Genomic DNA, 259,558 nt, shown 5'->3' with positions numbered 1-259,558 from the left:
GCCTGTCCCATGCTTTCTTGAATTCAGATACAGTTCTTGTCTCCACCACCTCCACCAGGAGGTTATTCCACATATCTACCACCCTTTCCGTAAGAAGTATTTCCTTAGATTACTTTTGAGTCTATCCCCCTTCAACTTCATCTTATGCCTTCTCATTCCAGAGCTTTCTTTCAGTTGAAAGAGACCTGCCTCTGGTGCGTTTATGCCATGGAGATATTTAAATTTGTCAATCATATCTCCTCTTGTCTTTCATCCATAGTATTCATATTGAATCTATGAGTCTGTATCTATATGCTTTATGTTGAAGACCAGTGACCATTTTAGTAACCGCCTTCTGGACCGTCCCCAGCCTGATTATATCTTTTTGAAGGTGCACTCTAAATGAGGCCTCACCATATACAGTGACACTATCACCTCCTTTTTCCTACTGGCCATTCCTCTTCCTATGCACCCAAGCATCCTTCTGGCTGTGGCTATGGCCCTTTCTACCTGCTTGGCCTAAATGGTATGGCTACCTTGAGGTTCTGTAGCCAAAGTGTATGATCCTGCATTTTTTAACATTAAATCTTAGTTGCCAATCTCTGGACTATTCTTCTAGCTTAGCTAGATCCTTCCTCATGCTATCCACACCATCAGGGGTGTCTACTCTTACAGAGTTTTGTATGATTCACCCAACAGTCCTTCAACAATATCACTCACAAAGATGTTAAAAGGACCGATCACTGTGGGATACCACTTTTCCTCTGCGTGAACTCCATTTACCACTGTCACATGGTTTGCCAATATCATCAACATGTACAAATACATCAATCACTACAGAGACATCCACTCAGTGGTATCATTAAGACCTTCAGGTAGTACTGATTGCAACTTAAAATCTTTATAATTCAAACTTTGTAGTGGATTATCCGTGACTCAGTCCGGTACATCAGTGTTTCCCAAGTCCGGTCCTGAAGTACCCCTTACCAGTCAAGTTTTCCGGATATCCACAATGAATATGCATGAAGAGATTTGCATATACTGGAGGCAATGCATGCAAATCAGGTTTATGCATATTCATTGTGGATATCCTGAAAACCTGACCGGCAAGGGGCACTTCAGGACTGGACTTGGGAAACATTACGGTACATAATCTATCACTGTGCATTTAATTTCAGCTATATGTAGTGCCACCTAGGCTTCAGCAATGCTTTGCTCACAGTGTTGGGGGTAGAATGGTTTTCCATGAAACAAAGTACACTTGGGGATCCAAGATGGTGCCGTGAAGATATACTGCAACAGCTGCTCCCAGATCCTACCTTGAATCGTTGTCTGTAGCAGCTCTTTGTTCCCATGATCATGGGGAAAAGGAGAGAGAAGGTACAGGAGTATCCCTTGACCCCTACCAGGACCCAGGCTCCAATACAGATGACCCTGGAAAGATTTGGATTGACGACTGGACCCGTGCAGGCATCCTCTCCTTCTATCAGCGCTGCCGCGTTGGTGTCAGCTAGCAGTGTTGACGAGGCTTCCCTGAGCCCTGTTGTGCGAGCGGCACCCCCACAACCAGGAGAAAATGCTGTTTTGGGAGGTCCTGCCTTTGGCTCTTTTCAGATTGAGGAACTGAGTGAGCAGGGAGGGAACCTACCCACAAAAATGGAGCATTTGGTTTCTGGTCAAGAAGGACTTCAAGATGGAGGGGGCGTGTCAAGATGGCGGCATGTAACTGATCGGTGTTAAGCCTCCCGAAATTGCCTTGCTGTAGAAGAAAATTCTTTTTTTTACATATGCCGCATACAAAGAGAAAGGGAATAGTTTGGGTGGAAGCCTCAACACCCCGGACTTCATCCCCCCATCAGCAGTCGATTGAGAGGTACACCTCGAGAAGTAATACCCAAAATGTCAGGAGGACCCCCGCTGTCCTCCAGGAAGGGGAAAAACCGGAGGACTTGGGCCTGAATGTCACTCTTTTGCCCCCGACACTTTATCCACCGCCCCCTCCGGAAGGATGCCAGACCCAGAGAGGCCCTTCCGAAACCGAAGAGTGTAACGAAGGGACCTGGGTTGAAGGTGCTGGGAAGGCAGATCCTGAAGGGAAGCGAGGGCCTTTGAGCCTGAGCATCGATTTGAAGCAAATGAGAGCTGCTTCCGGGACGGTGTCGTTGGAGAACATATGGACTGCTCTCCAACAGTTGGCTGCAAACGTTGATAAGTCCACGAAAGAAATCTCTATCCTAGTGAGTACTATGAATGCTTTTTCTGAATCTTTATCCACTATAAAAACAGAATTTACAACACAAACGACAAAGATTAATCAAGATGTTAAAAAGCTACAAGAACTATCTTCTGAAATGATAAAGGATAAAACAATGATTAAAAGAAGGATTGATCAAATAGAGAATTATAATCGGAGACTTAATTTGCGTATTTTGAACTTTCCGAGAGAACTGGGAATCTCTCCTATCGATGCCTTCAAAAAATATCTTACCGAGATCCTAAAATATTCCTCAGAATCTTTGCCTCCTATTAATAAAATTTACTACATACAAAATAAAATTCCCTCGGAAAGTCAATCATCTGCAAACAAAGTAACTGATAAGAGTTTAAATGTATCTGAACTTCTGGAAGCATCCATATCAGAACACTCTGAAAGAATGACTCTTTTAGTGCAATTTGTTTTCCAACAAGATGTGGATGCTATAAAACGATTATATTTTCGTAAAATGAATGATTTGTTTTATGGGAAAACTGTGCGTATTTTTCAAGATGTCACAAAACAAACACAGGACACTAGAAAACTATTTCTGAGTATGAGAAAAGAGGCCCAGGAACTAGGTGCCTCATTTTTCCTGAACTATCCGTGCAAATGTGTTCTAAAGTATGAAGGTTTAAAGTATATTTTCTTTCAGCCGGAACAGTTAAGAGTATTCATAGACTCTAGGAAACATTAGCTTAAACGTTTTACAGCCAATGGATAAATGTAAAATATAGAGGGTTAAGAATTACGTGCAAAGTCTGTACTTTGTATTTTTTTTTTCCTCTTTGTATTAATTTTTCCCAAATATTCCTGAACAAGCCCCCTTTTGCTTCCATCCTTATTTGTGATTTAAAGAAGACATTTAAATAATTATGGTCAGCATATTACTTATCGATGTTATTATCTGAAAGATAGTTCCTGTCTGTTTTTCTGTAGCAAGAAATTCTTGTAAAGTATATTATTTGAAATTATAAATAAAATATATTAAAAAAAAAAAAGAAGGACTTCAAAATGGAGCACAAATTTTACCTCATCAAACAGTGAGTACTCTACACCAGATTTCCAATATGCCTTCTCCTGGTATACTTTCAGGGGCTTTCAAGAAACCTGCCATTGTGACATTGGAGTCACTTTGGGACCTTACATTTGATATGCACTCTTCTATACAATCTTTGACTTTTAAAAATACTAATGACATAAAGGTTTTGTCCGAAGCTGCCCTTCTTCAAGCACAGGAGACTGCTCACCAGTCCACTAAAGTAAAGCTTCTAGAATCAAAATCCAGACTTTGGAATCATTAGGAACAGTCTCAATTCCTTAAGGATAAGAATTTTACTCATCGCCAATTGGAATATTTAGAAAATCAAGTTAGGAGGCTTAATTTGAGACTAACCAACTTTCCCAGATCACCTCTAATTCCGCCTATGGATATGGTTAAGAAATATTTAATTGAATTTTGGGGATGTCGGGTGACTCACTGCCTCCAATAACTCGAGCTCAGTATTTACTGATGCCACAACATCTGATGGTGAGAAGTTGGAGATGGTATGAACCTCACATCCTTCTTAGAGTCTTCACTGGAAGTGATTACGCAGAGAACTACTATGGTGGTATTTTTGCTTTGGAGATGCTGAATTGAGGCTTTCATTTAGACATTTGGACACACAGTTCCTGGGATCTAAAGTTGGAATATTTCCTGCTCTTTCTAAAGAAAAACAGAAAAGGCATAAGGCCTTTTTGGCCTTTCAACCAAGGATTTTGGCCTTGGGTGCCAATTTTGTGCTTAAGTTTCCATGTTTATGTTTTGTATTATTTCAAGGTACACAGTTGCAAATTTTTGATCCTAAGCAACTGGAGGAATTTCTAGTGGCTAAAGAAGAGATAAATATCACTGTATAAGTCCCATGTGCACACTGTAGTGTAAGGCTGGGGAGAGCCTTAAGGGTTGCAATAATCTTGGTTGTATTTCGTGTTTATTTTTTGTCTTTTTCCTATTTTTGGATCCTATTTACCTATTATCTTGGACAAAAGTTTATATCTTTTTCTTATTGTAGTCAATTAATTTGATACATATTATTATTTTATGTGACCTTAGTAATTACCAATTTCTGTATTACTTCTCTTTTTTTGGGATGTATTTAATACTAAATAAAAAATAAAAAAAAATAGAATCAAAGCACACTTCCACCCTTGGCACCACTGCCGCTAAAATAAACCAGCGCTGATTTGCTGAGTGAATGTGACTTCCATATAAGTGACAGGCAAAGAGAGGCTTCTCCAAGCTTTACAGGTAAACAAAGTTTTTATTGCACATATGTTTCGAGAATTACTTTTAACAGCATTTGAAACCCTTAAAACCTGCTAATCAAACCACAGCTGAGCTTATTAAAGTATGATATTAATTTAAAAATAATTACTCTTTCTCTTGCAGTTAAGAATTCAGCCCTGATATCAGGTGAGTATTATTTGTGTTATATATTAATCTATTCCCCTTCACAGGACATATGTGCTACTAAAATTCTTCTTTTCCCCTACAGGTCCAGTAGATACTCTGGTAGGTATTTAACAGCTTTCTCCCTAACAATAGTCTCCTAAAATAGACTGCTCTAACCAATACTTGTGTCTTCTGGTAGGATTACCCAGCTGCTAGATTTTCAGGCAAGTAATCCCTCTGCCCTTAAAGTGTGCACAATGAAATAAAGAATAAATAAAAACATCTTCACTAGCTCCACTGCTTTCTTGCCATTGGTTCTCTCAGGTAGTTGGACCAGTCTCCGGATATCCTCCTTGGTGAAGCTCTTCTATACAGGTTCTCAGGACCTACTATTCTTCTCAACAAAATCAAAGGACCAAAACCTTAACTCCCTGTAAGTGCAACTAAGTCAGTGACTTCTTGGGTGGTAAGGCCATGTACTGCTATTTTAGAAAGCAAAAAATAATTGTTTGTCCCTATACTAAGTTCTCAATAACCAGATAAGGTCTGAGCAGATTCCCTCTAGCAGTGCTCAGCTTCACCAGTGCAGCACTCAAACCTTTTTTATTCTCTTCCTAAGAAAACCATTAAATGGATGAACATTACATCAAATTATTTCCCTGTTTCAGCATAAATGACAAAGGCACTGTCAACCCCTAAGCAGCTAAGCTACTTTAGCAAAGCCCAGAACATTCGAAGCTGTTTCAGCTCTGAGTTACTTTAGCTTCAGCACTGAATATTCCGAAGATGCTTTCAGTCTGAATTCCTCTTAAGAAATCCAGGATAATCACTGGAAATTCTTTTTTTCACAGTTTCTTCTTGAAGTTATATTTTCCCAGAAACAGCTTTAAAGGCTCTTCCTATAACATAGGATCATGGAATAAATAACTTTTCCAAATAATCCCTTCATTTAATCTCTCAGTGGAATCAAGTTTCTCTAACTTCTCCAGCTTTTCAGGCCTTTTTCAAAACTCTCTCATGAGCTGAAGCTGACTTCTAGTTTCTAACGTTTCTCTCACTCACCAAAGACAGAAATTCTCCCTCTCCCTTTTACCCAGAACCCGTTCCCTTAATCTCCAAAACTACTTTAAATCTGAGTCCCTTAACCATTTTTTCCTTAAATTCTGTCAACACCCAAGCTGACTCACATATGCCTCTGTCTCTCTTCAGGTCTCTCTCCAACCCTAACATCACATGTTCTAAACAAGGCCCACACATGTGAGGGTTCTAAACATTGCAGAAGTAATCACATTCATACCACAGCCACACTTCAGAGCTCTGACTCATACACGTAACCAAATACACATACATTGAATTTTGTTTCAGCTTCTAAGTCTTTGTAGTCCTGCAGCACAACTTCTCCCAACTCTTGGCACCAGCACTGCCTCCCAGCCATCTCCTCCCACCTCTCAGCCAAACACTGCAGCAACTCTGCCCAGCTTTTTCAGCATTTCAGGCAGTCATTGACTGCTCCCGGACACCTTTAAGCCTGATAAAGCTTAGGGGACTTGTAAAATTCAGCCTTCTCAGGAGTAGCCCCCACGCTCTGGAATTTACTCCCAGAGGGGCTACGTATAACTTGAGACTACCTCTACTTCAGGAAGCAGGTGAAAACCTGGCCCTTCTCACAAGCCTTTAATACATGTGGTGTCTGACACTCATTCTGCACTGTAGTGGACTTTGAGCCTGAGGAACTGGGTTCAATTCCCACTGCAGCTCCTTGTGACTCTGGGCAAGTCAATTAACACTCTATTGCCCCAGGCACAAATAAGTACCTGTATATACTATGTAAACTGCTTTGAATGTAGTTGCAAAAAAAAAAAAAAAAAAAAAAAAAACAGAAAGGTGGTATATCAAGTCCCATTCCCTTTCCCTTGCTAAAAACACTGTAACTTAGATCAGTTCCTTATCTCTTGTTTAACTATACAAAGTACATGCATTGAGTTTAGCTAACCATCAGATTATCCTAACTGACTCTGTACCACACATCTTGTTCCCATATATCTGCTCTTGGTCCCTCAGCTACATGGTAAGATGTATTGTAGAAAATCTTTAGCATATATCTATGTTAGGTGAATGTTCTAATGCATTCTTATTAGGTGTATCATTAGTATTATGCTAACATTATATGATATATCTGGTATTTGAATTCCAGTGCTGTTAAATGTGTATATTTTTGGTATTGTTTCACGGTAGTTCTATTAGGTTCAATTGACTGTTTTCACGTTTACCTCATTTATTGTATTTACGTTTATTCTTGGTTATTTCACTGTTGTTATGCTGTTATCAAAATTGTAAGATTTTTATATAAACTGTACCTGCTGTATACCACCTTGGGTGAATCTCTTCATAAAGGCAGTTAATAAATCCCAATAATTAAATAAATAAATCCCAATAAATAAAATGTATTGGATTGAGTCACAGGTTTGAATTATAAAGAACAGCTTTGGATTTTTAAGTTATAATCTGTATAGCCTGAAGATCTTATTGTTGCCATTGAGTGGATGTCTCTGTAAGGATTATTGTGTTTCAGTGGCGTAGTTAGGTGGGGCCATGGGGGCCTGGGCCCCCCGAATTTGCCCTGAGCCCCTAGTTGGCTGGGGTTCCTAACCCCCACCAGCTGAAGACTTCATCCAACGCTGGTCTGCGGTGTCGCATTGCCTGTCCTGCTCTCTATTCCCCTCACATTGGGCATGCTACTTTTAGTGAAATTGAGACAGTTTCATTAAAAGGAGCGTGCCGGATGTGAGGGAAAGAGAGAGCAGGGTAGGCAATGTGGCAGTGCCGGAGACCAGCGCTGGACAAAGTCTTCAGCTGGCGGGGTTGGGGACCACTGCTAGCCAAGGTACTTGCAGCGGCGGTGCTTCAGCTAGCGGGGCGGTGGCGGCAGGGCAGTGACCAAAATGTGGCCCCCCCACCTTGGGCTCTGGCCCCCTCCCACCTCAAGGTCTGGCTACGCCCTTGTTGTCCCCCACCTTGGGCTCTGGCCCCCTCCCACCTCAAGGTCTGGCTACGCCCTTGTTGTGTTTGAGTGCGTTGATGATGTATGCAAGCTATGTAACAAAAGATGCTGTTGCCATTTCTTCAGCTATACCAAGGACATGTACACTGAGAAATTCTCAGCTTTCCAAAGCAGATATATATTGAAACATGATCATGCTGAAGCTGGATTTCACTCAATAAAAAGAGACATGAAAAGAAAGTATATGCATTATATTTGGGAAAGAAAATCCACTGAAGATTGCACAAAAATATATTTCATAGAAAGTTTGTACAAAGACTTTATTGCACAGGAAAGTAGGTTGAAATGGACTAATGATGATAAGGTTGGATGTAGGCATGGTTGTGCTATATAGTCCTTTATAATTTGAAATCCATTCTCTCACATATATGCATACATGTCTCAATATTCAGAAAATACTGAGCTCCTAAATTAGCCTCCTAAATTTGTGCCTTATTTTCAGACAGACTTAGGATCATAAGTTTTCAGCTGAAAATTCATCTTAATTTAAGAGCTTAAAAGTTATGATCAAAAATGTAGGCCTGCTATTTATTTGCCTGGATTTTGGAGCCTAGATTTATGAGTGTAATCTGTGGGTCTAGTACAGAAATTCAGTGCTATGCTCCTAACTTCTTTACCCTGGCCTAAATCTACCCCTGTTGCCACCTACTTTTTATGTCCTAAATTTAGGAATTTAGTGAAATTTTGAGTAAAAGTTCATACATTCAGCACTAGTAAATTTTCAAAGAGGCCAATTTATGAGCATAAAAGGAGCATAAATTCTTTGAATATTGGGCCCCACAGAAATTATAATGTGGTATTTTAGCCTTTATTGGATAATACTGGGATACGTTTAGGACAACTAAGATCCACACAAGCTTTTCTGGTGTTCCTTGCTTTTCCCATCCCCAGATTAGATGCAACCTATGTAGTAAGTTATTTTTGTTTATCTGCTCCATCCTGATTCTCTCTCTCCCTTCCTCCCGCCTATAGTTCCAGTCTCAGCTATCCTTCCCTTTCTATCTCTCTCTGCCAAGCTTTCCCTCGGCTTAGATCTTGCTCCAACTTTGTACTGTAAACGACTCAGGGAATGAGATGAAGGAATGACAGAGCCACTGCCTCTGGAGCCTGGGACTGCTGGGCCTGGCAAAATCTGCTCAACCACCTCTGATCCTCATAGTGAAAGCTCAGCTGCAGCACTCCCCTTTCAAAGACTGGGCACTTTCACCACCAGGGGAGAGGGTATTTTCTGCTCTTGGTATTGTAGGGCTGGCGGTATATGTATTGTCTCCGTGTTGTAGATCTGCAGGACAGCAAGAGCGTACAGTGCATTGAAACCTGGTGCCGCAGGATTGGGGGTGGGGGTGGGGGATAGAACCTTCAGAATCCAATCACAGTACAGGGATTTCTTCTACCATTTTAGAATGACCAGCAAATAAATTGTTTATAAGCTACATGTATTGAAGGGGTTGTCTCATTTGGGGGCCCACAATCGAGCAATTTACATGGGCAAACTCATGCTTAGCCATATAAACCATGGTTGATTATTACCCTTCTCCCATATCAGATAAAATTATGCATGCTGACACAGCATACACACTTTTACCCAAAAGGAAGAGTGGGAGGAGTCAGTACAGGAGAAGAAAATCATACAGGGCTCTTTTACAAAGTGGCCATAGGGCTACTGCATGTGTAGTATGTGCCCAATCGACACTACTGTCTGGTTAGCGAGCCCATCTGGCAGTAATATTGAACTTGGCATGCACTGTTTCCAGTGGTAAAAAATATTTTTCTATTTTCTACTGCAAGGGCATTCTCAGCGATAATTGGTAGCACGGCCACATTGGCGTGTGCTGCATGAGTACCATGTGTATAGCGTGTGAGCCCTTACCACTAGGTCAATGGGTGGTGGTAAGGGCTCGGACAGTAAATAGCCATGTGCTATTTTAATTCTAGCGCATGGCCATTTACTGCCCCCATTGAAAAAGCCTTTTTTTCCCAGCCGCAGTAAAAAATGGCCCAGCATGCACCAAAAACACGCATCCACACTACCGCAGGCCACTTTTTACAGTGGCTTAGTAAAAGGACCTCTCAAAGAGACAGTGTATTCAGTCTGCCAGCATAATTTTCTGTGTGTACTTTAGCCTTTGTCAGTGGCGTTCCTAGGTTGGTGCCACCCGGGGTGGAACTCTGCTGCACACCCCTCCCAGCGCATCACCCCCCCCCCCCCGGTGCATCACCTCCCCCTCCTGGTGCATCACCGCCACCCCCGGCGCATCATCTCCATCCCCCTGGTGCATCATTACCTCCACCCCCCTGGCACATTGCTCTTACCCCAGGGCCGCGGGTACAGGAGGCAGTCGCATGACTGTTGGCTCCGCCGGTTCCCTGCCCCAGAACAGAAAGTAATGTCAGAGGGAGCAGGAAACTGGCAGAGCTGACAGCTGTGTGGCTACTCCCTGCACCCCCTTGCAGTGTGCACCTGGGGCAGACCGCCCCCACCGCCCCACCCTTGGTATGCCATTGGACTGTGCTTCAATGCAGGCACAAAAGTGTGTGTACACTGTGTACCCCCATTCTGCCTGCTGGCCAGATTTTCAAGGGGAAAATTCCCATGGAACTTCCCTTTTGAAAATGAGTTAGCAAACCTGAGAGGAGAAGGGATTAGCCTTATCTGTGGGAAAAATGCTTAATACATCTGGCCTTATGTATTTCAGTTTTTCTAGAACATTAAGGATATGGTAGACCACCCACTCATTAACCAAACAGGAAAAGGAAAATTGACTGTATTATTACTTGACTAGTCAGGAAGCAGCATTAAAAGAAAATAAATCATGTTAAATTATATCACTTTATTGAGTCAAGTGCTAACACGTTCGCTTGTATCAATTTTATTTATTACACAAATAAGACGTTTACAATACACAACATTAAAAGTATATAACAAAAAAGACATTTATTTTGCTTCTTTAAAAAAGTGCTTACATTTTTTTCCAAATAAATACTTGTCTTAACCGTCCTTTCTATTGAGAAGGGTGTCTTGATCAAGGTGTGTATGGTTGCAGCACACGGCTATAAAAAGTGTTCACAATTTAGATTATGGTAACATCTTTAGTTATTTTGATGGGATATCACCTGAAAGTACAGATCACCATGTTAGTACAGCAGTGACCCCTCCCCCCCAAAGCAAAACAAAATGAAAGGCAATTTAAGCAGCGCCTAGATGACTTGAAAGCTGACTTTCAAACATGTAACACTGACAAAATAAATGTTGGGACCGGTCAAATTTTATAATGCTTCATTTTCCAGAGCAGAATATTTAGGGGCCCTTTTACTAAGTGGCGGTAAGCCCACTGCAGGCTTACCGCATGCCAATCTGGAGCTACTGCTGGCCCAATGCGGGTGCTGGCAGCAATTCCACCCCCAGCATGCGGCATTTCTGGCGCTGGCAGAAATATTTGAAAAATATTTCTGTAGGTGCTAACTCGGTGGTAATTGGACAGCACCGCACACTACCCGGTTACCACCGGGTTAGCGCGGGAGCCCTTATCGCCACCTCAGTGGGTGACTGTAAGTACTTCCTCCTCGCATGGACAACCAGTAACTGAAATCTTACCGCAATGGCCATTTCTTTTTTCGACCTTTTTACCTGTTGCGGTAAAAAGGGCCTCAGTGCGTGGCAAAAACAGCCCCTGCTGCTATTGCAAGGCCCTTTTTTACCACAGCTTAGTAAAAGGGCCCCTTAGTTAGCAAAATGTGACCATTCACTAATGCCAGAGAGCTATTTTTTTTTTTCAAATGTATCTAAGCATGAAGTAGCACAGTTCCCAAGTTAGTGCACTTGAAAAGCAGTTAAAGATCACCAAGCAAGGTGTAAGTGCTGCCTTTTTATTGAATGAGCTTAATACATTTGTGACTAGTTTTTGAAGGTGGTGCACCCTTCCTCAGATCAATGCAGAATGAGCTGGACATACAGTCAAGTTAAAGGTTCCTCTACAATGGAGAGAGGGAGAGGAGAGATGTTGGTTTTCAAAGCTGTAAAGTGTTGTCAAGTGAAGAGATATGGGGAGAAACCAGAGCAATTGCTGAAGAAAATGGTGCCCAGGCAAAAATTGCTTTCAGCTCCCCTCTTCTCATTTAAACTTGCATGCTGACAAATTCATGGACCGATTAAAAGGGTTACATGGTGTCTCCATCCCCCTTCTCCCACCCTTCTTTCTCACCCCTTGCAACAGCTCTAGGAGGAGTTTTGAGGTATAACCTACAAATTACTTTTTGACCATTGTTTCTACATGAATTTGAGAAGAAGGTATGGAAAGATGTTTATTGATGCTAGATATCCATACATCTCAGGTATAAAGTTCCTTCTAAAATAGGAAGCAATCCCAACACATTTCTTCACAACAGGTGAAGTCTAGTGGTGTTTAAACCTTCCAGGACCCATTTTTCTTTCTTTCTTTAAAAATAATCTTTTATTGAAAGTTTTCCAAAACTGGGAGATGCTGAGCCTGTGAATTTTAAAGTACAGGATGGCTAGATTGCAGCTAGTGGGAACGTAAGTTTTGGCTGTCTCTCATGCACCTTAAGTAGGAACATTGCTCAGATGCTTTCATCAACATGAGCTATGTAAATGACCTACTCAAGATTCATCTCTGAAGTGCCTTATTACAATGAAGTCATTGTCTCTTTTTAAAGTCATTTTTACAGTTTTACATATTGTACCAATACAGGGTAAAACCTTTGGCAGCTGATCCTAAAGCAAAGATGTCAACTATAATTCAACATTTTTCATAAACTTTCCGATCAATGACTAGTAATTGAAGAAGCTGGATCATTGGAAAACCTAAGCTTCTGGTTCACTGTTACACTGTAATAAGTGTTGATCTTTATTGTCTCGGTAAGAACCAGTATCACTATGACAGCTTCATTTCAATAGGATGTCCAAAGATGGGGGTACAAAAACCCTAGTGATCTTCATGAAAATGAACTGACTTTTCTACAGTTTTAATTCAGTGTACAATCAAGGTCTATTCATATTAACATAGCTAGGCTATCAAGCAAAAATCAATTCCATATTTTTTGGAAAATATTTTATATTAGTTATTTGATCCAGTTTAATTAATGTGGAGAGATATTTTCTTCACTGCTGATGTCATAAATGCCATAACTTATGTCAAAATCATTTAATTCATAATAATTTACTTTTTTTTGCTTATTTACACAGGACTATGCTGAAATCTTCTGCCCAGTGTGCAGCAAACAGCTAGGAGTTATTAGGAAAGGGATGCAAAATAAGACCAAGAATATTATAATGCCTCTGTATCGCTCCATGGTGCTTTGCTGTGTCATTAATGGTGCAAATGGCACTCATTGCAAAAAGCACGCACTTGCACACTTTTTCCAAAAGAGTATGTGCTCTTTCCAAAAGAGTGCTCATTACGAATGCAATGAGACAAATGCAAACCCCCATTGGATGTGATGAAATTCCTGTAAAAGATAGAGGAAAGGATAAGAAATGAAAATTTGCAGGTTGCACATCCCTAATGGACATCATTAATCAACAAAATGGACATCTGAGTTCCAGTTGAACCAGAATGTAAACCATGATATGCAATTCCGTTTCACAGACTTAAATTCAATTTGATGGCAAAATCTTATGCAGCAGAACTGAAACCTAAATAAAAAGCTTATTAAGGGGCTCTTTTTCTAACCTGCGGTAAAATTTGCAGTTACTGTTTCTTAATACGAGACTTTACTGCATGGTAGCAGTAAATTCAATGTGACCCCTTTAGGAGGCATTCCCAGTATTTTCCAATGCAGGTCATGTGTTAACATCCATATTAAAGTGTGGTACCTACTCCTGGTTATTGCAGAACAGGGGCATAGCCAGACCTCAAAGTGGGAGGAGGGGGTCCAGAGCCTAAAGTGAGGGGGCACAATTTAGCCTGCCGCTCCCCCCAATGCAATTCCACATACGTTGGCTGGTGGGGGTCCCCAACCTCCACCAGCTGAAGCATTTCTCAGCACTGCTCTCCTTACATTGCCTGCCCTGCTTCCTCTCAAGTTGCACATGCTCAATGTTAATGAAATTGAGCATGCGTGAAGCGTCATGCGTGCTCAACGTGTACATGACGAGAAGGAAGCACGGCAGGCAATGTAAGGATAGCAGCGCTGGATAAACGCTTCAGCTGGTGGGGGTTGGAGACTCCCACCAGCCAAAACAAGAGCCCTGAATCCATTTTGGGGGGGCCCAGGCCCCTGTGCCCCCCTTAGCTACGCCAATTATACAAAAGCACTTCTATAATCTTCAATTTTACACTTTGAGCATGCAAAATTGTATGTGCACATATAGAATCCTATATAATAATTTGCACCTCCAACGTTCCATGTCTGGCTGCCTGGGTTCGTAACATCTCTTGGCTGCCTGGGTTCGTAACATCTCCTGACGTTAGCCAGCCTCCAGCATTCCATTCCCCCTCACTGTCCCACCCTCGCGTCAAGATGTAATGATGTCAGAGGGCGGAACAGTGAGAGAGAAGGGAACACTGGAGGCGAGCTGATGTGAGGAGGGATGTTACGAATGGAACGGAAGCCAGCGCCAGCCAGCCAGAGAACGTTCAGGTACAAATCGAGGGGAGGAGAGAATCGCAGGACATCGAGGAGAGGGCGAGAGGAAGGGAAGGGGAGAGGAGGGCAGGGCAGAGAAGAATTGATGGACATGGATGGGATGGGAGGACAGTAGAGGAGAGAATCGCTGGACACGGATGGGAGGGCAGGGAAGAGGAGAATCGCTGGACATGGAGGGGAGGGGAAGGAAGAATTGCTGGACATGGAGGGGAGGGCAGGGGAGAGAGAAAAAAAAACTTACATGACAGCCTTCCTACTGCCCGTTTCATTGTTGAGGAAATGGGCATGGTTCCACTAGTACTTACATAAATTCATTGACAAATTAGCTGCTAATTGGCACTAACAATCAATTATTGATCATAATTTGTGTTAATTGGCACTACTTTGCAGTTTTGCACATAACTGCACTTAGTTGATATTCTATAAGGTTACGCATAAACCGTGGGATTCTATATATAGGGGCCTTTTACAAAGGTGCGTAAGGGCCTTTGTGCATGCAGCATGTGTCAAATCAGCATTATTGCGTGGCTAGCGCATGCACGTGGTGGTAATTCCAAGTTTGGCATGCACCAAAAATACGTGGTAGAAAATAATTTTCTACCGTGGCGGCATTCCTGGTGGTAATCAGCAGTTGGCATGCACTGGACGGTTCCTGTGCGAGTAATGCACGAGCACTTATTGTTAAGTCAATGGGTGACATTAAGGGCTCAGGCCGTAAATAGATGTGCACTGGTTTTCATTTGGCCGCACGTCCATTTCCCAGCCCCCAACCCCCCCCCCCCCCTTTTTCCAGATGCACTGGAGAAATGGTCCAGCATGCATCCAATACGCATGCCCACACTACTGCAGGCCACTTTTTGGCATGCCATTGTAAAAGGCCCCCACAGTGCCTTGCATTCTGCACTGAGATCCAAGCGTATTCTATAACAACATGCATAACTTAATTGGCTTAAATCAGCATTTTTAACAGCACTGAACAACCAATAATGAGCACTAATTGGCAATAATTAGAATTTACATGCAGAACTTACTAAGAGTACTCTGTAATGCAAAGCGCCCAAATTCTAATGCTTTGCGCCAAAAAATGGCATGTTTATGGGCAAGAAAATGGGAATTTCGTGAGCATTCCAAAATTTACATGCACTGTTATAGAATATTCCCCTCTGCACCTAAATCTATGCGCTGCTATTTATGCCATATTTCCCTTGGTGTAAATGGATGCATGTAGTTCTAGGCGCTGGGATATCAACTAAGCATATTCTATATAGCATGCATAAATCTAGGCACCACTTATAGAATACGCTTAGGCAGAAATTTGTTCCACACGGATGTTTCGGGTGCCATATGCTAAATAGTAGTAGTAGTAGTAGTAGGTGTGGGTGTGGGAGGAGCATGGGTAAGTCAGGGGCATGGCCAGAACTTACGCGCTAAGGTTATAGAAAGCTGAAAGTAATGCGCACAACTATAACAATTACTCGCAGACATTTACACCAGACAATGGCATGATTTAAGCGACACATCTACATGTTGGTGTATAACTGTGGACTTATGCTAGTATTCTATAATGGCAATTATGTACATAATTACCAATATAGAATTTGTGCTTGTCCCTGAATTCTGTAAAAAAATTGTATGAGCGCGCAATTTGCGCACACAATTCAATTACATAAGGGCCCTTTTACAAAGTGGCGGGAAGCCCCACACAGGTTTACCACATGCTAATCTAGAGCTACCGCTGGCGCAATGCGGGCACAGGCAGTAGTTCTAGCCCCAGCGCGTGCCATTTCTGAGGATAAGGAAAATCAGACCATAGTTTTTAGCATGGCGCTAACCCGGTGGTAATTGGGTAATCGGGTTAGTGCGGAAGCCCTTACCGCCACCTCAATGGATAGTGGTAAGTGCTTTCCCCACATGGCCACACGGTAAGAGCAATCTTACCGCATGGCCATGGCTGTTTTCAGCCTTTTTTACCCTCTGCGGTAAAAAGGGCCGTAGCACGTGGTAAAAATGGCCCCCACCGCTAGCACAGGACCCTTTTTACTGCAGCTTGGTAAAAGGACCCCATAACGAGCCAATTAGTGCATTATTGGCATTAATTAGAATTAATCAGAACTTATGTGCATAAATTTAGATGTGAGATCCACACCTAAAATTTACACATGGCCCAAAAAAGGGGGCATGGGAATGGGAATGGTCATGAGCGTTTTGAGGTGGATTGGTGTGTGGTTTTGAGTTATGCACATAATTATAGAATATGGGGCCCCGCGTGTAAATTTAGGTGTGGGCATTTGCATTACATTTTAATTGGTGGAAATGGCGGTGCCTACATTTACATGTGACCCCTGGGCTTAAGCACTATTCTATAAACTGTGCCTAACTTTAAGCTCAGTTTATAGAATAGTGTTTTTCTTGGCACTGATTTTTTTGACACCAAATATAGAATCTAGCCCTTAGTGGGCATCTCAGGCCCCAATGCTCAAAAGTAAATGGGGGCGCTAAAGGCCATTAGTGCTGTACTAGCATCCGCTTTTATCTGCCCAGAATGTTCAGAGGGGTCTAGCACAGGAAGCAATGAGAACGCCAGGCACTAGTGCAGATAACATGCAAATGTAGTCAAGCTCATGCTAATGAGGTCATTTTCTATTCCTTCCCAATTCTCAGAAAAAAGCACCCAAAACAAAAGTGCTTTACTGCTGCAAAAAATAATGCCAGGTTGGAGCAGGCGTTAGGGTGTTGGAAGAGAGGATTTCTCATTAATCTCATGCTTCTCTCATGCTTCTTTCTGCAAAGTCTGCTGGTTTTGATTGCTTTTGGAAGCAGAAGGAAGCCTGTGCAAGCCCTTAAGCGCTGGCTGTGAGAAACAGCAGCCCCACGCAAAATCACACGTTGGTGTCTGTTTCCTGCATTTAAATTTAATGCATCAATTTAAAGCACACATTGACATCTGTTTCCTGCATCTAAATATAAGCATCCAAGCTAAAAAAAAAAATAATTAAAAACACTTATATTTAGGCCACAGATAGAATAGCGCTTAGCAAGATGTGAATGTAAATCCAAATAGATGCCAATGAACACCGGCAATTGTCAGCCCTCAATTATTGGCACTACTTGGCTCAATACTCAAATTGTACGTGCAAATTTGGCGCATGCTCAAATTTGCATACACAATTTTGAGCATCAGCTATAGAATCCAGGAGTAAGTCCATAACATTTCCACTCAACAAATTCTTCACGTAGGGTAGTGCTATCTCATAAAAGTAAGTGTCTTCCCTGAAATTTCTGTGATAGTCAATAAATTTAGCAAATGTTTAAGAAGAAGAGCACAATGTAGAAAATTGCCTGAATTCCCATTACAGATTAATCCTAGCCATGCTGAGTTAGTCCTTCTGGGCTAGATTCTATATATGGCGCCTGAAAATTCCACGCAGAACAAAAATACGCCTAGGCGTATTCTCTGTAGTATGCCCAAATTTGATAGAATAGGCTTAAATTTCCAAGTGGTAAAGAATTACACCGAGTGCCTAACCACACAACCAATTTTAGTCAAGGCCATTTACGCCATGTTTTATTTGGCGTAAATCCCGACACCTAAATTAGGCACAGAGCAGGTGTATTCTATAACAACATACATAGATTTTAGAAAAGCCCATGCCTGACCCATAGCCATGCCCCCTTTTCAACAATGCAACTTAGAATTTACACGCACCATGATACAGAATACACTTGGTGAGTTGTGCATAAATCTTAATTACTGCCAATAGGTGCTGATAATTGCTTGTTAATATCCAATTAACAGTGCTGATTAGCTATTTAAACAATTAAGCTACATACATTATTATAGAATACGCTTCGATATCCACGTGGAAATTAAGACGTAATATATAGAATCCCAGGGCTTGGGGTCTAGTCAAGATTTCCCAGCCTTTGGGTGGGAAAATGAGATGAGATTTAGTTTACATCTACTCTCACCCATTCTTAACATGAGTAATTCAGGACTTGCCTTTATCCCACCTGTATCTTCTCCGAATTTTCTCCGAATATAACTAGGCAAATCTCAGGGGCTGAAACTGCTACACTGTAGTGGCTAAATCTAGCAGTCGAGTTTCACCATGTGGCTAATTTAAGCTGTAGGAGGACAAAAGGTGTTCCATGGGACAGGAGAAGTTAGGGGAAGGCATGTATGTATGTGGATTTTCAGATTCCCATGCATGTTTTCCCGTATTGTCTGACCCTGCACTAAAGATAGGTTTAAAATTTAGCATCCATTGGGACATGTATACCTGTGGACCTTGCAGCTCAAATTTTGGAAGGGGTGGGTGGTTTTGCTTTGAACATTATTTTGAAGATATGTGGATACAGAAGTACCTGCAGATCTTCAAACTGTTGAAGCTTTGGAAAATTGCCCCATCACTCTAGTAATTAGGAACAATGTAAGCAATTATGCAAAAAATGTTTGGCAGGTATATCAGTATGACTGAACTTTATACAGGTGCTTTATTTCTGATCTGTATTATTAGTTACTTACATTATAGTATTAAAACCAGCTCTCCTCACTGTTTTAAACAATAAACAGATGGAAGCTCAGCACTAACAAATTTCATATATGGGATTTTTGCACAAAATTCTACAGTTAGCAAAGCAAGAATTATGCTCAGCAGAAAAGAGAATAGGCAATTTTTCTGGCCTCTAGTTCAATAGTTCTGCATTCAGTAGGAAGGAAGTGAAAAACAACGATGGAGATATAGGAAGAAAAGTTTGATGCTTGTCACGTGAATGGACTTGACTCTTTTTGTGAGGAATCATCATGGTTATTCCATAATTAAACATTGCGCATATGTTTGCTAATAATTTTTGTTCATTAAGAGGCCCTTTTACTAAGGTGCAGGAGGGCTAAAGTGTGGGTAGCGCATGACAAATTGGAACTACCGCCAAGGTAATTCTGAGTTTGGCGTGTGCCAAATCCTGTGGTAGAAAATAATTTTGTATTTTCTACTGTAGGGGGGCATTCTCGGTGGTAATCAGCAGTTGGCGTGTGCTGTATGGTTACTGCATGGGTAACGCGTGAGCCCTTGCTGCTAGGTCAATGGGTGGCAGTAAGGGCTTATGCCATAAATAGGCACACAGTAGTTTTAATTTCAGTGCATGACCATTTCCCGGCCCATTAAACAAAGCCCTTTTCCCAGCCGGGGTAAAAAAAATGGCCCAGCGCGTGCCCAAAACACGCACCCATACTATCGCAGGCCCCACTTTTTAACCGCAGCTTAGTAAAAGGACCCCCCTAAGTTAAAAAAAACCCCTCAAACCTCAAATCATTGTTGGTGCAGACCTGAGATCATTAAAAAGAGCTGGATGCAGAAGCAATGCAGCATGGGAGCTGTCCAGATGCCTATGTGTAGGAAGGCTGATGTACCTTCTCTTTTTACAACCCATATTCATCAATCAGAGTTTGCTAGGGCTCTCAGATTCCTTACTTTTCTTAGTAGTTATTCTAATCTGTGCAGCAATAAGGGTAGGCAAACAAGTTCTAGATAATACTATTTCTTTGAACACTTTCACCAGATGATGATTTTTTTTTTCTGGAAAGGCAGCACTTCAAATTTTGTGGTGAAAGGTTTCAAGAAAAACAAACGAAACCATATACCATGAAATAATTCATAAAGGGCCCCTTGCCCTGCAGTAGTGTTGGTGCATGGATTTGCCATGTGCTGAGCCCCCTTTTACTGCAGTGAGTTTTTTTTAAAAGGAAATGGCTGTGTGGTGAGTACAAACTTGCTATGTGGCCATTTCCTGGGGGAGCCCTTGCCGTCTCCTGCACTAACACGGCGGTAAAATAAAAAAGTATTTCCGGTCACACTGGAAATGACACACACTGGGGGCTGCACTACCATCAGCTGCCATGGTGGGCCGGTGGTAGTGCTGGATTAGCACACGCCAACGCCATGGTAGCTCTACTGCTGCATTGTAAAAGAGCCTCAAAGTGTGAACTTTACTTTATGACGATGAATGTAGCCCTAAGTGCCCCATTTTAAAAAATGGTTTGCCTCCATTTTCTAAAATGTTTGAGCTGCAAAAATGGCTGAACATCCGGAGATACTTAGCACATAACATTTTTGTCCTGTGCTATTTAAAAGATATTTGGGCTTTACATCTCTTTTTAATTATTGCTTAATTACATTCTTTTTTCTTTACAAGCTGATACTTGGTTGTATTGTTAGAAATTATATTAATAAAAATGTTTAAAAAAGATATTTGGGCTCATGGGCTGGGTTCAGAGACTGAATTCTGTTATGTGACGACTTATAGATGGTCCATTGCCATTTTTAAAAATTGTCCCTTGTTGTAGTTATTGATGACCTATTTCTCCATGGGTGTTTTTATATCTCTCTGAATTTTATAAAACAGAGGACAGCATAGATGCTGCCTATCAACGCTACTGAATTGTCATACCCCTTTACAATTTACAGTAGAAAATTAGGGCCCTGTTTACAAAGACGTGCTAGCGTTTTTAGCGAGTGCTAAAAATTAGCATGCGCTAACTGTACAGACGCTCATAGGAATATTATGGGCATCTACATGGCTAGCGTGTTAATTTTTAGTGCATCCTAAAAATGCTAGTGTGTCTTTGTAAACAGGGCCCATAGTGTGTACTAATTTTTGATAGTGTGCAATATTAATGACATGCAATATTAATGAAATGCAAACAAAATTTTTGTTTTGTTTTTTACTGTTGTTCCCTTTAGAAAAATGATATGAATCCCTACACATTTCTTGGATATAAATCACTTGAACATTCTTAAAAGGATATAAACATTATATAACCTGAAGGTGGACAGAATAGTTTTTTTTTAAGATGACCCTTCCTATATCACTGGAGATCAATGAAAATCATGAAATGCAATTTTCATTCCTTTCCATCCAATTATATATATATATTTCTTTATTATATGTCACAATAAAGACCCATTGAATGCAATGGACATTATATTCACATACTGTACCTTGAAATATTTTCTGAAAAACTGGATATCCCAGCTAAATTAAAGCAACCATGAGCAAGCATCTTGGGAATGAATGAACAGTGGCAATGAGAAAGTTTTCTATCCGGCTGATATGACCAGTATCTGTGCAACCATTTACCTACACCTTGCATTGTCCTAACTCAAGAAATATTCTTGCTTGGAGGAAAGATGTGGTTATGCTCCAGTTCCATGCTCCTGAAAGTTATTCCATCAACATGAATGAGGTCTGGTTTCACTGCCTGTGACTTCATGTATAGTCTGACACCTCTTATGTATTCCATTAATTGGGACGTCCATGACAAAGTAAAATGCAAATGGTAATATCACTGACTGCTGAGCATTCTTTTGTAGAAATGTTTTCAGCTTGGGAAAGGGAATTTTCTCCATGATGGCTATCAATGTTGCATGGAGTTCTATGTATTGACCACTGCAGGATAGCTGTGGTTTCAGTTTGTCCAAGGCGGATAAGGGAGAGTCTGCATTGTCAATACTGAAAAAGAATTACCTAGCAAGATAAAACAAAAAGAGTGAGCAAAGGACTAGATAACACAATAGGATTTGATTTAACATAAATAATAAATAAATAAATAAATAAATAAATAAATAAATAATAAATAAATAAATAAAAGCTCCAATACCATTAGAGCTTTCAGAATATCAGTTGGGCTATCTCTCACTGTTACCAATAACCTACCCTTCAATTATGGGCTGCTCATGTCTTTGTCAGTGGGCAAACTTACAAAATCAGCAAGGGATCAAATACTTATTTCCACCACTGTAAATATTATTTCTCATAGGTGCCATTTCCAAATGACATCAGATATGGTCTCTATCAATATGACAACTTTGAGGACGAACCTTACCAGAAAGAAAATGAGATAACGGTATAGGATATATCCAAGTCTGATAGGTATATTGATGCTTTACAAGAAGCAAGGCACCATGAGCTCAAGCTAAAAATTTTCTGTGATCATTTATACAACTGCAAAAACATTGTCTTGAATTGTTCATTGAGAGGGAAATTTATGTGTGCATACATAAACACAGGGTACAGTGATTCATGTTTCATTTGATCCTAGGCAAGTTCAAAAACCTTTAACATTTGGTGGTGGGGGGGGGGGGGGGGGAGGAGGGTGTAGAAGGAATTATAGATCATCAGGAATATTGCCCCATAAGAGAGTGCATTTGAGAAAGCCTTTCCTACCTTTTCACCCCTGTTAGACAGTGGCCCTTCCATGTCGGCTTTGAGGTGCACTGGTGGAGCGGTGTACGGAAGTCTGCAGTGCACCTGGCCGCACTGTACCTGACCTGAAACAGAGGACAGCAATGTTTGTGATGGCTATTCTTCTTTGCAAACAGAGATGATAATTGATAAATCACAAAATCACGAGAGAACTGCGTAGACGAAAATGTTAAGCTACAGTTTGCATTTGCTTTTCCTCATTAGAAAGGGTGTGGAACTACATGTTATTTTTGTGCATTTGTAAACTGCCCTGTGAGAGGTGAAATATCAAAGTTGAGAAATGAGTAAGGAATAAATAAAATAAGCTACCACTTTCACTAACTATTAGGTGTATGTACAGATTTTATTTGTTTCTCTTTTGTTTTGTGGGGGTTGCTTCTTTTATTATTATTTTTGCTTTGTTTTTTTTAGTTTTAGAGAGACACTAGAACCAAAAAACTCATGCTGTGAATGAAATAAAAGTGCCCCCCCAGATCACTGACGGGGGCCTGTTCCGCTACAGGCTGAATGTCCTGCAGTCAGATAGCACTGAATTTAGTACATATACAGTGAAGTCTCCAAGAAACCTGTAGTGAAAAGGGTCCCTATCGGGGCCTACATTGTTCTGTTCCTGTGCTCAAGATTGTGGCAAACTATAGCACATGAAGAATCTGTTTGATGATGAACTATCATAAGATAAGTGCAGTTTGTGATATTGGGAACATTTATGGAAGTATATGAATGTTTTCATTATAAATCCCAATAAATATAGAGAGAAAACAGAAAAAGTAATTTTTCATGGACACTAATTCATTATAAGGAGGCTTTTCTGACCTATGATTACTTTTTTAACTGTGAGCAGCAGTGAACACTGTTAAAACGGTCCATGATAAGTATGGAAGTAGCTGCTACAGTTTTATCAGGTCTTTTCCTCCTTTTAATTTTTTCAAGTTCTGTGATATTCACTATGGGTCTCTTTTTAGGGGTCCTTTTACTAAGGTGTGCCGAAAAGTGGCCTGCGCTGGTATAGATGCATGTACTGGATGTGTGCGTCTATTTTTCAGCACATCTGCAAAAAAGGCCTTTTTTTGGGACAAAAATGGACGTGCGGCAAAATGAAAATTGACGCATGTCCATTTTGGGCCTGAGAACCTCACCACCACCCATTCAGTTAGCGATAAGTTTCACACATTAACTGGGTGGTAATAGCCCGCATACAATGCTGATTACTGCCCCAGTAGTGCCGTATGCTGGAAATTTTACAGCCCACGCAGTGGGAGCACGTAAAAAATAAAATTGCCGTTCGGGCCATGCGGTAGTTACGAATTGGCGCGCATTGGGCACGCGTAGGCGCCTAGGCGACTTTAGTAAAAGGGCCCTTACAAAGCTGCACTACTGATTCTCGATGTAGCAAATGAAAGGAAGCCCATTCAGTTCCTATGGGCTTCCTCTCCTTTGCCGCATAGGAATTGCTAGCGCGGCTTTGTAAAAGATAGCCCTATCTTTGTTCAGGTTTCGTTTACCTAGGCATGATGTTTAGTGAATAAGATCCTATGTTGTATCTAAAGACTACCCAAAATGCTCTATTGGATGTAGTTTTTGAGGTGAGCAAGCTCTGTTTCTTGGCCAAAAGCCCTCGTATGTGTGAGCTGGATACTAGGTTCAATGGACTTTTGGTCGAACCATTATGTCAGTTCTTTATGTTCTTATATTCTTACACCTGCATGCACACAGAAAAGGTTTAGAGGTGATAATAAACAAACCCTATGATGAGAAATATAGAACAGTATAAAACAGAATTAGAAAATAAACTTAATAATATTTCAGATGCCATACTTACTTTCTATGTATCCGTGTAATGTTACCATTCTGGCCCTTTCAAGGGCTGTTGAAAGGTGAATAATGAATCTCATCTGATAATGAAGAGGGAATCGAGACTGGGGAGGTCCTGGTGGAGGCACTGCGTGCTGCGGGGTATGCTTTTGTGCCGTGCTCTGCAGTTCTGAAACCAAACCTAAAATATAAATATGTATAAAGCTCCTTGGATTTCCAGATAGTGCAAAATGTTCATGACACCTTAGTTTTCACTTAGAGATGTTACTACAGCAGTCATCCGGGTACCTCCAACAATCATGGTATCATTGGAGGAATTAGGGGTGGACTGACAATGATTGGGGTCCCTGGGCACTAAGGATCATAGGCCCTATCAAAATTGATTAAACTAGATGGATGCTAGGGGAGAAAGGACACCCTAATGCTGTGGGCCCTCATGCACTGCCCTATTGTACCAATGGTAAGTCCGCCCCTAGGAGGATGTTTGTGTCCTCAGGCCTCTCCTGAAAGCCAGGGCTGGTGTTAGGCACTCAAGAAGGGCCCAGAGCAGAAACTGGGAAAGGGGCCCCAAGTCAGCAGGGGCCCAGAGCAATTGCCCTGTTTGCCACCTCCTAATACTGGCCTTGCTGAAAGGCTTCTGGGGTAGGCCAATGACTCAAGAGACCAGGACAACAGACAAATATCTGAAGCAATTTATTGAAGACTCGACACAGATCTGTGTTTTGGCCACAGGCCTGCCTCAGGAGACTAGAAAATAAATATTACAAACATTTTAAAAAAACCTGGTACATACACATATATGCATATCACATTGTGTTGAAAAACATACAAACAATGAAATCCAAATACAGAATGTGAATAAATACAGATAAAAAAATCATATTCAATAAAACTAATCAAAACTTGAATAATGAAGAAATCATTATAAAAGATGACTTAAAGGTGGGTCCTATATGAATAATAAGAAGACAATATGAAAAAAACATATAAACATGTATCATGAAAAACTAAATGGGCTCATATCAAGCAAGTGACCGACTCACCTGCAAATGCGCAGTAGAGACTTCCCTCTCTGTCCCGCCCTCGCGTCAAGATGTGATGACATCAGAGGGCGGAACAGAGAGGAAAACGGAGTCGGACTGTCGGATACTGCCGCTGGAGCCTGGAAACGAACATCGCGTGCACCAACCTCCACCCTCCCCCCCATCCCCGCCGCAGCTCCCGCCCCCCTCCCTATTGAGCGATCTACTGCTGCCTGCAGCACTTTCACACGGAGGTGAGAGGTGCTGTCAGGTCAATGCAGGGGGCCTGGCACGGAGGGGGAAGGGAGCGGCGGCGAGGAGGGTAGCTGGAAATCTTGCCCGTTTTAATGGGCTTAACGGCTAGTATGGAAAATAAGACATGTTGAAAACTCATAATATAATGCAGTTTTCAATGTCTTATTTTTCATATATGAGCCCATTTAGTGTTAAACCCTTAATGCATAAGAGTAAAACAAAAAGCACCAAGGGCCTTAAAAAAAAAGGGGGGTAAAAACCTTTAATCATATACGTTGGTGACACAATTCTTGAATGGACCCGACATGGTCCGTGTTTCGGCACACAGCACCTGCGTCAGGGGTCGCGAGAAATTGCAGAAGACGTGCGGCGGTATTGTGAAGCACAATACAATTGTAAAGAGTAATACACTGCAACGCTGTGTAGTCCCTTCGCACAAAATTAAAATAAACATAGAGTTACTCTAGTGATCAGACGCACTCCTTCGATCTCGGAGTCATTTGTGCTAAGGGACTACACAGCGTTGCAGTATATTACTCGTTACAATTGTATTGTGCTTCACAATACCGCCGCACGTCTTCTGCAATTTCTTGCGACCCCTGACGCAGGTGCTGTGTGCCGAAACACGGACCATGTCGGGTCCATTCAAGAATTGTGTCACCAACGTATATGATTAAAGGTTTTTACCCCCCTTTTTTTGAAGGCCCTTGGTGCTTTTGTTTTATTTTTTGGCTTTTTGTTTGTGCTATACTATAGATAAACCCTTAATGCATGACACACAGCAGTGCACAATGCCTTCTAAACAAGTCCATTAGCAAATCAGGATTCTCATAAGATTGTAACTCCTGATGTAGGTGCGGTAGTGCCGAAACATGGGTCCTAGTATAATTGGTCTCATATAAAATGTAGGTACATATTTACCTTTCACACTGATATTCTATAAAGAAAAGTGGGCACCTACATTTCTTTATGGAATAATCTTTAAACAAGTGACTTCTTTTAGATTGTAAGCTCTCTTCTATGTTTAAATTGTACAGAGTTGCGTAACCCTAGTAGCGCTTTAGAAATGTTAGTAGTTAGTTAGTTAGTTGTTGCCTAAACGTAGGTGCACTGTTATAGAATACTGCTCCTAGTGCTGGAAATCAGGGCTTAGTGCCTAATCTCCTTCCCATTAGTTTTCCCCCACCCATGGCTTTGCCTGCTTTTTAGACCCTTAGGGGCCTTTTGACAAAGCAGCGGTAAGCCCAATGCTGGCTTACTGCATGCTATCCCAGAACTACCACCGGCCCAACGTGGCAGCTGGTAGTAGTTTCTGCTCTAGCATGTGCCATTTCTAGTGCGCCAGAAAATTTTTTTGTAGTGCGGTGCTGACGGTAATTGGGAATTGCCGCATGCTGCCTAGTTACTGCTGGGTTACTGTGGGAGCCCTTACCATCACCTCAATGGGTATGGCCACGTGGTAAGAGTTATCTTACTACATAGCCATTTTTTAGGGGCTTTTACCACTGCGGTAAAAAGGGCCCTGGCACATGGGAAAAATGGCCCCTGCCGCTACCACAGGGCCCTTTTTCACACAGATTAGTAAAAGAACCCCTTAGCAAAAATAGTCAACTAACTTTATGCATTCTGCAGGGGCAATTTTCATTTGTGCAGATCTAGGTATCTAACTTCTTATGTTAGGTGCCTAGATCTTTTGAATATCTTCTCAGTGTTTTAGAGTGTGGCAGACAGGAGCATCCAGGCATACCAGGAGAGAGGATAGTGAGTAGGAGGGGACTGTATGAATAAGGCTAGATCCAGAAGTAAAGTGGAGGGACAGGAATGGTATGGTATGGAGCTAGGGACTGAGGAGCAGGGGATGAGAGGGGAAAGAAAAGGAAAGGGTACTTGATATACCGCCGTTCTGTGGTATTTTGCAACTACATTCAAAGCGTTTTACATATATACAGGTACTTATTTTGTACCTGGGGTAATGGAGAGTTAAGTGACTTGCCCACAGTCACAAGGAGCTGCAGTGGGAATTGAACCCAGTTCCCCAGGATTGAAGTCCGCTGCACTAACCACTAGGCTATTCCTAGTCAGATGCAGGTGGAGAGTAACAGGGAACAGGACAGCATCAGAGGGAGGAGGGCACTGGTGCATCGAGGGCGGGTAGGTGGGGGCGGTCTGCCCCGGTGTATGCTACAAGGGGGTGCAGGGAGCAGCCACATGGCTGTCGGCTCTGCCGGTTCCCTGCTCCCTCTGATGTTATTTCCTGTTCTGGGACAGGGAAACTGTGGAGCTGACAACCGCACAAATGCTCCCAACACCCTCAGGAGGTAAGGGCAATGCGCCTGGTGTGTGTGTGTGTGTGGGGGGGGGTGATGTGTCAGGGGGTGGAGGTGATGGGCTGGTGGGAGGTATGTGCCGGGGGGGGGGGTGCTGTGCCAAGGGAGGGGGTTGTTGCATCCTGTGGGAGGGGTGCGCAGCAAGCGATCTGCCTGGGTGCAGCCAACTTAGGAACCAATAAACAACAATCCTCCTCTTTTGTATAACTACAAAGTACTTGATACACTATATTGTTCCTGTGGAGTGCAAAACACACTTTAGCTTCTGGGTTGGTGATAGATTGTTAAACGTGCAAACAAAGTCAGTCACACCACTGTGGCCAAAGTTTCGCTACCCATGGGCTGTTTCAAGGCATGCATGACTAATCGTAACGCTGAGACACAACTTCGGCTTCAATGCACAATGACTGGGAAGAGGTGTCCAATATACTCTTTAGTTTCCTTCCTCTTGGAAGTCTGTCCCTGTCCTCTAGTGATATTTACTTAAACGTCTTCTAATGGTAGGAGGAAACTATGGAGGATGGTATCCCCAGAGAACCATGAGAGGGGAGACAAAGAGGGTGCAGAAGATAATGTCCCTTGAGGGCCAAGAGAGGGAAACAAGGAGAGAGGGGCGTAGGATAGTGTCACTTGCAGATGCCCTCATTGAAGTCTCCAAATAAGGATTATACAGATACTACTAGAATGTTGACTATTTGCTCTTCTGAAACCAAGGTCCAGGGCATTTCCAGGACATTGACTCCATTAAGGTAGCAATTCAAGAGATCAGCAAGCGAAGTCATTGAGCCTCATATAAACAAGGTTGTACCTATAGGAAGAATGCTATCACAGGAACTCGAGTGGTCACTGCCATCATCTCCAAGCACACTCCAGCCCTCACATACCTGGCACCACCATTACTATCCCAGAGGTGGAACCAATGAGGCTGAGCCACTGGACAGCATCAGAGCTAATGTGAAACCAGAACCTGAACCAAACTAGAAGGAGAATCTAGGTCTGATTCTATTGTGAGGGTTTCAGTTGGGCAATTTCAGTGCTTGGACTACCAATCGCCAACTCTCCTTTAGTAAAATGCACCAATCAATTGGCAACTTTCAGTCTTCTGCCCATTGCATTCCCATTGTTTTGTTATCAGTCACCTGGATGAACTCAATGGTGCAATCCCACTCCACATAAACCATTCTACATCACAGTTTCAGGCTTTTGCACACTTTTGGTAGATGTAAACCTATAGTCTTTACCTGAATGACTCTTCTACTGAGGCCTGTCATATCTGCAAGTTTTTGGAGGGTTTGTGCGTCAGGGTTGTTGTCTTGAGCAAATTGTGCCTGCATGACCTACAGCAGAGAATGAGGCAAAATGTTAATGGCCACATCTAAGAACCACAGAGGATAATATTACTTCAGTAACAAATCAATCGACAATATCCTCGTGCTTATCTAAGTCCCTCAATGTGATCTTGCTACTGCTTATAATTTAATGGAGGAAAAGCCTCAACAGACTCCTTGTTGTATGGCTCGATAGCCTTCAACTACCCGGAGCACTTGCTGTCATCATTGGCGTAAAAACCTCCATAAGTCTATTTAATGTTCTAGACAATGTTTAACACTTCTTTTAGTGTAAACATATGCAAAATGTAGTGACTTACCTTGCTGTAGCACAGTTACTTTCTCTTCTCAAGGCCAACAATGGCCAAGGTTTCGATTCCTCTCCTCAGGTTCGGTGGTACTCTATGACTGTCTATGAGAGAACAGCATATACTTCAGAATATAATTCACTCTAGCAAGTCACAGTATATACAGAACTTATCTCCGTTCCTCACTTCACTACTGCAGCTCGTATTGTGTCCTGGGCTGCAGTAGTGAAGTGAGGCATGGAGATAAGTTCTGTATATACGTGACTTGCTAGGAGTGAATTATATCTGAAGTTATATGCTGTTCTCTCAGAGACAGTCACGAGTACCACCGAACCTGAGGAGGAATCAAAACCTTGCCATTGTTGGCCGTGGGAAGAGAAGGGGACTGTGCTACAGCAAGGAATTTTGCATATGTTTACACTAAAAGAAGTGTTAAAAATTGTCCTAGAACTTAAATAGACTTATGGAGGTTTTTTATGCCAATGATGATAGCAAGTGCTCTGGGTAGTTGAAGGCTATCGAGCCATACAACAAGGAGACAGTTGAGGCTTTTCCTCCATTAAATTATAAGCAGTAGCAAGATCACATTGAGAGACTTAGATAAGCACAAGGATATTGTCGATTGAATGGCCAATACATGTCATTTCTTCTTCTCTTTTTCCTCCTACTGCTTTGGGATTCCAGTTCTTTCGAACCAGGACCGGAATTTGGCACTGTAAGCCTTTAATTGCAACCTCCCAGGGATGTTTCTACTATGTTTATATTCCCTTCCTGCCGTAGCTCAGTCATTATAGTGACAGTCTGAAGTTGGATGCCCAAACACTGGAGCTCCTTCTTGAAACCTGCAAACATGGGCCTTAAAATGTTAATACCACCAGGTAACTGTGTTGTGCAATGACAGGAACTCACTTCCTCTAGAAGCTATGAATGCTTCTTCCATGGCAACTTCAGTCTCATTTCACCCAGAGAGCAGAAGACCTGACTGAAGTCCTCTGTATGCCAATATGCACCATTGCCTCTGAGCTACATTCCTACTGCAGCTCACTCATGTTCCCTCAGCCCCACTGAGCAGGTCTATTGACAGGAAATCCATCACTCCAACACTTGCACCCTCTGGCTGTGTGGCTGTCTTGATTACCCCCATGTTGGGACAGGTTGGGTTGCTATAGGCCTCATGGAGCATACACATGCATCTGGAGGCTGGGCACTCTAATTATTTTTGTCTTTCTATGTTCTCTCCCAGAGCAGATGGCTTCCCATCTTGCCTGTTACAGTAATGTCCCTGCAGTGAATAAAGTCTTCTGTAGCTTTGGCATTTCTTACCTGTAATTGTTCAGCTGTGAAGGATGTTCGGGCTCTTTTTGCTGGTTTTGGTTGACTGTCTTGCTCTGATGGAACTGCTCCCTCTAATGTAATTCCATTGCCTATGAAACAAACAAATGACATCGTGATAATTTTCTACCTTGGAGTATTAATAACTGAATGTGTTTTATTTATTTATTTTGCAGTAATTAGCTGTCCTTTCATTTGCAGCTGCTGAATATAACTAAGATGCTGATGCTGACTGCACAGTTCACTGGGGGACCTTGTTCGGACTTCCATGTTAAGAAGTCAGTGCTAATTAATTGAAGCAGCACAGAGGAATGTACTATATCTTATAAAAATATTGTGCCAACATACAGGGTCCTTTTACTAAGCTGCAGTAAAAAGTGGCCTGCGATAGTGTGGACATGCTTTTGGTGCGTGCCAGGCCATTTCTTTACTGCGTCTGAGAAAAAGGGCATTTTAAAAAAATGGGCTGGGAAATGGTAAAATTAAAATTAGTGCACACCTATTTATAGCCTGAGCCCTTAACACCACCCATTGGTCTAGCGGTAAGGGCTCATGCACAACACGCTCGGTAACCATTCGGTGCACGCCAATTACCAACTACTGCCAGTAACGCCGCATGCGATATAAAATTTTAAAAAATAATTTCTACTACTGGAATGAGTGCATGCCAAATCCAAAATTACCACTGGGGGGGGGGGGGGGGGGCGTGCTAGCCTGACGGTAGTTTCGATTTGGCATGCACTGCATGCCTGTGGGCCCTACCACAGCTTAGTAAAAGGGCCCCACAGTGCTTTCATCATAGGAGATAACAAAAGGGCCACAAGTGCTGATCTTGCTATACAGATATGTCTAGCCAAATTGTTGCCTTTTTTCAACTGTTGCTGGGTAGGTGGAAGTTTATTGATTATAACTGTGAATCAAACATCTACAATTTGTAAGTCCCTATGGATTCCTGCACTTTGTGGAAGATCCTAGCAATTATCCCAGATCATTGGGACCCAATATTTAAATACAAATCAACCTATGCATCCAGCTTTTCCTACATAAGCACACAACTGTGGAACGCATTACCAAGAGCCTTGAAAACTACGTACGACTACCTAAACATCCGGAAAACACTAAAAACTAACCTGTTTAAAAAGGCATACCCTACCGATCCAACATAAATGCCTGATCTCTGCAACACATCAAAACTAAAATACGTAATGGACATAACACAACTCTTCCGCTGTACGTTCCCCTAATGTGGATGTACCACATGAACTCTATCTTTGCTTACACCAGAGTCTGCAAACGCCTCTCCGGTACTATGTAAGCCACATTGAGCCTGCAAATACGTGGGAAATAGTGGGATACAAATGAAACAAACAAATAAATAAATAAATAATGATTTAAATGGCCAGGAGATGCTCCTGGTCTTTTAAATCACCTGTCCAGAGCTAGCTAGTCATATTCAGTGACACTTAACTGGATAGTGTTGCAGAAAATGTCCGGTTAGTGCCCAACCCTAAACCAGCTATTTTGAGGGTGTTCCAGGGGCGGAGTCAGCACTTGGCCGGTTAAGTGCTGATCTTCATCATGTAACAGGCCAAGGTAACTGCATAAACAGGACCACATCAATATCAGTGTTATCTTTATGAGGTTCACCATAGTTGGTTAAGTGTTGAATATTTATTTATTTATTTATTTATTTATTTATTTGTTTGTTTGTTGCATTTGTATCCCACATTTTCCCACCTATTTGCAGGCTCAATATTGCACTTAACTGGCTATATTTTCCCCAATCCTGTATACTTGGAAATTCAATGCCAGAGCCTGGACATGGAGACCAGCATTGAATTTCTTTAGATAACGCTGGTGGCGGTCAGCAAAATGCTGATCATCACTGGCTGAATATCAGGGCCTTGATTGATAGGAGTGTGTGTACAGCCAGAAGATCTGTGTGTTTCTTACACGGTAATGGTGGCTATAGGCATGTGCCCTCTGACCTTAGTGATTGTTCGAGCATCCGGAGGTACATGTTCACATTGATAGTGATCTACTATTCATATATGAATATATGACTTAAAGTCACAGACCCTTGAAGCAGGCCAAAGATTATGCTGGAATTGTTTGGTCACATCACCTCTTCATTTCATGGTCAATGTGTTTATTTTGCCCTGTTAGCACTTCCTATGTCATTTCAAATGAATGTACATCCTATGATTGCAATCATTAAAACTCTGCTCAACTGGTAATGTCTGGTTAAAAGTCAACATTTTGGATTGCAAAAATATACATTTGCCTGTCTTTCATAATGATATCCTTCACTAGGGTTGTGCAAACCTTTTTCTTAAGTGTTCAAACTGGTTTAACCTATCTATAGGAAGTTTACTGTTCAGCAGATTAGTTGGGTACACTTAGAAAAAGTCCAATGTGAATTCTGTGAATCAGCAAAGATCACAGGGGTTTAGGGGGACTGTAGAGATTAGGTTTAATGCGGACTTTCTTAGATGGGCTGATATACTCTGTAGGATTTTCCCACATATTTATAGGGAAAAGTATCAATAAACTTCCCCAGTCAATCTCAGGGCAATCCAAGACCTGGAATTTTCTTTATGAGGGAGTTATTGCTGATTTCCAAAAAAGAGACCCATATTGTTTCAAAAGCTCATCTATTAGAAAATCTCTTGGCTGGTTCTTATGTTGGATCAATAAACTTTATCACAATCTGTGCAGAATAAGGGAATCAGTATACCCCACCCAGAATAGCTTGATGTTCGCTGTGGGGGTGAAGGTGGGAAAGGGGAAGGTTTAAAACCCAGCAGAGCTTGATGTTAGCTGTGTGGGGGGAAAAGATTTAGAAGACATCCCTTCTATTCAGTATGCAGTACTACTAAGTCTTGAAGGTGTGTTAATAAACAATTTAAATGTACGCTGTTAGTGTTGAGCATTGGTCGGTAAAGGGTTTTGAACTTCCTGGCACATGTCCACTGAAGGGGGGGGGGGGGGGGGGGGGGGGAGCGATGGAAGAAAGAAAACTTTTCGGTGGTGGCTGGAAGTAGGAAACAATGGAATAAGTGTGCGGGGGGAGAGAAAAAGCTGCTGCTGCTGTGCAACTGTAAAAGTTACCCTGCCCTAACAAGTAAAACCTACTGTCAGTAGTTTTTAGTTGTTAGGGCAGGGAGTTTCAGTGCACCATTGTTCTGAGCATTGCACAGAATTGCTAATGAGCTCATTTCATTACAAGCAAGCTTATTAGCATAAGTCTTTCGTTCACTGCTTCTGTGCACGGTAAAGCAATGGCTGAAAGCCTCTGTATATTAGCAGCAAAAAAACTGTTTAATTTAGACTGGCTAAAACCAGTCTAAATGAAAAGTTGCAAGCCCGGTTTGCTTTGAGCATCAGGCCCTGGGTGCCACTGCTAAACTCCTTGGCAGCCAGAGTCCCTGCTAGTGCTATTTCTCAAAGGTCTGCTCTGTTCTTTTTCTCATAGTTTATCCGTGCCTTTCTGTATCTTTGTCTTGTTCTCACCTTCCTGCCCAGTTCCCCTTTAGACCGATCTTCTGGCTTAGACTTGGCCATTTCAGTGATTTCAGGCATAAGTGCCTTTGATCAGTTGGTCATCCATGCCCTGAGGAACAGCCATCAATATGCATCCCAATAGGGATTAGCATGCTGTTAATATTTTAATGTACAGTTAATACAAAATTCACATATTTCTAAAAGTAATTATTAAACTACTTAACAAAGTTATGACTGAGGTGATATTTTCTTAACACGACATTATGGCACCCATAGAAGTGCCAGTGTAACTGCTTGGCAGACTTGGGAGAGAGGTTTGGAATTCCTGGTCTACAAGTGCTTGTTGTAAAGCTCATCATTCATCATGTCTAGAGTTTCAGGCTGAAGCCAAATGGGATCAAGCGTTCAGCACACCTGCCTGAACAGTTCTTCTTGCAGTCAGCCTGTGCTGTCCTGTTCACTGGGTATCCACAGCGAAATTGCTGGTTTTGGCTTTGTTTTCTTGGACTTCCTTATAGTCTGACTTCTTTTTGTAAAACAAGACATGGAAATGCATTAGATGAAAGCTGCAGGGTAAGATTTGTTTTCCAGGATATTGTTTCGAAGAAATGATTGAAGTACTTTATAACTTGTGCTGGCATCAAGAACGGAGCATTTCAGAGTGTTTACCAGACTGTGTTAATCTTTGCCAATAATTCCGCCTCTCAGAACTAAGACAAGAAGAGAGTGACTTGTCTTCTGCTCAAAGACAAATGGTGGTTTGTGGACATACTATACATCTTACATTCATTAAGGCCATTAGCAAAAAGCCTTCCATGTATATACAGTATAGAATTGATAAATTCCAGATCAATGGCAGTCTTCCCTTTCAAAATGTTCATGCCATCCAGGCACCACTCAGCCACCTGCTCACTCCAGAACTGGCTGCATGCTTGTTTTTATAATATTATTTATAAAATATGCTGAAAGCCTTTCTGACAGAAGACATTATCTAAATCCCAAACATTTCATATTCTATTATTATCAATGATACTATAAAATGTCTAGTATAATGTCCAGGCTGTGGACTTGAGTAGGTGGAACTTAAGTACATAAGTATTGCCATATTGGGAAAGACCAAAGGTCCATGGAGCCCAGCATCCTGTTTCCAACAGTAGCCAATCCAGGTCACAAATACCCGGCAAGATCCCCAAAATATACAAAACATTTTATACTGCTTATCCCAGAAATAGTGGATTTTCCCCAAGTCCATTTATTTATTTTGGTGCATTTTACCCCACATTTTCCCACAAGAGCAGGCACAATGTGGCGTACATTAATTCAAAAGGATACAATACAGTTCAGGGATGGCACAGATACGGGTATGACAGGAGAGGATGGAACATGGGATAACACGGGGTGAATGATGAGGGCATAGCAACCGGCGAATAACCGTGCACAGTCAACAGAGTTTAAGCAAAGGAGTTGCCAGTGGAATAAGCCTTGTCGAACAAGAATGCTTTTAAGGTCTTCTTGAACAGTTGGTGGTCGACTAGCTCTTTCAGTTGTTTTGGCAAAACGGTTTTAATAACGGTCTATGGACTTTTCCTTTAGGAACCCGTCCAAACCTTTTTAAAACTCCGCTAAGCTAGGCAGTATTTTCTAAGTATGTAGTGAAGAGAAACTGAAGTCAAAGCAAAAAAATACATCCTGACAGGCACACACTTTTACCTGCAGGAAGGGAGATGAGCAAATTTTCAAACAGCTCATTTACATGGAGAAATGACTGTAGGAAACACTCCTTATCGAGGGAAATTCTATAAAGCGTCACCTACATGGAGCATAAAGGAAAATAGGCCCACCTTCACTGTTCCCTCTAAGCTGAGCAGGTGTCCTCCAACTGCATTGCTACCAGTAGGGAGTGGTGCTTCAATATTGTGCTTTCAATCTCTAGGAACAGGTAGGTTCCCTGAAGTCCTGCAGAACTTGCCTGTCTCTCACTATTGAAAATGTGATAGTGAAACAGCACCCCCCACTGGCAGGACTGTAGGCGGAGGACTGCCGCTCAGCTTAGCGGGAACAGTGTCCACCTTTAAACTATGCACCATCACACTTAGGTGCCAGCCAGGTTGGAGAAAAGTGTGTCACTGAAATATTGGCATTTACATACATATGCACATATATGCCAGTATTATGATTATTTACACGTTTCTGGCACCTAAATGTTGTGTGTAATACATACTTATTTGTGTTTTGCTCAAGGTGAGTTAACATAAAGGAACACTAGCAGGCTTATTTTCGAAAGAGAAGGTTGCCCATCTTTCGACACAAATCAGGAGATGGGCGTCCTTCTCCCAGGGTCACCTAAATCGGCATAATCGAAAGCCGATTTTGGGCGTCCTCAACTGCTTTCTGTCGCGGGGACAACCAAAGTTCACTTAAATTGTCAATTAAATTTTAGAGAATAGTATTGGATACATACTTTGAGCATGATCTCTCCTCCTGGGCCTTAATATGGAAACTGAATAGTTTTCCTTTGTTTGAGTGGATTGTGAGAAGTCTACTTTGGTTGTTCAAAGTCATGTGTTTGAATGTTTATAAAATGCTGACACCATGTTTTTTATATACAGAATAGAAGAAGCAATATGGGACCTTGGTGATAGTTTCAGTGCTGAAAAAATGGAGGAGTTTCACTGATATCATGTCAGATTGTTGCTGATCCCAAAAAGCACACAGGCAAGCAGTTGACAAGATCCAAAACAGCAGAAAAGAAAAGCAGACCCATGTGGTAAAATAAAACAAAATGTATTCAATGCATATACATAAAATCAGCATACAACTTTTCTCTAACCACCCAACATGGCCATGTTACAACCTCTCAAGGGCTGTGTCACGGCTTAACATGAAACCATATGGGTCTGCTTTTTTTTCTGCTAGATTGTTGCTGATGGCATTTTGCAGATAAGTCAAAGCTATTTGAATATTGATAAAATTTGATAGACTAATTTGGAGAAGTAATGATCCTATGATGAGATGGGCACTTAGATGAGCTTGGTTGCTTAATTAATGCCTACCCATGCTGAAGATCCATCATGTATGAATTCTACTGCTTATAATTACAGAGAGTCTCGGGAACAATTTTTCCAAATGGGTTAGTTTTGCACATACCATGACTGGAATAAACCTCACTTCTAAGTCAGAGTATGTGAAGTATGGACTCGGTCTCTCAAATTTACTGCCTACACTCGCTGTACTACTTGCAATGAGCGTCTTTCTGGAGTTCATAAGGGAAGGGAAATGTTGCAGTACAGGGAGGGGGGATTAGGTCAGTGGTGTGCTGGAGCCGGCTCGCACCGGCTCGCAAGAGTCGGTTGTTAAATTTTTTAGCATCTTGCGAGCTGGTTGTTCTTTGGGGTGAGCCGGCTCTCCTCCCTCCCTCCCCCGAGTTACAGGGTCCAAGGCTCCGAGTCCAGTGTACATACCTGAAGAAGGCAACACCCTGGTGGTCCAGTGGATTCTTCGGGGCAGGCAGGAAAGATCGCCAATCTTTCCTGCCCACTGCCGGCGCTGAGCTGAACCTCCCCCGCTGCTGGATTGCTCTTTAAAAATGGACGCCGAGACTTCTGCTGAAGTCTTGGAGGCCGCCCTTGTAAGTCTCGGCGGCCATTTTGAAGAGCGATGCCTCAGCGGGAGAGTCAGCACCGGCAGCGGGCAGGAAAGATTGGCGATCTTTCCAGCCTGCCCCGAAGAATCCACTGGACAACCAGGGTGTTGCCTTCTTCAGGCATGTACATTGGACTCGGAGCCTGGGACTCTGTAGCTTGGGGGAGGGAGGAAGGAGAGCCAGCTTGCCCTGAAGAACAAGAGCAAGACTTGTTTTCATTTATGGTTGCAGAAGTACTGTGGATATTTGGTCAGGCTCAGATTGTTGCAGTCTACACAGGTACGTGTTGAATTACATAGATAATGGAACTTAACTGTTTGATGAAAAGGTTTTTTAAAATATCTGGTGAATGATTGCACCTTCAGCCCAGTTACTACTTTTTTTGGTGGGAGGGGGGATGCTTAAGGACATTTAACTGATCCCAGCATTAATTTTTCTACATGATATCATCTAACCATGTTCAAGTCTTGGTTTATGTTTTGATATTTAGATATGGAATTGATTTTTTATTGATTACTTACTTTACCCTTTTTCTGGTGTTATAATATACCTAAAACCTTTCTATCAAATTACAAAAGCAATACATGAGAGTGAATGAACCAAATAGGATTTATTTGATTAGAAAACCATCAAAATATCTTCACATGTTATGAGAATCAAGTGCTCAATGGTAGTTTCTATTTATTTACTTATTTACGGCATTGTATCCCACAATAAATATGAATTAGATTGGAACCTGGGAGAATTTCATTTTTTTTCTGGAGAGTAATGCATTGCCCCTCCTCCAGGCTCTCTTCCCGGCTATAGGCAGCTCTGCAATTTGGGGGGGGGGGCGCAGAAATGGACAGGGGTGCAGAGGTGGACTGGGGAGAGAGCCTGTTGTTAAAAATTTACCAGCACACCACTGGATTAGGTCCTTAAGCCACCCAAGGGCAGTGGGGTACATGGCTGGAGGTTTGCCTAGGGTGTCAGGTACCCTTCGGCTGGCCCTGCATACACCTCTGTGTAATTTTATAAAAGCCTATTTGAGCATGTAAAATACTCTCTTACGCACACAAGCTGCTTATAAAATTAACTCTGCATTGTGTACAACAATCCCATCTCCACAGGTAAAACCCTGCCTTACTTGCAGAAAAAGCTTTGAAAACTACCCTTATAAACATGAAGACCTAACGATATTCAAAGCACTGTAAGGTAAATAATAATAAATATCATATTATGAGTCAAAATAAACAATCCCACATAAAGGATCAAAATAATCAACAAAACTTCCAAGCACACCTGTAGCACCATACATGCGACATCTTATGAACTGCAGAAGAAAGCTCTCTTTGCCACAATGCAAAAACTATGGCGAGCGTTACCAGTAAATTTGAGAGACTGAAATCATACTCCACATATCCTGGCTCAGGAATACATAAGAACATAAGCGTTGCCATACTGGTGCAGACCAAAGGTCCATCAAGCCTAGCATCCTGTTTCCAACAGTGGCCAATCCAGGTTACAAGTACCTGGCAAGATCCCAAAACAGTACAATACATGTTATTTATTTATTTATTTGTTACATTTGTATCCCACATTTTCCCACCTATTTGCAGGCTCAATGTGGCTTACATAGGACCGTAAAGGCATTAAGTCCGGTAGAGAAACAAATACAGGGTGATATTGTAGTCGAATAAAGGTACATGTGTTTCCGATACAATGGAGGTCAGGGATAGGAAAGGATTAATAGTGTCCATTACGAGCTTTGATTTTACTGTGTTACAGAGTGTAGGTATTTATGTTGGGTCGGTGGGATATGCTGCTTATCCTAGAAATAAGTAGGATTTTCCCCAAGTCCATCTTAATACTGGCTTATGGACTTTACTTTTATGAAGTTATCCAAACCTTTTTTAAACCTTGACAAGCTAGCTGCATTTATCACATTCTCTGGCAATGAATTCCTGAGTTTAGCACACCTTAAAAACTTTTGGAATACATTTACCATTTGATAACACATACTGATGCCTGTTACAAGGCCCACATGCAATAATGGCATTAACATGCACTATTGGTAGGTGATCTTTAATGGCTGCAAAATCAATTTAACACATTAACTTATGAGTTAATAAGGATACAATCAATCTATGCACATGAAAAGCTTATCATATGTGTTACAAAAGTGTATTTAAAATGGATTCATGAAATGAACCTAAAGAAAAATATTCAAAAAATTGGAAAAATAATTAAACAACAGAAAAATTAAAATAAAAAAACAAACAAAATAAAAACAATCAAACAAAAATAAACCAACCAACCAACAAACAAACAATCTGCACTAGGGATGTGTGATTCATTTTCATTTTTTAAGGTTTTTTTTTTTTTTTTAGTTTGTCTCACATCTTTATTTTAATAGAGTGAGGTTCATTCCTGTCATCGTATGCACGAAACTAATCCATTTGGAGAAGTTGCCCCAAGTGAAACAAACAACAAAGCTGGGTGTATATACCTGAAATCAAATGCTTTATACCAGGGAGTACAACATGTTTAATGTGAGGAGGTACAGTATGTGATTGATGAAGGTTACACAACATTTCTACCATTAGCCTCTCGCCACTGATCCCAACTGCTCCTCAGCTTCAATGGATGATTGATCCTTGAAACAAAATCACTGGAGTCCTACTGAAGTGAGGTATTCTTTTTTTATACATTTTAAAATAAATGACCACTCTGCCTGAACCAGCTGAATCAGGGATTTACACATCTGCTGTCCATCAGCTCTTAATTTTTATGCATATTCTTACTTCAGATCCTAATAGCTGCTGCTAATTATTCCATTTACTGTAGCAACATGATACTCTTGCTACTTTCACAGAGTACAATCCAGGTCATAATACAAGAAAGGAAACATTGTAACTATGGGAAGAAAGAGTGGGCTTATTAATAACTTGTCATGTGTGAGCTGGTTTGAACTGGGCGTACATCTAGTACAGACAGAGTTCTAGTGGTATATTAGCCCTAGAGGAAACTGGACTCCTTTCACGTTCTCAAACTCTTTGTTGCGCCAACATAAGGCTTATTGAAAGAGGTAGTAGACATAGAGTGTGAGAGATTTCTTAGAGACTTGCAAGTTCTCATAAAGATTTGATGAGCACACATGGGGTGGTGAGATCAGTGAATGAGAGAAGGTCAGAGCAATAATCAACTTATCAAACAATGCCAGAGAACAGTCATAGCATGTAGCATATGGATCCCATATAAGGAAATCCAAATATTTATTTCATGATAAGATAAGCAATAGAGAGATAAAGCTATGGAAATGTGATATGGTAAGGAGTTCTCTAATAAATTAATTTGAAGAAAATGGAAGCCATTCTCCCAAGATATAAACAGAAGAGGAAAAGGAAAAAGCAACTAATGTCAAAAGCTAAGTATATCCCAGTAGATGAAAGTAATTCCCCAGAGAAGCCCTGGGAACCTTCCTTTCTCAGAAGGTAAATTCAAAAGCATTTCACTTCTTGATTGATTATTGTTATTGTGATTTCTCCAAGGACAAGGCATGATATTCTCACAAATGGATGACATCATCTAACGGAGCTTGGTGTGGACATTGCCAAAGTGTACTGACACTTTAACTCATTAAGATAGTGATCCCACCGCACATGCATATGTGTCTTCCCACCTGGCACATGAGCACGGGACTGGCAGTCTTTCATTTTCCGCTGAGTAGAGAGATTGTGCTTTTAATCTCTCCTGAGCATGTTAACTTTTTGCCTTTTGGTGCCTCCCCTTTTCAGGTCAAATTGTCCTCATAATTTGGGGTTTTTTTTTTCATACTCTAGCTCATTAAAACATTTTTAATTGATTTTTTTTTTCATTTTTCAGCCCAAGGGGCCTCTGAGGCTTTCCTTCCTGAACAGAGGCAAACAATATAGTAATACATCTTGCCACTCAGGTATCATGAGCGACTCATATCTGCACGTCAGATGCTCTGCCTCCTTGGTCACAGGGCCTCAGCAGTTCCTTTGACACCATTGGCTCACCTTCACTTTTGAATTCCTCAATGGATGCTCTTCTTGCAATGGATTCAGGCCACAGGGCACTTTTCTGCCTATATCCAGGTGACTCCATGGCTCCACCACTCTCTTCAGTAGTGGATGGTGTCATGCATTCTAACCCAAGGCCTCCCATTCCAACCCCTTCTACATCACAAAGTTCTCACTACGCATGCTTCCATGATGGACTGGGGACCACACCTCAAAGGTCTACATACACAGGGTTCTTAGTCCCTGCAAGAACAGACATAACATATCCATGACCCTCCCATTTCTGCACCTCTTTTTTTTACTTGTGTGTAAATATAGGCGTGGATCCCACACCTAAATTTACACATACATATTTATTATTTATTCATTCTTGTATCCCACTATTATCCAATTACATCTAATTAGTGCTGATAAGCACTTGTTAAAAAGCCAATTATTGGTACTAATTAGCTTGTTATTCAACTAAATTGCATACGCAAATCGGGCACATGCCCAAATTTGCATGCATAACTTTTGCCGACATTTACAAAATTAGGGGGTAGCTGTGCACTAACCAGTCAGCATGCAGTAATGTAGATGTGCTAACTGGTTAGCACAGGAATGCCCACTCTCTGCCCCTGACATGTCCCTTCAAAAAATTCCCAAAAAATTACGGTTAATGCATGCACATGCACCTGCATCTTGCATTAGGCTTTTTTTTTTTTTGCTGCACTAGGCATGCGTTAGTGCTTAATGCAACTTAGTGGTTAGTACAGCAGACTTTGCTCCTGGGGAATTGAGTTCAATTCCCACTGCAGCTCCTTGTGACTGTGGGGAAGCCACTTAACCCTCCAATTCCCAGGTACATAATAAGTATGTGTATATGGTATGTAAACCACTGTTATTGTAACTACAGAAAGGCAGTATATCAAGTCCAATTCCCTTTCTCTTAGTAAAAGGACATCTTGGTGTGTTAAACATTTTCTAAACTTTACCCAAACTAAGCAAAGGCATTCCCAGAGGAGCTGGGGAGGGCTTTGCATTTATGTGTGTGCTTGCTTAAAAAAAGTGTAGGAAACAAATGCTTAGCAAACAGCAGGTGGAAATGGCTTTGAAAATTGCTCTCATTGGGGTAATTTTACAATGAATATGTTGAAAGCTCAAGAAGGCACCTATTTTATCCCTGTTTCATAAGGGCAACATAGATGCCTATATCCCTTCATAAAATAGACCCCACACAATAAATGCCAATGCACAAATGTGATAAAATGTGTGTATAACATCACAACTCTGCCTCCACTCTTTCCAAACTATGTCCCCAGGAATGCTTACACATAGATCGCGTAAAAATAGGCGCAGTCTTTACTTGCATATGTGATTGTGCATTTTTATAAAAGCTGTCTTCTGCTTGTAAAACAGGTTTTGCATGTGGAAAATGCTTTATAAAATTACCAACTAGGTACAAATAAGTTTGTAACATAACACTTCCCTCAGATTCAAAGCAGATAACATGACCAAAAATGATTGACTGTTGGACAGTCAATCAGTAGATCTCTTTGGATGGCATTGCTGTGTGTATAAATATTCTTCTGACAGTTTAAATTTGTAACAACACTTTCAATAGGCTCAGATAAGAGAACACAACAGATTGAAGCCAAGCTAAGGTTACTCAGACTACTATTCCCATTTTATTTTTTTAGATTGAAGCCATTATAAAGCAAGAATAGACTGTTACACACAGAAGCAGTATTACCCTCTGCTCTTTAGCTTCTAGCAACACAGTCTTCTCTTTTTCATTCTTCCCCTTAATCTTTTCTACTTTGCACTTCATTGGTATTTATTCATTTTAATTTCTTATAAACCGCCTTCAAACTCGAAAGCTAGCAGTGGTGTACATTCAAGTACAGTAGGTATTTTCCCTGCCCTTAGTTGTTTCACCATCTGAGCTTGTACCTGAGGCAACGGAGGGTTAAGTGACTTGCTCAAGATCATAAGGAGCCGCAGTGGGATTTGAATCTGGCTCCTCTGGTTCTCAGCCTGCTGCTCTAACCATTAGGTTACTCCTCCACTCCAGGTAGTCTGGATATCTGCATTAAAGTCTGTTCACACTGAGCTGTTGCCATCTGACATTGTTATTTTCATTTTCACATCATAAATCATGATGTCATAAATCATTAGGTGGATTAGGCTAGTGGTTAGCATAACAGGCTGAGATCCAGCAAAGCCAGCATTTAAATCCCACTTAAGAATATGAGCAATATATGAATTATATTGGGTCAGACTAAAGGTCCATCTAGCACAGTATCCTGCATCTAACAGTGACCAATCCAGGTCGCAAGTATCTGGCAGGATCCAAAAAAGTAGCTTACATCCAAAGGATAAGCAGTGGCTTTCTCTAGGTCTCCTTTAATAATAGTTTGTGAACTTTTCTTCCAGGATTTGTCCAGCCCTTTTTTTTAAACCCAGCTACACTAACTGCTTTTACCACATCCTTTGGTAAAGAGTTTCAGAGGTTAATTAAGCATTGAGTGAAAAAATATTTTCTCATATTTGCTCTAAATCAGTGGTGCTGAATAATCACAATTAACTATTATGATTAGCTGCACAATTTTAACGGCAATTAACATTATTAACTGTGATTAATCAACTGAGCATCCACCACTCCTGAAGCACTCTCCAAGAGCACCTTTTTTCCATAGAGTCCCCCTCCCCCAGGGAGGAGATGCTGAGGTGGGCAATGGAGGATTCAGCACCACTGGGGCTGCAGTACGCATCACCATCAGCTGCGCACACACCCACTGAAGGGTTCCCATCAGTTGCTGTTATTAAGGCTGCTGTTGCTGGACTATCTGGGCTAGGTCCTGGAGGAATAGAAGCAGCTTGTCAGCTGAGATCATGGCATCGGCAAACTGTCATGGTTGGGGAAGTGAGACCTTGGACCGTGATAAGGTTGACTCTACCTGTGTGAAGTAAGCACCACCCAGGACCTCATTGATGGTTGCTAATGGGACCACCTGGGAGCTGGAGAAGACAGGATCTGACTCGGACTGGCTGAAGCACAGGACTAGGCAGTACATAAGTACATAAGTATTGCCATGCTGGGACAGACCAAAGGTCCATCAAGCCCAGCATCATGTTTCCAACAGTGGCCAATCCAGGTCACAAATACCTGGCAAGATCCCCAAAAAGTACGAAACATTTTATTTCTGCTTATCCCAGAAATAGTGGATTTTCCCCAAGTCCAATTTAATAATGGTCTATGGACTTTTCCTTTAGGAAGCTGTCCAAACCTTTTTTAAACTCTGCTAAGCTAACCGCCTTTACCACATTCTCTGGCAACAAATTCCAGAGTTTAATTACATGTTGAGTGAAGAAAACGTTTCTCCAATTCGTTTTAAATTTAGTACTTTGTAGCTTCATCGCATGCCCCCTAGTCCTAGTATTTTTGGAAAGCGTAAACAAACGCTTCACATCTACCCGTTCAACTCCACTCATTATTTTATAGACTTCTATCATATTTCCCCTCAGCTGCCTTTTCTCCAAGCTGAAGAGCCCTAGCCGCTTTAGCCTTTCCTCATACGGAAGTTGTCCCATCCCCTTTATCATTTCCGTCGCCCTGCTCTGCACCTTTTCTAATTCCACTATATCTTTTTTGAGATGCAGCGACCAGAATTGAACACAATATTCGAGGTGCGGTCACACCATGGAGCGATACAAAGTACCTAGCAGACTGGCTGGAACATGACAGGGCTGTCTAGAGGTTGCTTTTTAAAAGAGCCCTTGGGGTTGGTTCTTAAAAAAGCCTTTGGGGTTTGCTCTTAAAAGAGCCATTGGGAGCTGGCCCAACAGAGTCAAGGCCAGGGAGTCGCTGGAAAAGCAAGGCTGGAGACAGGAACAAGCACGGCTGGAGGACTGACCGGGCACTGAACACTGGAAAGGCACAACTCTAGAAGCCTGTTGTTGAAGCACTGGAAGAGTGTAGACCACCTCCTTATATATCCCCAGCCAGGAAGTGAGATCATCTATCAGCGCCCCATCTAGGGTTATAAAAGGGAAATACAGCAATGAGGAAATAAACACTCACAAAACTCTTAAGTATGGCATGCTGCAGGACTCTAGTTTTGTTATATTTGTATCCCGTGCTTTCCCACTCATGGCAGGCTCAATGCGGCTTACATGGGGCAATGAAGGGTTAAGTGACTTGCCCAGAGTCACAAGGAGCTACCTGTGCCTGAAGTGGGAATCGAACTCAGTTCCTCAGTTCCCCAGGACCAAAGTCCTCCTGAACCAGGTGAGAGGCATGACAGCTGATTACATTGTACTTATCTGATCTAGTCCCAGTTCTCTTGTTCTGTTATCCACATTGAACTGAGCAGGTAGTGGAGGAGTGGCCTAGTGGTTAGGGTGGTGGACTTTGGTCTTGGGGAACTGAGGAACTGAGTTCGATTCCCACTTCAGTCACAGACAGCTCCTTTTGACTCTGGGCAAGTCACTTAACCCTTCATTGCCCCATGTAAGCCGCATTGAGTCTGCCATGAGTGGGAAAGCGCAGGGTACAAATGTAACAAAAAAATAAAATATGAGGAATACAAGCAAATGATGATGTAATCTAATGTTACCCTGTAATTGCCAGAAGCAGCGGCTTCAGAGTTAAGAGAATGAGTGTTGACTAACCCCGTGAAGCTGTGTCAGAGAGAGATTACAAGAACCTGAGTTAAGAGTGACTGGGGCTCATTTTCGAAAGAGAAGGGCACCCATCTTTTGACACAAATCGCAAGATGGGTGTCCTTCTCCAGGGGTCGCACCAAATCAGCATAATCGAAAGCCGATTTTGGGGCGCCCTCAATTGTTTTCCATCACGGGTGATCCAAAGTTCATGGGGGCGTGTTGGAAGCATAGTGAAGGCGGGACTGGGGCGTGCCTAACACATGGGCGTCCTCGGCCAATAATGGAAAAAAAGAAGGGCGCTCCTGACGAACACTTCGCCGACTTTACTTGGTCCTTTTTTTTTTGCGACCAAGCCACAAAAAATGTGCCCCTAAAGGACCAGATGACCACCGGAGGGAATCAGGGATGACCTCCCCCTACTCCCCCAGTGGTCACTATAACCCCCTTCCACCTAAAAAATGTTTTTTTAAATATTTTTTCCAGCCTCTATGCCAGCCTCAAATATCATACCCAGCTCCATGACAGCAGAATGCAGGTCCCTGGAGCAGTTTTAGTGGGAACTGCAGTGCACTTCAGGCAGGCAGACCCAGGCCCATACCCCCCCCCCCCCCCCCCCCTGTTAAACTTTTGGTGGTAAATGTGAGCCCTCCAAACCCACCACAAACCAATGTACCCACATCTAGGTGCCCCCCTTCATCCCTAAGGGCTATGGTAGTGGTGTACAGTTGTGAGGAGTGGGTTTGGGGGGGGGGTTGGGGGGGTTGGGGGGGCTCAGCAAGCAGGTAAGGGAGCTATGCACCTGGGAGCACTGCAGTGACCCCTAGGGTGCCTGGTTGGTGTCCTGGCTTGTTAGGGGGACCAGTGCAGTATAAATGCTGGCTTCTCCCATGACCAAAGGGCTTGCATTTGGTCGTTTCTGAGATGGGCGTCCTCAGTTTCCATTATTGCCGAAATCGGGGACGACCATCTCTAAGGTCATCCTAGATGTTGAGATTTTGGCGTCCCCGACCGTATTATCGAAACGAAAGATGGCTGCCCATCTTGTTTCGATAATACAGGTTTCCCCACCCCTTTGCGGGGACGTCCTGCGAGGACGCTCTCAGGAAAACTTGGGCGCCCTGTTCAATTATGCCCCTCTCTGTATTTATCCTGTGGAGCCTGTTAGGGACAGTGCTCAAGAGACTTATAGTAAAGTTCCAAGTGATTGTATGTTTAGCCTGTGGAGAGAACAGACTTGGGAAATCTTTATTTATTTCTTTATAAGTTTGAGCTTAAATAAACGTGTTGTTCTACTTGCAATCTTCTGACTGGGTGTATTTATTGAGGGCTGTCTGCCTCCTTGCCAGATCACATTACCACACAAATATACAGCACACACAATCCCCCAGATTCAATTGGATGCAGATCCTAGACCTATGCACAAACTAATTAGTTAACAAGTCATTAACAATCTGTTATTGACATTAATTAGCACTAATTAGGACTTACATACAAATCTGCCTCTGTGCTAGTCTATAACATTGTGCATGCACAAATTGTCTTAACGACAACTCAAAAAGGGGAGCAAGGGAGGGGCATGGTCAGGACAGGAGTATTCCAAAAGTTTGGGTGTAGTGTTATATAATAGGGTCTTTTATGCACCCAAATGCCATGCAATGCCTGCCAGCATTTACACAAGGTTTCAGCAGGTGTAAGTCTTCTTGCCCATAGTTAAGAACATAAGAATAGCTATACTGGGTCAGATCAATGGTCCATCAAGCGCAGTATCCTGCTTCCAACAGTGGCCAATCCAGGTCACAAGTACCTGGCAGAACCCCAAATAGTGGCAACATTCCATGCTCCCAGTCCTGGAGCATGCAATGGCTTCTCCATGTCTGTCTCAATAGCAGACTAAGAATTTTTCCTCCAGGAACTTGTCTAAACCTTTTTTAAACCTAGATGCTCTAATGGCTATTACTACATCCTACAGCAAAGATTTCTGCTTAACTATTCGTTGAGTGAAAAAATATTTCCTCCTATTTGTTTTAAAAGTATTTCCATGTAACTTCCTTGAGTGTCCCCTAGTCTTTGTACTTATGGAACGAGTAAAAAATTCGTTCTACACCACTCAGAATTTTGTAGACCTCAATAATATCTCCCCTCAGCTGTCTCTTTTCCAAGCTGAAGAGCCCTAACCTCTTTAGCCTTTCCTCAAATGAGAGGAGTTCCATCCCCTTTATCATTTTGGTCACTCTTCTTTGAACCTTTTCTATTTATGTTATATCTTTTTTGAGATACGGTGACCAGAACTGAATGCAATATTGGAAAAGGTGCAGAGAAGGGCAACTAAAATGATAGCGGGGCTGGGACGACTTCCCTATGAAGAAAGATTAAGGAGGCTAGGGCTATTCAGCTTGGAGAAGAGACGGCTTAGGGGAGACATGATAGAGGTCTATAAAACAACGAGTGGAGTGGAACAGGTGGATGTGAAGCGTCTGTTTACGCTTTCCAAAAATACTAGGACTAGGGGGCATGCGATGAAACTACAGTGTAGTAAATTTAAAACAAATCAAAGAAACTTTTTCTTCACCTAACGTGTAATTAAACTCTGGAATTCGTTGCCGGAGAAAGTGGCGAAGGCGGTTAGCTTAGCAGAGTTTAAAAAGGGGTTGGACAGTTTCCTAAAGGACAAGTCCATAAACCGCTACTAAATGGACTTGGGAAAAATCCACAATTCCAGGAATAACATGTATAGAATGTTTGTACGTTTGGGAAGCTTGCCAGGTGCCCTTGGCCTGGATTGGCTGCTGTCATGGACAGGATGCTGGGCTCGATGGACCCTTGGTCTTTTCCCAGTATGGCATTACTTATGTACTTATGTAAGGTGAGGTCGCACCATGGAGCGATACAGAGGCATTATAGTATTTTTGGTGTTATTTACCATCCATTTCCTAATAATTCCTAGCATCCTGTTTGCTGTTTTGGCTGCCACCGCACACATTTGGGCATGGGAATCTGCTAAGCTCTACTCTATAGAGGACACACAACCTGAAACACCCTTTATAAAATACTGCTTAGTGCAGATTCCTCCCAGTGCCTAAATTTGGAGTCCTTTTACAAAGATGCAGGAGGGCTAATGCGTGGGTAGCACACGCTCAATTGGAGTGTGCCTGGTGGCAATTTCAAGTTTGGCATGCGCCGAATCCTGCTGTAGAAAATAATTTTCTATTTTCTACCGTGGGGACATTCCTGGCTGTAATCGGCATTGTGCCCACGTTGGCGCACGCTGCATGGTTACTGTGTGGGTACTGCGTGAGCCATGACCACTAGGTCAAAAGGTGGCGGTAAAGGCTCAGGCTGTAAATAGGCATGCGTTAGTTTTAATATTAGCACAGGCCCATTTCCCGACCCATTTAAAAATTGCCTTTTTCCCAGCCGTGGTAAAAAATGGCCCAGCACGCATGCATCTAAAAGACGCACCCACACTACCGCAGGCCACTTTTTACCACGGCTTTGTAAAAGCGCCCCTATGGGATCCATTTTCTGAATCTGGCCTCATATGTATGATAAACTGAGGACCCCATAAGAAGTCATCTTTTTGATGTATGTTTCAGGTATCATCAGCAAAAACAAACTTTCAGCTTCTGACAAATAGGCTTAGATATTTCAAGAGGCTTTGTTTATTTTATTTCATTTTTGCTGCCTTCGGTTACAATGGAATGGCTGGAATCAATTCCAAATTGCTTGATATGCTTTTAAGAGAAATTTCATTTTCAACCTGCTTTCCATTCATCAGGCTGGATCATTGCTGCATTAGATCCAGGATAAAACTGCAAAGTTTAAGCACTGATTCCCTAATTCTAGAAAACTGCGCACCCCAAATTTCTGACTATCATGTAAATTTGTGTGTGCCACTTATAAAATAAGGTCAGTTGTGTGTATAACTTAATAGATTAATTAGATGCTAATTGGCCTTAACAGCCAATTATTGTCTATAATTGGAGCAGATTGGCATTTATTGGCAGTTACACATATAATTCCCCTTAGTTTAGTATTTTATAAGTTGCACACTCAAATTCCAGCATGTACAACTCCAAGGGGATGTGGACCTAAGAGGGCCATGGGTGGATAGGGGTTGTGTTAGGTAGTTAGGTGTGTGGGTTATAGGATATTAGCATTTATGCACCTAAGCCTACAGTTAGGAGCAAGTATTTAAACCAGCCACTATGGCACGCAATTGCCGATACAGAATTCGTGTTAGGTGCCAGGATGACACGAGCTAACGTTAGGTGATATATAGAGAATTACCCTCTGAATGATGAAGAAAATAAGCTAAGATCAAGAGGGCAATTCTATAAAAGGGCGCTTAATTTTAGATTCTAAGAAAGCGCCTGTTTAGAGCCTATTCTAAACAAAAAAGTATTCACCCGATATTTAAAAGAAAATGGCCACTAAAATGGCACTTAGGAGGCTATCCAGTGATATTCAGCTGAATATCGCTGGTTAGCAGCGTAAAGATAGCCAGTTATATTGCGCGATATAACCGGCTACTGATTTTTAAAGGCATACCAGCCAAGTTTGGTGGCCATATTTGGCCACCACAATAGGTAGAATAACTTTGGCCAGTCTGACTAACCAGCCAGCAGTATATATCAGCTTGGCCGGTTAAAGTCGGACCAGCCAAAGTTAAACTGGATATTCAATGCTGGTCACCGGAAACGACCCGGCATTGAATATCTGGGTTTAGTGCGGACCACGGGAGACAATCCAGCTATCTTCCATGGTCTGAAAATTGGGCGATGTCTACCATTCTTTATCGAATACTAGCATAGCAGGCCAAATACATGCCTATATTATAGGTGCAATCAGTTTCACCAGCCATAGAACTGGTATAAATGCTAGTACCTACATTGTGAAAGGACGCACATAGATTGTACTATTTTATTTACTTCTACAGATTAGATGTTCCTCGCCCATAATCCACCTATGTGAATGCCCTCATAGAAAGTACACACCGTCAGACATTAGCCTGTATTTACAGAATAATGCTTAGCCAGAAACTGAAATTTGATGCACATGTGTGAACATATCTGCTCATAAACTAGAATGCGTTTGCACATATTCGTGCCACCTAAATCTAGGTGGTTCCTTGAAGAATTATCCCCCAAATGCTTACTGTATGGGGAAGAAGGCAAAAGAGTCCACACCAACAAGATAAAATGTCAATGGCATATTGACTTTGGTAGAATATACACTTTCAAAATACCTAATGTTGAAATGAAGGTTAACTGTATATAGGGTGTCCAGGTAAGTCTACCTGAATGCTTATCATCTTTAACGATCCCCTATTCTCCGTCTCGTGTTCTTCAGTCCCCGAAAGATCATCGCCGGGTTTTCCCAGGCCCAAAACAGGCTACTCTTGAATCCACCAGACACAGAGCTTTCTTTTTTTGCTTCACTATTCCTTTGGAATACAATGCCTCTAGCTATATGTGCACAATCATCACTGAAACAATTTAAGATTGCTTTGAAAAGCTGGCTTTTCCTCTTGCTTTTTGTCCTGCATAGAGGGGTGATAAAACAACAAGGCAGACTTTGTAAAAAAACACAGTTTTTATTAATAGATTAAAAACTCCCAGAAATGGAACATAAAATGCCTGACATGGCCATTTAATATCTAATAACAAAATCCTATACTAAGAGTTCATCTTTGAGTTTCTCTTGTGATTTATAGTTTATATATTTATGTATAATTATGCTTTTATAGGATTTTGTTATTAGATACTAATGATTTTATTTTCATTTACAGTGACCCACTGCCCCTGACACTGCCATTTTATACTGACAAAACATGGCCATGTCGGGTATTTTATGTTAAATTTCTGGGAGCTTTTAATCTGTTAATAAAAACTGTGGGTGAGACAAGATGGCGTCTTGAAGAGAACGCTGTAAAGCGGCTCTCTACCCAATTCTCCTTAAATTCAATTAATTATCTGACTTCATGCCGAAATGGAGGGGCAAGCAGTGAGTGATTCCCTCCACAGGTGCGAGATCCGTGGGTCCGATGGACCGCTTTACCATGCCTGGAGGAAGTTCGAGGTTAAGTCCCTCATTGCTGGTTGGGGTGACAGGAGGTTCCTCGCTCTCCCAGCCTGAGGCAGAGACTATTCTAAGCCCTGAAGAATAGAGGCCTCCGACGATGTTGGCATGGGGTCGGCAGCAGGGGCAGGAAACACCTAGCGTCTTCAACCTGGGAGTGCTTCCTGTAGAGGAATCAGTTGCCAACCTAGGATCGCCGAATATCGTCATCGGAGAGAAGGAAAGAGATTCAACTGTAATTCGAGAGGAACAGATTCCTGAAGGGGATTTAACTGAATTAACAGTGACTAGTAAGTCATTTTTGCCTCTTAAGCCTGCAAAAATAACTCTTGACTCAATATGGGAGACCCTTGTGGGGCTAGAAAATTCTTTTTCTCAGAAATTGTTTTTGGTGTCCCAAGCCACTAAATTACCTATGGAAAAGATTGCAAACTTAGAAATAAGAATGAGTAATACTGAGAAAACTATATTGTCAAATAATGAAACTATAATATCTTGTCAGCAGACACAATACAATTTGATAAAAGAAAATGCTTTACTATATCAAAAGACTGAAAATTTGGAAAATCAACTAAGAGCAAAAACTCTTAGGTTGATTAATTTTCCAAAAATCTCATCAATGGCTCCACTAATAATGTTTAAGAAATATTTGTCAGAAATTTTAAAAATTCCTGAACAAGCTTATCCACCAGTGTCAAAAATGTATTATTTACTACCATATAAGAAAGAGAATCAAAAAGAAAGAGTGGGCCAAAATGAACAAGGAGCAGAAATTTAATTTGACATATTGAATTTAACACAAATAATTCAAGAAGAGGAGAAGGGGACACCAGCTACATTAATTGTCTCTTTTGTTTTTTCGAACCTGACAGGGATTGGGTGCTTAAACAATTTTTTTGTCATAGAGATGAACTCTTTATGAACAGTAAAATTAGAATATTTCTTGATATTGCTAGAGTAACACAAAAGAGACGTTAAGCATTTCTAAAGCTCCGTCCGAGGGTCCTACAGTTGGGAGGAATATTTTGGTTGAACTTTCCATGCAAATGTGTGTTAAAAATAAATTCAGTTAAATATATCTTCTATGATTCAACTCAATTGAGTAACTTTCTAGATTCTAAGTTGGTTGCCACTCCTAATCAACAACTAGCAGCTTTGTCTACATCTACTCCGTAATGGGAAGTTAGGCATATTATCACGCTTATTTTCAAAAGAGAAGGACGCCCATCTTTCGACACAAATCGGGAGATGGGCATCCTTCTCGCAAGGTCGTCCAAATCGGCATAATCGAAAGCAGATTTTTTGACACCCTCGACTGCTTTCCATCGCGGGGATGACCAAAGTTCACGGGGGCGTGTCGGCAGGGTAGAAAAGGCGGGACTGGGGCGTGATTAGGAGATGGTCGTCCTCGGCCAATAATAGAAAAAAGAAGGGCGTCCCTGACGAGCACTTGGCCGACTTTACTTGGTCCATTTTTTTTCACAACCAGGTGCCTGAACTGACCAGATGACCACCGGAGAGAATCTGGGATGACCTCCCCTTACTCCCCCAGTGGTTACCAACCCCCTCCCACCATAAAAAACAAATTTAAAAATACTTTTTTGCCAGCCTCTGTGCCAGCCTCAAATGCCATACTCAGGTCCATCACAGCAGTATACAGGTCCCTGGAACAGTTGTAGTGGATGCAGTGTACTTCAGGCAGGAGGACCTGGGGGAGTTTGGGGGGCTCAGCACCCAAGGTAAGGGAGCTATGCACCTGGGAGCAATTTCTGAAGTCCACTGCAGTGCCCCCTAGGGTACCCGGTTGGTGTCCTGGCATGGGAGGGGGACCAGTGCACTACAAATGCTGGCTCCTCCCACAACCAAAGGGCTTGGATTAGAATGTTTTTGAAATAGACATCTTTGGTTTCCATTATCGTCGAAAACCGACCTAATGACGACCATCTCTAAGGTCGACCTAAATGTCAAGATTTGGGCATCCCCGACTGTATTATCGAAACGAAAGATGGCCGTCCATCTTGTTTCGATAATACGCGTTGCTCTGCCCCTTTGCGGCACCGTCCTTAGAGTTGGGCGCCCTTAGAGATGGTCGTCCCCGTTCAAAAATGCCCCTCTATGTGTCTCTTCTATTACCTAAACTAATTTAGTGAAAATTATTTCATGAAATTGTACTTTGTCTCCTTCCTAAATAGTGGACTTTAATTGGATGAGATAGAAATGTATTACCTTATATTTTGAACTTGAAATGAAAACATTGTTTAATCTGCTCCATTTTTGCATATCAAGAGATTTCTTGTAATAATTGTTAATACTTATAAATAAATAATATTAAAAAAAACCTGTGTGTGTGTTTTACAAGGTGTGCCTTGTTTTATCTTCCATATTGGATTTGGCAGACCACCTGCCTTGCTGGTTTTTGACTCCTGCAAAGAGGGGTGACACCCATCTGTCAGGGTTTGTTCCTTCCCCTTGTTCCCCGTCTATTCCTTCCCCTTGTTCCTCTTCTATTCCTTCCCCTTTCCGTGCATGATGTGCTACCTATCTACCTACCTCCCTTTTTCCTTTTAACTTGACTTTGTTTGAATGTATGAGATTTCTTTCCTACCCAAAACTGTAGTTCCTTTTCTACTATTTATTTGTAATTTTTTAGTCTGGACACTGCCCTGGTCTACCAGTTAGTAAGGGCAGTATAGAAAGTGAAATAAATGAATGAATGAATGAATCAGAAAGTAAACATTTAGGTCCATGTGTTTTGTTTTTTTTTAACTATGATTTGAGGAAAGACTTGGCAAACCTGGAACCCCTTCTAAAATATGTACAGTGATGTCACAGAAGCACATAAGCTGCTGACACGCACAATGATACTTGTTTTAGAAGCCCTGTTCTCAATGTACACTTGTAAATACCAGAAGTTACATATGTATATCACATATACGTGTAAAATCCAGTTTTAGGAAGCCAGCATTTACACGTGTATATTGTACATGTAGATTGCAAGTGGGCATGGTTTGGATAGGGCCTGAGCAGAACTAAAATCCACATGTGTATCCCCCATTTCAGAAAGGAAATGCACGTGTATTTCCCAATATATCAGTGTCGAAATTCCAGCTACTCCCTTGCATGTGTAGGTTTGTAAAATGTGCTCATTTAGGCTGGCCCTTAACAGGCGGGATTAAGAGTTCTTTCCAGTGCGTTTTTTCTAGCAAAAAAGGTGTCGGTCCTCAAATGCTAGGCCACTCTTCAGGGGTGGGGTGATCACTGAGAGAGACCCACCCCACAATAGTCAGGTCCCCTGCAATCAGTCACAGAATCTATGACAAGGCAGAATTGGTGTGTAGATCCTGAGCTCTTTCATTAAAACTTGGGGTCCATGGGTCAGTTTTAGCAGACAATGAAAAAGGTACCCCTACTCAGTACACCCAAATACCCCCTCAAAAAAAGCCCTGGTTCTTTCCTTCATTCCCCAGAGCTTATTTCCCCGTCCAGTTGGAAAATAAATAAGACATGAGGCCTCTGTTAATTAGAGGGATGTATACATGTAGGTTTGCAAAATGGAACTCATCCATGTGTACATAGAGGAATCGGGGCCGGCGTTCGGGGGTGGCAAACAGGACAATTGCCTTTGGCCCTCATACTACAGGGGGCCCCCAAACCTGCCTCAAGCTGAAGAAGACATAGGCTTAAAACCAACCTTGGGGCCTCCTTCCCAGTTTCTGCTCTGAGCCCCTAAATGTCTAACACCAGCCCTTGGAGGAATAGCCTAATAAAGTTTCACAGTTTCACAGTTCAGCTTTATTTAATAAACCACAAATAATAATAAAACATCGAAGCATTTTACAAGTCATAATTATTAGGGCTGGAATCAGAGGATACAAACAAAAGGTAAAATTATGTTATATGGGAGATTTAATAAAATCCAAGAAAGGAGCAGAATTTAATTAAAATTAATCTAATTGAGCCGTGGACTGAAAACCAGGGAAGCCCAGTGCAAATCCCACCATGGCTCCTTGTGATCATGGGCAAGACAGTTACCTGTCCAGTGTCTCAGGTACAAACTTTGAAGCCCTTTTACAAAGTGGCGGTAGGGCAACTGCGCGTTTAGCACATGCCAAATTGACACTACCTCCTGGTTAGTGTGCTCACTCGGTGGTAATGTCGAAGTTGGCGTGTTCTGTTTCTCATGGTAGAAAATATTTTTTCTATTTTCTAGTACAGGAGGCATTCTTGGCGGTAATTGGCAGCATGCCACATTGGCGTATGCTGCATGAGTACCGCGTGTGTAGCATGTGAGCCCTTACTGCTAGGTCAATGGGCGGCGGTAAGGGCTCAGGCAGTAAATAACCAAGTGCTACTTTTAATTCTAATGCATGGCCATTTACTGCCCATTGAAAAAAAGCCTTTTTTCCCAGTCACGGTAAACAATGTCCCAGCAGGTCACTTTTTACCACAGCTTAGTAAAAGGACCCCTTAGATTGGAAGACCTCTGTGGATAGGGAAATACTTATTGTATCTGAATGCTGACACAGTCACATGCAGATTGTGGAATACCAGTTTACACATGTCCTGAGCTGGACATATCAATTCTGATTTCTATGTTCTATCTACAATGGGGCTTCAGGTGAACAGACATTTTTGAAAAACAAAAAACCAAAAACAGTATCACTAGGCAGTAGCAGATTGCAAGTAGCATGTTTTGAGAGCATAAGTGGCAGTTTTGGATATGTAAGTGGCAGGAATTAGACATCTGGATGTCTGCAGGGAATTTATTAAGGAGCTATCCTCAAAAACATGAATATTTTGCACTTCAAGGTAGCATTTGAATTCCAGAAAGGAAAGCATGTTTCCCTTCTCAAGCTCTCCGCCAAAGCCAAGGTCCAAAAGAAAAATGAGCAGAAATTTGGAAGGGTGTCCCACTGTCACATTAGGAGGCTGTATCTCCTTCAGATCTAGGCAGGCTTGGCCTCCCTGCAGCAAGGGGGCCGAGGGCAATTGCCTTAATTGCAAACTCTGGCCCTGGTCAATGGAATATCAATTAAACCGGATACTGAGGTGCTGAACATTTTCATTGTTTTTTTTAGAATTTCATCCTGTTTCCAAATTTCCCAAATAGTTTATTGCTTTTGGGGAATCTGATGAACTGTACTTTAGATTATAATGGGAGGAAAATAGCCTTTTCGAACACTTATTGGAATGCTTTAATTGCCAGTTCTCACAATAACATGCCTCTCTTGTGGCCCTTTTAAATTGAACCTGCATATTTTGAAGCAACCTTCCTACAGATGTGGTGGGGGCAATTTGCTATCAGAATTCCACAATGCAGGCAACAAGTACAGAGAAATCAGTGGCGGAGAAGCAAGTCAAGAGTTGGCTATCAAGTAGTGGGTGTAAGATAGGACAAGAGTAGACTAGCTGAGCATCAAAAGTTATTCTTCACCTGATTCTGTATTGTGTTTGATAAGAGGGAGGGTCTCCTTACCATTTTCAGCTGCTCTCTTGAGGTTTTCTATCATGGTGTCATAATGAATTCTGCAGAGAACTTTCTCTTCTACAAGGCCGAACTCCTCCCCGGTAGACAGTTGTCTCTTACAGGAAAAACAGGCAAAGCATGCGAGGTGGTAGGCATTCCCCCGAGCTCTTCTTACCCAGTCGCTAGCATAAATTTGCCTGCCGCAGCGGGCACACTTGGTACCAAATCGACTGGAAAATAAAAGCAAACAAAACACTCCAAGGTGAGCTTTACCACACAAAGGTAATACCCTATCATCAAATATGCCGACAACCAGGGGCAGGAGATATGGAGAAAAGAAACTGGAATGAAATGCCTAGGAAGAATTTAAAGAACACATCACAAGAGTAGTCGACTCTGTGTCTTTGTCCTGGGGACACCTGGACAGAACTAATGTTTGGGTCAGGAAAAATAGATAATCAGCTTTTGCATTCTGGTTCATAAAATACATTTATTACAACTGCTAAGTTTCTAAGATAAACCAGGAAAGAACACGCAATAATCAGTCTTATCTTCTGAGAGATACCAGAGCGGAATCCAGCTGTATTACTTATAATTTTTGTTTACATACATACATATAATAAACATCAGCATTCTGGGTTAGACCGAAGGTCTATCAAAGCCAATATCCTTTTTCAACAGTAGCAAATCCAGGTCACAAGTACCAGGGAAGATCCCCAGAACAATAAAACAGACTTTATGCTAAGCTATTTTTATGCATTCTCTAGCAATGAATTCCAGAGCTTAATTGCACATTGTGTAAAGAAATTTTTTCTCCAATTTGTTTTAAATGTACTACTTAGTAACTTTATTGTGCGCCCCCCCCCCCCCCCCCCCAGTTCTTGTACTTTTTGGACGTGTAAACAAGTGATTCACATCTACCCATTCCATTCCATTCATTATTTTATGGACCTCTATCACATCTCCCCTCAGCTGTCTCTTCTTCAAGCTGAAGAGCCCTAACCTCTTTAGCTTTTCCTCACAGGGGAGTCCTTCTATCCTCTTTAACATTTTGGTCATCCTTCTCTGTACTTTTTCTAATTCAGGAGAATTCTTTTGTTAAATCACAAGGTAGTTTTTGTCCCCTCTTTGAGGAAATGTCCCACATGATTGGGCAATAAGCTTTAGACTGCAGTAGTACTTGAGCTACATTAGGCCATGTTGAAAGGAGAATGTGTGTGCAATGTAAAAATATTGGGCTTGATATTTAAAGGATTTATGCTCATAAATTGGCCTGTTTGAACATTTAGTAGAGCTGAGTGCCTCAATTCAATACTCAAAAATTTCACTAAACTATTACATTTAGCATACTGATGGGTGGCAACAGCAGCAGATGTAAATGTGGGGAAAAAAGCTAGGAGCTCAGCACTGATTTTCAGCACTAATCTCATAAAATAGCCTCCAGGGATTCAAGAGGGTCTAGAATTGGGGAGGGGGGGGGGGGGCTTCAGGAGATCTTTGGAATTGAGAAGCTTCAGGAAGGTAATCTGGAATTGGGAGGTCTTTAGGGGTGTGTGTCTGGAATTGGGGGACCATTGAGGGGAGAGAAGGAACAGGAGCAGCTCCGAATAGTGCATTCCAGCTCCTTTATGAGGCATCTGGGAGCATTGGGCCTCGGCTTCGTGGCCCAATGCTCCCAAGTGAGTAAAACAATGCCACTTGCAAGGTTGCTGCAAGTAGCATTATTCTTCTACCCCAGAAGTGATTACCTGTGGTACTGAGCTACTGCAACTTAGTCAATCTCATGGTAAATTAAGGTGTGTTAAAAGCCTGACTTTTCCTGCAATTTATCATCTCTACCTCCCTTAATGGAGCGAAACAACAGAAACTAAACAGCATGAAACAGGAAGAGCCTCATACATATACTACTGAGTGTTACCATTGTAACACAAATTAAAGCATATGAATGCATTTTAAGATGAGTTATTTTCTCAGTAAACAGTCCCCATTAAGGAGAATAGACTTGAATTAAATATCATGCAGCAACGTAGATTATTAAATAACGCAAGAAATTTGGTCGGTGTTTCCATGCTATTTTCAAACAACAGCACAGTCCTAGAAGAGTTCACTGCCTTTGCTGTCATCCCACAGGATATGAGTTATTAGTTTGGCACCCTGCAAACTGGAAAATGATTTTATACTTGATAAAATGCTCTGATAGTGTAATAGCTCTTGTGGAAACTAGTTTTAAAAGCCAAATATGAAAGTGAGGCTTCCTGTTTCTTCACATCTTCTCTTGACTCTTTCCCACCCTGATGTACTCCATATAATATACCTACCCCATCTAACACATCCTCACAAATACCTCACCCTAAAAGTTGAGTCCCTACTGAGTCTCTCAGACCTAGTATCCTTCCATCCCTGAGATCCCATTCAATCCTTGTCCGTGCTCTTTCCTCAATTCCATTGAATCCCAGTGCTCCCACTCTCCATTCTTCACTACCTCTACAAATTCCTGCACTCCCCATCTCCAAGTCCAGAGTTTCCCACTTAATTCATGTCACTGCTCTTCACCCAGTCTCAGAGTCCATACTTTCCCTCCTACGTAATCCTTGAGTTGATGTTCTGTCATCCTGTTACTCAATCTGAGTCCCTTTTCTCTCCTCATCCCTGTCCCTAATCCAGTCCTTGAGCCCCCGCTCTATCTTCACCCCAAACTTCAAACCTTTCATTGTGCCTCTTGTACTTTCTTTTTTTTTCTCCCCTCACTTCCCCCTTTTGTAGACTTGCCAAAGGAGAGCCACATCTGTGACCCAGTGCTTCTAACACACCTACTGCTGGCATTTCTTCCACCTGCATAGTTTGAACTACAGCAATCAGTGGTTTAAACTGCATGATACACCATAGATCTACAAAGCCCCAAATAGTTCAGGAGTCCTTTTACAAAGGCACACTAACATTTTTAGCATGCGCTAAAAATAAGCACACACTAAATGTTAGAGACGCCCATGTGCCTTTCTAAAAGACCCCCTTAAATGGCTGCTCTCAGAACCCAGCAGGAGAAGAAGCAGGTTAGAAGCACTGAATTTTGGGTTCCTGTCTGCTGCTGGCTGACTAGTACTAGACCACAGGAAGAAGTAAATCAACTTGGACAGGGTTAGAACAGCAGTCATGCTCCAAAAAAACGTGGAGGGGCATAATCGAACGGGGCGCCCAAGTTTTCCTGAGGACGTCCTCGCAGGACGTCCCGGTGAAGGGGCGGGGAAACCTGTATTATTGAAACAAGATGGGCGGCCATCTTTCGTTTTGATAATACGGTTGGGGATGCCCAAATCTCAACATTTAGGTCGTCCTTAGAGATGGTCGTCCCCAGTTTTCGGCGATAATGGAAACCGAGGATGCCCATCTCAGAAACGACCAAATCCAAGCCATTTGGTCATGGGAGGAGCCAGCATTCGTAGTGCACTGGTCCCCCTCACATGCCAGGACACCAACCGGGCACCCTAGGGGGCACTGCAGTGGACTTCAGAAATTGATCCCAGGTGCATTTCTCCCTTACCTTGGGTGCTGAGCCCCCCAAACCCCACTCCCTACAACTGCACAACACTACCATAGACCTAAGGGGTGAAGGGGGGCACCTACATGTGGATAAGGTGGGTTTCGGGTGGGTTTTGAAGGGCTCACATTTACCACCACAAGTGTAACAGGTGGGGGGATGGGCCTGGGTCCACCTGCCTGAAGTGCATTGCACCCACTAAAACTGCTCCAGGGACCTGTATACTGCTGTCAGGGAGCTGGGTATGACATTTGAGGCTGGCATAGAGGCTGGCAAAAAATATTTTAAAAGTTTTTTTTAGGGTGGGAGGGAGTTAGTGACCACTGGGGGAGTAAGGGGAGGTGATCCCTGATTCCCTCTGGTGGTCATTTGGCACCTTTTTGAGGCTTGGTTGCAAGAAAAAATGGACCAAGTAAAGTCGGGCAAGTGCTCGTCAGGGACGCCCTTCTTTTTTTCATTATCAGCTGAGGACGCCCATGTGTTAAGCACGCCCCAGTCCCACCTTCGCTATGCTTCTGACACGCCCCTGTGAACTTTGGTCATCCCCCGCGAAGGAAAGCAGTTGAGGATGCCCAAAATCGGCTTTTAATTATGCCGATTTGGGCGACCCTGGGAGAAGGACGCGGCGCCCATCTTGTGATTTGTGTCGAAAGATGGGTGCCCTTCTCTTTCGAAAATAAGCCTGAAAGTGTGTTGGGGTGGAGGGAGTAATAGGACAAAGAACTGTTAGGGTAGGTTCATTTATTTATTTGTTTGTTACAGGTGATGGCATGCCCTATCAAGAATCAGCTTGGGGTGAGTTATAATGGTAATCCAACAAATTGATACAGATAGATTATAAAACATGTGAATATACTATAAACAAATAAAAATCCTAAAATCCAAACACCATTCCATGCAGTATTGTAGGTTAGACTTTAATCAAAAATTTGAGAAATCAACCAAACCTTAATTTCTTTAAAAATAAAAGATAATTCAGTTCTAAGTATAATTCCAGTGGTAAGGTATTCCAACATTTGGAGCAAAATAGCTGAAGGCTTTCTTCCTCATCATAACTAGATTAACCAGTTTGCTGTGAACCATGTAAAGCCTATGAAGACTTGAACTGCATCAGACATCTAGCAAAAGAATGAGACACCACTGTGTGAAGGCTTTCAAAACCACAGGTGGAGGGTAATTTTATAGAACTGCACCTATGTAATATGCTTTTTCACATATAAAGTCAAATACTCTCCCACTTGACTTTAGAAAATGCTAGTGTCGGAGAAAAGTACACCCATACATGTAGATTTGGCATTTACGCTAGCTTGAGGGCTGGTGTAAATGTTAGTGTGTATTTTTTGCAAGTATGTACTCAAATTAAGACATGTCTGTGTGGACTCCACCCACACCCCACCAAACTCTGCCCCCATTCATATCTCCAGTAAAAATATGTGTCATGACACTTATTTGTGCACTTTCTTGATAGTCGATATTTCTAAGAGGCAATTGATAGTCGATATTTCTAACAGGCAATTTTTGCATATAAATGACCACTCACGCTTGTAAATGACTACATGCATGCTTACCCCCTAATACTAGGTAGAGCTTCATAATATTACCCTTATAGATGGTAACTTAGTAACAGGTCATCAAGGTTACTAGAGTTAGTCTTCAAAGGCTGCCTCCCTTCCTCCCCTGCCTCTTTGAATAAGCTTCTGATCCCTTACCCTCCCTAGGTCATCATCTGACAACTTGCTGTGCATCCTGTCCCTATCTGTTTTACACCTCACCATTTCTTGTGACACTGACACTGCCTTCAGTTATCTTGGCCTCAAGATCTGGAACTCCCTTCTCCCTCTCCTCAGAGCCTCTTCTTCCCTTCCATTTTTCAAGGCCCTCCTTAAAACTCATCTCTTCTCTCTGGCGTTTGACTCCTCATCTGCTTACTATTTCTTCTTTCCTTTTTCTTTCTCTTCACCTTCATCAGCATTGATATATTATTTTACTCCTATTGTAAATTGCTTAGTTGTCTGTTTGGATCTATTTGTGGTACATCAAATTTGAGAAATAAATAAAATCATTTACAGTATTGTGTAACTGAACTTGTTAACTGCATGTTATTGCCATGAAGATGACACTGCCTGTAACTATAACCAATACAATTGGGGGGATGGTGGACGGTACGGACAGACCCTTGTGGTATCCTGGAAATTAGCCTTTTTGTCTGAATAATCTCCCATCAAACTGAATAAACTGAAATCTGTTAAAAACTATTGTAAGCAGGACCAGACAGCACTGGAAACTCCAATAGTCTCCAACTGTTGGAATAACAATGAGTGATTGACCATATTAAAGACCATAAACAGGTCAAGGTATAACAAAAAGATATCCTGACCTTGGCTGATAGCCAGTTAAACCTCATTCATTACAGAGGTTAATACTATTTCAGTTCCATGACCTTTGTGAAGACTCGAGTGGGAACGATGAAGTACCCAGAAATCCTCAAACAAGTGAAAGCAGCTATTTATAATTCTTTTTCTCTACCAACTTCCAAATAAAAGGGGGAATGAATGTAGGATAATAATGCAGCAATAAAGATAGATACAAGCTTGATTAAAAAAAAATTGGTTGCTAAATTATTGGTAGGTCTGTACAGGAGCAATGCCTAGTCACTTCTGCCTTTGTGGCACCATAATTCATAATGGCACCAGTGACCCCCTAGCAGTAGTCTCATGATACTACTGCTAGGAGACATCTGTACATATACCAGTTTGCTGGTTTGTTCCAAGAAATGGATGGAAATGATTTTTCTTTAGTGAAGTATTAATAATCACTGTCAGCAAGGGAGCAAAACATTCTTCTCCCTCCTTATCAAGTACTGATTGCAAAACATCTAGAATACAATAACCAGGTTTCCCACCATGCAGAACCTTGTTTATTTCTTTGGTAGCTACTGAGTAACAAAGAGAAAAAGAAGCCATTGTCAGCCTCAGTTATTTCTAATACCCCACCATCTACAAATACCCTGCACTTCACATCAAATAGTCCTCAACTGCCAAATCAGAATGAGAAAGATTACAAGATGAATTCTTAATATCATAAAAACTTTAACCATCTGTGCCAATCTTTTTGGTCTATTATCAGCCTGTCTCATTGCTTGTTTATAAAGACTAATATGAGGGTTACTTTGCTCAAGATTGGACACAATTTTCTGTGTCTTCTATCTATGCTCCATCTTACTGGCCTGTTTCAGCAATCTAAACCCTGGATGATACCAGGGAGCCTTTTTTAAGAATTTAGCTTAACAATATGTACTGGGGATATCTCATCTAAGGCTTCCCCAGACTTATTTAATAATCCAATAGGATCATCTAATGCAGTGCTTTTCTCTCCTGGAGGCTCTCCTAGCCATTCAGGTTTTCAGAATTACCACAATAAATATGCATGAGATAGATTTGCATGCAATGGGTCTTTGATATTTGCGCATATCGATCTCATGTATATTTATTGTGATAATCTTGAAAACCTGACTGGTTAGGGCAGGGTTGAGAAGTATTGAGTACTATGTGCAGTTCTCGCCACCTCATTAGAACTAGAAAAAGGTACAAAGAAGGACAATCATAGAAACACAGAAACAGAGAAAATGATGGCAGATAAAGATCATATGGTCTATCCAGTCCATTCATTCACATCATCCACTATACTTCTCTCCTTTAGAGGTCCTATACCATCCACTATCTCTTCCTCTTCCTTAGAGATCCCCATGCTGTCTTGAATTCAGATACAGTCTCTACCACCTCCACTGGGAGGCCGTTTCACACATCCAGCACCTGCTCCGTAAAGAAACATTTCCCCTTTCTCCTTAAACCTATTCAGTAAAAGAGACTTGCCTCCTGTGCATTTATGCCATGGAAGTATTTAAATATCTCTATCATATCTCCCCTTTGCCAACTTTCTTTCAAAGTATATATATTGAGATCTTGAAATCTATCCCAATACAATTATGACAAAGACCACTGTCCATTTTATACCATCATGTTTATATCCTTTTGAAGGTGTGGTCTCTAGAACTATATATAGTACCCTAAATGGGGGTCTCACCAGAGACTTATACAGAGTCACTATCACTTCTTTTATCTGGGTTTCACTGTTGCCTTTCTGTTTGGCCACCTTAAGATCATCTGATACAACCACTCCCAAGTTCACTCTTCTTTTATACATGGAAGGACTTCACCCCCTCTACTGTACTGCTTCCTCAGGTTTTTGCAGCCCAAAAGCATGACTCTGCATTTTCTTAACATTAAACCTTAGCTTCCAAATTCTAGATCATTCTTCAAGCTTCAATAGATTCCTCTTCATGCTATCTACACCATCAGGGGTGTCTATTTATTCAGCATATTTGATATATCACTGGGGTCTTCACATAGGCATAAAGTGGTTAACATGTTAAAAAGATAATAATAAAAGAAAAACAAAACAGCAGGATGGTGTAAGTAAGGGAGGCCTACCCTATTGCATCATCTGCAAAGAGACAAACCTTTCCAGACAACCCTTACACAATATCACTTATAAAATTATTAAAAGTGCTGAACCAATCTCTGTGGCACACCTCTGGTTACACCATTTTCCTCTAAGTGAACTCCATTTACCACTATCCTTTGTCTCCTTCCCCTCAACCAGTTTATAACCCAGTCATTCAGTGTAGGTCCATATCGAGGGCACTAAGTTTATTTATAAGTTGCTAAAGGCTTTGCTAAAATCTAATTCACCACATCTACCCCTCTCCCTTGATCAAACTGTCAAAATGATAGAGAATGGAATAGCTCCCCAATAAAGATGCTAAATTCAATGGACCTTTGGTCTGGTCCAATATGGGGCATCTTATGTTCTTAAACCAGCAATGCCAAGATCCAAATGCCCAGGAAACATAAGTAAAAATTATTAGACAGTATTCAGACCATGACAACAATTCATTTCTTGGACTTCATGTATGACATCACCTATGTGTGGCTGTCTTATCCTACTTGTCCATGGAGAAACAACAAAACACACTGCTAAAAACAATCCCATATTTATTTAGATAACCTTTTGTTTGAAAATGCATTTGTGTTAACAGATGACAGCCATTTTTCAAACATTAGTTAACTTTTCACAAAGTATAAAGCAAAATGTTGTAATTATTTTGATATGTGACCAATCTCACAAAGTCATCTTGAATGATTTTTTTTTAAACACATTACACTGCATGTGTTCGGTTTCCTGTCTGCATCAGATGGTAGGGCATTCTGCAAAATAGGTGCTTCAGTGGAGACAAGGCAGCAGATGTTGAATGGTAGTCCCCTACAAAGTGGAAATTAGAAAGAATGGCCAGAAGGTAGCCTTTCCCTACCAGAGCTTGTATGCTCCTCTCCAATCTTTCCATAGTGGATATGTGGCCCTTTGAGATGGCTGCTTCTGCATGGTAAGGATGGAGTGGACATGGTGGAAAGGTAGAGTAACTTTACTGGATGGTTTGTTTGGTTACCTGAATTCTGCTTTCTGGCATATGGCAATGGTCATTGTTCTCATGAATGTGGTTAGCCTGATCAAAAGTACAGTGGATGCTCAGCACCTTCAGCATGAACAGATGTTAAGGCCTTTAGGGCTCCTTTCAGATTAGGTTTGAATTTGCAGCTATTTTCTTACAGCTTTAAGGCCCTCACAGACTGTGTGATTGTGCTGCTGTTTCTCCAACATTAGAGTACTTGTAGAAGAAGGATGGTTAGATGACATGGTTCTCATGATTCTAGCTTCTCAGATTCTACCTTGGCATCAAAGGGTTGGATCTTCCAGAGTTGTCCAGGGTACCATCTGATGCCATTCACCACCTCCTTATAGGCTGTCATGGCTGGATGATGTGAGAGGATATGGGGGTAGGGGTTGATCATTTGTAGTGTTCATGGTACAGCTGCCACGATAAAGACATTGCCTGTTTATTCTAATTTCTGTTCCTTAGGGGTAGCTGTGTGGTAATTCTGTGTAGATCTTGAAAGTCCAGGAATTCAGTGTGCTCCTTGCAAACCTATTGAACCTGGAAAAGATACAGAGGTGAGTAAGCTGTTTTGTTGGCGCATATGCATCCATTTGCTTCTATCAGAAATGTGAAGCTCATCTACTTTGAGGCTATCTACCCTGTTCCCCCCTCTCCCAGCTGAAATGTTAGTACTCTGCTAAGTCTGCAATCTTCTTGATAGATTCTAGCCCATTTTCCCTGCCTCTCCCAAATGTTCTCACACTTACTAGGCCCCAGCCCAGCCAGAAGTTCCTCTACCTGTTAGACCTGAAATCGACTACTGACTTGAAAACCATGTCAGAGCCTGTAATCGAACATGAACTTTTGCTCTGTGTTCCTAATTTGTATTCTAGTAGTGCAAGCAACTCACCAGCTCACCCCAATATGTATTGATAAGCTATATCGATGGGCTCTGGGAGGCTGATGATGACGTCCACACCTGATATTTCCATAATGTGTTGCACCAGTGGTGTGAGGTGAATTGGACAAAAATGGCTACCTTCCATCTACTTTTGATGGGCAAAAAGATTTATGGTCTTTTCTCAGATGCCCTAATGTCCTTATAATAATGTTTTACATATATTATTGTATAAGGCTGCTAATATCCAATACTATTTGTTTCCCGATATGCTCCTTTGCTGCCAGGGATTTTCTTGTGGAGTCTCTCCTGAAGAGCACCTGTAGTCCTCTGGGACCAGCCCCAGAATGTGGTTGTTTTCTTCTGGAGTGAAGCACAACATCCAATGGCTTGGTTATGCCCCTCCCATTGTAATATATGGTCCAAATTCTGGCTTCACTTCCTCCACAATTCCATTTCCTTAACAGAAAGGAGTCTATGCCTCCTTTATGTCTTCTTTAATTCTCTTCTACCGATTCTTTCCTCTCCCTGCTATGCTGTCCTGTATTCCTTCACCTGGTGTGTAATTAATCCAGGGGTGTCCAATGTGCAGCCCGCCTGACCATCAGGCACTTACATTTATGCATATGCTATGTGCTTAAATGTACAGAGTATTGACATTTACATGCATATATGTGCACATATGTGCAAATATGCCACTAATTGGCCTAAACACTACTCTGTAAATACCTATGTAACTTACATAGAGGTTATTTGCAAGGGGAGCATACACGGGGGGGGGGGGGGGGGGGAGCATGGAGGGGCCATAGCCATGTCTCCCACTTACATGGGAAACTGACAGAATGCTGCAAGTTACGCATATCCCCACCACATCTAAGCACCCACAATTATATCTGCACTATAGCTGATGTAAGTGTGGATGCCTACATGTTAGATGCACAAATACCAGGTTATGCTTGTAAAATAGAATCTGGACTCCCAAGTTCTGTTATAGAATACCACCTTGGGCTCCTAATTAGAGGTGCCCAGTTATAGAATTGCTTCTAAAATGGAAAAAAAAACTCTTCATAAATCAGGACCTTAGCTTCTTAGCATTCAAAATTCATGCTAGGTATCTTAATTTTCCCTTACCTATCCTTGACTTAATTACTTCTCACTGAATGCTCACTTTCTAAGCAATTAAAGATAGACACTAGAGAACACAGGCAGTCATATTAAGCCATCAATCTGCGGGGGTGGGGAGAAGATGGGCATAACTGGCTAAGACCTGAGTTTAGCCAAATAGACCCTTCTGAGACCTGTTTTCATATGACTTAGTAGCTCAGCCAGTTGGAAAGAGAAGGAACGCTTATTGAGGGTCTGAATCTTCCAACAATCCCCCTCATTCTATAACTTGGTGCCTAAGATGTACGCATCAGTAAAGTAATGCAAGAATTGGATGCAATTAAAGCAGCTTCTAAGCCCCTGATGGCGAACCTATGACACGCGTGTCAGTACTGACACGCGTAGCCATTTTCAGTGACACGCGGCCGCATGTGGCCGCATACAGAGAAGCAGCGGAGTTCCTTGCTGACACCCGGGGCGGATCGCCGATGCGCCCCCCCTCCCCCCCGGTGCAGCGCGACCTCCCCCCCCCGGCGAAATCACCCGGTGCATGTTTACCCGCTGGGGGTGTGCCGTGTGCGCTCCTATTGGCTCCCTCCCTGCTGCTCCCTGCTGCTCCCTCTGCCCCGGCTCCTCACTTCCGGCCGGCGGAGCAGAGAGCAGCGGAATGCCGTGGGGGACGCATCTCTGAGGGCCCTGTGATCACCATTACCAGCAACCATCATCCAATCTACTGTTCTGGGGTGTCGTGGATTTGTAATTGACCACCATTACTGAGATAGGTGAGGGGGAGGCTGGGAGAGGCGAGGGCATGTGCTATGGGTGCCGTTTCCCGCCATTAGAAATAGCGGCAGCCATCTTAATTTACATAAGGTGGTCAGTTAGGCTAGTTAGGGCTAACAGGCTATCTATAATTCTATCTTCTGTCTCTGCCCCCCTGATGGAGAACTCAAAAAATAAAAAACCAAGGTTAAGTAAAGGAAGTGGTAGTAGCAGTAGCCGACCCTTTCAAGAGACATGGACCGAGATGTATGGCATTATAGAAAAAAATGGCAAATCATTTTGCGTTCTATGTACTGAAACGGTAGTAAGCAGAACGTGGAATATAAATAGACATTTTGAAACTAATCATTCCCAGCTCTTGAAAAAAAGTGAGGATGAACGGAAGGAATACATTTCCAGGCAGCTACACTTTTATAAGAGCCAATCTAAGTCCATCCTTAAATTTGTAAAAGGTTCTACAAATTTAACATCTGCAAGTTTGAGCATTGCTCACTCCATAGCTCAGCATGGAAAAGCACTCAGTGAGGGAGAATTTATTAAAGAAACTCTCCTAAGATGTGCACCAGTTCTATTTCACGATATGCAGAATAAAGATGCAATTATTAAGAGAATATCTGAGTTACCAGGAAATTTGGAGTGCCTGGATCCGATTACCAGACACTTTTAGCACCCTGAAAAATATAGCAATGGCTTTACTCACAATTTTTCCCTCTACGTACTTTTGTGAAACCTTATTCTCAGCGTTAAATAATATCAAAACCAACAAAAGAAACAGATTGACAGATGAAGTTAGTAGCGCTTGCTTGGGCTTGAAGTGTACAAAATACCAACCTTCAATTGAAGATTTAGCCAATGAAATTCAGCAACAAAAAAGTCACTAATAGGCAGATTAGTTAAAGAATTCCCCCTCCCCCTCACTTATCTTAGTTCATGGCACCCCACACAAGTTAAATAATATCAAGACCAACAAAAGAAACCGACTGACAGATGAACAAAGAAGTCACTAAGTAGGTAAGTTAAATAATTAGTTTTTGGTTTATTAAATACAGTTTTATATTACAATTATACATTTTTGTTATTTAAACTATAAATATCGCGAAATTATGGTTTTTTTTCTCGAAGTGACACACCACCCGAGTTATGCTCGGTTTTTTGGCGAATTTTGACACACCAAGCTCAAAAGGTTGCCCATCACTGTTCTAAGCAGTGGCGTAGCCAGACTGCCAATTTTGGGTGGGCCTGAACCCAAAGTGGGTGGGCACAAAATTTTCTCTCTACCCCCCTCCCCCAGCAAAATGTAGTCACACTCAGATGCATTTGTCACACAGGGTAAAGTGCTGCTTTTCAGTGCATCAGATTTCAGACAATTTATTTAATAGCCTAATCCTTTTCAGTGAGGTTTCAGAGACCAATACTTCCTTCCTTAGGTCAGGAGAGGATACCGTAACAGCATTATACTGACCTGAGGCAGGAGGTTTTGGCCTCTGAAACTTCATTAACACAGGTACCATATTACTTTATCCTAAATTAAAAATAAAATTATTTTCTTTACCTTTCTTGTATGGCCATTTACTTTTTCTCATTGTGTTGCTCCCAGTCTCTAGATTCTGCTTTCCTTCGTTTTCGCTTAACTCTTCTGCCAGGGTTTCCTGGCCATTTGTCATTTTTCTCTCCTTTTTCTTTGCTTTCTTCAATATTTTTCTGCCTCTCTCTCTCTCTCTATCCAGATTTAATTCATTCTTACTATTCATTCTTTAATTTCCTTCATCTACTTATGGCTTTTCATCTTTTTCTCACCCTTGTTCTCCCCATGCCCCTTCCTCTTATTCTCCAGTCTTTCACTACTCTCCTTTTCCATCCAGCAGCTCTCTTCTTTCTCTCCCCATCCTTCCAGTGTCTCCCCTCTCTCTCCCCATCCTTCCAATAGTCTCCCCTCTTTCTTTCTGCATCCTTCCATCCAGTGTCACCTCTTTCTCCCTACCCTTCCATCCAGCGTCTTCCCTCTTTCTCTCCCCATCCTTCCACCCATCTACCCTCTCTCCTGATCCTTCCATCTAATGTCTCTCTCTCCCTCCTTCTAACCAGTGTCTATCTCTCTACCCTTTTCTGTTCAGTGTCCCTTCTCTCTCCACATCCTTCCAGTCTCGCCCCTTTCTCTCTGCATCCTTTCATCCATCTCCCCTCTTTCTCTCCCCATCCTTCCATCCAGTGTCTCTCTTCCTATCCATCCGTTTTCCCTCTTTCTCTGCCATCCTTCCATCCGTTTTCCCTCTTTCTCTGCCATCCTTCCGTCTGTTTTCCCTCTTTCTCTCCCCATCCTTCCGTTTTCCCTCTTTCTCTGCCATCCTTCCGTCTGTATTCCCTCTTTCTCTCCCGATCCTTCCGTTTTCCCTCTTTCTCTGCCATCCTCCCATCTGTTTTCCCTCTTTCTCTCCCCATCCTTCCGTTTTCCCTCTTTCTCTGCCATCTGTTTTCCCTCTTTCTCTCCCCATCCTTCCATTTTCCCTCTTTCTCTACCATCCTCCCATGTGTTTTCCCTCTTTCTCTGCCATCCTCCTATCTGTTTTTCCTCTTTCTCTCCCCATCCTTCTGTTTTCCCTCTTTCTCCCCAGTCCCCATCCTGCCATCCGTTTTCCCTCTTTCTCTCCCTATCCTTCCGTTTTCCCTCTTTCTCCCCAGTCCCCATCCTGCCATCCGTTTTTCCTCTTTCTCTCCCCATCCTTCCGTTTTCCCTCTTTCTCCCCAGTCCCCATCCTGCTATCCGTTTTCCCTCTTTCTCTCCCCATCCTTCCGTTTTCCCTCTTTCTCCCCAGTCCCCATCCTGCCATCCGTTTTCCCTCTTTCTCCCGAGTCCCCATCCTGACATCCGATTCAGGCCCACCCGATTCAGGCCCGCCAGCCCCAGCTACAAAAAGAAGAAGCGCTCAGCTGATTGAGCTGAGCGCCGCCGCCAACGTTAACAACGAGAAAAAAATGTAAAAAAAAAAAAAAAGCGCGGCACCGTAGGCAGCCTCGAAGCATTGGCTGCTGGCTCTGCAGGCTCCTCCCGTCTCTTACGTCACTGGCCCTGTTTCGCTCCAGGGGCAGTGAAGTAAGAGATGGGAGGAGCCTGCAGAGCCAGCAGCCAATGCTTCGAGGCTGCCTACGGTGCCGCGCTTTTTTTTTTTTTTTTACATTTTTTTCTCGTTGTTAACGTTGGCGGCGGTGCTCAGCTCAATCAGCTGAGCGCTTCTTCTTTTTGTAGCGCCGGCCCTGCTGCTCAACAGGAAAAGCAGCAGTGGCCGGCAATGGGAGTGGGCGGGCCAGAGCTGAAATTGGGTGGGCCTAGCTACGCCCCTGCTTCTAAGACTGCACAGAATAATAACTTCTTACCACTGCCTCAAAGAATAAAACCACATAAGAACAGATGGTTCACAGTAGGCTCAGGCAGACTTCGTCATGTGACACAGAAGCATCCACCCACATAAGTGTTGCCACTAAAGAATTCATTTGCTCCATTACAGCACTGTGATGCTCCTGAAAATAGAACTGAGGCAGAGGAAAAAGCAATAAAGTTGGAACAAAAAGATATGAAGGTACCCAAAGTGAAAAGACATCCCCAAATCACTAATGTTAAAACACATACCAGGAAATATAGATGGAAAGCAATGGCCACAAATGCTCGTAGTCTAAGCAATAAAGTTCATGACCTTCAAGCCCTGATGTTGGAGGCAGACTTAGATGTTGTTGCAATCACAGAGATGTGGCTCAATGGTTCCCATGAATGGAATGCAAACATACCAGGCTATAATCTATTTAGGAAGGATAGAGAGGGTCGTAAAGGTGGAGGAGTAGCTCTGTATGTGAGGAATGATATCATGGCGACTGAAATGACAGGGACCTGGGGAAAGGAAGAAGCGATATGGATCACCTTAAAAAGAGATGATAGAACCTCTGTCCACGTGGGTGTTGTCTACAGACCCCCGACACAATTAGAGGAACTAGATAAAGATCTGATCACAGATATTCAAAAATTAGGAAAGAAAAAAGAGGTTCTGTTAATGGGAGATTTCAATCTGCCGGATGTAGATTGGAAGGTTCCGTCTGCGAAATCGGAAAGAAGTAGAGAGATCGTGGATGCTTTCCAAAGTGCTCTGCTCAGACAAATTGTAACGGAACCCACGAGGGAGGGAGTGACGCTGGATCTGGTGCTCACAAATGAGGATAATGTGTCAAATGTCCGAGTGGGTGCACACCTGGGAAGCAGCGACCATCAAACGATTTGGTTTGATATGACAGCTGAAGTGGAGGGCAGCCACTCTAAACTCAAAGTCCTGTATTTCATGCGTGCTGACTTTAGTAAAATGGGGGAATACCTGAGGAAGGAGCTGATTGGCTGGGAGGACGTACAAGAAGTGGAAGGACAGTGGTCCAGGCTGAAAGAAGTAATAAATAGGGCCACAGACCTTTATGTAAGGATAGTAAATAAAAGCAAGAGAAAAAGGAAACCGATATGGTTCTCCAAGCAAGTGGCTGAGAAAATAAAGGCTAAAGAGTTGGCGTTCCAGAAATATAGAAAATCTCAAGAAGAGGAACACGGGGAGGAATACTGGATGAAACTGAAAGAAGCCAAGAGAGAGGTACGTCTCGCGAAGGCACAAGCGGAAGAACAAATGGCTAGAAAGGTAAGGAGGGGCGACAAAAATTTCTTCAGGTATATTAGTGAAAGGAGAATGACTAAAAAGGGAATTGTGAGACTAAAAGATACAGCGAAACACTATGTAGATAATGATGAAGAAAAAGCCAATTTGCTAAATAGATACTTTTGTTCTGTTTTCACTGAAGAAAATCCTGGAGAAGGACCACGAGGGACTGGCAAAAGTATACCTGAAAATGGAGTGGATAGAGCACCGTTCACGGAAGAGAGTGTGTATCAACAACTTGGAAAGCTAAAGGTGGACAAAGCCATGGGACCAGATGGGATCCACCCCAGAATATTGAGGGAGCTCAGAGAGGTTCTGGCGGGTCCTCTTAAGGATTTGTTTAATAAATCCTTGGAGACGGGAGAGGTTCCGAGGGATTGGAGAACGGCGGATGTGGTCCCTCTTCACAAAAGTGGTGATAGGAAACTACAGGCCGGTAAGCCTCACTTCGGTTATTGGAAAAGTAATGGAAGCGATGCTGAAGGAAAGGATAGTGAATTTCCTGGAAGCCAATAAGTTGCAAGATCCGAGACAACATGGTTTTACCAGAGGGAAATCGTGCCAAACGAATCTCATTGAATTCTTTGATTGGGTAACTGGAGAATTGAATCATCGACATGCTATAGACGTAATCTACTTAGATTTTAGCAAAGCTTTTGACACGGTTCCCCACAGGAGGCTCTTAAATAAACTCGATGGGCTGAAGATAGGTCCCGAAGTGGTGAACTGGATTAGGAACTGGTTGACGGACAGACGACAGAGGGTGGTGGTAAATGGAGTTCGCTCAGAGGAGGGAAAGGTGAGTAGTGGAGTGCCTCAGGGATCGGTGCTGGGACCGATTCTGTTCAATATATTTGTGAGTGACATTGCCGAAGGGTTAGAAGGCAAAGTTTGCCTATTTGCGGATGATACTAAGATTTGCAACAGAGTGGACACCCGGGAGGGAGTGGAAAGCATGAAAAAGGATCTGAGGAAGCTAGAAGAATGGTCTAAGGTTTGGCAATTAAAATTCAATGCAAAGAAATGCAAAGTGATGCACTTAGGGAGTAGAAACCCACGAGAGACTTATGTGTTAGATGGTGAGAGTCTGATAGGTACTGAGGGGGAGAGGGATCTTGGGGTGATAGTATCCGAGGATCTGAAAGGCGACGAAACAGTGTGATAAGGCGGTGGCCGTAGCGAGAAGGTTGCTAGGCTTTATAGAGAGAGGTGTGATCAGCAGAAGAAAGGAAGTGTTGATGCCCTTGTACAAGTCGTTGGTGAGGCCCCACCTGGAGTATTGTGTTCAGTTTTGGAGGCCGTACCTTGCGAAGGATGTTAAAAAAAATAGAAGCGGTGCAAAGAAAAAGCTACGAGAATGGTATGGCATTTGCATTCCAAGACGTATGGGGAGAGACTTGTTGACCTGAACATGTATACCCTGGAGGAAAGGAGGAACAGGGGTGATATGATACAGACATTCAAATATTTGAAAGGTATTAATCTGCAAACAGATCTTTTCCAGAGATGGGTAGGAGGTAGAACGAGAGGACATGAAATGAGATTGAAGGGGGGCAGACTCAGGAAAGACGTCAGGAAGTATTTTTTCACAGAGAGGGTGGTGGATGCTTGGAATGCCCTCCCGCGGGAGGTGGTGGAGATGAAAATGGTAACGGAATTCAAACATGCGTGGGATATACATAAAGGAATCTGTGCAGAAGGAATAGATCCTCAGAAGCTTAGCCGAAATTGGGTGGCGGAGCAGGTGGGGGGAAGAGGAGTTGGTGGTTGGGAGGCGAGGATAGTGGAGGGCAGACTTATACGGTCTGTGCCAGAACCGGTGATGGGAGGCGGGACTGGTGGTTGGGGGGCGGGGAATCCTGCTGGGCAGACTTATATGGTCTGTGCCCTGAAAAAGACAGGTACAAATCAAGGTAAGGTATACACATATGAATTTATCTTATTTATTTATTTGGGCAGAATGGATGGACCATGCAGGTCTTTTTCTGCCTTCATCTACTATGTTACTATGTTACTATTTGCATGTTTAAATTTAAAGAACACTAACAGCCTTATTTTCAAAAGAGAAAGACGCCCATATTTCGACCCAAATCGGGAGATAGGCGTCTTTCTCCCATGGGCGCCCAAATCGGTATAATCGAAAGCTGATTTTGGGCGTCTTCAAGTGCAATCTGTCACGGAAATGGGCAAAGTTGACGGGGGCGTATTGGAGGAGTGGTGAAGGTGGGACTGGGGTGTGTTTATCGGCCGAGGAAAGATGGGCGCCCTCGGCTGATAATCGAAAAAAAAAAAGGCATTTTTAGCATGAATTTGGGTCACTTTTTTTGGACCCTTTTTTTTCACGAACAAGTCCCAAAAAAGTGCCCTAAATGACCAGATGACTACTGGAGGGCCTCAGGGATGACCACCCTTGACTCCCCTAGTGGTCAGTAACCCCCTCCCAGAAAAAAAAACTTTAACAACTTTTTTTTCCAGCCTGTATGCCAGCCTCAAATGCCATACCCAGCTCCATCACAGCAGTATGCAGGTCTCTGGAGCAGTTGTTAGTGGGTGCAGTGGACGTCAGCCAGGTGGACCCAGGCCCATCCCCCCCCCTACCTGTTACACTTGTGGTGATAAATGGGAGCCCTCCAAACTGCCCCCAAAACCCACTGTACCCACACCTAGGTGCCCCTCTTCAGCCATAAGTGCTATGGTAATGGTGTAGAGTTGTGGGCAGTGGGTTTTGGAGGGATTTGGGGGGCTCAGCACCCAAGGGAAGGGAGCTATGGACTTGGGAGGTATTTTACTTTTTTTTTTTTAATTGTTATAAGTGCCCCCTAGGGTGCCCGGTTGGTGTCCTGGCATGTGAGGGGGATCACTGCACTACGAATCCTGGCCCCTCCCATGACCCAATGCCTTAGATTTGTTCGTTTTTGAGCTGGGCGCCTTTGGTTTCCATTATCACTGAAAAACGAAACTGCCCAGCTCAAATCCGCACAAATCCAATGCATTTGCCCGGAACAAACCGTATTATTGAAAAAAAAGATGGACGCTCCATTTTTTTCAAAAATACGGTCTGTCCCGCTCCTTCACGTACCCGTTCTCATAGATAGACGCCCATGGAGATGGGCGTTCGCGTTTGATTATGCCCCTCCACGTGTCCACTAACAGAACTAGCACACACAACTCACTTAGGGGCAGTGGCGTAACCAGACCCTTACTTGGGTGGGGGGGGGGGGGGGCAGAGCCCAAAGTGGGGAGATGCATTTTGGCCCGCCTCCCCAACACTGCCATTGCCACCGACTCACATACCTTGGCCGGCAGAGGTCCTCAACCCCCGCCAGCTGAATCATTTATCCAGCTCTGGTTTCTGCCGCATTGTCTGCCTTGCTCTTCCCCTCATGTCGCATGCATGCTTGTTTTAATGAAACTGAGCATGTGCGACACTTCGTGCATGCTCATGTTTCACTAAAACAAACTTGCATGTGTTGTGAGGGGAAGAGCAGGCCAGGCAATGCAGCGGAGAGCCGGAGACCAGCTGTGGACAAATTCTTTAGCTGGCAGGGCTTGGGGTCCCCTGCCAGCCAAACCAGAGGCTTCAGAGCCAATTTGGAGGGCCCAGGTCCCCATGGCCCCTCCTGTAGCTACACCATTGCTTAAGGGAACTTTTAATAAAGCTTACTGTGCACTAACAAAATTAGCACAAGCTAAATGCTGCACGTCCTATTTTATACCTATGGGTTACGTGGTACTTAGCACATGTTACTACTACTTCCACTTAACATTTCTAGAGCGCTACTAGGGTTACGCAGCGCTGTACAAAATAAACAAAGAAGGACGGTCCCTACTCAAAAGAGCTTACAATCTAAAGAACAAAATGTCAAGTTGAGCAGACTAGATTTCCTGGGTAGAGGTGAAGAGGTTAGGTGCCGAAGGCGACGTTGAAGAGTTGGGTTTTAAGCAGAGATTTGAAGATGAGCAGGGAGGGGGCCTGGCGTATGGGCTCGGGGAGTTTGTTCCACACGTGGGGTGAGGCGAGGCAGAAAGGGCGGAGCCTGGAGTTAGCGGTGGTGGAGAAGGGTACTGAAAGGAGGGATTTGTCTTGAGAGCGGAGGTTAAGGGTAGGAACATAAGGGGAGATGAGGGTTGAGAGGTAAGGAGGGGCTGCAGATCGAGTACATTTGTAGGTTAGTAGCAGAAGCTTGAATTGAATGCGGTACCTGATCGGAAGCCAATGAAGTGACTTGAGGAGGGGGGTGGTATGAGTGTATCGGTTCAGGCAGAAGATAAGACGTGCAGCAGAGTTAATGTTAATGTCTGTTAGCGTGTGCTTAGCTTTAATAAAAGAGCCCCTTAGTGCATAAATGCAAGAGGGCATTCACAGGAGAGGAGCATGAATGGAACCAATATTTACACGTGCAACATACACCAAGGTGTCACATGTAGCCACGTACATTTACATCTGCTATTGACGTGGCATATATGGGCACACCTAGATGTAGGCACGCTGATGATGATTTACTACTACTACTACTTATCATTTCTAAAGCGCTACTAGACGTACGCAGCGCTGTACACTTGAACATGAAGAGACAGTCCCTGCTTGACAGAGCTTACAATCTAATTAGGACAGACAAACAGGACAAACAAGAGATAAGGGAATATTAAAGTGAGGATGATAAAATAAGGGTTCTGAACAAGTGAATAAGGGTTAGGAGTTAAAAGCAGCATCAAACAGGTGGGCTTTTAGCTTAGATTTGAAGATGGCCAGAGATGGAGCTTGACGAACTGGCTCAGGAAGTCTATTCCAGGCATATGGTGCAGCAAGATAAAAGGAACGGAGTCTGGAGTTAGCAGTGGAGGAGAAGGGTGCAGATAAGAGAGATTTACCCAGTGAACGGAGTTCCAGGGGAGGACTGTAGGGAGAGATGAGAGTGGAGAGGTACTGAGGAGCTGCAGAGTGAATGCACTTATAAGTCAATAAGAGGAGTTTGAACTGTATGCGGAAACGGATAGGAAGCCAGTGAAGTGACTTGAGGAGAGGGCTAATATGAGCATAACGACACTGGCGGAATATTAGTCGTGCAGCAGAATTTGGAACAGATTGAAGAGGAGAGAGATGGCTAAGTGGGAGACCTGTAAGAAGCAAATTGCAATAGTCTAAGCGAGAGGTGATAAGAGTGGACGAGGGTTCTGGTAGTGTGCTCAGAAAGGAAAGGGCAAGTTTTGGTGATATTATAGAGAAAGAAACGTGCAGAGAAGGAGAGGGAGGAGTCGAAGATGACCCCAAGGTTACGAGCTGATGAGACAGAAAGGATGAGAGTGTTATCCACAGAAATAGAGAATGGGGGAGGAGGAGAGGTTGGTTTAGGGGGAAAGATGAGAAGCTCAGTCTTGGTCATGTTTAGTTTCAGATGGCGCTGAGACATCCAGGCAGCAATGTCAGACAGGCAGGCTGATACTTTGGCCTGGATTTCGGCTGAGATTTCTGGTGTGGACAGGTAGATCTGGGAGTCATCAGCGTAAAGATGATACTGAAAACCATGGGATGAGATCAGAGTACCAAGGGAAGAAGTATAGATGGAGAAAAGAAGAGTATAGATGGTATAGTATTCTATATTGGAATCTTGGTGCCCAGATGCTGTTATAGAATTACTACTACTACTACTATTTAGCATTTCTATAGCGCTACAAGGCGTACGCAGCACTGCACAAACATAGAAGAAAGACAGTCCCTGCTCAAAGAGCTTACAATAACCCTGAACCCTCACTGTGCTGCATCTAAGCACCTAAATTGTGGCACTCAGTTATAGAATTGCCCCTTATGAGTCTAGTCCATGCATATCTTGTTATATATTCAGAAAGAGAGATACCTAGATCTCTCTCTTTCTTTCTTTCTTTCAATTTAGATATATCTATATAGATACCGGGCTCGATATTCAGCTGGCGATGCTCAACGTTGTGCTGACTTCCTTCTGCCAATGTTATGCCGAGAAATTTGGTCTTTGGCATTGAATTTTCAGGTTTGCGGAGCCGGCTATAGCAGTCAGTTAAGTGCGATATTCAGCACTTAACTGGCTATGGGGCACCGCATAGAGATAGGACTGAGTTTTACACAATCCTATTAATGAGGTTACCTTGGCCAGCCAAGTGCCAAATCCACTCCTGGAATGCCCCCAAAATAGCCAGTTTTTAATTAGGCACTAACCAGACATTTTCTGTGGCACCACTGGTTAAGTGCCACTGAAAATGCACGTTTAACACCGAACAGGTGATTTACGGCTCCTTTTATAAAGGCGCACTAGCGTTTTTAGCATGCGCTAAAAATAAGAATGCACTAAACGTTAGAGACGCCCATACATTCCTCTGGGCATCTCTAGTGTTTAGCTTTCACAAACAAATGCTAGCACGCCTTTGTAAAAGGACCCCTTAACTGGCCAGGAGCTGTTTCTGGCTGGTTAAATCACTTTAGATATCAACTTGATAATTTATATATTTTTATATATGTGTGTATCTTTCTTGCTCTCTGCACACAGGCAGTGGGAGAGAAACAGCTTTTAACTTTGAAATATATATCTTTATCCCCTTAGGGTTGATGTTTTCCCAGCATAAGTCCTGTGGTCGGTTCATATTTGCAAGGTCACATCAGAAATTAATTCAGAGTGGTTCAGTAAAAATCAGCCTACTGTTGCTTATTACAACGACAGATCGGCGAACCATTTAAGGAGAATAAAGAAGCCCCTAATCCTTAATTCAGTCTGACCATGCATCGCACAAACAGGCAGAATGGAAAGAGACAGTCCACACAGTAAAATTATATGAAAATGTTGCTAATTTTTTTCAGCTGGAAAGCCTTTAAGCTAACTTTGTGTCTCTTATTTTTATATAAACATATAAACCAAGTGCGTATGATAACATTTTGTAGCATTCCTAAAACCAATTCACTTAGCTTGACTTTTTCATAACAGTCCACTCTGTAAACATGTGGATACATAAAAAATATACAAAAAGGGATTACTCCATTTTATTTTTTTTTCTAAATAACTATAGAACTGTAAACATTGGGCTAAATGTCACTTTAGTGTAATTTTATGCTGGCATGCTGAAAACCTAAATGAAAGTATTTGCCTGAAGTCTTTTCTGGATGAAATCTCGGTTGCAGAAAGAGACCTCAAATATATATCACTGCCCTTTAATTCTATAATTGGCAAACACTTTAACCACCACTGCGGAGAGCCACCCACAGTTGGTTGGGCTGTATCTTTGTGTTATGAACATGCTCTTTTCAATTCGACCCTATAGGGCCGTGAGAATCTCAACTGCCAGCTCTATGGAGGGTTGACTGAGCTCTTCATAAACTAGCAAACAAGCTACAGAATAAACATCATAGAATGTGTACTGGAAAAAGTGTCTAAATTAAAAACCTTTTTAAAAAAAAAAAGTTTGGACAAGTTCTTGGAGGAAAAGTCCATAGTCTGCTGTTGAGATAGAAATGGGGAATACCATTGCTATCCCTGGGATTGGTAGCATGGAATCTTCATTCCATGCTACATACTTGTGACCTGGATTGGCCACTGCTGGAAGCAAGATACTAGGCTAGATGATCCATCTGCCCCAGTATGGTTATTCTTATGTTCTTATTAATTTTTTTAAGTGAGGCTGTCCTAGTAACAGCAGTCCCACTCATTATATAATAACAAGAATTTATAGCCAGACTTAGGGCCCATGATTGCAGGGATTCAGTAAAGAGATGTGTGCAGGGCAAACACTTTTGGTTCATCAGTTCATTTGGCCTTTTCTTCCAATTTTCAAATGTTTTTTTTCTGTTGTTTCACATATTTATCTTAATACATTTTTAAAGCACATTAAACCATTTTAACATGTGCTAATTAGTTTGTCATTGTTGTTGTTAATTGTCGTCGAATCCTGTACCAACTCATGGCGACCCTCTGGATAGTTGCCCTGTTCTTCAGTCAGGTGGCTAATCATTCATAGAATGGTGTCCATAGCAGTTGTTATTTAACATATGTTAACTTGTAGATTAACATGCATTAAATTGATTTAGCATGCACTACGTTTTTAAAGGTATGCTAACAAACCAAATTCACACTAACAACTGCACATTCCTAATCCAGGAATCATGCATGGCCCTCCACTGAAGACATGGTTACAATGACTGAACTAAGGAGCCCTATTCCTAAAGTATGGCAAGTAATTTTTAATAATTTTATTGTAATTGTTTTTTATGCAATTGTATTTTGTAAGCCATATAAAATGAATAAATCCAAACCAATCCAAATCTCTCTCTTCTTTCCTCTCTCTTGCCCTCCTGTGTCACACAGCCCCTTTTTCATGTTCAGTGATCTCCCTTCTTTGCCTTTCCCACTGCCCCAAACACAGCTAATTCTACCTTCTCTACTTGCTAGTTTATGCCAAATGTCCTCTCAGGAAAAGTTTTACTTTGGTTTGCATTTTCTCTGATTTTCTACCTTCCAACGACAATTCTAGAACCTTTATACTGGAGCTTCTTTTTCAACAGTAAATACATCTTTCCTCTACCATATGGGTACCTCCTAAGCATTTGAAAAGACTTTTGTCTTATAAGGAAATAACAACGAATGCTAAACAGGACTTTGGGAAATGTTTCATGACATTGACAGGAATCAGCAGTGCAAACCTGCCATGTGTTTCACAGGAAACATGTTTTTAGGAGGTTGACCTTACAGGTCAATAAGTGCCTCAGTGTTACAACATTTTTCCAAGTTAGTAGAGTTAATAGCTGGGGCAAGAGAGGCTACCCATTAATACCTACAAACACCCAAGAAGGACATGTTACTACAGTATTCATTTCACATTTCCTTCATACTACTACCCATAAGAACTTTAGTCTCTTCTATGCTTACCCAGAAAAACTTTGTCTCAAGGGTACAGACCATCTTGAAATCAGGATGAATCTCTGCTTTGATATCTCTCTCTCTATATATATATATATGTTTATTCCACATTTGATATACTGCCTTTCTGTAGATACAGTCAAAGTGGTTTGCATATACTTTTTTTTTTTTGCAGGTACTTTTCTGTCCTTAATGGGCTCACAATTGAAGGTTATTTGTACCTGGGGTAATGGAGGGTCAAGTGATTTGCCCAGGGTCACAAGGAGCTGCAATGGGAATTGAACCTAGTCCCCCAGGATCTCAACCCACTTCACTAACCATTAGTTCTTCTGTGTATAGTATGAGATATAAATAAATAATAAATATACATTAGCTAGTGAGGGGAGAGGATGTCTATATGTCTATAGTAGGGGTAGGTAGTGTTATAAGTAGTTGGTATAAATTAATCCTGCTTACTAGTATAATGGTGCAGTATACCAGTACTCTACTACTACTACTACTACTATATAGCATTTCTATAGCGCTACAAAGCGTATGCAGCGCTGCACAAACACTATGGGGTCTTTTTACTAAGGTGTGCTGAAAAATGGGCTACGCTAGTGTAGGCACGTGTTTTGGGTGCATGCAGATCCATTTTTCAGCACGCGTAAAAAATGAAATTACCGACCGGGTCATGCGATAGCTGGGTGGTAAGTCCAAATTGTTGTGCGTAGGACATGCATACATGCCTATGTACCTTAGTAAAAGGGCCCTATGATTCTTAATATCCATGCACTGTTGGTGGTCTATAGTCTTATGAATATGTAATGTGTGTTTGGGTGGATGAGAGCTGTATATGTTGTAAAACATTTGCATGGAGAAAATGTGTTGTACAAATGTGAGTGCGAGTAAAGCTGTGAATGTTAAGTAAAACTAGACTCAACAGGATAACAGAGAGGGTGTGCATGCCATATAGATGAATCATGTATGTCTTAGGATAGGCTAACATGGTTTTTAAAAGTTAAGTACCAAGATCCTTACTAGGAAGTATGGCACAGCACCTTCAAAAGCGGTATTTGCATCAGAAACTTTGGCTGGTGTCTTAAAACAGGGAAAGGGTGTTAAATAATTCTTTATAAAGCTTCATCTGATAGCACAGAAAAGAGGATAGGTTGAAGTTAGCTTTTCCATTTTCCTCAACTGTGAAAAATAAACTATGAGAGTAAAGAGAAGAGATAGACCAAAGGAGGGAGGCAGGATGGAAGGGGAAATAAGGGTGGATGCTAGAGGTGAAAGAGAGTTGGAGGAGTGGGGTCAGGGAAGAAGCAGAAGCAGTAATAAGTTATTCAAAAGCTAGCTAGAATAGCCATGTTTTGCTGCTTTGTTGAATTTAGAATAGGAAGATTCCAGGTGGACATTCAGAGGGAGAGAGTTCCAAAGACATGGCAATGAGTAGGAGAAAGCAAAGTTCTGCAGAATTCCTGGAGATGTTGAGACAGTCAGACATTGGGGGGGGGGGGGGGGGGGGAGAAGGGCACAGCCTGAGAAGAGTGAAGAGAACAGATTGGGGACACAGGGGACCAAGTGAGGCACCAGATAAGGAGGCATACAAATGAAAAGTTCTTGGAGCACCAAAATAAAGACCTTAAACTTAAGGCGAATTATGATATGGAGCCGGTGTTCAGTTTGCTAGAGAGGGTCATGGTCATACCAGCATTGTGATAAACTTTTGTGGTAGTGGACTGAATAAACACTTGTAAGCACTTTGGATAGGTGAGAATACTATTATGGAGAACATTGCAGTGGTCGTAGGAGCCAGCTCTGTAGGTACTGTGGGTGCTTGAGCACCCCAATATTGAACATACTCCTTGACTGTGTCCAGAGAGAGGTAATTTCCATTGGATTTAGCACCCCCAATCATTTTGAAAAGTTGGCTCTTAGGCAGTGGTCCAGATGGGGTATAAAAGAGGGACAAGATATGAATTTGGAGGTTCTGAAGAGGGAGGAAAGGTTTCATGGAGTAGATCTAGTGTAAAGCAAAGAGGGAGAATCAGACAACTGAGGAGAAATGTTGGTAGAAAGAGAGCCTAGAGTTCAAAGTGACACTCAGGACATGAATTTTGTCCTGGAAGATCAATGCAGAAGGTCACCCTAGGTGCAGAAGGCACTGAAGAGTGAAGAGATGGATAACCTCACATTTCAACAAACTAAGGAGGAGATAATTGTAATTCAGCCAGCCAACCACCACTTACAGACAGGTTTGGAGTGATACTGGGGGATAAGGAAGGGATTGTGAAGAGACTTTGAATGCCATTAGTGTAGCAGTAGGGACTACATCCAAGTGACTGAAAAAGAAGGACCAGGTAGACATTAACAAAAGTAGAGGCTAAGAGGGAGCCTTGTGGAACCCCATAGGGAGCAGGATAGGATGCAGAGAGAGAGAGAGAGAGAGAGGGGTACCTTAATGACTTGGTATGACCGGACATCAAGGGAAAAAATGAATGATTTAAAAAGTTCCAGGAATACCAAGGTCATACATATGATAAAAGCTGACAAGGTCTAAGACAGCAGACAGGTACAAAGAGACTAGAACAACAGATTGCATTGGTCAAGAGCAGCTCTGATTTCATCTACCAGAGCAGCAAGACAGGATTCAGTACTATGCCCCGTACAGGAACTATCTTGTCTTGGATGAAGAGGAAAGGATTTATCAAGAAATGGGGTGAATTGGTCAAGAATAATTTTTTCCAGGATTTTGGAAAGGAAAGGCAGATTTGAAATAGGACAATAATTAGACGGGTCAGAGTTTTAAGCTTGTTAAGTATTCCCAGAGAAAAAGTAAGGACAGCATGGGGGTACTATACCCCATCTGTAACTTACCCCAGCCTGGTATAAAGAGAAGGGTGGAGCTGGAGCAGAGGGTATTAATGGAGCTCCTTCTGTGGTTCTTCTCTCTGTGTGCACCAAATATCTTTTTTTCTGGTCACGACAAATATCTTTTTTTTTTTAATGCCAGCACCGACACTTGTAAGTGCCAGTTTTTCAATTTACACACATAAGTGGCAATTTCATATAACACAATGTCCAGGAAGGTAGCTTATCAGTGGCTGCCATTTTGAATTTTCTTATACTTGAACTCCAGAGGAATGGATTGAGCCTAATATGAATTGGAAAAATCCATAACACACTCCCTCCCTCCCCCTTCCCTATGATTCCCTTCCCCCGGCCCAATATTCAAAAATAAATCCAGAACCCATTATTATACTTGTGAAACTGAAAAATCAACACACGCATGGTATGCAATTTCATTTGACACAAATTAGAACATTTTTAAAAAAGGGCATGTCTGGGAGGGCTGTTTTCTCATATTTGAAGGCATGGGTTTTATACTTTAGTGCAGACAATTGTAAAATAACACACACTGAATCAATGAAATGTGGAGCCCATTTTACATAGAACATGGAGACTGGAACTGAGACTTCCAGGCTTGGGCATATTAAGTTCCAAAGGTATTTCCTCACCTTTTGTTTTTGGTGTGAAAATCTTTTCCCATTTTTGGTTGCTACTATTATTACTATTATTATATTTTCCTTTTTTCAGTCAGTTTTTTCAGACATTGCCAGTCGCTGTAATCACTATGCGTTACCAAACATTGCCGAGGATTACTTTTTCCTTTGACCCTGATGACACGTTTTCTTCAAAAAAATGTTAAGGTCACATAAAACGAGACACTTGTAACATACTGTGACCCCTGAAGAAGGCTTATTGCCAAAACACGGACCGTGTTAGCGCCATCTGACATATGTGACTCTTTGAGGAAAATAAACCCTTTGGAAGATTTTTGATCTCTGTTCATTCTTTGGAACATTCCTGCACCTTGTTAGCTGTTGGGTTGAGTGACTTGCTAAGGGTCACAAGTAGCCACAGTGAAAATCAAACCTGGTCTTGGCTCACAGCTCAGTATGCTAACCATTAGGCTACTCCTCCACTAAATATGTACTGTCACTAAGTATATACTGTACATCCTCTCTGTGTAAATTTTCAGTAGCACTACGAGGGTAATTTTATAAGGTTGCCTAAATGGGTTGGCAAAGTGGGCACCTTCCTTTATAAAGACATATGGAGGAGCATTTTTGAAAGGACGTACAAGCCAGAATAGAGACAACCAGCACATAACGTCCAAAACAGACGTCCATCTCACATGTATTTTCCAACAGGAAATATGTCAGGATTTCCTCTTCAAAAACAGATGAAATGGATGTCCATATGCTGAAGATATCCAGCATGAACTGTCATTTTACAAACTGGAACATCCAACATATGAACTGCAAAAAAACAGGGACAAGGACGTCTGTCTGACAGCATTCTTAGAAGAATGGCCACATAGATGCCCCAACAGAACAGAAGAGTAGCCTAATGGTAAATTCAGTGGACTTTAAACCAAGGGACTCTGGTTCAAATCTCACTTTTACTCTTTTATTTTGTAATTGTGAGCCCTCCAGGAACAGGAAAATACATACTGTACCTGAATATACACCACTTCAGTAGCCTTCAGGGTTGTAGGTAGGTTATATATTTAGGTACAGTATGTTTTTTAATTTCTGGAGGGCACACAATAAAAATAAGAGTTAATTTAGGATCTGAACCTGGGTCCCTTGGTTTAAAGGCCATTGAACTAAACACTAGGTTACTCCTCAAATATTCTTGCAGTTTTGTTAAGAATGCCTAATACCCAAAGCTGTCATAGAGCCTGGTATTCCTTTTCAGTTTCACTTTCACGGGAGAGGGAGGGGAATGGCAACCACTGGGGAATTAAGGAGGTGTCATGCTTTCAGAGCATCTTTTTGTACCCTGGACACAGGGCCGGTCAAACCCGGTAAGCGGGGTAAGAGCCGCAGGGGGGCACCTGCCTTCAAGGGTGCTGCTGCAGTGCTGCGCCGCCATACCGTGCCGCCCTTGGTGCTTTAAATCTTTTAATTTATCTCCATTCCAGCAGCCGCATCATTTGAAAGCCCTGCCCTGTCTCTAGCCTGCCCTCCCTTTGTGAGTTCGTTCCGCAGTCCCACCTTCTGATGTCATTTCCTCGAGGGCGGGACTGCAGAATGAACTCACGAAGGGAGGGAAGGCTAGAGACAGGGCAAGGCTTTCAAATGACGCGGCTGCTGGAACGGAGGTAAATTAAAGATTTAAAGCACCAAGGGCGGCGGGGGATGGGGCGATTCGGGCGAAGGAGAATCGCTGGACAGGAGCAGGGTGGGAGAAGAGAGAAAGGAGATGCTGGGGGGGCGGGGGGGCGTGGGCGCCAGAGGGGGGGCACACGGGCACCAACTCATCGTCTGCAGGGGGGCACCAGAGACCCTAGGACCGGCCCTGCCTGGACATGACTGACCTGCCCTTCTTTTAAGACGTGGAAGTTTCTTCCCATTCGGTAATCACTGTTGGACGTTCTGATTTTGGGCCCTCCTTAGTTCCACCCAAAACATACCTCCTTGCTATATGGACGTAGTGCAGTGCTGGACATCCCTTTTCTGCCTTTGCAAAAATCAGGATTTGGATGTTTCAAGCACATGGACATCCATTTTGGAAATTTTGAGAGGTCCATGTGCTTCTAAAATAAGCTCCATAGGCACCCACGTGTCTTTAGAAAACATCTGTGCAAATCCTGCAAAAATCACGTGTAAAATGAACCCACACGTTTATGCCTACTTTGAAGCAGGTGTACATATAGCAGTATAGTAACAGAGTAAATGACAGCCAATTTTACTGTTGTTATGCTGTTAACAAAAAATTATAAGTTTTATATTAAACTGTACCTACTGTACACCACCTTGGGTGAATCCCTTCATAAAGGCGATTAATAAATCCCATTAAATAAATAAAAAAAGGCAGCCAGACTCCCATCCACCACTCTGTACAGGTTACACTCCTACTTGATTTAAACATTGGCATCATAAAACAGGGCAGTTGGCAATTTGCCACCATGTCAACCACATTTAGCGGCCCTTTTACCAAGCTGCGGGAAAAAGAGCCCTGCACTGGCAGCGGGGGCTGTTTTTCCCAAGTGCCAGGGCCCTTTTAACCTCAGCGAATAAAAAAGCCCCCAGCACACATAGCTATGCAGTAAGAGAACCCTTACCGCATGGCCATATTACAGGGAATCCTTACAACCACCTACTGAGGTGGTGTGGTGATAAGGGCTCCCACACTATCCTGGCGGTAACCGGGCAGCACGCAGCAATTCCCAATTACTGCCGGGTTACCACTGCACAAGCTAAATCCGGGGGGGGGGGGGTTCTTTTTTTCCCTGAAATAGCGTGTGCTCAGGGCAGGACTACCGCCAGTGGTTCCGGTGGGCCGGCGGCAGTCCCGAAAGAGCGAGCGGTAAGCCAGTATTGGGCTTACCAACGCTCTGTAAAAGGGCCTCTTAGGCAGTTATATATGATGCAGTCTTGAAACACAATACCATGCCAATAGTCTGAAGAGTGGTTTTATTATTATGGCAGAAAAACTGAAGAACAGTAACCCTTGTAGACACACAGACGAAACAGTCACAAGGGTGACAAAGAAAAGGGCAGCAGACAATGTCCAAAATAACACCTTTATTGGAGCATCCAAAGACTCAACACGAGTCGTGTTTCGGCCTACAAAGGCCTTCCTCAGGAGTCTTTAGTTGGATGTATGTTGATATAAAGCTATGTCTAAAATGATAATGGTGATATTCGATATCTTGCTGCTTTCTTCCAATAAACACTTTGTAGAACACTTGGACTCTCAGAAGTTCAAATTTGGATGTTCCAATAAAGGTGTTATTTTGGACATCATCTGCTGCCCTTTCCTTTGTCACCCTTGTTGTAACTGTTTTGGTTATTATTATGGCTGCAGCAGAGTCATATTCCTTACCAGTACTTGATTAAACCAAAAATTCAATAATAATGCTAACATTGTACTCCTACACTGAGATACACAGCATCTGCACTCATAACATATGATATCAATGTGATATAAAATACGCATACTTGATCCTGAGTTGTCTTTGCCATTTATGTTACACAGACTGTAAAAGTCTGCCTGGTACTGGCCTTACTTCCCATTTACTGGAATTATGTATATGTTTACAATAATCCCTGGATTCTCTAAAGAGCGCTCAAATTTCTGCACCTAAATTTGGATGAGATCCTGAGATGCACATGCAACTAAATTGGGTAACGAGCTAATTAAAGTCAATTGGGCACTAACATGCATTACATTACACCCATGGTCTCTAATGTTTCTCATATCTCACACTAACACTATCTGCTTTTGTCTCACCTAGAATGTAAACCGCACTGAACCCTGGAAAGGGGATATTAGCGGTATACAAGAATTGAATTGAACAATTAATTATTGATGTTAATTTGCACCAATTTGGATTTGCGCTTGCATCTTGCTGCACCTTTTTCTATAAAACTGTGTGCCCAAATTCCACAGCTTGCAACCCAAATGGGGGCACAGCTATGGGAGAGGCATGGGCAGGTCAGGGGTGTTCAGCAAATTTGCACACAATGTTCTAGAATGCAGTGAATGCGCACCCAAATCAGGTGCCAGGAATTACACCTGGTTTTTCAGCAGGCATAAGTCCTGGTGCCCAAGTTCAGGTGCAGGAGTCAGCACTATACCCCGGACTCTATATAGCGCGCTTAGAGTTATGTGCAATTCTGTGCATAAATTGAGGCATATTCTATAACTCACGTGCATAGATTAATTGTTTTAACAAGCTGTTAAGAATTGTTTACAGTTCTTAACAAGCAATAACGAGCACTAATTGGCAAAAATGTGAATTTACGGGCATACATTGCTAAGCGTATTCTGTAATGTACTGCACCTAAATGTGCACAGGCAAAAAGGGGCATGCTTAGGGATGTGGAAATGGGCATTTTGCGGGCATTCCGAAATCTAAGTGCGTTGTTATAAAATATGGGCCAGTGCACATAAATCTACAAGCAGGGATTTACGATTTCATTGGCATAAATGGATGTGTATAGATTTAGTCGCATGAACTGACTCCGGTGTAAACCAATACAATGTGATGTTGTGGTAAGATAAAGTTCATGTGGCACAGCCACATTAGGGAATCGTACAACGTTAGAGTTGTACGATTTAAGTTTCCCCTTCCCAGCGCAGCCGTCATCCCCATTCACAAAAAAAAAACCAAAGCAAGCAGACCTAGGAGCTGCTGTTTCATATTGTCGTTTTTTAATTGTTGTTCCATCTGAAACAAGTCTAAAGCTGTTTCAGCTGGATAGACAGTGCCTTAAAAGGTGGAGGACAAAAGGTTTTTGTTTCTTATTGAACAGCTTTTTAATTTATTTGAAAGCTTGCCATCTGTAGATATGAATATCTTAGGCGTAATTGCCTAACGTTCGTTAATATTAGGTGCCATATGTAGAATTGGGCCCTATGCACTGTCTATAAAGGGCACAACTTGGTGCACCCTTTATAGAACAGTGCTAGGCTTCAATTTTTTTCTGGCTTCCAAATTTGGGCACCATTTACTGAATCTAGTCCTATGTGTGTAATTTACAAACAACACACGCTAATTGTGACTCTGTCTGCACTCTTCCCAAACTCTCCCCCCTCAATCACACCTACACCTAAAAGCACATGTGTTCTTCTCATACTTTTACATATGAGGCTTTTCCTCCCAGATTCTATATAGCATGACTGAAATTGCACGTGCTAATCTAGTCATATTCTGGATTGTGCACAGGATTAAATTACTTAACAAGCTAATCAGTGTCGATAATTGCCATTTAATAAGCAATTATTGATACTAATTGGCATTAATTAGAATTTACATGCACAACTTGCTAGGCGTGTTCTGTAAAGTGCTGCGTGTAAATTCTAATGCGTGCTGCTAAAAAGGGAGCATGGCCATGGGTGTGGAATGGGTGGTGGAGGTCCGCCGAGGTGGCGGAACACTGAAATCCCATGTGAAGTGAGCTGTCTCTGCTCACTCGGAGCAGAGACAGCTCACTTCACGCAGAATTCAAGGATTTTTTTATAAAGGCCTTTTTAAAGACCATATTTCTTCATCTGCTTGTATCAATGTTTATTGACCATTTGATGGTTTTACATATTTTATATAAAGACTCCTGAAGCAGGCTTACTGCCGAAACACTGTGCTGTGTTGAATCTTCACTAATAAACTGTCTACTATCATTTGAAGTCTCCTCGTTTGTTCCTGGTTAGCCTGGTCTATTTCCCACTCCTTTTTTTGTGTGTGCAATGAGCAGACCATGGGCGTTCTAAAAATGCGCATGGTAATAGTATACACGTACTCTGTGCCAAACATAGGCAACGGTATTTACACCAAGTTTTACTTGGCATAAATGGAGATGCCTGGAGTTAGGCACAGGCATGGCCAATAGGCATATTCTATAAACTGGCTAGGTGTATTCTATAAACCACACCTTAATTAGTCACGGAAATATTTTTGGCACTGATTTTTCAGGTGCCATATATAGAATCTAGTCCTTAATGCAGATATTCTGTCATATCTGTGCACATAATCATTATTTAAAAATTAAAAATTACTCCCTTGTGGATAATGCAACTAAATATTCCCTCTAAATAGTCTGGAACTATCCAGATAGTGCTGAGGTGGAGCAAGGGCATTTCACCTAGATGTATGTAGGCAGTTTGATGTATGGCAAGAAAAAAATGTCACATTTAAGACATCTATCCTTTGTGACATGCCACCACATAAATCTGTCACATGTCATAATCCAGGCAGTGCTGAATCTCATTCAACAATTACCCAACTGGATTCATTCTTTAGGATAAGTTTTGAAATGAAATAGATCCTCCTACTCACTTGACCGCCTGTGAAAAGCTTTCTCTGCTTGATTTTTGTAATGATCCAAGGGGTCCTTTTACAAAGGTGCGCTGAAAAATGACTTGCGGTAGTGTAGGCGCGGGTTTTGGGCACGCGCCGATCCATTTTTTAGCACGGCTGTAAAAAAGGCCTCTTTTTTTTGCCAAAAATGGATGTGCGGCAAAATCAAAATTGCCACGCATCCATTTTGGGTTTGAGAGACCTTACCGCCAGCCATAGTCCTAGCGGTAAAGAATCTGGTCGGTAATGACCTACACGCTTGAGATGCCACTTGGCCTGCAACAGTTATGCACGCCAGAAAATAAAAAATATTTTTCAGATGCGCGTAGCGGATGCACGCCAAAATTGAAATTTCCACAAGGGCCACGCGATAACCGGGCGGTAACATCAATTTGGCGTGCGTTCAGCACGTGTAGGTGCCTATGCAGCTTAGTAAAAGGGGCCCGAAATTATTTAGCATCCAGACAGCATCCTGGCACACATGCGATCAGTCTGATTTCAGTAGCACTTTCATATATAGAATGTACATTCACAATTTTATGCAACATCTCCAAACAGTTGGTATGTATACTGGCGGATCTGACTCAGCATCCTGGGGAAAATTCACGCAAAGATTGAAGCTTTGAATTTTCTAAACATGCACGAATATTTGTGGACTAAGAGACATGTTTGCTTTCACTTTGAAAAATGATGCAAAATTCATGAGTAAGAAGCACTCGTGGCCCTTCTAAATAGGAGGCACTGAGTGCCCCTGTGTTATTTATTTATTTATCAAATTTATATATATATATCCCATTTATCAAAATCATCCAAGTGGGTTACAACTAACACTCATAAAACCAAAAAACATAGCATACAATAATATTTTTAAAACATACAGAGGGCCTTTTACAAAACCGTGCTAGCGTTTTTAGCTTGCGATAAAAATCAGCTGGCAGTAAGCGCCGAGATTCCATAGGAATATAATGGGCATCTCAGCGTTTACCGCGAGCTAAAAACGCTAGTGTGGCTTTGTAAAAGACCCCCCTCCCCCATAATGTACAATAACTCTAAAATATAGAAAATCCCTATTTGTAGCTTAGTTAAACTCTTTAATAAAAAGCCTCATGAAACAAATATGTTTTTTAACTGTTTCTTTTAACTTTCTGCAGGTATGGAATGCTAATGGGAACGTTAACGCATTGCCTGCAACTAAATAAAAAGAAAAAGCCCTCAAAAGGTTCCATATTGTAACACGTTAAACCAAGATTTTACCACACTGTAGGGAAAAGGTCGCTTAACTCCCTGGTAGATTACAAACATCATTGTTGTCAACATTGTTCAGTTACAATAGGAAGACAAGTACACAAGCTTCCAACTGTCCCGTAAGAAGAAAAGAAATGCCCGAGCAATTGGCTTAGTTTATCCACTTTCAAAGTGCTTTATACATGCTACACATAATTTTAGCCACATAAGGTGGGCTTCGGAAAATTGCCCAGCCTACTGGGAAAAGGACTTGAAATCACGGTGGAAATTTGATTTTCAAATCACCACTTCTATTTTTCCTCATTGGACCAGACCAGAACAAACAGCAGATGCAACGGTCCCAAATTAGGGAGGTGCACAGGGGAAAATATTTTTAGTTGGTTTTTAGTCCGTTGGGCTTTGATCCTAATTTTTGGATTTTTTTTTTTTTTTGCCATACTGAAGGTCCATCAAGCCCAGTACCCTGCTTCCAACAGTGGCCAATCCAGGTCACAAGTATCTGGCAAGATCCCAGAACAGTAAAATAGATTTTATGCTGCTTATCCTAGAAATAAGCAGTGGATTTTCCCAAGTTCATCTTAATAATGGCTAATGGGATTTTCTTTTAGAAATTTATCCAAACCTTTTTAAACCCTGCTAAGCTAACTGCTTTTACCACATTCTCTGACAATGAATTGCAGAGTTTAATTACATGTTGAGTGAAGAAAACTTTTCTCTGGTTTGTTTTAAATTTACTACTTAATAGCTTCATTGCATGCCCTGTAGTCCTAGTATTTTTGGAAAGAGTAAACAAGCAATTCACGTCTACGTGTTCCACTCCACTCAGTATTTTATAGACTTCTATCATATCTCCCCTCAGTTGTCTCTTCTTCAAGCTAAAGAGCCCTAGCTGCTTTAGCCTTTCCTCTTAGGGAAGTCATCCCATCCCTTTTATAATTTTCGTCGCCCTTCTCTGTACCTTTTCTAATTCCGCTGTATCTTTTTTGAGATATGGTGACCAGATTTGCACACAGTTAATACACTTTAAATTGGTTTAATTTTTTCCGTAAGGGGTAATTTTATGTTGGGTCCTTGTACATATCAGCATTAAAAAGCAGCCTGTGCATCTTTTTCATGGGTCTTTCCTGCGCACTAAAGCCACTTCTGGCGCAGCAGTAAAATAGCTGATTTTCAAATTTTGGTATTAATGGCCATTTGCTAATGTTGCCATTAAGAACTCACACACTAATCATGTGCTAATCAGTTAGGGCTAGATTCTATATATGACACATTAAAAATAATTGCGGAATAAATTTCTGGCTAAGTGTATTCTATAAGCGGCACCTAGATTTAGGCGTGGGATATAGAATACACTTAGTTGATATCACAGTGCTTAAAACTACATGCATCCATTTACGCCAAGGGAAATGTGGCATAAATACCAGTGCACAGATTTAGGCTCAGAGGGACATATCCTATAACAGTGTGTGTAAATTTCAGAACGACCTCGAAACGCCCATTACCCTGCCCATAAAATGTCCCTTTTTGGCTCTGCGCATTAGAATTTAGGTGCTGTGCATTACAGAATATGCTTAATGAGTTATGCGCATAAATTCTAATTAGTGCCAATTAGTGCTCATTATTGCTTGTTAAGTGCTGTTAAAAATGCTGATTGTCATGTTAAGCCAATTAAGATACAAGCATTGTTGTAGATTTGGATTTTGGCATGGAACGTTAGGCGTGAATCTGGTGGTTAGTGAGCAGCAATATAGCTGTGCTGATTACTGCAAAAATGCCCACTCTCCACCCCAAGACATGCCCCCTTCCATAGTTAAAATGAAAATAATTTTTAGCACATGGTGTGTGTGCTCTAATCCAGAATTTACCGCAGGTCGCCTGAGCACACCCCATGGTAAACCCTGTTAAGCTGTGTTAAGCGCATGCTAGTGATTTCCGCAGTTTGCTAAAAGGAGCCCTAAGGGGCCCTTTTACTAAGCCGCATAAGCATCTGCGTGTGCCCAATGTGTGCCAAAATGGAGTTACCGCTGGCTACTGTGTGCTAGCAGCGGCAACCGTATTTGCCGAGCACCAGGGCCTCTTTTACTGCAGCGAGTAAAAAGCCTTCATGGCCATTAATACAAAAAAAAAGCTGTGTTGGAAGTTTGCCACTTGCTAAGTGACCATTTTGGAGGGAGCACTTACTGCCACCCGTGCCCCGCCCAATTCCTGCTGGGTAACCTTCTGTAGAAATATTTTTACAATATTTCTTCTACTACCGGAAATGCCAAGCTGTGGGGGTGGAACCACCGCTGGTGCCTGTGTTGGGCTGGCGGTAGTTCCGGGCGTGGCAAACCGTTTGCCTCTCTTACATTCTAGGGCCCTTTTACAAAGGCACATAGGCACCTACGTGCATCCAAGGTGTGTCAAATTGGCACTTCTGCCTGGCTACCACATGCCCCGGGCGGTAATTCCATTTTGACCACTAAGTCAATGGGTGGCGGTAAGGTCTCAGTCCAAAAATGGATGCGCTCTGGTTTTAATTTTGCCGCATGTCCATTTTCAGGCACAAAAAAATGCCTTTTTTCCAGGCATGCTAGAAAATGGACCTGTGCACGCCCAAAACACATGCCTACACCAGCGCAGGCCACTTTTAGATGTGCCTTAGTAAAAGGACCCCTCCATGCTTAGAAGAATCCTTTGTAAGGTCTTAAAAACTTTATATTTAAAGATGTATATAACTTATAATATCCTGTCCTCATGCCCTTTAGAAGTCAGTTCAGAGAATGCTTCTGTACCTATATACTCTCGATCTATTGCTTTCCTATTGATATATTTTCTTTACATTTTTACATTTTCTAATTGATTAATCATTGTAAACCACCCAGTAAAGCAATTGAAACTTGATAAAAGCCATTTAGGTGTATCAGCTGACTTTATAAAATAGGCACAACATGGACGTACAGTACAGTTTTGATTATCTGATCACTAATCTGAGTATCCAGCATATCCGACAGACCCCCCCCCCCCAGTGACATCATCACATTTATTTCTATTAAAAATCTTTGTTTTACAACAATTTTTGAAAATCAGGAATTCTAAGCTTTTGTTCATGCATTGTTTGAGGTGTTTATGCATTTGATCTGATTCTTCTTCAGCACAGGAACTGCAGTATATACTGGCTACTTATGCATTTACCAGTGAATACATTTGGAAACCAGTGTGACCCCTGATGAAGATTATCTGAAACTTGGCTACATTGGGTCTAGTTTCCTTTAAAGTTAATTTGAGTGAACTTTTGCGGTCTCGTCCTTCTTTGGATCACTGCTGCGGTTTATAGTGTCTACTTGGATACTGCAGGGGGTTGTCTCCTGTTTTGTTTTTGCTTTCATATTGTGCCTGGGGCGATGCTGAGCTGGGTTATGAGAGTCAAGTTTGAACTTCCAGGTCAGCTTACAGAAGTAAGCCAGACTTTTCCTTCTCATACTGAAACAGAGTATATCTTTATCCCAGGTTTTGCTACTTGAGTGCAAGAGAAGTTGGCTTGAGGTTCAAGACCAGTGGCGTTCCTGGGGGGGCTGGCACCTGGGGCGGATCGCCGATGTGCCCCGCCCCCCGGGTGCAGCACCCCCTCGATGCAGCACGGACCCCCCCCCGGTGAAAGGACAGCCCTGCGAAGGAACCCCCCGCCGGGTGCACGCCGCTGGGGGGGGGGGGGGTGCCGCGCGCGCCTGTCCTCCATTGTAACCTGTTCCGGGGCAGAGAAGAAGCATGGAAGAACGGAGGACAGGCACACGCGCGCGCGCGCACGCCGCCGCCGCCACCCCCCCCCCCAGCAGCGTGCACCCGTGGCGGACCGCACCCACCGCCCCCCCCCCCCCCTAGGAACACCACTGTTCAAGACTAAGCCATTTTTTTCTAGTTTTCAGGATTCAGAAAATAGATAGGGGTCCTTTTACTAAGGTGCACTGAAAAATGGCTTGCGGTAGTGTAGGTGTGGGTTTTGGGCGCACGCTAATCCATTTTTCAGTGCACCAGTATAAAAGGCCTTTTTAAAGCTTTTGCCGAAAATGGACATGCGGCAAAATCAAAATTGCCACGCGTCCATTTTGGGTCTGTGACCTTACCACCAGCCATTGACTTAGTGTTAAAGTCTCACACAGTAACTGGGCAGTAATGACCTACGCGTGTCAAATGCCACGTGGCGCGCATCCGAAAATTTATTTTTCGGCCACGCATATCAGATGTGTGCCAAAATGAAATTACCACAAGAGCCATGCAGTAGCAGTGCGGTAACTCCATTTTGGCGCGCATTGGACTGTTGTAAGACCTACTTGGCCCAGGTCAGAAAATAAAAGAGGGCTCCCCTCCCCGATTCCCTCTCCTCTTTGCCTCCCTTCCAATTTTCCACCTGCCATTACTATCACACCAACAGAACCTCACCAAACACAGAACAAGGGATCACAAATTAGAAATAAAAATATTTAGACAAAAATTGAAAAGGAACCCCAAGAAGTTAAACATAGCATTACTGCAACACTGGAGACACAAAACATGCATTTCCTTTTCTACAGAACACAATACAAAGACATTTCCTATGCACATTTCCAAAAGCTAACATATTCCATTTAAAACATTTGAAATAAAATGCTTTGTTTCTACCTTTGTTGTCTGGACATTTTATTTTTCCATCTTGCTGGTTCCAATTTCTCTTTTCTGCTTTCCTCTCTGCCGTCTGCTAATTCTTCTTCAAGCGGCTGTAGTCCATTTGTCTTTTCTCCTCTCTCCTGTCTGTTCCCTCAATATTCCTGCCTCTGACATGTTGGTCATTCCTTTGTAGCTCTTTTCTGCCTCTATCTCAGAGGAGAGGCTTCCGGGTTAGCGCTGCTAGTAGCTGCAAGGAGATTTGAGCGGCAGCTGGCAGGCAGCGTGTACGAGCCGAAGGAGCTGCCTGCGATCGAAATCGCTGCTGGGCGGGCCTGCGAGGGTGAGGGAAGATGGGGATGAAAGTTGCGGCACGCCACGGGGGAATGGATGATGATGGGGGCCGGAGCCTCCGGAATCGCTGTGCTACTGGGCGGGCCTGACCCCAAATTGGGTGGGCCCAGGCCCACCCGGGCCCACCCGTGGCTACGCCCCTGCCATAAGCAATCTTTGTCTTGCCTTATGCCTAAAGATGCTTTTGGGTTCCTTTACACCTGAGTAAATTAAAAATTGAAGATTCCAATTTATGTTGGGCTTGTAAGTCTGAGGCTGGTACATTCCAACATATGCCTCTGTTGTATCTGAATCTTGTACCATTTTGGAGCGACGTCTGGGACCGGATTTCCCATATTCTACAATTTCAACCTGATTGGTCATATGGTCATATAAAATCCTCATTTGTCACTCCTTATGTCTCCCAGATTCTGTTTCAACAGAATTGAAATGTCCATCCCAATAACAACCCCCTCAAAGAACCAACGCCCCCATCCTGGAAACACACCCCCTCAGCATGAACAGACCTCTCCATTCCAGTAACAACAGCCCCCTGATATGAACATACCCCCTCCCCAAAGGCCCTCATGTATGTGCACAAGCTTAACAGGTGACAGTATCCCCATCCCCCCTGGGGCTGCAAGACCCCCCTATCTGCTACACACAGATGCAGCCCTGTGCTTACCAGGGGTTCCTAGTGAACAGTGGGATGGAAGTGATGCCCACGTGCTCCTACCTCATGGCCTCCGGGATCCAAAATGTCTGCTGAAACCTTTGGCAGTAATACTGTGATATTACTGCCACCGGACAGGCTTTCATACATGGGCGTTATATAAGGAAGCCTGACCTTTAGCTGTAATATCAAGGTATTACCGCTAGAGATCTTGGCGGCTATTTTGGATCTCAGAGGCTATGAGGCAGGACTGAATCAGCATCACTCCCACCTCTAGACACAAAGGACCCCTGGAAAGTCCAGGGACTGTGTTGGAGGAGAGGAGAGTGGGGCTTGTGGCCCCAGGATGGTTATGGGACCTCAGACCCCACAGGGGATGGAGAAGGCTGCCACATGTTGGAGTTGTGCCACATATAAGGCCTTATTGGAAAGGGGGGCTGTTCATGTTGGGGGTTGTTGTTACCAGAACGGAGAGCTGTTCATGCTGTGGGGGGTGGGATTGGGAGTGGGGGGATGTTTTTTTTTTATCAGGCAGATTATTGGTACCAGGATGGGAGGCTCTGTTCATGCTGGTGTGGCGGGGGGGGGGGGGGGGGTATTGGGATGGGGGCTAGTTATGTTGGGGAGGTTTGTGGATAATATAGTATTGGGATGTGTGATGCCATTGCAGAGGAAGCAGCAATTTTAGAAAGCTGCTCTGACATCTGTGCAAGTGTGGGAAGTAGGTTCCCCCCCACCCCCTGTCCAGTTTCTAAAATTGCTGTTCCCTCTGGACGTGCAGGGTCTTGACTGTGCAGCCTTGCTCCTATTTTACAAGAGGCAGTACATTTGCACATGTCTTCTCTTGGACATCGGACATCGGACTTCCTCTCTGCATGTCCATTTGGAAATACTGTTCCATTCTACGTATCAAAAAATAGCACCTAGGCAGGTGCCTACTGGCCTCCTAACGTAGGAACTCTCCATATGTACTCATGTACCTCTCCAGCCATGGTGGTCTCCTTTTGTGATGTAAAAAAAATGATTTAGATCAGGGACACGCTCTTGCATACAGCACCAAGCCCACATTCATTCTCCGGCACATCGAATAACAGAATATTTAATAAAATTAGCTAAGCATTAGAGAATTTTTCAGCTCTTGTAAGGGCTATAGTATATGTACATTTCCAGTTACCAAGCTGCAAAAAATAAAATAAAATAAATTCACTACAGAAGATGAAGCCAAGCCTGAAAGACAGAAGCCAAGGGCAGGTTAAGACATTTATTTTTATACTGGCAAGTAAGAAATACAATTAGGAAAAAATTTAATGGGAACATAAATAACTACTATTCTTTTGCATTGTGGAATGCTATTTTATTCTAATGTAGACACAGAACAAAAGGCCTAAATGAAAGTGGGAGAAAAGCAAATTCAGAACAGATGTTGGGAAGGATTCTTCAGGCAGAAAATAACAGAGCTGCAGAAAAGCCTAGCAGGTCAGGTTCCTGCTGTAAAAATTCAAGAATTGTTCAAGGAACAATTAAACAGCACCATGGAGGTAATAGCAGAGTGAGAAGAGAATGAGTCTTAATGAGGAAAACAGTCTGCGCTCTTTCCGTTCCAATTGTTAGGTTCTCATGTGTATTCCTGATCTTATGGTACAGATGTTTTTCATATCACACACAATAAGATCCCAAAAAATTACCTCTGCCCATCGATCACATTAAGTACAAATGGCAGGAGAATGACGAGTACCGCCTCACATGTAAATAATGACTGGGTTTTTACTGGAAGAGTGTATAATGGATTTCTAGCAAGAAACATTTCATGCATCTTTGGCAAGTCGCAATGGCTGGGTTCACCAGATATGTCACTATTTGATGTGGTTCCCTTTTCTGGTTGAGATTACTATTTTAATCTCTTGGTCACTGCTCAGTGCCAATGGATTGCGAAGGATGAGCTGAGTTCTGTAATGTCCGCAATGCTTACAGACTTAGGGGCCCTTTTACTAAAACACATAGGCGCATACGCGCATCTTACGCATGTCAATTTTGAACTACCACCTGGCTACCGCGTGGCGTGGGCGGTAAATTCATTTTCTATGGGTGCCCAATTTCTGGCATGCGGCGCTAACCAGGTGGTAATCAGCATTGTTTGCACGCTGACAATTACCACCTGGTTACCATGTGAGACCGCTAGGTCAATGGGTGGTGGTAAGGTCTCAGGCCCAAAATGGACGCACGCCAATTTTTATTTTGCCACATGTCCATTTTCAGCTAAAATAAAAAGGCTTTTTTTTTGCAGGTGTTCTGAAAAATAGACCTGTGTGTGTTCAATACACGCGTCTACACCAGCACAGGCCACTTTATGGCGCACCTTAATAAAAGGACCCCTATGTTCTTGCTTGAACTGGACAACCCTTTTTGAAGGTGCCATAATTAAGAGTGGACTCCAGTGATTCCAACATGAGAATGGAGCAGTTATAGGTTGGGAAAATCATAATGACAACAAAAGATTTTTTTTATCATCCTAATTTTTAAAAAAGTCATAGCACTACACACAGGTCCCTTCCTCTACTGATACAATAAAAAGTATCCCAGTTCAAAAGAAAAATTGTTTTCTCCAGTGATTAATCTCTGTACCACTCTATATCAACATATATATGCATGTATACATGCCTAATATAGAGGCCCTTTTACTAAGCCACGTATGCGTCTACGTGCGCCCAACGCACGACAAAATGGAGTTACTGCCCGGCTACCATGTGGCTCTTGCAGTAATTTCATTTTTGGCGCACATCCAATACGCACGTCTGAAAATTTTTTTTATTTTCAGACGCACGTACTGGATACACGCCAAGTGGCATTTGATGTGCTTAGGTTATTACCGCCTGGTTACCGCGTGACACTTTACTGCTGGGTCAATGGCTGGCGGTAAGGTCTTATTTTGCCGCACATCCATTTTAGGCAAAAATTTTAAAGAGGCATTTTTTACAGGTACGCTAAAAAATGATTCTGTGCGCACCCAAAACACACGTCTACACTTCTTCAGGCCATTTTTCAGCATGCCTTTCTAAAGGGCCCCATATAGCCAGGTAATTTAGTAATGCCAGATGGTTTAACTCTTCCTTCTCAAACCCTATTATGCACTGTGGTGTAAATCAGATGGGAGAGGTGTTAGTGTGAGTCACCCTTAGGCAGAAAAGAGAATGACTCAGCTGGATTCTAGTCAGCTTGATACAGGAGAATTTTACCATACAGAAATAAACTTGTTTCTTTTTTTTTCTGGAGGACTGGGGGCTCAGAGGGATATAGATACATTAGGTGAATGAATCACCAAATGAACATGAATGTGAGTTTGCATCCGGCAGCTGGGCACAATCCACAGATCCCTTTGTTTGTTGATACAATGCAACCTTGCTCCAGGCTATGTGGAAAATGTGTTAAATGTGTTCCAAAGGAATTGTGGAGGTGTCTCAGGAATAGTAAATAGTATGAACCTCAGTTAGGGGTCCTTTTACCAAGCTGCGATAAAAAGGGCCTTGTGGTAGGGTTACCATATGTCCGGATTTACCCGTCCGGGCAACCGGGTGGGTTTTGCCAATCTGCCCGTTTGTCTGGATTTCTGGACAAACGGGCAGGCTGGTGGGCGGAGAAACGGGCAGATTGCTAGCCTCCCCTCCCCTTACTTGCTACTGCCCTGGTGGTCTAGTGACCTCTTCCACCTTTGGCGGACATTTTGAATCGGCGCCAAGATCAGCAACAGGAAGGATACATGCAGGGCAGTGCTCTGGGCAGGAAAGAGGGGGCTCTTTCCTGCCCCGAAGAGGTCACTAGACCACCAGGGCAGTAGTAAGGTAAGGGGAGGGGGGTGATGGGGAGGGGGGCTGATGGGGTGTGTGACAGGGGGGAGGGGAAAATGTGACAGGGGGCAGAGCGAGGGCATGAAAGGGGCGGGGTGGGGTGTGAAAGGGGCGGGGTGGGCATGTGTCCTCCTTTTTGGGGGACAAAATATGGTAACCCTACCCTGTGGTAGCAGCAGTGGCTGTTTTTGCCATGTGCCAGGGCCCTTTTTACCGCTGGCAGCTGCATTCGGCCAGCGGTAGTTCCAGGTTGCCACACAACAATCCTTTAGTAAAAGGGCCCCTTACTGCATTAATAAGGTGCAGGGAGCAAAGAGTAAAGAGGTTTGTTCACCGTCAGAAAACCTATTTATTTTGTTCAGCTTTTACTATATGACTTAGGCCTGTTTAGGGAAGAGGGTTACTTCTGATCCTGGGATCTTTCAGAGCACAATAGTTTAGTGGTGTTTTATACTTTTTTTAATTTTGTCTCTTGTTATACAAGTAAATTGTATTTTTTTCTATTTGTCATTATTGTATGTAATCTGCTTTGATGGTCTGACCCTAAGCGGACAATTAAATAAATATAACCTTGAACCTTGAAAACTAAAGGGCTGATATTCAATGACACTTACTTATTTGTTTAGCAGGTGCTGCTAACTGGATAAGTGCCAATGACAGGCATATTCAGCAGCACCCAGGGGTGGACTGACCATTCGGGCAACCGGGCATTGCCCGAGGGCCCAGAGGCTCTGCCCAGTTGTCCTCCACCACACACTATAGCTCTCCCCGGCACTCCTACCTTGAAAGGCCCTGGTGGTCTAGTGGCCTCTGCTGGGGCAGGAAAGAATCCCACTCTATCCTGCTTGCTGTTGCTACTCTGCCTGTGCCTGGCGCCACCATGTTTTAAGAATGACTGCCAAGACTTCCTGCGGAAGTCTTGCGAGACAGCTGAGACCCGCAAGACTCAACGGGAAGTCTCAGCAGCTATTTTGAAAATACAGTGACCGTAGAACCAGGCACAGGGAGAGTAGCAGCAGCAGGCAAGAGAGTGGGATTCTTTTCTGCTCCCAAAGAAGCCACTAGATCACCAGGGCCCTTCAAGGTAGGACCCACTTGCAGGGGTCTGTAGCGTGTGGAAGGGCAAGGGGCAGGGCAGTGGCAGGGAGGGCCCAATGACCCATACTGCCCACAACAAATCCAAGGACAAAGATGTCTGTCTGGCAGCATTTTTACAGAAATGACCACACAGGCATCCTTGCAGAGTAGAGGGGCAGCCTACTGGTCAATGCAGTGGACTGTAAACAAAGGCACCCATATTCATATCTCCCTACAACTCTTTTATTTTAAATGGTGAGGGGAAATACCTACTGTAGCTGACACCACCTCAATAGCCTTCTGACTTGCAGGTCTCATAAATATTTAGGTACAGTAGGTATATGTCTGTTTCTGGAGGGCTCACAATTTAAAGGAAAACAATACGCAAGAGCTGAAGTAGGAATTGAAACTGGGTCCCCTTGTTTACAGTCCACTACACTAACCACTAGGCTACTCCTCACACCTAGATGTCTACATTGGTCAGAATGCCCATATTGCCTGATGCTGTCATAGATCCTGGTCGTCTTTCCAGTTTCACTTTCAAGGGAGAGGGAAAGGGACAGCAACCACTGGGGAGGTCATGCCTTAATCCCTCCAGTAGTCAGCTGCTCAATTAGTGCACCTTTTTGAACTCTAGATACAGTGCCGGATTTAGACTTGGTGAGGCCCTAAACTATATAAAGCTCAGAGCCCCCTTGTTTAAAAGTTACACTAGAAGGTCTCACAAAGGTGCGTACCAAAACAAGACCTTGTGTCTCCAGAACAAAATTGAAAACATATATATGCCTTTTAATTATTTAATAGCAAGGTATTTAAAATGAATTTCATGAATTTTGTTGTCTGAACTGTGGTCGTCGGCTCTGCACATAAAAAGCTACATAAAATTCTAAAAAAACCCCAAAATTCAGAAATTTTGTGAGGTCCTGCAGATTGTGAGGGCCTAAGCTGTTGCTTGTTTAGCTTATGTCTAAATTCGGCACTGCCTGGACGTGATTGAAACAGGTCTAAATAAAAACAACTTTCTTTTTAGATTTGGAAGTTTCTTCCTGCTCAGTTATTGCTATTGAATGTCCTAATTTTGGGCCCTCCCTAGTCCCACACAAAATACACCCAAATCGTGTCCCCTTGCTATTTGGATGAACTGCAGTGTCCAAATTCTGCAATTCCAAAATCGCAATATGGTTATTTTAGGCAGATGTATATTTTCCTGCCATTTTGAGATGTTCATGTGCTTTGAAAATTAGTCCCACAGTTTAAAATTAAATAGCAAACTGTCTCCCCCTATTGGATCATCAACACCGCAAGCTGTAATAACTAACATGCATCACTCAAGTTTCAATCATACACAAACTCTGCTCTGCTTCTGAAATCTTACTGGATCAGAACAAAATCTGGTACCAATCAGTACCTCACACTTCAGAAATATCAGTAATATCAGTTATTTCTTTTTTCTGTTTCTCCTATCCTTATCATTTTATGGTTCACCACTTTTGACATTTGCTGATTCATTTGGCAGCCGTGCCTTGTTTTCATTTTCATTTTTTTATTTTTATTTTCATACCCATGTGGTCTTCTTCATTATTCTCCATCATCAATACACACCTTTTTTTGGGATCCCTGTCCATATATTCTATGTTTCACTTTTTTCAGTATCATTTCATTTTGTTGTATATGTATGTATGGAGAGGATGTAGTGATTTATGCCTTCGTTTACATATTTATTATAGATATCGTTGTTAGCAGCTTTAGTGCTATTTTGTTCATCTGATCTACAAGGTACTTTTTTCTACAGATAATACTAGGTATGTCCTCTATATTTATACTTCATCATGTTGTGTATTTTATTTCATGCCTTGTCCTCATTATCTCTATGTGGTATAATTTCATATTTTTATATAATTCAATATTCTCTATTCTTTTAAAGTCATATACTCTTATATTTTTATCATATTTTTTATTATATATATTTTGCATCTTTCATTCTGATGTTTTATTTGTCTAAATTTGTACAAGAAATTGTATATGTATGCTCAAGTTTTTATTCATGGTTTTAATTATAATTGTATTTTTATGCATGTCTTTGTATATTATATTATTTTATAGACCCCTGACGCAGGCCTCACGGCCGAAACACGTCACGTGTCGGGTCATTTCTGCTACTGTTAATAAAGACCTTGTTCAGGAAGACACTCATTGTGAGAGGACTTTTTTGGATCCACTGTGTGTTTTGCCTTTCATTGGTTTTCCTGTGGAGAGTTCACCTTCTGTGGGTGTTTGCAATTTTAAGACCTATAACATGTCCCCTAAAGTTAGGCACTAATTGCATGTATAAGTTATAGAATACTAGCACGCATGTAACTGTAACAATTACCGTATATACTGGAATATAAACCAAGCTTTTTTGGCTTAAAAAAGGCATCAAAAATTAAATCTCGATTTATATTCGGGCCTATCTTCCCTCTCCCATGGCATCCAGCATCACTGCCATTCCCTCCCTTTGCCAAGTTGCCCTGCCATGACTAGCTCTGCTCCCGCTCCCTGAACCAGAAACTCGCACTCATTTCCTCCTCCCCATGGTACACATGACCCCTCCCCCACCCCAAGCCTACCTTACAGCCTTGGTGGTCCGGTGGTAAACTGGGACAGGAATGTTCCCCTACACTTCTGCCCATGCGGTCTTTGAACTGAAAATGGCTGCCACAAGTTTCAGCAGCAGTCTTGCGAGATTGCTGTGGGAACTCGCAGCAGCCATTTTTGGTACGGACACTGCATGAGCAGGAGTGCAACAGGATCACTCCTGCCCCGGCTCATCACTGGACCACCAGGACTGTAAGGTAGGCCTGGGTGAGGGGCCTAAGGTGGGTCCAGGAGGAGTGGGAGTTTGTCTTTGCAATGGGTGTGAGTGAATGAGTGGGAGTTTCCAGTTTGGGGGCAGGCTGGGGGCAGAGCCAGCTGTGGCAGGACATGGGGAAGTTAGGGAGCAGCAGGAATGACAGATGCCACAGGGGAGGAAAGGAAGGAAGGAGAGAGAGGATTACTTGAATATGAACGGTTTATATTTGAGTTAACATTTTCCTCCCTTTTTTAGGGGAAAAATGTTATCTCAGTTTATATTCTGATGGGTTTATATTTGAGTATATACGGTGTGTACTTCAGTGCAAGGCATACACTGAGCAGTATTCTATAACATTAGCACACTACTGATTTAGCACATAAATATGTAAATAGAGGAGAGAAGGACATGTCTGAGAGAGGAGAGGGGTCAGGAAGTCTGCTATTGTGTTTTCTATCTGGACTCACATGCATTTTTAGTGTTCTAACTGACGTGATCTATCCCAGGCAAATGTTTGTCTACCATGCGCTTACAAACCTCCAACCAGAGATTACACCACCTTCTACCACCATCATCATCATGACCACAACCACCTGAACTAGAGGTCTTATTTCGGTGTTTAAAAACATGAACAGCTGGAGAATGGATTAAAAGAGATTAGAAGAACAGCTGTGTTAAAAGATAACAACTTTTATATCTAAAAGTATATAAATTTTGGAAATTAAACAAAAAAATTCATATTTTTAGGCAAGAAAACAATATTTAAAACTGTTATAAAACTACATCCCCTCTCCCCAGCATTGTATTCAAATGATGACTGTAGCATTTAAATCTATATATGGGTATCAGCCACTACTGAATATCTGGGTATAGTGGTCGCTGGAAGGTCTAGCTGAAGCCCACCAATATTTATTTATTTAATTATTATTACATTTGTATCCCACATTTTCCCACTGATTGCAGGCTCAAAGTGGCTTACATAATACTGTAGTAAAGCTACAATGCGAGAAATACAATTTTGCAAATTGAGAGTAAGATTGGAAGAACAATTTAAACAGCAATATGTATTGAGAGTAAGTTAGAATTAACAATTGATCAGCAATAGATGAAAAAGATAAGAACATGTAATTAGTGTCCATTTGATCATATTAATAGTAAGGGATAATTCTGATTATGTTGAATCTGGAGAATAAGCCTTCTTAAACAGTACTGATTCCAATGATATATCAGTGTCAGTAGTAGAAGACTTATCCTTGTATATTAGGACAGCTAACAGTGAGGCCTTTTATGGACATAAAATTACTTATTAAGTTATTTCCATTAATGTTAAACCTGATATATTTTGCTAAATCTAATATGCTGTAACCATTCGTCCTTTTTTTCACAATACTGCAGCACTGACTCTCGCCATCTGAATGGCCATTGTTTTATAGCGCTACTGTCTGACTGAGGATATTACAAAGATTTCACAGCCAGGATTTTACAGCCAGGACTTTGACAATCATCTCGTTGTTTAGCATCTTTGCCATAACATCAGAGATTCACCAGATCCTTGAGGCAGGCCTTTTGTGCCGAAACACAGCCGTGTCGGGTCGTTTTTTAGCTGTTTTCCAATAAAGACTACTTGATATCCTCTCGTCGCATCCATCTCACTGTTTTGTTTGTTGCTCACATTCACGTGAGGTCTGCTCTTCCTTTTTGTTTATCCCGTAACCACTCGTCCCCCATCCCCATAAAACACAAACTTGTTACTGATAGACTGGTGAAGGCTGCTCTATAAATCAAATTGCTTGATTGGCTAAATAACTCAACATTCTTTCCCCCCCCCCCCCCCCCCCAAAACAGATATACTGCTTGTGCAGTGGAAAAAGACAAAAAAAAAAAACAAAGCAAACCCAAAACAGTTGAACTCTTCAACTGTTTTTTTTTGTGTGATTCGTTTAGTACTTAACGTCACAATGCATTAATAGATCTTTTCTCACCAGAACATTTTCATGCAAAGTTCTGTTGGTTACAGCTTGTGAAGATCCTAAGGTCGACTTGTATGGTTTCACTTCCACCTAAACTGTTTATGAGTAAGCAGTTGAGAATGATTTCAGATGAGCAGTTGGGGGGAAGAGGGGGTGGTGGTTGGGAGGCGAGGATAGGGGAGGGCAGACTTATACGGTCTGTACCAGAGCCGGTGATGGGAGGCGGGACTGGTGGTTGGGAGGCAGGAAATACTGCTGGGCAGACTTATATGGTCTGTGCCCTGAAAAGGACAGGTACAAATTCAAGGTAAGGTATACACTTATAGGTTTTTTCGTTGGGCAGACTGGATGGACCATGCAGGTCTTTTTCTGCCGTCATCTACTATGTTACTATGTTATGTTATGTTACAATATTTAGTAATCTCATCTCTAGAAGGCTCTAAGACCACAACCCCTCAAGTTCTACAAAAGGAGCTCAAAATTGCGTGCATACAGTGGCGTTCCTAGGGTGGCTGACACCCGGGGCGGATCGCCGATGTGCCCCCCCCCAGGTGCAGCGTGACCCCCCCCCCTGGCGAAACAATGGACACCCACCCCCCGGGTGCATCTTTACCTGCTGGGAACAAGCGTTGCTGACAGACGCACAGCACCCCCCCCCCCAGTGGCGAAGCGACGGACACCTCCCCCCGGTGAAACGACACCCCCCCGGGTGCATCTTTACCTGTTGGGGGGGGGGGGTGCCGCACGCCTGTCGGCTTCGCTCGTTCCCTGCTCCCTCTGCCCCAGAACAGGAAGTAACCCGTTCCGGGGCAGAGGGAGCAGGGAACGAGTGTTGCCGACAGACGTGCGGCACCCCCCTAGCGGCGTGCACCCAGGGCGGACTGCCCCCACTGCCCTCCCCTTGGCATGCCACTGCGTGCATAAATTTGTATGTGCAATTTAATTGAATAATGAGACAATTAGCACCAATCATTTTATGCTAATAAGCAATTATCAGCACTAATTGGCAACAAGTTGAATTTACGTGTGCATCTTGCTATGTGCTATTCTATAAAGATATGTGTACATTTTTTAGTGTGCGTCTGAAAAGGGGCATGGCCATGGGAGGGGCATGAGCAGGTCAGGGGCATTTGCTAAAGATACATGCACTATTAGAGAATCCAGGGGATCTGTGCCTAATTTAGACAAGGGGATTTAACCAGGGTTCAGTTGGTGTAAATCCTCATGCCCAAAATTAGGCGTAGATGGTGCCAAATTCTGAGCACCCTTTATAAAAAAGCACTTAATGCTCATTTTTTTTTTGGTGCCCAAATTTCATCATCATTTACTGAATTTAGTACCATGGACTAGAATCTATATGTTATGCCTAAAAAATCAGCACAAAAAATTTGCCTAAGAATATTCTATAAATTACGCCTAACTTTAGGCGTACTTTGTAGAATACTACCAAAATTCAACATGGTTTATAGAATACTCTGAGCCCCCATCCATGTGACTAAATTTTGTCATGGGCAGTTACGCCAAGTAAAACTTGGTATAAATGCTGACACCTAAATTATGCACGGACCGTGTGTATTCTATACCAACATGCAAAGACTTTAGAAATGCCCACAATCTGCCCATTCCATGTCCATGACCCATGTTCCCTTTTTGGCAGCGCACATTAGAATTTCTGTGCACTTTACAGAATATGCCTAGCAGGTTGGGTGCGTTAATTCTAATCAATGCCAATAAGTATCAATAATTACTTGTTATGTGGCAATTATCAGCACTGATTGGCTTAAGTAATTAAATTACGTATGCAAATCCAGAATATGACTGGATTTACGTGCACAATTTTGGTTGTGCTATATAGAATCTGGGTTGTCATTTAAAAAGTTTGTACACAGCCTTCAGTGAATTCCTTCAAAAGGTTGATAAATAAATTCTAATAAATACATCAATAAATAAATAAATAAGTCAAATTTCTACTTAAAGAATCATTCAGGTAAAACGGACCATCAGAGGTGTAATCTCTAGGCCTTTTCACAACTTTAAAGGAAGTTATGAAAAGCTTATAGATTAATGGAAGTTCACCTCTGATGGTCCGTTTTACCTGAATGATTCTTTGAGTAGAAGTTTGACTTGTCAAATGACAGCTTGTGATTGATTATTGACTTGAGGAGCCCTTTTACTAAGTTGTGTAAGCGTCTATGCGCACCCAACGCATGCCAAAATGGAGTTACTGCCTGGCTACCGTGTGGCTCTTGTGGTAATTTCATTTTTGGCATACGTCTGAAAAATAATTTTTATTTTTGGACGCGCATATTGGACGCACGCTAAGTGGCATTTGATGCGCATAGGTCATTACCTCTTGGTTATTGTGTGAGAATTTACCTCTAGGTCAATGACTGGTGTTAAGGTCTCAGACCCAAAATGGATGCGTGGCAATTTTCATTTTGCCACACGTCCATTTTTGGCAAAAATAAAAAAAGTCCTTTTTTACCGGCATGCTGAAAAATGGATAGGTGAGCACTCAAAACCCACGCCTACACTACCAGAAGCCATTTTTCAGCGTACCTTAGTAAAAGGACCCCAAAGTATTTATTAGGGGCAGCCGGTGTTAATAGGTAATTTATACAGAGCCATTGATGATACTTATATATAGAATTTGGTGCCATATAACTAAACTAACTGAGCATGTAGTTCTTTTGTTGTACTAATTTATTCATGAAGACGGTGTTTTAAATTAGGGATGTGCATTTGTGTGAAATGATATCGGAATTTCTAATCTCATTTCATGCTGTTTTTTTTTAACCTGAAATGACAAGGAAAAAAGCAACAAAGTTTCAGTTTTTTTCTCCTGTGTCATCAATAGTGTGCCCTATTTTATAATAGCGCACACTATTCAGCAAAAGGGCACACTATTTCACAATAGTGATTACTATTTTAAAACAGTGCTCATTACTGGAAAATAATCCACACCATCCCAAAATAGTGCTCACTATTGTGAAACAGCGCCCGCTATTGCAAAACAATGCACACTATTGACTACATTACCTCACAACAAAACAAACAAAATTTAATAAATGAAAAAAATAAAAAATCCCATAAATGACATTGGATTCCTTTTACTAAGCTGTAGTAAGTACATGCTTACCACGTGGCATGCCAAGGCATCCTGCAGTAATTTTGCAATCTGCACATGCAGACTAATCAATTAGTGCATCTACATTACCGTGTGCTGATTAGGTGTTGATAAGTACTCATACGCTAATTTTTGTTAATGGCCATGTGCTAATGGCAACATCAGCGCATGGTCATTAATTTGGAAAATCAGCTATTTTCTGTCTGTGGTAATAATGGCCTTAGCAGGTGGGAAGGACCCACGTAAGGGCAAGCTAAGGCCACTTTCTACCGAAATGTAAAAGGAGCCCACAGGAAACTAATAAAACAAAAATGTTACCCCGCTGCCATTCCAGAAGCAGTTTCTTAGCAATCCTAACCATTCCCTTTTCTTTTTAGTTTTCTTCTGAAATGGAGATGCAGAATTATGGCAGCCCTGGTGTCCAGGTTTGAGTTGGAGTGGGTTGGTGGTAGTGGGGTACTGGGGAGGGAGGAGGGAAGAAAGGTAACAAATTGTGGAAACATAAGGGTGTCTTAAGATGTTTCAATTATAAGGTCTTGTTTCTTTCTCAGGAGCATCCTTGGTTTGTATTTCTGATTTGTGCTTGATATTACGTCTAGTGTCAAACTCTATTTTGCTGTCTACTGCCTAAATTTTACATACTATGCACAAGCTTGTATTTTACTGTTTTGACTGAATATTGTACTGTATTTTATGACTGATGTCCATTGGTTTCCAGTATTGATTATTTAACTCCACCCCCCCCCCCCCAAACAAAACAAAACAAAAATGTTTGCCTTGCAAGCCTCTCTTTTAGATGAGATTTAGCAAGTTTCAAATGGGACATCATCTATGTTTGACTCAGAAGTGGAGCCAGGTTGACGGCTCAAGGGGAGCGAAAGCGGTGCGAGAGAGGACTTCTGCCGGTGCACATTTTCAATGCAACATGATGAGAAAAAAATAGGCACCGGCAGAACTCCGTTTGGGGGAGCGGCTGCTCCCCTGGCGCCCCACCTAGCTACGTCATTGGTTTGACTCCTTATTTATAATGCTTGACAGCCATAATACAGCTTATTTAGGGGCTCTTTTACTAATATAAGAACATAAGCATTGCCACACTGGGAACAGACCAAAGGTCCATCAATTCCAGTATCCTGTTTCCAACAGTGGCCAATCCAGGTCACAAGTACCTGGTGAGATCCCAAAAGAATATAAGAGATTTTATGCTGCTTATTCTAGAAATAAGCAGTGGATTTTACTAAAGGGCTATGCCCCGATGATCAGAGGCAAATGCGGGCACTAGATGCTATTAGTGCCATACTAGCACCCGTATTTCTTCCTTATATGATAAGAAGCCCCACCCAATGCATCCCAGGATGCACTGGGCAGGGCAGGGTGTCGCCATTTTGAAGGTGGTGCTGGAAGGAGGAGAGAATGCTATTCTCTCTTCCACTCATTGATGAGGTACAGGCCTATGGGGGGGGGAGTCAGGGGCTGCTAGACCACCAAGGCAGGTGGGGGTGGGGGTAGCAGCCCACTGGGCCACCAGGGACATTTTGGAGGGTTGTGGAGGGGGGGGGGGGTTGGGGGACTGGAGATCCACTATATCCAGCCCTCTAGGCCCTTGTGTCGGAGTGACCGGAGGTCTGCCAAACTTCCAGCCCCTGTGTCGCTGTCTGGGAGAGCTTTTTTTTTTTTGGGGGGGGGCACTAGGCCACCAGGGCTGAGTGATGCGGGGGGTCCAGGTGTCCAATGGACCTCCATCTACTACGTTTGACAGTACTGAGCTTTTGACAGCCTGGACCTGTCAAACAAGTGCGAAAAGATGCAGTCAGGCACAATCCTCCTGCACTTTCCCCCTATGATCAGAGCTAATAGCACTCCAAAATTTGCATGCTATTAGCTCTGATCTTAGGGGCATTATAGCCCCGTGCTGCTCCAGTGTTATTTTTAGAGTGCTGTTTGTAATGCAGGGTTTCTGATCATCTGGCTATGAATGTGCAAGAAAACAATTACCGCAAAACACGTTAAAGCTTTTTTTTTGGTAATATTCCCCTTTCAGTGCGCTAACCATGCATTATTTATTTTTAAATATTTTTTGGAGGAGACAAGGAGAATGGGCATGAAAATGTTAACTGGTTAGCCATTTCCATTAACACGCTAACTGGCTAATGCTGAGTTTAATACTGTAGCACTAATGGAAAAGTTAACATGGGACCTGCAAAAAAATAAAAATATCTACTATAATAAAACGCACCCTCAATGTTCTGTGTACACTGACGTCACTGCAGGCACTCAAACACCGGTTCATAAGTTCATGGTGGTGAAGCCACAACACTCACCATGTCTCCATGCCCCGCCCTCGCGTCACACGTGATGACGTCGAGGGCGGAACAAGTATACAACCACACAAATGAATGAACGTAGTGCTGCTGCTAGCTGCCCTGCTGCATCCTGTGCGAGTCCGGCTGTCGGCATTTCAAAATGGCTGCCGAGAGTTGAAGTCTCGCAATGCTGCTTCAACTCTCGGCGGCCATTTTGAAACAGCGAGAGCCAGACTCACACAGGATGCATCAGGGCAGCTAGCAGCAGCGCTAAGGCCACGAAACAGGGGGCTCTTGCGTTCCTGGCCCAAGCGAAAAGGTACCTCTAGGCCACCAGGGATAGAAGCATAAGGGGAGAGGAGGTGATGGGGGAAGAGGGGGCGGGGCGATGGGGCTAAAGGGGCGGGTTGATGGGCACGTCGGCGGCGGCTGGTTTTTGTCAGGCTGTCTGGAGGGATTCGTTTGAAGGGGAGGAGTAGGGAAACTACTCCTCTCCGTTCGTTCATTGGCGTTGTTCAGTACTTGTTCCACGTCCTCGGCGGCTGCAATTCGTTGGAAGGGGAGGAGTAGGGAAACACGCGTAGCGTGTTTCCCTACTCCTCCCCTTCAAACGAATCCCTCCAGACAGCCTGACAAAAACCAGCCGCCGCCGACGTGCCCATCAACCCGCCCCTTTAGCCCCATCGCCCCGCCCCCTCTTCCCCCATCACCTCCTCTTCCCTTATGCTTCTATCCCTGGTGGCCTAGAGGTACCTTTTCGCTTGGGCCAGGAACGCAAGAGCCCCCTGTTTCGTGGCCGTAGCGCTGCTGCTAGCTGCCCTGCTGCATCCTGTGTGAGTCTGGCTCTCGCTGTTTCAAAATGGCCACCGAGAGTTGAAGCAGCATTGCGAGACTTCAACTCTCGGCAGCCATTTTGAAATGCCGACAGCCGGACTCGCACAGGATGCAGCAGGGCAGCAGCGCTACGGCCACGAAACAGGGCAGGGGCTCTTTCGTTCCAGCACCCAGTGAACAGGTACCTCTACACCACCACCGATAGTTGCGTAAGGGGAGGGGAAGGGAGTCCCGTGCCCGCTAGCGCCCGTTTCATTTGAGGCAGAAACGGGTCTTTTTTTACTAGTAAAATATAAAAGCCCTAAATACTGCCACATTGAATTTGGGCTTAGTGTATGGGAAAGTCCTGTGTTAAGAGATGCTAATCCTAGATTCTAACACACTTTATTGAAAGGGCCCCTTATTTTGAGGGTGAGAGAATGGGTGTTTGGGTTGGACTGACTTCTGGAATTCTACAAGGATCAGCTCTATTCTCTTTGCTCTTCGAAATGTATTTGTGACCGCTATATAATGTTTGATGATGACCGCTATATAATATATGTAGATGATGTTAATTTTTAACCTCATTTAAGACACAGTGGAGCCTTTATCCACTGATCTTGTGGATTGTTTTCATGCTGTGGGCAGTTGGTTAGCTTTTAATGGTTTATCAGTTACAAGAGATGGTGGACTTCACTATTCATAGAATGGAGAATGCTGCCAGTGGACATGCAACAGCTTAGAGATTTTGTTTCTCCTCATAAGTCAGTGGGGGGTCTTATTAGATTCCAAATTGATGTTAAGATCTTACATATTAAGAAAACTCTTAAAGACTATCTCTTGTGGCAGTTGAGGCTATTTTTGCATCCTGTGGATTTTTAGTAGGTATTTCATGTCCCCATTTTGTCAGGTTGATGGTTTCAACAATGAGAGTCTAGCAGATTGTGCAGAATACGGCCACTTGTGTTCTGAAAGGGTGTAAGAGATGGGATCGTATTACCCAGAGACTGGTCGAACTACATTGGTTGCTCATTCCATTTCACATTAAGGGGCCCTTTTACTAAGCCGCATAAGCGTCTACACACGCCCAATGCACCTGAAAATGGAGTTACAACCCGACTACCGCGTGGCTCTTCAAGTAATTTCATTTTTGGGCGTGCGTCCGTTATGTGTGTCTGAAAAATATTTTTTTATTTTTGGGTGCGTGTAACAGATGCAGGCGCTTAGGTCATTACTGCCCGATTACCGTGTGAGCCTTTACTGCCAGGTCAATGGCTGGCAGTAAGGTCTGAGACCCAAAATGGACGCACGGCAATTTTCATTATGCTGCATGTCCATTTTTGGCAACAAAAGGGCCTTTTTAACAGGCGTGCTAAAAAATGAATCGGCGTGTGCCCAAAACACTACCGCAAGCCATTTTTCAGCACGCCTTAGTAAAAGGACCCCTAAATTTACTATTTTTTGAATTCAAGGTTCCTAGAGGCTTGTGTTCCCTATACCTTAATGCAGCTGCATTGCTCTCTACAGTCCACTCATATTTTTCAGCAGATCACTTTAAATATATTGTACCATCAGTAAGACAAATCCAGAAAGCCTTGTGCTTTTTCTGTCATGATTTCATATGCCTGGAGTTCATTACCACCTGAACTGGGGCTGCTTGATAAGTTTATATTTCAGAGGCATGTGGAGGTGTGGTTATTTACACAAGCATTTGATTTATACTGGTCTGTTGCGTCTTGTTTGTTTTGTTTTATTTCTGATGTGTTATTGTTCCTTGCTTAGGGGCTTATTTACCATAGTGTGGAAGGATTTTGCAGTTACCATGTGTAAATTGCCAAAAGTGACATGCAGAAACTGCAAAACGTCTGTGGTAACTGTTGGAGGCATTCATACCATTTTCTCATACAGGTAGGACTTAATTTTATAACAAGGTGCCTAGATTATGGGGTCCTTTTACTAAGGTGCACTGAAAAATGGCTTGTGGTAGTGTAGGCGTGGGGGTTTGGATGTGCAACGATCCATTTTTCAGCACACCTGTAAAAAAGGCCTTTTAAAAATTTTTGCTGAAAATGGAAGTGCGGCAAAATCAAAATTGCCACGTGTCCATTTTGGGTCTGAGACCTTACCACCAGCCATTGACCTAGCGGTAAAAACTCACATGGTAACCGGGCGGTAATGACCTATGCGCGTCAAGTGCCACTTGGTGTGCATCCGATACATGTGTACAAAAATATTTTTGGACGCACATATCGGACGTGCGCCAAAAATTAAATTACCACAAGAGCCATGTGGTAGCTGTGCGGTAACTCCATTTTGGCACATGTTGGGCACACATAGACACTTATGCGGCTTAGTAAAAGGGCCCCTATCAGGGGCATTTTCGAAAGAGAAGGGCGCCCATCTTTTGACACAAATCAGGAGATGGGCGTCCTTCTCTCAGGGTCACCCAAATCGGCATAATCGAAAGCCGATGTTGGGCGCCCTCAACTGCATTCCATCGCAGGGATAACCAAAGTTCCCGGGGGCATGTCGGCAGTGTACCAAAGGCGGGACGGGGCGTGCTTAAGAGATGGGCGTCCTCGGCCGATAATGGAAAAAAGAAGGGCGTCCCTGACGAGCATTTGGCTGACTTTACTTGGTCCCTTTTTTTTCACGACCAAGCCTCGAAAAGTTGCCCGAACTAACCAGATGACAAACCGGAGAGAATCAGGGATGACCTCCCCTTACTCCCCCAGTGGTCACCAACCCCCTTCCACCAAAAAAAATTTTTTTTAACATTTTTTCCAGCCTCTATGCCAGCCTCAAATGTCATATCCAGCTCCATCACAGCAGTATGCAGGTCCCTGGAGCAGTTTTTAGTGGGTGCAGTGCACTTCAGGCAGTCGGACCCAGGCCCATCCCCCCTACCTGTTACACTTGTGGTGGTAAATGTGAGCCCTCCAAAACCCACCCAAAACCCACTGTACCTACATGTAGGTGCCCCCCTTCATCCCTAAGGGCTATGGTAGTGGTGCACAGTTGTGGGGAGTGGGTTTTGGGGGGGGGGTGGGGGGCTCAGCACACAAGGTAAGGGAGCTATGCACCTGGGAGCAATTTCTGAAGTCCACTGCAGTGCCCCCTAGGATGCCCGGTTGGTGTCCTGGCATGTGAGGGGGACCAGTGCACTATGAATGCTGGCTCCTCCCACAACCAAATGCCTTGGATTTGGTCATTTTTGAGATGGGTGTCCTCGGTTTCCATTATCAGCGAAAACTGAGGTCGCCCGTCTCTAAGGTCGACCATCTCTTAGGTCGACCTAAATGTGGAGATTTGGGCGTCCCCGACCATATTATCGAAAAGAAAGATAGATGCCCATCTTGTTTCGATAATACAGGATGCCCCGCCCCTTTGCCGGGACGTCCTTAGAGATGGTTGTCCCCATTCGATTATGCCCCTCTATGTGAGCAGGAAGGCACTTTTTGGACCTATTTTATAAAGACACTTGCAAATAACCTATGGAACTTTGTAAGTCTAAGTGCATTGAAAATGAGTGTCATAGGCACATATGTGTCTTTATAAAATACTAGAGCAGTGGTTCTGAACACACCTAGCCAGTCAGTTTTTCAAGATACCCCCAATAAATATGCATGAAATAAATTTGCATACTCTAGAGGTAAGGCATGCAAATCTATCTCATGCATATTCATTATGGGTATCCTGAAAACCTGACTAGCTGGGTGTGTCCCAAAGTTTGGGTGGAGAACCCCTGTACTAAAGCAAATCTAGCAGCAGTAGTTTCCACATTTAAGGTGTGGACATTATGGATGCTGGAGAGCAGGAGCAAATGTTAGCATATACTTTACACCCATACATGCATATTTAATATAATATCACTCACAGTGCGCAATTATGTGGTAGAGTATAAAGTTATCATTCCAAAGGTCAAGTCATATATACTATCAACAAAATTATCCCCTGGAGATAATTAGATCTTCTGGACCATCTGATAACAAATATGGCAGCCCACTTTTCAAATGACTCCAAAATAGCCGCCACTCCTTTATTATTTTCATAGTTTAATTTTTTTCCAATTTATATTTTTAACTAAAAAAGCTTAACTTCAAAAAGAGCACTTAGTTTCAATAAACAGGCAGCCTCCCTCAAGACTGGAGGGTGCCTGCTTTATTGCAACTAAGTGCTCTTTCTGAAAATTAAAAAAAAAGATTAAATTATGAAAACAATAAAGGACCAATGAAAATTGGAAGCTATTTTGGAGTCGTTTGAAACGTGGGCTGCCATATTTATTATCGGATGGTCTAGAAATTCTAAAATAATATGTTTAGGTCCAGCCATATGTAAGATTTTTATCTCCAGGGGATAATTTTGTTGATAGTATATATTTTATAAAATAATCGCACACACTGCAACACTGCCCAAACTTTGCCTCGGGGATGCCTATTGTAAAAGTAAGTACCAGCTTGCACTCTGCTTACATTTAGATTTGATCTCATTTTATAAGAGTCCAGTTACTCATGCAAATCAGGCAAAAAGAATTTACAAAATTACCCTCCACATGCAGGGAAATATCTTTACTGTATTTTAATTGCCTTGCAGATAAGGTAATGCTGTCAGCAACAGCAATTCAGGTGATATTAAGTGTGCTGTGTCGTTTTCCATGCTACCAGTTAACACAAAGGGGGTTCGCTATAAAGGAAGTACTTCCAGGCTACCACAACAGCACGGCGGTAGTTCCCACCTCCAGCACGCCATCACCATCAAATCCGGCACTACAAAAATACATTTATCTTTGTAGCGCTGGTGTCTACCCAGTGGTAATTGGGCAGTGCCATGCAATGCCTGTTTATCACCGGGTTAGCGCAAGAGCCCTTACTGCCACCTCAATAGGTGGCGGTGAGGACTCCTGCCCCCCCCCCCCAGAAATGGCCACGCAGCAAGTGTTTCACTTGCCGCATGTCCATTTCCTCAAAAAAAAGAAAGGCCTACCTTTTACCCGCTGTGGTAAAAAGGGGTCTTGGTGCGTGTCAAAAACATGCACCGATGCCGGGGCACGCCCCCTTTTGCCATAGTTTGGTAAAAGGGGCCCACAGTAACTTACTGCATACAGTGGCGTAGCAAGGGCGAGGCGGTGGGGGCGGTCTTCCCCGGGTGCCGGGTGCAAGCTGCTGGAGGGTGCAGAGAGCAGCCGTGCGCCTGTCGGCTCCGCTAGTTCCCTGCTCCCTCTGCCCCGGAACAGGTTACTTCCTGTTCCGGGGCAGAGGGAGCTGACAGGCGCACGGCTGCTCTCTGCACCCTCCAGCAGCCAAGAATGCACCCGGGGGGGCAGGGGGGCTTGATGTGCCAGGGAGGAGTGGTGTCATTGCGCCGGGGGGGGGGGGGGGGGTCATGCTGCACCCTAGGGGGGACGGACGCTGCTGCACCTGGGGGGAGGGGGGTGCGCAGCGGTGATCTTCCCCGGGTGGCAGCCGACGTTGGATCACCACTGACTGCACATTAACTGTAAGGTGCAGTCTCTGCCCATCCACTGCCTATTGTCTCCCCATTCCCCACCCCAGTCCACACTAGGAAGTGAATAGAAATTATTTTAATTAACTTAGGGCCCCTTTTACAAATCAGCGGTACATATACTGCCACTTTGCCATGTGCCAATCCAGCACTACCACCTGGCTACCACAGGAGCCTAGTGTTATGCCTGCTCCCAAATGCACGTCATTTCCGGTGCTGAAAATATAGTTTTATTATTTTTTTAGCACCGGGGCTTACTCGGCAGAAATCAGGCAGGAATGCCCACTCTCTGCCCCCTGACACACCCTCTCAAAAATGTATAATATATTTTAGCATGCAGTTAGAGCATGCTAATTTGGCTCTTACCACAGAATGACTGAGTGTGTCTTTCAATACACCATTTTAAGATTTATTAGGCGTGCACGGGCACCTAATGCAGCTTAGTAAAAGGGCCCCTCAATTTATTAAAAAAATGATCACCTGTGAAGGGGCATAATCGAATGGAAACGTCTATCTCCATGGGCGTTTATCTCCGAGAACGGGTCCGTGAAGGAGCGGACCGAAGCGTATTTTCGAAAAACATGGACGTTTATCTTTTATTGAGCTGGGCGTTTTTGTTTTTCAGTGATAATGAAAACCGAAAGCGCCCAGCTCAAAAACGAATACCTCCAAGACATTTATTCGTGGGAGGGGCCAGGATTCGTAGTGCACTGGTCTCCCTCACATGCCAGGACACCAACCAGGCACCCTAGGGGGCACTTTTACAAAAAAAAAAAAAAAAAAAAGGTAAAAGAGCTCCCAGGTGCATAGCACCCTTCCCTTGGGTGTTGAGCCCCACAAATCCCCCTCAAAACCCACTGCCCACAAGTCTACACCATTACTATAGCCCTAAGGGGTGAAGGGGGGCACCTACATATGGGTACAGTGGGTTTGGGGGGTGGTTTGGAGGGCTCCCATTTACCAGCACAAGTGTAACAGGTATGGGGGGGGATGGGCCTGGGTCCACCTGCCTGAAGTCCACTGCACCACCTAATAACTGCTCCAGTGACCTGCATACTGCTGCCAGGGAGGTGGGTATGACATTTGAGGGTGAAAATAAAAAGTTGTGAAACGGCATATTTTGTGGTGGGAGGGGGTTTGTGACCACTGGGGGAGTCAGGGGAGGTCATCCCCGATTCCCTCCAGTGGTCATCTGGTCATTTAGGGCACTTTTTGGGGCCTTATTCGTGGAAAAACAGGGTCCAGGAAAAGTGCCCTAAATTCTCGCTAAAAACGCATATTTTTTCCATTATCGGCGAAAGGCCCCCATCTCTGATCGGCCAATAACCACGCCCCAGTTCCGCCTTCACCACACCTTCGACACGCCCCCATCAATTTTGTCCGCATCCGCGACAGAGTGCAGTTGAAAACGTCCAAATTCGGCTTTCGATTATACCGCTTTATTCGTTTTTGTGAGATAAACATCTATCTCCCGATTTGGGTCACAATATAGGCGTTTTTCGATTTCGATTATAAGCAGGATAGTATTCCACACAATAAAAACATACATAATGAAATCAAATGAAACATTTAAAAAATAAACAATACCGTCTTCATTACAAACATCTATATATATAAAAGGCAACCCCAACGTTCTGAAGCCTCCACGGAAGTTGAGGCGCCCGAGATATCCGGTGTGCCCTGGAGTGTCTGCACCGCCCTCGCGTCAAAACGTCATGACACGTCAAAACGTCATGACGTCGAGGGCGGAGCTATTGACACTCGACGGCCGAAACGGCCCACAGCGAACAAGGCAAGTAGCTTCGAGGGACGGAGGGAGGGGGCCCCTTGCTAGCGCCCGTTTCATTCCGCTCAGAAACGGGCATTTTTTCCTAGTACACAAATAAAGCAGTTAGACAAACATCTCCCAATTTCAATTAAAAGCTTGACAAAACAAGTAGGCCTTCAAATGTTTTCTAAACTGAATAAATACAGTGGTAGCACATTCTATAAAGATAGCCCCACAACATAAAGAATAGAAAAAGAGATGGTCTGTAACTACTTAACCTAATCTGATGAAATAAGCAAAATGTTTTCAGCAGACTTTAAAGAGGAAACCAAAGATGGAGGAAAGGCTTTGTTCAAAGCCTTGTAAATCATTGTTAAAACCTTGCACTGAATACGCCAATGAATAATTAGCAAATGTATACTTTTCAAAACTGGAGAAAAAAGATCAAAACTAATAAGACTCCAGAGCACTTGTATTGTTGCATTTTGAACTATCTGCAATGCTTTCATAGAATAAAGTGATAACCCCAAATCCAACGAATTGCAGTAATCAAAATCAGCATAAACAGTGCCTGCATTAACTGTGTTACAATTTTCTGGAGTAAGTAGCTCTTGGACTCTCTTAATCATTTTCAGATAATAAAAGATAGACCTAATAGTGAGGCCCTTTTAGTATGATGTGTGGGCGCCTTTGCGCGTGCATCAAATTAGAACTACTGCCCAGCTACCCTGTGCCCCTGGCGGTAATTCTATTTTCTACGTGTGTCCAAAACATGTGGCAGAAAATTATTTCTATTTCTACCACATGGCGCTAACTGGGTGGTAATCGGCAGTGTACGCGTGCTGACGATTACCGCCCAGTTAACGCGTGAGACCTTACCGCTAAGTCAATGGGTGGCATTAAGGTCTCAAGACCAAAATGGACTGTGCTGATTTTAATTTTCTCGCACGTCCATTTTCAGCAACAAAAAGGCCTTTTTTGCAGGTGCGCTGAAAAATGGACCTGCGCGTGTCCAATACATACGTCTACACCAGTGCAAGCCATTTTTCAGTGCACCTTAGTAAAAGGACTCCAGTATATCTTGAATGTTCCTGAAATGAAAGTGAGGAATCCATCCAAACCCCCAAATAACAAACTTCCCTAACTATGGAGGTCTTTTACAAAGTGCACTAGTGTTTTTAGTGTGCGCTAATGATTAGCATGCACTAAACGCTAGAGATGCCCATTGAAATATATAGGTGTCTCTAGGTTTTAGTGCGTGCTAAAAATGCTAGTGCACCTTTGTAAAAGGGACCCTATGGGAACAATAACATCCTCCTTCAGAACCTCAGAAAGAAACATAAGGCTAGGATGTCCAGACTAAAATAAGATTTGTGTCCTATCTGTATTCAATTAGCTTGTGCTTTCAGGCCACTGTTCTATTAGGAGCCCTTTACTAAAGGGTTGCCACGCGGCAACTCTGAACTACCGCCAGTTCAACGTGGGTGCCGGTGGCAGTTCCACCCCAGCGCACGCCATTTCATGTGTTAGCGGAAATATTTAAAAAATATTTCCATGTTACCCAGCGGTAATTGGGCAGCATCGCATGCTGCTCACCGGGTTAGTGCAGGAGTCCTTACTGTCACCTCAATGGGTGGTGGCAAGTGCGCCCCCCCCCCCCCAAAAAAAATGGCTATACAGCAAGGGCAAACTTACCACACAACCATTTTTTTGGCCTTTTTCCTGCTGCGGTTAAAGGGGTCCTGGCGCATGGCAAAAATAGCCGCTGATGCAAGCTTAGAAATAGGGCCCCTTACCCTTACCTATATAGCATGCCTAGAGATTCACATCGAAGTCCAAGTATAGTCTGTAACAATGCGCGTAACTTAAATTGGCTTAACAAGCCAATCAGCATTAACAGCATTTAACAAGCAATAACGAGCACTAATTAGCAATAGTTATAACTTAAGCACACAACTCACTAAACGTATTCTATAACACAGTGCACCCAACTTCTAATGTGCGCAGCCAAAAAGGGGCATTGGTTATGGGCGGGGAAATAGGTGTTTAGGGGCATTCTGAAATTTGCACGCGTAGTTATAGAATATGGCCCAATGCGCCTAAGTATACATGCTGGGATATACGCCATGTTTTCACTGGTATAAATGGATGCATGCGATTTTAGGAGCTGGGATATCATAAGTATTGCCACGCTGGGACAGAGCAAAGGTCCATCAAACCCAGCAGCCTGTTTCCAACAGTGGCCAATCCAGGTCACAAATACCTGGCAAGACCCCGGAAAAGTTCAATACATTTTATGCTGCTTATCCCAGAAATAGCAGTGGTTTTTGCCCAAGTCAATTTAATAATGGTCTATGGACTTTTCCTTTAGGAGGCCGTCCAGACCTTTTTAAAACTCCACTAAGCTAACCGTCTTTACTAAGCATAATTCTATATACCGTGCCTAAACCTAGACAACACTTATAGAATACGCTTAGGCACAAATGTTTTCCATGTGGATTTTTTAGGTACCATATATAGAATCCCCCCCTCAGTGCATGCTAATGCTAATGCTTAGCACATCTTTGGCTCCTTAAGAATGTATTTTGACTGGTAGGCTACAAATGTTTGAAATAAATAAACATGGCTGCCACCAGGATCCATTTTTTATTGGGCAGGTTTTAATCTACTTCATGCAAGGGAAATCAGCCTCGCACCTCTCTCCCCTTCTTTTTGGGTGTTAGTATTCATTGATATTTATGTTTATTATTATTATTTACAGCACTTGCAAACTAGGCCGCCAGATCCTGATTCTTATTTTGTTCTCAGTGGTGTAAATTCCTATTTTTGTATTATTTTATGTTGCTACATTTTTTTGGTAATCCACTTTGATTTTGTTGGGATAGGTTTATATCAAATTAATAAACTGTAAACTATATATCCAGGCATGCAATGGGAAACAACCACTCCTGAAAAAAGGAGCCAGCTGGAACCTGGCCTGACTGTGAGATTTTCTGCTCCTTATCAGCCTTTTTAGGACTAATCAGAGATTGAGTAACCAACTGGGATTACAGAGACAGCGTTCAGCACTCAAGAAAAAGATCAAGTTGTCATTGTAAACAATACGCTGAAATCTTCTGCCCAGTGTGTGGTGGCAGCCAAAAATGCAAACAGGATGGTAGGAATTATCAGTAAATATTATTATTATTTTTTATTTATAGAATTTCAATATACATGTGTTAAAATACAAGCATTAGGAAATAAGAACTAATCTCAAGAAAAATATACAAATAATAGTCCACAATTAATAGATCCAAGATTAGAAATAAGTCTAAAGGAAATAGATTCCAGATTATTAATAAACATTATAATGCCTCTCTATATTGCTCCATGGTGCGACCTCATCTTGATTATTGCATTCAATTCTGGTCACCATATCTCAGAAAAGATTTGAAGGTTCAAAGAAGAGTGACCAAAATGATAAAGGGGATGAAACGCTCCCACATGAGGAAACACTAAAGAGGTTAGGCTTCTTCAGCTTGGAAAACAGACAGCTGGTGAGGGGGGGGGGGGGTACACAGTGGCGTAGGAAGGGGGCGGGGGGGCGGTCTGCCCCGGGTGCACGCCGCTGGGGGGTGTCGGCTCCGCACTGGTGCACTGCCCTCTCTGCCCCGTAACAGGCTACTTCCTGTTCTGGGACAGAGAGAGCAGTGAACCAGCGCGGAGCTGACACATCCCAGCGGCGTGCAGTCGGGGCGGATTGGACCTCCCGCCCGTCCCTCGCCGCAGGTATGCGCTCCCAGGGGGGTGCGCTGCAGCGGGAGGAGGGTGCACCATGCTGCACCCGGGGTGGGGTGCACAGCGGCGACCCGCCCCTGGTGTCAGCTCCCCTCGCTACGGCTCTGGGGGTACGATTGAGGTCTATGAAATTCTGAGTGGAGTAGAACGGGTAAAAGTGAATTCATTTTTTACTCTTTTAAAAAGTTCAAAGACCAGGGGACATTCAATGAAATTACATGGAAATAGCTTTAAAACATATAGGAAGAAATATTTTTTCACTCAAAGAATAGTTAAGCTCTGGAACTTGTTGCCAGAGGACGTGGTAACGGTGGTTAGTGAATCTAAGTTTAAATAAGATTTAGACAAGTTCCTGGAGGAAAAGACCATAGTCTGTTGTTGAGATGGACATGGGGGAAGCAACTGCTTGCCCTTGGATTGGTAGTATGGAATGTTGTTACTAACTGAGTTTCTGCCAGGTACTTGTGACCTGGATTGGCCACTGTTGGAAGCAGGATACTGGGCTAGAGGGACCATTGGTCTGACTCAGTATAGCTATTCTTATGTTCTTAACTAGTCATCGAGGAACAGCCAAAAGGAAGCATGAGGCATCATGGTAGAACCTCATTAAGGGGCTCTTTTACTAAGCGTCTACACGTACCCAATGTGCGCCAAAATGGAGTTACCGCACGGCTCTTGCTCTAATTTCATTTTGCCATGCGTCTGATACGCATGGCCGAAAATTTATTTTCAGACGTGCGTTTCGGATGTGCACCAACTGGCATTTGGTGCGCGTAGGTCATTACCACTTGGTTACTGTGTGAGACTTTACCACTAGGACAATGGCTGGTGGTAAGGTCACAGACCCAATATGGATATGTGGTAATTTTGATTTCACTGCATGTCCATTTTCGGCAAAAAATTTAAAAAGCCTTTTTTTACAGGTGTGCTGAAAAATGGATCGGCGCATGCACAAAACTCGTACCTACACTACTGCAAACCATTTTTCAGTGCACCTTAGTAAAAGGACCCCTAAATCAGTTATCCTTCCTTCTCTCTTTAACTTACTATTGGTTACATTGTTAGTTTGCACAGCAAATAGGAGGCAAGCTGATTGCACTAATCAAAGTCCTGCTTTACCATAACTTTCCAAAATTACTATTTGAGCATGCTTATCCAATTTCATTCCCTCTCCTCCTTCACGACTCCTTGCTAACCCTAGAAAAGGCCAGTATATTTTCTCAAAATCCTGAGCTCCAGCTGAACTGGTAACTTCTAGATGTACTTTTATATTTCTGAGTCATGTGAACCATAAGATACCTGGGAATATTTGACACAGGGCAGTGCAATGAGTTCAGATTAAGGGTTCTCAGGTGACAATTTTGGAAAGAGCTCTCCAAGGTGTGGATCCACCTCAGAAGATCTGGGAGTGGCTGAAAGTGGGTCTCCTTGTACTTTGGGACCTCCACCCCCCCCCCCCCCCCCCCGCTTCTCACACTGCAGGAGATGTTTAGGTAGAATTTACATCACTGGTCCCAGGCATTATTTACTCATGTAAGGTGAAGGAAAGGGTGAATATTTGATCCTACCCCAAGGACAATTAATCCTCTCTACCAGGTTTTGCTCACTTCCAAATTTCATTGAAGAGGCTGGCTTCTTTCTTGCACCCACCTTTCCATTTCCCTCCATGCATTTTATTACTTTCCACATTTGGGAGTTCTCAATAGAAATCAAACAAAATAAAACATGGAAAAGAAAATAAGGTGATACCTTTTTTATTGGACATAACTTAATATATTTCTTGATTAGCTTTCAAAGGTTGCCCTTCTTCCTCAGATCGGAAGGAAGAAGGGCAACCTTCGAAAGCTAATCAAGAAATGTATTAAGTTATGTCCAATAAAAAAGGTATCATCTTATTTTCTTTTCCATGTTTTACTTTGTTTGATTTCTATTGATAACCTTAAGAGTGGACTAACACGGCCACCACACTCCTCCACATTTGGGAGGTAATTTTCGAATCCTTTTCTGGATTTGAAGCCAGTTTTACCCATTTCCCCAAATTCTATAAAGGTTGCTCAAAGTTGGGTACGGAACCCAGAAGTGTGTGTAAACTAATTAATCAATTGGGTGCCTTCAACCAATTATTGAGGTTAGAGTTAATTGGAACTTAATTGGCACTAATTAAACTTTATGCATGCATCTGCCCATATGGTATTCTGTAATGCTGGGCACCTAAAGTTTCTCTTGTGCGACCCAAAAGGAGGCATGACCATGGGAGAGGCATGGACGGGTCAAGGGCATTCCAAATATTTAGGCGCAGTGATATAGAATACTGAGGCTACACAGGCAACTTGTACACCAGGATTTACACCATATTTCAGCTGGCATAAGTCCTCGTGCCTAAAGTTGACCATGGGAATCCACTCTACACACTTTCTATAAAGGGCGTACAGCTCAGAGCGCCCTTTATAGAATAGCACTTACCTTAGATTCTATATAAGCTGTGGTGAGTAGCATGCATTCAATTGGATGCATGCCAAATTTACATGTGCACATTAATTGAGTAATGAGCCAATCAGTGATGATAATTGACCAATAACCAATTATCATCACTAATTGGAAATAATTGGAATTTATGTGCTCTTTTTAGGCATATTCTAATAAGAGACTGCAGAAATTCTAAAACGCATAGCTGAAAAGGGACATGGCTATGGAAGAAGTATGGGCATGTCAGGGGCATCACTCAAATTTATACCTGTTATTATATAATTCGGGGGAATGCACCTACATTTAGTCATGGGTATTTACAACAGATTTTCAGGGGCATAAGTGGCCATGCTTAAATGTAGACACATTCCCCATCCTTATGCATTATTCTATAAACCGTGCCTAACTTTAGGCCCAGCTTATAAAATAGGGCTAAGTGATTTTTTGGCTACGTCTAGATTTTAGATGCCATTTACAGAATCTGGCCCTTAGCACATACTTTTCCCAGTGCCTAAATTTGGGCACCATTTATTAAATCTGGCCCATCATGTATAAGTCTGCCTGTCTACAAGACCATGTGTAGAGTGCTGGGGGCAAAGAGTAGGCAGAGTTGGGACAAGGTTGCAGGTTCACCCATTGAGTAAGTGCACACATTTACACTGTCCTCAGAGCAGGTGTAAATTGGTTTGTGGCTATATGTGTGCTATTGGGGCTGATTGTGGAGGAGTATTTAATGAAGGCACATAGGTGCTTATGTTGCCTTTATAAAATAGGGAAAAATATTTAATTATCCTCTCAATGTACACACTTTCAACACGTTAATACATGACCTGCTATTTAGATAATATCTTAAGGCCCAACATTTAAAAGGGTTTAACCGGCAAGTAAAATCATGCTGAGAGGGCTGGGAAGGAATATTTATTGGCACCAGCGATACTGCTGAATATCTCCCCTGACAGCCACAGCACTGGAAAGTGCCAGGGTGATCTGGGGGCAGAGTCCAGGAAGTTAAGGGGTAATTTTATAAATGGCGCTCAAAAACGGGCACTGGAAAAGATCGGTGCTAAGCACGGTTCTATAAAAGGAAGCAGGTGAAAGCTTGGCTCTTCAACCTGGCCTTTAATAGAAGAAGTAACTAACTTCTTAGTCTCACACACATACACACACACACACACAAGGAGCGACACAGGCTGCACATACTACAGCAGGACTTGCTTATCTACTCCTCCCCTAGCTGAGATAACATTTAATCATCTCTCTGGCCTCACGTGCAACTTTCTTTAAATTAGTCACCTTATTTTCTAACTCATCTTACTTATCTATATGTTCCATCCTTGCTTATACCCTAAGCTGTCTATTAAACTGTTCTATTACGTATTGTGTTGACATTGTAAATAGGAAAGACTGAAAAACCTTTCCTGGTGGATTCCTCCTGAGGCAGAAGCAAAACAAGGGGGCCCCTTATCAAGGAGTTGCATTGTGCTACAGTTGATTTAATTGGAGCTTGACTTGGCTGCATGATTTGTACAAACCAATCCATGCGACCACCCGGGTATAGAAGCTAAGTGAAAAAAAATTTCTTTTTTCTGTGCACATGTAGTACTGTATATAGATTTCAGTATTATAACCTGACATTAGCCCTGTAGATTATTATTTAATACTTTTCTCTGTTTTTTGACTGCAAGGGTTTTTTCTCCATATAGGTGTTGTTTTCCATTGCAGTTTGTTTCAGAGGACAATTGAAACCTATGATAAGGACGGTTCTATAAAAGGAAGCAGGTGAAAGCTTGGCTCTTCAACCTGGCCTTTAATAGAAGAAGTAACTAACTTCTTAGTCTCACACACATACACACACACACACACAAGGAGCGACACAGGCTGCACATACTACAGCAGGACTTGCTTATCTACTCCTCCCCTAGCTGAGATAACATTTAATCATCTCTCTGGCCTCACGTGCAACTTTCTTTAAATTAGTCACCTTATTTTCTAACTCATCTTACTTATCTATATGTTCCATCCTTGCTTATACCCTAAGCTGTCTATTAAACTGTTCTATTACGTATTGTGTTGACATTGTAAATAGGAAAGACTGAAAAACCTTTCCTGGTGGATTCCTCCTGAGGCAGAAGCAAAACAAGGGGGCCCCTTATCAAGGAGTTGCATTGTGCTACAGTTGATTTAATTGGAGCTTGACTTGGCTGCATGATTTGTACAAACCAATCCATGCGACCACCCGGGTATAGAAGCTAAGTGAAAAAAAATTTCTTTTTTCTGTGCACATGTAGTACTGTATATAGATTTCAGTATTATAACCTGACATTAGCCCTGTAGATTATTATTTAATACTTTTCTCTGTTTTTTGACTGCAAGGGTTTTTTCTCCATATAGGTGTTGTTTTCCATTGCAGTTTGTTTCAGAGGACAATTGAAACCTATGATAAGGACTGTTAAAAAAAAGGTGGAGACCATCTCTTTAGGCGCCCCTGGCTGTTGAGATGTCCTTTCTTTAAGATTTATATTATTGATAATCTCTTGGGTCATAGTCATGATTTAGTAATTGGTTTCAAATAGTATACTATGCCATACTTTGTATTGTTATTTGAATATTTTACTGCTGTAATTGTCTATTGCTTATGTTTGATCTATTCTTACTGTACACTGCCTTGAGTGAATTATTTCAAAAAGGTGGTAAATAAATCCTAATAAATAAATAAATTGTGCATACCCTTTATAGAATTGCGCTTAGCACTGATTCTTTGGGCGCCAGACTTATGCCTGCTGAAATCTGGTATAAATCCTGGTGTCCAAGCTAGGTGTGCTAACCCATTATTCTATAACACTGTGAGCAACATTTTGGAATACTTCAACTCACCCATGGCTAGACCCCTTTTGGGTTGTGTGCTATGGGATTTAGGTGCCAAGCGTTATAGAGTAGTGTGCAGACAGATATTTGCGCAAATCCCAATTGTGCCGATTTATGTCAATAATTAGTTGTTAGCGTCCAATTATTGATGGTTAACAGCTCATTAGCCAATTAAATAGAATGTGTATCTCAGGAGTACACTCAAATTTGGATGTCCAAATCTGGATACCATATGTAGAATCTGGGGGTAAGTGGGCACCGGTGTTCACATAGATAATCAGGCAAGTAGAACCACTTAAATAAGAGTCCTAACTGCCTAGTTTAGCTATGCAGGTATGATACTGAATACTAGCTATAAGCACATAATTTACCGTCATCTCCACTCAACTGGATTTTCGATGTCAGAACCTGGACATGGCCAAGCATTGAGTAGCTGGCTCTAATTTGCCCAGTGGTGGTGAGCATTTAAAAAAAAAACGTTCACTGTCACTAGCTGAATATCGACCGGTTAACGTTAAACTTCAGGTTTATGAATCTAATAGGAAATGAATAATCTTTCAATCAACTCATCTTAGACTTCAACTTCAGATTTGCTTTTATTGTGACCAGATACAAATTAATTTATTTTAAGAAATAAGAATCTGTCAACACCAGACCTGTTAGTCTGTGGTGCTCGGAAAGCATCATGAGAGGCACAATATGAGAAAAGCACTTCTCTGATTGAAGCCCTAATTGCAATCAACACCTAAATTCAAATCCTCCAGCTCACACTTGTCAAGGACTTCCTTCATTCTTATACCCAACACTGACCACCGTTGTACACTGTTGCCAGGGCTGACGGATTTAAGACATGCAGATAATTACAAAAAGATAAAGGGCGGGTTGTTTGCACATTACTGGAGCTGTTTTCATCAAGTTATACGTGCTGACCTCAGGAAAAAGTTATCAAGATGGAAGTATTTTAGCCAAAAATAAACACAGTTGAAAAATATCTGGTGAGCTTTGTGAAAATCCAAGTTTCTGGGTGGTTATACGAGTCTAAGATAAATTTCCATTTTTGTTTTTACCTCGTTTTAATCTCAAATAACACTATAGGCCATGCTACAGCTATTTAAATAGGACAGAGTTGGAGATAGAAATGATAGCCAGGAAAGAAAAGAAAAAAAAAAACCTAGCTTGTTTGTAAAAGGAGGAATATGTTTAATTGCAGAACTTCAAAACTGATTTTGTGCTTGTTTTTGTTCAGTATGGGGGGTGAGCAAGGTGGTATTTATCTGCCAGTAATGCTGTTTGCTTGCTAGCTCTCCAGTCCAGCATTATCCTTAAATTATATTTTATTTTTCCTGTGTTTATTTACACAAATGTTGAAACTCAGGCTCCGGTTTCACAGCCACTTAAATCTGTTTTTTTTTTGTGCCAGTGAGCGTAGACTGTAAAGAAAAAAAGTAACTTAGAAAGCACAGAGAAGACTTGCCAAGAACAAGGCTGAATGTAGCAGAGAAGATACTGAATTCTGAATCTTTTATTGCTCTCCCTCAGTATTTTCTTTTTAAATTGTCCCAGTCCTGTGAACTGGACTTCATAACTGAGCATGGTTCTATTTTCACTCAGCCACACTATAACACAGAAAAGCAGGCTGTTCCTTTCCTTGTTGAAGAAAGCTGTTGGATGCAGCAGCAAGCAATCCCCTGAGCGACTGTTGAAAGCCATACCCTAATTATATTAGAACTGTAATATTCTGTTTATACTTAGGAGAGATTTGGTCCAAAATAAGTTTAGAAAATGTACACTGCGGCACAACCACATACACTCGGGTTCCACGGCTCCTCGCTTGTTTTCACTTAGATCCAATCAGGGTTAGGTTGAGACCGTCTGGCTGGGGTTTCTCAGATTAGGGAGTGTTGCTGTCTGCCTGTGTGGGGGCTGTGGCTGAGGGCTGCGAGCCTTCCCACAGTGCCGTGCAACTGCTGCTGTTACGGTTGCAAAGAAGGCCGCACCCAAAACGCAGCCCATAATAAAAAGGGTTGAACGATCACTGATGTTTAATTTTTCTGGCTATTCATAACTTACCCACCCCCCCCCCCCAAATGGACACAGGAACAGGAAATTTATGCACCTTGGGTAGATTATCAAAGCAATTTCCTTTGAAAAATCTGTTGCTCCTGAGCAGGTAAATATAGATTTAGGGGTTAGTTATTAACATGTGTTAAGGGAATAAATCATGTTAAATGGCAAAATTGTGTGTTATATTACTGTAACACAGATTAGTTTAAGTTACCGCAATGAAATGCAAAGCATGCAATGCATGCAAAGGACTTCATTAGTATGTAAATTGAATAATGCAGCTGGCATTGAACTCTGCAAGCTGCGTTATTCTTCTAAAAATGTCAGCTCAAAGTTGCCATTATTTTTCATGTCTGGGAGCATCAGACTGCTAACAATCAGTAGCACGATACTCCTAGGCACCATCTAAAGGAGCTGTATTAATAGCAGCCATGTCCTTTGCTGCCCTGAACAGATCCATCCACCCCATACATGCACCTTTGCAAACTCACCAAGACCCTACCACAGACCCTCTATAGACCCTTACCCCTAGAAACCTCTCTGTAGGCTTCCAATTCCCATAGGCTCCCCCAGGTCTACCTGTAGCAATTTCTGGTAGTCCAATGGGATGGGGTAGGAGCAATTCCCAGTTGTTCCTAACCTTGCAACTCAGAGATCAAAATGGTGCCTGTGACCCTTAGTGGTAGTGTCACAGTACTACCACTACGAGTCATGCTGCTTAAGTGCCAGGCACGAACATTTACATCAGCCCTAGAACTGGTGTAAATAACCATGCCAATATTTGTCAAGTACACATGTAAGACTGCGATATTTTGTAATCTCTGCATGTACCCAGGCACTCTGCCCAGACTCTACTTTTGGGCATGCCCACCAACACAGTATATGCCATCATTTCAAAATGTATAGTTTTGCGCCATTTGGCATTTTATAAGAGGTCATGTATGCATCTATGTGTAAATAATTAAAATACTGCCAAAGTGGGTAACACTTAATGTAAGTGCCCCTAATTAAAATTACTCTTATAATGAGGAGTGCAGTGCATTAAGCTTCACATGGAATAAAGCATTAAAATGCAAACCTGTGAGTCAATTTATTTGTATAATTCTGAAATAGGGCATCTTTTCATTTAGGGACCTTTTTACTAAGCTGTGGTAAAAGGGACCCTGTGCTAGTGACTGCGGCTGTTTTTGCCACATGCTGAGGCCCTTTAAACTGCAGTGGGTAAAAAGGCCAAACAAAGAAATGGCCATGCAATAAGACTGCACTTGCGTGGCCATGTGGGGAGAGCACTTACCACCACCCATTGAGGTGGCAGTAAGGGCTCCCACACTAACCCAGTGGTAACTGGCCAGCGCACAGCGCTGCCTAATTACTGTCAGGTAACCTCCCGCAAAAATATTTTTCAAATATTTCTGCTAGTGCCAGAAATGCTGCGCGCTGGGGGTAGAACTACCACCGGCGCCCGTTTTGGGCTGGCAGTAGTTTTGGATTGACGCATGATAAGCCTGTGGTGGCTTACAGCTGCTTAGTAAAAGGACCCCTTAATTCCTACAAGATCAGGTTGGGGGAAAAAATCACAGGGGAAAAAATTGTGTAAAAGCAAAGCTAGTGGAATCTTTTCCCAAGTTGCTATATCAGAATCGAGCCAAAAACTTGCATGAAGCTTTTCTTCCACAGTATTTTTTTTCGACAGATTTTTTCCCCCTAAAACTAGTCCCAAATATCTGGACAAGCATTTTTCAGTTATTAATGGAATAGTTTTAATTGCTTTTCTGTTACCTGTCATAGCCTCATATTTGTTTTTCAATAAACTGAAGTACAGGGCTCTAATTATCCTCTTGGTTAATTTTACATAGATATTTAAATCTTCAAAAACCTTTCCTTTAAAAAGTAGAATTAATTTGATTCTCAAGCATGTTCCCAGTATGTTTTAATGGAAGATATTTTTACTGCTTGGGCTTTCAAATACACATGAATACCTTTAAATTCAGATGCATGGAATACTTTTTTACAATTAAAATTTTAAAGCGTTCCATCTTCCCAGTAGTAGGATTCTTTTTTTTGGTATATTTGGGCCTAAATCTTCTTTCCCAAAGTTATCAGGGCAGAGAAACATCTGTTTACGATAGATGACAATGCTCAGATAGTTAGAACTGTCAACCATAGTATATAAAATGAACAAAGTATTTATAGCCAAACAGAAAAGGAAAAAATATCAGTATTACAGATATTTCTACTTCTGCCCATTACTGGCCTAACAAAATCTAAAAACATTAACAAGATTAATTTTAGTAAAATTTTATTTATGGTTTAACTGCTGCCAAGAAATGTGAATATATTTCTTACAAGCTCTTTGTCAAATTATTCTTTGTAGATATTAATTTAGGAGGGACATACCATGCAATTGTTCAGTTAGCAAAGCCTTTGCAGAGGGGGGTGCCTGTTTTTACATTTTTTAACTTATTGGGAGATAAAATGTTATAGTATTCTAGGGGGCTTCTTGAGAGTGAATGGAGTTAAAAGGAAACCAAAAAGCAAGGAGAACGCTATGATTTTCTTAATTCTAGGGGGTCTTGCTCTGGGTGTTCTCTGGCAATGCCTATCATTAGGAGTTTCTGATGCTCTGAGAGGCACAGCAAAAGATTGGAACTCCGCGATGGAAGCAGAAGAGAGCTTCTGATATGAACATATCCCAAAATTATAGAGAAAATAGTTTTTTTGTTAAATTAGACCACATGCATTTACACCCATTCATTAATAAGTCTACAGAGTTTTTTTTTTGTTTTTTAGCATTATTTACTGCTCAGGACATATTAACACAGTCATAGCAGGCCTTTCCTTGTTTGCAACATTTCTATAATCACATCCTGACTGCACACCTCAAGCGATAATATATGGAAAGACCAAAACGCTTCATACAAAAAAAGACCAGAACCAGTCAAATCCTGGCCGGGCAGATAGCTACAAAAGCTGCATAAATCAACTCCAACACCAGCCAGAGATCTTTTACCCTTCACCCCCACAAAAAAAACCCATTAACTCTTAAACGTTCCTTTGTGTCTTTCACATGCAAAATATCCTGAAGCAAGCAAAAAAAAAAAAAAAAAAAGAGCGCCAGAAACTACCAAACATAAAAATGGGATACATCATTCAGCTAACAGGAAAACGCTTCATATATTTCATCTGTTGCTTATACTGTTCTGACCTGAGCAAGGAGATTTTAACCTCTAAACGCTAATATATATTTAATCCCATAACAAGGATATTGTTTTTAACCTTTAAAGTAGACTAACATGGCAACTATGCTATTTATCAATTATATTCTATTAATATACAAGGCAGAAAATATATAGTTCACATATATAAAATCTAAATAGCCCTTCTGCAGATAATTTTTCTTAATGTATTTTTAAAATTTATTTATGAAATATAATTACAAGATACATCTTGAAGTGAAATATGAGACAGAATAATACAACCAATTAAAGGCATTCATGAAATAGCAACGCGAAGAATACGTAATTTTCCTTGAGTATTCATCTTAAAGTCCACCACTTTTTTTGGGGGGGGGGGGGGGGGAGGGGGGAGAGTGTGAATTAAGCCTTCCTATAGTTAGAAAGAAGGAAAAGAAAAGCCACCACTGAGTCCTCCTGTCTATTACTTAATTAGAGCAGATAAACAGAGATCACAGGAGTACAATAGATACCAAACTAGCCCCCCTGTTTACTAGAAGGAGAACGAAGGCACTCGCACAAAAGGTAAATCTATAACCATAAGCGTTAAGAAGATGATTTCCATGAAACCCTGAATTTTACTCATAGACTCTCTTTTAGATATAGGTCTTTCTGAAATCAAACAGCCACAGGTGTAGCTCCCAACAAAGCATAAAAGTGAAACTGAAGTGCTCTGTCGAGCTCACCACACTAGCAGCGACGGATTCAGATAAGTGCCTTTTCATGCTGGATGACAACAGTATGAGAAATTTGCAATGAGAAAAACACTTTTAAAAAATAAATATACAAAAAAATAGAAGATCCATAGGAGGTTTTTTAGACCTATGAGGAGGTTCGCCCAGCCACTGTGGTATAATACAAACTCCACAGGCTGAGCTTCTGAGGTCTTTTCCTCCTTCACTACACTAAATCAATTTGTGTAGTACACAGAGTAAAAACACACTAGCTAGCTAACAAGTATGAAGAAAAATCTTATTGTGGAGCAATGTAAGGCCTTTAGTTAAAGCAGTACTGTATTGAGCTGCAGACTCCAATGAACATTCCACAGTATCTAAATGATTCCTTACTTTCTACAGTTCTACTTCTTGAGAATCAAACTGTGCTGATAAAGATATGGATTGTTGGTGAACTGCAGGTATTTGAACAGATAAAGTCTTACCCAGTTCCTCAATTGCTTGCCACATAGAATCTAAAGAAATCACAGCTGGTCACTGAAAAGAAAAGGAAAAAGCTGGAGTCTCTTCCACTGGGCCTGCCTGGACACCCAGCACTCCAGAACTCTTTGATGCAAAGGCCTCCACAGAGGCTGGCGGTAAGGTCTCAGACCCAAAATGGACACACGCCAATTTTATTTTGCCGTACGTCCATTTTTGGCAAAAAGTTTTTAAAAATGCCTTTTTTACAGGCGCGTTGAAAAATGGATCTACACACCCCCAAAACATGCTCCTACACTAGTGCAGCCCATTTTTCGGCACACCTTAGTAAAAGGACCCCTCACTGTCTGCAGCTGACCCCCCCCCTCCCAGGGCAGATAATAACCCCTCAGATTCAGGGGAGCCTGCCCAATGCCTGGGCTCAGAGAGATGTCCAACGTCATGGGAGAGGCACTTCCTGTAAGGCTCTCTGTTGCTCCCAGCAGTGCACTCATGGGCAGTTCCACAGAAGGAGTTGAGTGCTGGACGTGACAGTCCATCGAACCCAATTTCGGTGCCGAGGTCACGATTGCAGCACTAAACTGGCTGCTTCCCTTCCTCTTCTTGCCCATATAAAACCAAAAAATAGTAAAACAAGAGGTAAGAAAACATGTCCAGATGCTCAGAGTTCAGCGGCAGCCATCTTCCTCTAACTTCTTTCTGTAATGTTTTTTTAATTTCTTCACTGACTTCTATTTCAAATGGAGTCTCAGTTTTGATAGAAATAAAATAAATAATAAGCTGTGTATCTTTGCACATTTTATGCAATGAGACCAAGTTACTAACAACTGGGGTTAACAGTACAATAACATATCTTAATGGTAGCCCACATTTATAACTTCCTCCTCAGGTTTGCTAAAAGAGAACTAAAACAGGCACAAATAGTAATAAAATAAATAAAATAGGTTGGTGTTTTTAATTTGTTTTCTTAACAAAGGAATTGGTACATGAAAAATGGTCATTGTTCCAAAGATCTTTGCTGAGGTGAATACCAGATGGATGGAGTAATACCGCATAACCTGCATACTTACAAAATATACTTGCATATGAACTAAATTCTATAAATGGTGCCCAAATTTGGGGGCAAAAAAAAAAAAAAAAGAGTGCTAACCCCCTAATGCTATAAAAGCTGCCAAAAATTGTGCATGCAAATTTGGGCATATGCCTAATTTGCACATGTAATGTAATTGAATATCAAGCCAGTTAGTGCCAATAATTGACTTTTTAAGAAGCAATTAATTTAGGTGCGTATATTCGCATCACATTTCAGTAGGTGCAAGATAGGTGTGACTCCCGGGTGTAAGTGCTATTTTACAAACTACGCCTAAATTTAAGAGTGGCTCATAGAATAGCACTTTTTTTCTGACCTGATTTTTTAAGCGTAAGAAGAAATTGGTCCAAAGACAGAGAACTCAGAACGCCCCACTGAAAAACAACAATATAACACAAGAAGTGGGAGGGTGACCAAGGATACCAAAGACTGGAAGACGTATATTGGTAAAAGGAGTTTATTGAAGTGCGAAGACGCGACACAACGTTGTGTTTCGGCCGTTAGGCCTGCATCAGGAGTCTAAAAATGTGTATTTATAATAAAAGTAAAAAAGAAATCAAATACAAAACAATATACATGTAGAATATACATAAATATATAAATATATGCAAAACTAAATACAAAAGATAAAACTGTATTTCCTAATGATAGGTACAATAAAAATGACAAATAAATATTATGTTATAACACAAAATGTATATAAAATAAAGAAAGTAAACGTGTAATAAGTGTTTAGAAACATATCAACTATAAACTGAAATAAATAAATTACACAAATGTATATACATGTAAAAAATAAAATGTGTATAAATGTATGTATTAGTGAGACATAAAATATATTTAATATAGTGGGAATGACCCATGGTTAATAAAAAGATATGATAAAATATGATTCAAAATGCATTGCTATAGAAGTGATTTATAGTAGATATACCAAAAAAATATTTGTACTGAAACCACTTGAAGGAAATTTAAGTCTGTGCTTAAAAGTGATTATGCTTGTCAAGCTTTTAATGTTGTGAATGATTTGTAAGTAAGGATCTACTGAATACTCTGCAATTGGGAAGGTTTTTTTTTAGAATTTGTTAAAGCTGTTATATTGAGCCTGCAAATAGGTGGGAAAATGTGGGATACAAATGCAATAAATAAATAAATAAATACGAGAGTGTCTTGTATGGGAGTGTTTAGGTCTTTTCTATCTGATTATTTGGAGTTCTTTTCTATTATATAAAATCTGTATTAATATCCATTTGTTAAGTGCCTTGATCTGAATTAGTTAGGCGGTATATACATTTTTTTAATAAACATAAATATAAACTTACAGGCACATGTTATAGATTACTAAGATTTACACACCTAAATCCTTACATTTAGGTGGAGCATTTGCTGTATTTTTACACATAAAGGACTAGATTCTATTTATGGTGCTGAAACTGGTGTGGAAAAAACCACACCTAGCACTATTTTATAACATTAGGAGCGGTTTATAGAATATGGTAGTGCCTGGACCCGTGACTAAATTTAGGCATGACCATTTACGCCAACTAAAACCTGGTATAATGTGGATTGGATGTATTCTATAACATTGCCTGTAGTTTCTAGGAACAACCAACCACGACTCGCCCATGCCCCTCCCATGACCACGCCCCCTTTTGAGATCAGCGTATTAGAATTTATGTGCACCACTTTAGAGAATAAACTCAGAATATTGCACGCATAAATTTCTAATTAGTGCAAATTAGTGCCGCTAATTGCTCATTATTGACTAATTATTGGTGCCGATTGGCTGTTAAACAATTAAGTTCTGCGCGCAATTTGGCCGCACTGCCAAATTTGTGCACACAACTTTAGTCGTCATATATAGAATCTGAGGGATAATGCATCCATATGTATAATGCACTCACTCATATAACCTGCACTATACCCAGTGGCGTCCCTAGGGGGGCTGACACCCAGGGCGGATTGCCGATGCGCCCCGCCCCTGGGTGCAGCGTGACCCCCCCCCCGGCGAAAAGTCACCCCCGGGTGAAAGAACCCCCCCAGGTGCACGCCACTGGGGGGGGGGGGGTGCCACGCGCCTGTCCGCTTCGTTCGTTTCCATGCTCCCTCTGCCCCGGAACAGGAAGTAACCTGTTCCGGGGCAGAAGGAGCACAGAACGAACGTAGTGGACAGGTGCGCGGCACCCCCCCCAGCGACGTGCACCCGTGGCGGACCGCACCCCCCCCCTTGGTACGCCACTGACTATACCAGTTTTTTGTCTAAGACGCACTAATTTCAAAACTAACATATTTGTTTTTAAGATCTTTTCTTTTTAAGTTCTTGCAGGCATTACTACTGCACAAAACCTGAAAGCAACCTTAAAAAGGAAAAGTCTTAAAAATAAACGAGCTAATTTTGCAATTAGGGGTCCTTTTACCAAGCTGCGGTATAGAGGGCCCTGCCGCCACCCATTGAGGTAGCGGTAAGGGCTCCTGCAATAACCTAGCAATAACCGGGCAGCGTGCGGCACTGCCTGATTACTTCCAGGTTAATAATTATGGAAAAAATCTCCGTAGCGCCGGAAATGGCACACGCTTGAGGTGGAACTACAATTGGGCCAGCGGTAGTTTCGGATTGCTGCTTTAGTAAAAGGGCTTCTTAGTGCATTTTAGTAAAAATGCACTGGAATAGGACACCCCACGCTAGCGTAAGCGCTCACGCTGAAAGTTAGGCATGTAAATGTGGGCTTATGTTAGATTCTATAACGGAAATTGTATGTTTAGCGATTCAAGCATTAGGCGGTCTATATATTAAATTAGAGGGTAATTTTATAATAGGGCATCTGGTTTATGTGGGAAAGTAATTGCCTTCTTAGGCATTCTTTTATAAAGGCAGATAGGCACCAATGTGTCTTTACACAATCCTAGGGCAAGGAGCAGGAATCACGCCTACCTTGCAAGCATGGACACTCAGACCTGCTCTTTAGCTGGTATAAATGTCTGTGCCTATATTATTCAAATACTCATGTCAATTAGTATATTTTGGGGCTCATTTTCGAAACAGAAAAACATCCAAGAAAGTGACACACAAAGGCATTTAGATGTATTTATTAATTAAGATTTTGCTCACACCTTTTTCAGTAGTAGCTCAAGGTGAGTTACATTCAGGTACTCTGGCTATTTCTCTGTTCCAGGAGGGCTCACAATCTAAGTTTGTACTGGAGGCAATGGAGGGTTAAGTGGCTTGCCCAAGATCACAAGGAGCAGCAGTGGGATTTGAACTGGTCAGCTCTGGATTGCAAGACCACTAGGCCACTCCTCCACTCCAGCTCCAGTTATGTTTTTTTCCCCCCAAAATGTCCAAATCACTATTCTACAAACAAATTTTAAGATGTTTTTCTATGTAGTTTGTCTGAAGTGCATCCAAATCACAAGGGGGCGTGTTGGGGTCAAGTTGGAGGTAGGATTTGGGTGTTCCTAACACTTAGACATTTTTCTGCCATAATGGAACAAAGCAAAAATGTCCAGACCAAAACCTAGACGTTGTGGGTTGCAACTTGTTTTAATAACAACTAAGTCACATAAAGGTGGTTCAAATGACCACTGGAGGGATTAAAGCGTGACCCCCTTAGTCCCCCAGTAGTCACTGACCCCCTTCCACCCCCCCCCCCCCCCAATGATCTAAATGAAACAATACATACCAACGTCTATAACAGCTTCATATGTTAGGGTCAGTCCAATTAGAACAGGAAGCAGATCCCTGGAGTGGTGGGTGCAATGCACTGTGGAGAAGGGGACCCAGGCCCACAATCCACTCTAACTAGTACACTTGAGGTGGAAAATGTGAGCCCACCAAAACCTTGTGGAGGAGTGGCCTAGTGGTTAGGGTGGTGGACTTTGGTCCTGAGGAACTGAGTTCGATTCCCACTTCAGGCACAGGCAGCTCCTTGTGACTCTGGGCAAGTCACTTAATCCTCCATTGCCCCATGTAAGCCGCATTGAGCCTGCCATGAGTGGGAAAGTGCGGGGTACAAATGTAACAAAAATAAATAAACCTATTGTACCTATATATATATATAGGTGGAGGGCTCACCATAGAATATAAAGGGGTAATGGTGAGATGTGTACCTGGGACCTTTTATGTGATGTCCTCTGTAGTGCTCCCTAGTGTGCCCCACACCTCTGCTAGAATGTCTGTGTGTCCAGTCTACTAAGAATGCTGGCTTCACCTACATCCTAATGGCTTGATTTTGTGCATTTTTTACTTCAACGTTTTTATTTAAAAAATGGTCCAAAAAAGATAGACACACTGAGCACAACATTGTCTAGCAAATGTCCATTTAAAAAAAAAAACCCCACAGACTTTTACAGATTCGAAAATGGCTATATTCACTACTGGATTTTTGGATGTTTTCTGCAAAACTTCCAAAGTCAGATTTAGATGTCATATCAAAAATGCCCCTCCACATCATCTATGGGGTCGATATTCAAAGAGATTTAACTGGTCAGAAATGGCTCCTGGCCAGTTAAATCACCTGTTCGGGGCTAACTGCTCATTTTCAGCTGCATTTAACTGGTTAGCGGTGCACGATAGCCAGTTAAGTGCTGAATATCACACTTAACAAGCTATGCTTTAACTGGCTCTGGAAACCTGAAAATTCAATGCCAGTGTCTGGATATGGCCCAGCATTGAATTTCTAGGTTTAATGCCAGCAACAGTCAGCATAACGCTGATCACCTTCAATTGAATATTGGATCTATGTATATACTTGTGAACATTTCTTACGTTCTGCTCAAACTCCACCCCTGTATATGCTGTCAGTAGGCCACCATCTTCAGGCCTTCCTGCAGGTATGAACTCGGCTGACCCTGGAAGGGCCCTTCCCTGGACACAGAACTCCCAGAAGCAGACTCCAAAAATATGCTTATAACCACTTTATTCCATCAGCAAGGCCAAGACATTTCCTCTTATAGACACAATCCTTGGTTATAGCACATAGCACATATCACCCTTGTTTCTTCCCCCCGCCGGCCACAGTTTCTGGATACAGTTTAAATCATTTACTGTTTCCCCAGCATGGCCTGATTCCTGGACATAGTTTTAAATCACTCACTGTTTCACCAGCATGGTAATGTTCTGAACACAGTTCAAGTAACTCACTGCTTCCCTAGCATGGTACCACTTCTGGACACAGTTTAAATTACTCACTGCTTCCTAGCATGGCATGACTTCTGGACACAGTTTAAATCACTCACTGCTTCCCCAGCATGGCATGACTTCTGGACACAGTTCAAATCACTCACTGCTTCCCCAGCATGGCCAGGTTCCTGGACAGAGTTCAAGTCACTACCTGTTTCTCCAGCCGGCTCTGACTTCTGGCCACAGCTGAAATCATTCACTGCTTTACAGCACGGCACCTCTCTCCCCCTTGAGTGGAACAGCTGCTTAACTTTTCCTCCAAGCTTTCCCCAGCCTTGAAGAAGGTTTGTTATGAAGCCTTTCAACTTCTTCCCTTGAACCTGAGCTAGAGCAGCAAGCTCCATGGGCTCACTTCCCCAGTCATCTTGGGCTTGGATCTTCTCTTTCTCCACCTCCCATTCCATGGGCTCCTCTCCCTTTATGGTCCCCCAGCTGGTCCTCTCCCTCCTGATTATTCTCTCTCAGCCAATCCCCCTCCTCTCCCTCAGAATCCTGGGACATGTAGTTTCCTTGCTGCTCCCTTTGCTTGCCCCCAGGGCTTTGCAGGGGTTCTTGGGAACTGTAGTCCCCTCCTCCCTTCTCCAGCTCTTGGGAAACTTATGCCTCCGTGGGGGCATGGCTTCCCAGCCCCTAGGATCCTGGGACTTGTAGTTGGAATCCCGAGTATGAAACCTACCCATCTTGCTCCTCTCCTGGATCCCTTCTTCCCTGACCCTCACGTGTTCCTCACAATGCCCACCCCTAAAGTATGTATTGTCATGTCATGCTGCTTTTACTCCAGTTGGTATTTTAAAAAGACCATTTAAATATGCATGTGGCCAAATATGCGTGAAAAGAACTTCCAGGGGCAGCCTGACCATTAGGCTACTTGAGAAGGGGGCCTCAGGTGGCATTCTTTAGGAGCGGCATCTTGGGGGAGTGGGGGAGGTGGCTTTGCGGCATTTTACCTGGTCACGGTGATTTTCCAAGCCCGGCAGTGACAGAGATTCCCCTAAATCTCAACAACCATCCTCATAAACAGCAGGTACAAAATGAACTCCAAAGTGTGCACATGTGGAGGGTAATTAAATGAAGTCCTCAGGGCCGGCCCAAGGCAAGATGCCACCTGAGATGGAGCTTGCATGCGGCCCCCCCCCCAGCCAAGACACCGCCCTCCCCCATGGCCGAGATGCTGCCCCCCCCCCCCCCAGTGTTTTATCTGGTTTTGGTGACTTTTCAAACCCAGCAGTGATTCCCATACGCTGCCCTGCCGCTGCCAGCACCCGCCTCCTCCCTTTACTGTGGTTGCCTGAGCAAAACAGGAAGTTACTTCAGGCAGCCACAATAAAGGGAAGAGCCAGGTGTCTGCAGCGGCAGGGCAGCATATGGGAATTGCTGCTGCTGCCGGGTTTGGAAAGTCACTGGGACCAGGTAAAATGCCGGGGGGGCAGCATCTCGGCCAGGGGGGAGGGCGGTGTCTTGGCTGGGGGGGCCGCATGCAAGCTCCATCTCAGGTGGCATCTTGCCTTGGGCCGGCCCTGAGGACTTCATTTAATTACCCTCCACGTGTGTACACTTTGGAGTTCATTTTGTACCTGCTGTTTATGAGGATGGTTGTTGAGGTTTATAATAGCAAGCAGATGTTTGAAATGACATCTACACATGCTCTCCTCCTCCTCCTCCAACATAAATACACCTCTGGGAACACCTCTTTTTAAGCCAGCTCAAATATGTGCCTATTGTTGCATTGAGAGTAATTTTGTAACTGCATAAAAGGTATATACTTACTTTTCCCTGAACACCTGTCAGCAAATTTAAAGGGAAAGTACACGCATATTCCTGCTTTGAAAATTGAAATTTATGTTCTTACATTTACAGCTGCTCTTTGGCATGCACAAATTTTCCAGATTATTTAATACATATGGCATATTTTCAAAAGCAGTTGCATAAATTTTAACTCCTCACCAGCTTTGCCACTGGGAACACCTCTACTCAGTCTGCGTAAGCGTTTGTGGATATGGGATGTATGCGCATAAATTGATGGACAGATTGGGCACTCAGTTTTAAGTGTAGAAATGCTTTTGAAAATGAATGTCCAGAGGCAATTCTTTAAAATAGGTGGTAACATTTACGCACCCATTACACACATGCATGTTTAGAATAATGACATTTATGTGAATATGTGTGCACATACATGTATAAATTCCAAATTTGCTTAAGTGCTATTCTGCAAATACCCACTTAACTTGCAAGGTGTGTATCTGCAAGAGGTCATGCACATGGGTAGAGTATGGGTGATACACACACTTACATAAGTAAATTATAGAAAACTAGCTTTAAGGCATAAACACACCACCTCTATAGTTGACAGTAGTGCTTGTGCCTAAATGTTAAAAACACATAACCGGTTAGATTAGCATGCTAAAGAAAAGTAACTTTTACTTTCCTTTAAAGCATAGGCTCCTCCAGGCACAGTGTTATAAAATTAACCTTCACATATAATTTTGAACTTGCTAATTTGCAATCTGTTTTGTAAATTTATGAGGAATGCATGATATCCATAGGAATAGAATGAATGAAATATCTATCTATCTATAGACACACACACACCGGGCCGCCAAGAGACTACTACTACTACTACTTAACACTTCTAGAGCGCTACTAGGGTTACGCAGCGCTGTACAAATTAACAAAGAAGGACGGTCCCTGCTCAAAGGAGCTTACAATCTAAAGAATGAAATGTCAAGTTGGGGCAGTCTAGATTTCCTGAGTAGAGGTGTAGTGGTTAGGTGCCGAAGGCGACATTGAAGAGGTGGGCTTTGAGCAATGATTTGAAGATGGGCAGGGAGGGGGCCTGGCGTATGGGTTCAGGGAGTCCGTTCCATGCATGGGGTGAGGCGAGGCAGAAAGGGCGGAGCCTGGAGTTGGCGGTGGTGGAGAAGGGTACTGAAAGGAAGGATTTGTCTTGAGAGTGGAGGTTATGGGTAGGAACGTAAGGGGAGATGAGGGTTGAGAGGTAAGGAGGGGCTTTCACATGGAGGTAAGGCGCTGCTGATTTGAATGCAGGGGGCCCGGTGATGGACAGAAGGGGGCTGTCAACGGGGCTGGGGATGTGGAGACCGGGGACTGCGGCGCTGGCGGCCTGAGAGCAGGAGAGGGAGGCGACAGTAGTAGCAATTGGGAAGGGGGGGCGGGGGCGGCGGGGCTCCGGGGGCGGCCTTGCTCTGGGCCCAACTCAGTCTCTCGGTGGCCCTGCCCAACTCTATGGCTGGTGTAAGTGCAGTTATCTAAATTTTAGGAGCATCAATACTGAGAAAACAGTAGTATACTCAGGGGCCCTTTCACAAAAGGACTGCAGTGCGACAACGGGCTTGCTGTGTAGCAGCCCGGAACTACCACCGGCCCAATGCATCTGCTGGTGGTAGATCTGAATTGAGCATGCTCCATTTCCAGCACGCCGGAAAATATTTTGGAATTTTTACTGTGGCACTAAGCAGGCTGCACCACGCGCGGCCTCATTACCACGGGAGTTCTTAACGTCACCTCAGTGGGTAAGAGTAATCTTACTGCATGGCCATTATTTTTTCTGGTGGGGGGACTTTTTATCTGCTGTGTTAAAAAGGGCCCTGGCACGCAGGAAAAACATCCCCTGCCGCTACCGCAGGGCCCTTTTTACTGGAACTTAGTAAAAGGACTCTTAGATTACCGGTCATCTTCCTCTACCATCCAGCTCTATTTCTTTATTTGGAAACCTTACCACACCAGCTGATTCTTTTAAATATCTTGGGGCTTTGTTGGATTCAAAACTTTCATTTGTTCCGCAAATTTCACACTTATGTAAGGTCACTTTCTTAACAGTCCGTCAACTACATTCAGGGGTCCTTTTACTAAGGTGCACTGAAAAATGGCTTGCGGTAGTGTAGGCGCGGGTTTTGGGTACGTGACATTCCATTTTTCAGCGCACCTGTAAAAAAGGCCTTTTTAAAAAATTTTGACGAAAATGGATGTGCGAAAAAATGAAAATTGCCGTGTGTGCATTTTGGGTCTGCGACCTTACCACCAGCCATTGATCTAGCGGTAAAGTCTCACGTGGTAACTGGACTTTAATGACCTACGCACGTCAAATGCCATTTGGTGCATCTGACACGTTAGTCGGAAAATAAAAATGATTTTTTCAGCTGCTTGTATCGGATGTATGCCAAAAATGAAATTACTGCAAGAGCTACAGGGTAGCTGGGCGGAAACTCCATTTTGGCATGTGTTAGGTGCACATAGACGCTTACGCTGCTTAGTAAAAGGGCCTCTTAAGGAGACACCTATTTGAATATGATATTTTTCATGGACACATCCTTTCTCTCCTTATAACAAAGTTGGATAACTGCAGCACTATTTATTCTGGTCTTCCATACTCAATACTTAAAAAATTACAATCAATTCAAAATAAAGCAGTCAGGTTATTATACTATGCAAAGAAATCAGATCATGTTACCCCTTTGTTAAAAAAACAAAACACTGGTTACCTGTTGAACAAAGGATCATTTATAGGAATTTAATTATTACTTTCAAGGCATTTAAGATAGGTTTTCCAGGTTACCTTGCCACTCTCACGATTCCATATACATCGCCATGTGTTCTTCACTCCATAAATGGATTATCATTTAATTCTTCCAGACCCTAAACAAACATGACTTGAAACCACAAGACATAGTGCTTTTTATTTTTCTATTTTCTAGCTCATGTTACTAAGTTCTGAAGCTAACGTCGAAGCCCCTTAAAATTTACACTCCATCCCATCCCTGTCAGTCATGATCAGGGCGCAGACCGTAGAAGTTTGCCCAGCACCCATTTTGTTTCCCAATTACCGGTGTCGCCACCCAAGCTCCGCTAAGATTCCTTGGAACCATGCATTCTAAACAGGATTCCTTTGTGTTTATCCCAAGCATGTTTGAATTCCATTACCGTTTTCATCTCCAGCACTTCCCGCGGGAGGGCATTCCACATATCCACCACCCTCTCCGTGCATATTAATATGCAATCAGTTCTTTGATAGGTGAAAGAAGAGACTAAAGGGCTGACAACGAAACCCCTTTACCCTCCAAGAAAAAATGTAACTGAGAGAGTTCATAAAACACATAAGTAAGTTAATCTATGAAAAGTAAACACTTACAAGGAAACCTCAGTTAGAAGCTAGCTTCCAAGGAAATAACATATAGCTTAAGTGCTAGAAACTTCTTCCTATGTGATTGAGTCCATTTAGATATATCAGGAAAAATAGAAACTTTGTCTCCAAGAAATATGGAATCCAAGAGTCTAAAAAAGAGGTGCAAAAGAGCCTCTTTATCCTGAAGGAAAACAAATGTCACCACTTCCTTTCTGTTTTTTTTTATATTGGATTGTTCACCATCCAGCTCTGCGTTTTAGTATGTGCAGTATAGAAAGTTTAAATAAACTGTAAACTGTTATGCTAGTATTCAATAAGGGAACCTAGGCACCTGGATTCCATTATAGAATAGGCTGTTAGCCTTTGCCCTCAGGATGCCTAAATGGAAGTGCCCAAGTGTAGAATTACCCCCATGGTTTATATGTATTGTAAGTGCTGCATCTGGATGCCCCAATCATGCCCCTTTTGCAATAGGTATAGTACTGGTTATACCTCCAACATTATTCATATGGAGAAAACATTTTATAACAGAGTGTCTAGGTTAATAGGGTAGGAAGGTGCCTATGTGCCTTTATAAAATAGTAGCACAAATCCTGCAGAAATCATGCCTACATTGAAGGCACAGAATACATCTGTTCCAGTGCAGGTTTAAATGTAGGAGTATAAAATATGCATGACTGTGCACATTTTATAAAGTACATGTGGAAATCATGACTCTGCATATGTTCTACCCAGACTCCACTCCTGAGCATGCCTATTGTACAAGTACTTGATGGCTTGCACCATGCATACTTTTAAGCTTGATTCAATTTTAGAATTGCCCATTCATGCACATAAATCAGCATTTGGACTAGATTCAGTAAAATAATGAGCGGAATGCTGTTCTATAAATGGCACACCAAGCTGTGCACTGTTTATAGAATGGTCCTTGCTTTTCTGTATAAATTTTGCAGTTCCTTTCTGACCTTTTGATTTTGGTATGATAACCGCTTTGATATACTGAGTTAGTGAAGGCAGTATAGCAAATAATAATAATAATAATAACAGCGCTTAGCACCAGGATCTGTGCCCAACTTTCAGCATCAGGATATACACCAACTGAACCCTGGTGTAAATCCTCGAGCCTAAATTAAGCACGGATCTTCCATATTTTCTAATACTGCATGCATCTGTAGTGAACACCCCTGATCCACCCATGCCCCTTTTCCATACAGAATGCTGCTATTAGATTCTATATATTATGCCTAAACATTTTGTGCTGAAATGAAATGCGCTTTAATTTAGGCATACTTTATAGAATAAGTCTAAGTTTCCACGCGGTTTATAAAATATGCCTAAGCACCAGTTTACGTGACTAAATTTAGTAAAGGTCAATTTAAATCTCAGTGCCTAAATGATGCACATAGTGGGTGTATTCTATAATAACGCATAGGGGAGGTCTTTTACTAAGTAGCCGTAAGCCCAACAATGTATATTATAACCCCAAGAACGTGTCATTTCAGGCTCTACAAAATAATTGTTTATTTTTGTAGCGCCGGTGTTTACCCAGCAGTAATCAGGCAGTGCTGCATGCTGCCCGGTTAGCACTTTGTTAGCATGGGAGCCCTTATCATCACCTCAATGGGTGGTGGTAAGTGCTTCCCCTATAATGGCCACACGGCAAGTGGTTCACTTACCGCACGGCCATTTTATAGAAAGAAAATGACAGCCTTTTACCTGCTATGGTAAAAGGAGGCCTCAGCGCACATCAAAAAGGGGCCCATAGATTTTAGCAAGACCCATGACCCGCCTATTCCATGCCCATAAACATGTCCACTTTTCAACTATGTGACTTAGAATTTATGCGGACCACGTTACAGTATACGCTTTTCAAGTGGTGAACATAAATTCCAAGTAATGCCAATTAGTGCTGATAATTGCTTGGTAACATCCAAGTATCAGTGTTGATTAGCTTGTTAACTAATTAAGTTATGCTCATTGTTATGGAATACGCTTCGATTTCCATACGGAAATCTCGGTGTGATATATAGAATCCTGGGGATAATGTTACCGTATTTTAACAAGAGCAGTTATACATTCGGCACAGCTGCTTTTGAATACCAAGCTCACTGTATTCAAATCCTATTTTGCTGTGCCTGGTCTGGTAGAATTTTCAGCTGCTATAAACATGCACTAATAATTAGAGGGCAAATTACTGTCTTGAACTGAATGGCTTTTGTTAACCCCCGTGCACATGACCTGTTTATCCTCTGTAGATCGACAGGTCATTTTGTGCTCATTCTCTATTGATGCTTTTTCTCCAACCAAGTTTTCAGATAAAGAGAAACCAGATTGACCCACATACTTCATATATATGGATGAAACTATTTTCTATACTTACACAATTTCTCAAACCTTGTGTGGCATTTAATATGAGGCACTTTATTTTGCTATATCCCCTTTAATATTGACTAGGAAACAATATATGTAATTTTTCAATGAAATAAAATCTATGATAAGTCTATGAGAGCTGTTTGCATTCATGAATTAATTTAAGGGAAATACCCCTCAGCCTGAAAATTTTATTTTCAAAAGGGGTTTGATGGGCAGCTGCATGAAATTACCCACTTCCCCTTTTCGTAATATGCCTGAGATACTATTATCTTTTAGTCACTTGGAATAGTTTTTTAAAATATGAATTTCCTATGAAACGTCAGACACTGATATAAGCTATTACATACACAAACCTTGCAGAATAATACAATAACATAATAACAATCATTAAAAAGAGGAATGAAATAGACAGCTTTACACAACAGCAAGAAAAGACAAAAACTGAAGATCAGAATCTTCAAAAAAGCATTTAAAGGAAAGTTCACCTTTAAGACAATCCAGTTAAATAATATATTATTATACATATATGTTACTTTTTCATTACAATAGGAAAAGCTCACCACTGAATTTTATGTCCTTTGATTGAGGCACATGGATCTATCTATTAGGATATGGAAGCGACTTAATAGCTAATATTATTTTTAGAGAGCTCAGTTCTCACTTAAAGCAAGCAAAGTCATTAATGGCCTCTTTTAAATTCTGATTTGAATATAAATCCCGGCAGTGTTGGTCCAATGTTTTCTGAAAGTTCCTCCAACTTAGCACATCTTCTGTTCTGATTCTTAGGAGAATCCCATGCAGCCATCACAGCAATGCATACAATGGATTCAGGGAAGGAAGGTTCTGAAAATGTAGGGGAGATTTCTGAAATGTATAGAAAAAATTGTGCAGAGGAGTATACCTCTAAAGGCAGGGTCAAATATCCCCAAGAGTTGGCCTATACACGCTTTTGTGCTGTGTGTGTGTGTGGGGTGGGGGGGGGGGGGGGAATCATCAAGTGGAATATCTCTGGATATTTAACCATTTATGTGGCTCAAATCCAGGAATTTGGCAGAAGCCTGTGTTAAAACCTGCCTCATTCATCATCCCCCCTCCTTTTCCCCCCAAAATGAACAAATCCAATGTAGCAATCAAAAGGAACGAAAGTTCAAATAAAAGATTGACAAAAAGTTACCAAACAAACCTTTAAATTGTTAGAACACGGGAATTATTTTGCTTTTGTAAACTGCTTTGATTGCATTGCTCTGAAAGGAAGTATAGCAAATCCTATCGCAGAGTGAGGTGAGTAAATGGCTAGAAAGATTAATTAAGGCTTGTCTAAGTTGAGTCCTCCGGGCTGCAAACAGGCCAGGTTTTCCAGATATCCCTAACACATATGCATGAGAAAGATTTGCATGCTCAATACATCCATTATTTGCAGATCTCTCTCATACATAATCAAATAATGTTGCATTACTAGTAACCACTATCCACTTACAAAATATATGTACCTTTATAAAGCCCAATAATCTCCTCAGTGCTCATAACCTTCATTCATACCACACAAACTCAAAATCTCTCTTCAGAATTCCAGATCAGGATATTCCTATTTAAACATAAGAGATATTGAATATATATGTTTAAATAGAAATATATATATTCAATATCTCTCCTGTTTTACACTGTTTTAACGTAAGATTTAAACATTTAAGAATGAGGATGTTGAGCTCAAATAACAGAGAAAGCGAGGAAGAGGGCTGTTTTGCAAGCTTTATTTGGTGGCGCATTTCGGATTGGCAACTCACTGAGTTGTGAGTTGCAACAAGTAAAATTGTGACGCAATGGCAAATTGAATTTCTGAGCACAGTTTGGGAGTATGAATAAACAACTTCTATCAGTGATCCTGTGTAACAGCTTATGAATAGAGCAATACTGTCCAGTGAGATGAAGATGGGACTGTTAATGTGAAGCTGGACTATTCTTTTCAGATTAAATGTTTAAATCTTACATTAAAACAGTGTAAACCAGAAGAGATATTGTGTGTGTGAATGAAGGTTGTGAGCAGTGAGGAGATTATTAGGTTTTATAAAGGTACACATATTTGGTAAGTGGTATAAGAAATGTTTAATAAAATATACTGAATAGATTTTAAGAGTGGATAGTGGTTACTAGTAGTGCAACATTATTTGATTGTAACTAGATTGAAATTAGGATACTCATTTTTGTTGTGATGCATAATCATTAGGATTCCTGAAAACCTGGTTTGTTTGGAGCCCTCGAGAACTGAACTTGGACAAGCTTTAATTCTTTGTATCTGGGTCAAGTTACAGTATCAGGTTAGAATGTTATTATAATAATGAGTTGCATAAAGTGGAATCAATCTTGTAACAGAAACACTGAACAACACAAAACTTTCTTAATGTTAATGAGAACCTCATATATCCCTCATCAATAAGGATCTCAGAATAGTTTGGGTGTAATCCTTGAAGGCAGTCTGAAAACAATTCTGTCTCTGGGAGTAATCATAATCTTCGTGTATTAAACAAACTCCTCAGAAAAGGAAAAACACACATTAAAACAAGACAAAATTCCATCCAACCTTATGCTTCTGTGACTGAGCCATGCAATTAATGTTTACCCCTTTAGCTGCAATGTAGTCTGATTTCAGTACATCTAATTTTAATTATCTGTCATATAAACATAATTTTTCATGCTAGAAATGGTTTATCAGAAAATTTGCCAAACGTATTTTAACTCTGAGAATAGCAGTTATAATATCTGCAAAACCCCATATAGTTCATTCCTGAAGTGCCCAAAGATGCTTCATGCACATAGCATGGTATAATTTTGAAATCCAGATAAAATGTCTACCTCTCTCCCACCCCAACACTGTGAATCCTCTTTCCAAACCTATAACTGTCCAGATAAAAGACAAGCTATGTGGTGGATTTTTCCATAATAAACTCATCAGTTAGGGAATTTGGCTCCAGAGCTGCAGGCACCTGAGGGAAAAGTCTACTGGCTGGTGCTAAGTCCCATACCCCGTTAATCATGTTTCCTTTTAGGAGTAAATCAGAACCCAAGTTATATCATTTGCTTACTGCACTTTCTATTTGTTCGTTTAATTTCTTTGGCTGCAATCGGTACAAGTTTCTCCAATATTTAAAACCGAAATTAGAGGGATGTCTCATCTACTTTTACAAAGCAACAAATGATTGAGCTATATCTAAAAGCAGCTATTTGCTAGTTGTTTAAGAGCTCCCCATCAATTGATGGAACTTGCCTTCTTCCCTGTTAATCAGAGGATGAAAATGTTCTTTGTGAGCTGGCTGGAGTTAACCCTTTAGAGTGTGCTCCCATAAAACAGATCCAGAAAAAAATAATAAATTTAACAATATTTCTCCCTCTTTAAAAGCAGCAGCAAATATAAAACAAAGCTGTTGCTGTTATAGTCTGCAACAATTGGGATACTTTGTTTGTGTGTGTGTGTATGTGGGGGGGGGGGGGGGGGGGGGTAATGATTTTATAGGATAAACACCTGAGGGGTAAAGAGGCTGTACTGTGAATGGTAAATCTAAAAGCTACAATGAACTTATGGCTAAAAAATGCAACTAATTATCTTCTGCTGATTGGGTGATCCCTGGACTTTAAGGGGCATCTATCTGGTCAGTGCCAGGGTGGTCCATTAGCCAGGGCTGCCGAGAGCCGGCGCCGGGCCCGGGACAAGGCCACCCCTGGGTCCCCCCCGAGGTCACCGCCCACCTGAAGTCGCCGGGCCCCCCCCCCCCTCCACCCACTACCGGGCCCGGAACTAACCTTAAGCCTCCTTCTTTCACTTCGCACAAGCAGCAGCAGGGCAGACTTCTCCTCCTTCCTTCCGTGCCCCGCCCTCGCGGACGTTACGTCAGGCGAAGGCGGGATACGGAAGGAAGGAGTGGCCTGCCCTGCTGCTGCTTGCTCGAAGTGAAAGAAGGAGACTTAAGGTTAGTTCCGGAGCGAGGAGGGCGGGCCACACTGCAGCGGCGACTTTTGTCCCCCCCTGCCCCCCCCCCCTCGGTGGCCCGGCTATTAGCAGTCAGGGCAGAGACAGAGTTTAATTGGCAGCTTTTTCCTATACTCCACCAATACACTGGAGCACTTTACCGATATCACTACATCCTGAGCCTTCCTACAACAATTCAGGACTGGTCTAAAGATTCATCTTTTCCAAAAAGCCTTTGGCCTAACTACTATGGAATCAACTGCTTGCTGAGAGGATCTGGTTCTGTTCTCTGTCCCTCTTTAGTCTTTGTCTCCTCCTATTCTGTTCTATGACTACCTGGCACTGCTTTCTTATTTTTATTTATTTAGGGGTCAATATTAAAAGCATTTTAAAAGGCCAGAAATGGCTCCTGACCATTTACATCACGTGCCCAGGGCTAACCAGGCATATTCAGTGGCACTCAGTGGTGTGCTGGAGCCGGCTCACTCCGGCTCGCAAGAGCCGCTTGTTAAATTTTGACAGCTCTTGCGAGCCGGTTGTTCTTGGGGGCGAGCCGGCTCCATTACAGGAGGTAAGCATGGCAGGAGGGTGCCATCACAGAAAACAACAAGGCAACCGATCTGCAAAATCCAACGTGGAAAACAAACAAGCAGATCAGTATAATATCCAAAAAAACTTTATTGAAGATACCGTGTATAAGACAAATGCCCGACACAGGCCGTGTTTCGCCCAACGATAGGGCTACGTCAGGGACTAGTCTGTATCTTACTCACATAAGAGCGGTATCAAATAATATAACAGGACAAGGATACAAAGAATTTGCTTCATAAAAAACCAGCATGAGCAGCTCAAAATAGCATATCCTGCGTGACGCCAGATAATGGATAAATAGTCTGCTAACAAAGGCTGGAAAAAAGTGCTGCCTTATTTAAAGCCCTGCTGCCCATCTCTAGCCTTCCCTGCTTGCGTCTGATGAATTCGTGCCCTTAGTCCCACCTTCTGACATCATTCTGACGTCATTTCCTTTTTCCGTGAAGGCGGGACTGAGGGAACGAACGAACTCATCAGAAGCAAGCAGGGAAGGCTAGAAACGGGCAGCAGAGCTTTAAATAACGTGGCACTTCGACAGAGGTAATAGAAAAAGATGGATGGGAGCGGGAGGGGAGGGTGGGGCGACAGAGAATTGCTGGACATGGATGGGAGCGGGAGGGCAGGGGAGGGAGGAGAATCGCTGGGCATGGATGGGTAGAGGGGGCAGGGTAGAGAGAATTGCTGGGCATGGATGGGTAGAGGGGACAGGGGAGAGAATTGCTGGGCATGGATGGGTAGAGGGGGACAGGGGAGAGAATTGCTGGGCATGGATGGATAGAGGGGGGCAGGGGAGAGAGGAGAGTTTCAGGACATGGATGGAGGGGAGGGCAAGATTAATTCTGGACCTGGATGGAGGGGAGGGAAGGGAAGGGAGAGAGAAGAAATGCTGGACATGGAGGGAAGATAGAGGAAGGAGATTAGATGAGGGAAAAGGAAGTGAGGAGAGAAACTGCACATGGATGGAGAAAATAGGCAGAAGCTGGATCCACTGTACAGTCAAGTCTGCGGAGGACCAGAAATGAAGAAGAAAGGAGGAAAGAAAAGAAATAAATGGAAAGGAAGCCCTGGAAACGGAGTCAAGGGAACAGATAGAGAACAGCAGAATCAGATACAGGGCCAGCATGATCAGAGAAACAGTCACCAGACAACAAAGGTAGAAAAAAATAATTTTATTTTCATTATAGTGTTTGGAATATGTCCACTTTGAGAATCAGGTGCTGAACGTTAAAAGTTTATATTTATTTACTTATTTATGGCATTTTATCCCATATTAAACATGAATTAGAATGGAACCTGGGATAATTTAAATTTTTTTTTCCTGGAGAGAGTAATGCATTGCCCCCCCCCCTCCCCGGCTATAGCCAGCTCTGCAATTTGGGGGGGGGGTGCAGTGGTGGACGGGGGGCGCAGAGGTGGATGGGGGGCGCCGAGGTGGACCGGGGAGAGAGCCTGTTGTTAAAAATTTACCAGCACACCACTGGTGGCACTTAACCAGATAGTGATGCAGAAAATGCCCAGTTAACGCTTAAGCCAAAATTTGCTACTTTGCAGGTGTTTCAGGGGTGGAATCAGCACTTAGCCAGCTAAGGGCCCCTTTTACTAAGCTGTGGTAAAAGGGGCCTTGCGGTAGTGTTGGCACGTGGATTTGCCGTGCACCGAGGCCCCTTTTATTGCAGCAAGTAAAAGGCAAAAAAAGAAAAAGTAAAAGGCTGTGTGGTAAGTGCAGATTTGCTACGCAGCCATTTCTGGGGGGAACCCATACTGACACCTACTTAGGAAGTGAAAAGGGCTCCTGCACTAACCAGGCAGTAACTGGGTAGTTCATGGCGCTGCCCTATTACCACTAGGTAAGCCCCTGACACAAAATATATATATTTTCTATTACTCTGGAAATGACGCATGCCGGGGGCTGCACTACTGTCGGCTCCCACGATAGGATGACGGAAGTGCCAGTTTGGTACACACCAATGCCGTGGTATCTGTACTGCAGCATTGTAAAAGGGCCCCTAAGTACTGATATTCAGCATATAACCAACTAGGATAACCGCATAAATAGGACAGCATAAAACACAGTCCTATCTTTTGCAGTTCATTGTAGCAGTTTAAGGGCTTCTTTTACAAAGGCACTAGCAAGTCATATAAGTACATAAACATTGCCTTACTTGGACAGACCAAAGGTCTGCCAAGCCCAGCATACTGTTTCCAACAGTGGCCAATCCAGGTTACAAGTACCTGACAAGATCCCAAAACAGAACAAATTTTATGCTGCTTATCCTAGAAATATTATTGACAGCATTATTGAGAAGCGGTTGAGCACACACAGCTACGATATGCTGAAATCCGATGCGGCGTTACTCCCCCTTGAAAAAGATTAACGAAACGGGGACCTGTCGGGGTGCAAGAGTTCGCCAGCCGGCACAAGTTAAGTGCTGAGTATATTTTGGATTGAGTGCTTTAAAAGTCACAAGCTTCTTGTACCATCCAGCCTCAATAATTTTGTACTAATGGGGCTGAATGAATTGGTAGCCGTAGGGCGGTGGAGGTTGAGTCAATGATTAGCAAACAGGCACGCACAAGTGATCCACCATTGGGTGAGGTGTGAATAATCATGTGCAAGATATGAGACTCTAATCCACCTAGTTATTTCAACAGCTCTTGTTTTATGGTTACTCATCTATACACACTCAGTGTTAATTCTTGTGATATCCTAGAAATAAGCAGTGGATTTTCCCCAAGTCCATTTTAATAATGGCTTATAGACATTTCTTTTAGGAAGCTATCCAAACCTTTTTAAAACCCCGTTAAACTAACTGCTTTTACTACATTCTCTGGCAAAGAATTCCAGAGTTTAATTACACATTGAGTGAAGAAATATTTTCTCCGATTTGTTTTAAATTTACTACTTTGTAGCTTCATTACGTGCCCCCTAGTCCTAGGAATTTTGGAAAGAGTAAACAAGAGATTCATGTCTACCCATTCCACTCCACTTATTATTTTATAGACCTATATCATATCTCCCCCCAGCCGTCTTTTTCTCCAAGCTGAAGAGCCCTAGCCACTTTAGCCACCCCCTTTATAATTTTTGTTGACCTTCTCTGTACCTTTTCTAATTCCACTATATCTTTTTTGAGATGTGGTGACTAGAATTGCACACAATATTAAAGGTGCGGTCACACCATGGAGCGATTCAAAGGCATTATAACATCTTCATTTTTGTTTTCCATTCCTTTCCTAATAATACCTAACAATCTATTTGCTTTCTTGTTATGATTCTGCTGGAAAGGCAGGGGAATGTTTGGGACTCACTCCTGATTGGCTTGTCAGGGGCTGAGCCAGCAGACGTCAGAAGCCAGATCCATTTAAGCCTGCCTTTCCCTGCAATCATTGCTTTAGCATTGATTGCTTAGTTTGCTCAGTTGAAGCCAGCCTGTGCTTGGGCGCTTGTGTTTCTGTTGGAGTTTAGCCTTTCTCCTCGGTGCTTGTTTATTGTGTGTGTGTGTGTGCTGGGCTTCCCCAGCAGGACCTTGATTGCCCCACTTCTCCACACCTGGTCTGCTATCTGCTTCTCTAACGTTGTGCTGTCTGTGGTAAGCTTTTGCCTTGTATCGTTCCTTTGTTTGTTTAGCTTTCTCTCTCTCTGTGTTTCCTTTGTTATGCTGAGCTTTGGGCGCTGCTCCCTGTGGTTCTGCCTCCATTTGACAGTTCCTCTTGTCCCTATATTTTGTTCCTATTTGTTTGTTTTAGTTCTCTTTGTTTGCTGACTCTGTCTCCTGGGAGCAGTGTTCTTCTGGTCTGTGTGTGTCAAGGCAGCTTACTCTATTTGCTTATACTCCCCTTTACCTTGTCTGCTGAGTGGCTCTGCCCTGTATATTCCTTTAGCAGTTCCCTTTTCCCCTTGGCTGTTGTGGGGCCAGCTTTGTGTATTCTTATAGGTAGTTCTCCCTTTCCCATTGTGTGCTGTATAGTCAGCCTAGTGGGGCTTGCTGTATCTTTGTATGCTATAGGTGCAGCCTAGTTCCATTGACTGCTGTGTGGCACAGCCTAGTGTATTCCTGTGAGTGATTTCCATTTTTCCTTGGGTGCCTCGTGGCACACCTTAGAGTATTCCTTGAGTGGCTTCCCCTTTCCCTGTGTGCTGAATGGTTCAGCCTATAGTGTATTCCCATAGTTGTTCCCTTTTTCCCTGGAGTGCTGTGTGGTACAAGCCTAGAGTGTTCCCTTCCGGGGCTTCCTGCATTCTTGATCGCCCTGTGGCACAGCCTTGTATACCTTTAGAGGCTTCTGCCTCTCACCTTCCCCTTGTGTCTCTACCCTGCACTGTGAGTTGCTTGAGATCCAGTTCCCTGGGGAACCCTTGTTGTACTGTCTCCCTTACCAGAGTGTGACTGGGTTCCCGGTCGGCTTGCTTGGACTCTGCATGAGTGGGTCCCCGAGCGGCCGTGAGGCCCGCCTGAATGCTATATTTCCCATTTTCTAGTGGTGCCTGTTGGCTGTTGTGTGTGTGCGGGGCTTGGTGGCTGGGGTGGTGCGTAGGGCCTGTTCGGTCTACCCTAGGCCTTGGCCAGAATCCTATACTAGGCCTCGGCCTGGGTCAAGAGTTCACGTCCTGGATAACATTTCTTAGCCACCACTGCACATTGAGCAGAGGGTTTCAACGTATCATTAATGATGACACCTAATGTGGAATCTTGCAATATGTAACTCTAGTTCGGGTTCCATAGGAATTGAACGGGCTTCCTCTCGCTGCACCGAGAATCGGTGGCGTGGCTTTGTAAAAGAGGCCTTAAGTGCTGAATATCACACTCAACCGGTATGTTTTATATGGACATGGTCCAGCATTGACTATTCAGGCATAAAGCCTGTGGTTGGATAAAAAACTGAGGGCTGCCATTGGCTGTATATCTACCCCTTAGTCTGTATACTGTCTTGCGTGCTAACTTGGGCTGGCTTGTACGATCTAAGTCCTGAATATATCAATCTGGTTTAGGATAGGCTGGAGAGAGCTTCGATGGAAACTCCAGTAATTTGGAACGTGAGGACAGTGCCAGGCAGTCTTTTATGGTCTTTGTCCCACAAATGACAAGACGGATTTGGATATGCTGGAGTGTGCTTTGACGGCAACTCTAGTAGTTGGAGCATAAGGACAGAGCCAGGTGGACTTCTATGGTCTATATCCCAGAAGCACCAAAGAAAGACCATGATCGAGTTTATAATATCATGTTCATTGTTGATTTAAATCTTGAATTTATAATGAATGTGACTGTTGAGCAAACTGGATGGACTATTCAGGTCTTTATCTTCCATCACTTACCATGTTACTTAGTTACTATGTTAGAATGTTATATTAAGTGCTCTCATAAACATAAACAAACATATTTAGACTGCTAACCAGATAACAAACCAGCTAAAATCAGGACAGCAAAAGGCAGCCATGTAAGACCTGGATATTGAATGCTGGTGCCTGGAGTAGACCCTGTCCTGAATACCCAGGTTTACTTCTGCCCAAAGCAGTCAGCACTGTAAAAACCACTGACCGCTGTGGGCTGAATGCTGGCTCACATTTATAAGGAGTGAGCTCCAGAATTATTATCTAGTTCAGTTAATACTGTGGCTGCTATGCATATAAATTACACCACATGTCTAAAAACACATGCTTTTCCATTGAAAATTACTCCACAGATGCACACAAACATTTATACCAGTTCTTTGGGATGCACAAATTAGGGATGCATGAGTATTTTTATAATGCACACACATAAGTCCAAACCCCACCCTAAGAACATAAGAATTTTCCATAGTGGGTCAGACCAAAGGTCCATCAAGCCCAGTATCCTGTTTCCAACAGTGGCCAATCCAGGTCACAAGTACCTGGCAAGATTCCAAAAAAGGTAGAACAGATTTTATCCTCTGAAGAAGCTACTGGGTGAAACGGGTGCCTGTAGGGATCCTCCGACTCGGTAAGTGTCACATTTTAGTCTATTTGTTCCTGTGTTATGGACATATTTCAAATCATTGATGCACAGCACACCATTAATTTATTTTATTGATAAAGAAACTTTGAGGTTGTAAGCTTTACACATACAATTCCATAAACTAGGGTTTTTTGGACCTATGATTGAATTGTCGTTAAAGTGAAGTTCCCCTTGACTGTAATAATCAAGGGCTTGGGGTTTGTTGGACTTACAACATCTTAGGTCCTTTTTTCCCTTTAAGTATTTTACAGTGGATCATCTGAGTTCACTTGTTGTTGAAGTTCATGAGAATTATTGTTGACATTTCCTATGCCGTTTAATGAATGCACATCACTAAAGAATAATACCACTATCCTTGCCCTTGTATACACAAATATCTTTCCTCTTCTCTAGTGCTGGTAGAGATGGGTATTCGTTCATGCACATTTGGGGGTTAATTCTCAACAGGTCACTTAAAGTTAGGTGCCAGGATAATGCATGCTAAGCGCAAAGTCTTCATTGGAAGAATTAGTATTTCTAAATAAAAGGACACATATTGAGGATAATTTTATAAGGGGGCATCTAGTGTAATCCCATTTTCAGGTGCCTATTTTAGGTGTCTTGTAAAAATAAGTAGGCATCTACTTGTCTTCATAAAATACTAGTGTAAGGGGCAGAAATCATGCCATGGACATTTACACCTGCCCTGTAGCAGCTGTAAATATCCACATCTATCATTTTTAAATATGCATATAAATTAGTATATTTTATAATATATGCATTTACATGCATGTTCTACCCCAATGCTACCCCTCTACATGCCTAATGTCAAAGTAAGGGGACTTATATACCACCTTTCTGTGGTTTTTCCAACTACATTCAAAGTGGTTTACATATTATATACAGGTACTTATTTCTACCTGGGGCAATGGAGGGTTAAGTGACTTGCCCAGAGTCACAAGGAGCCACAGTGGGAATCGAACCCAGTTCCCCAGGATCACAGTCCACTGCACTAACCACTAGGCTACTCCTCCACAGGCCATCAAGTCAAAGTGCATACTTTCATGCTGGCTGTTATTTTATAAGAGGTCATTTACATGCATAAGTGGCCACATACATGTGAAAATGTCTTTATAAAATTATCAGTAAAGGGGTGGAAAGGACCCAAAATCAAATGATCAGTCAACCACACAAGGGTAAGATGCTCCGAAAGAACCCTTTATTCAGACCCAACACAATCCGTGTTTCGGCTAGAACAGCGTTCTTCAGAGGTCTATAAAATTGTAAACGTATAAACAACATATATAAAAAATAATATTATTCGTTTACACAGTTTTAAAAAACATACATTTGCATGTTTTAATATAGATCCAAAAGATGTACTAAGAAAACATCACAAATTTAATTTAAAATTTTGAAATACAAATGTCTTGACACAAAATTTTTTTAAATCAATGTACTGAAAACATCACAGATTAGATTAAAAAATAAATATGTATGTATAGCTGTATATACACACACATACATATATGTAAACATCAATATAATCCGAATTAACCTACTAGATTAAAAAAAAATTATATATTTAAAATATTTAAACCAATTTCAACTTTTCAAATTTCTATTTTTAAAAAAATTAAAAAAATTTTTTTTAAAGAAACATTCTTTCAAAAAATTGTGAAAATCAAATATGACATTTGATTTTCACAATTTTTTGTTATGATATTTGATTTTCACAATTTTTGAAAGAATGTTTCTTAAAATTTTTTTTTTAAATAGAAATTTGGAAAGTTGAAATTGGTTTAAATATTTTAAATATATAAAAAACATTTTTTAAATCTAGTAGGTTAATTCGGATTATATTGATGTTTACATATATGTATGTGTGTATATATATGTGTGTATATACATACATATTTATTTTTTAATCTAATCTGTGATGTTTTCAGTACATTGATTAAAATTTTTGTTTTGTGTCAAGACATTTGTATTTCAAAATTTTAAATTAAATTTGTGATGTTTTCTTAGTACATCTTTTGGATCTATATTAAAACATGTAAATGTATGTTTTTTAAAACTGTGTAAATGAATAATATTATTTTTATATATGTTGTTTATATGTTTACAATTTTATAGACCCCTGAAGAAGGCTGTTCTAGCCAAAACACGGTGCTGAAATCAGAAACCTAGATTTAGGCATGATTATAGAATATGCTTAGTTGATATATCAGTGCCGATATCCATTTACGCCAACGAAAACCTGGTGTAAATCTCAGTGTGTACATGTAGGTGCACTGGGCCATATTCTATAACTAGGCGCCTAAATTTTGGAACATCCATGAAATGCCCATTTCCTGACCCATAGCCACGTTAGAAGTTCAACACACATCATTACAGAATATGCTAAATTTTAATCAGTGTCCATTAGTGCTCATTATTGCTTGTTAAGTGCTGTTATCAGCGCTCATTAGCTTGTTAAGCCAATTAAGTTATATGTGGTATTATAGAATCTGCGCTGATTTTAGCGCCTAAATTGAAGCGCACTATATATATATAATGGACTGCTCGTCATTTAGCATGCACATGCTAAATCTGTTACCACCTTAGTAAAAGGACCCCTTTGTCTTTACCTCCCCATTATGACATCATAATGTTTACACTGGAAAATATGGAATAAGTGAAATTCTTCATGTAAGTAACAGGAAAAATGTATTCAAAGTACATATGATCACTGAAGAGATATCTAATCCAGAATATAAATAATTAAGAGCTAGAAGTTTGTCAAAATAAAGACTCTGTCAGAAAAAATAAGGTACAAGATATGATCAAATGTATAAAATGAATACATTCTGAAGGCAATTTTCAAAGTCATTCCTTCTGGGGAAACAATGTTTTACCTTTAGAAATGGGTTCTTTGCAAATGGAGCGAGTGGGGTTCACTCCTGCCCATGATACCCTACTGGACCACCAGGGACATGGGTGGGGGAGGAGAGAACCTGATCATAGGGGAGGGCAGCTCACAAGGAGTGATCATGGGTGGGGGCCTGATCTCAGAGATTGGGGCTGATCACAGGGAGGCCAATCTCGAGGAAGGGCCCAAAGGAATATCAAAATCGGCAGGATGGGGAAGAAGAAATTCCTCTGTCTACCTAGTCTAGGGAAAAAAAATCTAGGGCCCCAATTTACTAAAGTATACTAATATTTTGTAGTTATTGCACAGTTATAGTCAAAATTAACATGAGCTATACAAGGTAACAGCATAACCTTCACATTAACTATTGGGGACATTCCCAATTGTTTTGAGAGGACTGCTGTTTAGTAATGAAATGTGGGGGCTTTTGATAGTTCATGTACTCATTTCCCAACTGTAGATACTGTGCTCCCCTTGGATCCAGGCCAATAAAACCCTCCCTGGAAACTTTTCCCACTTTGTGGTATGGTCATAGGGGTTCTTCCAGCAAGATGCCTCATGCAGGTATAGTTTTATGACTTACCTAGGCAGGAAAATTTTCCTGTTGCTTCCAAGATATCTGGATCATATTAATGAAGAAGTAGAACAGAATCTGGGTAGAGGATGAAATAAATCCACAAAATATAATCAAATATACAATCCTCAATCAAATAGAAATCTGTGCAGGGTGTCTATAAATAACAGAATAGTTACAGTGGGTAGAAAAAGCCTCAAAGAGCTTCAGGGAAACCCCTTCAGAGCTGAAAACTCTTCATCGCTGGCAACCCCCCCCCCCCCCCCCCCCCCCACATATATGAGTGCAAAAAAACTAACTTCAAGCTTAATGTGCAATCAAGATTTATAAGTTTCTTAACATTATAGCAACAATAAGGTGCACTTATCTTGCCTCCTCCAGCTCAACAGAAAAGTTAAGCAGCTAAGTTTTCTAGTGCTTTGTATGGAAAGTTCTGACCTTGAGACAACAGTGCGAAATGGTGGCCAACGTTGGTTGGGGGACTTTTCTGTTGAGCTGGAGGAGGCAAAGATAAGTGCACCTTATTGTTGCTATAACATTAAGAAACTTATAAATCTTGATTGCACATTAAGCTTGAAGCTATTTTTTGCACCAATATATGTGGTGGTGTTTTTTGTCAGTAATGAAGAGTTTTCAGCTCTGAAGGGGTTTCCCTGGTCCTCTTTGAGGCTTTTTCCACCCACTATAATTATTCTGATGTTTATAGACATCCTGCACAGATTTCTACTTGATTGAGAATTGTATATTTGATTATATTTTGTGGAAGTAGAACAGAAAACACACAAGTACTTATGCTGAAGGTCTCCAGACAATGGACCGAGATTAAAAATACTTGCAGAAAGGTGGGCTTAAGAAGTCATCATGGCCAAGATACCATTTATAAGAAACCAAAGCCAAGAATGAAAAATACAGCAATTTTCCAATGCTCTCAAAATCATCTTAAGCTCTGTTAATATATCACCACTACACCTCCCAGATGTTGTAGATTAACACAGGGTAAAGGTGCTATGGTACACTTTCTTGACAGCTCTACAGTTGCTAAAACCAAACTGTATTCCGAAAAGTTAAAAGAGACCAGTTTTACTAGCCGTTCTGACTTCCTCAGTGGGAGCAAGTTTCTTAATAACCCTACTTTTAGCAGATTTCACCTGAATTAGTCTAAAACCTTTTTTTGGGAGATGTAGAAATACAGCAGCAAAGGAAGCACAGAGCAATTCAAAGAGGTTTAGTGATTAGTGTGTTTTTACTAAGCAGGAGTACTATTGTTTTCAATTAAAAACAATTATTAAATGTATTACTGATCTTTTAAAGTATTAACATAAACTAATCTAATATACCCACATATCATTTAGGGGTATGTTTACTAAGGTGCGTTCGTGTTTTTAATGCGCTTGTAAATTTAAGGCACGTTAAACGCTAATGCGCCTATACATTTCTATGGGCATGTTAGCATTTAACGCATGTGCGTTAAAAATGCTAATGCGCCCATAGCGCCGCTTAGTAAACCTAGCCCTTAACAAGGAAACACAGAAAATGACAGTGGATAATGATTGAACAGCCTACCTAGGCTATGCATCCTGAACAATGCTCAGTTTCACAATCCCTTCCTCTCCCTCAGAGATCCTGTCTGCTTTTTCATACTTTTTTGAGTTCAGATACTGTCCTTGTCGCCACCAACTCTAATGGAACGCCATTCCATGTACTCACGACCCTCTGTAAATAAATATTTCCTTGGATTACTCCTTTGTACCCCATCTCATTGTCATCCTATGAGCCCTTGTTCCAAAGCCTCCATTCTATTGAAAGAGACCAGACCCCTGTGCATTTATACCTTGGAGATATTTAAGGGGCTCTTCCACTAAGGTGCAGTGAAATCTGGGCTAGCGCATTCTAACGAAACATTGCTGTTGAAAAGTTTGTACTTCAGTGAGTTCAAGCGGTCTACGTTTATTTGTATTCTCAACAGCAAGATACCGGATAACATCTGCTACATATTGGGTTCAGCTACACATCAGCACACATCCTACCTAAGACTCCTAAGGAAGGCCCTTGCGGGCTGAAACACGACTTGTGTCGAGTCTTGGATGGTTAATAAAGGTATTAGTTGTGACATCGTCTGCTGCCCTTTTCTGTTGTCACCCTTGTTGTGACTGTTTCGTCTGTTTGACCACAAGGGTTATTGTTCTTCTGTTGCCCTGCCTAGCGCATTCTAATGCAAGACTTTCCCGCATATCTACTAAGAAATCATGGGAGAAATCTTTTGTACAGCAATTACAAATTCAACAATATAAGTATGGGGAAAGTAACCTGCACTGAGCTGCAGGTACAACTGTAACAACACAACTATGAGGGAAGTAAAATAACCTGCACTGCATGGCAGGTATAAGTCCAACAACCTTCCTGAGCAGACTTGATGGGCCCTGTTGGTCTTTCTCTGCCATTCTTTCCAATGTTACTATGTAAGCTTCACTAGATCCCTTCTCATGTTTTCCACACACTCCAGGGTATCTATTGTTGCAGATTTTGGAATTATCCCCATCCTACAGCCTTTTTGCAAAATCACTTCTGAAAACATTGAAAAGAATCAAACAATGATCCCTGCAACATATTACTGGTAAAACCCCTTTCCTTGGTGTGAACTCCATTTACCATCTCCCATTGTCACCTCTTAGAACTAGAAACTCAACCAATGTCTAACCCAGTCACTTTAATGTCTGTACCAAGGATGATCAGCTTATTTATAAGATACCCATGAAGGACCATATTGAAACCCTTATTGAAATCCAACTACACTGTAACTAGGGGGTCTTTTACTAAGCTGCGGTAAGCCCAATGTGGGCTTACCGCTTGCTAAACAGGAAGTACCACCGGGCTATTGCAGCAGCCCGGCGATAGTTCCCGACCCCTAGCACGTGGCATTTCTGGCGCTACAAAATTTTTTTTTTTTGTAGCGCCTTTGTTTACCTGGCGGTAATTGGGCAGTGCCATTCCTGCCCAGTTACCACCGGGTTAGCGTGGGAGCCCTTACTGCCATCTCAATGGGTGGTGGTAAGTGCTCCCCCCCCAAAATGGCTGTGCTACAAGCATTTTACTTGCCACGCGGCCATTTGTTTTAAAAAAAAAAAACAGCCTTTTACCCGCTGCGGTAAAAGGGGGCCTCAGTGTGCATCAAAAAAATGAGCTGATGCCAGCGCAGGCCCCCTTTTGTCGCAGCTTAGTAAAAGGATCCCCTAATGCTCTGCCCCAGTCCAACTCTTTGGTCACCTAGTTAAAGAAGGTGATCAGATTCATTTGCCAAATTGAATTTAAATATCAAAATGAATGGCACGAAGGGTGAGTCTGAAATAATGTGATCCAGAACCTTTGTATACATCTCAGAACTAGAACTGCAGAGTAATGTTTATTCTGACATTTTGTCAATTTAGGAAAAGATGTCTTATGAAGATATATTTTGCTGGGCTGGGTATATAACTATGATAGGGGTGGGTTTGAAAGAGTGTTTTTTTTGTTTGTTTACTTAAATTATATTTTCCTTTTTAACATATGGGGTGTTGAGGTTGTATATAATTAGAGCTTCTGATTTTAGGTTTTAACACATGCAAAAATAACATAGGTTAGGAATGTGCAAAGGCCAAAAATCTTTTTGGTTTGCTCATTTTTTCCCTGATTTTTGAGTGCTTTGTTCAATTCTTTTCATGCACTTATTTTAAGAACTTTAAAAATGTGCAAAAGAACTTTTTAAAGCATGCAACTCAGTTATGCATGTGTTAATTCAAAGCTTAATGTGTTAAATTGATTTTATGCACACTAAAGATTTTTAGGTGTGCTAATGAACCAAACGCAAGCTAATGAATGTAAATCCCTAAACAGTCTTTTTACTAAGCTGTGGTAAAAAGTGGCCTTAACACACTTGACATGGGTCTTTCATGCATGCAAGGCCATTTTTACTGCAGCTGTAAAAATTGCTTTATTTCTATTTTTTTTTTTTTTTTAATAATGGTCATGTGTTAATATTGCCATTAGCGTGAGGCCATTAAAAAAAATGAATGCACGAGCACTTACCACCATCTATTTTGTAGGCAGTAAGGACTTGTGCAGTATTACTGCACTAACCAGTTAGCCCGTGCTAATGTAGATACGCTGTTTAGCACAGGAACACCCACTCTCTACCCCCCTGACACACACCCTCAAAAATATATTTTTTAGTGTACGGTTAGTGCAGGCACATTGGTCAGTTACTGCTGAGCACATCTTATGGTATGCCATTTTAAGCTGTATTAGGTGCCTGTTAGCACAGGATAAAATACCAAGAGAACACTACTTCTCCTGGTACTCTCTCATGCTTCCCCTTGCCTAGTAGTTAGGGCAGTGGACTTTGATCCTGGGGAACTGAGTTCAATTCCCACTGCAGCTCCTTGTGACTCTGGGCAAGTCACTTAACCCTCCATTGCCCCTAGTATAAAATAAGTACCTGAATATATGTAAACCGCTTTGAATGTAGTTGCAAAAACCTCAGAAAGGCGGTATATCATTTCCCTTTCCCTTTCCCTTCTATGGATCTGCCATTCAGTTTTTGTACCGTTCCCATGCTTCTGACTCCTCAGCTGTAGAAATGTGAAGGTTCCCAAGAAACGTACCTTGAAACCATCATAAAAACATGAGTAAACATCAATTTTTCTTTCATCAACTCCTCCCCCCAATTATTTAGAAAATAAACACCTAAATTTGCAGCCTCTAAAAATAGAAATCATATATATAACTAATCAGAAATAATGGTGACAAATCCCCTTGCACTATATTGGTATTCTGGCTAGGTCGTTTCTTGCCTTGTCTCCTAGTCTTTTTCATTATGCTTGTTAAAGGGGGGGGGGGGGGGGGCTGGGGAGGAGATAGGGGGTGGTTGGAGTGGGTTTCTTGCGGATTTTTTTTTCCATATGTTAAACTTGTAAAACTCAGAAGTGTTTCATGGAACGTTGTTTTTGTTGTTCCTGATTTCTTGACATGTAATTCTTGAGGAGCTTTTGTTTGGTCTTCTCTTCACACACTGTGGGTCAGGTTTGCAGGTTTTGCATTTATTCTGTGGATTTTTCTTTTGTAAATCTGAACAACTGGTTTTATATTTGTACTTTGGATTCTAATAAAACTTTTACAAATTTAAAAAAAAAGTGATAAATACACAAAAAAAGTTTTAAAAAGTCGTTTGCTGGCCTAGCTTAATACATTTCTTGGCTAGCTGTCAGGAGCTCTTCTCTCTTCATTAGGTCAAAATGAGATGCTCCATTTGGACTTCTGTGTTATATGGATTTTAGCACACATCCTGCTGTTAATTGGCATTTTTTTCACCGACAACTTTAGTGAATGGCTACACGAATTGTTACCATGCTCTGGGCAATACACTCTGTTTGTTTTTTTTTCCAACTTTCTGTGGCTATATCCATCAGGACTGTTGACCCCTGAGGCAGGAGTTTGTACGCCGAAACACGGCCCATGTCGGGTCATTTTCAGAATAAAAAGGACTGCATTTATCTCAATCCTGAAGGCCCAGTGTTGCTTTCTTTTGCGTCTGTTTATGCTTGTATGCTATTTTACCCTCTCTTTTGTTACTCTGTTAATGTGAGGACAACATATTTATTTATCTATATAGTTTTTAATATACTTCTTTTACACATATATATGTAAACAATTTTATACTCTTTATACGTGCCGTTTATATCTATAGATAAGCTTCAAGTATTGTTTGCCCAAATAGGGCTTAAAGACTACATTTAGGGGCCCTTTTACTAGGCCGCATAGGCGCCTACGTGCGCCCAACGCACGTAAATTTTGAATTACCACCCGGCTGCCATGTGGCCCAGGCGGTAATTTCATTTTTTACGCGCATCCATTACGCGTGTCAGAAAATATAACGGGTGGTAATTGGCTTTGTATGCGCATTGACAATTACAGCCCGGTTAACACATGAGACCTTACTGCTAAGTCAATGGGTGGTGGTAAGGTCTCAGACCCAAAATAGACGCACGCCAACATTCATTTCCCCCCCCCCCCCACCCCCCCGCAAAAGGCATTTTTTTACGGGTGCACTGAAAATTTGATTTGCATGTGTTCAAAACACGTGCCTACACTAGCGCAGGCCATTTTTCAGCGTGCCTTAGTAAAAGCACCCCTTAGCTTCCATACCTTTCATGCTGTCAGTTTCAGACAAATTATCCTTCATGCTGTTTTTTGACACATTTTTGTATTGCAAGATAGATACACACTAGCTTTTGGTTTTATTTAAAGAATTCACTGTTGTCTTTGTTTTGTTTGGTTTTAGAGCATTTGTGACCCCTGAAGCAGGCAATTCCCCACCGAAACAAGATCCCATGTCGGTTCCTTTTTATTAAAGGTGCTTTGTGAATAAAAGTATATATTTTTTTACATTTGGTTGCTAGAAGTTCTTTGGCCCACCCTACTTTGTTTTCTGACCTTTAATGCTGCACATTCAGGTACATTAATACAGGAGCCACAGTACATTTATATAACAGTTGACAATACTCTGTTGTTTCTGATTTTCTATGAAACTAAGGGGTCATTTTACTAAAGGGCATTAAGCTCTTAACTTATGGTGAGTGCGCACTCACAGGCCACCACAGAACAGGATAAAGCATTTTGAGGTATTTTACCTGTTTGAGTGGGCTAACCCATGCGCTACTGGGGGTCCTTTTACTAAGGTGCGCTGAGAAATGGCCTGCAGTAGTGTAGGCGCATGTTTTAGACGTGCACAGATCCATTTTTCAGCGCAGCTGTAAAAATGCCTTTTATTTATTTTCACCAAAAATGGATATGTGACAAAATGAAAATTGACGCACTTCTATTTTGGGTCTGAGACCTTACCGCCACCCATTGACTTAGCGGTAAGGTCTCACGCGTTAACCGGGCAGTAATGGTCTACGTGCATCAAATGCCTTTTACCGCCTGGTAGCGCGTAGGGGATGTTCATCAAAAATGAAATTACTGCCTGGGCCACACGGTAGCTGAGTGGTAACTCAGAATTGGCGTGCGTTGGGCACAGGTAGGCACTTACATGGCTTACTAAAAGGGCCCCCTGATTTTTTAAAGAATTTTTTTTTACAGGGAGCATGTCATGGGCGGAGAGAGTTAATATGGAAGTGCTTAACACCTCCTAAATAGGAAGCAGTAAGTGCTCCCGCGTTCTTTGCAGACATCGTGCACTAATGAGATCACTTTCCTCAGGGATCACTTGTGGTATATTAAGTGCTGAAAATAAATTAGCGCATGACCTGCAATTAGTACAACAGAAAAAGCCTAATAAAATGCCGCGTTCAATCTGGGCTTAGCATGCAGGAAAATTCCTGCGTTATACCGCAGCTTAGTAAAACCACCCCTAATAATCGTGGAGACTGTGACGAACTGTTATGACCAATGATGCTAAGATAGTATGATCCTCAATAAAAATAATTAACTGTAGAATCAAAGGCCACAATACGTATTGGTGCTTATCCAGCTAGGAGTGGCTGCTACCTTGTTAAGTGCCACTCCTTGGGCCTATACGCAGATTTTCAGCTGCATTATCCCCTGGATTCTATATAGCGTGATTGAAATTCCATGTGCAAATCCAGTCATATTCTGGATGTGCGAATGCAATTGAAATACTTAACAAGCCAATCAGCACCAACAATTGCCACTTAACAATTACTGATACTAATTGGCATTAATTAGAATCTACGTACACAACTTGCTAGGCGTATTCTGTAAAGTGGTGACGTAAATTCTAATGCGTGTTGCCAAAAAGGGGGCATGGCCTCACGCTGGAATAGGCGTACCATGGGCATTCCGAAAATCTACACAAATGGTTCTAGAATATACCTGCTCCACACCTAACTTAGGCACTGGTATTTACACCAAGTTTTACTTGCGTAAATGGATGCATCTAGAGTTAGGCGCAGGCATGGCCGTTAGGCGTATTCTATAAACCGGTTAGACGTATTCTATAAACTGTGCCTAAATCTAGGCCTGGTTTATAGAATACGCCTAGGTGGGAATATTTTTGGCGCCATATATATAGAATTTAGTCCTATCTGGGTAATGTCGCTGAAAATCTTTACCGCCTGGGGGCAGAGCTGGAAGTTATCCAGGTAATGCTGATATCACCAGTATCTGGATAACTTCTGGTGTTTTATACCTGGTTATTCAGCGTTGGTATCCAAGTATGGCCTGGTATTAAATACCTGGGTAAAACTTTAAATGGTGGTTGGTGTTTTGCAGTGAAGCTGACTGTGGAGTTTGAATATGGGGGGAGGGGGGGGGGGTTAATTGGCTTTATCATTAGCAATCTCTCACTGGTAAAGAGGAAACTTGTTTCCAGTGAGTCTCTGGGTAATAGAGGTCACTGGGATGCTGTGCAGAGATAAGAACATTTCTTTGAGGATCTAATGCAGTACAAAACAATAGAATAGCTAGTTTCTGAAGGTGTCAGGTCAGAAAACAAAAACAACCATATTCAGTTCCCTTACCTATTTACATTATGAAGTAACCAAGTATGTAGAAAAGAAAAAGAGATTTCATGCAGCAAACTACAACCAACTGAGTAGAAATAATAGCAGAATTTTAATACTGGAGTTTATCTAGACAAATACATTATCAGCTCTGTGACTTCAACAGTGTCTTCGTGGACTATGGCATCCTAGATGGTAATAACAGATTGCTGGTAATGAGAAACTTTGGCAAGAACGTCCCATGCAAGACAGATGTGGGAAGCACATGGATTCCCCCATAACAATTTGGCTTCCTCCACTGGAGGACCACAGCAATATATATGCCCTGGCAGATGAATGCCAGGCTTCCTTCATCATTGCTGCACTAGTTTTTTTGCAAGGTAGGGCATTGGTATTTTCTTTTATTCTTAGGCCCGACACAGTCTTCACTCTTAAACAGAGCCAGACCTTGATGGGACAATGGCATCATGAACCCTCATTGGCACCTAACCTGATCAGACTACGTACAGGGTTACTCTGGGTACAAAGAGCCTTCTTTAGCACTCCTCTTTCCTGATACACTTCTAAATAATGAATCTTTCCCCATTCCTGTTATTGTATCACAATCTCCAAAGCATTTTTCTTCAGTTTTAACATTTTGCAGGAATATTACTATGATTATTACTGTTACTGGCACTTACAGTGCGCTTTATCCCATTATGGACTCAAAATGTAGCCTATGAACTAGCAAAAAGCTATAATCATTGAGAAGAGTGAAATCTGAACAGGCTCATGATATGGAAGAACCCTTAGAAAATGCATAAATAATAATATTACAAAATCAAGCAATAGCATTTATTATAGTGAGAGCAAGATTAAAAAGCCCTTCTATGGATATAACTGTGTTTTATGTGGCGAAATAGACTTTCAGGAAATTATCCTCCTGGTATGAAAGTAAAAATGTGCATATAGACTGAATGCTTATATGTTTACTCAGATTATTCAAAGAAGTTTCCATGGGTGAGTTTAGGAAGGGGTTTCCATTTATGTGTAAGTACATATATAAGAACATAAATTAACCTAGGAAATTTTGAGTGGTCAAGAGTAAATGTAAATATAAATGCCTAAATTCCCTGGGGTTCCTTTTACTAAGGTGTGCCAAAAAATGGCCTGCGTTGCTGTAGGCTTGTGTATTGGATACGTGCAGGTCCATTTTTCAGCGCGTCTGCAAAAAAGGCCCTTTTTATTGGCCGAAAATGGACATGCTGCAAAATAAAAATTGGTGCGCGTCCACTTTGGGCCTGAGACCTTACTGCTACCCATTGACTTAGCGGTAAGGTCTCACGTATTAACCGGGCGGTAATCATCAGCGTGCATACACTGCCGATTACTGCCCGGTTAGCGCCACAAGGTAGAAGATAAAAAATATTTTCTGCCACGCGTATCGGATGCACGTAAAAAATGGAATTACCGCCCAGGGCGCATAGTAGCCCGGGAAGTAGTTCCAAATTGGCACGTGTTCGACGCACGTAGCCGCCTACACGCCTTAGTAAAAGGGTCCCCCGGTTTAATTTTTGAAACACATGTATGCACATTCTTTCCTGTTGAAAATCTGCTAGTACTCACACAGGGAAAAATATATACATACTCTCAGTTATAAACTTATCACCTTATGTAGTATATATAAAACTGTGAATAGATTCAGAACAGGCCTAGGACCATGTGCTAGGGTGTGCATACATTTGGCGCGGAACTAAAGCTTTTAATAAGTAAATTGTGCTAGCTGACAGATTACCAAGGAATGTGAGAGACTTTTGCCTCATCCTTAAATCTCACCCTGTGTATAAGCACCTCAATATCACATCAGTCTTCAATCTTTGAGCCTCAGTTAGGGGTCCTTTTACTACCATGCGCTGAGAAACGGTCTGCGGTAATGTAGGCATGGGGTTTGGACACGCACAGGTTAATTTTTCAGCACACCTGTAAAAAAGGTATTTTTAAAAAGTTTTGATGAAAATGTACGTGCGGTAAATTCAAAATTGACGCGCATCCATTTTGGGTCTGAGACCTTACCGCCAGCCATTGACCTAGTGGTAAAATCTCATGCAGTAACTGGGTGGTAATGACCTATGTGTGTCAAATGCCACTTGGCGTATGCCTAATACATGTGTCCGAAAATATTATTTTTTGGACGTACGTATCAGATGCACGCCAAAAATGAAATTACTGCAAGAGCCAGACAGTAGCTGGGCGGTAACTCCATTTTGGCATGCATAGATACTTACGTGGCTTAGTAAAAGGCCCTTTAGTTATTTGTAAAAATGGACTAAATTTTAAAAATATTACTTTTGCTACTTTATGTGAAAACCCTGCTTAGTGAAAAAACTGGAGACCCTTGGGAACAGCATTTCTGCACTTATTTTTTTTTTTTTAAACTCTGAATGTGCTTGTTCTCTCTCTATTAACAACATTGTTACACTATGTGCAAAACCCAGTCCTATTCCTGACTTCAAAATATGTTCTACAATATTTTTCTAAATATGGCCAAGAAACATTCTTCTCAGTTGCCCAAACTTAAGTTACAGGCTAACAAAGACAAGTCAATTTATGGCTGGTTTTCAGTTCAATGCCATGTATGATGCTGCACTTAGAGATATTCATTCGAGCAAGCGGTGAGTGTGCAAATAATGCGCCAATCATGCAGTGATGAAACTACGCAGTTGGAAACCAAAGCGTGATAAACCAGCCCAGGCAGAAGGCCCCAGGCATTCAGTGAGGGGAGAGCTTTCTCATCTGCTGAAAATCTTTACTCTTTCTGGGTGGCCTCCATGATGATTAACCTTCTTAAAAATGTATATTCTTTCTGCCATTAGGCCAAGCAATCCTCCTTCTTTTGGGAGCCAAGGTAGAAAGTTAGTTTGCTTTCACGAAAGAGGAAACAAGTTAATGGTGGTTAATGACAGGAGAAGGCCCCTCTGCTCCTGTTACTTAATCTGAAGGTAGTTTGCTATCTGGGCTATCTAACAATAATTTGAGTTTCTTCTCCTCCTCTGGGTCACATCTGCTTACTTCAGCAAGCTTCCATGGTGTCAGCTCAAACAACCCTCCATATACATCACACTGAATATTAGCACTTAGCTGGCTAAGTACCTCTTAGCTGGTCAGATGCTGTTCCTGACCAGTTAAATGCTTTTGAATATTGGGGGGGCACATTTTTATTCAACCCTTCAAAGGGGCCACACATCCTTCACACCATGCAATCGAGGTAAGATGGAGAGACGGGGACCGAATAACAACCCGAACCATGGCAAGACTAGGCGCAAGACATATTATGGTCCACATATTGGGGGACAGCAGCAGGGACGGAGTGACCAATAATGAGGTTAAGCACATCCATACCCCACATGTAAGTGAGGCATAATGGGGAGCAGAGAATGGAGCAACCACACGAAGCGTGGAGGGACCAAGCAATGCCGGGACACGAATTCCAGCAAAGTGCCCAGATGCACGATGCCTGCAGAGAGGAGCGGAGAACTGCCGAACTACTTCCACTCACTGAGGAGAAAATACCTGCAATCAAATGCAGTGTGGAGAGGCCAGCCAAATGCACATCCTGACCCCATGAGAGCGAGGTGGGATGGGGAGAAGGAGACGGAGCAACCACCTGAAGTGTGGTGGGACTGGATAACACTGGGACGCAGATCCCAACAGAGTGTTCAGACACACAATGCCTGCAAGTCCTGGCAGAGTACTCAGAATGCATGGTACCTTCAGTCCCTGAGGAAACAACTTCTGCCACCAACACAGCATGGAGAGGCCAGCTAAGTGCTATAGTCAACCATGTGGAGATCGGGCACCGCTGAGACACAGATCCCAGGACTGTGAGAGACAGAATCAAGGTGAAGCTAATCAGAAGAGATCAGGAAGAGAAACCCCAGCGCCAGCAAAGTGCTGCAGTGAGGCCATAGGCCAGGAAGAATAGAGGAGGCCCGGCAAGTTGGGGCAGCCCAGTCCGGAGGCAGGTAGATGGCGGCACCGGACAAAAAACTATAGCAGGATGTGTCTGACTGATCTACATTGTGACTCAGAGCAGGAGTAGCAAAAACCAACAGAAAGGTACTTAGCGTAAACCAAGCAAGACCAAAACAGGACTCCTACACACACACAAACACATAGACACACACATACACATATTAAATGAGACCAGAGTGGGTCTCACACAAATACACATGCTAAACAAAAGTCCGGGAAACTATAAACAAATACTGGAGAATAACTAGAGGGACCCACAAGAACCCCCACACATGATAAGAGCATAACTAGAGGGTCCCAACACAGGGTTCCCTTCCCACAAGGACTCTGTGCCAAATCACCCGCTAGGAGAAGAACCAGAAGGTCCCTACATAGGGTCCCCATGAGGACTCTGCTTAAATGCCCTATAGAATAACTAGAGAGTACCTAAACAGGACTGGCAGACAGCCCCCCCCCCCCCTGCCTAAACACATCCCAGAATGGCAAACCTAAGAACATGGGCTTCCTACTACATGATCTAATATGGATAACCGGGATATTAGCAGCCTCACCGAATGAATGGAACAAAATCCCCATTTGCATCACTGACAATCGAAGACCCCACCATCAACTAGAAGAACCAAGATATAACCCTGACAACAAAACAGAGATAAAACCAAAAACCAACAACAAAAAGACAAGCCAAAACAACACACAAGATCACAATCTAAAAACAGACAGACAGCACAGACAACTACAGATTATCAAACACACCTACCGCTCATTCCCTTCTGCACCTAATTCCTCATATGTTCAATTTACTTATCTGTTAACCCCATTAATATTCGTTTACCACAAATTGTATATTCTATGTTACTATGTAAGCCGCATTGAGTCTGCCATGTGTGGGAAAGCGCGGGGTACAAATGTAATAAATAAGCATATAAATAAATAAATAAATAAATAAATGATACCTATACAAAGATACCCATCGTATATATAAATATACGAGCAGCAGTCAATAAGACAACCATACTGAAAGACTGGATTGAAATGGAAAACTAGGATTACTGCTCTTAACAGAAACATGGCTACATCTAGCCTGTTGGAAGGCCGCATGGGAGGCCTGCCTGTTGCCCCCCCTTCTGTGTCCTGAGAGTGACGACCGACATCCACTCACCACTCACGGGGAGATGGAATACCTCCTCCGGAAGGAGCGGTGACTGAGACGCCATCGAAATGGTAAGCCACGTGGGAGGCTTGCCTGTTGCCCGTTGCCCCCTTCTATGTCCTGAGAGTGGAACACTTCCTCTAGAAGGAGCAGCGTTCCATACACCGATCGCACTGTGGCCCGCGCGGAGTCTCCTCATCCGTGAACTGGTCCACTCACAGTCAAGGAGGTGGAATATCTCCTTCTTTATCGGAGGGAACACTGACTGAGACGTGCCTAGCACCACGGAATCTCCACTGACGAGTCCCCTGCAACCCGGTTCCATCACACTGAGTCGAAACTGCCTGGCATTAACTCTTGCTGTTACCAGTCTCCCCTGCAACGTTTTGATCCCACTCTACCTGCTTATATTACTGCCGCCATTCCACCAAGGCTATACCCTTTACTGCTACTCTGTAGCACTCTGGAAACTTACATTAGACTGTTTGATCTCCTTAATTCTATATGTTTCATTGTCTCAAGTCGCTACCTAAAATCCTACTGCTCTGTATCATGCTGAAATTCTACCTAATTGCTGTTTTAAATTCTACAATATTGTATCATGCTGAAATTCTACCTAATTGCTGTTTTAAATTCTGCAATATTGTAGACAGTGAGGCTTAATTCTGCAATATTGTAGACAGCGAGGCTTAAGCTGCACCTCACTGCAAATCCTCATTTATTTGCTTTATTAATTGCCGTTTACAATCTGCAATATTGTTAGCATTTAGGCTTAGCTGTACCTCACTGTAATCTACTTTAATTGTTGATTGAACTGCTTTAATGCTAATGTTTAAATCCTCAAGTTGTTACCTTGACTGCTGATGCATACTGAAAACCTACTTTAACTGTTGACTGAATTCCTTTACTCTATCTTAACTGCTGATTGAATTCCTTTAAACACTATCACTTCCTATGCCTTAGCTGCTGCCTGCTGCCTACTGCCTGCTGCCCCAGTCCTAGCCTTCCTGCCTTCCTCCTCTACTCCTATCACCTTAGCCACTTCACATCTACCCGCATCCACCTTAGCCCCTATATATGGCCCCTATACACCAGGGGCATAGCTACGGGTGGGCCTGGGTGGGCCCAGGCCCACCCAATTTCAGCTCAGGCCCGCCCGGCCAGCCGCCCACCCAAGCGCACACACACTGCATCAGAAACGGTACCCGCTCTGGCTCATCTGATCGCTCCAGACTCGCAGCGGCGAGCTGGCGCGGTCGGCGCCAGTAAAAGCAGAAAGCATCCAGGCTCTTCAACTCTGTCCATCCTTCGCTTCCCTGCCCTCTCAGCGCGTCCCGCCCACCCGAAAGGAAATGACATCAGAGAAAGGCGGGATGCGCTGAGAGGGCAGGGAAGCGAAGGACGGACGGAGTTGAAGAGCCTGGATGCTTTCTGCTTTTACAGGCTACCCGCGCCAGTTCGCCGCTGCGACTAGAGGAGGGAAGGAACTGGAAGCCATTTAGAATATTTTTCTACTCCCCCGCGCAGCCGTCGCCGTTCACTCAAATCACAGGAAGCAAACCTGTGAGCTGCTGCCTGCGTCCACGTTGTCGTTCTTTATTGTTGGTGAGCAGAGGGAAGGATGGGATTGGGAGGGGTGGTGAGTACAGAGTATGAGTAATGGGGGACTAATGAAGTGGGTGAAAGAGGGGGGAGGAATTTAGGAGACTGGGTAAGGGAGAGACAGAGGGGGGACTAGGAGTGCTGGAAAGGGAATGAGAGGGAGATGGTCAAAGGGGGGAGAGAGGAGCATCCATGGACATGGATGGGAGGACAGGGCCCAGGGAGAGAGGAGAAATTGCTGGACATGGAGGGGAGGGCAGGGAGAGAGGAGGGTTGCTGGACATGGGTGGATGGAGGAGAGGGCAGGGAGAGAATTGTTGGTCTGGGATGGACGTGAAGGAAGGAAAGACAGGAAGGAGATGCACATGGATGGAGGGGAGAAAGAAGAAATTCTGGACATGGATGGAGGGGAGGGAAGACAGAGAAAGGAGATGCACATGGATGGAGCGGAAGGGAGAGAGAAGAAATGCTGACATGGATGGAGGGGAGGGAAGAGAGAGGAAGGAGATGATATGAGGGGAAAAGAAGAGAGGAGGAAAACTGCACATGGATGGAGAAAATAGGCAGAAGCTGGATCCACTGGACAGTCAAGTCTGCGGAGGACCAGAAATGAAGAAGAAAGGAGGAAAGGAAAGAAATAAATGGAAAGGAAGCCCTGGAAAGAGGACATATAGCAGCAGAATCGGATACTGGGCCAGCATGATCAGAAAAACAAAGTCACCAGACAACAAAGGTAGAAAAAAATCATTTTATTTTCATTATAGTGTTTGGAATATGTCCACTTTGAGAATCAGGTGCTCAACATTAAAAATTTATATTTATTTACTTATTTATGGCATTTTATCCCACATTAAACATGAATTAGATTGGCACCTGGGATCATTTAATTTTTTTTCCTGGAGAGAGTAATGCATTGCCTCCACCCCTAGGCTCTCTCCCCGGCTATAGCCAGCTCTGCAATTTTGAGGGGGGGGGGGGGGGGGCGCAGAGGTGGACCAGGGAGAGAGCCTGTTGTTAAACATTTACCAGTAAACCACTGTCTAGTGCCCACCCATCCAACCTGTTGGCCCACCCAAAAATTGATTTCTGGCTACGCCACTGCTATACACATTCTCTTCATCACCCTGTCCCTTCCTAACCTCTTCCCCCTCCCCTTCCACTGTCTACCTCAGGAACTCACTGCCCACCCTTGTCCCCTCCCATCCTGCTCATTACTCCCCTACCCTACCTCCCCCCACCCCCCACCACCTCCCCAGCTCTCCTGCCCCCTCGTCATTCCTAGCTCTCAACCTTCTACACTTCCTCCCCACCATTAACCCATCCCCATTCCTCCTTAACTCATCCCGCCTTCGTCATCTTCATCGACCCTCCTCCCCCACCCTCCTCCGCACTCTCTTACTCCTTCTCCTACTTTCCGCAGGTGACATCAATCCCAATCCAGGTCCCCCCCACCTCTCCTCTCAATATCCACGTAACCGGTCCCAGAATGCCTCCAATCTCATTTCTATTCCCCTTCTCCCCCCCCCCCCCACTTCCCTCCCCTTCTCATGTGCCCTATGGAATGCCCACTCAGTATGCAACAAACTCTCCTTCATCCACGATTTGCTCATCTCCCGTTCCCTTCAACTGCTCGCTTTAACTGAAACTTGGATAACCCCTAATGACACTGCCTCAATCGCAGCCCTATACCATGGAGGATATCTTTTCTCCCATACTCCCCGCCCAGACGCACGCGGTGGAGGCGTTGGGTTTCTTCTCTCACCCTCTTGTATTTTCCAACCCCTCCCCCTGCCACAGTCTCACTGCTTCTCATCCTTCGAAACTCATGCCATCCGGCTATTCTACCCGACACCACTCAGAGTTGCAGTCATCTACCGCCCCCCTGATAAGCCCCTCTCTTCCTTCCTTACTGACTTCGACGCTTTGTTCACCGTCTTTCTTGATCCCTCATCTCCATCCCTCATTCTTGGTGATTTTAATATTCACGTTGACGACCCATCCAACTCCTACGCTTCTAAATTCCTCACTCTGACATCCTCCTTTAACCTCCAACTATGCTCTACCACCCCTACTCACCGTAATGGCCATTGTCTCGACCTCGTTCTCTTCTCTTCCTGCTCACCTTCCAATTTCTGCACCTCAGTCCTTCCTATCTCAGATCATCACCTAATCACCCTCACACTTCATCACCCTCACCCTCAACCTCGCCCAACTATAGCCACTCCCTTCAGGAATCTCCAGGTCGTCGACCCCCCTACCCTATCCTCTCACATCTCCAATCTCTTCCCTTCCATCTCGTCTTCCAAATCTGTCGACACGGCTGTCTCTGCCTACAATGAAATTCTCTCCACTGCTCTGGATACCCTAGCACCATCTGTCTCTCGACCCACTAAGCGCATTAATCCTCAGCCCTGGTTAACCCCTTGCATCCGTTACCTTCACTCCTGCACCCGATCTGCTGAACGACTCTGGAGGAAATCTCGCACCCTGTCAGACTTCATCTATTACAAATTCATGCTATCCTCCTTCCAGTCCTCCCTATTCCTTGCCAAACAGGAATATTATTCTCAATTAACTAATTCTCTTGGCTCCAACCCTCGTTGCCTCTTCGCCACCCTCAACTCCCTACTTAAAGTGCCCTCCGCTCCCACCCCCCCTCACTCTCTCCTCAAACACTAGCTGACTACTTCCGCGATAAGGTGCAAAAGATAAACCTTGAATTCACTTCCAAGCCTTCTCCTCCCTGTGACTTCTTAACCCACTCCCCCAACCAACCTAGCCTGGCCTCCTCCTCCTTCTCCTCCTTCCCTGAGATCACCGAAGAGGAAACTGCTCGCCTTCTCTCTTCCTCTAAGTGCACCACCTGTTCCTCTGATCCCATTCCCACCAATCTGCTTAACAACATCTCTCCTACAGTCAACCCCTCAATCTGTCACATCCTCAACCTCTCTCTCTCCACTGCTACTGTCCCTGACACCTTCAAGCACGCTGTAGTCACACCGCTTCTCAAAAAACCATCACTAGACCCCACCTGTCCCTCCAACTACCATCCCATCTCTCTTCCACCCTTCCTCTCCAAATTACTTGAACGCGCTGTCCACAGCCGCTGCCTTGATTTCCTCTCCTCTCAGGCCATCCTCAATCCACTCCAATCCGGCTTTCGCCCACTGCACTCGACAGAAACAGCACTCTCTAAAGTCTGTAATGACTTGTTCCTCGCCAAATCCAAAGGTCACTATTCCATCCTCATCCTCATCATCCTCGACCTATCTGCCGCCTTTCACACCGTCAATCATAATTTACTTCTTGACACACTGTCCTCATACGGGTTCCAGGGCTCCGTCCTCTCCTGGTTCTCTTCGTATCTTTCCAATCGCACCTTCAGAGTATATTCTAATGGCTCTTCTTCCACCCCCATCCCGCTCTCTGTTGGGGTTCCTCAAAGTTCTGTCCTTGGACCGCTTCTTTTCTCGATCTACACCTCTTCCCTGGGCTCGCTGATCTCATCACATGGTTTCCAGTACCATCTCTATGCTGATGACACCCAGCTTTATCTCTCCACTCCCGACATCACGGTCGAAACCCAGGCCAAAGTTTCGGCCTGCCTTTCAGACATCGCTGCCTGGATGTCCAACCGGCATCTGAAACTGAACATGGCAAAGACTGAGCTCCTTGTCTTTCCACCCAAACCCTCTTCTTCTCTTCCCCCACTTTCCGTCTCTGTTGACAACGCCCTCATCCTCCCCGTCGCTTCAGCCCGCAATCTCAGAGTCATCTTTGACTCCTCCCTCTCCTTCTCTGCCCATATCCAGCAGACAGCTAAGATCTGTCGCTTCTTCCTCTATAATATTAGCAAAATTCGCCCTTTCCTCTCTGAACAGACCACCCGAACCCTCGTCCACTCACTCGTCACCTCTCGTCTTGACTATTGCAACCTTCTTCTCACTGGCCTCCCGCTTAACCATCTATCCCCCCTTCAATCTGTCCAAAATTCTGCCTCACGTCTTATCTACCGCATGAACCGATACTCTCATATCACCCCTCTCCTCAAGTCACTTCACTGGCTCCCGATCCGCTACCATATACAGTTCAAGCTTCTCCTTTTAACCTTCAAATGCACTCAATCTGCAGCCCCCCATTACCTCTCTACCCTCCTCTCCCCGTATGTTCCCACCCGTAACCTCCGCTCTCAGGACAAATCACTCCTATCTGTACCCTTCTCCACCGCCGCTAACTCCAGACTCCGCCCCTTCTGCCTCGCATCACCTTATGCCTGGAACAGCCTTCCCGAGCCCATACGTCATGCGCCCTCCCTGCCCATCTTCAAGTCCTTACTCAAAGCCCATCTCTTCTCCCTTGCTTTTGGCGCATAACCACCTTCCCCACTCATGATACCTACACTGACTACATAGCTTGTAACCTTTAGATTGTAAGCTCTTTTGAGCAGGGACGGTCCTTCCCCATCTTAAACTTGTACAGCGCTGCGTAACCCTGGCAACGCTATAGAAATGCTAAGTAGTAGTAGTATCTAGAAGATGATCTAGTACTGTTAGATCTATGCCCACCAGGGTACAAAACAATACACATCAACAGAAGCAAAAAGATAGGAGGGGGAGTTGCACTAATATACAAATCCACTTTCACTGTTGAGCCTGCTGCTAAATATTTATCCTCAATGACTGAAAGTTTGGCATGCAAAATCACTGACACAACACTCAAAGGGCAAATATATATCATACTGTTCTATCGACCCCCATATAGCTGGACAAACGCCAAAGACAATTTCATGGACTCTGTATCACACACCTGCACAAACCAACAAAATGCCCTACTAACTGGTGATATCAATCTGCACTTAGACAAACAGCGTGAAAATAACACCAAAACTTTAATGAACTTCCTAAACCAATGGAACAAGAGCACAAGGCACCTCATCCCACATCAAAAGGCCACCAGTTGGACATACTAGCCCAAAGGTTACCAGCAAACAACAATCACACAATAGAGAACCACAAATGGGAAGAGGTACTATGATCAGAGCACAGCAAACTCACTTTTACATTGCAATGGAAAGCAAACGTAAAGAACAGAAAACCCAGATCACCACATACATTCACAACCAGAGGAAAGATGGACAACCAAACCTTCTGGATAACTGCGATGAATGAACATAGCAACCTAGAACCAAATGGTATCCACTTCATGAGGAGCTGGGACAAAGCATGCAAAACCACACTGGACAAAATAGCACCACTTAAAACAAACACAAGAAATAAAAAACACCCAAGATCCTAGTTCAATGATGAGCTACGGCACATGAAAAAACTACGCAGGAGACTAGAAAGAATATGGGCCAAAAGAAAAACAGAAGGAAACAAAGACATATGGAGAAAAGCTATAAGAACATACAAACACAAGATAAAGAAAGCCAAAGCAGAATACTACAACACATTAAAAAATTCAGAACAGACAAATAAAAAAAAATATTCAAACTCATGAACAAACTACTGAAAACACAGGACATACTGGCACCACCTACTATAGACAAATTAGCTCAATATTTCAAACAAAAAATAGAAAAGACAAGATCTAACCTCGCAACACCGCAAACAGACTTCCTATAAGACTGCAAAACCAATAGACAGAATCTGGTACACATTTGAACCACCCAAAATGAGCACAGTAAAGGCACTACTGACAAAATACACATATGCGAAATGTCTGCTAGACAAGTGCCCGAACTACATGATGAAAAACCCACCAGAATGGTTCATCGAATGCATCACTAAACATACATGTTAGCAGAAGGACAATTCCCAAAAGACAAAGGCAAATCATTCTCACTCCAATCTCCAAGAACTCAACAAACAAGATCAGCAATCTCACAAATTACAGACCAGTGGCCTCAATACTACTGTTGACCAAAACAATGGAGGGATTGGTAACACAACAACTAATGAAACAATTAACAAGATTCTCAATCCTACACAAATCCCAATCAGGTTTCAGACCACAACACAGCAGCAAAATGGTCCTAACCACTCGGATGACGAATTTCAGAAGCTTAATAAGCCAAGGTTAGAATAGTCTATTAATGCAATTCAACATGTAAAGTGCATTTGATCTAGTAGATCACACAACACTGATGACCCTGCTCGATCACTTGGGAGTAAATGGTACAGTGGCCGCATGGTTCAATGGCTTCCTAATAGCTGTAGGACATCCAACCAGTTATTAACCTCCTGCTTCGTTCTATTACTATATTCACACTATAGCTGCTTCACCATCCCATTGAACGCAAATATTCTTTCATATTTTCTTCATAGTTTACCATAAATGAACTCTATCTCTCCTATTCAACTTTCTTTCAAGAATTCCCAAATTAATTAAATTGAACATTAAGCTTCAACCTAACTCACACTTAACTTCACTCAGCATCATCACTAAGACTACTTAGTATATCACACTTACTTCCTCCTTGGGTTACAATAATCCAAGGGAACGGTACAGTATAGGGGGTGAAGTGCTTCTGTATACAAAAGAAGAAGAGTGGGACTTGAGGGAGATTGGGTCTGAAGACCTTAAGGTGACCAAGCAGGAAGAAAAGACAATGGTCAAGGACAGAAGGATGCTTGGGTGCATAAGGAGAGGGATGACCAGCAGGACAAAAGAGGTGATGATGCCTTTGTATAAGTCTCTGGTGAAGCCCCATTTGGAGTATTGCTTGCAATTGTGGAGATCACACCTACGGAAAGATAGAAAAAGGATGGAGTCAGTCCAGAGGGCCGGGCAGCTACCAAATTGGTAAATGGTCTCTGTCATAAAACATATAGAGACAGGCTTATGGACCTCAATATGAACACGCTGGAAGAGAGGCAGGAGAGAGGGGATATGATAGAGATGTTTAAATAATACCTCAGATCCGAGACAATATGGTTTTACGAAAGGGAAATCGTGCCAAACGAATCTCATTGAGTTCTTTGATTGGGTGACAGGAGAATTGAATCAGGGACAAGCTATGGACGTAATCTACTTAGATTTCAGCAAAGCTTTTGACACGGTTCCCCACAGGAGGCTCTTAAATAAACTGGAGGGGCTGAAGATAGGACCTGAAGTGGTGAACTGGATTAGGAACTGGTTGACGGACAGATGCCAGAGGGTGGTGGTGAATGGAATTCGCTCGGAGGAAGGAAAGGTGAGTAGTGGAGTGCCTCAGGGATCGGTGCTGGGGCCGATTCTGTTCAATATATTTGTGAGTGACATTGCCAAAGGGTTAGAAGGTAAAGTTTGCCTATTTGCGGATGATACTAAGATCTGTAACAGAGTGGACACCCGGGAGGGAGTGGAAAACATGAAAAAGGATCTGAGGAAGCTAGAAGAATGGTCTAAGGTTTGGCAATTAAAATTCAACGCCAAGAAATGCAAAGTGATGCACTTAGGGATTAGAAATCCACGGGAGACGTATGTGTTAGGCGGGGAGAGTCTGATAGGTACAGGCGGAGAGAGGGATCTTGGGGTGATAGTATCTGAGGATTTGAAGGTGACGAAACAGTGTGACAAGGCGGTGACCGTAGCTAGAAGATTGTTAGGCTGTATAGAGAGAGGTGTGACCAGCAGAAGAAAGGGGGTGTTGATGCCCCTGTATAAGTCGTTGGTGAGGCCTCACCTGGAGTATTGTGTTCAGTTTTAGAGGCCGTATCTTGTTAAGGATGTAAAAAGAATTGAAGCGGTGCAAAGAAAAGCTACGAGAATGGTATGGAATTTGTGTTACAAGACGTATGAGGAGAGACTTGCTGAACTAAACATGTATACTCTGGAGGAAAGGAGAAACAGGGGTGATATGATACAGACGTTCAAATATTTGAAAGGTATTAATCCGCAAACGAACCTTTTCCGGAGATGGGAAGGTGGTAGAACGAGAGGACATGAAATGAGATTGAAGGGGGGCAGACTCAAGAAAAATGTCAGGAAGTATTTTTTCATGGAGAGAGTAGTGGATGCTTGGAATGCCCTCCCATGGGAGGTGGTGGAAATGAAAACGGTAACGGAATTCAAACATGCGTGGGATAAGCATAAAGGAATCCTGTGCCGAAGGAATGGATCCTCAGGAGCTTAGTCAAGATCGGGAGGCGGGGCTGGTGGTTGGGAGGCGGGGATAGTGCTGGGCAGACTTATACGGTCTATGCCAGAGCTGGTGGTGGGCAGCGGGACTGGTGGTTGGGAGGCGGGGATAGTGCTGGACAGACTTGTACGGTCTGTGCCAGAGCCAGTGGTTGGGAGGAAGGGCTGGTGGTTGGGAGGTGAGGATAGTGCTGGGCAGACTTATACGGTCTGTGCCAGAGCCGGTGGTTGGGAGGAGGGGCTGGTGTTTGGGAGGCGGGGATAGTGCTGGGCAGACTTATACGGTCTGTGCCCTGAAGAGCACAGGTACAAATCAAAGTAGGGTATACACAAAAAGCAGCAAATATGAGTTATCTTGTTAGGCAGACTGGATGGACCGTGCAGATCTTTTTCTGCCGTCATCTACTATGTTACTATATTAATGTACAGGAGGTGAGCCTTTTCCAAATGAAGGAAAACTCTGGATTGAAAGGGCATAGGACAAAGTTAAGAGGAAATAGGCTTAGGAGAATCTAAGAAAATACTATGGTGGTGGATGCATGGAATGGCCTCCCGGTGGAGGTCGGGGAGACGAGGACTGAGTTGTAATTTAAGAAAGCATGGGACAGGCACGTGGGATCCCTTAGGGAAAAGAGGATCTAGTGGTTACTGAGGAAGGGCAGACTGGATGGTTCATTTGGCTCTTATCTGTAGTCATGATTCTATATTTCTCTGTTTTACCAGTTACCTTAAATATAATTAAATTCAACTTTTTTCCCTCACTCAAAACACACTTCTCCTCACACACACACACATCTTCTTTCTTTACAGATTCAGCTGCTTGTGACCTTGGGCAAGTCACTTAACCCTCCATTGCCCCAGGTACAAAAACTTAGATTGTGAGCCCTCAAGGGACAGAGAAAGTACCTGCATATAATGTGTACAGTGCTGCAGCGCTATAGAAATGATTAGTAGTAGTAATAGTAACTGCATCTTCAGAAGCAACAGTATCACCAGCATCTAAGTAACCACAAAGCTAGTGAATCACAGCACTCTCTGATGTACAGATTTTCCTCATGCCACGTTCCTCTGTAACTGGCAGCCCAGTGCTGAACCCATCCAGCCTGGTAGTACCGAAGGTAAAAAATAATATTTAATCCTTTGGGTTACATTGAGCCCTGACCATGCCTCTCCCATGCTCCACCCCTGTTTACACTCCCTTGCAGATATACAGTATGTAAGTTAAGCTGCAAAGGTTAGGACTTCAAATCAGGCATAGACGTTGTTTAAAAATACCATTGTGGAAGCCCAGACCAGATATATTCCATGTACTAACAAATGTGGAAAGAAGAGCAAATGATACCCAGTGAGGTTAAAACATGAAATGAAACAGGCTATTAGAGCCAAAAGAGCATCCTTCAAAAAAATGGAAAAAGGATTCGAATGATAAGAAGCAACATAAACAGTGTCAAGCTAGATGCAAAGCACTCATAAAGAAGGCTAAAAGAGAATATGAAGAAAAATTTGCCACGGAGACAAAAACTCATTGTAACACCTTTTTCAGGTACATTAGAAAGAAGCAGAAAATCTGTGAGGGAATCCGTGGGACCATTAGTTAAAGAAGGAGCAAAAGGAGCACTCAGGGAGGACAAGGCCATAGCGGAGAGATGAATGAATTCTTTGCTTTGGTCTTTACTGAAGAAGATGTAAGAGATCTATCTGTATTGGAAATGGTTTTCAAGGGTGACAATGAGGAAGAACTGAAAGAAATCTCGGTGAACAAGGAAGACGTACTGAGTTAAACTGACAAGTTAAAGAGTGATAAATCACCGGGTCCAGGTGGTATATACCCCAGGGTACTGAGAGAACTCAAAGAGTACATTTCTGATCTGTTAGTGATCTGTAACCTGTCATTAAAATCATCCATAGTACCTGAAATTTGGAGGGTGGCCAATGTAACAACGATTTTTAAAAAGGGTTCTAGGGGTGATCTGGGAAATCACAGACCAGTAAGCCTGACTTCAGTGCTGGGGAAAATAGTGGAAACTATTATAAAGAGTAAAATTATGGAACACATAGACAAACATGGTTTAATGGGACAGAGTCAGCATGGGTTCAGCCAAGGGAAGTCTTGCCTCACCAATTTGCTTCATTTCTTCAAAGGCATAAATAAACATGTGGACAATGGTGAGCTGGTTGATGTGGAGGGGCATAATCGAAACGGACACCCAAGTTTTGCTGAGGACGTCCTTGCAAAACATCCCAATGGAGAGGCGGGGAAACCCATATTACCAAAACAAGATGGACGTTCATCTTTCATTTCGATAATACGGTCAGGGACGCCCAAATCTTGAAATTTAGGTTCCTGTCTGCTGCTGGCTGACTAGTACTAGACTACAGGAAGAAGTAAATCAACTTGGACAGGATCAGAACAGCAGTCATGCTCCAAAATTAGGATAACAGAGAGGGGCATATTTGAAAGGGACGCCCAAGTTTTGCTGAGGATGTCCTTGCAAAACGTTCTGGTGGAGGGGTGGGGAAACCTGTATTATCGAAACAAGATGGACATACATCTTTCATTTTGATAATACGGTCGGAGACGCCCAAATCTTGAAATTTAGGTCGTCCTTAGAGATGGTCGTCCCTAGACTTGGTCATTTCTGATTTTCGGCGATAATGGAAACCAAGGACGCCCATCTCAGAAATGACCAAATGCAAGCCATAGTAACATAGTAACATAGTAGATGACGGCAGAAAAAGACCTGCACGGTCCATCCAGTCTGCCCAAGATAAACTCATGTGTATACCTTACCTTGATTTGTACCTGTCTTTCTCAGGGCACAGACCGTATAAGTCTGCCCAGCAGTTTTTCCCGCCTCCTAACCACCTGTCCCGCTTTCCATCACCGGCTGTGGCACAGACCGTATAAAAGTCTGCCCTCCCCTATCCTCGCCTCCCAACCACCAGCCCATCTTCCCCCCACCTGCTCTGCCACCCAATTGTAGCTAAGCTTCTGAGGATCCATTCCTTCTGCATAGGATTCCTTTATGCACATCCCACGCATGTTTGAATTCCGTTACTGTTTTCATCGCCACCACCTCCCGCGGGAGGGCATTCCAAGCATCCACCACCCTCTCCGTGAAAAAATACTTCCTGACATCTTTTCTGAGTCTGCCCCCTTCAATCTCATTTCATGTCCTCTCGTTCTACCGCCTTCCCATCTCCGGAAAAGATTCGTTTGCGGATTAATACCTTTCAAATATTTGAACGTCTGTATCATATCACCCCTGTTCCTCCTTTCCTCCAGGGTATACATGGAAGGAGCCAGCATTCGTAGTGCACTGGTCCCCCTCACATGCCAGGACACCAACCAGGCACCCTAGGGGGCACTGCAGTGGACTTCAGAAATTGCTCCCAGATACATAGCTCCCTTACCTTGTGTGCTGAGCCCCCCAACCCCCCCCCCAATCCACTACTCACAATTGTACACCACTACCATAGCCCTTACGGGTGAAGGGGGGCACCTAGACGTGGGTACAGTGGGTTTCTGGTGGGTTTTGGAGGGCTCACATTTACCACCACAAGTGTAACGGGTGGGAGGGGGGGTGAGCCTGGGTCCGCCTGCCTGCACTGCACCCACTAAAACTGCTCCAGGGACCTGCATACTGCTGTGATGGACCTGAGTAGATTGTAAGCTCCTTGAGCAGGGACCGTCCCTCTATGTTAAATTGTACAGCGCTGCGTAACCCTAATGGGGCTTTAGAAATGTTAAGTAGTAGTAGTAGTAGAGTATGACATTTGAGGCTGGCACAAAATATTTTTAAAGATTTTTTTTGAGGGTGGGAGGGAGTTAGTGACCACTGGGGGAGTAAGGGGAAGTCATCCCCGATTCTCTCTGGTGGTCATCTGGTCATTTCGGGCACCTTTTTGTGCCTTGGTCGTAAGAAAAACAGGACCAGGTAAAGTTGTCCAAGTGCTCGTCAGGGATGCCCTTTTTTTCCATTATGTGTCAAGGACGTCCATGTGTTAGGCACGCCCAAGTCCCTCCTTCGCTACGCCTCCGACACCCCCCTTTGAACTTTGGCCATCCCTGCAACGGAAAGCAGTTGGGGACGTCCAAAATCAGCTTTCGATTATACCGGATTAGGAATTGGTTTTTGGACAGGAAACAGGGGTAGGGTTAAATTGCCATTTTTCTCAATGGAGGAGGGTGAATAGTGGAGTGTCTCAGGGATTTGTACTGAGACTGGTGCTATTTAACATATTTATAAATGATCTGGAAAACGGAACAATGAGTGAGATGACTAAATTTGCAGTCTTGACATCCAGAGGTGGCTGGTTCAAATCCCACTCTGCTCCTTGTGATATTGGGCAAATCACTTAACCCTTCATTGCTTCAGTTACAAAATTAGATTGTGAGCCCTCCAGGGAGCAGAAATGTCCAGTGTACCTGAATGTAGCTCACCTTGAGCTACTACTGAAAAAGGTGTGAGCAAAAAATCTAAATAAATAAATTGTGAAAAATGGCAGGAAGACTTTTGGAAGTTGGAAGACTGGGCATCCAAATGGCAGATGAAACTTAATGTGGACAAATGCAAAGTGATGCACATTCGGAAGAATAATCTTTATCATAGTTACCTGATGCTAGGGTCCACCTTAAAAGTCAGCACTCAAGGAAAAAAGATCTAGGTGTCATTGTAGACAATACGCTGAAATCTGCTGCCCAGTATGTGGCGGTGGCCAAAAAAGCAAACAAAATTATTAGGAAAGGGATGAAAATTAAGACTAAGAATATTATAATGCTTCTGTATTGTGCAATGGTGTGACCTCACCTTGAGTATTGCATTCACTTCTGGTCAGCATATCTCAAAAAAGATATGGAAGATTTAGAAAAGGTTCAAAGAAAAGCAACCAAAATGATAAAGGGGATGGAGCATCTCCCATATGAGGAAAGGATAAAAGGTTAGAGCTCTTCAGCTTGGAAAAGAGACGGCTAATGGGGAGATATGATTGAGGTCTATAAAATCCTGAGTGGTGTAAAATGGGTAGAAGTGAATCGATTTTTCAGTCTTTCAAAAACTACAAAGACAAGGGTACACTCAATGAAATTACATGGAAATACTTTTAAAATAAATAAGAGGAATTTTTTTTCACTCAAAGTTCTGGATTCGCTGCTGGAGTATGTAGTATCAGTAGTTAATGTATCTGGGTTTAAAAAAGGTTTGGAAAAGTCCATAGTCTGTTATTGAGATGGACTTGGGGAAGCAACTGCTTGCCCTGGGATTGGTAGAATGGAATGTTGCTACTAATTGGGTTTCTGCCCGAGGTACTTGTGATCTGGATTGACCACTATTGGAAGCAGGATACTGGGCTGGATGGTCGATTGATCTGACCTAGTATGGCTGTTCTTATGTATTTGTAAAATCAAACTTAGACACCCTGCTAGCACATATGTGGGTACATGAGGAGTGGCCTAGTGGTTAGGGTGGTGGACTTTGGTCCTGAGGAACTGAGTTCAATTCCCACTTCAGGCACAGGCAGCTCCTTGTGACTCTGGGCAAGTCACTTAACCCTCCATTGCCCCATGTAAGCCGCATTGAGCCTGCCATGAGTGGGAAAGTGTGGGGTACAAATGTAACAAAAAAAATACCTTTACAAGTGCCAGTATTCTAGATATTTGCATGCACAGTGGGGATACAAATTTGAGCACCTAGATTATAAAAATTGCCCTGTGTATATGTGAGCTCCATCCATATTCTTTCGCCCATGTGTACATCCGTCTGCAAACTATTGCATTTAGTCGTCAGTTTATAGAATAGCAAGTAACCGGATGACTGGCATTTTCATGAATATGTGTACACATATGTGTACATATGCCAGTATTCTGGTAATTTACATGCATATTTGGTGCCTCGATGTTAATGCCTTCTTTATAGCATCACCATCCTAGAGGATGCCTTTGTGTATGTCATGCAAATACGGTAGCAAAATGGGTGCATGGAAATGGATAGTCCTTGTGGATAAAATGAAGGCAGCATTTTATGTAAAGTTCAGCAAGTGCCAAAACTTTTATAAAATGCATACAGTGCCACCAAAAATACCGATACCAATAGTTTTTATAAACTGCCAATTTCCCTAACAGAAGAGCTCATTGCGGTGTACAATAATAAGATAATACAGATCATCTATCGATATCTAACATAAAAAAAAATTCAATTGGTTTATGACCTAAGATTATATATAGTCAAACAAAAAATGGCTCTAGGTAGAATGGAAACAGCTATTTTTTAAGTGCACATGTTCAAAAGACGAGCCACAACATACGGAGGACATATATATTTAATGGAGACTATAAATATATATGTAGTGGTTTTACTGTAAACTTGTTCAAGTTCAGTCCTCAAAGGCCAGGTTTTTAGGATATCCCTAATGAATATTCATGGAAGATTTGCATGCCCACTACATCAATTGTATGCAAATCTTTCTCATGCATATTCTTTAGGGATTTCCTAAAACCTGGTCTGCTTGCAGCCCTCAAGGACTGAACTTGGACAAGCCTATTTTACCATCACATAAATTTGTATGTGGCAGATTTTGTAAACCTGCATGTACAAGAGCAGCTAATTAGGGAACAAATCAAGAGGTCCTTTTACTAAGGCCTGCGGTAGTGTAGACTTGTGTTTTGGGCATGTGCAGAATTATTTTTTGAGCGCACCTACAAAAAATGCCTTTTTAAATTTTTTGCCGAAAACAGACGTGAGGCAAAATGAAAATTGTCACGTGTCCATTTTGGGTCTGAGACCTTACCGCAAGCCATTGACCTAGTGGTAAGGTCTCACGTGATAACCGGGCGGTAATGGTCTACACGCGTCAAATGCCACTTCACGTACTTAGCTGCCGCTCGTGAAGAAAATAAAAAATATTTTTCAGACATGTGTAGCGGATGCGCGACAAAATTGAAATTACCGCAAGGGCCACTTGGTAACCGGGTGGTAACTGCAATTTGGAACGCGTTGGGCATGTATAGGCTCCTACGCGGCTTAGTAAAAGGGCCTCCAAGTCAAACTTTGTTCCAAGTCCGGTGGTTTTGAATCTCAGAGGTGAGCACATCTCCCCCTCCCCCAGCACTCCTCCAAGCCTCAGGTACAAAAGAAAAGTTAGCTAAGGGTTACGCATGAGTCTGAGCAGGTGTAACTGCCAATGGACAAAGTTTCCAACATGTATTGCTGTTCTAAAATCAGGCACACATATTCACTGCAAAGCAGAAGCGTAGCTAGGTGGGGCGCAGGGGGAGCGGTCGGTCCCCTAAACAGCTGGTTTGAAAAAATGGCGCCTATGCGCCTTATGGCAATATTATTTTCTGCTTCTTCCCTCCCTGAAGCCCAAGGCTGAAAAGCTCCTCCTCTCTCTCTGCCGCCGGCCTTAGTCCCACCCCCTCTAGCACGAAGAGTGTGCGTCAGAGAGAGGACCAGCATGCAGCGGCAGTGCTTAACCAACCTACGACGTGGCTTCAGCTGCCCCGTCCCGCCTCCTCAACAGCAAGAATGACCTCTATCTACTGCCTCCCTCCAGCTCCCCGCAGTCCGACGGTGCTTGCTAACCTACCTCAATCGCTGCTGGAGAGGCACTGGAGCGATTGAAAGGAGCTGCCTCGGTGCCTCGATCTTCCTTGTGATGTGTCCTGCCCACACGGAACAGGAAATTGCATAAGAGAAGACAGAACACATCACACAGAAGATCGAGGCACCCAGGCAGCATCTTTCAATGCTGCAGTGCCCCTGCCAGCAGCGATTGAGGCAGCTTAGCAAGCACCATCAGACCATGGGGAGTAGGAGGGTCAGAGGGAGAGACTCTGGAACCACGGGGGGGGGGGGGGGGGGAGATAAAGGGAGAAAATGCAGGCGAAAGGGAGGAAGAACTAAGGGCTGCTCTGCTGGAAGGGGAGAGGGAGAGACAGACAGGAAGAGGTGCTGGAGGGAGAGGGAGAGGCAGAGGGATACATAAATGCTGGATCAGCTTGGAGGGTGGGGGCAAGGGAAAGACTGATTGGCTGACTGACTAGGTAAAGAAAGGGGGGAAAAAGACCCTGGAGACCTAGGAGGGAGACATACTGAACTGTGGGGGAGGGGAGTGGGATGAAAGAGGGAGACATCCTGGCCTCAGGGTGGGGGAAGAAGGGAAACAAGAGATGTGAGATATGGAGGGAAAGGGATAAGGACACAAAGGGGCACTACTGGAAGGGGAGGGGGCTTAGTGACACAGAGGGGCAATACTGATCACAGCAGGGGATAGGGAAAAAAGAGAGGGAAATGCAGGCCAGGGCAAGACAAAGATGTAGATGGGAAACTGCTGAATTTAAGGGCTGGATCGGAACATCTTGAGGGCAGATGCTGAAACTGGAGGAAGGATAGGGGCGGGGCTGCAGGTGGTAGAAAGGACGCATAAGGACACAGGAGGATGGTGGACATGGTGAGAGAAAAAATATCAAATGGAAAGAAGACACTGCATAAAACAGAAGACACTGGGACCAAAGCGAATAGAATAACTAAATGCTCAGACAACAAAGATAGAAAAAAGTATTTTATTCAGAATTTATTAATTGGAATATGTCAGCTTTTGGAAATGTGTATCTGAGATATTTTGCATTTAAGTTTCAATTCCAGTTCCTTGTGTCATATCTGTTGTGTTGTGTTTTTTTCATGTGTGATCAAGGTGCATGTAGTATTTGCAGTCCTTTTTGTTTTTTTTACTAGGTAGTGTATTGGTGTATTAGTGCCCGGTATAATATTTACAGTGCTGCCGTTTCACGCATAAGGTTATAGCTACTACTACTACTATTTAACATTTCTAAAGCGCTACCAGGGTTGCGCAGCGCTGTACAATTAATAGCTCATCCTGTCCTTGGAGTTTGGCAAGGTTCTTAGTGTGTTTTTGCACAAGTTTGTGTATAATATTTTAGAGTGGAGAGATTGTGAGTTGGCCTTACTGAGATGGCACCAAAATATCACAAAGGGTTTTAGAGCCTAAATCATGAGACACTACCTCTTGAAGGATCTTTAAATAGTTTAATTGTTCCATAGGCGTGTTGGCTGAGGGCAAGTAGGATGTGTAAAAGAGAGGCAGACTGACTGCAGGCCTCTATGGATGTGTAGGCATCATTTACAAAATCAGAATTTGAATACATTTGTATGATTTGTTGTCATCTCCGCTTCACTCTATTTTGGGGGGGGGGGGGGGGGGGAATATGGAGTTTGTAATACATAATAGAAGGTGCAGAGTTTTGCTGAGATTATATTTGATCCTGTTGAGAATCCAGATTTCACTCCAAGTCCCACACAAAAGAATTTGTTGAATGATGCTATCAGTTATAATGTTGGTTTTACCTGATAGCTGAAACTAGCTGGAAGGGGATGATTTCTTTATGCATAGAAGGCCCTGCTGTCTTACATTGCTAATTTAAAACTGAGTAGGTTGAACTCCGAGTCCTATCCTTTCACCATCCTTACACCATCCGTGTAGGAATGTGTAACGGTGCAGCTTGTTCCAGTTTCCCAATAGTAGGTATATTGGTGCTCCAGAGCCCAGTGTACTATATATAGCACTGTCGTCTAATGGGTGGGTTAAGGCTGTTATGGTGTGGTAAGTTTTGTGTTCTAAGGCAGTCCTGGAGTACCCCCTTGTCAGTCAGATTTTCAGGATATCCACAATAAATATGCATGACATTGATTTGCATATACTGCCTCCATTACATGCAAATGTTTTTCATGCAGATTCATTGTGGATAGCCTGAAAACCTGAATGGCAAGGGGGTACTCCAGGACCACCTATGGAAACACTTCTCTAGGTCCCACTGTAATATTTATAGCACTGCCTTTTCATAGGTGGGTTAGGGCTGTTATGGTGTGGTAAGTTTTCAGTATAGGTTTTGGGTGTCTTTTTGCAGGGGTTTGTGTTATTTCACAAAGTGTCTAGCCCTATTTGAAAGTAGGCTCTGGGGCAAGGGCCATCTTTGTTGGCCCTTGTCACCCAAAATAAAAATGCTCCAGACTAGTGTTCTTTCACATCCTGTAGAGTCACCACACAAACAAAAGACCATCTTGATTTAAACAAGGTGTCTAGCAGTGGAAGGACTGGGTGTGCTATTCCTGAGGTGATGGTCTCGGTTTGAATATTTTTATTTGAAGTTATGACAGGTTGCCTGCTCTGGCCAGTCCAGGGACCTCTTCTGCATCCTGCCTCCTAATGTAACTTACTGTTTCCTTGTAGGCAGGACGCAACAGAGACAGCCTGTATTAATCATTGCCCGCCACAGCCCTTGGGCAACAACACAAACACTTCTGTCTAGCTGACACCAACTGGGGCCTATTTTATAAAAGTCTGCTCCCCCTGAGATCAAAACCTGGCTACGCCTCTGCTGCAAAGGACTGCCCACAACATGTCAGAACATGTTTCGTTGGTGAACAGAGAAACTCCTTCGATCTATCATCTATACCACCATTCCTAAAATAGCTATTTACACATATATCCTGTTTTGCATATATAAATCCAGTAGCAGATTTTGACAATCCTTTGATCTATCCAGCTGGAGTTTTAAAAATTGCTCAGAAAATGTACACCTCAGGTTTCCTGAGAGGCTATGTTGGGAAATTCTATGTGGAAAGTAATTTAATCAGAGGCATAGATAGGTGGGTTACCAGGGAAGAATCGCTCCCCTAAACAGACTTCCGACAGTGCCGGCACCTATTTTTCATGTGATCTGTCACATTTAAAATACGTACCGGCACCATCGGCAGTCTGTTCTCTGCTCCCCCCCCCCCCCCCCCCCCCCCCCGTGCTCTCAACCTGGCCACGCTACTGAATTTAATAAAAGGCCACCCAGGCTGGGAGGAATAGGTGATGCTTTTTTAAGGGTATTTTATAAAGAAACAAAATAAAGTCATTATAAAATAGTCTCACAAGACTTTTGTCAGCAAGTTTTGTCCAAGATGCAGTAAGAAGATACTGGTGTCAATCTGGACTCTACAGGGTGAGGCAAAAAAAAAAAAAAAAAGTAATCCCCTGAGTTTTTTTGCCAATTTCTCAACAACCACTTTGAATTTCAACGAGAAATTTTACGTACTTATTTAGTCATCATACTTACGTATTACTACTAAATAACATTTAATCTTAAGTTATATTGATGTTATTGACATTTTGGCATTACTACCTAGTGATTTTTGCATGTTAAAAATGTTTGAGCTACAACACAGTAAAATAATGTCATTCAAACAATACAATTAATAATGTGTCAGAATTTTGCTGTCACTGTGAATACTCAGGGACCATTTTACTAAGCCACATAGGCACTTACGCGTGTTCAACACGTGCCAATTCAGAACTACCACCTGGCTACCAAGTGGCTCAGGTGGTAATTTCATTTTTTACGCACATCCAGTACATGCACCGGAAAATATGTTTGCTTTTCTGGTTCATGGCACTAACCGGGCGGTTATCGGCATTGTACATGCGTTGACAATTACTGCCCGGTTAATGCACGAGACCTTACTGTTGTCAATAGGTGGCAGTAAGGTCTCAGGCCCAAAATGGACGTGCGCCAACTTTCATTTTGCTGCACGTCCATTTTCGGCCCAAAAAAAGGGCTTTTTTTGCAGGTGTGCTGAAAAATGGACCTGCACGTGTCCAATACACACATCTACACCAGCGCAGGTTATTTTTCGGCGCACCTTTGTAAAAGGACCCATCAGTGTCCACCCCCAGCTTTAACACAGGCCTTCAGTTGCTTTGGGAAGTTCTTAACAGCCTTGTTGATTTGTGTGCAGATGTCCCAGATCATCTGCAGCGCTTCCTTGAGTTCAACGATTGTTTGTGGCTTTGAGTGGAGCTTGAGATAGGCCTCCAACATTGCTCCCTAGACAAAAGTCTACATCACTGTGATGTCACTAACAGTAAACTGGTACTTATTTTTTTGTTTCAAATAATGGTAGTTTTGTTGTGCAAACATTTTTGAATGTGCAAAAATCACTAGGTGGTCTCACTTAAAAGTCTGTAACTTCACCGCATTTAAAGATAATCTCATTCCACTCAGCACATAAACACAGATAACAACACATGAAGCTCTAAAATTTCACACTGAAATTCCAAGCTGTTGCTGAGAAAACAGCAAACAATTCAAAGAGAATACTTTTCTTGCCTCATTATTTTAAGGGTTTTATGTATGTGAGTGTTGTAAGTTGCCTAGAATTGTAGATAGTGTGGGTTAATTGAACAAATAAATAAATAAATAAAATGCAGCCACACTAGCCTATGCCGCAAAGCTAATAGTGAATACAGAATTATTGTACTGTTCATTTGCTCTTTGAGAATTCACTATTAAAGCCCTGAATGATCTTTTTTTTTAAATAGCAGCTAACAAATTTGTTTAATTTATTTTGTTTAAATTAATACAGCATGGTAACTGTTATGAAGTAAAATGTAGTTGTTTCTCATTTCTGTACATCTGAAAATTAATTTTAGCACTGAACCATCTTCTTCATGCTATCTGGAAGCTGGGAGATCTCTTTACACAGGAAGTGCTGGTATGAGTGAGGAAAGGTGATGACCATGTCTAGAGAAGGATGGGCAGAAGACAATGGGCAGTGAGGATGGACAAAATGGTCCTGATCTGCTGACATCTACTAAATTACTAAATTTAGTAATTGCTTTGCAATATACAAAATAAAAACTCTGAGGGGCCCTTTTACTATGCCACGGTAGGGCTAACACACAGGTACTATGCACCAAATCAATACCATCGCCGGGGCAGCGCAGGAGTCCAGTGGTAATTCCAAAGTTGGTGTGCGCTGTGTTTCCCATGGTAGAAAATAATTTCCTATTTTCTACCGGGGGGCATTCTGGCAGTAATTGGCAGCTTGGACACATTGCACAAGCTGCTTGATTACCGTATGAGTAGTGTGTGAGCCCTTACCTCCTAGTAAATAGGTGGTGGTAAGGGCAGTAAATAGCCATGTGCTACTTTTAATATTAGTGCACAACCATTTACTGCCCCATTTAAAAAGGCCTTTTTACCCACCACAGTAAAAAGTGGTCTAGTGCTTTCTAATTTCATTTGCCCACACTAGTGCAAGCTACTTTTCACTGCAGCTTAGTAAAAGGGCCCCTTCGAGGACAATTCCTTAACTAGGCATGTGTAGTTATGCACAACTTGTGCATGTAAGTGCGCAGAACAGCAGTATTTATGCATGTAAGTGCAGAACCACGGTGTGGGCAACACATGCCAAATTGACCCTACTGCTGTGGTAGCGTGGGTGCCCAGTGGTATTTCTGAAGTTGGCATGCGCAGTTTCCCGTGGTAGAAAATAATTTTCTATTTTCTACCACCAGGGCATTCCGGCAGTAATTGGCAGCTTGGCCACATTGTCATGCACTGAGCCCTTCTAAATAGGTGGTGGTAAGGGCTCAGGCAGTAAATAGCCACATGTTAGATTTAATATTAGTGCACGGCCATTCACTGCCCCATTTTTAAAAAGGCCTTTTTCCTGCCGTGGTAAAAAATGGCCCATGCACCAAAACTAGCGCAGGCCACTTTTTACCATGGTTTAGTAAAAGCACTCCTTAGTTCATAACTGAAGGAGAGGAGGGTGTACACATAGGTAGAGCATGGGAGGGACATGGGTATATTTAAGCAGTCACAGAAGAGACGGTTTTACAGCATACAAGCATATAACACAAACAAAAAAAGCAACACTGGGCCTTCAAATTCTAATTAGTATCAATAATTGCTCGTTAAATGGCAATTATAGGCAATGATTAGCTTGTTACATGATTAAATTGCATGCACAAATCCAGAATACTACCGGAGTTGTGTACACAATTTTGGTCAAGCTATTTAGAATCTTGGAGAAAGTGTGTAAATTGGAAATATAGCAACACTGGGCCTTCAAGAAAGAGATAACAGCCATCCTTTATTGTGAAAAAGACCCGACACAGGCCGTGTTTCGACGCAAAAGCACCTGCCTCGGGGGTCAGAATATGTCTTCACAATATATATAAGCAGAGGTTTTCAGACAATCGAACTGAATTGCCGCGGTTTTCTAAAGACAGCATCTTGCTTGATTGAATGAACACCCAGCATCAGCTGGCAATTCAGTTCGATTGTCTGAAAACCTCTGCTTATATATATTCTGACCCCTGAGGCAGGTGCTTTTGCGCCAAAACACGGCCCATGTCGAGTCTTTTTCACAATAAAGGGTGGCTGTTATCTCTTTCTTGAAGGCCCAGTGTTGCTATATTTCCAATTTACACACTTTCTCCAAGATTCTAAATAGCTTGACCAAAATTGTGTACACAACTCCGGTAGTATTCTGGATTTGTGCATGCAATTTAATCATGTAACAAGCTAATCATTGCCTATAATTGCCATTTAACGAGCAATTATTGATACTAATTAGAATTTTTGTGCACAACTTCCTAGGCGTATTCTATAAACTGGTGCGCGTAAATTCTAATGTGTGCTTCTAAAAAAGGAGAGTGGCCATGGGTGGACCACGGGCATTCCAAAAATCTCCCTGCACAGTTATAGAATATATCTTCCGCTTGTTTTGTTGTTTTCTTGGTTTTTTGCGGGAGATTTTGGACTCTCTTTGTTGTTTTCAGTTATAGAATACACCTGCTCTGTGCTTAACTTAGGTGCCAGATTTACACCAAGTTTTACTTGGCATAAATGGACACACCTAGAGTTAAGCGCAGGCATGGCCATTAGGTGTATTCTATAAACCATGCCTAAATCTAGGCACACTTTATAGAATATACACAGGTGCCATATATAGTCCATAGGGGGGAGTTCTATAAATGCTAATCAAAAACAGGCACTGGAAAAGTTCAGCGCTAAGCACTGTTCTAATAAGGGTGCACACCCATTATAGAATAACGCTTACTGCCAGTTTCCATGCCCAACAGTGGGCGCCAAACTTATGTCTGCTCAAACCTGGTGTAAATCCTAGTGTCCAAGGTGGGTGCAGAGACCTACTATTCTAGAACACTGCGCTCAACTTTTTGGAATTCCAATAACCTGCCTATGCCCCTCCCATGGCCACGCCCTCCTTTGGGTTGTGCACTGTGGGATTTAGGCACCCAGCATTATAGAATAGCACGCAGGTAGTTGCATAGGCAAATCCAAATTGGTGCCAATTAACATCAGTAATTGGTAGTCAGTAGCCAATTATTGATTGGATGCTGACAATTATCAATTAACAGCTTATTGTTAACAGAGTGGAGGAGAAGTCTAGTGGTTAGTGCAGTGGACTTTGATCCTACTACTACTACTATTTAGCATTTCTATAGCGCTACAAGGCATACGCAGCGCTGCACAAACATAGAAGAAAGACAGGGGAACTGGGTTCAATTCCCACTGCAGCTCTTTGTGACTCTGGGCAAGTCACTTAACCCTCCATTGCCCCAGGTGCAAATAAGTACCTCTATATACTATCAGGGGAATTTTCGAAAGAGAAGGGCGCCCATCTTCCGACACAAATCGGGAGATGGGCATCCTTCTCTCAGGGTTGCCCAAATCGGCATAATCAAAAGCTGATTTTGAGCACCCTCAACTGCTTTCCGTCGCGGGGATGACCAAAGTTCCTGGGGGCATGTCAGCACCGTACCAAAGGCGGGATTGGAGCATGATTAAGAGATGGGCGTCCTCAGCCAATAATGGAAAAAATAAGGGTGTCCCTGACGAGCATTTGGCCGACTTTACTTGGTCCATTTTTTTTCACGACCAAGCCTCGAAAAGGTGCCCAAACTGACCAGATGACCACCGGAGGGAATCGGGGATGACCTCCCCTTACTCCCCCAGTGGTCACCAACCCCCTCCCACCCAAAACAAAAAATTTAAAAACATTTTTTCCCAGTCTCTATGCCAGCCTCAAATGTCATACCCATCTCCATGACAGCAGTATGCAGGTCCCTGGAGCAGTTTTTAGTGGGTGCAGTGCACTTCAGGCAGGCGGACCCAGGCCCATCCCCCCTACCTGTTACACTTGTGGTGGTAAATGTGAGCCCTACAAAACCCACCAGGAACCCACTGTACCCACATCTAGGTGCCCCCCTTCACCCCGTAGGGCTATGGTAGTGGTGTACAGTTGTGGGGAGAGGGTTTTGGGGGGGGGGGGGGTTGGGGGGCTCAGCACCCAAGGTAAGGGAGCTATGTACCTGGGAGCAATTTCTGAAGTCCACTGCAGTGCCCCCTAGGGTGATATTGAGATGGGCATGTGAGCGGGACCAGTGCACTACGAATGCTGGCTCCTCCCATGACCAAAGGGCTTGCATTTGGTCATTTTTGAGCTGGGCGTCCTCGGTTTCCATTATCGCCGAAAACCGGGAACAACCATCTCTAAGGTCGACCATCTCAACATTTAGGTTGATCATCTTTAAGGTCGACCTAAATGTTGAGATTTGGGAGTCCCCGACCGTATTATTGAAACGAAAGATGGACGCCCATCTTGTTTCCATAATACGAGTTTCCCCGCCCCTTCACCAGGACATCCTTAGAGATGGGCATCCCCATTCGAAAATACCCCTCTATGTAAACCATTTTGAATGTAGTTGCAAAAACCACAGAAAGGTAGTATATCAAGTCCCATTCCCTTTCCATTATTAGCCAAATAAGTTGTACATGCATCTCGGCATTGTGCCCAAATTTGGACAGGCACATATGGGCACCATATAGAGAATTTGGGGGGAAAGTGATAATATTCTCTCAGGGGCGCTGATGTTTTTAGCATGCATTAAAAATAGGCATGCGCTAAACGCTAAAGATGCCCATAGGAATACACTGGCGTCTTTAGCATTTAGCATGTGCCTATTTTTAGCACACACTAAAAACACCAGTGCACCTTAGTAAAAGACCCCCTGAGAGAATACTGTTACATGCACAGCACCCATTTACACCAGCCGTTGACCTAGCCAAAATGATCATGCCTAATTTTAGGTGTGCCAATGAGAACTTACGCAAGTATAATCTATAATATCAAAGGCTCACCGATAGTCTACTACTGCCAAGGTATAGCGGCAGAAGCACACAGCATGTCAACACTATGTCTCTATTAGCTCAGATCCCTTGAGAAAGCGGCAGCGAATGGGTGCCTGTCAGGGTCCGACGAGCTAGCTTGCAGATTAGTGACACTGTATTTTGAATTTTTACCAACTGCCAGTCATTCTATTTGGTTGTTTTGTTCGAACAATGATGTAAAATTAGGATTAAAACATTAAAATCAAAAATTGCACAAAAAGATATAAATACACAGTTTTTGGTTGGTGGGGGTTTTTGTCAATGATCTACCTATACACTGGGTGTTGATAATTATTACCATGTCCTAGAGACAACATGAGACTTCCCCCCCCCCCCCCCCCCCCTTATAATAAGTTTAGAGTGAACACTGTGTTTACTTTTTTAGTTGAATATAATCTATAACAGCATTCTGGTGCACAGATGCCATTTATAGAAGGGGCAGTCAGCATGTAGCATCGGCATGCCTAATTGGAGGTGCCCAGTTATAGAACTGCCCCCTCTGGGTTTTTAAAAAAATCAAAGTATATTAATGCTAATGCAGCCATGAACAAGTGTTAAAGGTCAGTGTTAATGCTGGTGCTTACTATGCCTCCCTTAATGGTAAATCGTTTTTGTAAACATCAAAGCAGCCTGCCATGTCAAAAATGGAAATGAGCTGCTAAAAATGCAAAACTATGCAAATGAGCTTGTTTAAATATAGCACTCTTTGCATTAACTAATACATCTGTGTTAAAGCTGATGCTAACAAACAGTTAACCGCTTCTCTAGATGTGAAGCTCAATTTTATAAAGCATGTTGAGTTAAGATTTTAGATGTCCAGGTCAGGACATCCACACTTCCCCCAGTACTTTACAAAGGCTCTGCCAAATGTGGAGTCTCTTGTCAGTGGGAGCTGTGATTTACAAAGCTGCACATGAGGAAAAGGAATATCCAGCTCTTTCCCAATTGTGCATGGGAACAGCTTTGTAAAAATCACTGTTCCCAACAGCATCAATCCCCCTCACACTCCCCACACCCCATTGAAAACAGCATTGACTTCTTTCCTGACACCCTCGAATATCCCCCAACATCCCCCACCCCAGGAGACCATCTCCTGATCCCCAGTTCCAGTCCTGGCTTTTATTTATTTATTATCTCATTTGTACCCCACAGTTTCCCAACAGTGTCAGGCTCAATGTGGCTTACAATGCACCACAGAGGCAGACGCCAATGCAATAAAATGAAGCTAATACAGCAGAAAACCTACAAGAGATACTGGGGAAGAGTAGGAATGGACGGAAGGAGAAGGGAAACTTTGAGGGAAGAGGGAAGGGGGATGTGTCCAAATGTCTCTAGATCGATGCGCTTCCAGCAGTGGAGACACATGAAGAGGCCGTGGGATAAGCACGTCCAAATAACATGGTCTTCAGAGATTTCCTGAAAGTTAGATGATCTGTGATGGTTTTTATGGTCCTCGGCAAAGAATTCCAAAGCTGAGTGCCAATGAAAGAGAAGGAGGTAGCAAACGTGGACTTGTACTTGATGCCGTTGCATTTTGGATAATGAAGGGTAAGATATGAATGGGAGAGTCTGAATGTATTCCGAAGCGGTAGGATGATGAGATCTATCATATAGCCAGGTACTTCACCATATAGGATTTTGTGAACTAGAGAGCAGAGTTTAAAGGTGATACGATCTTTGACAGGAAGCCAATGTAGTTTCTTTCGGAGGGGCGTGGCACTCTCAAACTTGGCCTTTCCACAAACCAATCTGGCCGCTGTATTTATTGGGGTCCTGGTGGTCTACTAGGAGTGATCCCTAGTCATTCCTGTTCATTGTGGTGCCATGGTAATCTCATGGTTCTCCAGCTTGGGCCGAGCTACCAAATAAGGACATTTGAACCCTTGCAATCTGAACTTTGTGCAGTTCACCACATGTAAATAGCAGCTTTCTAAAAACACTGGGGTTGATATTGAAATCGATATAGCCAGGCAGGAGAGGCTCCTGCCTGGTTAAATCACTTATGCGGGGCTATCCTCCGATATTCAGTGGCACTTAGCCACTAAAGCCATAGCCAGCAATTTTGTGGATGGTTCGCGGTGGAGTTGACTCTTAAACAGTTAATATGTAGCATTTAACTACCTATGGGCCCCTTTTACAAAGTGCGCTAGTGTTTTCAACACATGCTAAAAATTAGCATGCGCTAACCGTGTAGATGCTCATAGGAATATTATAGGCATTTACATGGTTAGCGTGCACCTTTGTAAAAGACCTCCTAAGTTAAATGAACAAATTGGACCACATACAACTCAGTCCTATCTTTGTCCAGTTTTACTGCAGCAGTTACATGCTGAATATCACAGTCATGGGTCATTTTACTAAGGTGCGTTGAAAATGGCCTGCGGTAGTGTAGGCGCAGGTTTTGGGCACGCGCAGAATCATCTTTCGCATCTATAAAGGTCTTTTTAAACTTTTTTGCTAAAAATGGACGTGCAGCAAAATGAAAATTGCCGCACATCCATTTTGGGTCTGAGACCTTACCGTAACTCATTGACATAGCAGTAAAGTCTCATGCGGTAACTGGGAGGTAATGACTTATGTGCGCAAAATGCCACTTGGTGCGCATATGATATGTGCAGCAGAAAATAAAAATTATTTTTCGGCCATGCGTATCGGACACACCCCAAAGATGAAATCACTGCAAAAGCCACGCAGTAACTATGTGGAAACTCCATTTTGGCACATGTTGGGCACGCGTAGACGCTTATGCGGCTTAGTAAAAGGGCCCTTTAGCTGTATAAGAGATAGCCGGTCACACATAATTGGACTTTCAATGCCAGTGCCTGGACATGGCCCAGCATTGGGTTTAACGCTGGTAGTGGCCAAATAAAACGTTGAGCACAGCCAGTTGAATATTTACCCCACTATTTCTAGGTGTAAGTGATCTACACAGCTGAATACAACTATTTACACATGAAGATGTTTCTGTTATGTTACTTTATGAGGGACTTATCTCTCACCAGCTGTCTAATATAAGAATCAAGGCGAGTTACATTCAATTTAAAATTAAAAAAAAAAACTGACAACAAACATCAGGAATTACACAATTTCAAGAAAGTCACACAATAAAAAGCAAATATTAAACTCCCAGGCCTAACAAACAAATATGTTTTTAAGGCTTTGTGAAATAGAAAATAACTCCCCAGAGAGCGCAGATTATTCCAATTCTGAAACATTTGAATTCTAGAAAGTTGCTTGGAAAAGAGACCCAAATATAATGAGTGTCCATAATCTAAAAGTGATAAAATAGTTAGTTGATCTAAAAAGTAAGATCTTAGCAAGCATAGCTGCTTTAACTTGAAATAGGTTTTATTTTAAAAAATTAAACCATTAAATCTGTGGCACCATTGTTAAAGATGAATCCAGCATCACTCCCAAAACTTTGGAGGTTCTCTCTACTTTGAACTGGGATCCATCATCACCCAAGATTACCTGGGGATTTTTGGCTAAATCCAATGAAAAACATAGTATCTTGGTCTTATCAGCATTAAGTTTGAGTTTAACCTTAGCAGACCACTCTTTAATCCTAGTTATATGACTGTTGATTTTATAAGAAATAGAGTCTACAATCTGACCAACAGAAAACAAAAAGAAAATATCATCTGCTTAGGACGACAAGAGCTCACCAAATTTCACCAAAAGATGACTGAGCTCTTGTATAAGTTGTACAGCAGTGGGGAGATGGGAGAACCTTAGGGAACACCACATGAAAATCTGCTGTCCTTTAAAACCAGATACTGTCTATTAAAAAAAAAAAATGTCAAAACAATTAAATACTAAGCCACTGAAGCTAAATTCTGATAGCATGCTTAGTAAAATATCATGGTTGACAGTATCAACAGCAGCAGAGATGTCAAATTGTAGCAAGACCATCTCTCCACCACAGCACAAAATGTTTCTTACCTCAGATGTTAAGAACAACAACAGGATGTCAGTACTATGAAACGATCAAAAACAGTGCTGAGAACTATGCAGAAGATTATGATCCTCAATATAATTTGATAACTGAGATCCCACAGCAAACTCAATCAACCTTGCAAGAAAAGGAAAGTTTGCAATAGGTCTAAAATTAGAAACTGAGCTTAAAACCCCATCAAGCTGTTTTACTTCAAGACAATATTCCCTATATCTCGAGGAAACTAACCCAGTTTCAATCAAGAATTTATAAACAAGACTAGCCATTTCAATGACTGTACAGGAGGATCCATCAACAAATAAGAAGGTGCGCTTAGGTCAATACCGCCCGGATTCTTTACCGCTAGGTCAATGGCTGGTGGTAAGGTCTCAGAGCCAAAATGGCCGTGCGGCAATTTTGATTTTGGCAAAAAAAAGGCATTTTTTTGTAGGTGCACTGAAAAATAATTCTGCCTGCGCCCAAAACACACATCTACACTACCGCAGACCATTTTTCAGCGCACCTTAGTAAAAGGACCCCTAAAGGACATAGGATTGCAAATCTGGTTCAAAAGTACTCCACAATCTGTCAGTTGGAATATTTACAAGATCTTCATTTCCAGATTTAATGTGATCATCAAACTCCAGTGATGTTTTAAGTGATTGATGAAATTTGTCTACTTTAGAAGCAAAATAACCAGCCAAAGCCTCTGCAGTAGTTAGTGTTACCAATATTGATATGTGTTACCATTATTGAGACATTTATTTATTTTGTTACTTGTTATGCTGCACCTCTGACAAAGATCAATCAGAGTGGTTTGCAATGTTGGTTCAGGCATAAAATAGGATAGCTTTATGCATATGAACTTAAAATTAATAGAAACAACACAATACCCTTGTAAGTTAAACTAAGTATATAATAAAATATAAAGAATATAATATATCAGTCATACAACCTATTTTAAAGTTTTATGTACAAGAAAGGACAATTTTAAGACATTTTGGGCCCTGTTTACTAGGCTGTGCTATAGGGTGTCTCTAGTGTTCAGCATGTACTAATTTTAGCACATGCAAAAAATGCTAGTGCACCTTAGTAAACAAGGCCCGTTGATAAATAGACCCATTGTTTCAAATACTGAATTGTGTTGAAAATTCTGTTTGCCAGCAAAAGGAAATCTCTTCCAGTACTTTCAGTGTGTCAGGACAACATTCAGCTTATTATTATTATTATTATTTATTGCATTTGTACCCCACATTTTCCCACCTTTTTGCGGGTTCAGTGTGGCTTACAATACGTTAAGTTTTCGTAACTTAGTTTCATATACTTCAAATAGCACCTTTCAATTCTACCCCAAAGCAGTTTACAATGCCTAATGGTTAGAGCAGGAGGCTGAGAATCAGGAAAGCCCAGTTCCAGGCCCTCTGCACCTCCTTATGACATTGGGCAAGTCATTTAAACCTCCATTACCTCAGACACAAACTTATGGACCTTTTACTAAAGGGCGTTAAATCTTAGCATGTGCTTAGCATTTTGTGGTAATTTTGCATTTTCTGCACACTATGATTTTTTTCAATTATTTTTTGGAAGGGAATATGACATGGGTGGGGAATAGGCATGCCTGTGTTAATCAGCTAGTGTGTTTCAATTAGTGTGGACTAACTGGTTAATGCTGAGTTAATGCGGGAGCACATAGCACCTCCTAAATAGGAGGCATTAAGTGCTCCTGCATTAATGTTTTTGCAGGTGTCGCTGCTAATGGAAATATTAGCATGGGACTTGCTAAAAGAAATGCTTATTTTATGGCAGCATTACTTAGGCACACTGGCGTTTTTAGTTTGTGCTAAAAATAGGTGCAAGTTAAAAGCTAAAGACGCCAATGCATTCCTATGGGTGTTTTTAGTGTTTTGCACACACCTATTTTTAACGTGTGATAAAAATGCCAGCGCCCCTAGGTAAAAGACCCTTAAAGTGTGTGGGAATGTCCCGCATTAAAATGCACTAAGCCCACTTTTTATTGCAGTAAAAGGGCCTCTTAAATTGTAAGTCCTCCGAGGACAGGGGAATAACTTACTCTACCTGAATGTAATCCACTTTGAGCTACAACTGAAAGGAGTGAGCCAAAATCCTAATAATAATAATAAATAAAAATAAAAATGTAAACACCTGTAAAACCACAACACGTATGGGGGAGATTCTATATATGGCGCCTATAAAATTGGCTTAGAAATCAATGCCGACTAAGCGTATTCTATAAGCAGCACCTAAAACTATGCACCTCCATTTACACCAATGAAAACATGGTGTAGATTTAGGCATACTGGGCCATAATCTATAAATCATGCATACATTTCAGAACAGCCATCAAACACCCATTTCCCCACCCACAATCATGCCCCTTTTTGCCTACACATGTTATAAGTTAAGTGCACTGCATTACAGAATGACTTAGGGCATTGGAGGAGTAGCCTAGTGGTTAGTGCAGTGGCCTTTGATGCTGGGGAACTGAGTTTGATTCCCACTGCAGCTCCTTGTGACTTTGGGCAAGTCACTTAACCCTCCATTGCCCCTGGTACAAAATAAGTACCTGAATATATGTAAACCGCTTTGAATGTAGTTGCAAAAACCTCAGAAAGGTGGTATATCAAGTCCCATTTCCCTTTTACTAAGCTGTGGTAAAAGAGTGCCTGCGCTGGCGTCAGTGCGTGTGTTTGACACACACTAAGGCACCCTTTTACTGCAGCAGATAAAAGGCTGTCCTCTTTTCTGGACATGAAATGGCCATGTGGTAAGTGAACCACTTACTGTGTAGCCATTAAGGGGGGGGAGCACTTACCATTACCCATTGAGTTGGTAGTAAGGGCTCCCACGCTAACCCAGCGGTAACCAGGCAGTACCTGGCACTGCCCAATTACTGCTGGGTAAGCAGTGGCACTACAAAAATATAAAATATTTTTATAGTGCTGGAAATGGCTTACGCTGGGGGTGGGAACTACAGCCAGGCTCCTGCAGTAGCCAGGCAGTAGTTCTGTATTAGCAAGCGGTAAACCCATATTGGGCTTACAACCACTTAGTAAAAGGGCCCCTTAGCAAGTTGTGGTGTAACTTCTAATTATTGCCAATTATTGCTCACTATTGCTTGTTAAGCCAATTACATTAAACACGTTGTTATAGAATACACCTGGATTTCAACACGGATCTCTAGGTGCACTATATAGAATCTGGCAGTGAGCGCTACTCTGTAAAGGGTATGCGTCCTTTATAGAACAGCGCTTAGGACATAAACAGTAGTTAATTTTAGGTGCTGACAATTACACCTGTGCATGTGTAATTACTGATGCATAAATTAGGCACAGTTTGGCTAAATTCTATATATATATGCATGTAAAATTTTGGAATTACCCATAACTCTCCTGAAATGCACCTAGCCATGAACCCCAAAATTTGCACCATTAGGATTTATATGCAGACTGTTATAGAAATTGATCTGCACGTAAATCCTAATTAATTAAGGCCACTTAACACCAATAATTGGTTGTTAGCAGGCAATTATTGGCGCTGATTGGCTAGTTAAGCAATTGAATTGAATGTGCAACTTTAGTCGCCGTTTGTAGAATCTGGAGGAATGGGGGTAATTCTCTATAGATTGCCTAAAGTTAGGACCCAGGATGATGTGCACTAAGAGGCCCTTTTATTAAAGGATTGCCACACGGCAATCCAGAACTACTGCCGGCCCAACGCATGTACTAGCGGTAGTTCCACCACCAGCACGTGCCATTTCTGAAGCTGGTGGATTTTCCTGTAAAATGTTTCCACAGGGGGTTATCACCAGGTTAGTGTGGGAGCCCTTACCGCCAACTCAATGGCAGTAAGGTCTCCCTCCGAAATGGCCGCACAGTCATTTCTTCTTTTGAGCTTTTTACCTGCTGTGGCAAAAGGGGCCCTAGTGTGCAGAAAAAATGGCTGCCACCGCTAATGCAGGGTCCTTTTTACCTCAGGTTAATAAAAGGGCCCCTTAGAGCAAGTTCTATAACAGGAGTTGTGAGTACAACTGCCATTATAGAATACTAGCATAAGTCTGAATTTATGTGCGAGCATTTGTGCCAGCTCAATGGCAGTTAGGTGTGTAAATGTAAGCTATATTGCAGCCACATAATTGTATGACATGCCCCCACCCACCCATGCCCCTCCCAGGTTCATGCCCCCTTTGAAGCTGTGTGCACTGGAATTTGAGGCACAACATAAAATGGTGACTAAGGTCAGTTACACATGTAACTGGTAATTGATTATGTTTATGTTTGTTTAAAACTTGATATACCGCCTTTACATAGCAATAGGTCAAAGCGGTTACCAATAAAATATCAACATAAAATCATGAAAGGAACGCCATTCCAATATGAAAGAAAGCAATCATTCAAACACAAGTTAAAAGGAGTAATGATACACAATTAAAATCACAAAGACACAGTCTAAAAATCGTCAATCATGGTGTGTGCAATCCAAATCAGGAAATATAATTATTCAGTATTAGTTGGAAAAACCAATTGAAAAAGGTGAGTTTTTTAAACTTTGGAAGGGAACGTTCCAATCGGATATTCACTGGTAAGTTATTTCATAAATGTGGTTCCAAAAAATAAAATGCAGAATGCCAAGTCGACTCATATCATGCTTGTTTAGGAGATGGGAGCAACAAACAATTAGCGTCAAGCGAGCAGAGAGAGAATGAGATGGTGTATAGGGAATAATCAAATCTGAAATATATGCAGGACTACCAGAATAGAATGTCTTAAAGGTCAAAAGCAAAATGTTAAACCAGATACGATACAAAACTGGTAGCCAATGAAGTTCATGAAATAAAGGAGTAATGTGCCAATTAGTACCAATTAAGCTCACTTATAGCCTATTATTGCTCAATAACACCAATTATCTACCCAGTATTAAATTAAGTTACACATGCAGTTGACCTTATTCCATAACTTGTTCACACAAATTTGCATGCTAGTTGCAAATTTGGTACTCTCTAGAATTAGGGAGAAATTTGAGAGTAATTCTTTAAAGAGGTGTCTATTTTTAGGCACCAAGAAGGTGCCTATTTGGAGCCTATTCTGTACAAGAAAGTAGGTGCCTATTTTTCTTTATAAAATATTAGCTTAGCAGGGCAAATATGCACATTTATTTTAGGCACAACCACTTACATCAGCCACAAAACTGGTATAAATTCTTGAGCGTAGACTGGTAACAAAAATTCATGCAAATAATATTATGCTGTAACTGATGTGGATAATTGTTTTCCCTGCCCACTCTCCACCCAGACTTCAACAAGATGTATACCCATTGCCTTCACATTTAGGTGCCATTTTATAGAATAGCATGTAGCTGGAATATTGTTGTTTATGCACAAATGTACACATGTACATGCATATATGCCAGTATCCTTTTCATTTATGCACATGAAGGACTTGCCCCCAGATTCTATGTAGGGTAACTTAAGTTGTGCACACAAATACAGTCGTATTCTGTATTTGTGCATGCAACTTAATTAGTTAACAAGCCTATCAGTGTTGATAATTGCCAATTAACAAGCAATTGACACTAATTGGCATTAATTAGAATTTACGTGCACAACTGTCTAAGCATATTCTATAACGTGATGTGCGTAAATGCTAAGTAGCATAATTGAAAAGGGGGTGTGGCCATGGGCATAGAATGAGTGGGTCGTGGGTGTTTCTAAAATCTATGTGCATTGTTATAGAATACACTTGGTCCATGCGTAATTTAGGTGTCGGCATTTACACCAAGTTTTACTTGTCGTAACTGCCCATGACTAAATTTAGTTGCACTGATAGGTGCTCAGTGTATTCTATAAACCACACAGAAGTTTAGGCTTATTCTATAAAGCACTCCTAAATTAAGGTGTACTTTATAGAATAAGCTTAGGCTTTTTCATTTTGGCGCAGAATTTTTAGGTGTGATATATATAATATAGCCCTAGATTCAGTAAATGGCACTGAAAAAAACAGCCAAAAAAATCCGTGTGGAACACTATTCTGTAAACAGAGCTCCAAATTGCATACTGTTTATAGAATAGCACTTAGAGCTGATTTCCGTGCCAAAATTTGATCACAAGGATTTACACCAACTAAAACCTAGGGCCTTGTTTACTAAGTTGCACTGTATACACGCTAACTTTTTATTGCACGCTAAAAATTAGCGCACGTTAATGCTGGAGACACCCATATATTCCTATGGATGTCTCTAGCATTAACGCTTGCTAATTTTCAGTGTATGCTAAAAAGTTAGTGCGCCTACAGTGTGGCTGAGTAAACAGGGTCCCTAGTGCATAGGTTAGGTGCAGATTCCCGGTATTCAGTAATATTGAATGCATCTTTAGTAACCTAGTAGATGACAACAGATAGAGACCTGTATGGTCTATCCAGTCTGTCTGAGTAAATACCCCTAACCCGCCTATGCCCCTCCCATGGCCACATCCCCTTTTGAGTTGCATGCTGTCCCACTGATTTGATAAAGGTCAACAAAAATTTCACATGCAAATTTAGGCATGTTCCTGATTTGCGCTCACAATTGAACAGAATAATGAGTCAATTAGTACCAATAATTGGCTTTTATAACAAGCAATTATTGGTACTAATTAGATTTAATTGGGACCAATGTGCTTAAAGTTAGGCACATGATCTGCACCTAAAATGTGCGTGTGGTCCAAAAAGGGGGTGTGGAAATGGAATGGTCATGGGTGTTTATGGGTGGATCGGGAACGTGGTTTTGAGTTATGCGTGTAATTACAGAATAATGGTACTCTGTACGTAAATTTAGGTGCAGGAATTTGCACCACATTTTCATTGGTGCAAATGCCATGTCTAAATTTATGTGCGACGCTCCGCTTAAATGTGCATTCTAAAAACCGCGACCAACTTTAGGCATGGCTTATGGAATACCATTTAAGTGGGTATTTTTAGGTGCCACCTATAGAATCTAGCCCTATATGACCTGTGCATGAATCTTTATAGAACAGCACTTTGCAAGATGTATGCACAAATCCAAAATGTTGCCAATTAATGCCAATAATTGATTGGCACTAATTGGCTCATTAGCCAATTTAGTTGTACAAACATCTCAGGATAGCACAAAATTTTATGCACAGAAATGTGAGCACCATTTATACAATCCGGGAATAAATGTTGGTACCCTCTTACAGAATTACCTCCAACAATACTGATGCTATCTAGACATGTAATAAATATCTTCCTTATTTTATCAAATGACACCTCCTCCTCCACCCTTGAGTGAACACAAAGTAGTTTACATCATCCAAAATAAAATGGAATACAGCAACATTATAAAATCCCTACAATAGATCAAGCGCATGCCCTACTCTCACTAGGGAATTAACCTGCACGTTCCCTAAATATGACCTTGCCACATGAACTTTATCCTACCACAATATCACTTTGTATCTGCTCTCACCGGAGCCAGCAAACGCCTTCCAGTACTATGTAAGCCACATTGAGCCTACAAATATGTGGGAAAATGTGGGATACAAATGAAACAATTAAATAAATAACTAAAATAAAACAGCAAAAGAAATAAAACATAAAATACCCCCCTTCTCTTCCAAAGCAAAGTCCCAGAATATTCAGACATCAAAATTCAAGCACAGAAATGAGATGGTGGTAAACACAATGAGTAGTCACTAGTGCACTGGAATACATTTACCAGCTATAACACTTATGTGATCCCTTACAGGAAAGTATGTAATGCAATTATGCACCTAAGCGCTGCTTTTCTGTGCTCATAACGACACACATGCAGTAATAGAATTGTCTTTTTAGACTGCAAGTGTTCTGGGGACAGGAAAATACCTCTTGTGTGGATTGTGGAACACTGATGTACACATGTAAATGCCGATGAATGAATGCTCTGCTTTCTCTCTTCAGATTTTCAACATGTCTCTTTGTAAAATGGCTGCTCCTATTACATGTGCAAGTAGGTCAGATTTCTCTGTTTGATTTTTTAATCTAGATAGCACTAGACAAAGTTTCAGTGAACTAAAGAATAGTTGTAATAAAGAGCTGAAAATATGCTTAACTACCACAGTCTTCTATAAACTACCAGTCTCACGCTCTGTACGTGCCTCAGTTCAGCCAATGAGCTGACGCTCTGACAACATGCTCATTGGCTGAACTGAGGCACGTACAGAGCGTGAGACTGGTAGTTTATAGAAGACTGTGGTAGTTAAGCATATTTTCAGCTCTTTGTTAGTTTTTTTTAATTTAACCATTTTAAACATTTTTCATCACATAGAAACATGAATGCAAAAAGAATTACAGAGGAAAACAAAATATCATTCTGATCAGTGAAACCTACAAGCCCACATCAAGGGGAGAAAACTACCTGCACAAAAAAAAACTGGAAAAAAAATAAAGAAAATCAGAGGATAATGCCTCAAAAAATGTGATAAACTTTTAACTCCTATCTAAACATTTGTTTAACATGTCCTGCAAGAAAAATTTCTAGTTGTAATGATTCCCAAAAGACATACTCTTTCCCCTAAAGTGGAAATTTTAGGGCAAAGAGTACGTATTATCACCTGATTTCTATGTTCTGTCTAAAATGGAGCTGTTTATCTTTCCTAGAGATTTGCATGTTTGTAATTTTTTGTAGTTTTTACATATTGAAAAGTCCAATGTTTAAGTCTACACTCATCTTTAAATATTGAAGGCTTATGAGCCCTTGTCTCCCCCTCTCGTTTTAAAAGGTTTTGTTTGCTAACATATCTATAATCTTCAGGAAGTTACATTTACTGGACAAAATGTTTTCCTATTTCAAAATTCCTTTGTGGAAATTAATTTATATAACCTTTTTTCCATTTTTCAAAAGTTAATGACTCTATGAATATAAAAGTCATGCTCCTCTTATCACTAAAGAATTAATTAAATCATTGGCTTTTTTTATGTCAATGGAGCAGAAGACTGGTGTAGGTGTGGTTTGGGGGATATCCTGTGACTTTGTACTATTACTTCCTGTTTGGTTTGATTGTTATCTCTCCCAGTGCAAAGGTGCTATATAAAACCCAATATTAACAAATATGAAAACCCTCCATGAATATTCATCAGACATATTTGCATTGATCTGATCTGAGAATCAGTTTCTTTCTGACATTTTGGTTGTCCACAAATTATTATTTGTTTGTGACTCCTAGAACTCGGTATTGTTGTTGATGATACGTTGAAACCCTCTGCTCAATGTGCTACGGCGGCTAAGAAAGCAAATAGAATGTTAGGTAATATTAGGAAAGGAATGGCAAACAAAAATGAGGACGTTATAATGCCTTTGTATCGCTCCATGGTGCAATCACACCTCAAATATTGTGTTCAATTCTGGTCACCGCATCTCAAAAAAGATATAGTGGAATTAGAAAAGGTACAGAGAAGGTCGACAAAAATGATAAAGGGGATGGGATGACTTCCCTATGAGGAAAGGCTGAAGTATCTAGGGCTCTTCAGCTTGGAGAAAAAATGGCTGAGGGGAGATATGACAGAAGTCTATAAAATAATGAGTGGAGTGGAAAGGGTAGACGTGAATCATTTGTTTACTCTTTCCAAAAATACTAGGACGAAGGGGCATGCGATGAAGCTACAAAGTAGTAAATTTAAAACGAATTGGAGAAAATATTTCTTCACAACATGTAATTAAACTCTGAAATTCATTGCCAGAGAATGCGGTAAAAGCGGTTAGCTTAGCAGGGTTTTAAAAAGGTTTGGATGGCTTCCTAAAGGAAAAGTCCATAGACCATTATTAAATTAACTTGGGGAAAATCCACTGCTTATTTCTGGGATAAGCATCATAAAATGTATTGACGTTTTTTGGGATCTTGCCAGGTATTTGTGACCTGGATTGGCCACTGTTGGAAACAGGATGCTGGGCTTCATGGACCTTTGGTCTGTCCCAGTGTGACAACACTTATGTACTTAACTGTATCTCCTTTCTTTAAGCACTTACACTGCACCCTGCATAAATTACCACTGTACAAAGGCAATGTGGTATGAATTTGGATAATTATGATGAAGATATCATGGGATGGGTGACAGATAAAAGTGTTGGATGTGACAGGTCTTCCAGTCTAACTACTACCTTTATGAAAATACTGCAAGGGATCTCTAAGAAAACAGTGCAAAGAAATATTGGGCAAATATTACCTGTGATCTGTATGAAATTACAGCAGGGATCTTTAAGACAGTAGTGCAGAGGGACCTTAGGCAAACATTGTCTATGATGTTTCTGAAAATACTGCACAGTACCTCTCATAAAATACTGCAAATGACCTTCAAAGGAAGTAGTACAGATAAATTGGTAACTGATGACTGATGAAGGCTGATAAATAATAATGTGTGTCTTCTCATGCCTTGTTCTCACTGGAATAGGATGATATATTATTATTTTCCCTTAAGACGTCTCCCACAATAAGTTCCCATACATTCCCTGGAAATGTGTAATAAAGTCAAGTACCATGTTGATCCATATGAATAGAGTATTTGCCCAAAGAGTGAGAAAGTAAAGAGTTTAAGCACAGTAAGGGAGTTTGATTACCAAACCACATAGTTCAGTACAAAACAGTAACTCCTGCTTTCCAGTACAAAACAGACATTGCAGGATGAAGTCTAAAGAGTGGTCAAAAGAATAACTTCAGGCCACAGGTTTCCAGCCACACAATGCAGAACCTAACCCCCAATTGTATCAGTGGTCATAAATGATTAGCAACCTCTCCATACTAACACTTTAAAGTGAACCTCCAGCGCGCTACTCAGAGCTCTGAAGGGCATCAAGGTCACAAGTCCTGGTGGAGCACAGAAACACAGCAGCTCTGTGAGTGGCTTGCTGTACATGAACAGCACAAAACTGCCTACGCAATTTAAAACATTTGATTAGACATATAGGGGGAGAGATTCTATATATGGCACCTAAAAAAAGTGTATTCTATAATTGGTGCCTAGATTTAGGCGCCGATTATAAAATACGCTTAGTTGATATTTCAGTGCCTAAATCTACGCGCATCCATTTGCACCAACAAAAACATGGTGTAAATCCCAGCATGTAGATTTAGGTGCACTGGGTCATATTCTATAAGTAGACGCATACATTTCAGAATACCCATGAAACACTCATTTCCCCGCCCATAGCCACGCCCCTTTTTCTGCATGCATTAGAAGTTTGGCACACATCATTACAGAATACACTTAGTGAGTTCTTCAACCAAATTCTAATCAGTGTTGTGCTGTTATCTGTGCTCATTAGCTTGTTAAGCTTCTTAAATTACACGCATTGTAATATAATCCATGCCGATTTCAGCGTGGATCGCTAGGCACACTATATAGAATCTGGGGGATACCCCCAATTCCATAATCTTGTGTGCCCAATTTTACACTTATCCCTGGAATTTATATATGGCGCTAAAGGATAGGCACCGAAATTAATGCACGATCCTGAGGTGCATATGAATCTCAATTGCTTAATGAGCCACTTAACAAAAATAATTGAATGCTATCAATTATTGACATTAATTGGCCTCAATTGGAAGTTGTGCATGCATCTTGCTGCGCTTTATTCTATAAAACTGCATGCACAATATTCATGACACGCAACCCAAAAGGGAGCTTGGCCATGGGAGGGGCATAGGTGGATCAGGGGCATTCTCCAATGATATGCACAATGTTATTGAATCTGAGAGATCCATGCCTAACTTGTGCATCAGGATTTACATCAAGTTTTAGTTGGCAAAAATCATTGGAACAAAAATTTGGCACGGGAATTGGATCTAAATGCTATTCTATAAATGACACACAACTCAGAGAGTTGTTTATAGAATAGCGCTCCACACTGATTTTCTTTGGTGCAGTTTTTTCAGCACCATTTACTGAATCAAGGGGTCTTTTACTAAGGTGCAGTTATGTTTTTAGCGCACACTAAAAATAGGTGCGTGCTAAATGTTAGAGACGCCAATACATTCCTATGGGCATCTCTAACATTTAGTGTGCACCTATTTTTAGCGTGTGCTAAAAACGCAAGCGCGTCTTAGTAAAAGACCCCCGTCTAGTCCTTAGAATGCAAAGTTGTGCGTGCAAATTATAGAATAGTGTCTGTTATGAATATTAGATAATTGCTTAATTAGCTGCTAATTGACATTAACAACCAATAACAGGGTATAATTGGTATTGATTTTTGCTAATTTGCATTAATTAGCAGCTGCATATGTAATTGCCCTTAGTCTGTATTCTACAAATTGTGCATGCAAAATTCAAAGCACGCAACTCCAAGGGGTTGTGGACCTGGGAGATGCATGGGCGGGTCAGGAGAATTCTTAGCACTTATACACACACAGGAGAATTCTATAAATGGGTCTAAAGATAGGCACCAAAAAACTGGGTGCTAAGCTAATATTCTAAAATGGAAGAGTTGGGCACCAAGTCTGTTATAGAATCTTAGTACAAAAGTCCACAATTACACGCCAAACTTTAGATGCAACCGCTCACGCCATGTCTTTGGCTGGTATAAGTGCTGGTGCCTAAAATCAGCAGTTGGGTGTGTAAATGCAACTACTCTATAAAGCATGAGCTGAAATAGTCATAACACCCATGACCCACTCATGCCCCTGCCATGTGAATGCCCCCTTTGCATTTAAGTGCTATAACACTAATAGGCAGATGATCAAAAGCAAATGCCGGTGCTAGAGGCTGTTAGCGCCATATTAGCACTGGCATTTGCTACCGCCCCAAGATCAGAGCCCTCAAGCGTGTGAAACAACGCGCTTAAGGGCTCTTAGCGCAAGTAGCATGCAAATGCATGCTAAACAGGACTCTTAGCCAAGTAGCTTGCAAATGCATGCTAATCAGCGCTTATCGCATTCATCCCCAATGATCAGCGACCAGCACGTCAAAGATTGGGTCGCTGGCCGCAACAAACCCTACGCCAGCTCCGAGCTGGCGTTAGGGTTTGCAGATCATTGGGGAGGAATGGTGAGCCCTGTCCAGCATGCATTTGCATGCTGGCAGGCCCCCATTCCCCCCTACGGCAAACCTGCCTGTGAGGGCAGTTGAGGACGTCCAAATGTGGACATTTCTGTAACGGGGCAGTTGAGGACGTCCAAAATTTGGACGTTTCTGTGACAGGGCAGTTGAAGATGTCCAAAATTGGATGTTTCCATGAGAAAGACGTCTTTCTCATAGAAACATCCAATTTTGGACATCCTTAACTGCCCATTGCAGAAATGTCCAAAATTTGGACGTCTTCAACTGCCCCGTCACAGAAACGTCCAAATTTTGGACATCCTCAACTGCCCCATTGCTATACCACTGAGGAAGAGGAGAACCTGTTTATTTAAGCACAGAGCGCCACAGGTCTGCTGGAAGTGCAGGAAGATTGTTTTTTTTTTTCCTATCTGGGAACAGCTTTCACAGATTATAGCAGGGGCGTAGCCACACACCCAATTTTGGGTGGGCCTGGGCCCAAGATGGGTGGGCAGAAGAACCTCACCCCGTCCCACAGGTGATTTGGTCTCTCCTCTCGCCTGCAATGCCATATGGTCTCTCAAACATCCCCCCTCTCCTGTATACCTTTTAAAAAGCAGATTTTCACCAGCAGCGAGCAGCAACTAATACACACTGCTCATGTTGGCCCCACACCCTTCCCTCTGATGCAACTTCCTGTTTCCGCCTAGGCAGAAATACATCAGAGGGAAGGCTGTGGGGCCGGTGCAAGCAGTATGTATGTCACTGCTCACTGCAGGCGAAGATCTGCTACTTACAAGGTATGCAGGAGGGACACTTGTTGGGAGTTTTCGGCTGGTGGGGCTTGGGGATCCCTGCCAGCCACATCATAGGTATGCTGCTACTGGGTGGGCCTGAACCCAAAGTGGGTGGGCATGGGCCCAACCAAGCCCACCCTTGGCTACGCCACTGGATTATAGGCTTATTTTGCCATTTCTAGGAAGAATTGTGAGGGAAAGGGTTTGGGGGAGAGGAGTGGGATGAAGACATGCAGTACCTTTTTGCTCATTCTCTGTTGAAACAGGCAAATCAAAAGGAGAAATATAACTCAGAATAAAAGGACAACATCAGAGTGCACGTTTGCTCTTGCCTGGGTCTGGAATGTTAGTGCTTATAGAGGTACAGCGAACCAGTTAAATGTTTATATAGCCTTGGATGCATTGGCTGATTGCAGTTAAGCAGTACAGTACCTGCTACACCACCTGCAACAGGGCAGTTGAGGACATCCATCTTCCAATTTAAAGATGGGCGTCCTTCTCCGTCTCTAGCCCAGACCTGTCAAACAAGTGCGGGAGGATTGTGCTGAGCGCATGCTCAGGCACAATTCTCCCACACTTCTACCCCACAATCAGAGATAATTGCGCTGATTAAATTTGCATGCATTATCTCTGATCATAGGTCTAATAGCACCTCGCGCTGTTCCAGTACCAATATAGAGCACTGTTTGGAACAGCGCAGGGCTTTTGATCATCTGCCTGTCAGGGATCTTCTTACTGCACACCAATCTGGAGTTACCGCTGGCCCAACGTGGGCGCCAACAGTAGTTCCACCCCCAGCTCATGACATTTCTGACACTAGTGGAAATATTCAAAAAATATTTCCGCAGGGTATTACCCGGCGGTAATCGGGCAGCACTGCATGCTACCTGGCTACCGTTGGGTTAGCATGGGAGCCCTTACTGCACCTCAATGGGTGGCAGTAAATGCTTCCCCCAAATGGCCATGTGGTAAGAGCAATCTTACCACATGGCCATGTCTTTTTTCGGCGTTTTTACCCACTGTGGCAAAAAGTCCACAGTGCGTGGCAAAAACAGTCCCTGCCGCTAGCGCAGGGCCCTTTTTTACGGCAGCTTAGTAAATGGGTCCCTTAGGTGCTATTCTATAACTTGGTGCCTAAGTGCAATCTGATGCCTAACTGCCATTTCAGCCACGTTTATGCACACAAGAGCCATTAATTCCCATTGTCGTGCTAAAAGTTTACCCCCTAATTCTATAAAAGATGCCAAAATTTGCATGCACAAATTTGAACACATACACAATTTGTGCACACAATTTAATTGAATAGCAAGCCAATTAGTGCCAATAACTGACTTTTTAACAAGCAATTATTGGCACTAATTAAATTTAATTGGAATTTACATGTGTAAATTTAAGGGATCTGTGCCTAAATTTTATGGGTGATCAGAAAAAAAAGGGTACAGAAATGGGAGTGGCATGGGCAGAACGGGGGTATTCCTAGCATTTACATGTGTTATTATAGAATAAGGGGGGATATGTGTCTAATTTAGGCATGTACATTTGCACCACATTTCAGTTGGTGCAAATGGCCACTCCTAAAATTAGGCACGACTCGTAGGTATAAGTTCTGTTCTAGAACTGTGCCTAACGTTAAGCGTGGCTTATAAAATAGTGTTTTTCTCAGTGCTGAGTTTTTTGCTCCATATATAGAATTCTCCCCACAGGCTACCGAATACTAACAGTTATGTGCCTAACCAACAATAGTTAGGCATGAGCATTTACACCGGTGCTCTCTCCTAACATTAGACATTAGCCTTTCCTGAATTGTTTAAATTTTACTTAATAACTCCTATTAACACTACCATGTCCCCATACTTATTTGTGGTCTGAGGAAGCTGATAATGTGTTATGTAAACAAAAATTTCCTTAATATATCTTAATACAAGCTGTGTTTGCTTTCACAAGTGTTTAACTTGTAAAAATTGTTAAATAATAATAAATAAAAAAAAATAATAATAAAAAAAGACACAAGATTGTGGACTTACACTAATATTCTATAACAATTACAGGTGTAATTGCTGATATAGAATTTGCACTTGAGGATATTCTATATATGGCACCTAACAAAATACATGCACAAAATATTTTCACCTAAGCGTATTCTATAGGCGGTGCCTAGATTTAGACATGGTGTGTAGAATATGCTTAGTTGATATTCCAGTGCCTAAAACTATGTGCATCCATTTACACCAACAACAAAACATGGCGTAAATCCCTGCACATAGATTTAGGCATACTCTATAACTGGCCATACTCTATAACTACGCATGTAAATTTTGGAATGCCCATGAAACACCCATTTCCCCATTTATAACCATGCCCCTTTTTGGCTGTGTGCATTAGAAGTTAGGTGCATTGTGTTATGGAATAAGCTTAGCAAGTTGTGCGTGGAAATTCTAATTATTGCCACTTAGTGTTCATTATTGCTTGTTAAGTGCTGTTATCAACGCTGATTGGCTTGTTAAGCCAATTACCTTAAATGCATCATTACAGAATAAATTTGGATTTTGGCACAGACCTCTAGATAGCGCTATATAGAATCCGGGGGATAGCGTGCGGCATCCCAGCCCCTAACTTTAAGTGACCTGTAGAGGATTACCCCTATACAGGGGTATAACAACAGTGGTTATAATCAGGGCTAGATTCTATAAATGATGCCCCTCCCCCTCCCACACTGTATGCTATACTATAAGCTATGTTTAAAGTTAAGCACGGTTTATAGAATAGCGCTTAAGTCCCAGGGGTCATGCTTAAATTTAGGTGCATCCATTTGCACCAATGAAAATGTGGTGCAAATGCCTGTGCCCCCTTATTCTTTAATTGCATGCGTAACCAAAAACCATGCCCACAATCAGTCCTGAACTGTCCATGACCCTCCCATTTCTACACCCTCTTTTTCGGGATATGCCAATTTATAGTTTGTTAAAAAGCCAGTGATTGGCACTAATTGGCATTTGCATGCACAATTTGTGCACACACCCAAATTTGTGCATGCATCTCAAAGTGCCCTTTATAGAACTAAGGGTTATTATATAAAGGAATATAGGCACCTATTTACCTTAATAGAATAGTAGCCTAACCAGGTATAAATGTGCCTACAATCACACCATTTTTGCAAAAACTTCATTGGCTACCAGTACAATAAAGGGCTAAATTTCAAACTCTATGTCTGATCTTCAAGGCCCTGAAAGGAAATGGCCCCGAGTATCTGAAGAATAGGATGATCCTCCACACACCACCAAGAACACTAAGGTCCTCCCAAGGACTTTCACTAACTACAGCCTCTCCAAAAGACATTGCACAATGTGATACCCGCAAACGAGCCTTCTCCGGAGTAGCCCCCACACTCTGGAATGCATTGCCTGAAAGGCTCCGCTTAACACAAGACTACCTCTACTTCAGGAAGCAGGTGAAAGCTTGGCTCTTCAACCAAGCTTTTAATGGAAGAAGTAACTAACTTGTTAGTCTCACTCACACACACAAGGACTGACTGCATATTTTCAAAGCACTTAGCCTCCCAAAGTTCCATAGAAACCTATGGAACTTAGCCTCCCAAAGTGCTTTGAAAATAAGCCTATTGGGCTGCACATACTGCAGCGGGACATGTTTATCCACTCCTACCCTAGCTGAGATAATATTTAACCATCTCTCTGACCTCATGTGCAACTTTCTTCAAATCAGTCTCCACACTTTCTTATTCTTCCTACTTTCTTACTCATCTATATGTTACAACTTTGCCTTACCCTTCACTACCAATTATAATGTTCTAGTGCATATTGTGTCGTAATTGCAAGTAGTATACCATGCCATACTTTGTATTGTTGTTCGAATATTTTTACTGCTGTAATTGCCTATTGCTCATGTTTGATCTATTCTTACTGTACACCGCCTTGAGTGAATTCCTTCAAAAAGGCGGTAAATAAATCCTAATAAATAAATAAATAAATAGATTTAGACATTGGCATTAAAGCCAGCCATAAACTTGATGTAACTCTGGGTGCCTAAGATATGTACACACTTTATAGTAATGTATGCACGTAGGAGTGTGTCCCCCTATGCCCTGCCCAGGTGTACACTCCCTTTCATATATGCATTATGCAAAAAATGTGCATATTTCCAGAATAGTGCTTACATGCAAATTTGGCATATACTGGCTTATAGAATTGCCTCCCTTGGAGGTAAAGTTCAAACATTTTGCCTGGTTAACATGTTGTTTTATAGAATTTGTTCCCTTAGAGGGTAAAGTTATAAGATTTTGCCTTGTTAATGCGTTTTCATTTAAACCCTATTTTTATAAAGTGAAGTTCGTACTTACTTGACTTTATACAACATTAGTGTAGGTGTGATAAAAACACACATAGATATAGATGCTAGCAATAAAACCAGTTCAAGCACTGGTGTAAACATTAGCATATATTTTACATATGTGTGCATGTAAATTAAGAAATCTCTTAATCTATGTGTGTGTGTGGACCCCACCTGTGTCACACCCCAACTCTACCCCTGTTCATGACCACAGTGTAAGAATTCACCAAGAACCTTACACACACATATTTTCACACAATGGTGTTCTATAAGAGGCCTTTTGTGTGTTCAAGTAGCTACAAGTATAAATGACTAAAATAGTGGTATTTATGCACATTCGTACCCCCTAATTCTATAAAAGTTGTCAAAAACTGTGTGCACAAATTTGGGCTTGTGCCCAATTTGTACATGTAATTTAATTGAATAATGAGCCAATTAGGGTCAGATTCTATATGGCAACTAGAAAATGCACACGGAAAACATTTCCACCTAAGTGTATCACAAAAGGGGCGCCTCTATTTAGGTGCAGTATATAGAATTCACGTAACTGATATCCTAGTGCCTAAAACTATGCGCCTCTATTTACACCAGTGAAAATGTGGCATAAGTCCTGGCATGTAGATTTAGGTACGTTGGACCAGATTCTATAACTATGCATGTAAATTTTGGAATGCCCATAAAATGCCCATTTCCCCACCCATAACCATACTCCTTTTTGCCTATGTGCATTAGAATTTAGGCACAGTACATTACAGAATACGCTTAACAAGTTATACGTGTAAATTCTAATTATTGCCAGTTAGCATTCATTATTGCTTGTTAAGTGCTGCTAACAATGCTGATTGGCTTGTTAAGCCAATTATGTTACACATGTTATTACAGAATATGCTTGGAGTTTGGCACAGAACACTAGGCACGCTATATAGAATCCGGGGATTAGTGTCAATAATTGTTTAACAAGCAATTATTGGTGCTAATTGAAATCAATTAATATATATGCATGTAAATTTAGGCACATGACCTGCGTCCCAGAAAAGGGGGCATGGAATTAGGAAGGACATGGACATTTGGGGGTGGAGCATAGGCGTGGATTTGAGTTACGCATGCAATTATAGAATAAGAGGACTCCACACATAAATTTAGGTGGGCATCTGCACTACATTTTCTTTGGTGCAAATGGACGTGTCTAAATTTACACACAACCCCTGTGCCTTAGCGTTATTCTATAAACCACACCAAACAGTGCTAAGTGGTAAAGCAACTAAAATTCTTGAAAATAAATGTTAAGTCTCTCTCATTGGCCATTCATTGGTCTTGGGTATTAGCATTCTAATGGCAATATCATTATTCAAACCACTTAGGAGCTGATGAACTTAAAGCTGTTCTCCTATTCTACACTGGAGTAAAAATAAGTGAATCAGGCCTTTAACATTTTATTCAACATTAATTTTAAAAACATATACATGTGTTATATATTACATACATAGGGGCTCTTTTAGTAAAGGGTTGCTATGTGGCAACTTGGAACTACCGCTGGAACAATGCAGACCCCGGCAGTAGTTCTGCCAGGTGTCATTTCCAGCACTATGGAAATTTTTACCGTAATTATTAGTGCAGTGCTAACCTGGCAGTAATCGGGCAGCACCATGTACTGTCCAGTTACTGTGGGAGCCCTTACTGTCACCTCAGTGGGTGGTGGTAAGTGCTCTCCCTGCACGGCCACATGGTTAATGCAATTTTACCGCATGGTCATGTTGATTTCATCCTTTTTTACCCACTGCAGTAAAAAGGGCCCTTGCGCGTGGCAAAAACGGCCACTGCCGCAGGACCCTTTTTACTGCAGCTGGTAAAAGGACCCCATAATGAACAATTAATATAGTTCTGTCTTTGGGATAGTTTCAATACTATGAAAAAACTGGACTAAGATTTCAATTTTTTGTATGTGAATTTCTTTAAACAGTTTTGAAATAGCCCATTTTAGAGGGGTAGATGCTGCCCAAGGGTTTCAATTTTGTGCAACTTCAGGAAGAGAGAAAAAAACCTTACAGAAAAAATTGAGCTGTGAAATGTTTTCCTAATTATTAAATATAGTACATGGTGGGGGTGGGGATCTCTGCTGCACTTCTTTTGCAAAAGGTTTTGTAGACCTGTTTTATCGGGAAATATTTTTTTCTCCCATTAATTACAGGATAAAGTTCGAGCAACAGATGCACCATTTTAAAACTGTAGGAGCAAGATGACTTGCAGAGGCTTAATTATTATCATTTTTTAAAAATATTTTTTGAAAATTTAGCCTGCTTTTCTCATAGAATGCTCAAGGCAGTCCTCAACATTGTTTCAATTCAAATACAATAAGTCCCTTAATCAAATACAGTCTAAGGCAACGGAAGGTAAAGTGACTTGCGGAAGGTCACATGTAGTGTCACAGGTAGAATCAGGATTTGAAGGTTGGTTCTCAGCTAATTACTCTAACCAAAAGGCACCTCTGCCTGATTTTCACCCTCATTTTGCCAGATCCCTAAAATCCTAAATCGTTTGCCTCTGCTGGTTTAATCTATGCTTTTTCTGATACTTGTGACACATTAATTCTGATCAGAAGCAGAGAAAATCTGTCAAGCTTTTTATCGAGAAATAGCCATGCCTAATCCAACAGACATCAAGTGGTAAACTGGATATAGCTGGGATGCCCCTTTGCAAATGTATTCTATAGGTAACATTTCTCTTCCCCTCAATTAAGATTTTTCATTGGCATATGATAAAAAAAAAACCTGAAATTTATTTAAAGCAAGCAGGAGAGAAAAGTAGATACATTAGTTTAAAATAAAGTCAGCTTCCTCTGCATGTTTTTAAAGGAATTCTAGTTTTATTATAGATTACTAAAATTCTAAAATTACAAATCTAGGTCTGATTGTTAACAAATCATCCAAACTACTAATTACATTTATAACATCTTCTTTTGAATTTTTAAACAATTTACATCTACCCCTCTTTCCATAAAGCCAACACAACTTGGATTAGCTATAATTACAGAAAAAGTACCAAAAGAAAAAAAATATTTGAGTTGGATGCAAACTTCTGTCACTCTATGGTCTCTTTGTAAGTTGTTAAAGTTTTTATTGTCCCAGCATACAAATAAAGCAAGTTTGGTTTACAAACTTTTCAAAACCACACAAGTCCCTTCTACTAACATGACTGAGGTTAGTTATTAGTTAGTGTGTGTGTTTTGTACAACATCATGGAACTGGAGAATAATTATTATAGATTTTTCTTACTTGGGCCAATGAAATGTCCCATAACCCCAAAGTGTTCCAATTTTCTTCAAGTCCAATATAATGATGACTCGGGGCCCTGGAGATGTTGCAGTTCCTGATATCTGTCTTTTAACCTTCAAGATTTTACTGTGTGAGCCTTTCATATGGAAGAAAGCAAGATACAATTGTCAAACAATGCCATAAGGGCAAGGTGCATGGGTCCAAGCCTTTTCCTAATTTTTACAGGGGAAACAACACCTATGGAGGGTAATTTTATAAGAGGGTGGCTAGGGTGAAAAAGCAGAAAAGTGCCTATTTTGGTGCTATTTTTGAAAGACATGTGGCAGGGCATTTTCAATATGACGTCTAAGTCTGACTTTGTACGTTTTGCTCAAAATGTCCAGAATCTGAATAGTAAATATAGCCATTTTCAAAACAGCAAAATGTCTATTTTTTTTTAATGGCCAACTGTTTTTGTGCTCTGTGCATTTATCTTTTTGATCCATTTTCGAAAGAGAAAAAAATGTCCAAGTGAAAACACACAAAATCAAGCCATGTAGGCGGAGCCAGCATTCTTAGTAAACTGGCCACAGAGACATCCCAGCAGAGCTGTGAGGCACCCTAGGGGGTACTGCAGTAGACTTCACATAAAGCTCCCAGTACACATTTCACCATTGCTCCCTTATATTGTATGGGGAGCTCTCCAAAACCCACCAAAAACCTACTACTACTTACTTCTACTACTTAACATTTCTAGAGCGCTACTAGGGTTACGCAGCGCTGTACAAATTAACAATTAAGGACGGTCCCTGCTCGGAAGAGCTTACAATCTAAAGGACGAAATGTCAAGTTGGGGTAGATAAGTTTTCTGAGAAGAGGTGTAGTGATTAGGAGCCGAAGGCGACATTGAAGAGGTGGGCTTTGAGAATTGATTTGAAGACGGGTAGGGAGGGGGCACGGCGTATGGGCTCAGGGAGTTTGTTCCAGGCTTGGGGTGAGGCGAGATAGAAGGGACGGAGCCTGGAGTTGGAGGTGGTGGAGAAGGGTACTGAAAGGAGGGATTTGTCTTGAGAGCGGAGTAGGTTACGGGTAGGGACGTAAGGGGAGATGAGGGTAGAGAGGTACGGAGGGGGCCGCAGATCGAGTGCATTTGTAGGTGAGTAAGAGAAGCTTGAACTGTATGCGGTATCTGATTGGGAGCCAGTGAAGTGACTTGAGGAGAGGGGTGATATGAGTATATCGGTTAAGGCGGAAGATAAGACGTGCGGCAGAGTTCTGGATGGACTGAAGGGGGAGAAGATGGCTACGTGGGAGGCCGGTCAGGAGTAAGTTGCAGTAGTCAAGGCGAGAGGTAATGAGAGAGTGGATGATAGTTCGGGTGGTGTGCTCGGAGAGGAAGGGGCAAATTTTGCTGATGTTATAGAGGAAGAAGCGACAGGTCTTGGCTATCTGCTGGATGTGCGCAGAAAAGGAGAGGGAGGAGTCGAAGATGACACCGAGGTTGCGGGCAGATGAGACGGGGACGATGAGGGTGTTCTCAACTGAGATAGAGAGTGAAGGGAGAGGGGAAGTGGGTTTGGGTGGGAAGACAATAAGTTCAGTCTTAGACATATTCAGTTTCAGGTGGCGGTTGGACATCCAGGCAGCAATGTCGGATAAGCAGGCCGAGACTTTGGCCTGGGTATCCGCAGTGATTTCTGGTGTGGAGAGATAAAGCTGGGTGTCATCAGCATAAAGATGATAGTGGAAACCATGAGAAGAAATCAGGGAGCCTAGGGAAGAGGTGTAGATTGAAAAAAGAAGGGGCCCAAGGACAGATCCCTGAGGAACTCCAACAGAGAGCAGGATAGGGGAGGAGGACGAACCATGAGAGTGTACACTGAAGGTACGATGGGAGAGATAAGAGGAGAACCAGGAGAGGACAGAGCCCTGGAACCCAAGGGAGGACAGTGTGTCAAGAAGTAGGTTGTGATTGACAGTGTCAAAAGCAGCGGAGAGGTCGAGGAGGATGAGGATGGAGTAGTGACCTTTGGATTTGGCGAGGAATAGGTCATTGCAGACTTTAGATAATGCTGTTTCTGTTGAGTGTAGGGGGCGAAAGCCAGATTGGAGCGGATCGAGGATGGCATGAGAGGAGAGAAAATCAATACAGCGGCTGTGAACGGCCCTTATGGCCGTAGGTGTCACCTATATGTAGGTACAGTAGTTTTTTGGTGGGTTTTGGAGGGCTCACACTTTCCACCACAAGTGTAACAGCTAGAGTGGATTTTAGGCCTTGGTCTCCTTCTCCACAGTGCACTGCACTGACCACTAGGATACTCCAGGGATCTGCTTGCTCTCTAGTAGGATTGGCTATAATATCTGAGGCTGTCATAGAGGCTGGTATGTACTGTTTCTTTTACATCTTTGGGGGGTGGGAGGGGGTCAGTGGCTACTTGGGGAGTAAGGGGGGGTCATTCCTTTATTCCTCCAGTGGTCATTTAGGGCATTTGTTTTGTGGTTTAGCTGTTATTAAAACAGGTCAAGCTCAAAACATCTTAGTTTTAGTCCTGGACATTTTTGTTTTGTTCCATTATGGCTGCTGAAAAATGTCCAGGTCTTAGGAATGCGCATAACTTAATTGGTTAACTAGTTAATCAGCACTGTTAATTAGATGTTAACAAGCAATCATCAGCACTAATTGGCATTAGGATTTACACACACAACTCATTAACCCCCCTGTTTACTAGGCTGCGTGGCAATGCCGACACAGCCCATTCAAAGTGAATGGGCTGTGTCGACATTAACACAACACCAGTAGCTATTGCAGCTTAGTTAATGGGGGGGGGGGGGGGGTAATATACTCTGTAACGTGGTGCACGTAAATTCTAAGTCACAGCGGGGTGTGGGCATTTCTACAATATTTCTCCATTATTATAGAATACATCCACTCTGCACCTAATTTAGGTGTTGGGATTTATGCCAAGTAAAACATGGCCTAAATGGATGTGACCAAATTTGGTTGTGTGGAGAGGTGCCAGGCACAATCCTATATACCGCGCAGATATTTAAGCCTATTCTATAAAATGTAGGCATACTATACACAGATTTTTCAGGCACCATATATAGAATGTAACCCTATGTGTGTATTTTATAAAATACATATATAAAATACAACTCCGCTTATGCTCCACCTTTACTTGGCCCCTGAGCATACATACTGTACAAGTATGTACTGGCTTGCATTATGTACATTTTTAGGCATGACCTAAATTTTGTAAGGCTCATTTATACACATAAACCCTCAGATTCTATATAAGGTGTTTTAAGTTGTGTGCACAAGGTTGGACATGCATCCAATTTGCACACACAACTTAATTGATTAACAAGCCAATCGGTGCCAATAGTTGGGCCATAACAAGCAATTATCAGTACTAGATGACAATAATTAGAATTTACATGTGCATCTTTTTAGGCATAATCTATCAACAGGTGAGCACAAATTCTGGTGCATGGATCTTAAAATGGGGCATGGCCACAGGCGGGTCAGAGGCATTTCTAAAATGTATGCGTGACCTTGTTTCGGAGGAAAGCCACCTGCCTCAGGGGTCACATACACTGTAAATCATGACAAGTTATTTAAAAACGAGATGAGGAGTAAGCTGCAACCAAATTCAGGTATCAGGTCTTCATCAGGAAATGTTATAAACATGCAAGCTGAAAAAAATCTTCTGGAATGCAATTCAGCCAGCACAGCACTGAGGGGAACTTTTACTAAAGTTTAGCTTGAGTTGTCTGCAATCCATTTTATTCGTATGAGCCCTGCTGCAAATAACTCGAGCTAAGCATTAGTAAAAGACCCCCTGAATGTTTACGACATTTCCTGATGAAGATACTGCATTTGATAGCAGCTTACTTTACACCTCATTTTTAAATACCTTATCGTGATTTACCGTGTATGTGACCCCTGAGGCAGGTGGCTTTCCTCCAAAACAAGGTCTTGCGTCAGGTCTTTTTTATGTGAGGTGCTTTATTCAATAAACATTTGACATCTGTGACTGATTTTTGGAGTTTTTTTGGTCCATCCCTACTACTCTGTGTTTATTGGACTGAACATGGGGTGTTCTTGTTTCTGTTCTCTTTGTTGGATCTTGTGCATGTGGGTGGACATGGGCAGGTCACACACAAACGCTAAACTTATAGAATACTGTAAATTATGTACCTAGGTTGGCACCTAAATTTTGATGTCTAACATTAGGTGCCCAAATCCCAACTTAAGCTCTATTGTATAACACAGAGGTGTCCAACCTCGGTCCTCGAGGGCTACAATCCAGTTGGGTTTTTGGGATTTCCTGCAATGAATATGCATGAGATCTATTTGAATGCACTGCCTTCTTTGTATGCAAATAGATTTCATGCGTACTAATAGTGGAAATCCGGAAAACCCGACCTGTCAAGAGTCAAGGTTGGACACCCCTGGTATAACAGAACCTGGGTGCCCACATGCCTTTTTAGAATATTTTCTTACTGTACAAATTTTGGGCACCTAACTTTTAATACTCTTTCTAGAATTGCCCCCTTAATGGCCATGCTTTGGATACACATGTCAGAATTTGTAGACGACAGGAAGCCATGGATTGTGGTCCCTAATTGTGGACTAAAACTGTGAGGGCTTGGTTAGAAGGTAAGAGGGATAAAATTGGGAGAACCTTTGAATAACTGGAAGTAAGGGCGCATGACACTACAACCATCATTTGTGCAGAGTCCAAAATCACAGACCCAATGTTGGACCTCAGGCATACAGACACATAGGGCTAGATTCTATATACGGTGCCAAAAAAGGCATCTAAGAAAGTGCGCTTAAAGTTGGGCATGGTTTATAGAATAGCACTCGCGCCTAATGTTAGGCGTGGCCATTTGCAACAACTGAAACGTGATAGAAATGAACACAACTACATTAGGCGCATATCCCCATTAATTTTAGGAATGCCCTCGTTATGCCCCTGATTCTCAAATTGCTGAGCCCCCTTTTTCAGATCGGGTGTAAATTTTTGAGGCACAGATCCCATGTCTAAATTTACACACATAAATGCCAATTAAATCAAATTAGTGCCAATAATTGCTTGTTAAAAAGCCAGTTATTGGCATTAATTAGCTTGTTATTCAATTAAATTGCACACATTAATTGGGCGCAAGCCCATATTTGAGCACATAATTTTTGGCGATTCTTACAGAATTAGGGTGATATAATATAATCTTCAATTTCTACTTTATCCTGTTTAAAATAGCAAAGACTATGCACTTTTCAATTTTTTCCTTTAAGTTTTAGAATTTCTGCATGACCTGTTTAATTCTTGGAGGTATAAGGGGTTGTGTTGAGGGAGAAGATAGTATTTCTACATGTTTGCATAGAGATATGTTTATCATGAAAAAGGGAATTAAAAAAGTTCTATTGCGAAAGCACACAGTACTTGAATTTATTTAAAGTACAAGGCTGAATTTTAGTCTGGGAATTCGAGATATAGTCAGACACACTACGTACACATATTTAGAATTATTTACAAGGATTTAAACTGTTCTGCATTTCTGCACTGTGAATGAATGCCTGGAATTCAGTTTTGAAGGCAAAATATTCAGAATAATTTGAATAATTCCACTGGGACCTAAGATTATATCAGCAGACACAGGAGAACAGATTTTACACTATTGCATATAAGCACGTGGATGAGAACTGTTAAAATGTAGCTTCAGGGGGATCATTTACTAATGGTTAGCATGTGCTATCTGCCACAAGGCCCATTTTATTCCTATGGGTCCTACAGCAGATAGTACATGGGAATGCTGTTAGTGTGTGCTAACCATTAATAAATGACCCCATAGCATCTTAATGGCTATAGTGTAATGAACTGCTTACAAAATGGATTTAAACAATAGTGGTTAAAAGGGAAAGGGGTGGAAATTAGCAGCATTATTAACACTAGTTATGGAGTTTACAGTAAAGGTACTGAGCATGTCCACATGACTAGACTAAGACAGGAAAAGAATGAGATGAACTAGTGAAATGAGTTCAAATGAAGGGTTTTCAACCCAGTTTCAGAAAGGGCCCCAGAGCAGAAACTCCACTTCAGAAGATCTGGGAGCAGCTGCAAGTGGATCCCCTTCTTCCTTGGGCCCCCTTACATCAAAGGGGCTGCTTGGAAGAAGGCCAGTGAGCTGCATAGCGAACAGCCGTACATAACATGGCAGCTGCCACGCGGTAGCTCCCCAGCCGTGCTGCCTCCTCCAGCTTCCCCACCAAGGAAGGAGTGATGTCACAAGAAACTCCAGCAGGGATTGGTGGGGAGGTCGGAAGGGGGTGGGATCATAGTTCACCTGTGCGAAGAATGAAATAAAGAGTTGCTGAGAAGGCAAGGGAGCCTCTTTGGCGGTGAGCAGCAGATTGTTTCCCTCCCTCCCTCCCTTGACACTCACCGAGGTTAAATAATCACATGGTTTATCTCCAGGTAGTCCTAATTGTTAGATATATTTACCAATCATATTCTGCTATGTCTTATAGTTGGTGTAGATGACAAACTGTTAGTTATTTCTTCTATTATGCTGTTACTATAATTACTGACATTCTGATGTTGCAATAGGCGAATGTGTAGGCCGAGGGGACTCCTTGTTAGTTATCTTTTCACAAGATTGATGTACATAATTCTTACTATTGTCACAGCTGCGGAGGCACCTGAGCCTAGGAACTGCTGGAGGTGCTGGAACAGCAGACGAAAGGGAGTTCGGCTGCTTGAGGCAAGGACAGGAACACTCTTTGTTGGCAGGCTAATCACCTAGCTGGCTCTAAACGGCAGGTGGAATACTAGACTGGGGTGCAGTCCAAAGCAGACAGACACACAGCCATGCTGGGGGCGGAGATATGGTTGGCCGCCGCATGGAACAGTGAGTCATGCTCCCTAGCTGGAAAGGCATGGCAGGGACAGGAAGCCTCTACAACATAGAACTCAAGGCTCGGGTGCTTCCTAGGGGTTATGTTAACGTGTTTTAATAAAGCTGTGGCCATCTATTCCCAAAAGAAAAACTTGCTTCTTGCTCAGTCATTTTGTGACTTATGTGTGTGGGCTGGGGCGAGAGTGTGTGCAGCCTGCCTATGTTATGAGATTTATCCCACTAGGAAGAACAATTACAGTCAAAATTAGATTCTGAGTGGTGAAATAAAATTAGCAGGTATGTCTGTAAGATAAGGTGAAGGCAGAAATAGATTGTGACTAGCTGTTTCTGACTGACAAGTCTGTGGTAGCAAAAATGGTGCTGAGACTAGTGGCACCTTCTAGACCAACTAAGGTATTGAGACATAAGCCTTCAAATGCATGGATCTGCTTCATTGTAAGTTTGTGCCTCAATTAATCGGTTAGTCCATGTGGTGCCACGGCCTCTGCATTGTTTTTCAGTCTTACTTGATTATGACTGTCATAGCAAAATTGTCAGAACCTTTACAAGGGGGCCCTTTTACTAAGCCACATAGGCGCCTAAATGTGCCCAATGCACGTCAATTTTGAGTTTCCACCTGGCTGCTGCGTGGCCCTTGCAGTAATTTTATTTTTGACGTGCGTCTGCTAGGCGCACTGGAAAATATTTGTATTTTCTGGCACACGGGCAGTAATCATCATTCTATGAGTGAAGACCAGTACCGCCTAGGTACCGCATAAGAGACCTTACTGCTAGGTCAATGGCTGGCGGCAAGGTCTGAGACCCAAAATGGATGCGCAGCAATTTTCATTTTGCCGCGCATCCATTTTCGGCACAAACTTTAAAAAGGCATTTTTTATAGGTGCGCTGAAAGGTGATTCTGCGTGCACCCAAAATACGCATCTGCACTACTGCAGAGCATTTTTCAGCGCACCTTTGCAAAACGGGCCCCTAGGTAAGGTGGAGACAGGAGGAAGAATATCTATCAGCACAGCTCCCTGGGATTTCAATTTCGGGTGGGGATGGGGAACAAAAGTTAACATTTCCAGCTTTGTTTCATTCCAAAGTTTTTTATTTTTCTTCCGTTTGATCAACCTTAGTTGTTACCATTGCTTCTACCATTGGAGCTGCTTTAATTATGCCATATGCAAGAAGGTTACTTGACAGAATTCAAAATGCATGGGAAAAATAGAGAGGATCTCTACCTAGCAAGAGGATGGAATCGTAGGAAAACTGACATAGAGGGGTGTAATGTGCATAACACGGCAACTACAATCTTAAACAAGGCATAGAGGAAGTAACCTGTATGTTCTGCAAAGAGCGGCAGATACAACTTTAGCCGCCTTGCTGGGCACACTAGATGGACCATGCTAGTCCTTATCTGCTGTCTTGGTGGAAAACAAACTAGCAGATCAGTATAATATAAAAAAAAAACGTTATTGAAGATACCATGTATGAGACAAATGCATGTATGAGCATTTGTCTCATACACGGTATCTTCAATAAAGTTTTTTTTGGATATTATACTGATCTGCTAGTTTGTTTTCCACGTTGGATTTTGCAGATCGGTTGCCTTATTGTTTTCTGGGACCCTTATCTGCTGTCTGCCACTATGGGGCCTTTTTACTAAGTCGCATAGGCGCCTATGTACACCCAATGTGCGCCAAATTGGAGTTACCACCCGGTTACCACGGTGGCCCTTGCGGTAATTTCAATTTTGGTGCGTGTCCGCTGCGCACGTCTGACAAATATTTTTTTATTTTCTGGCGCGAGCTGCAGCTACATGCATCAAGTGGCATTTGATGTGTGTAGACCATTACTGCCCGGTTACCACGTGAGACCCAACTGCTAGGCCAGTGGCTTAAGGTAAGGTCTCAGATCCAAAATAGACGGGTGGCAATTTTCATTTTGCTCATGTCCGTTTTCGGCAAAAAAGAAAAAGGCATTTTTTTGTAGGTGCACAAAAAAATAATTCTGCATGCGCCCAAAACACGCATCTACACTACCGCACGCCATTTTTCTTCACACCTTAGTAAAAGGACCCCTATATTGTATCCTGCTTGTTCCCTCCTCAGTATTTTCTGCTCATATACTTTATACTGCTTGACCATTTTCTCTGGCGTCAGTGACTCTCAAGGCTTCTTACAAGCACAGCCCAGACAAATCAGTTGCAACAGCATATCCTGGGTTAACTGATGGGCCTGCAGAATGTAACAGGAGAGAGTAGTAAATGCCGAGGAGAAGGGACAAACAAGGAAAAACCATGCAAAACCAAGACCCAAGATATCTTGGAAAGTCAAAAGTGGAGGAGTGGCCTAGTAGTTAGAGTGGTGGACTTTGGTCCTGGGGAACTGGGTTCGATTTCCACTGCAGGCACAGGCAGCTCCTTGTGACTCTGGGCAAGTCACTTAACCCTCCATTGCCCCAGGTACAAATAAGTACCTAAGCCGCATTGAGCCTGCCATGAGTGGGAAAGCGCGGGGTACAAATAAAAAAAAAAAAAGGACTGTTGGTAGGATAAATACTTCTCCTATCCCCTAACAAAAGGACAGAAGTGGTACTTGCTTATAATGTTTTACTTAATAGTTTTCTACGTCATCTCGTCAGCTACTGCATTTTAATATCCCTTACCTTTCCTATCAAGCATTCTTACTAAAACATATGAGGTAAATTACACCATCCCCAGAAAAAAAAACTACAAATAGAGAGATTACTTGTTGCTTAACTCCACTGAGCAAGAGATTAAGCTTCAAGAAATTACTGGTTTTCATATGGAGTTTTTTTATGTACTTTTGCACACATTCATGGTTTTTCTATACATCGTCCCTTGGATTTTATATAGCGTGACTGAAATTGTGCACTCAAATCTGGATTTGCGTGTGCAATTTAATTATTTAACAAGCCAATCGGCGCTAATTGCCACATAGCAAAGCAATTATTGACACTAATTGGCATTAATTAGAATTTATGTGCACAACTTGCTAAGCGTAGTGATGCATGTAAATTATAATGCTTGCTGCCAAAAAGGGGGCGTGGCCATGAGCATAGAACAGGTAGGCCGTGGAGATTCTGAAAACCTAGGTGCAGGATTATAAAATACACCTGCTCTGCACCTAACTTAGATGCCGGCAATTACACAAAGTTGGCATAATGGATGAACCTAGAGTTAGGCACAGGCGTGGCCACTAGGTGTATTCTATAAACCCACTAGGCATATTCTATAACCTGCACCTAAATCTAGCCATGTAGATGACCATAGGAATATTATGGGCATCTACACAGTTAGTGCACACTAATGCTTAGTGTGTGCTAAAAACACTAGCACACCTCTAGCACAGCTTAGTAAACAGGGCCCTTAATCAATAGTCCCCGAAACAAGCAAAACTTTGTTTAAAACAAAGACTAATGGATGTCTTTTTAACATGATTGTTGACTACTGCCATGTTAAATAAGGCAATAGAACTTTCAGTGGGTCTGTCTACACACACACACACACACACACACACACACACACACCACACTTGTTAGATCATCATCATTAAAAAAACAACTTGTTCAAAAAGGCATACCATAACGATCCAACTTAAACACTTGAACTCTGCAACACAACGAAACCTATACCAGAAATGGACAATACTTAACTCTTCCGCCTTCATTATCTAATTTACTCTGTCACTTATGAACTCTAAGGCAATAACACTCTGTATTTCTTATACCGGAACTGGCGATCGCCATCACAGTACTATGTAAGCCACATTGAGCCTGCAAATAAGTGGGAAAATGTGGGATACAAATGCAACAAACAAATAAATAAAATAAATCACTGTAAATCTTATAAGGCTGTATTTCAGGGAAAGGGAGCAAAGGTACCCACCAAACTCAGGCAAAACTGATTGTTAAGAAGTTGAGCAACCACAGACCAGATAATAACACTTTTCAAAGGGCAGCAAAGTTATTATGTAATAAGTGACAATGGCAGGTTCACCACTCAAAATAGCAGTAAAAAAACAAAACAAATTAAAAAAAACAATCAAGCCTAATCATCCTATATTTGAAGACCATAGGAAAATTTTATGCATGTAAAAAATACACACTAAATCAACATTGTGTATATAAAAACTCAAAAATGATGTGAGCAATATTGATTACATTCATTATAAATTCTTTGCATGCATTAGTCAAATTTTACACATTAATTTCTGAAATGAATCAAAAAGTGCAAAAATCAGCCAAACATAAAATCATAGGAAAAGTGACCAAATGTTTCCTTATGTACCCCTAGAAGATATCAAAGTAGTCAATATTCAAATACACACTGAGTGGGTAGATTTCCAGCTATGTTTAGTTTTAGTTATATTTAGATGAATATTCAGCTGAACCTAACCAGAGAGATTTTCAGGTTAAATTTAGCTCAGCTGTGGTTCTCTGGTTAGTGCTGAAAATCAGGCATTTACTGACTAGGGGGGTGTCTTTGACTAAAGTTTAGCTCAAGTTATCTGCAGCAGGGCCCATAGGAATAAAATGGGCCCTGCTGCAGGTAACTCAAGTTAAGCTTTAACAAAAGACCTCCAAGCCCCTGGAAAACAGCAACAAACAAAACAACAGATAGCCATCCAACTTTTTAAACTGATCCCTACCTCCACTCTTCACTAAGGGAATAGAAGGACCTTATTGATCCCCCCCCCTTTTTTTCTAAAGAATTGCCAGGCACCCCCCCCCCCCCCCCCCCTCCAATCCTCCTCTTCCTTATAATAAAAATAGTACTGGGGCTAACAAGTTTAGGCAGGCATCTCCCAGAACACCCACCACCCTCTCCCCCCCCCCCCAATTCTAACCCAACCAGCTTAAACACTATCTGACCCTAACTCTGACAACTACAGGCACTTGGTATTTCCATTTAATATTCACTTCACTCAGTGAAGGGACTAATTGCCTTCAGAACTCAGTTTTAAACTGGGCTGTGAATGAGCGAATATTAAATATCGGTAGCTGTGTCTCAGACCTACCATTCAGCTGGGGGGGGGGGGGGGGGGAGGAAAGAGTTTGACCTTCTCCTGCTCATCTTGGGCTAAATTTGGGGGTGGGGGTGGGAGTAAAATCTGGAGGATTGGGTGCAGATACTCCCCCCCCCCCCCCACACACACACACACTAAAAAAAAAAGGGGATCGGAGATAGGGTTCCCGTACAGAGAAACATGTGGATTAGAAAGCGGAACAACTGGTTATAAAGCCATGAATCAGAAAATGAATCTCTGGGTGTTGGGAAAGAGGATACAAACCGTGAGGCAACCATAACAAAATCCACACTCTCCACTAAATAATAAAGACTCAATGAACGTTTTAACGGTACAAAAAATTCACTCTAGGAAGCTGCCATTCCAAATTTCATATTCTAGGATCGGATTCCGCATTGGAGAGAAGCGGTCAGCACACTAGCCGTGCCCTCTGCTTGCACATGGCAAGCTTATTGTGTGAACTCCTGTGATTTTTAAACGTTTTAAATCATACGGTTATCAAGCACGATGCTATCCTTTAAACACACCATCACATCACCTCCCCCTGCAATCAGGTCCGGCGGCAGCCTGGCAATCCATCTTCACAGTGACCAAGAGCCGCAGTAACTGCGTTTCATCACTTCACGTCTTTGAAAATCTCAGCGTCTTACCTAAAATAGTCCATTTTGCAAAAGATTTCCTTATTCTTTATGTAGCAACTGTTATGTTGCCGCAGAGATGTTCTGCAGACCGAACACTCCAAGCATCTCACGTGCCAGATCAAATTATTCACCTGGGAAAGAACGGAAAAGTACATATTGAATAATACTAAAATACCCCAACAATTATTCTTTATAAATATCTCAGACCTACAAAGTAGTTACGTGGACTAAGATTTTTGGAGAAAATTCTTTAATAACCAATGCAAAGAATCAAAAATTGTAAATTCTAATAAAAATGTATAGATCTAAGTTAAAATGGTCGAGCTACATCTGGCAATGTTTAGTTTACAAAACGTCAAACACTTCTTAGGCGCTCTCGTGTATTAAATATTGTACAGCATATGATAATTACAATTTATAACCAAAAGTAAAACGAAAAGAAATTGAAAGCAACGAATTTAAATATTTGAAAGGGCTGTCAAAAATTCATTTGACCCTGTCCATTGCTTTAGCAACGTTTCATTCTCTGCTTTTGAATGCTTTCTAATATTTCTCATATTCTTCCATTAACTAGCTAGAAATGAATGAAGTATACAATAGAAATTCCCCCAAATAAACAGTTAACTGATGGATCAATATTTTAGCAGCTTGGTGTCTGCGGAAAGTTTGAAAGAATGTGTTTACTAAATTAAATGGATCTTTTATAATCACATTTTAAGTGCATAGTGTCCGGGATCGCTTATTGGATTTAAATAATTCAGTTGTTACAGTGGGCTCCAGGCACAAAAAAAACAAAAACAAGAAAAAAAAAACCCAAACAAAACAAAATAACCGAGTTTTGTGGAGGATCATCACTAATGCAAGACCAGAGAAAATGCCTTAAGAGATGTAGTCAAAATTACTACACAAGATAAGAAAGCGTTTATGTGTTTAATTTTATATCTAAAATGATGATATCGGTAGCTATAAAATATGCTTTAATGCTCTCTACAAATAATAATAATAGCATTTTTGGACATACTACTTCCGTCATGTAATTCCAAAATAGAAATTCGCAATGCAAAATTGTAATGTGTTTTCTCTGTAGCCTCCTTCCAAGAAGGCCTTTGGTATGAAGGGAAAATTGGTGATGATTAACTTATCTTAGATGTACATCTCATCCCGCTCTCTGTTTCTTTCTGTGTTGATTCTTATTTCCGTTGATGAAGGGTTTTGGTTTTTTGTGGGTGTTTTTGAAGGGGGGGGGTTGATGTTTTTTTTGTCTTGCTCTTAGATTTGACTTTCAAGATTGTGTGCAACGGTAGACAACACAGGGTCATTTGGTCTACGTGTTATATAGTTTTATCTGGCGTTATCGTGCTAATAATTTTGCGGTTCTTGTGTAAATTTAATCGGGTAACGCTCAGGAACGGCAGTGGATTGATGGATTAACAACTAAAGATGCTTGTTTGTGTTTTTTTGTTGTTGTTCAGTTAGTGGCGAATAAACATACTGCTTCCTGGATGGAACCATGTTGTGGACCACGGCAAGAGTTTCAGTTTCTAAGATGCTGTTAGATCCCAGGAAGCCCCATCACCGAGGGTCTATACTCTACCTTCAAGAGATATCTGTCCAGGATTTCCAGCCCGCAGCTGGAACAGATGTTTTTCCCAGCTGAATGGATGGAGGAGGAAGAGGAAGGAGGAGAGCAGACTGAAGGGGTGGAAGGAGGAGTGGGAGAAGCTCGGACTTCTTCGTTGTCCACATGACTTGGTAGCGTTTCCCCGTCTGACTGGGACTGTGGAAACACAACCGAACGGGTTAGAGAAAGCAGAGAAATCTTGCAAACTACATTACTGGTACAATTGAGTGTAAATCAGAGAGCCAACGGTGAGAATGACCTGGAACCTAGGTACACGGGGGTCACTATAATTCCAGACTCCGTTAACGCCCTCTGGAAAGAATGGTCTTGGCTTTTCTTTGGTGTGTAGGTATGGACTACAATATTGAGGATTCAGGTGCCTGTGTTGGCCCTCCTCCCATTTAACCAGTTTCACATTACCAATAGGAGAAAATTGTTATAATCAGGCAATCACTTGTCACGCGTGTCACTGTCAAATCCTCGTCTTCTTTCACACCAGCCCGTTCTCCCATTTCTTCTGCGCTGGATATTTTCGTTTAGAGTGTTAAAAAGCATCCATCTTTCACCGAATTTTCACGTTTCTCTTCTATGCAACTGTACAAAGTACTTGGTCAATGAATGACTATATTCTCTCTGATCTTACCTTTCTTATAAAATCCATGTCCTTACGTTTTTAAGGTTGTCGGTGCCTTTTAGAAAGGAAAATCCTGTTTTAGGTTAAAAGGTAATATCATTGTCCCTGTTATTTTCTTTCTCTGACAATTATGCACACACAAACCTCATGCATGTCATTAGGGTGTGTATGTGTACATCTGGGGTGGGGGGGGGGGGGAGGCATGAGGGTGCCAGGAAACATTGTGTCTCCCACTTCCTGAAATGTCCCATTCCCTCCCAGTAGCTTGCAGAATCTGGCAGCCCCTGATAAGGAAATAACTTTCATCTTATGGGGAAGCGAATGTTGTCCTCATCCTGTCATTTCGTTACCTTCCGGCAGAATAAGCTATTTGAGGGAGCGGAGAGATTAAACTTGGAAATCTAATCGCGGGATTTCAAATCAAGTCCAGTCCCGCTCATCAGTCTGAGCCTCCCCTAGACCCAGTCAGAAGCAGGTGATACGGAGACCTCCAAGAAAAAGCTGCCCCACTGACCAGAACCGTCCCCCTGACTGGGATCCAGCACAGGTTCAACGCGATTGATGAACCAGCTTCACCCCTGTTCTTTAGACACACATTCGTTTATTCAGACGCCACATGGACAAATACTACACAACAGATGTTATAAACAGAATACAGACATGTGCTCCTTTTCTGTCGTTAATATACGAGACAGAGCATAGTTGAAACGATAGTAGGGTCAGTCCTTAAAAAAAAATAGGCCTATTTTATTATATCTTGGGCTTATCTGATACCTGAGAAGGAAGGGGGTAATGTAATTAATAGGGCCGCCGCATAACACAACTCATTCTCTTCAGCAAAAGAACATGCAGCTACTCTTGCCATTGAGCCCTCCCCTCCCCCCCCCCCCCAAAAAAAAGTACGTCTCTTTCCAAACAGGGCAGCAAAACAACCTAACAAAAATAATTTCATCCAGCTACCAAAAATTAAAGTGCCCAATCCATCTTAACAACCTATCTCCAATTTGTGCAAGACTGTTCTTCTCAACTGAGTTTAACAAAACTACAGAATAGAACCTAGCGCTTTCTTCCGCAGCAGAAAAGCAATGCCCAAGAAGCTATGAATGTGAAGTAGCCGTGATCTTGTCCCTGCGAACGATGCTCCTTCACTAGCCCGTTAATACAGAGCATCGTTCCTTTCTTTCTCCAACACGTCAACAATTCACAACTCTTTTTGTACCCGGCTACAACTGCCTTACATCACAAAGCTCCCGTTTTACTTGTCTCTGTAACACACAGCACAAAACTTCCATTTCCTTGTCACCGCATTACCCACCCAGCTGTATCTATACAACACACAGTCTAATCCATGCAGTACAAGCAAATGTCATTGTCTCTAATCAATCTCAACTAGGCAAACTGGGTAGGCCAACTGGGTTTTTATCTGACCTCATTTACTTGTGATACAATTGTCACATTCCAAAAAAACAGATTCGGCCTTCCGTGTGCAATGTTCAGAAATGGGGTTCTCAATCAATCCAGTAACACAGTGTATCTCTTCCAGTATATCTAAGAAAGTAAAACAATTTTCTAAAATGGACCTCAAGTCAACAGTACCAGTCCCCCTACAACACTATTAATTTTGGTCTCTCATCCCGAGTACTAAACCACAAATCCCCCAATCCATCCATACAGAATTATCCATCCACTATCAGGCACAAAACACATTCTCTCTCTCTCTCTCTCTCTCTCACCCACATACAGACTGGGACCACCCTTCTCTTTCCTCATATCGTAATTCTTAAAATCCCCCTTCAAATCTGAAAATATATTCTAGCTCTCTCTAACATAACTTGTTTTATCCACTTCCAGAACCAACTGCGACTCCCTTCATCCAGTCTCATAACATTGGAAGATTTGACTCAACCTAGCCAACCAGCAAAATACTGTGTGAAGCACATCACTACCGAAGCACAATTTCCCAGATGCCCTTCACACACATCTCGGCACAACTCCCTTCTTGCTGCCTTGCAAAACAAGTATCTCATGCCAAAAATACAAGAAAAGGTTTCCCTATCTAGGTCAGCTTGACCCTGTCTAGGTCAGCAATAGAAATCTGCCCTGTTCTAACCCATTCTACTGGTCCCAGTAACATTTGTCATGTCCTTTTGTACAAAGAAATTGAAGCGAATGAATATTTTGCTGAGCGACTCCCTCCTCCCCTTAATGTGGCTGTCCTTAAAAACTAGAAAAGATATACAGTGACTTTGCTTCTGAAATATTGTTTTAAGGCTGTTCTACTATGCATTCTGCAAAATTATTTCGAAGCACTGACACTCCCCTGGCGTTCTCAAATTAACATAATGCAAATTGATAACTCCTAGCTCGTTCATTTGATCATTGTATTAAATGAAACCACAAACATTCCCTATCTCGCTTCCTGCCACATTGAATATACATTGCAAGCGCCTCTTTCTAACTTTCAGAGCTGTGGGCGCAGGACATGGCTATAAAATGATAATTCAGACTTGGGAAGATTTATCAAGTCAATTGAATCACAATAAGATTAAAATCATAACAGCTTACCATAATTTGGGGATGCTTGCTTTCCAGACAGAGCACTGCTCCTTTGCCGATCTGGTTATCTTGGGACATCACCTTTCAGAAAATATTGCAAAGCACAGCTTAAATGCCAAGTTGGCTTGAATTTCCTCAACTTCTGTTTCAAATGGTTGATTTTAGTGCAGCCTATATAAACCACCTCCAAACAATAAATAAGAACTTTCTAGTGGGCATTTAAACCCTTTGCAACAAAAGCTGTGTCTTTTTAACGAAGCAATTTGAATTTGGATTGAAATTTTTTTCCTGCACTTAACCCGTGCCTCTTGAAGTAATCGTTTAGTTCCCATGCAATCCAAGGCACTGAAAAACAAACTACCTGCAATTAGAAATTGCCGTAAATGGCCAACATAAGAGGCAGCCAGAGTGTCAATTTCAACTGTCAATCAGAAAATCCATCATGCCACCCAAAGAATTGCAAATTTGATTTTTTAATGGTAGTAATTAAAAATCGAATTTTTCTGAGCACAAAATGCAACCTAAAGTGGTTGGATTGAAAATCTAACTATTCACCAAAACACATTCTGGTTCCAGGTCTTGGAAAACGTCTGCAGCTGATATTTAAGCCTCAGAAAGGATAGCAATTTTTGGATTCATAGCGTTGCATTTCGACAAAACTCGGCACATTTTTAGTTATCAAGACTCCATTTGTTTGAGACAATATAAACTGCACAGTTTGACTTGCTTGTTTATTCCTAGATCCATTTTTAAATCTCTCTCTCTCTTATTTTTAACAGATTCCTGAAACATTCTGCGTAATGGTGCTCTGCTTTGGAGATCATTTTGAAACGGCTATTATTACTTTTCAAACCGTCCTAAGGCTGGGATACGTTACCTTGTCACAGATTACTGTCAAATACTCTTCAGGAAAAGCAGTTTTCCTGTTCTCCAAAGGGGTCTTGTAGCAAGAATAGGCATTATATTTCTGCAGTGATTTCACTGTCGCATTACGTTAACTTTTTGCCTATATAGCAAAACAGTTGGGAAATCCTAACTGATTTACGGTAGCAAGATTACAAAAATGAATACAGTTGTACAATAATAAGCGACAGACAGTTTCCAATATATAGTCTTCCTCACCTTTTCTGTTGGGTCGTCCTCGGAAAAGAGTTTATTTCCCTCGGGAAGAGGGGCCACGTTCTCATTTTTCCAGTACATGAACAAGAAAAGCAGCTCAAACCAGGAAACCTAGCTCAGATGAAGGTGCCTTTCCCCAAATCCACACTTTTTTTTAAAGAATCAAAATATGAAATACATGATCGGTTCAAGTCCCGAGGCGAATCCTCCAAGTGCAATCCAGACAGTTTCGTTCAAAAGGGAGACAAGTCACATCAGGGTTAGAAGGAGAGATCAAAGGCGTGTTGCAGTTTCTAGAGATGCAATTGTTAAGAGGAGTTTGTAAAATTCTTCCCTGCACTTTTCCTGTTAGGATGGAGTTTGCTGGAAGGCAGGAAGTGGAATGAAAGAAAGTCGAGTGCTTGGGAAGTCAGATGTGCTATGCAAAACCCCAAACAAAGTCCAAGGAATAGCAGACTCCCCCAGATCACCACCTTGTGAGTGCTTCCAGCAACGAGAAAGTTTTCCTACAAACTCCGAAGAGGGGGTAGGGTGCCACTCTTTCGGCGTTTGAAGAGATCAAAACGCTGATTAGCCCAGGGTCAGAGAACACAAGGACAGGCTGAACTTTTAACAAGCTTGCACAAGATATACAACGCTCCAAGTGCAAGTGAAAAGTAGGAGTTCTATTTAAACCATAGTAGATCTACGTTTAAAGAACCTAAGTCCTGACCTCTGGTCACAAAGGGCGATACATAAGCTGTAGAAATTGGCACATTATCATATCCTCTGTCTGGTCTTTTCATAAACGTGTGCAATACGTTGTAGTTCAAGGAGGCTGGCTATTTTGTATTACAATAATTTAATTTAGGTGTGTTCACATAAATTAGTGAGGGATTTATGAAGTAAGTATCTACTACGCACAAATAAATATACATATCCACGTCAAAGGCTCATCCTATCATTTGTAACTTTTGCTCGTGGTCCAAGTTTTTTTTTTTTTAGCCTTCTGTACTTCACTTGATATCAACCTGATATCAAATATAGCATGGTGAGATAAAGAGATTATCACACAGTTTTTTTAAAAAAGAAAAAGTAAACTGTTGCTTGGCAAAAGTGCCAAACTATATTTAGGTATTTCTGCTCTTCTGAAATTTGCTTTATTTTATACCCCGTGTATGTGCCAGGAAGGCTATGGTTTGTTGACCACTTCTTAGAAGCTTCACCAGTTTTGATCAAGACTACTGGATCTTCCCATATGATAGCACCTGAAATAGAGATAATGAAGTGATATCGTTCAAATAGTGTAGTTTTACTCCAGCTAGTTAGACAACTTGAAGAAAACTTGGTGCCATCATAACACACACAGCCCAGTGATCCCCCTCCCATGCTACATTCACATTCGTCACCGACACTGTTAACTCTCTGAACCCTCCAAACACAAATTGTGAGCAAAGGTGTTTCTCCTGCAGGTTTTTAAATTGTGTGTGTGTGTGTGTGTGTGGGGGGGGGGGGGGGGGTTGGAAAATGTGAGGCAAATGGGGGGGGGGGGGGTCTGGGATCCTTAGACACCCCTTCTCATCTTTCCTTGAATGTATTTAGGCTCTGTAAAATACAATCCATGATTCTAGTGTTGTAGTAATTAGATCATCCGCATCCAGGCAGAACAGGCTATCTGTAAGGATGGCAGTGGTGGTGATGGGGGAATCTATAGCCCACAATTCCCCCATATAACACCCCTGAAGATAGGGGTTTGTTTGGCAGATATTCCACCTAAGTTTCTTTAGCCAACCAAATAGGAAAAGGGAATGGGTGGGGCCCAGGAAGTGATAAAACACTTACATTCCCCACCTTGCAACTCTAATGGAAAAGTCAAAAAGTGGGACATTAATGACACAATAGAAAATCCTGCAACAGAACCTCAGTATCTTATCTGATTAAAAGCAGCAGATTGGACCATAATGAATGATTTGATTGGCCAAATAAAGCAGCGCGTTTGGCTTCACAACCTGGGACAAAAAAGGATCGGGGTTCACACACAAAATTCTGGAAGTGGCCATACAAGAAAATGTTTCCACCTTGAATATGCTGGATCAGCTTTGCCCTACAGGGTTCTGGGTTTACACCGGTGGCGTCCTATTTGTTATGATTGTGTGTGTATTTTTGGGTTGAGGTTTTATTTCCTTTCCCTTGCTTGATCAAAGGGCGCATTTAACCTCAAGGTAACTTGTAGCCTTTAGGAAATGAAACAAACTGCTTTTTGCAAGGGTGTTGCTAGAATGTGTAACAATATGAGAACGGCTTAGGTCAGAATCAGGCACTCAGAGGATAAAATTATTAAAAAAAAAAAAAAGCACCCAACCAAAGTCCTGTGAGAGATCAGAAGGCTAAAAATGACAAATCCTGCAAAACAAACAAATGAAAGAACAGCTCCCCGTAATTGTAAAGAAAGTTCAGTTTAAGACGTGAGAACATCGCAGGAAAGTTTTGCAAAGGAAAAATGTCATAAACCCAGGCCTGTGAATTCATGTACACGTATGTGGCTATATCATAACATCTCCTTTATAACATTGTTTCAGCACAAGTGGCTACTATGCATCCCACCATTTCACAAGTGAATATATTACCATACTATCATTTTGTATCTCTCTATATCTGACCATTACTAGATATATAGGTTATAACTGAGGAAGGGCTATGGGGTTATAGCCATTAACATCACAATTACCATTTAAATTGCGCAATATATTAGTATTGTGCTTAGTTGCAAAGTTATTGTATGTTTTCAAACCCACAAATAAAGCAATTGTCACAACAGTTTCCAAGGTACTTGCATAGTGTTGCAATGTTGGTTTTTATGAAATAATTGTACAGCCATACTTGTTTCAAAAGGTAGTGTAAATTATGTATTCACTTTTAGAAAATGGAATTTAAGTGCATAGGTTTATGTCACCCATCCCCCATCTCTTTTTTTTTTTCAGGTGGCCAAATGTATGTGCATCAAGCTGCTGAAAATCCACCTAAAGGCATTCTGCCAATTTATTACACATGTTATTTTTGAAAACCCACACCTATTTAATAAGGCATAACCACTTTATATACAGAGTGAAGAGTAGCCTAGTTAAAGCAGCAGGCTGAAACCAGGGTTGTAGGTTCAAATGTGGCTTCTCTGGTCCTTGCGACCTTTCACCCTTCATTACCTCAAATAACTTGTGCTCTTGTCTTTCTAACTTGCCTTGAGCTCAGATTCGGAAAAGGTGAGTAATTAAATCTAAACTCAAAATATCACAACGTTGCTATTACTCTCCACTTTTATATGACATATATGTTACCAACAATAACCAAATGTGCTGTGTCCTTTTGCAAGTCTCATCTGACCAGTATAAGTTATACCTGGTGATAAAATACGCTTTCAGTTCTCTTTCAGATGTAAAGGTTGAAATCCTATCTACCTGGCATTATGAAGAAAAATGAGGGGACTTGAGGTACTGCAGAAAAACAGTTCTTTGGTAGGACAGATGGAAGCATAACATCAAATTCTTCCCAGGAAGTTCTGACAGCAGCCAAGAGAAATTCCATTTAGGTTGGAACCATGTCAAGATGTCTGAAAATTAAGGGTTTAGGGCACACAGTCCCAAATCAACAAAGTATGTCTGGTCTCTTATTCATATGCTTCCCGGCTGGGCAATGATGATAACTATAATGGTAAGTTTATTCCACTGATTATGTATGTGACCGCAACTTGAAAATTATGAATTATTTTTTGAGGGGTAAAAGGTTAATACACTCTAAATACTGAGAATTGTTATAAAAAAATTTCAGATGAAGATTTTTGTATATATTTTTATATTAATTATATAACTAGGCGGGATTATTGAGATAATATTGAATTCAAATCTTTATTTCTATTTTAGGTGATCCATAAAAAGAAAAAGACATTTGTGAATTTTGATAATAAACTCTTATTAGCATAAACAGTTCATGTAAAACTTGTATGCTTTCTATGAAAGTGAAACCATAGCACAGTCTGTACTAACAGGTTTCCTTTAAAATGCTTCCAGTTTGTTTTTTCCTGGTGAATTTTAAAGAACCAGACCTGTTATAGTTGGGCCGGTGTTAACCATGCAGGGGCCCAAGTCAGAAATTTGGGAGGGAGCCTACAAGCCTATCAACAAGCTGTATCTTCTTCAGGTTCAGACAAATAGGACGACTTCCCTATGAGGAAAGGCTAAAGCGGCTAGGGCTCTTCAGCTTGGAGAAAAGGCGGCTGAGGGGAGATATGATAGAGGTCTATAAAATGAGTGGAGTTGAATGGGTAGATGTGAAGCGTCTGTTCATGCTTTCCAAAAATACTAGGACTAGGGGGCATGCGATGAAGTTACAATGTAGTAAATTTAAAACGAATTGGAGAAAATATTTCTTCACTCAACGTGTAATTAAACTCTGGAATTCGTTGCCAGAGAATGTGGTAAAGGCGGTTAGCTTAGTGGAGTTTAAAAAAGGTTTGGACGGCTTCCTAAAGGAAAAGTTCATAGACCGTTATTAAATGGACTTGGGGAAAATCCACTATTTTTTTGATAAGCAGTATAAAATGTTTTGTACATTTTGGGGATCTTGCCGGGTATTTGTGACCTGGATTGGCCACTGTTGGAAACAGGATGCTGGGCTCGATGGACCTTTCGTCTTTCCCAGTATGGCAATACTTATGTAAAAAGCTCAGACAAAAGTTAAAAAGATACTTCATTCATAAGTACATAAATTTATTACTTCACATATGTCAGTTTTGAGTAATATGCAATGCTGATATGTATTTCAGCATCTATTTCTCTAGTTTTGCTGGCAGAGTCTGACTTCTTGAGGTTTCCAGTTTTACCTTCATATTTCTATTATTGATCTATGCCCCACCCCCCAGTCCCCATTTGGGAGAAATTGGTGTTTCAGGGGCCCATCTTAATTTTTCCACCCTGGGCCCATTCAAACCTAGATAGGCCACTGCTCATAATGCATATAAACTAATTACAAACGATTACCACAGTAGATAATGCAGATCTGCCTTATCTGTCACGTTAATGATCGATAATAGTGTGCCTAGGTCAGTAGGGTAGGAAGGCACCTATTTTTAGTCTATTTTATAAAGACACATAGGTGTCTATGTGTTTTTATAAAATAATAAAATCTGACAGGTTAGCGCGGGAGCCCTTAACGTCACCTCAATGGGTAGCGTTGTGCTCCCTCCAACGCAAGGCCACATGGTAAGTGAAATCTTACTACATGGCCATGTCTCTTTTTTTGGCCTTTTGTACCCGCTGCAGTAAAAAGGGCCTCAGTGTGAAACAAAACAGCCCCCACTGTTAGTGCAGGACCCTTTTTACCACAGCTAGGTAAAAGGACCCCTAGGGGGGTGTTAGCACCAATGTAGCTTAATAAAAAAAAAGGTCCCCTATGTTAGAAATACAGAAGCTTTTTTTTTTTTTTTAATCAAGTCATCGCTACTCATAAGAACATTAATACTAAATTGCCTTGGGCATGCATGAGATTTTGTTTAAAAGCAATAGACAAAATTTACCATTCCCTGCTAAGCACAACACTATTAAACATCCGTCAAAATAGGGCTGGAATTTTTAAATACCACAGGCATCAGTTTTATTCCTCAGTGCAGAAACATGGGAACATGAATTTACCCACCAGAAAGAAGTGACCAGCAGAAGTCAACAAAACCATCCTGATGTCAAGCTACCCTAAAAATTGGAAGAAAAAAAAAAAAGATTTTTTTCAAGCCTAAAGAATTCTTTTCAATCCATTGTGAACCAATTTGTGGCAGACATAATTTTGGAGCTTTAGTGGGGGATTCTGATCCTCCACAGTAATGCACGTTTACCCCCCCTGTTTACTAAGGGGTCCTTTTACCAAGCTGTGGTAAAAAGGGCCCTGCGCTAGCGACAGAGGCCGGCCATGTGCTGAAGCCCTTTTTAACCACAGCTGGTAAAAAGGCCAAAAAAAAAAAAGAAATGACCATGTGGTAAGATTTCACTTATTGTGGCCATGCCGGAGGAACACTTACCGCCACCCATTGAGGTGGCGGTGAGGACTCCTGTGCTAACCCAACAGTAACCGGGTAGCATGTGGCGCTGCTCGATTACCACCAGGTTAGCACCTGTGGAATTAATCCTATATAATAATTTGCACCTCCAACGTTCCATGTCTGGCTACCTGGGTTCGTAACATCTCCTGATGTCAGCCAGCCTCCAGTGTTCCATTCCCCCCACTGTCCCGCCCTCGCGGCAAGACGTAATGACGTCAGAGGGCGGAACAGTGAGAGGGAAGGGAATGCTGGAGGCGAGCTGACGTCAGGAGGGATATTACGAACGGAACAGAAGCCAGTACCAGCCAGTCAGAGAACGTTCAGGTACAAATCAAGGACAGGAGAGGAAGGGAAGGGGAGGGCACGGCAGAGGATAATGGATGGACATGGATGGGATGGGAGGACAGTAGAGGAGAGAATGGCAGGACACGGATGGGAGGGCAGGGAAGAGGATGGACATGGAGGGGAGGGAAGAATTGCTGGACATGGAGGGGAGGGCAGGGGAGAGAGAAAAAAAAACCTTACATGACAGCCTTCCTAGGGCCCGTTTCATTGTTGAGGAAACGGGCATGGTTCCACTAGTTTTTAAATATTTCCACTAGCGTGGGAAATGGCGCATGCTGGGGCTGAAACTAGCGCCGGCAACCACATTGGGCTGGTGGTAGCTCCAGATTGGCATGCATTAAACCTGTGTTGAGCTTACCACCACTTTTGTAAAAGGGCACTAAGCTATGCTAGTGGTGCACTAATGCCAACACAGCCCCATTCACTTTGAATGGACTGTGTTGGCATTGCACCATAGCTTAGTAAACAGAGGGGGTTAATAAGTGATATCATGTTGCAGTAGTTAGCACCTGCCTTTAAAAATATATTTCAAGGTATATGAAATTTTGGTAAATCATTCCTTACTCAAGAGTTAAACAGCACAATTGGTTGTAAAAAAAAAAAAAAAGCGCTAATGCAAAGTTAGTATTAATGTCCCATTGGCATAGTTTGAAAACTTCAAATTTATGAAAAGGCAAGCATGTTTTTATTCATATTTAGCTAATGCTAGTAGCTGAAGGCATGCTCATCCTGTTACACAATTAATTAACTAAAATCTACATGCAGATCATCTGAACCAAACACTAAACCTCCATCCACCCCTTCTTCCTCAAAAAAAATCCTTAGAGGCCAGAGAAAGGTTGACTGCTTGCCCAAGTAAAATCTGAATATTTGCAAATTTGCTAAATTTGAACCACGAGGAGGGTTTCCATATTACAGAGTACCAAAAGTGAACAAGTTCAGTAAGGAGCAACATCCTACAATTCATCAAGTTTCTACATCTAGCAGATGAAATATACCATTTAGCGCTTTAGATCAGCATAGGTCAAAAGGGCAATTGGTCTTTTTTTCTGCAATCATCTACTGTGTTTCTCCCATTATAAACAAACAAGTTTACCTTGTCAATAAATCTACGCCACCTCATGAAGTTAAAAGTGAACCCTTCTCTTAATTTTGCTTGGGCCTCATTATGAATAATTGTACGGTTAGAAACAGCTCTCAGAAAAAAGCCGACAACACTGAAAATACTTCCTTTCTGAAAATATTTTCAAATCATCTATTTCTTTCAATTCAAAACCTCTCTCCACCAAACCTAGTAACAGTGTATGGGGATGGATTTAAAGATCTCAATATATATACTTTGGAAGAAAGGCAGTAGATGGGAGATATGATAGAGATATTCAAATACCTATGTGGCATAAATACACAGGAGGCTAATCTCTTTCAATTGAACGGAAGCTCTGGAACTAGGAGGCATAGGATGAAGGTGAAAGGGGACAGACTCAGAAGTAACCTGAGGGAATATTTCTTCATGGAAAGGGTGGTGAATTTGTGGAATGGCCTCCCAGTGGAAGCGGTGGAGAGAGATTGGAACACATACAGTGGTGGAAATAAGTATTTGATCCCTTGCTGATTTTGTAAGTTTGCCCACTGACAAAGACATGAGCAGCCCATAATTGAAGGGTAGGTTATTGGTAACAGTGAGAGATAGCACATCACAAATTAAATCCGGAAAATCACATTGTGGAAAGTATATGAATTTATTTGCATTCTGCAGAGGGAAATAAGTATTTGATCCCCCACCAACCAGTAAGAGATCTGGCCCCTACAGACCAGGTAGATGCTCCAAATCAACTCGTTACCTGCATGACAG

General features: G+C 42.2%; 1 protein-coding gene across 1 annotated transcript; it reads right to left on the bottom strand.

Moving 5' to 3' along the window:
* Positions 1 to 21,807: 21,807 nt before the first annotated feature.
* On the bottom strand, positions 21,808 to 251,381 carry LHX6 (LIM homeobox 6). Its single transcript, XM_030206378.1, is given in 13 exon segments — positions 21,808 to 21,861; positions 22,561 to 22,664; positions 24,419 to 24,458; positions 24,460 to 24,509; positions 24,512 to 24,562; positions 24,565 to 24,592; positions 29,257 to 29,352; positions 30,975 to 31,075; positions 58,357 to 58,577; positions 245,380 to 245,501; positions 246,965 to 247,147; positions 250,191 to 250,262; positions 251,304 to 251,381. Coding segments are annotated over 13 exon segments (1,167 nt in total). The 3' UTR covers positions 21,808 to 21,840.
* Between the last annotated feature and the right edge of the window lie 8,177 nt (positions 251,382 to 259,558).

Source organism: Microcaecilia unicolor, chromosome 6 (assembly GCF_901765095.1).
Source record: "Microcaecilia unicolor chromosome 6, aMicUni1.1, whole genome shotgun sequence".
Taxonomy (NCBI): domain Eukaryota; kingdom Metazoa; phylum Chordata; class Amphibia; order Gymnophiona; family Siphonopidae; genus Microcaecilia; species Microcaecilia unicolor.
Note: the sequence above shows the minus strand (reverse complement) of the source record. Positions and strands in the feature narration are given on the sequence as shown.